The 288,358-nt window shown below is 39.6% G+C and overlaps 4 protein-coding genes and 1 pseudogene across 7 annotated transcripts in view; 4 read left to right on the top strand and 1 right to left on the bottom strand.

Annotated features, from left to right (window-relative positions):
- Positions 1-23,630: 23,630 nt before the first annotated feature.
- On the bottom strand, positions 23,631-57,547 carry LOC104593977 (Zinc finger C-x8-C-x5-C-x3-H type family protein). 3 transcript variants are annotated; one of them, XM_019197167.2, is made up of 11 exons: positions 57,388-57,546; positions 57,139-57,286; positions 56,595-56,958; positions 56,297-56,458; positions 56,068-56,205; positions 55,762-55,920; positions 36,406-36,498; positions 35,788-35,904; positions 28,285-28,359; positions 27,840-28,063; positions 23,631-25,082 (listed from the first exon to the last, which is right to left on the bottom strand). In XM_019197167.2, the coding sequence occupies exons 3-11, from the start codon at positions 56,931-56,933 to the stop codon at positions 23,909-23,911; spliced, it is 2,481 nt and encodes an 826-aa protein (XP_019052712.1). In that variant the 5' UTR covers positions 56,934-56,958; positions 57,139-57,286; positions 57,388-57,546; the 3' UTR covers positions 23,631-23,908. The 3 variants fall into 3 exon arrangements, with proteins under 3 accessions (XP_019052712.1, XP_088743741.1, XP_010252404.1); XM_088887615.1 differs by having other exon boundaries at positions 57,139-57,190; XM_010254102.3 differs by lacking the exon at positions 57,139-57,286 and having other exon boundaries at positions 57,388-57,547.
- A 34,117-nt stretch (positions 57,548-91,664) lies between these two features.
- Positions 91,665-92,237, top strand: LOC148791898 (uncharacterized). The gene has a single exon (XM_088888319.1). The coding sequence runs from the start codon at positions 91,665-91,667 to the stop codon at positions 92,235-92,237; it is 573 nt and encodes a 190-aa protein (XP_088744445.1).
- Positions 92,238-114,228: 21,991 nt separating this feature from the next.
- Positions 114,229-233,642, top strand: LOC104593978 (Protein kinase superfamily protein). 2 transcript variants are annotated; one of them, XM_088888480.1, is made up of 8 exons: positions 114,229-115,366; positions 133,331-133,615; positions 173,729-174,046; positions 174,631-174,858; positions 186,908-187,008; positions 204,788-204,902; positions 204,990-205,490; positions 232,933-233,642. In XM_088888480.1, the coding sequence occupies exons 1-8, from the start codon at positions 115,277-115,279 to the stop codon at positions 233,137-233,139; spliced, it is 1,845 nt and encodes a 614-aa protein (XP_088744606.1). In that variant the 5' UTR covers positions 114,229-115,276; the 3' UTR covers positions 233,140-233,642. The 2 variants fall into 2 exon arrangements, with proteins under 2 accessions (XP_088744606.1, XP_010252405.1); XM_010254103.3 differs by lacking the exon at positions 114,229-115,366 and adding an exon at positions 120,284-122,630.
- Positions 233,260-238,404, top strand: LOC104593979 (U-box domain-containing protein 8-like; annotated as a pseudogene).
- Positions 238,405-283,737: 45,333 nt separating this feature from the next.
- LOC104593980 (uncharacterized) overlaps positions 283,738-288,358 on the top strand; it is a 7,903-nt gene continuing 3,282 nt past the window's right edge. Inside the window, exons 1-2 of the mRNA XM_010254106.3 lie at positions 283,738-284,006; positions 285,654-285,876. Of these exons, the coding sequence (XP_010252408.1) occupies positions 283,782-284,006; positions 285,654-285,876 (448 nt within the window). The 5' untranslated portion in view covers positions 283,738-283,781. The remainder of the gene's footprint in view (positions 284,007-285,653; positions 285,877-288,358) is intronic.

The raw sequence follows: 288,358 nt of genomic DNA, 5'->3' as shown, positions 1-288,358 counted from the left end.
AAATAGTGAACATAAGAAATGGAGAAGATAGCAAATAAGCAAAAAAATAAGAACCCAAAATAAATACATACAAGAATTTTTAACATGGAAAATCCTTTTAAAACTTTGAAGGAAAAAATGACGGAACACTAGTTCAAAAAACTTCTACTATCACTTTTAATGGTGGGATTACAATTTCTCTGATCTCTATCAGTGAATAATGTAACAAAAAACTAACTCTTCTTCTCTATTGCAGAGGATAGCCCTAGTGTTCACTTACCACAACGATTATAGATCGTTAAGACAAACTTGCTAAAGAATAACTGTATGGATCAAAATTCAAAGGAATGGCTATTCTGTCTTGTCTTTCAATAGAGGCAATTGTCCCATATATATATAATTACATCATGATCAAATTAGCAACTCTAGAAATTAGCAACTTCCTAAAATCATACCTTCCTAAAACTCTATCCACAATATTAGCAACTTCCTAAATACAATATTAGCAACTTCCTAAAGAATATCTTTCTAAATATATACAATATCTACAATATCTCCATTACTCCCCCTCAAGTTAGAGCATGTAGGTCACATATGCCCAACTTGCGAAAAAGAAAATCGAATTGTCGTCGCCCAAGTGCCTTGGTCAAAATATCTGCCAACTGATTATAAGTCCGTACATGAGTAGTCTCAATAGTCCGGGCATGCAAGGCATCACGAACAAAGTGACAATCAACCTCTATATGTTTGGTACGCTCATGAAACACCGGATTAGCCGCAATATATATAGCGGTATGACTATCACAATGCAATTTCATAGGTCTGGGATGTTCCATCCCAAGATCACGAAGGACACTCTTCAACCATTTCAATTCACACGTCACAGCAACCAGAGACATGTACTCTACTTCTGCAGATGACCGTGAGACGGTATGTTGCTTCTTGGTTTTCCAGAAAACAGGAGACCGTCCAAGCATTACAAAATACGCAATCAAAGAGCGCCGTGTCAAAGGACAACTGGCCCAGTCGGAGTCACAATAAGCATATAATCTGAGATCACTGTTGATGCTCAACATGATTCCCTGTCCTAGATTTCCTTTTAAGTGTCGGACCACCCGTAGAGCTGCATCACAATGTTCTTGTCATGGTTGTTGCATAAATTGAGCCAATATATGCACAGAATAACAAATCTCAGGCCGTGTTATAGTAAGATAAATTAATCTCCCTACCAGATGTCTATATTTTTCTAGGTCATCCAGGAACTTCCCGTCGGCCAGTGCGAGTCGATGATTTTGTTCCATGGGTAGATGGGCCGGTTTAGCCCCCAGCAGTCCTGTTTCAGAAATAATATCTAATGCATATTTTCGTTGACAGAGATAGATGCCCTCATCTCCTCTGGCGACTTTGATGCCAAGAAAATACTTTAGTGTTCCAAGATCCTTCATGTGAAAACACCAACTCAGATATTGTTTGAATTGATGTATCATCTCCCCATTGTTTCCTCCCACGACAAGATTGTCCACATACACCAAAACACATAGTGTAGCTCCATTTTTATGGTAAGTGAATAAAGAATAGTCTGAATGTGATTGAGTAAAACCATACGTCTTTAACGCCATACCTAATTTGGCAAACCAGTTTCTGGGTGCCTGTCGCAATCCGTACAGAGATTTGCGCAGACGACATACTTTCCCTGAATGTGTAGATGAAAAATCGGGCGGCAATCGCATATACACCTCTTCCGCCAGGTCACCATGCAAAAAGGCATTATGCATGTCCATCTGATGAAGCTTCCACTTTCGTGCCGCTGCTACAGCCAAGAACAACCGAACAGTCACCATCTTTGCCACTGGTGTGAAAGTCTCATTATAGTCTATCCCGACCTTCTGGTTGTTCCCTAAAATCACCAATCTTCCTTTGTGTCTTTCAATCGTTCCATCTGAATTATACTTGGTCTTGTATACCCATTTGCACCCGATGGCTCGCTTCCTGGGGGGAAACGGTTCAAGGGTCCATGTCCCATTGCGCTCGAGAGCTTCAATTTCTTCCTTCATGGCTTGTCTCCAATGTGACTCACGGATTGCTTCTGAAAAATATGTGGGATCTTTCCCTGCAGTTATAGCAGCCAAAAACTGTCTATGTCTCAAAGAAAAGTTAGTACAAGTCACGTAACGTGTAATAGGATAGGACGCACCTGAGGAGTGGTATGATGTGGCATGATCCGCGAGGGGGTTGTTAATGTGCTGCACTGTGTGGCATATATAGTCCTTCAGCTTCTCAGGAGGACGCCTTTCCCTACATCATCGGCCAAGGTTTTCTCCTTCATTGTTGCTTTCCAAATTCACGTTGCCCTCTCTCTGTTCATTAAGATCTTCACCACTCCCCCTTGCTTTCGGAGTCACATCTTCTTCAGGAGTTGATTCATCATTCGAATTTTCTGCACTGTTCACCTCATGGTCATCAAAGAATTGTGCATCATTATTACAGACAAACGGTTGCTCGGCCACACCGGGGTTAAGGGATTCAGAAACAGCAGCTTTATAAGGAAATATATGTTCAGAAAATACAACATCATGAGATACAAAGAACTCATTTGTATCTAAGTCATAGAGTCTCCATCCTTTCTTACCGAAAGGGTACCCAACAAATATGCACCTTCAACTTCGAGAACCAAACTTGTCTTTGTCACCCCCCTGATAATGAGCATGACATAAACACCCAAAAACACGAATATGTTTGTAAGTTGGTTCATTCCCAAACAGCAATTCACATGGACTCTTTCCTTCAAGTAAAGAACTTGGAGTACGGTTAATTAGGTACCCGGCAATCAACACACATTCACCCCAAAAACTCACCGGTAAATTTGCTTGAAAACGCAAAGCATGTGCAACATTCAGAATGTGTCGATGCTTGCGTTCCACCCTACCATTTTGCTGAGGTGTCCCTACACAAGATGTTTGTTGAATGATGCCATGAATATTACAGTAATTACTCAAGGCTACAAATTCCGACCCATTATCACTTCTTATCACCCTAACCTTATTGTCGAATTGGGTCATTACCATGGCACAAAATTTCACAATATTAGCACCAATTTCACTCTTTTCTGCCATTAAATAAATCCACACTGCCCGTGAGTAATCATCAACGATGATTAGGAAATATATAGCACCACATGAAGCAGGAGTACGATATGGTCCCCAAACATCATAGTGAATTAAGGCAAAAGGTGCAGAAGCTTTATTAGAACTTAGAGGAAACCCATCACGAGTTTGTTTAACTCTTAAACAAACATCACACAACTCACTGGATGTTTCTTGACTAGCAAGTTTATTTTTAATAGTAGGAAGTAAACTAACAACTTGTTTTGAGGGATGTCCCATTCGCCTGTGCCACAGCTCATATGAGTCCACCTTTGCCAACCTGCATGCACTTGTCATTGCCACACAGTGCCAAAGATAGACCCCATCACGCTTCTCACCCACACCAATCACTGTCCTTAAAGTGGGGTCCTGCGTTACACATAAATTGTCAGAAAACGTGACTGTACATTTTAATTCATCAATAAATTGAGACACAGATATCAAATTGCAATTCAAGTTGGGAACATATAAAACATGTTTTAAGTTCAATCCTTTCCCAAGCTGCACTTCTCCTTCTTGCAACGCCATCATATTCTTTCCATCAGGGAGTCCAACGGCGCAAGGAGCGATTTCATGCACATTCTTCAATAGCTCCAAATTCCCGGTCATATTATGAGAACACCCTGAATCAATCAACCACATTTTCTTACCCGCCAATTTTTCTGAAGTGGATTCCTTGTGTGAATTGATCATCACCATTAATGTTGCCCATTGTTCATCATTAAGTCCGGGAAAATCAGCTTTATCACTAGTCTGTACAGCCGCAGCAGTGGTGCTAGTGCCGCAATTTCCTGGTGTCTGGACAGCATTGGCCGCCACTGAACCAGATCCTCCTCGACCTCTTCCGGTTCCCGTGCCTCGACCTCCTCGTCCTCCATGACCACCAGAGCGACCTCCTTTGCTTGCAAACCACCAATCTGGGTAGCCTACAAGCTGGAAGCATTCGAGTACCTCATGTCTAGTTTTCCCACAGTGAGAGCACGTCTTTTCATCCTTGTTCTGAGATTTGGTTCTATTTCCAGTTTGCACAGCAAATCCTACAGCCTCTGCTCGTTCTTCATGTGCTCGAGCCACCGTTTTGTGTCGTTCTTGCACAATTATTGCATATATTCGGTTCAAAGAAGGTAAAGGTTCTGTACTCAAAATGTTCGATCTAACAGTACCATAAACTGTACTGTCAAGACCCATGAGGAATTGATGAATTTTCTCCTTTTCCCGCTCCAACATCAGCTCAGTCGCCGCTCCACACTTGCATCCACCACACGTGCATTGTGGGTTCTTCACATACCCAACCAACTCCTCCCACATGGTCTTCATCTTCTCATAATATGCGGATACAGTAATACCTTCTTGTTTGCAATTGGCCAAGTCGCTCTTCAATTGGTGAATCCGCAGATCATTCCCGATGGCGAAACGTTCTCGAAGATCTTCCCACAATTCCTTTGCTGTCTCCATATAGGAGATCGTATACCGGAGCCCTGGTTCTATGGTATTGAATATCCACGCTACCAACATGGAATTCACACTATACCAATCTTTCAATTCGCCGGCATCATCACCAGGTTTCGTCACATTTTCTTCAAGGAAAGCTAATTTCTTCTTTGCTCGGAACGTGTTTTTCACAGCTTTGGCCCATTCATCATAGTTATCCCCTTTCAAGATGATAGGGGTCACGACCAAGCCGGGATTGTCTTGCGAACCAAGGTAATAAGGAGATTTCGAATAAGCTATAGTGTAAGTATGGCTCTGATACCATAAAGAATAACTGTATGGATCGAAATTCAAAGGAATGGCTATTCTGTCTTGTCTTTCAATAGAGGCAATTGCCCCATATATATACAATTACATCATGATCAAATTAGCAACTCTAGAAATTAGCAACTTCCTAAAACCATACATTCCTAAAACTCTATCCACAATATTAGCAACTTCCTAAATAATATCTTTCTAAATATATACAGTATCTACAATATCTCCATTACTTGCTCACTCCCTTCTTAAAATGAATAAGAAACACAAATAAATAGAGGAGGGTGACGGTCCATCTTCCAAGTTGGAGATGCCTAGAACAATTAATCACCTTATCACAAAGTCACGAGGTCCTCCAAATATCAAGAGTGACATGCTCACATAATGCCAAGTAGGGGTGTCAATGGTATTCGAAAATTTGATTTCGAAATCGAGATTCAATATAATTCAATCGGATTTGGATAATTCGAATATCTAATCGGTCGAATTTGGATATGGCCTGATTTGATTAAAAAAATATCCAACTTTGACCGATTATTTAATTTTTATATATAATATATAGCATTTAAATGTCTAATATAATTTATACATATAATAATTAAATTATATGAATAATTTATATATATATATATTATATAATATAATATTTATTTTATATATTTATTAATTACCTAAAATAATTATTTAATCGAATCCAAATCGAATATTCAAATATTTAATCAGATTCGAATTCAGATATTAAATTTCAAAATCCATTGGATATCGAATTTTGTAATCGGAGTCAAATTCGGATATTGCTTGATCCGATTCAAATTCGATCCATTTGCAACTCTAATGCCAAGGGAACCAAAATCGCAAACCACCACCAGTGAGGCCCAATGGTGGAAACAGGGCAAGAGGGTGAGGCTTGCATGTAAAGACAAAGGGAACAATGCAAGGTCGGATGCCACACAAGGCTGAGATCCAAGTAGCGACAAGGCGTGGAGTTGATGAAACCATCATCGGAAAAGGAGGATTCCAAGGAACATTTATCTGAGAAATATAGCGAGGTTGTGGTTCCATGGGGCTATAAACAATTACTTAAGAAATTTAGAGGATAAAAACCAATTTATGGATGTCACCTAACAACTTAAGCTTTTAGGTTGAAGTGTTACTTCAGATGGAATCAGAGCTTGTTTGATCAAATGGTCGATGTTTGTCGCATCTCGCATCCATTATAATTAATTAAGGGTGTATTCTATAATGTAGATGAGATTTTGAGTAAAAGGTGTGGATCCATCCACACCACACCACTATTTGTAAATGCTTTGTACTATGGACAAACTAAGTAGATTGAAATGATCCACACTCAAAGAGGCGTTCTACCAATTATGGTGTGAATTAGTCTATACTTTGTGTATTGATTCCATGTATCTCACATACAACATGTTAGATGATCTATACAGTCAATCAGGTATAAAAAGTAATATGTTTTATAAATAAGATATATAGTAAAGAAATAATACAAAATAACCATGGTTAAAAAAAATAGCAATATATATTTATTAAAAATATATAAAATCATAAATGAAAATATTGGAAGATAAATTAAAATATATCAAATATGAATTTATTTAGTAATAAAACTCATTAGAAATTTAAGCAAAGGGTTAATGGGGCTGTTTGGCATCATTTCCATTTCCTGGAGCAACGGCGCCACATTGGAAAAAATGGTGCTCCAGGAAACGGGCATTGTTTGGAACCATTATTCCATAAAAAACGGTGCTCCAAGCCACGCCTCGGAAATCAAGAAGCCATGGCTTGGAGCAATGCCAAATTTGGCGTTTCCTGGACCTGCAACTCGTTCCTGCCAACAGGACAGTGATGTAGCATTGGATAATGGGTACTTGTTTGAAAACGTTTCCTGAAGCAATGGTGCCAAATAGAAAAAGTTGTTATTGCTCCAGAAAGCGTCCTATCTGGCAACAACGATTCCAAACAAAAATAAAGGCATCATTTTCTGAAAAAACAGTGCTCCAAGCCACACATCAACAATACCGTTTTCTGAGAAAACGGTGTTGCAATTGCAGCATCGATGCCAAACATATACAATAAAAATAATAAAAATAGTACAAAAATTTAAAAATTTGTACTAATATTATTTTAGAATAATAAAAAGTATTATATTTTAATGAAAGGTTGATAAAAATAATGAAATGTACTAAAATGTATATAAGGTAGGGTAACCAATGAATGGAGAAGCATTGTATCATGGGGTTGGGGGCAAAACCAATGTGGCCGGGCCTCATCCACGAAAAATACCCATGGACAAGAATTCGAGAGTAGACAGGACTAACCAAACAAACATTTCATCTCGTGGAAGGGACTAAAACAATCCATCCAGGAGATGAACCAAACACAACCTAAATTTCAGCATAAGGTATGGATGGATATATAGGCTTGTTTTTGCCCATTCTTCAAACCTGATAAGCTTTCACGTAAAAGGACGTGTAAGTGAATATAAACCTATTCAGGGACCTCATCTAACAGCTTAAACTGTTAGGTTAAAAAGTTGCTTGAAATAGATAAATCCAAAGATGAAAATCGAATCTAACCTATCCCTCCTAAGGTCCCAGATAGTTAACACCAACATTGGATAATAAACCATTTTATGTTGAAACTGTTGCTATAGGACTTGTGGGTCCCACTTAAGTACCGCTATCATGTTAGGGGAAATCTTTCTTTTAATGTTCTTGTATTTCTTAATTTGAAAATTTTATGTCCCACAAAAAATCTTTGGGCCAAATGAATTACCATATTAGAATTTTGGATCTTAACTTTGTGTAAAGTAGTCTAAATCTGTTTGGCTTCCTCTTTCAATTGGGCCGACCCTCCAAAAGAAGGTTGGTGATAGGGATTGCTCCGAATGATGCCAACTTGAGGCCATGGCCAATGCAAGAGCGGTGGCCTAAGCATCTGGACCGGCTCAACTGCCGATCAATCTTTATGCGCATGGATTACTGCAAAAAAAATTCTGCATACACACTTTGCAAGTAAGGGTATCATCTAGTTGCATATATTTGGAACATCTCTCTATGAATTTAACATATATGTATTGGAGATATTCCTAACATGTGATTGGATAATGTAGAATTTTGCGTGTATCGATAATAGTCTATTACTTTCATAGTAACCGATCAAATGATGCGGCACTGAAATGGCAATTGATCGGGCTTCAAAAATAAAATTGAAATGGCCAATTTGGTCACTTTTGGACAAAGAGAATTGCCCAAAAAAAAAAAAAAATGAAAAGCCATCTACTTATACACCTCCAATAGTTTCATGTTTATTAAAACCTAGCATATAATTTGCATATTATTAAAACACCCCTCATAGTTTGCAACTGAAAGCAGAAATCATGTGAACACCGTGAGAGACCGCATCCAACCAGCCGCACATAAAAAATATTTCCCATACTTGTATGTTAAATTCATTAAGAGATGTTCTAAAGAGCGGCTAAATGCTGTGCTGCTATCAAGATGTTCACAAAAATTTTGCACTTAGGAAACCCCATCTCATTTATATTTTCATTTGGAAATGTGAAATGGAATGAGCCCATTTTTTTCATTTAAAAAATGCCCCTAATAACTCTCATATTCATATATGTCAACTTTTAGAATCAAAATCCGAGGGAAAAAATGATTAATTTAATTGAATAGACGTTAGGGTCTAAAATCGTTTCCTACTCCCATAGACATCTACAGGGGTATCTTAATAATATGCAAATTATAGGATAAGTTCTAGTAAATACATGAAAATGAAAATGCAGGGGTGTCAATGTAAATGACCACCCAAGTAAAAGAAAGATAAAGAAAAAAGAAAGAAAATTATAAAAAGAAAAAAAAAAGTAGAAAAGAAAGATAAAGAAAGAAAAAGAAAAGACAATATATATGGACATGAGAGTTGAAAAGGTTACATCAGAAGTATAAATATAAAGGATCAAGTGGGCTATATGGGCTGAAGACAAAAACCACGGATATCTTGCAGAATATCCTATTCCAATTTGTTAAGAACAAGACTATCCATATGTGGTCATTCTCTCTCGCTTTATCTTTCCCCTTAATTATCTATTATGTCATTTGCCTTTTCCATCTAAAACTCCATTATATCTACTTAGGTTGTGTTTGGGAGTCTGTATTTTCCGAGAGCATAACATCCAACTATATATTAAGAATATTTTCTTACATATGTATGTTAAATTCGTAGGGAATTGTTCCCAATGCACAATTAGATTCCCCTGCCTTTAGAGTAATGTTTTAAAAAATGATCCGAAAATGGAACTGTTTTGGCTACCGGTTTTCGGGTTAACAGTCTGACCGTCCGATTTAAATGGACGACCCATTCTGACAAACAAATTAAAAAAATAAAAAAGCGGCCAAAATCATTGAACGGGTCGACGGATCGATGGATTGACTGTCCGGGTCAAGGGATTGTTGACTTTTTCAATGATTTTTTGCCAAAGACCGGATTTGGGATAAAACAGAACCGGTTGCCTGAACAATTCCCAAACTGAATGGTCCGATCGATCGGGTCAACGATGATTCGAAAACCTTGTTTTAGAGTATTCGTAGAGTTTTTTCTTTCTTTCTTTCTTTTTGTAGGAGATACCATCTCCGTGTTTGGTTCCATTAATGTTTCTACTCTACCTGAAAAGTTTTCAATTGATCATCAATACAAGTGGACCCTACACCCGGATGGAGAAACTCATAAATACGAGAGATACATTAACAACACGAGCTCAAATGACCATAAATGAGACATATTTTAGTAAATTATGTGAGATATGACCAAAATATATATAAATTGGGAAAACATGAAGGATGATTGTCAATTTATGAAAATGTTTTGGATGTTTGGAAAAAGAAAGTTTCATGTACATGACACAGCATGGGTGTGGTGTAAAATAGTAATTTGAAATAATATTCTTTTTGATGAAGGATGATCTACACCTCCAATCATGTCCTACCATGTGGCAGTCCAAAGTTTCATGACACCTCAGCAATACATGGCAGACCCCGCTTGTATGCTCTTCCAAAGATCAGTTTATGCGACACAAATGAATTCCGACCTCACTTAAGAGCACATTGATAGAGTGCCTATTGGCCTAGAGCACATGACTAGTTAAACTGCTCCGCACATGACCAGTTAGACTGTTCAAGTGGGTTTCCTACTCCAGGATGGTCTTTAGGACCACATCTCCAATTTTTGAAAGCTAGTGTAGACCTTTTTTCTGGTCTATAGCAAACATGTCGGACATTGACCCCCCAAGTCAACCTATCGGCTTAAAACCGACCCTCGCTACTGACATGTACGGTAGAAGAAGATGAGCTTCACCCCAGAAGTAACCTATCCGGACTAGCTCGCGAACATAGTGATGGTGAAGAAAGCCAATGGAAAGTGAAGCATCTGCATCAACTTTGTCGACCTCAACCGAGCCTACACTAAGGACAATTTCCCCCTATCGAGAATAGGCCAGCTCAGCCTTTTTCGCCTCCACAGCCTTCTTTGCCTCATCAAACTTGGCCTTCAGCGCGACATTCCCTACCCCCTCTATTTTGGCAAGCTTTTGTGGACCGTGCATACTGTTGACCAAGCTTGTCGCCGCACAAACAACCTGCAAAGAATGGAAAAGTGTTAGTTCAAGAACAAAAAAAAAAAAAAAGAAAAGTGATGCAAGTGAAGGCATTATGCTTACTACCACAGTCTCATGAATGGACGAGCTCTCCAACATGCCACTCATATAACCCACGGCCTCCCTCTAGATCTCGAGTAGAAGAATGCCTTGGGCAAGCTACTCAGCCACACCCTCAGTCTTCAACGTATCCGAGGAGCGGACACTCTAGTTCGGCCAATACAGCCCAACTTCTTCCCCCTCTTCAGTAGTAGACCTTTGCCCCTCGAGACTCCCCCTAGAGTTGCCTATAGATGATTGTGTGAAAGAAGTACCTCCTTGGCGTCCACCTTGACCACCTCATCTTCTAAAACCCTTAGCCTCTTCAATACTTAAGGAGTAACCTCCTCATATCAGTGTTGAGGAAGAGTCACACCTAATGATGAAGTCACTGCCTTCTTCTTTGCCTCGGCCTAGAGACAATGCATTCAAGCCTCTCCACTGGAGTCTATCTCAGTGTCCGCACAGAACGGGAAGATAGTGAGTACTTAGAAAAAAACTAGAATAAAGAAAGAACTTCTAAGAATGCCTGCGAAGGACCAACTAGTTGGGGGCTACATCAAACTAGCTCAGACCAACATGGCGAGCAAAGTGAACTGCTTAATGTACATTCTCATAATCCTCCTTAAGGCTGCCACCTATTCCTTCATCAGTTCAAACTCCGTTGTGGCCTTCACCTTTGTCCTTAGAATGACCAGTTCGGGAGCAAAGGTTCATCCACCATTGTGCTTTACAAAGAAAAAACTCAATGCTTGATTGATGAAAGAGCTCTGATGAGAACCTTGGCATTCGACTAGGCTGAGAAGTAATAATAGCCATGTTGGTGCTTCTTCAAGTGGAGAAAATACTTAAATATGGGTAGGGTGATCAGGATGTCGTGGATGGTGCAAAAGCAAAGGAGCCTAATTAGGTGCCGAAAAAAGTTTGACATCAAATGGATGGGCAAGACACGATGCCACTTTAGCATGGTCATGATACCATGGTCCAAAGAAAACCTTAACCCCACAATCATGCTATCTCATGAACACATAGCTCGCCAGGTCGAGCCGAAGTCACCCTCTCACCTATTCTAATACACCTCAACTCGAACTTGGGGGGAATGCTATTTGCTTCCTCGATATTGGAAATGTCCTCAACTGACAGCCTGCAAGAAGCCATGGCGAATCGTTTTCCAAACCTCAGGGGAACCTCAAGCTCCTCCTCATCTAAGATCTCCACCTTGGCCCCCTCAACCTCCTCCTAGGCCTTGGCTGCCACACCCCCACTGTTGGACTCTTCCTCTTCGACCTCGGTTACATTGGCATCGATCTCAAGGACAACCACCTTGATAGCCTCTTGTTGAGGCATCGGTTCACACTCACCCTGCGAACTAGAACTACTTGAATCAGAAAAAGAAGAAGTAAAAGAAGAGGACGAGGATGATGCCATCTTACCAAAGGAAGGAAGCACGGGAACACCTGAAACACTAAATGAGGACAAAGACCAGCCAAACTACAGAGGGTTCTCTAGCTCAAAATGATAAGGTAAATGGCTCGCCCCTCTTCCTTTTATAGAGGCAACCAACAGTCAAGATTGAGACCATAGAATGGTCCAGATCCATCCCAACACTCTACATACGCATAAACTTGGGAAGACAAAATGACGTGAACATTGGACCATATGATCAACGATCAGATTTCAAATTTTCCAAATCGATGCCATGGTTCCCTAACCTAATCCAACCACACTTCGACCGACTCAATAAAAATATTAAGTTCCGTAGTTGTGGATGACAAAAGCTCTTCTGCCTTACCTCAATCGAACACCTCCCCTTGACTTCGAAACTAGGAGACAAATGTCTGGGCCGCGCCTTAGCGGTCAAAGCCACCATGTGGACATCGTTGTGTCCCAGGCATGGCCGACTTCTTCGGGCCACATCAACGATCAACACGCCACATACCAAAGTCAATGGATGATCTCAAAGATGAGAACCTCGGAAGGGGTGTGATCTATCTTCCAGATAAGCACTCCATTGGGGAAAGAGGAGCCATCCGAAGACCTCAATGGACGAACTCCTTCCTTAAGCTCCATAAGAGACATGTCCAAGTTCACCATGGCACTCGGCTATTTAAAGGCATATACCCACCAAGGTTTGCTCTCTCTAAGCTCTATAATCCTTCTCGCTCTTTAGACTTCTAGATTTCCCAATTCTCTTCTACTCTCCCTGTTAGACAATGTATACCCTTAGCTCCAATCAGATTGATGTACAAATACATTTATTGTAAATGAATAAAAGTGCATTATTGTTTCATGTTGATATTGGTATGTTTTTGTGAAATTACCCCTTAAACTAGACACTTATGAGACTCATGTTAGTTTAGAATGTTCTCAACCGTTGGATAGACTAGGAAGTTTATCCTGCAAAGGCTAACACCGATGTGCTACCAAAGAAGTTGTGGCAGCTTGTCTAAAGTGCTAGGGTTAAACCCAAAGCACATGTAGTGTGTGTTTAATTGAAGCACTGAGCCCAGACCATTTTCCAATTATGCCCTAGACCTTGGAGATTAATGGAAAAAACTGGAATGTTACACATAACCCCAATAGTTGATTATGGTACTGCACTGGATGTCGGATTGGGTTGTCTTTGATATGCCAATCAGTGAGATCCTTTGAGGGTCAAAACCTAGGTATATTGGGGAATTTTGAGAATTCACTTTAGTGGGTGATCATAGTGATAGGATCGACCCCTTTGTTGGACAAAGTAAATGATTGGGACTACACTCTCTTTGATGGAAATTAAAATTGGCGGCAATGGATTTCAACCGTGCTTGAGATTTATTTTGCAAAATATATATTTATATGATATATATATATATATATATATATATTATGTTTTAAGAAAAGTGTTTGCAAAAGGTTTTAATTCTCGGGATCCATCCGAGTAGAGTGTGCAATACTGCACCTTGCAGTCAGGGGAGAGGTCATTTCCTATTGGGCAGTATTCGATCATTGTGGGCTGAGAGGTTAAGTGTAAGAGACCATTAAGGGCTGATTACTAATGGGCTATATCTTACTTAAGTCCTTTATCATTGGGCCTTCATAGGATGGCTGGACTCAAGGATCATTTCACTGTAAATGTTGAGCCCATTTTGAGCCCATAGTGATGGACTCGGGGGTTCACTGCATTTGGCAGTGAATTTGGCCTAGCTTTTTCACAGAGGCTGGACCAAACTCATATGGGCTTATGTGAGGTCATTGTTGGGGTCCCACGCCATACAAATCAAACCTAAATGGGTCAGCAACTCTCTTGAGATGCGAGCCACTTACTTAATGGGACTAAGGCCCATGATCAATATGATTAATCAAGATGTCACATAACAGCTTAAGCAGTCATATGACATGTGTGAATATGGGTTTGGAGAACCCATTCTCATAAGAGGATAAGACATATCCATTGATAGAGTCTAGGTCCAAATAAAGATTTGGATTAAAAACCTCCTAATTCGATTAGGAGTGGTGCTGCTTAAGGATTAAGAAAAGAGAGACCGAACTGCTTCAATTCACTCTACTTTCAGCTCTCTCTCTCTCTCTCTCTCTCTCTCTCTCTCTCTCTGCTCTGCTCTTATCGCCCCAGAAACCCTAGTTCGACCTCCAATTCTTGGGATTGATCTTGATCAGTTCTACCTCTGATTTTTGCAAGAAAAATATAGAGAAAAACTATGCTCACTTCCCTTGTTCGATCCAAAGAGTTGGATTGCAGTTTTGTTGAAAACTGCATTGTTGAACCAGCTTCACTCCAAGCTACACCATCTTTAGTGGAATCTGGTTTTGGGATTTGATTTGGGCGTGAACTACCACTTTGGGAGCTACGTTTGTGGAATCCGTATCAGGTATACATCTCCCTCTTGTTTGGTTTCAAATCTAATCCGGTTTCGGTGCAAGATCGATCCTAGAAAAATGCAGTTTTTCTGAAATTGTAAATGCGATTCCCAAAAGGCTGAAAGAAAATTTTGAAAATTTGCCCAACCATCCAGCATGGTACGGCCATCCATATGATGGATTTCACTTTCCTTCACTCCATGGCTCAAACCAGCTCAACCCCAACCAATCTCTACTTATAGCTTACTGACTCGAGCATTAGAGTACCTTCCTCGAGGACCTCATTTTGATGGTTTCAAAAAATGAGTTATATTTTGAAACAAAAACAAACTTGCTTAAGCTTCTCAAATAAAAAATGCAGTTAAGAACATTTTTTATATTTTTATTTTTTGCTGACATGGCAATTTAAAAAACAAATGAAACAAAAACATTTACATTTGCATAACACCCCTACCAGATATGAAAACCATTACACAAATGTTAGGTGGGAAAATCTTATTTAAGAAACCTAGGGATAATTTTGAAATTTCAATTTTTTGTTTTTGTTTTTCTATTTATTTTCAATATAGTTATGGCTATAATTTGTTACACTTTCCATCCAAACCGGCCTAATATCATCTCCTCAAACTTAAAGCCACCTTTAGCATATTCCAAATTAGAAGTGCCTAAATAGTTTTATTCAACGAAAATGCTCTGCCGGATTTCCACTAGCAAGACATATATATCAAGCATATAAGACCCACTTCCCACCTCTATTTTATCATTTTATACTTTTTTCCTTTATTATTTTGATTTTTTCCTCTCCAATCCACATATCCAATTTGCTTTCCATTGGTTATGTCCAATCCAAAAGAGCATAATAAACGTAAGTCAAAAATCCATTGAGAAATCATTAGAATTCACCAAACAATGCCCAACTAACCAAATTGTATTGTCAATGGGCAAGTGCCTAGTTGAAGAGAAGTCGTATACAATGTTTGAGTTGGGATCTCTTGCCAACAAAACACGTTCTAACAACCTACCAACATGATCTGACACTAGGGGTGTAAATGGATCGAATTCGAATTGGATCAAGTAATATTCGAATTCAAATCCAATTAGAAATCCAATATTCGAATTCGATTCGATATTCGATGGATATTGAAAATTAATATCCAAATTTGAATCCAATTAAATATTCGAATATTCAATTCGATTCGAATTTGAATTCTATTAACTAATTATTTTAGATAATTACTAAATATATAAAATAAATATTTTATTGATATAAAGTATATAAATATATAAATTATTTATATAACATAATTATTATATATAATTTATTCTATATAATTTATATATATTATATATAAGAATTAAATAATCGGTTGAATTTAGATATTTATCAAATCGAATCAAGTCATATCCGAATTTGATCGATTAGATATTCAAATTATCCAAATTCGATTCGACTATGTTGAATATCGAATTCGAAATCGGATTTTCAAATACCGTTGACACCCCTATCTGACACTGCATATCTCACCATGAGATTGGGACCCACCATAAAAGTGCCACCCGCCATGTGTGTGATGTGCAAAGTCATAAAATGTTGGTAGGGTATTAGAACATGTTTTATTGACAGGTGATCCAGACTCCCGCATTGATCCGTATTATTGCATTGTATCGGCCGATACACAATGTTTCTCTATAAAAAGTTGTAGGTGTAGTGATTTGAACTTAGATCACTATAGCGCACCCAAAGCCTACACCTTAAATGCAATTTTAAGCCACTAATCCACATTTGTCCTTGTGATAATAAGTAAAATAAAATAGGTTTTATTAACTTCTGTCTCTACATCCGATTTTTTCAATCTCTATTACCCAAAAAAAACTCTAACTAAAATTTCAAAAGAATAATATTCAAAAACAGTATTTTATAAACTGATACAATAAATAATCTATCAAATCCATGTTTATATAAAAAGATGATTTTTAGTATCAAGAAAATTATACAAATAAAATATTAAGAATAGAATAATTGTTTTAATACTTAAAATTTATAAACTTGCAAATAATATGCATATTAAAATTATTATATATTTTTACAAATTATTAATTAAGTTAAAATTAGATTTTTATAAATTATTAATTAATATTTTAATTCGTATTTTGAGAATTTAATATTTAGTTGACTTTTTGTTAATGTTAAAAAATGAAAAAATAAAAATAATTTATATAATAATTAAAATATAATAGGTGCATATGTTTAGTGCCTTGGACTCTTGATTGATGCATTGTAAATAAAATTTTATGATATTTAATCATCCTGATGTATTAATTATAATATATTTCTTCATATATATCACTAAAATATGCATTTCCTATGTATTTATATACTATTTGTGATGATTTTGATATTAAATTTAATGATATTATTGTATTTATGGAATTTATATGTATTTTTCCAATCATATCCATGCATTTCATATTTTTCATCTGTATCCATGTGTTTCCAAAGCGTATCCGTATCCGAGTTGTCCAATATAATACCCGATATCGATACTTTAATCCTTAATATGAACCACATATGAGCAAAAGTATGTTTATTTCACCTTTCCAATATACTTTCATCTTTAAGCTTTACATTTTCATTGGAAACACTTGTGAGAGAGTTCCTATCTCCAAAAACACTTGATATCTTACTTATAAAAGAAAAAAAAAATTGTTGAAACTAACAAGAATAATGTATTGTTTCATTTAATCTTTCATATTTAATACATCAACATATTTTGGTATTTGAGTTTTAGCATTGGGATTAGATGGTTAAGTATTTAAATAAAAAAAATATAGTTTTGAGTACAATCGAGTCTAGCTTCAACAAGAACCCTTTAAGTTATCAAGTACGATGGAGTTTGCTTGTCTCAGATCAGGCCATTGATCTCTATAATGGCCTCTTCTTCGAGTTTGCTTGTCTCGGATCAGTCCATTAAAAAATCTTTTGTTGCTATCATCATGGACTCCTGTGCTTTCGACCAAGTTCAAATCGATGTGAAAGGTCCTTTCACTGAGTTCGGTGAACAAGCATGTTTTTTTTTCCATCAGAAGAAATTTGAAAAGCTTGTGGACCTTTTTGTTTGCTTTGGTGGCAAAATGTTCTTACGAGAGACCTTTTGTAGGTAATGTTAGAAAGGTTCCCAAAGCACTATACCTCTGCAAAGGAGGCCCATGTTTGTGTTGAGCTTGACATTAAAAAACTAAAGCCTGAACAAATATGGATTGGTCTAGGCAAAGAAAGAATATGGTTTTTTTTTTTCAAAAGGTAGTCTATGAAAACATCCCTATTTTCTATGAAAAATGTCACAACTACAGAAGTGGGTCATGCTGCGGAGAGCTGCAAGAAGAATTCCAAAGAACAGAGGAAGCCTGCCTCAACTACAAAAGGAGCAAAACCTTTGAATGACAATCAGATGACTCAGATTGAAACCATCATGTTAGTGAACCTAGTGGAGTCAAAATTGATCTCCAAAAGAATATCCGTTCAAAGAATAGAATGGAAGCCCACTAGTACAATTAGTCACTTTGGGACAGTATCTCCTGAAAAAGAAAACCAAACCATTGAAGTTTCTAGTTCTCCATCACAAGTAAACATTTCCTGTGATGATGAACGAATAGCCCCCCAAGGTATCCATCAAGCTATAGTGGAAGCAATTCTTGGAATGTTTGGCTCACCATCTCCAACTAGAGCAGCGGACAGCCCTTGGAGGAACAAAACTTACGGCCAAAGTCTGTTGATGGTTGCCCGAAATTGTTGAATGAGGTTATCATCTCGCTTAAAGAATTTCACAAAAACTCGCAGTTCAAATTCGATGATGCCATGAGAAGAAGAATAATAGTGACATTTGAAGAGGACCTAAATGAACAAAAGTGCTCCTCTAGTGCTACCTGACACACCGAAAGTAGAATCATCAGAAATTGCTCTAGTAGGCCCCTGTAATTCAGTGCGATCAACTCATGAACCAATTGATGAACAGATCGAACCAACGGGCTTACTAAATTGGGTTAGACGAATAAGGAAGGTTTTGAAATCTCAAGGCAACGCTTATAATGCCTCTCCAACTTTCTAAAATGATAAAATCTTTGTTTTAATCTTTGTATTATTGCCTTATTATTGCCTTAATGGAGCCCATGATCAATGCTATTGATTTGAATTCTATAAAGAGAGAACTTGGCATGGAGTATGACACGACAAATGGTAATGGTGTAGCCAAGATTTGGGTGCTCTGGAAGGGATCCAACCATCTAGTTACTTAAATCTTCCTATGGTGGAATTCAGAGATTTAATCAACGCCAGTGGTTTTATAGATATGCGCTATGTTGGGCCCACATTTACTTGGACTAATGGTTCATCTTGGGCTCAACTAGACCGTATTTTCGCCATCCAAGCATGGTTGGATCAATTTGAGAATCTAACAGTGGAACATCTGAACCGATCTTATTCAGACCACTCTCCTCTACTAGTGACTATCAAACACAATATGATTCATGGTTCGAAGCCTTTTCGTTTCCAATATATGTGGATCTCGCACCCTGAATTTCATAATTCAGTTAAAAATTCTTGGAATCAACCCATCGAGGGGAATGATCTATTTATCCTCTCCTCTAAACTGAAGCGTTTGAAGCAATGCTTAAGAGACTAGAATCGGGAAACTTCAGGAGATGTGTTAAATGCAAAGAATATTGTTTTCGAAGCTGAGAGTATGATCCTCATCAACAACTATGAGAACCAGCAGAATCTTCTCAATGCCAAGAATAACCTGGAACAAGTTTTATTACAAGAAGAAATCTTTGTCAAACAAAAATCTAAAGAAAAATGGCTTCGTGAGGTTGACAAAAATTCCCTTTTCTTCCACATTTCTATTAAAGTTGCGAGAAACAAGTATGCTTTTAAGGAGATTAGACATCAATGGTACTATGACTGATGACATGAATCTCATAAGAACCCAAGTAGTAAGCTATTTCAAAAACTTGCTTTTTGAGGAGATAGTCTTGAACCATGACTACTCGCTTTAGTCTATTCCTCATTTAATCACAAAAGAGGATAATAATAGTTTCACTCGAAGTCCCAAATTCTGATGAAATCAATCAAGTTGTCTTCTCAATCAATGTGGATTCAACTTCAGGTACGGATGGTTTCGATGGTTTTTTCTTCACTCACTGCTAGGACATAGTTGGAGATGATGTTTGCAGAGCCATAAAATCTATCTTCATCACTAAATAATCTCTATGGGTTTTGTTATAAGATTTTTGAAAAATTACTATCAGAAATGTTGAAACCATTACTGCCTCGTATCATATCTCCAGAACAAGGGCCCTTTATGGAAGGCCATTTCATAGGGGAGAACATTTTCATTGTCCAAGAGATGGTCAGTAAAATTATCAGATGTTCTAGGGGAGGAAATACAGTTCTTAAACTGGACATGCTAAAGCCTATGATAGGCTTAACTGAAATTTCCTATTCTAAACTCTTCGAAAGTTTGGCTTCAATAATTCTGGGATTTAGTTAATTAAACTTGGACTTTGAAACTGTTGGTTCTCTATCTTGATCAATGGTTCCCAGATGGGCTACTTTAAATCTTCAAGAGGATTGTGCCAAGGTGATCCCCTTTCTCCTAATTGGTTTATAATTGTTGAAGAGGTTTTAAGTAGAGGGCTTAACAAAATCTTTCACAACGATTATGTAGAGTTTTTTAAAATACCAAGAGATACTTTTCAAATCTCTTATAGCCTCTTTGCAAACGACACAATAGTTTTTGTAAAAGGTCTCAAAAGAAGCCTGAAAAAATCTTATGGAATTCTTCAAAGTTTACGAAGAAGCTTCAGGACAACTAATCAACAAGCATAAGTCGTCCTTTATCACTTTTGATAAAATTTCGAGGCAAAGAATTGAGATGATTGCCAAAGTGATTGGTTTTTCAAGGAAATCTCTCCCTTTTATGTATTTAGGAGCCCCAATAGGAAGAAAAAAAATTAAGAATAAGGGAATTTGATCCTCTAATTGGAAAAATAAGAAAGCGTCTAGAAGGGTGAAAACCAAATTATTAACACCTAGTGACAAGTTTATTCTTATTCGAAATGTGCTTCAAAGCATGATTGTTCATGTTCTTAGTAGTACAACTATCCGTAAGAAAGTAATTCATAGTATTCATAAAACTTTTGCTCAATTCTTGTGGGGAAATTTTGAGTATGGACCAAAGCACCATTGGATAAATTGGGAAAGAGTTTACAAACCTATGGAGGAGTGAGAACATCCAAGAAATTGCTATAAACTCTGATGTTGTAATTTCGGAAGCAAATGACAAGCTAGTATGAACCTATACAAATGATGAAAATTTCATAGTTGGGTATGCTTGGAATCTCATCCATTTACAAGGCACTCAAGTAAATTTGTCAATATATGTTTGGAATTCTGGTATCCCCAATAAGATTTCGATATTTATATGGCGCTTTCTCAATAAAGCAATCCCAATGGACATGGCTATCAAACAAAAAGGGATAATTTTAGCCTCTAAATGTGGGTGTTGTAGGGATGCCAAGGAAGAATCTTTTGATTAGTCGAGCACTTACAACAATAACTCCCCACCCAAAATGTTGGAAGTTATATGTAGAAAAAATTGGCATTCCAATCCACCCCATCCAACACATTAGAGACCACATTTTAGATTGGCGGAGCACCTACAACAATAACTCCCATTGTAGCCAGGTTCTTAGGGCGTTGCCTTCGGTTCTACTATGAAAAGTTTGGGTGGAAAGGTGTACAAGAGTCTGATGGCAAGTTTATTCCTGCAAGCCAAGTAATCCAATGCATCATAAATTGGCTTGTTGAAATTGGTAAAGTTACTTCATTTCCCACTTTCGAGGATGCAAATGATTGGTGGAGGATTGATTTTCCAATTCTGCCCAAGCCCACCAAATCAAAGTTGTATAAATGGGTAATATGGCAAGTTCTTTCACATGGTAAGGTAAAACTAAATACTAATGGTGTTTGTCGAGGAAACCCAAGTGTAGGAAGTGAGGGAGGCTTGATTCATGATGACGAGGGCAGGTTTCTTAAAGCTTGTTCAAGTCCTTGTGGTATTTGCACCTCTCTTCAAGTGAAAATTAAAGCTCTTCAGGATGGAATTAATGTGTATTCAACAAGGTTATCTTCAATTCAGTCTCTATTCCATGGAGTATCCATTACTGTATAGTTGAAATCAAAAGGCTCCTTAACTCTTGCAATTACTCAATAAAGGATGTGTACTGTGAAGCTAATTGACCAACAGACTATTTGGCTAAAGTAGGTGGGAACCGTGGGATGTTGGAAGAATTCAATAGCTTCAATGATCTCTGACATATCCCAGATCAGGTAAGAAAAGTAATATTTGAAGATTTTATATGTTTATCCAATCTAAGAGTTAGATAATCTATTTAAGGATTTTAGTGTCGGCTGGGCTGAGGGTAAGGTTGAGAGATTTGTATCTTGGGCTTGAGGCAAGGTAGGCTAAGTCCTCCCCTGTAATAGCTGTTTTTATTTTTGATAATGGTTAATAAAATTTAAGGTGACCACCCCTCTATCTGGAGTATATTTTAGGGTTAAAAAAACATATTTCAGTATTTGAAATGCAAGCACATATTGATTTGTTATTGGAGCTGTGATGCTTTTGCTTGTTAGATCTATGATATGGATACATGTATTTTCATGTATTAACGGATATAGATCCAAAAGTTATAAAAGAGACTCGTGTCAATGAGTTTTATTATCCAAAACTCATCTTCTATTAAGATTTCGGTTAGATCACTATTAACGACCATTAATAGAAATTGTCCACATAAACATTTAAGTAACTACCCCTGAATGGCCAATCAAGTTTATTAAACATGTTTATGACAAAATTATCCCTGACCCGGGTCCAGGCCCACTCTAGGCCTACAAATTTTAGAGTGGGTCTTGGGCCTAATATTTCAATCCAACCTAGGCCTGACCCAAACCATATATATATCAGGGTTAATATTATAATAAAAATATTTAAAAAGGTTGATTAGCCATTTTAGGGGTAGTTTGGTCATGTAAAATACTTAAATGCTTGACTTAATGAAAATCTAATGGAAAGTGAGTTTTGAACAATAAAATTCATTACCAAGAGCTCTCTAGAGGTTTTGAAAAGTCATGGTGAGTTCAAGAGAAATGTGACAATCATGATGAGTTTTAGATAATATCCCTTAATTTTAAATGATATCAAATGCATTTATCAAATGGTTGGAGAGATCTATAAGATAGAACTAAGAATGATATCAAATGCATTTATCAATCAACAATTTATGCCAGAAAATTAATTTTTAATTATTGGTATTTACAGAATTAAAAATAAAATAATTGTTTAATTATTTTAGTAATTTAAATTTATGAATTTCTTGTGGCTTCCAAATGCTAATGGCTCTTCTATATTTTATAAATTAAGATTATTTATTATTAAAACCAAAGTATATTATTTACAAAACTTACTTTACATATAACAAGTAACTATCATATCAAGAATTGTGTCTTTGACCCTTAGATCCATGGATCTACATTTTCAAAGATCTAATGTATTTTAGAGATTAATTACATATTTTATAGTTATTAATTTATAATTTAACTTAAATAAATATAACACATTAATGGTATTCATACCTAGGAGTGCTCACAGTTCAGTTAATCAAACGATGAAAAATCATGAACCAAAACCAAACCGAAACCAATCACTTAACTGGATTGGCAGTTTGGTTTTCTACTGGTTCGGTTCTTTTGTTTTTCATTGTTTTGTTATTTATAATATATATTATAAATAATATACATACTAGAATATATGTATCGGAGTTAACCAAATTGTAGCATATGCTTCTTTCAACCTTGGATTTAGTGGTATTATCATGTATGTCGGATTAATGAGAATTTTCTTAGTGTTACAACGTGTTCAGATTTTTGCCTCATATCCATGCAGCCCAAAGCATATCACAATACGTATATCCTTTTCCAACCTTAGAGATATACATACCAATATTTTGAACCTTGCGTAAAAGTTGTATAAATCGGTCACCTTCAACCCAATCTAGACCTTGGTAGCATGTCTTCCCTAAGATAAAGATCATCCAAGCACCTGTTTCTCATGATTTAAATTCATTAGTTAGCATTTAGCAAACTATCAAAATGCACCAACTTGTATAAGGCAACTGCAGTATTCCATCCCTTGAGTCCCTGTACCGTACAAATTTTGGATCAGTGAATTGGTAACTCCAAAGTAAGATATGGAGATATAAACTACATCACATGCTCCCACTTCCTTGGAGCAAGTCTACTACCTTCAGTTGGAATATGAACATGACACCTGACGATAGCTAAAAGGCTAAAACAGAATTTCAAAATCTGTTTAAGCTAAACCATAAGACATCCAAGTGGGAGATCTATGCATCATTTCTGCAGTGGCTCCTCTCTCTTAGATCTGCTAGAACGATGAAGAGGAGATTCACTTCTCAATCTCTTCCTAGAGGCATTACCTTTTCTACCCACAACGCTATGTCCAATCTCCGCAACCTCTTTGCTCTCATACTTTTTCCTCCGGTCTCTACCCCTTCTGCTAACTCTATATTTCTTCTCATGTTCAGCATTGTCGGAATTATCCCCAAATTCTTCAGGGGTGGAGTGACTGTTATTTGAATTATTTGGCACAGAGTAGTAAGCTTCATCTTGTTGGCATGACTTTCCCTCAGACTTATTGAAGGATGAACACTCATCATCAGACCCCTGCTTCTGGTATTTATATACCTTGTCACGCTCATGAGTGTGAGATCTATGTTTCTCTTTCTGCCTACTGTTTGAGTGTCTGTCATGGGCAGATTGCCTACTGCATCTGGACCTTTTTTCATGATATCTCCAACCAGAGTTTTGACCATGGGATTTGTATTTCCAATTATACCTTTGTTGATCATCATCAATCCTCCTGGATTTATCATGCTCCTCATGGAAACTTTCTGTTTCCCAACTACCACATTTGTCCATGCTATCATCAGTGTGGTGATCAGAATCATGATCATGTGATGTATGTCTACCATCATACCGACTAGTAATATAAGCTTCACCACATTCTTCTGATTTCATATCCTCATCAAGAGAATCGCTCTCCTTTATCTGTGTACTTGAGCCCTCTCTTCTGCTTGAGTGACTGTGCTTTCGGGCTCTATGTAAATCTGAATATTTTCTACTGGAATCATGATATTGTAATCCATCTTTCATGTCAGTTCTTCTGTGACCATTGGGATGATCCATCCCCTTTCTCTGGAGATACTCTCTTGAATAACTACTATTTCGTTCTCTGTCATCCCTATCAGAGTAATCCTCACTCGAATCAGAATCATGACTGATCCTGCCATCATATCTATCATCTTCAGAGAAATTCTCTTCAGATTGTCGCATCCTATCATGAGAACTTCTCTCCTTCCTACCAATAATTAAGTGTCTGTTCCTCTTCAAATGGCTACTTTGTTGGTGGTCATCATTTTCCTTGGCATGGTCTCTACTAGAACCAGCATCCGACCAATCTACATCTTTAGATCTAGACCTTGTTGAGCGGCTTCTTGAGTAATACCTGCCCAAGTAAATCAAGAAATAACTGATGGGAAACAATTAAAAATATTTTGCAAGAAGATCAGACCTCAGTGAACACCACCTTAGGAACACTATAAATTACAAAATCTGTTGATGAAAACCACCTTAGAAGGGATAAATTACAAAATCTGACTCTTGAAAAGGAACATTATAAAACTTTATTTTCTATATTAATGTTATTATTTTTAGTAACCTGTACTTTGGGCCTACTGACACTTTGGTCCCCGAACTTTAAAACGTGACAATTCAGTACCCGAACTTTCAAAATGTGTCAATTCTGTACCTACCATTACCCAGCCATTAAGTGGCATTTGAAAAGACACAAATGCCCTTTGAGTGTCATCTAATTTTCTTTATCAACCATCCAAACGTTGACAAAAAATGAATAGTCCCAAATCCTTGCCTCATCTATTCAAGAAAGTTGGGGTCACCAGAATGCCCACTAGGACATGACCCCAACTTTCTTGAGAGAAGATGCAAAGATTTTGAGACTGTTCATTTTTTGTCAACGTTTGGATGGTTGATAAAGAGAATTAGATGACACTCGAAAGGCATTTGTATCTTTTCAAATGCCACTTAACGGCTGCTTAACAATTGGTTAACGGCAGGTACTGGACTGGCACGTTTTGAAAGTTCGGGTACTGAATTGTCGCACTTTAAAGTTCGGGGACCAAAGTTGCACTAGACCCAAAGTACAAGGTACTAATCGGGAATTTTCTATATTAGTGTTGTTATTTTTAAATGAGAGTTACAAGACTAGACGGGATAAAAGTGCAACAGGATAAGTGTATCTATGAGAGTTAGGAAGCCAGTACAGCAGACAAGATGATAAGAACTCATAATGGTCCAATTTGGGTATTGACCAAATACTACACCAGCAAAAGAAAGCTACATTTTTGCAAATCAAATACCTCACCAAGGGCAAGGTGGGGAGAACAGGTGGATTGAAAAAGTGAGGAAAATTATTTACGCAGCTTTTCAGGAGCTTGTTCAAGTTTTAAGCATATGCAAGTTATTCAGGTAATCTGGTCTTCCAAATGAAACATCAGGTGGGTTTGGAGGGAAAGGAAGAAAGCAAGAGAATCTTTTTAGGCTAAACTAAAATCCATTTACACTATACAGGGGCATATGTTTTAATATTTAGGGATGGGTGCTACTATTGCAAGCATAACAAGTATATGAAGAGAATTAATGGTAAAAGGCAATAGAACGAGATTGTAAGACATTTACTTCATCGGACATACATTTTCAACCATTCAAAAGGTTAAACATACAAATACTTTTAGGGTGTTCTTATCAATTAAGATTTTTTTAGAATGAGATATTTTTATATTTATCACCCCAAATTTAAGGATTTTAGTGCCCCTACTGGTGAAGCAGATGCTATCAATACCCAAGTGATGACTCGCCTTGCAGGGACATGCATAACTAAACAATTCCAGATCTCTTTTCTTTGCATTGAAGGGGATTTGACAATTGCAATCAACTGAAGCCAAAGATTTGGGTGCAACCATTGACATTTGGCCATCTACTTTGATGAGATTAGGGAGACCTACAGTGTCATTATAGTTCAAATGAAATGGACGCCTAAGAAGTTTATTTGGCACTAGATTAATTGCAACATCATGGTTGAGAGGAGTGTTTTATATGCAAACAGCTCATTGCACAACCTCTTATGTACTAATGTAATCCCTCTAGCATACATTTGTAATGTAACACAATGTACTTACCTTTTCAAGATAAAATAAAGGGATTATAGCTGATAAGGGCAACTTTTGGGTTTTATTATCAATAAAAATAATTTTTTTAACATAACTTCTAGAATAAAGTAATTTTTAAAAAAATATATCAAAAAAAGGTAAAAACACTGTTCATCTCCTTCTTCCTTCAGATAACTGCTTCCGATTCTGGAGAGATCACGACTAATTTTCCTCCTTTCTTTTGTTTCTCCCCATCGCTTATTCTCCACAGTCACGAACCAGAACCAAACCAGATCAGCCCACCGTCCCCTTCTCTTATTTTCCTCCTTCCCCTTCTTCCCCCCTCTTTTCCTCCCCTTTTCTTCTTTGTTCGTCTTCTTCTTCCCCTTTTCTCCCCTGTTTCCACAACTGAATCAGAGGCCTTCTCTTCCCCCTTTTTTAATCAAATATATTTTATTTATCAAGGGCCAGACCTAGAGAAGGCCTTCTCTGAATCAGATCTATTTCTCCCATATTCGGTCACCAGACCTAGAGTTTTTGTGTAAAACTCTAATGAATTCAGTTGACACACCATCTTTCTCCATCATAGGAACACCCAGGGCACCACCGAATCAGTTGCAGCACCGAACATTACAGTGAAGACCACATCGATGAAGGTCGAGACCTCCCTCATTTAAAATCCTTTCCTATTTTTGTTAGGTGTGGATAAATAGCGAGAAACGCAAGAAATTTATTGGAAAACAAAACTCTCTCGTTAATCGTGAAAACCCGAAGTGTGTTATGGACGGTTGATTTTCAAGAAAAAAAAGGGATTATAGCTGAAGGAAGAAGGAGATGAACAGTATTTTTACCCTTTTTTCATATTTTTTAAAAAAGTTACTTTATTCTAGAAATTATGTAAAAAATATTACTTTTATTGATAATAAGACCCAAAAGTTGCCCTTATCAGCTATAATCCCTAAAATTAGTGACAAATTTCAAAATCAAACCATAGACACCATAAAGTATTTAATATGATGCTTGAATAACAAGCATACCTGTCCCAATTTGCTGTTATCTTATTGCTGGACCTCTTCAGTTGCCCCCCAGTTTCTGGCTCCATGTCTTTGCCATTTATCAATTCATCTGAAGGACCAAATAAAGCAGCCATCTTTTTGACCCAGTACTTAGGAGGTGGGTTATCCCAATCAGCCCATTCATAGTCTCCACCAGGATTTCGAAAGCAGTGGATAAAGTTGCAGGCTGTACCATGTGAGCATGTCTGTCAAAAAGGGAAAGGAGGATCATCATCATCATGTAGAAGGGTGAGAAATCAAACGAAGAAAACGGTATTAATATAGTAAAGAAGACAATTAGGAAAATCCCCTAATCTTGAGTTCCCATGTGAATAGAAGAGGCATGGCAGAAAACATAAAAATACTTGTATGAGAATGAGTACTAACTATTAGAGGGATTAAATAAAAGAAAAAAGATTGGTTTTACCCTGAGCCTAGACTTCATGTACTCCCCACATATTGCAACCTTCCATCTGGTCACACCAACAAACTCACATGTTATCTGTCAATAATCAGCACAAAAGTCACAATCAGTATATAAAATTCTAAAACTGAATACAGAGCAAGAAAACTTTGAAAGACCAACAGGCGACACATTAAAAATGGATAATAGTAACAAGAAATAGAAAAGACTTTTCAAGGAAATATTCCACATCAGGTTAGGGAGAAGAAGGCAGAAAAGCAAAATTAAAAATGCATGTGATGGACACTTATATAGCTCTCATTTTCTGGTCAATAAGTGATGTGATACACAGGAGGCAATATTTGAAATCATTTGTTTAGGCCTCAATTAAAAATTGAAGAAAAAATATCAGGTCAGTCACTCAATATGCAGCTAAAATTTGTGTTTTACTTGATTCTTGTGTCATTAGATGGGTTATTCAATTGCTTATCCAACAAGACCAAGATTATGCAATTTTGACATCAATTGAGCAATATGGCCAATTTACAAAGAGCCAATGACTTCATATTTTTTATTGGTAAGATTTTTGGAAATCATAATTGTAAGTTTGAGGATTTACCTTAGTAGATATTTGTTTTAGAAGTAGCTTCCTTATTAATAAGTTGTGCTAAACTTATAAATTAATTGGTCAAAATGTCAATATTTTAGAAGATTGTCAAGGAGTTTTAGTCGGCTTTTTATGTCATTAAAACTAAAGGTATAAGTTGGAGATTGATTAGTGAAATGGTAATATCCATGATATTGATATAAAGAGAATGGCAAGATTCAGATGCCTTTTGATTTCTTCTCTTTGGGTTAGATGCTAAAAAAACTTATTTTTTGTTTGACGAAATTGAAGGCCTTGTATTTGAAGTGATTCCTTACTTGATTCCAGAACAAAGGTGTACCTCCCCATCCCCAGGCCATCGTACATGGTCAACCATCTCATAGGAATAATGATTATGGTTGTTATAAGGAAATATTTTTTTAAACCATGTATTCTACTTGCCTCAATGTACATGTCTACATAAAGATTGCCACCATTTTTTCTGTTTTGTTCTCTGCTGAGGTGCCCTTCAGTTAGGTCCAGAGTCGTCTGAGAACGTGACAGCCATATCAGGGGCTTTGTAACCAAAGATTGCCACCATCTCCATGAAGTTTAAGTAGGAAGAGGATGATTATATGTGGGTGCTCACAAATGTATACAGACCAAATGACTACAGAGAGAGAAAGGAGTTGTGGGAGGAATTGGCTAATGTTAGAGGGTTATGGGATGGGCCCTGGTGCACGGGTGGGGATTTCAATGTGATCAGATTCTCGGAGGAATCCAATAAAGTTAATCAGAGGGTGACAAAAAGCATGAGGAAGTTTAACAGTTTTGTGGATGCCTTTGAGCTTAAACAGATTCCCCTAGCCCATAAGACATTTACATGGTCAAATCTCCAAGCTAGACTCATTTGCTCTAAGTTGGATAGATTCCTGTTCTCTTTGGATTGGGAAGAACATTGGGGAACTTAGGCTTCTAGAGCTCTCCCAAGGGTGACATCGGATCATTGGCCCATAGTGTTATGTAAGGAGGAAAGAAGGTGTGGAGGTCCTACCCCCTTTAGATTTGAAAATATGTGGTTACTTCATCCAGGGTTTACTACCAAAGTGAGGGAGTGGTGGTATGAGTATAACCCATTGGTGGAAGGGGAGGGGATGAGATTCCATAAGAAACTACAATTCTTGAAAGCAAAAATTAAGAAGTAGAATTTGGTGGAGTTTGGGAGGATAGAAGAAAGAAAGGGAGCTCTGATGGATAAAATTGAAAGCCTTGACTCTAAAGAAGAAATGGGAGAATTTGGAGAGGAAGACAATGAACTCAAGAGAGATTTGAGAAGACAATTAGAGGATTGCCTGCACAAGAAGGAAATTAGCTGGAGACAAAAATCTCAGTGTAAATGGTTGCAAGAGGGAGACAGGAACACAAGGTATTTCCACTCTTTGGCAGATGGCAGGAGAAAGAAGAACTTTATCTCCAAATTGGTACTAGATGGAGTTGAGTTAATACAACAAGAGGAGATAGTCGAGGCCTGTGTGGAGCACTTCAAATCTATTCTAAGAAGGCCTGTGAGTAGAAGGGTGTGGGTAGAAGGATTGAATTGGCCAGATGTAGGGGTGGAGAACAGGAGAAGGTTGGAAAGAAGCTTTAATTTGGAAGACATCAAGGAGGTTGTGTTTTCTATGGATAGAACAAAAGCTCTAGCGCTGGATGGGTTCACAATGCCTTTTTATCAGGACTGTTGGGATATTTTGAAAGATGATCTTTTGCGAGTGTTTGAGGAATTTTTGAAAAGAAGAATTGTCAATCCGGGTGTGAACTCTACATTTATAGCCTTAATTCCAAAAAAGAAAGATGCATCCTACCCGAAGGATTTTAGGCCAATTAGCTTGATTAATAGCTTGCATAAGATCATTGCAAAAGTGTTGTCTTTGAGGCTGAAGGAGGTATTGCCAGATATCATTGCACATTATCAAGGAGCTTTTGTGAGTGGAAGACAAATTACTGATCAGATTTTAATTGATAATGAGAGTGTGGAGAACTTTAAGAGGGATAAGAAGAAGGGAGTGGTCTGTAAGTTGGACTTGGAAAAGGCTTATGACTTGGTGGACTGGGATTTTTTGAGGAAAGTTGACTAAATTTGGGTTTGGGGCTAGATGGTGTAAGTGGATCACGGGTTGTGTCCGGAATTGCCATTATTTAGTGCAAGTGAATGGGACAGTGGTAGATTTCTTTCCAGCCAGTAGGGGTATAAGACAAGGAAACCCTCTCTCCTTTCTTGTTCATTCTAATTGCAGAGGTTTTGGGAAAACTAATTCACATAGCAGATTCTAGGGGGCTCATTAGAGGCTGGACAGTTGGGAGGGTGGAAACCCCCCTCACTCATTTACAGTTTGTTGATGACACGATTCTGTTTTGTGAAGGCGGTAATGTGAGCTTTATCAGGAACTTGAAGTCGGTGATACGACTATTTGAGAAAATGTCCAACTTGAAGGTTAACCTTGGGAAAAGCTGTGTAGTGGGGGTGAATATGGAGGAGGGAGAGATTAGGGAGAGTGTTGAAGAGCTGGGGTGTGAAGTCTCGGGGTGTCCTTTGAACTACTTAGGGTTGCCATTAGGTGATAATCCTATGAGAGAGAGCTTTTGGAACCCGGTGGTGGAAAGGTTTGAAAAAAGACTGGTATCCTGGAAAAAGAACTACCTCTCTCTTGGTGGGAGAATTACACTAATTAAGGCCACGCTTGCTAACTTACCCATCTTTTTGTGGGAGAATTACACTAAAAAGACTACCTCTCTCTTGGTGGGAGAACTACACTAGAAAGACTGGTATCCTGGAAAAAGAACTACCTCTCTCTTGGTGGGAGAATTACACTAAAAAGACTGGTATCCTGGAAAAAGAACTACCTCTCTCTCGGTGTTTAAAATCCCAGTGAAGGTTTCTAACAGATTGGAGAAGCTAATGAGAGATTTCCTGTGGGAGCCGGGAGAAGAGAAAGGGATCATAGAGTTAGCTGGGAGATAGTGTGTAGGAGTAAGACTTGTGGTGGTTTGGGGCTTGGGAATATTAGGAGAAGGAATATGACTCTTTTGGGAAAGTCATTGTGGAGGTTCCCTATGGAGAAGGAGAAGCCTTGGGCTAGAATAGTGGCAAGTATACATGGGCTGGAGCACAATGGATGGAATGATGGAATCAGAGCTAGGATCACAAGCAATTCTCCTTGGAAAGCCATTCATGACCTGCTACCAGTTTTCTCCCCTAATATCAGGTATGATGTGAATTCCAGTAACTCCATAAAAATTTTGGAACAAACCTGGGTGGGGAGTGCCCCTCTAAAGGATTAGTTTCCTTCTTTGTATGCTATTTCTGATTTGAAAAATGAGCCAATCTCATCTTTCACCACCCCGTCCTCTTCCACTTCTGGGATTGGGTGGAACATGGGTCTAAGAAGGGATTTGAGGGACTTAGACTTCGACAGTATTTCGAGCCTTATTGCACTTCTTGATAACGTTGTCTTAGACCCCACTAGAGCGGATTCTAGAATTTGGACACCTACCCCCAATGGCATCTTTTCTTGTGCTTCTTTCTTCAAAGTCTTAAGTCAGTCCACCAGTCCTACTTCCCCCCCTTTCCCTGTTGATGAGGTTTGGTGCAGAGCAATACCTCCTAGGGTTGGTAGTTTTTGTTGGGAAGCAACACTGGTGATCTACTCCAAAAGAAGAGACCCAATACTTGCTTGTCACCTCATTGGTGTGTTGTTTGTAAAGCGGATGGGGAGACTGGTTTTCACCTACTGGTGTCTTGCCATTTTGCGAGGTCAATTTGGAATTGGGCTTTCTCCCTATTTGGATGTAGCTGGAATCCTCCATCAGACTTGCAGGGCCTTTTTTCCCCTTCTTTTTTCAGGTGGCAGATAAAAAGGGGAAGGACTATGTGGAGAGGACTAAGGGCTGCAGTATGTTGGACACTTTGGGAAGAAAGAAATTCCATGATATTCTCAGAAGCTGAGAGAGTAACAACAGATCTGAGGGCTATCATACATATTAGGGTTGTATAATGGCTGAAATCTTTGGAGCTATTCACAGATTACACTGTGGATGACATGTTGAGTAATGGGATGAAATTGCAAACTGCACACAGACCAAGTCAGTAATGAGTGTGTCTTGGACCCCTCCACCTGGTGGATTCTTGAAATTAAACTTTGATGGGTGTAGTAGGGGAAATCCGGGACAATCAGGGATTAGGGGTGTTTTTAGGGATGAGAATGGGGCCATTTCTGCCATGTTCTCATTCCCAATTGGAGTGGGTGACTCCCTTAGAACTGAGATCTTTGCAGTTATGGAAGGAGTCCAGAAAGCTAAGGAGTTGAACATCAGGAAACTCATAATTGAAGGGGATTCAGAGGTGGTGATAGGGTGGTTGATTAAAGATAACAATGGATTATGGAAGTACAATAATGAGAGGAGGAAACTTAAGTGGCTGGTGCGGGAGATGGAAGTTAAGATATGTTGGGTGAAAAGATCAGCTAATTCCCTAGCTGACGGTTTAGCTAAACAAGGGGCAGAAAGGGATTCACTGTTTTGGGCTAAGCTGTAACTTTAGTGTTTTTTCCTTTTTTTCCTTTTCTTGAGGTTCTTTGTTGCTCTTGGAAGATAAGTGTGTTTGTCTTCCTCTTGTAAATCTTATATTGATGATTTAATGAAGTGTTATTGATCAAAAAAAAATAACACCCCACATCAATCATGTACACAGTGAAAATTCGGGTGGTTGTGGGGCATATACACTTCATGCCTGACGTGGAGTATTATTATTGGATACATAAGCATCATGTTCAGCTAATCCAGACTTGAATGATCCTCAATGATTGTTTTTTTGTTGGGCTATTCTCCCATACATTTTTTGGTGTTTTGTATAGCTACTGTTAAGTGTATTTCTTTGTAAACTCATACATGCCAGACATTGAGTACATTACTTTAACTTTCTCTCAAATGAAGAGAGAGAGCCACCACATGATTGCAGTTTTCCATGAACTTGCCTAAATGAATGAAGTATCCATGTGAAACATGCATCAGATTCCAACATTAAATGGATTCTTGAGGGGCACTCCCATGTGACATTTTTCTTTCTATCATTGCTCGTTTTATATGAAACTACAGCTGATTTTATTTTCTCAGCAAAAGGGTTTCGTTAGAGAAAAAGGTTAAAAATTAATACAACTGTTGGAAATTCAAACACCCTTTGGTAACAGTTTTACAAGTTTGCCCAGAAAGGATTTTGCCTGTCAACTCCCTGTTTAGCTAGTACATCTACCCCATTTGCAGTTCTTCTCACCCAGCTGAAGTGTGAATTTAATTGCTTTGCAATAACATCAATTTCCCTGAATGTATGTCTATATTTCCAAGGTGCTACCTTGAGTTGCTTAATGGATTACTAGTTGTGAGTCACCCTCCACTTTCAAATCTCTAAGACCAAGCTGTTGTGCTAATCTCAAGCCTTGCAGAAGTACCAAAATTTCTGCCATAATTGAATATACTAAGCCAACTGGACCTGAAAACAAAACCACCACCAAACCTTGATCGTCTAATCACTCCTCCAATGCCTGCTCACCGAGACCCAACCCTATCAAACACTTTTATTTCATAATGAGATGAGAGAAAACTACAATATTAACCTTACAGATATGAATATGTTACTAATGACCATATTACAGGTAAAATACCAATAACAACCATAGATTTTTGTACACAAATATCTACTAACACTACTAACCTACACTTTAAGCACCTATATGTAATAGTGGTCCAACCATTTAAATTGTCCAATAGGGGACTCTAGTCACTCTAGTATTTGGATTTTCCCAATTTAAATATAACTTGTGACCAATTGTTTATTGGAAGGCAAATAGGCAAAGGCTGTGAGTTAGCTTATCAATTGTCAGTGGTAATACTTCAAGTTGTTAAACTATTATAGTTCTATGAATTTTAAGAACATAATTTACAATATTTAATATGTATATATAATTAAGGGTGAATTACGGTTCAGCCCAGGGTCAGAATTTGTAGGCCCAAAGTACTGTTTGGGTAGGTGCCAGCTCGGAATTGATGCCAATTCACGGGCGGGAGTTGGTGCATAGAGTGTGGGTTGTTGACATTTGAATGTTTATAGCTCAGCAGTGGAAATCAGAAATCTGCATTAGGCCTGTTCGTACTTTTCCGTATAATTAAATATCATTTATGTGAGACATGTATACAAATCCTACTTTTTTGGGTTCACCAAGTCAGATTCCTGCACACATGTCAGATTCCAATTACTCTGTCCATGTCCATGGGCTTTTGACCAGGATACAAATTATCACCATCATCATCATCTAAGCCTTATCTCAACCATATGAGGTTGGCTACATGAATCCTGTTTCGCCATTCTGTTCTGTTTAATGCCATATCAATTGTTAATTTATGAACACTTAAATCATTTCTTACTATTCCATCCAATGTCCTTTTTGGTCTGTCCCTAACCTTTCTAACTCCTTTACCTTGTAATTGATCACTTTTTCTTACAGAGTTGCAGGTTCTGGGGGATCAGGATGCATATTATGACTGTACAAAAACCATATTTCATTTTTAGTTGTCAAATAGCACCCTTCCATGAAACCAGCCATATGTGCTCATTTCAAACACAAGGAGACCCACAGAACCATTACATATCCAAATTGAATGCCAACCCAACAGTTGGAAGATGAGATACAAGCTACTGAATGAGGTCCAAGCTGCCACTTTCTTCCAATTATACTTCTTTCACTTTAAGTATTCATGTGAATTGCATGGGCACAACCAAGATAAACCAATAAATTAATTTACAAGGAAAAGTATGAGCAACAAGAGAAGGAACTGCACAGAAATCAGTCACTCATGGCTGGAAACTCATTAGCTAAGTAAGAAATGTATACCTGTTTGCCAGCATAATAGCGACCATTCATGGAATGATATGCAAGAACAGCTGATTCCAGGGACTTATAGTGCACATATACATTCCCACGCAAATGAAAGGAACCATTCTTACACACCTGACCAAAAAAAAATTGCATTAAAAAATGAGACAGTAAGCAACAAGCATCTCAGTGAGATTCAATACTACAAAGTCACCAATTCACCATTGACCATTCATGGTATCTGTTTTCATGATATTTCCAAACACAAAATAAATTACCAACCAAAAGAACATTCGTAATATTGATTTTCAAGATACTCCCAAGCATAATGTATGAGATTATTAATTTTAGATGGGAAGATCAGCAAATTCCTTAGCGGATGGGTTAGCTAAGCAAGGGGCTTCAAGGGAACATTTATTTTGGGCTGCTTTGTGATGCTAGTTCTGGTTAATTCTGGTCAATTATGTTTTTAATTTGATGTAATACTTGTTAGAAGAGGTAACAACTCGTGCCTCCTCTTGGGTCTACTGTATTGTCTCATATTTCTGATTTAATAAATCATACTCATTTATCAAAAAAAAAAGATTATTAATTTTAGAAATATAAAAAAACAACATGAAGGTAGCAACCAGAAACCTTGAAATTGACAAGTTCCCCAAACTTCAGAAATTCTGTGTGCACATCCTCATAAAACTCTTCATAACACCGCTCAACCTCTTCATCTGTGTACTGAAGTACATATGAACCAGGAAATGTCTGTCAGATAAAAAGTATATGCTACTTGAAAAGCATGCAAAAGACTAACTGCCTGATATCACAGGATTCACAGCCCACAGGACAAGGATGCTAAATTGTGTATAGAGAGATCTGCCGGATGTTCTCACAGATATATCATGCTAACACACATAAATTAACAGCAGCAATACAGCAATGCTGATTCAAATTCTAGATACCCATTCATGCAGAACTATAAATCAAGTAAGCAAACATGGCTTGATTTATCACCTAAAATCAAAAAAGATAGAGAAAAATAGAAAGAGGAGGCATAAAGAGTGATCCATATATAGTAATGCTGTTATTACTAGATGGAAGAAATTTTTAGAGGCAGCAGCATGAAGTAAGGCACTAAGATCTTCCAGTGCACATAAACCTCAGGACTCGAGGCTTAAGCTCATGAATTCTCATTCTTTCATGTAATCTAGATAAAATGACCATCACAAAAACAAGGATTATAAAACTAATTAGATTCTTCCAAAATGTTGCAAGATTCAGAGAAAGCTCCTGTGCAAGTTGGATTGGAATTCTTTACTAGAGATCATTAAGTCTTATGGCTTTGGGGATGGATGGTGTAATTGGGTAAATGGATGCTTCCAATCTTGTCATTATTCTGTCTTGGTGAATGGAGTGGATAAGGATTTTTATTCCCAGCTTGTAGAGGACTTAGACAAGGTGATGCATTATCACTTTTCCTCTACCCTAGTAGCTGATGTGTTTGGTAGATTAATTTCTAAAGCTGAGAAGGAAAAGGAGTTTTGACGATGGAGAATAGGAAGCAACAATATTGTTGTCACTCACCTGCAATTTGTAGATGACTTGATTCTGATTCATGAAGGGAGTAATGTTCAAAGGTGAGAATTTTGAAAATGTTGATTAGGAAGTTTAAAAGAGTTTCAAATTTGAAATTCAATTTGGTAAAAAGTTGTATAGCAAGGGATTCATTTGGAGGATGAGGAGGTAGACTCAATTGCATCTTGTTTAGAGTGCTCCACCTCTAGTTGGCCCTTGACCTATTAAGGTCTCTGTCTCCCTCTAGGAGCAAATCCTTAAGGAAAACAGATTTTGGAACCCAGTTTTAGAGAGGTGCACCAAAAGGTTAGCAAGAAGTTACACTTTGTTAGAGGGGCAGAATTACATTAATACAATTTACACTTCCCAATCTACCTGTTTATTTTCTCTCAGTGTTTAGAATACTGCAAAAAGAAGCAAGAAGCTTGAGAAACTTATGTGGGATTTTTTATGGAAAGTCAAGAGAAGGAAAGAAAGATCACTTGGTGAATTGGGATCTAGTGTGTGGGAATTAAAAGGGGGTGGTTTAGCTGTTGAGAATGTGGAAAAGAGGAATTTTGAACTCTTAGAGAAGTGGCTGTGGAGGTGGCCTTTGGAGAGAGAGCATTTGTGGCATGAGGTAGTGGCTAGTATCCATAGTAGGTCGAGCAATGGTTGGGATACAGGTGTATCTTATCGAGATACGTTGGCATCACCTTGAAAGGCTATTTATAGTATCCCCCCCCCCCCGCCTTTTCTCTGATGTGTAAGTGATGTAGAACCAGCTCAGTTCTAGTCCTTAGAGAATGTTGAATGGTCTTCTTGATCAGAGTTTTATGGCTGTCAATGGCTGTAATGGCTTCTTCAAGGAATAAGAGAGTGAAGAAAACTGAAGAGAGGAGAGCTTGAGAGTTCGGAAATGAGGGTCTGAGAATGAGAGTTTCAAACCTACACTTTCTCAGCACCCTAACACTATTTTATTAAGATATATTTGAATAATTACAAGGACGCCCTTAGTTGGGCAAGAATTTACAAAGAACTAAATATAGACAGGATAGACCCAGAATAAGGCCCATTACAGAAAAACATAAATAACAAGAAAGAATAAACAACCTATGGGCCATTCGGCCCATCTTCTCTACACTCCCCCTCAAGCTGAGCATAGATGTCAATCATGTCAAGCTTGCTGGAATCATGCTGAAGTTTTGCCTTGGAAATGCCTTTGGTGAGAAAATCTGCCAACTGTCATTCAGATGTGATGAAAAGAAGACACACTTCACCCGAAGAGACCCTTTCCCTAATGAAGTGTCGATCAACTTCAATATGCTTGGTTCTATCATGTTGCACTGGGTTGTGAGCAATGTTGATGGCAGCCCGATTATCACAGTACAACATCATTGGCTTGTCATATTCAACTCCAAGTTCTTCCATCAATGATTTTAGCCATAATAATTCAGAAACTCCATGTGCCATGGCCCTGTATTCTGCTTCAGCAGAAGACCGAGCAACAACCGATTGTTTCTTGCTTCTCCAAGAAACAACATTACTAGCCACCAAGCTGCAATACCCAGAAATAGATCTTCTGTCATCAATGTTTTCGGCCCAGTCAGCATCGGTGTAGGCTTCAAGCTTCATATGACCATGCTTGGCAAACAGAATACCCTTTCCTAGGAAGCTCTTCAAATAACATAGGATTCTCTCTATTGCTACCATATGAGTGTCTCGGGGAGCATGCATGAATTGGCTAATGCAACTGATTGCATATGGTATATCTAGCCGAGTCATGAATAGGTACAAAAGTTTCCCAAGAAGTCTCTGAAAGATTCCTTTGTCTTCTAACAATGTCCCTTCTGAGGCTGAGAGTTTATGACTCGTATCAATAAGAGTAGCAACTGGTCTAGCACCCGCCTTTCCAGTTTCAGAGAGCAAGTCAAGAACATACTTCCTTTGGGAGATAAAAATCCCATCCTTGGATCGAGCCACTTCTATGCCAAGAAAGTATCTCAATTCCCCCAAATCTTTAATCTCAAATTCTGTATGGAGAAAAGATTTTAGATCATGAATTCCTGAAACATCATTACCAGTCACTACAATATCATCTACATACACAATGAGGTATACTGCCAGAGGTCCACTCCTCTTCACAAAAAGAGTGATCGGACTGTATCTGCACATAATCAAAGTTAACAAGTGCTGTTGTAAATCTCTGAAACCATGCTCTAGGGGACTGTTTTAGTCCATAAAGAGATTTCTTCAGCCTATACCTTCCCTTTCATATCAGTTCCATACATCCCTGGAGGAAGAGACATATAAACCTCCTCATGTAATTCACCATTCAGAAATGCATTCTTCACATCCAATTGATAAAGGGGCCAGTCAAAGTGAGCAGCTAAAGATAGAAGAACCCTCACATGTCATCTTGGCAACAGGTGCAAAGGTCTCTAAATAATCAATCCCATATGTCTGTGTATAGCCTTTTGCAACCAGCCCGGCCTTGTACCTTTCAATGGTGCCATCAGCTCGGTATTTGATAGTAAAGACCCACTTGCAACCGACTGGATCCTTCCCTTCAGGCAAATCCACCACTTCCCATGTGTCATTCTTGTGTAAGGCATCGATTTCAAATCTCATAGCATCCCTCCATTCGGGAATCTTAAGAGCTTTTGACACAGACCTAGAAATAGGATGAGAAGCAACATAAGAGAGATAGGCAAAGTATGAAGGTGAAAGCAAATTGTAAGAAAGGTGCTTGGAAATGCAGTGTGCAATGCACTTCCGTTTTCCTTTCCTAACAGCAATGGGAATATCAATGTTAGGGAAGGATGACTCCAAAGGTGCTGAAACAATACCTGTTGTCTCTTCTGTGACTGGAAGTGTATGAGGCTCATGTGTTGTAGGAGAAACCTGCACATTTCTGGATCTTTGCCTTTGATACACCTTGGGATTGAGGATAGGACGAGGAGGTAGAGTACTGGAACAAGGAGAATGGAACGACTGATCCACCCTTGATACATTTGAAGGAGAAGCAGACACATCAAGAGACTCAATAGGGACAGGAAGAGGAAGAGCAAACACCTGAGACAAATCCTCCCCCTGTGGACAATGTCCTTCTGGAGAGGAACCATAAAAGGGGGAAAGCTCATCAAAGGTGACATCCATTGAGACATACCGATTGCCAGACTATGGATCAAAACAACAATAACCCTTTTGTGTGGAGGAATAACCAAGGAAGATATACTTTTGAGCTTTGGGTTCAAATTTATGCCTTTGCACACTTGGAACATGTACATAACAGGTGCAGCCAAAGACACGAATAGGAACAGGAAAAATGTCCTTGTCCGGATGAAGAAGATTGAAGGGAGACTGAAACCCCAAAACCCTGGATGGCATACGGTTTATAAGGTAGGTAGCAGTAAGAACAGCATCACCCCAAAACCTGGTAGGAACATGTGAGGCAAATAAGATACTTCTTGCAACTTCAACAATATGCATATTTTTCCTCTCAGCAACCCCATTCTGTTCTGGGGTCCTAGCACATGAGCTTTTATGAATAACCCCCATGTCAGAGAGATAGCAGGTTAGGTTTTTCTCAAAGTATTATTTTGCATTGTCAGATCTGAAGATTTTAATCCTGGTATCAAACTAGGTTAGAACAAATTCATTGAATTGTCTTACAAGTCTTTGAACTTCATCACGGGATTTCATCAGGACTATCCAAGTGAACCGAGAAAAGTCATCAATAAATAGGATAAAATATTTGTAGCCACCCATGGAGGGTAAGTGGTAAGGCCCCCACACATCAGAATGCACAATATTAAAAGGAAAAGAAGATCTTTTATTGCTCAAAGCATAATTGTTTCTACAATGCTTTGACAATTCACAAGACTCACAATGAAGACTGGACAAACTAATTCCCTTAAACAGTTCAGGGAAAAGATGACTCAAGGCAGAAAAAAACAGATGACCAAAACGACGATGACACAACATAATCCGACTAACAGACTCTAAAGAGACAAATCCGAGAGCAACATTCCCAAGATGATCAGTGCATTGTCCCGGAGTATCACAGACAACAGATTTGTATTTAGTTTAGGTACATGGAGGGCATAAGGTAGGAACATGGAGGGCATTGTCCCAGAAATTTCTAGGTTAAACCAGATTCAATGGCAGCCGAAGGTAGTACAGAACAACCAGAGTTTTCGGACACTTCAACAATCCAAATACAGCCGAGAGTAATACAGAACAACCAGAGATTTTCGGACACTTCAACAGTCCAAACACAGTCGAAAGTAATACAGAACAACCAGAAAAACTGAGCACAACTTACAGTTCGAGCTTCAAAATAGAACCGAGTTGTTCCCCTTCCTTTTTTTTTTCTCTGATTCTTCCTAGCCACCAAACCACTTCTCCAAGAGATTCTAGTCTTGGGCACTTCCAATGACCTCCAAGAATCAGGCAATACGAGCCTAAGCTTCCAGCCCTAGAATATTGAAGTTCGGGTATGCTCTGATACCATGAAGAAAATTGAAGAGAGGAGAGCTTGAGAGTTCGGCAATGAGGGTCTAAGAATGAGAGTTTCGAACCTACACTCTCTCAGCACCCTAACACTATTTTATTAAGATATATTTGAATAATTACAAGGAGGCCCTTAGTTGGGCAAGAATTTACAAAGAACTAAATATAGACAGGATGGGCCTAGAATAAGGCCCATTACAGAAAAACATAAATAATAAGAAAGAATAAACAACCTATGGGCCATTCGGCCCATCTTCTCTACAGAGAGAAAATAGGGAGAGAAAGAAGAGAGAAAATACCCGAAATCACTCACAGGGTACCTAGAATCACTCTAGGGCATGGGAATCACTCACCATAGCTAGCATAAGCTGAAGAAAATTCAATATAATTCATTACCTTTGTGTAAAACGTCCATACATATTTATAGACTCTAAACTCATAATAATCCTAGGAGTCAAACTGTTAGACTTAATAATCCTATTAGGACTCAAACTAAGTTGTCATATCCTATTTCAATTCAAAGAAGACTCAATCACTCTAATCCTACTTATGCAATGACTCTGAAATTTTAAACATAAGAAAACTATAACTAGAAAATTTAAACCCTATCACTGGACCCCACAAAACTGCAAAAGTGACAAAAATACCACTACTGTCCGAATATACAGAAATACATAAAATATCATAAAATTCCAATTTTGACTCTTCAACTCCTGCATTAGTAAGGCATGAGGTACATATGTTCAGGAGACTTTGTTTGCTTCTGGGAAGATATTTGGGTAGGTGATTCCCCACTTAAGGATTCATTCCCCTCTTTTCATTCCTTGCCTTTACTCAAAAAGAGTTGTGTCTAATTTCTTAAATTCTCTCGTACTACCTGTGGGTCACAATTGGAATTTTGGCTTTCACAGAGGTATGAGGGACAATGAGTCTATTTCTGTGGTAACTCTCTTGCATATTCTTGATAACATTTGTTTGGAACCGTACAATTTTGATAGAAGGGCTGGGTTCCCCACCCTAAGGGCTTCTTTTCTTGTGCTTCTTTCTTCAAGTCCTTGTTCCTTTGATTATCATCAGCTTTTTCATTCCAACGAAGTGTGTCATGGGAAGGCGAATACTATGGACCTATTGCAAAAAAGAAGACCACTTATGTTCTTATCCCCAAGTTGGTGCATCCTTTGCAAGTCTAATGGTGAGAGTTGTGAAGTGGTGGTTCCCCAAGTGTAAGATAGGGATTGACTTGGGTAATAGAAGGGAGATGGAAGAGGAAGAGGAACTTGACATTAATGCTGAGAATTTGGTAATTGCTAAGAAACATCACAGATCAATTAATTCTCATTTGGTTCATGTGACTAAAGTTTATTCACGTCTGAGGGACAGTTTGATGGGGGCGGGTCCTACAAAGAAGTACAAAAGAGTCTTCAAGAGAAGGTATGTGAAGCAAAATGTTCTGAGGGTAGAGACCACTGGTGGGATATCTCAAACCCACATTGTATCAAAGGCACAGGTGGTGAATATTCCTCTTCAGAAGAAGACTACAGAGGAGGGATCTAAATCTTCATTGGAAATGCAGGATACTCATCCAGATGGCATCATGGCAATTTAGAGAGGCAACGAAGTATGCCTCTGAGGAAATCGTTAACAGAGATGTTCAGGATGGAAAAGAGCTTGGGTTATTCTTTTGGGGCGGCGAGGCATTTGTTAGAAGAGCTTTTGAGGAGTTTGAAAAGAGGAGGAGAGGATGAAGAAAGTCAAAGTAGGGGATGGTGGAGAGAGCTGGAATGAGGACGACAATGGGCAAGAGGAAGTGTTTGAAGGGGAGGATTAATGGGGGTTTATGTTGGGGGCTCTCTTGATGTTTGATTTTGTTGTAGGCCTCGTGGAAGTTTGTGGCTCGTCAGCTTGTGTTGTTCTTTTTTTATCAATAACAGAACCTTTTATTAATAAAGAAAATAAAGCAAGGTACAACAAGAAGTTAGGGGGAGAGGAAAACTATCTTAACCCTCCCCAAGAAAAACAAGAAACAAATTACAACACAGCCCAGAACATTTGCCCCCTTCCTTCCCCATGTTTAGCAAGTGTGTCCATAAATGAGTTGGCACTTCTCTTCACTCAATGGAGCTAAATCTCTATACCTTGAGTTAACCATTTGAACTCCCTTTTTTCATTAGCATATTTCCATTGCCTGCTCTTCTCCTTTTGCGACCATTTTATAACCACTTGTGAATCTCCTTCAACAATTAACTTTTGTAGATTCAATTCCTTAGCCTTCTTTAACCCTTCCAGTACTGCCATAGCCTCAGCCCTAAGAGAATCACCCATCCCAATAGAACCGGACTACAACACTATAGCTTTCCCTTCCTCATCTCTAAAGTTCCTCCAATTCCTGAAGGCCCTAGATTACCTTCACTGCTCCTATTAAAGTTCAGTTTAATAAATCCAAAAGCTGGTGTAGACCAAAGGGGGGTAGTTTCCATGTGGACTCGTGCTGAATTGGCCACTTCCTTCCAATTTCTAACCAACATACCTGTAGTGGTATCTTCAAACAGCTCTAGTGATTTTACCCACTGCGCCACTCTAACAGTTACTGCTTCAATTATGGTCTCTTTACTCATTTCCTTTTCAAAAAAAATCTATGAGTTCCTTTCTTCCTAGATCATCCAACAAATGGCAGCCCGTACACATCTTCACATTACTCTGCCCCTCTTCTTTGACCACCTAACAAAGGAAGAAGCAAACAAACCTTGTAGACTTGGCGGGGGAAGTCCATCTACAACCAAAGAGAAGAACCAATCCTCAATAACAAAAACAAAGGGATTGGAGATTAATAAGTGGTAGCAGCTCTCACCATTGCCTTACAAAGGATACACCAATTAGGGGATAAGCACCAAGTAGGTCTTTTCCATTGAAGCAAATCACAAGTATTGCACCTTTCCAAGAAAGCTTCCCAACAAAAAGATCCAATCCTAGGAGGAATCAGTTTACCCCAAACTTCCAAAACTAGAAAGGTTTGTCCATTGCTAACATAGAACTGAACTAGAGGTTTGAAAAAGGAAACACAAGAGAACTCACCAAAGGAGGTCAAAGTCCAAATTATACTATCTTCCCTCGAGAGGTCCAAAACCACCCCACTCAAAATCTGGAGCAATGCCAAGACATTCTTAGCTTCAGAGTGCCTAAGAGCTAAGACCCCTTCTAAAAGCCCAAGTCCCAATCAAACCCATAACTTGACTTAGAAGGGACCAAAAAGGTAGATACAGACTCCTTGAACAAAGAACGTTCTTTCAAAAGCACATCCCCCACCCAAAGATATTCCCAAATTTTCACATGAATTCCAAAGCAAAAGCTATACCTGATAAACTGCATGAGTGAAGGTAGAATGGCATAAATGGATCTCCATGAAGAAGGTCTTGTACCCTTTCCAAGAATCCCACAACCCATCCATTAGTTGCTTGCCTATGAATACTCAAAATTACCTTAACCCACAATTTGTCCCTATCCCCTGCTAGTCTGCACAACCATTTCCCCAATAAGGCATCATTTCTCTTTTGAATGTTTCCAATGCCAAATCCACCATCGCTCCTGCTTCCAGTGACCATTTCCCAACTCTATGATCTCTTTTCTCTTCACCTAGTTCCCACAAAAAACCTCCCATCAACTTTTCCAATATTCTACTTACTTTTTTTGGGACCCTAAATACAAATAAAAAAACACAAGCAGTTTGGTCAAAGTAGATTTTATCAATGTGATTCTATTGCCCAAGGACAAATAATTCTTCTTCCATGAAGCTAACCTCTTAGTAAATCTATCCACCACTGAGTCCCAAAAACTGTTATTTCTCAAATTATCCCCTAGAGGCAGTCCTAGATAATTCAGAGGCCATTGAGAAACCACACAATTTTTAGCCTTCTCTGTTACCTACCTCTCATTCATATTAATCCCCACCACACAGCTTTTATCGAAATTTACTTTCAAATTTGACATTTTCTCAAAAAGCTGAAGCACCAACTTCAAGTTCCTAATCCACCTAACATCACCCCCCCCCCTAGCAGAACAGAAGAGTGTCATCAACAGACGGTAGGTGAGTAATTGGTATCCTATCCCTACCAATCCTCCATCCCCTCACCAGGTTTTTGGAATCTGGCCTCTCTATTAGCCTGCCTACCCAGCACTTCAACAAATAGAGTGAATAGGAAAGAGGAAAGGCAGTCCCTTTGCCTAATCCCCCTAATTGTCGAAAAGTGATCTACCATTGTCCCATTCACCAGATTCAATACATCCATGTATCCATTTACACCATCTCTCCCCAAAGCCAAAAGTCTCGATCACATGCAACAAAAAAGACTAATCCACCAAATCATATGCCTTCTCCACATCAAGTTCACACACTATACCCTTTTTCCTAGCTATCTTCAAGTCCTCCACACTCTCATTTGCAATTAAGATCTGCTCAACTATTTGTTTATTTGTTATAAAGGCACCTTGATTATGTGAAACTAAATGTGGAAGTACAAACTAATAGGTCTAAGCTCTCTCGGATGACTTGCCCCATAGTTTTTTGGAACCAATTCAATAAAACTGGAGCTCAGGCCCAGATTTATTGCCCCTCTCAAAGAACCCATTGAAAACCTTTTGGATGTCTTGCTTTAGAATGTCCTAGCAATCCCAATAGAAAACCCATCTGGACCTAGTGCTTTAGATCCATCCACAAAGAAGATTGTTTCCTTTGTTTTCCCCAAATCAAAGCTCCTTTCAAACCACAACTTAAGGTTCTCAGATAAGTTGGGCCAATCCAACCCTTCTCACCACAGTTTGTTCTTCAGGGGTCTCCTATAAATATATTTGAAGTGTTTGCACAAAGGCCACTACAACCTCAAACTATTGGGTGTCACACCATCAATCTCCAATTTTTATTCTTCCATTAGCCAAGGCATTAAAGAATTTTGTATTTCTATCCCCCTCCCTCACCCACTTATGTTCGGACTTTTGTCTCCAGCTGATTTCTTCTTTAAATAACAAATCCTACAGCTGCTTCCTGAGGGCCCATCTCATCTACTTGTCCCTTTCCTCAAAGGTCGCTTCCCCTTAGCATCCAAATCCTCAATTTGACTAATAACCTCATGTTTCCCCTCTTCAATCCTTCCAAATTGTTGAATATTTTATTCTTTTACCATACCTTTTATTTCCTTTAATTTCCAATGAAATTTCATACCCTCCCATTTCACCCATAGGTTACTTCCATTCCACCAATACTTTACTTTGTCAACAAAACCAAGGTGAGACAACCACATGTTCGCAAATCTAAAAGGGTCTAAACCTCTACTACCCAACTCTTCTTTAGCAATAGTAATAAGCCAATGATCTAATGCTACCCTAGGCAAGGCCCTGGAGACTAAGTCTCCCCAATGTTATTCCTAGTCTATAGTGAACCAAAATCTATCAAGTTTAGAGCATATAGGAGTTGCCTAATGTTAGACCGAGTAAAGCTATCATGTAAACGTGAAGGTATTTCTTCCATTTCACCCCCTTTAGTTAGACAGAAGTCTGATTTAGTAGGAGTTGTGTCAGTTAGTCAACAATCCAATCTTCCCTTCTATCCTTCCTATTCTCCTTCTTCTACCTTCTTTCTTACTTCCTTCCAAATCTCACAAAAAATAAACAAGAAAGAGTTTGACTATGATGCCAAAAGCATATCATACCTAAAAGACTGAATTGCAATGAAATAGACAAGTAGTATCTATTAACTATAAAAGAGAAAGAAAAGTATAGAAAACCTTATTAAGGGGTGTTTAGCTAGTCTTTTTTTTTTTTTTTTTGATCAGCAACAAGGATTGATTCATTAATTAAAATATGCTACAACGAGGCCCAACATAGATGATGCCTTGCAGCCCCTTGTTTGGCTAAAGTATTTGTTAACCCATTTGCACTCCTCCTGATCCACCTATAATAAGCATTTATATCCTTTGCTTATCTTTCCACTTCTCTGAGGATATGTTTGAGGGTCCATGGGACATGTCTATTACATCTTGCCCAAGATAATAACAACTTTTGAATCCCCTTCCACTTCCACCTGACAAATACCCAATTGCTTTACCAATCGGAGACCTTGAAATGAAGCCAGTAACTCTGCCTTTGTTGATTTTGTAATGCCAATTGGCCCTGAATATAGAGCCAATATCTTGCATTCTACATTCCTGATTGCTCCCCCTATTCCTGCCACTCCCGGTTTGCTCATAGAGCTTCCATCAAAATTCCATTTTACTTTGTTAACCTCTGGCAGTTTCTACTCAACTCTTAGAATTTCCTTGTTTCTAGAGGACTATGCTATTTCCTTCCATGCCCCTAGGATGTCACTTAGAGAGAATAATTGAAAACTATCTAAGGTATTTATCCACAATGCAACCCTCCGTTTTATGTTGTCAATGACCTCTTCCTAAGTTCTAGATTTTCCAGCAAAATTTATATTATTTCTTTCCTCCCAGACTCCCCATGCAACGGCCGCTTTAGTAGCTCTCCACATTATTCTCCCTCTTTTCTTTTGTTGCCTCAAGAAGTTAGGGTTGAAAATGCCTGTTGCCTTTTGGGAATGGTTTCACTTGCAACCAAAGAGAGAATAGAAAAATTCCCAAATACAAAGTACAAAAGAGCAGTAACTCAGTAAGTGGGAGAGGGACTCTCCACTATCCCTATAAAGAAAACACATATGAAGAGAGAGGCAAGTAGAGGGGCTCCTTTTCTGCAGCAAGTCACATGTATTTACCTTACCAGGGAAAAGAGACCAATAAAAAAATTGAATTTTTGGTGGGATAGGCTCACTCCAAATTTCTTTCACCAGAAGAAGCACCCCTTAGGGCCTAGCAGATGCAAAATGTCTAAAGAAAGAGGAGCAAGAGAAAAGCCCATCTGAGGAGATTACCCAGAACCTAGAATCCTCCAAATTGGGGTCTAAGTAAACTATTTGCAAGGTTCCAAGGAGATCAGTCAACAAGATGCACTCTCTATCTCTAAGGCCTCTTCTGAATCCAAGGTTCCAATTGACACCTAAATGGGAAGCCACACCCAAATTAGAAATGGTTTCATTCTTGAAATCAGAAATGGCATAAAGGTTAAGGAATTGATCTCAGTGGTGATTCCCCTACCCAAAAGTCTTCCCAGAATCGGATTTTATCCCCCTTTCCCACATCATACCTAATGGAACTAGAGAATGTAGGGTAAACTTCATTAATAGCTTTCCAAGGAGAAGCTGAAGTGGAGTGATGAGCCAATTTAGCATCCCAACCATTACAATCTAGACCATGAATGCTTGCAATTACTTTGTGCCACAACCTGTCTCTTTCAAAGGGAAATCTCCATAATCATTTACCCAACAAGGCAGTGTTCCTAAGAGGCCAATTTCTTTGCAAACCTTTCGACCACCGGCTTCCTGAATCCTTCTGTCCTCAAATCCCCCCCCCCAAAGGTAAGCCTAGGTAGGTAATATGCCAACTTCTAATCTCACAACCCAATACCTCTACAAAGCTATGGAGCTCCTCTTCCTCCACATTAATTCCAGCAATTCCACTTTTGTTCCAATTAATCCTCAAACTAGAAACACCCTCAAAAGTCTCAATCAGCAACTTTAGGTTTCTCACCATTTCCAACTTAATGTTCTCGCAAAACAGAATTGCATCATCAGCAAATTGGAGATGTGAACCAATTACTTGGTCTCTTCCAACCCTCTAACCCCCTAATTAGGCACTGAGCATCTGCAGCAGCAATCATCTAGTAAGGACCTTTGTTACTAAGGTGAAGAGGAAGGGAGAAATGGGGTCCCCTGATGTGGACGCGTTTATTGGGAAGAAGTATAGCCGCCGGCAGCAGCAGTAAAGGGAACAAGATTTGTTGATTCTCATCTTATCTAATTCTAGCTAGATACAGTTCTTATCTTATCAGTTCAGTCTTATCTTATCTTATCAGTTCAGTAGGATAGATTAAGGGAGTCCTATCTTATCTTATCAGTTCAGTCTTATCTTATCTTATCAGTTCAGTAGGATAGATTAAGGGAGTCTTATCTTATCTTATCTTATCAGTTCAGTAGAATAGATTAGTAGGGAGTCTTCCTAAAAGTAGGACTCTTATCTCTTGTAATCTCCTATTTAAGGAGCTGATATTATTCAATAAAGGCATCGAAAATTTCAGTCAAGAAAGAGAGCAAGGAGAGTTAGGTGATCTCTTGGACAAATCACCATTAGGGCGCCAAGATAGGTTCATCAAGAGCAGGGAGGAACAAGGGAAAACAGGAGGTTTTCCCTGTGAACCGACCCGTGACGAGATCCTATTCCCAGGCCCATAACAACTTGGTATCAGAGCAAGGCGTCATGGGTGACCTTGAGCAGTTGACGACTAGGGTTTATGAACTGGAGCTCTAGATTGTGGAAAACAGCACGGAGGTGCACGAGATCAAGGACGACATTGTTATGGTCACACCATCCGGCAGCGCACTGCGGCGCAGTCATAGGCAGCAGCACGCACAGCAGGCCGCACAACAGCAGGCACCGCCTGGCAGCGCCGCACAGCAGCATGCACCGCCGATAGCGCACAACACACACCGCCAAGCAGCAGCACGCACCGCGCACACGCCCGGCACCGCACGGCAGCACGCATCGCCAAGCAGCAGTGCGCACCGCACGCACTGCACGGCAGCACGCACCGCGCACACGCCCGGCACCGCACAGCAGCGGCACCATGAGCCGCACGCACACACTGCGCGGCAGCAGCACTGCGCGCACGCAATGCGCGGCGGCAACACCACACGCACGCACTGCGCGGCAGCAACACCATGAGCCGCGCGCACGCACCCGGCAGCAACAGCAGAGCGGGGCCCACACGATAGCTCATAGGGGTGGGCCCACCCTTATCTGGACACGTCAAGCCAACTCACCGCCAGCTTACCTTATCCTTATCTTATCCCTTATCCCTCATCTTATCTTATCCTTATCTTTATCTTATCTTAAGTAAGAGTGTGTTACCAATAGGAGTAGGTAATTAGGAGTTTGAGTTCAAGTTGGAGTTTGAGTTTAATTAGGAATTTCCTTCTATAATCTCCTATTTAAGGAGCTACGAATTGAAGTAAAGCATTCAGTTTTTCAGTCAAGAAAAGAGTGAGGAGAGTTCGGGTGGTCTCTTGGACAAATCACCCATTCAGTTTCCGCAATAGGGTCTACACGCAAGGGAAGGCGCAAGGGGAAGCAGAGCTTACGCACCGTGGACCGACCCGTGACGGGATCCTACGCACGGGACCATAACAGACATCCGAGAATTAAGGCGCTTGATGGAGTTGTACTTTTCCAGCAAGGAAAGGAACCCGGAAGGGGCTGCAACCACAACCGGCCGCTGACCAGACATGGCAGAATCGGCCGGCAAGCAGCAAATCGTTGCCCTAGCGCAGGTTAGAAACACCCAGAATGTCTTGATTAAGCAGGAATCTGGTGTCATCAAGGATTCCATCGACGAGAGTTCAAAGAAGAATAAGAGCAACTACTCCAAGGTCATCATCGCTGACCTCAACGTCGACCCTCCCGAAAGCGACGGCGATGACTGTGCCTCCATCGCTCCTCCTAATCCCACCAGGAGCATTAAGGAAGAAAATTGTGGGGAGAAAAGTACCTCAGTATGTAAAGACGTTGTGGTTGATGCCACAGAAGGAGAAGCTAAACGGTTAAATAAACTGGGGAAGTGTCGTTCAAGAATTAACAAGGGCAAAAGTTCTCTTGAATGTGGGCCTGATACGGATGCCGATCAACACTGTCAAGGGGTGCCAGCATCCCGTGAGAAAAAGCCACAGAAGGCAGTGCTAGCATATGAAAAGGCAGCAGAAATATTACTTCGGAGTGAGGAAGAGATTGACAGGCCTGCGTTACTTTCCTTGGTTCACATTCATCACGCACAGTGCCTCCTACTAGGAAGTACAATTGATCATTGTGCCGATAAAGAACTCACGCATGAAGAACTTGGAGAAATTATTTCTAAGTTGAAGGAGTTAGCTGCAGTCAGATCAGATCCTAGGGCTGCACATATCTGGGTGAATCTTGCTAATGCATACTATTTGGCTGGTGATCATAGAAGTGCTGGAAAGTGCCTGGAGAAGGCATCAAAACTGGAGCCTGATTGCATGTCAACTCGATATGTTGTTGCGCTTCATCGTATCAAGGATGCAGAAAGGTCTCAAGATCCCACTAAACAACTTTCATGGGCTGCGAATGAAATGGCTTCAATACTTAGAGAAGGGGACTCTGCAACAATTGAGCTTCGGATAGCATGGGCAGGACTTGCCATGGTTCACAAGGCTCAGCATAAAATTGTAGCAACGTTTGAAACTGGACATAATGATTTAACGAAAGTGGAAGAGCGAGCTCTGTACACACTAAAGCAGGCAATAGAAGAGGATCCAGATGATGCAGTTCAGTGGCACCAGCTTGGCCTTCACAATCTTTGTACTCTACGGTTCAAGACATCTCAGAAGTACCTTAAGGATGCAGTTGCCCGCGGCAAAGAATGCAGCTACGCATGGTCAAATCTTGGTATCTCACTGCAGTTGTCTGAGGATGAACCCTCTTCATTGGAACCCGATCTAGGGGGGCAAACTCATTCCACCTATCCTGGATTCCTTTTCAAGACACATATCCTGATTTCGAGCTTGAGGACAAGCTCTGAGTCCAGGAGGAGAGTAATGATGTGGACGCGTTTATTGGGAAGAAGTATAGCCGCCGGCAGCAGCAATAAAGGGAGCAAGATTTGCTGATTCTCATCTTATCTAATTCTAGCTAGATACAGTTCTTATCTTATCAGTTCAGTCTTATCTTATCTTATCAGTTCAGTAGGATAGATTAGTAGGGAGTCTTCCTAATTAACAAGGAGTCTTCATAAAAGTAGGACTCTTATCTCTTGTAATCTCCTATTTAAGGAGCTGATATTATTCAATAAAGGAATCGAAAATTTCAGTCAAGAAAGGGAGCAAGGAGAGTTAGGTGATCTCTTGGACAAATCACCATTAGGGCGCCAAGATAGGTTCATCAAGAGCAGGGAGGACCAAGGGAAAACAGGAGGTTTTCCCCGTGGACCGACCCATGACGAGATCCTATTCCCGGGCCCATAACATCCCCTTGTCTTAGACCTCGCTTAGCCAGGAAAAAGTCTTTGGCCACTCCATTAATAAGAATGGAATAGTGTACTGACTTAATGCAACTTTAATCCACTTCCTCCACCTTTCTCCAAACCCAAATCTTTCCAAGATTTCTAGCAAGATGCCCCAATTCACTAAGTCATAAGCCTTTTCTAAGTCCAACTTACAAACCAAGACTTTTCCTCTGCTCTTCCTTTTCTCAACAACACAATCATTTGCCACAAGGATTTGATCCACAATTTATCTCTGTTCTACAAAGGCCCCTTGGAAAGGAGAAACTATTAAAGGTAGGACTTGTTTGATCCTCTCTAAAAGAACCTTTGAGATAATTTTGTAGAGGCTCCTTATCAAATTGATTGGTTTGAAATCCTTGGGAGATTTTGCCTCCTTAGGCATCAGGGAGATGAAGGTAGCATTTGCTCCAAAGGGGATCTTGCTTTTACGGAAAAATTCTTCAAAAACTTCCAAGAGATCAAATTTTAGGTGATCCCAACACTCCTAATAGAAGGTCATAGTAAATCCATTCACAAAAGCAAACTAGGTTTGAGAAACCAACTCTTTTAGGACTTCTCTGAGTTGTTTTGAAAGGCCATAGTAAATCCATCTGGTCTCGAGGTTGTCGATATGTCCATGGAAAATATTGCTCCCTTAATTTCTCCCAAAGAGAAGTTTCTTTCCAATTCCTAGGAATGATCCTCTAAGATCATAATCCAACCCAATTCTAGTGTTGTGTTTTTATGAAACTAAACCCCAACTCTTAATAATTCTTCCAAAAAAACACTTGTCCTATAGAAACATTATTGTAGAAAGATTAACATTTATTAATTTGACAGATTTAACACATCAGAAAATTGTGAGAGAAAAATAGTTGCATTTTTCGCTTCATAAAAGAGGGGGATTTCTTGAAATAGTTCACTCCCATCTTTGAAATGCCAAAAACATGGTAATTTCATGTTTTTGCTTACTTGCAAGCACAAAAACCAAGGAAAACAAAAATAACCAACTTGTAGAAAACCCTAAAAAATATCTGCATGTGTTAATGGACAATTTGACATCGAAAACTTGCTAAGTCTAGTAAAATAATAGAAACTAGAAGCTAAGGAGGTGCTCTATAACAAGAATGTTTTTGTTTTCATTTGTTTCTGAAATTGCCACATCAGCAAAAAAACAACAACATGTTCTTGAACTTTGTTTTTGTTTTGAAAAGCAAATATAAGTTGTTTTTGTTTAAAAATAATAATTTGTGTTTCTGAAACCATCAAAGCTATGGTTTTCAAAATAGAAACAAACTCTGTAGTATGGAAGTTATATGATTTATGGAATATGATAGTAAATAACCAGATGAAAACATGTTATTTAAACCAGAAATTCAAGAACACATTTTTAGTGAGAGTTTTGGAAACAAAAAATGCATATACAAACATATTTTCTGTGATTTCTTTAAGAACTAATTTGTTTTTAACCTAGATGGTTTTGATTTGTTTTTGGAACACACAACAAGAAAAACATTTCACATTGGAGAACACCTCCTAAGTTATCACAGACTTGAAAGCCCTGCTCATCTCATCCAATAAACACGCATTGCTGATAATAGCTAACTGAGAAGCATACTTGAAATCATCTCACAGAACCATAGAATCACAGTGTTCAGAAAATTCGTTTAGTTAGAAATATCACCAACTTGTGTTACACTCCAAGCCACATGTGAGCCTATCCCTGATGGCTTCAATTTTTTATGGCAACCCTTGCCGTCATCAAGTATGCATTTACATAATTTATCTTTTGCATTCAAATTAAATTGTATATAATGAGCATATGGTAAGTACAGAGATTGCATGGTATGTATAAGGTACCACCACCTCCAATTCTTATCTCCAGAAGCATAGCCATCACCAGCAGGAAATGCCCAACAAACTACCAGTTGTTAAGGAGTGAAAAACTCATATTTGTCCATATAAAAAGATCTTTTACTGAATAACAAGAAAATTTTATTAATAAAAAGAAAAATGGACCAAAAAACTGCTTTTTATAAGGCTTGACTTAACACCCACACAAGAATGACATTGTACCGAAGCTATCTTAAAAATAAGAAAGTATCTTTATTCTAACAAAAATTAATGAATGTATAGCAGCATCATGGATGTATACAAGCAAAAGATATCAAGTGAAAAATGTACCAGTGAAATTTAGGAACAAATATAATGTCTGATAAGAAATACCAACCAAAAATTTAAGAATGTTAAGAATCCTAACTAAATTGATAACCAAGAAGTCATAGAAACCACAGCCGCATATAGAAAATGGCATAGGATACAGAATTGCTATTAAACCTCTATCGCCATCTTCAACCATAGTCAAGAGCATGAATCTCCATCGATGTCAACCTTGAGATGAGTTTCTGATGCAAATAAAATCAAAGAAAACTAAAAGAGCATTTTAATAGAATATGGCCCAAGTCATTCTAAATTTTTTGTACCAAGAGGTCGAAATGAACAATATAACAATTATGCAATGAAGAAGTTAATGCATGAATTGACTATCATGAATTGTCATGCCTCTATAGAACAGTTTACAAGATGCAGATAGGCGGAGGTTCAACTTCATATGAGATATTACAGGGAGAATTTGTCAGCCCCAATATGGAGCCTCAACTCCCAAGTCCTAGATTATGATATTTGCTTAGCAGATAATGCATAAGTAGAATATTATACTATTTGCTTAAAAGATAATGCATAACTATCAGGATACACATGAAAGTGTTATGTACAGACCTCAAGCCCCTCATCTTGTTCCCAAGCAAGGCCAGGTCCATTATACATGTTCTTGATAAGCATTGTGCAAGATTTATCAGGATAAAAGTGAACTCTGCTGCAACGAGACCCAAAACGACAGGCTCCAGTTTTGATATGAAAAGGACAATGAGCTTTATCCTAACAAAATACAATTGAGAGATCACGTTGTAATACTCAAGTATTCAACAATAACAATAATTCTAAAGTATCAACAACAAACTAAAGCCCTTGTGATTAAAAAAATCAATAAACAAATACAGAATCAGAGAGAACTGAAATATACACCTGTTCAGTTCCAAAATTTGGGATTTGTTGAGCAACACTCTCAAAGACCTCTTGCGCAGAAATAGATGATGTGTTCTTATATGCAATGAAAGCTTCAGATTGTGGAGGAAGAGGATTGGATGTAGGTCTGTCAGCACCCTGTAACATGAAAAATAACCTTTTACAGTAAAAAAAGATGCACCACAACCAAAAAATAACTAAATAGACAAGGTAAAAGACAGTGCAACACCTCAATTTTAGGTTTCTCATCCACATTTTTCTTAGGGACTTTAACCCTTTTCTTCTTGACAATTATCTCATTTCCTTGCCAGATTATTTCTGCAGGCCCTTCTTCTACATAGTCCCAAGCATTATCGTCATCTTCTTCCTTTAATACATTCTCTTGTTCAATCTACAAATTATTTCCAGAAATAAATAAAGCCCCCAGTTCAAATTCAGAACTACATAGCTAAAAATTGGTATCGCAAACCAAGCAAAATAAGATTATATGAATGAAGATAACGAACATATCGACATGGACATTAAACCTGATTGTTAGGTGATTCTTCAAGCAGCTTCTTCTGCGCCTCCTCTTCCGTTTTCTTTGCAGCCTCAATCCACAACCTCTCACGTTCTTCAAATGCTTTCCTCTCCCTTTCCAATACCTTAGCCTCTTCTTGTTCCTTTAAACGAATCCTAAGCTGTTCTTCGGGATCATTCAATCGAGCTTCTTCTTCTTCCCGTTCCTTCAGTGCAATCTCTCTCCTAATCTGCTTCCTCTTTAGCTTCTTTGCAATTTTTCTCCTCTCTTTTCGACATAGATCCACTTGACTTTCCATTTTTAACGGCTTTTTCTCCTCCATTTCTGCTGTAACCTGCTCCGTCATCCTAAAATCAATCCCCCTGCTATGGCTGCAAACCAAATCGAATTCCTGTTAGGATATATTCAATTCAATTCGGTAAGGAAATCATCAGATTCGATCATTCGAATTCGATAAGAATAGCAGAGCATAAACCCAATGATCAAGCAGATACAACATACAATTATGATGTTATCTGATGATAGATACATCAGAACTCAGGAAAACTTACGGTGGTTCTAGACACTCCAATGCTCGAAAGCAAAGAACTCAGAAAACCCACACTGTTTCCAATTTCGTGTTCACACACATGTAGAGAGACAGACAGAAGAGAAAGGGAAGCAACAGTGTTTGGATCAGTTGGAGACTTTGAGAGAAATCTGGGAAACCAAGGGATGAAAAACCCTTTCAAATACACAATGAAAATGACTGCAAACCCCAAACAGATTGATAGAAAATTCATATTAGGAAATACTCTTACTTGACTAATAGGGATTCCACGTCCGGTGGTAATTAGGGTTGTAGACGCCAAACAGTCGATGGCATTCCTCGTTCGGTGGTCGAAGTTCGTCGAAACAAGTTCGAAGTTGTCCGATTATTAACAAAATCGAAAGCGAAGAGACGACGAGTGAAGAGGGGATGGGAGACCAAAGAGTGAGCCATTGTTTTCAAACCTTCATTGACCCGGACGGTTTAATCGTTCCAACCGTCATCTGACTTCAATTTCGGTCCGAGTTAATCCCGAACCCGCCAATTGGTCGAGAAACGTTGATATAGGCGAGGAGATCGGCTTCGGTGAGGGCAAGCCTGCGCTAATACCGTCCCAACAGCCTATTGCAACCTTGTATCGGGAATATCTCCCCATGAAAGAGTATATAAATACGGAGATATTCCTATTTTATATGCTTGGATGATTTTGAATTTTGCAAAAAAGTAACTTTGCCCTATTATAATTTGAGGGATCAATTTAGACCTCGGATTAAGAAGTTAAGACTTGAGTATTTAATTCAAAATAAATTTGACTTTGCCTTTTAAATTTTTTTTTAGAGTTTTTATAGTAGTAGTTTTGGGTTTTGGGTTTTGGATAGAATTTATTGGTGATTGAGATTTCACCTATGATAGTGGTAATTCCTATTGAGTCTATTTGGTAGGGTAAAATTGATAATAAGAATGACATTCCCAAGATGACATCTTGTCGTAAGTCCCTAATCATGAGGAACAAGGTTTACAGGCAAATTCCTTGGCTACAGATATGAGTTGTAGGAATTTTATATTTAATCCCTAATTTTCTTCCATCAACAACGTTTACAGTTAGTTGAGAGGTTTTTTCAAAATATTTGGAAGGTACAATTCCTTCCTTGATACAATTTATATTTCCACCTGAATTGATTAAGGCTATAACTGAAAAACTAAAACCTTTAATTCGAATGGTTACCTCTAAGTACCATTTTTGATACTTAACTTCTTCGGTACAGCATATAAACTCTTCATCTTCTCCTATGAATTTTGCGGGTTTGACTTCTGACGAATTCTTAAATTGATCCATTGAGTATGTAGATTCTAATTGTTTGACTTTAGACTTTAGTGTCTTAACTTCCTTCTTAACATCATTGACGTCTTGCTTAAGGTCTATTAGAGTAGGGGGCCACGAGGTTTGACTTCTGCTGTAAACAATTTTTTAGATTTTTGTTTTTTATCATTTTCTTTATTTTGCATTGCCATGAACAAATGCTTTTTTCTTGTTTCCTCATCAGAAATCTCTTATAGGATTTTTAGAAGGTGTTTTTCTGTATATTTACAAGTGCAGATTCCGTCATTGTAGCAGGATAAACATCAACTATTAAGAGGGTCTTCTTTCTAAAAATAGTCCCAGAATCAATCCTTTGAAGCCTAGCCCACATGATAGTCTATACATATGGAGAGATCGGAGGTATACAAAACAAGTCTAGTTCACAAGCATCTTTGACACCACAAAAGGACACCTAGGATCACTATTTAATTAAACCCACTAGAAAGTCTAAAATTGCTATTGATAAACAATGTCATAAGAAATAATGAATTCGAGGGGGTATATGATGCGCCAAAAATGCTTTCACATACCTTAAGTATTTGATACAATTGGACGGCTTGTACACATAGTGGTTTTTTATATTATTTTTCAAAATAAATCTTTCACTTTATAATGTAGATAAAGGCACAAAAAGAGGTTTATTAAACAAGAAACCTTGAATAGAAACAATGATATCAGGTCCGTTTGGTTCGTAGTCGGAATCGAAATTGAAATCGAAATCGGAATCAAAATCGTCTGGAATCAAAATCGAAATGGTTCATTCTCATAGTCTGTTTGGTTCAAACAAAAATAGGAATGCAAATTAAAATCAGCAGGAATGGGATTTCATTCCCAAGGGAGGGGCAGGGAATGGCCATTCCCTCAAATTGGGGAATGGCATTCCAACAGGAATGAGAATGGATTCCGATTCCGCCCAACCAATCAGTTGGAATCGGAATAGCCCATTCCAATTCCAATTCCAGACCCCTATTCCTGCAAACCAAACGGACCCATTAATGATACAAATTGACATACCACCTCTAAAGAACAATGCTCCAACCTCCATATTTAGTGCCTAGGGTGATGATGTATCCGACAAGTTTGTTGTGCCTTTTGCGTCTTTTTCAAGTTGTCACAAGTACCCAATCATTGCTTTCATTCTAATGAGAATATTCAATGTAATGTTCTCAAAACCAATATATAAGTATGATCCACCAATAAAACGATACCAAGTATTTACCCTAATGTCTTTGTCTCCTCCATAGTGACCCTTTGAGTGGGATCATCACTATATCTTAGGGTAGCACTGGTCTTACCTCCTAGCAACGGGGAGAAGTTTATACCATTTTAGTATCAAAGCTATTGAGTGTCAAGTACCTAGGAGCAATGTTTTCAAAATCGGATTAGATCGGAACCGGTCCACTTTACCTCAAAACTGTTGATTTGGTTAGCAAATCGTTGACCTGGGTGATCAAACCATCAAACTGTTAGACCTGGGAATGGTTTTGGCCGTTTTTTTTTTTTTTTTTTTTTAGAATGGGCCATCCATTCAGAACGGACGATCGGGCCATTCGACTTGGGTATCATACCCTAGAATGGTTCCCTGTCTGATTTGATTTTGAAAACCTTGCCTAGGAGAGACACATGACAAACATGGAAGGCGGGCTTAATGAAGTGCAAAAAAGGGCACCGGGATTCTAAGTGCATGACTGGATGATATTGTTGAGAAACTCAACCAATTGATTAGGTTGAGCGAGCCTCATAGTAAGGCACTGGAGGTTCTTTCTTAGCAAGGATCACATTTAGAAGTTGGGGGTAGTAGATTGGATGGCTTGCAGGGAGAATTAGAGGAAGTTCATATCAGTGGCTCTCTAACTACCACCTTCACATAACCAAGAGATAGTTCATGGCCGCTCCGGATGTCAAGTTTAATGGACCATAGGGAACAAACCATTTTGGAAGGCTAGCGAAACTGGTTCACTCAGGCATATTTAGTTGAATGTTTCACCATAAGGTTGAACCATGAAATTTGGGTTAGAGTGGAAAAGATGGAGCTGGTGACAATAGCATGAGCACTATGATTAGTTATGTTAGAAGAAGAGGAGGTAGTAATTAGATGCAAGGGGCCGACAAGAAATTGATCATCCTAGACCACGTCCATCTCAATTACCCTTACAAGGTCTTAGGCCAAAAGGTCCTACTAGCAGTGGACATCGCTAAGGGGCTTTGTTACAACTATGATGGGTCATGGGTCATATACCCCAACACCGTTACAAGAGCCAAAAGTTACTATAGATCATCCATGAGTCAAATGAGGATGATAGTGACATTCCCCTGGTTAAGTAAGAGGAGCTTGAGACATAGGACAACATGCTAGAATTTTCCATTCATGTGATGGTAAGGAGATGGGACCATCTCTTCACACTATGAAGGTCCAAAGAACATTGTAGTATCAACAACTATTAATACTGGTTGATGGGGGCTCCATTCATAACTTCCTTGATACAAATGTTGGCTAGCTGATGAAAGCTTCAGAGCTTGGCTACACTCACTTCAAAGTGAATGTGGCTAGTGGGGAGCGGTTACATGGTGTTGGAAGGTGTTCTTTACTCCCTCTTAAGATTCAAGGTAACAATATTCAAGCTGTTTTTCTCCTCCTCGAGTTACTTGACTATGATGCCATGTTAGGGATACAGCGGTTGCGAACCTTAGGTTTGTCACATGGGATTTCACTGAGATTATCATGCAGTATAGTAGCACAAATCAACCCAAGTTGTTATAAGGGGATTAAATCATTTGGACTCAAAGAGGTGAAACCTGATGGAGGGTGATTTGGCCTGACCTCGTAGCTCAGGTACACGTAGGCGTGACCAAGCTCAAATAGTGACTCAGCATGACAACACAACGGACGAGAGCACAACTCGGTGGGGAAGTCCCACCGAGTTCAGCACGGCAACTTGGCAGGTAAACTACTCGCCGAAAGCCACCTCGCCCGCACCTCCTCCCCGGGGTTAAGGGACTTCGGGGGGTCCCAAGTTCGGGGCACCATGACCCCTTTTGAGACCCGAGCTCCTCCCAATGGACCTCGGGCCACTCCCAAGCAAGAACACACCGATTCTTCTTCAGATGCCCCAAGGCACAAAGACCTCGGGTCGGCTAGCTCGGCATAACCGGTTGCAGGCAGCCCATCACTTAAGGGACGGCCCAGCTCAGGGCAATTCACAGGAGAACAGCTCGATATACCATAGGAGGGCTTCCTGCCCGACCGCTGTACCCGATAAACTTGCGAACTGCAGGCATGTCCCCTCGCTGCGCCTGCCACCTTTAGAAAGGCGTCCCACACCTGACAAACACGTACCCTGCACGACGGCCCCGCCTGACAGTGGCGGTTATACCTGCCCTATCAGAAGTCAGAGGGCCGGGAGCAACGGAATTCAGCTATAAGGAACTTATCCTCAAGGAACAAGGTATCTAGAATGACTAGCGTAATCTGCACTCTTAGTGTTCACTCTCTTTCAGCTTCTTGCACACAGTACTAACTTAAGCATCGGAGCGTTCCCGCCAAGAAACCCCTCGGGGAGTTCTTCCTCCTTCCTCTTGTTTCAGGTACATCTCAGGAGCCACGCAAGCGCCAGCTAGGAGTGACCGGATTGTGCTACACCATTTGGCACCGTCTGTGGGAAAACACTTCAAAAAAGCCTTTCTCTCTAAACTCTTTTAGTTCCTTCTTCTTCCTTGAAACAATCCAACGCTCATGGCTTCCTCTAGCAACGTCGGACGAAGCACGGAAATGGATAACTCCAGGGAACAACCCCAGCTTCCTACCATCTGTATCGGACAGTTCACCGTCCTCCTCTCAGCGGATGGAATCCCCAGCTTAAACGTGCCCCTCACAATGGAACCTGTCATCGCCCCACTCCCCGCTACAGTTGGAACGACGTTCACCGAACCTTCGGTCGTGCCCCCAGCGGCCAACCCGAACCAGCTGGAGGACATGGTGCAGTGCATGAGGGCCATGCAGGCTCAAATGCAACAGTTCCAACAACTTCAACTCTATCAACAGCACGTACTGCACCAGGTCTCCCAGTATCAGTATCAGCAGCAGTTCCCCCAGTTGCCCCTACCTCAGCTTCAACAGTCTCAGCTCTTGCCTCAGCGCCTAGCTTCGCAGCAAGCCAAATCTCGCCACCAGAGCGAGCACTCCGGCCGAGGAGAGGCCCCCCAAAATCTCCCAAAAAACCAGGCCTCCCCCCACGACAGACGGGAGAGACCGGCTACCCCGATCTCGCCGTGGGCGGACAGGTCGGGAGGACCCCGGCTTGGTAGGTCTACATCGCCTCGACAGTCGAAGTTTGGAACCCCGATCCTTGAAAACCGGTTCGAGATCCTAGCAACAGATTCCAAGTAGAATCCTTCTGTCTGTAGCCATCACCAGCAGACCGGGCTACTCTCGGCGCAAACCATTCTGGATAGCGCGAAGGTGAGCAGCACGAACGCCGAGCCCATCAAGAAGTAGAGACGCCACCGCTTTGTATAAATTATAGAGCCCTAAATCAAATGACCATCAAACACAAATTTCCTATACCTAAGGTGGACAAGCTTCTTGATGAGTTGCATGGGGTGAGAATGTTTTCAAAGTTAGATTTATGATCTAGATATCACCGGATCTAGATTGAGGAGGATGATGTGTAGAAAATGACCTTTAGAATGCCTGAAGGCCAATATAAGAAATTCTTGGTTATGCCATTTGGGCTAACCAGTGCACTAGCAACATTCTAGTCACTGATGAATGATCTACTTAGACAATATCCTCGCAAATTTTTGTTGGTGTTCTTTGACATATTCTAATCTACAAAAAATTGATTAAGGAGCATCTGGAGCACCTATGAAAGACCTTGACTCTTCCATGATAGCAGCACTTATATGCTAAACTCAGCAATGTAACTTTGTATCCATGTTCATTGACTATCTTGGGCATTTCATTAGTGATAATGGGATACAAGTAGATCCATCTAAAATTGAAGAAATTATCAAATGGCCAATTCTTAAAATTGTCCAAGATCTCAGAGGATTTATGTGACTCAAAGGATATTACCAAAAATTCATCTAGAACTATAAAGCTATAGAGAAGCCTTTAATCAACTTGCTTAAGAAAGGGTGAAGGTAGTGGACAAAAGAGCAAATGGGGCTTTTGATAGACTTAAGGTGCAATGACTCACATTTGTGCTTACCCTTCCCAACTTCTCAAATGGGTTCACCATTGAATGCGGTGCTGGTTGCACTAGGCATGGAGCAATTGTTTTTCAAGAAGGATGTTCAATAGCCTTCTTTGGTAAGGCATTGCAACCCATGGACCAATCTCTTTCTACTTACGAGAAAGAACTAAGAGCTTGGTGATTGTTGTTCAAAAATGGCAGTCATATCTTATAGGCCTAAAGTTCACAATTCTCACTAATCACCAAAGCTTGGGGCACTGGCTATGACAAAAGCTTTCCACCCCAACACAATACAAAATGTTGGCTAATATGATTGGCTATGACTATGAGGTGAATTATATAGGAGAGGGAAAGAGAATGTGGTGGCAAACTCTTTTATCAAGAATGAAATGCCCAACTCTCTCTAGGCCACTATCCACTTGGCTAGTTAAATGGGAAAATTCCTGATTAGTACCCTGTACTTTGGCTTGAGTGACAATTTGGTCCCCAAACTTTAAAATGCAACAAATCAGTACCCGAACTTTCAAAATGTGACAATCTAGTACCCGAACTTTCAAAATGTAACAATCCAGTACCTGTTGTTAACCAGTCCATTAATCAACCATTAAGTGACATTTGAAAAGTCAAAAATGCCCTAAGAATGCCATATAATTCTCTTTATCAACCATCCAAACATTGATAATAAAATGAACAGTCCCAAATTCTATATTCTTCTAAGCAATCACCAACTTTTTTGAATAGAAGAGGCTAGGATTTGGGATTGTTCAATTTTTTGTCAGCGTTTGGATGGTCGATAAAGAGAATTAAATGGCATTCAAAGGGAATTTTTGACTTTTCAAATGTCACTTAACGGTTGATTAATGGACTGGTTAATGGTAGGTACTGGATTGTCACATTTTGAAAATTTGGGTACTGGAAAGTCACATTTTGAAAGTTCGGGTACTGGATTATCACATTTTAAAGTTCAGGGACCAAATTGTCACTCAAGCCCAAGTATAGGGTACTGATCGGGAATTTTCCCAATAATTTAAGAAGGAAGCTACAACTAATTTGGAAATACAACAACTCACTTAGAAGATACGAACTCAACCCAAAAAAATTGAAGGCAGGGGTGATTTTCTTTGGAGGAAAGGGAAAATTGTATTAGGTTCTAAGTCAACCTATCAAAGAAGATTTTTTGATGAAATGCATGGGGCTCCCTTTGGAGGCCATTCTAAGCTACATAACACATTAAGACACATGAGATCTTACTCTTATTGGAGGTAGATGGCCAGCGACATCCAGCTATGGATAAGAGAGTGTGATATTTTTCAATTGTAAGTACATCCGTTTCCCTATACCGGTGAAGGCGATGAAGGCATCAAAACTAGGCTTATAAGCCCATAGCCCATCATAGGCTTGCGATGAACCCAAAGCCATCGTGGACGTGCGATAGACTAAAGAGCGACCGCACGGCTATAGCAAGCCGAAGATGCTCATGACGAGACATCCAACAAATTAAGTGAACACTTCAAATTAGTTATGATGACATTCTTGCCACATCAACATGGGAGACCCGTAAAGGAAAGTAGCACACGTGTGTCATGAGAATCCTTGGACGAAAGGAAACTTCATCCAAGGAAGATCTCGCTCTACATGTGGTGAACCCCCAGTGGTGTCTTCCTGACAACCGACACCGAATCATGGATTCCCTTTCCAAATGGGAATTGAACTCATTTTGGAACCTTACCCTTAGGGCCTCTGGATCTATACTTATACAAAAGGGGAATAAATCATAACCAAGGGACAATTTCATAAATTTGTTGCTACCTGATATCCCTCAACCTTTCTTCATCCTTTAACGAGACCACCACACTCAACCTTACCACACCACTTACATTAGAATTTCTGGTTATTATCCTTGATCACAGAGAATGGCTGGCCAAAGAATCAGTCTTTCCCCTATCCCAAAGGAGCAACACGAGAACCCAGACAACTCTAACATAGAGCTTGAAGACCAAGACAATCAAGAGATGATGGTGTAGGCGGACATCGCCATCCTATCCCATAAAGTCTACATCATTGAGTCGTGCTTCAACTGAATGGAGTAGATGCAGGTAGAGATGTGAAGCATCTTGCAGCTATTGTTACAAAGGTTGGCAACTCCCGAACACCCTCCCTTCGCTTGTACAGAACCACCCACACCAACTCCTCCTAGCCATCCTGTGACATCGATTGAGCGACTCACTCGAAAGTGACCACCCGTTTGTGCCTACCATAGACCAGAGAACCCAACGTTTTGCTGCCGAACAAACACAAACAACAATGCGCAGCCCAGTGATAATTAACGCACCCGTTAGCCGAATGGAGATTAGGGAATATGTCTAGGGCTTGATAGAGGAAAGCCAAAACAAGACACAAATGACCCTCACCCTACATAAGCCCTACTTAATCGCATCTTGTATAAGCCTTACCCAACCAACTACACCCCTCCGCAATAGTGGCCCCAGTATGACGGGTAGAAAGGGAGCCTACAGGAATATGTCAATAAGTTCGAGGACGCGCTAGGCGCATTCGCCCTGGATGGAGATCTAAAGGTTGGGAAATTCTCTAAATCCCTGACCGGACCAACTCACTCCTGGTTTGTCAACTTCACGGCAGGGAAAATTGACTTATGGGTGGAGCCCACGAAGAAGTTTTTGTCCAATTCGCTTGAACCTCAGTCCACAGGAACATGTCAATAAGTTCGAGGACGCACTAGGCGCATTCGCCTAGGATGGAGATTTGAAGGTTAGGGAATTCTCGAAATCCCTTACTGGACTGACTCACTCCTGGTTTGTCAACTTCACGGCAGGGAACATTGACTTATGGATGGAGCCCACGAAGAAATTTTTGTCCAATTCGCCTGGTTTGTCAGCACCTGACTATTGCTCGATCCCTTGCCTAAACCTCCAATTCGCCTGAACATCCGATTAGATCCTTCTAATCCTTCAAAAACACCCAAAAATCATAACTTTATGCCCAAAGCCCCCCAAATCCACCATTAAACCTCTTCGATACTAATCTGATGGCCCTAATCAATCCCTATCAACACCTCGACCACTAGATCTAACTCCACAAAATTTTAGCTCAGGATTCCTCCGTTTACCCCATCATCAAGCAATTATTCCATTCTGACGCCTCCCATTAGCCTAAACACTCGGAACCCATATTCCCTTGATTTTACACATCTGAACTAATCAAACCACACTATTAAACTCGGATACATCAAAACACCTACCCATAAGGTTTCAACCACAGATTCCCCTATTTACCTATCCATCAAACAAAGATTCCATTCCAGAGCATTCTGTTGACCCAAACTCCTATGACCTTGACCCTCTAAAGACTGATTAGACCTCACCATCAGATCCCAGACACCCCCCAAAGACCCCCTGTGAAATCTCATCCCAGAATACCTCCGTTTACCCTTTAATCGCACTAAGATTCCATTTCAAGGTTCCAAATTGACCAAATTCCAAACCTGCCCTATTTGGGCATAGTTGGCTCAATCCTACCTTGTAAATTTTTATCCAAAATAAACCTTGTTTGCCCCTCGATCGCATAAAGACTCCAGACCTTGTTTACCCCTTTCCAGATCTGACCAATCTGGGCCTAGTTGGGCTAATCTAAAACTACCAAAACCACCAATCAACTCAGAATGTATGAAATCCCCACCCTGGGAAAATTTAGGCAAAAATACCCTCATTTACCCTTTCATCTAAAAAGACTCTGTTTCAGCCAATCTCGCTAGCCTGCTCACACAAAACCCTTCTCAACAGTCAGACCCACCTTAACCCTCTGATATTTGAAAAAAAAATCCCCACCATTGAACTAGAAACCTGACATAACTCCTTGAGACACGTCTTGACCCAGTTTTTTTTGAAAATTACCAAAATAACCATCAATTTCCCCGAATTTATAAAACTACCCCTTAGCCCTAATATAAATAAAGAGCTAACTTTCTAATTAAAGCTAATGCACTATTCATCATCTTATTCAAACTAAATAGAGGTGGTAGCGGCGTCGCACCCCCTCTCGGCCATTCCCCCTCCAATCTATCTTCCCTTATCCCTCTCCTCTCTTCTTCTTCTTCTTCTTCTTCTTCTTCTTTTCAAATCCCCTTTTCACCCTCTTCTTGGTTCGAATGAAAACTAGAGCGGCGGTGAGAAGGAGCTCTCGGCAGCAACGCTGAACAAGTGGCAGATGTGAATCAGAAGCCCTTTCTCTCCACCTCTCTCTATCTCTTCCTTCTTCTTATTCTTCCTCATATTCTTCTTTTTGTTTTTATTTTTGAATCCCTAGTACACTATTCATTAGCGTCTTCCTCTCTATAGCAGCGAACCAGAGCGGCGGTCAATTCTCAGATCTCTCTCTATTTCTCTATTTGCCTATCATTCTTCTTCTTCTTCTTCTTCTTCTTCTAATTTTCATTCCACCTCCTCTATTTAGCGTTTGAAGCTAACTAGAACAACAAAACTTGCTCTGATCTCCATCATTTATTTCGCTCTCTTGATTCCCCATCACTCTCTCTATCATCTTCTCTCGATAATCCTTCTCTCTTTCCTCCCCATGTTGTCGCCCCTACCCGCTACCACTGCTGCAACTTGTAGCGGCGGTTGTCTTCTCTGTCACTCATGTGATCTCTTTCTTAGTCATCCTCTTGATATCTGTTCTTTCTCTCCACCCCTCCCTCTCTCTTTCTATTTTTCCCTTTCCCGAATCAGCCACAGTGAACAATGCACCGGTGGCTGAAATCACAACCACCACTGCCGTCGACCTTAATGAAACCCACTTGGATTCATCTTTTCTTAGTTCAGACTACAACCCACCCCAAGCAATTATTGCTGAATTCCTACCCACAAGAACAGGTTGTTGCAACTCGGCTTAGAGCTAACTAAGATCTGTCAAAAGTTTCATACGACCAAAAACAAAGGAGACTCCTTGTTACAACATCCCATCTCAGGCAAGATATTATCAGGTAAATGCATTTGTTCCCCCCTCTAGTAGTTTCATTTATGTTATCCTTTGCTAAGCTTGGAATCTAGGGGGAGAAAGAACCGACAGAGTTGGTTTGCCAAACCCACTCTTGCAAGTTCTCCGTATCGACCCGGTCCGACTAGGGTTTTCCTATGCCTTTCTTTTTTTTAAATGATACTCATAGATCAAAACGCATTATCTTTGTATTATTCTCTCAATTTTGAAAATGGTTGTTAGAATGATGTTTAGTTTGAATCACTTTTATCCTTGTTTATATTATTTGTGTTTAGTCATAATGGTGAAAGCTTAAATAGATAAATAAATAGTGTTTGATTCCATTATGCTAGTTTATTTTTGTTTTGGCTTACCTATTAGTGCGATTGTAGTTAATTGAAATACTATTTCATGTTCACACATGCTTGAAATACCATGTGGGCCTCACCTATTGGACCTGGGAGACGGGTGCCTAACCCCTTCCCTTTCCCATCCAAGTCTTACCCAAACTGGTGTAGCCGGTGCCTCGGGTTTTGGAGTCACTATTGAAAGAAAGCAGTTTTGAAAATCATTTTCGGAGGTCCAATCACCGCCATTTCCTCAAATGAAGGGTGATGACTTCATTCCTATCCCAAGTGAGCCATTTTCTCGACGCTCACAATGGTTCAACTAGGAGCGGGGGCTGACCATGGCTGACCTCTACAACATGGAGCAATGCGCCGGGGAGGACCTCCTAGCCTACGTCATGCAATTTAAAAGTTGACCCATTCAGTCTTCAAGGTACACGTAATAGAGAAAGGTTTTGAAGAGCAATGCATACAAGGGATGCACCCTGCCTATAGAATTGGCATAAAAAAATGTGGAAGTAGAAACCTTCAACTAACTCTGGAAGTGTGCTGAGATAACAACACAAACAGTGGCCGCCCTCGGAGTAATTACCACCACATAGAGGCTACCTTATGCTAAGCTAGAAGTGTACGCGAACCCTATGGAACAAGAGGACCCAACCAAGCATTGTATTATCGTGGTAGTAGCCAAAGGAGCAACTCACTCCTGCCACTTCCATCAGCATTTCCCCTGCAGTAAGAGTGAGGTGATTATGATTATGAACAAGGTAGTGGAGGATTATGAACAAAGTTCCAATAGCTTTTCAGCAAACAAGGGGAAAAAAACACAGTTCGGAGACTTGCTGTCAGGGAACTCACAGAAGCATTTAGGAGGCCTCTAGAACCGCATCATATGGACAAGCTCGAAGTAAAATTCACACCGGAGGATATTTGCGTGGAGGACGCACACCATAACCGCCCCTTATACATAACAACTAAAATAGGGGGCTATGAGATGCGACGGTCCTTGGTAGATAAGGGAAGCTTTGTGAACATGATCCCTATACATACCTTGCGACTGATGAACATACCCCCTGATGCCATCAAAGGCTTGCACATGGAAGTTACTCATTTCAATGGCAACGCATCCGTCATAGAGGGCTCCCTCATGCTACCGGTAGCAATTGGCCCTAATGAGGTGTGATTTGGCCCGACCTATAAACACTAGACACATGGAAGTGATTTGATGACTGGATAGTGACTTAGCATTTCCTGCCACCTCAGAAGGCTAGGCCACCTCGAGGTCCAAGTAGCTCGGGATGTCCCAGCCTACCGAGGTGACACGTAGCAGACTTCTAGAAGCATGCCAGATGTCTCTGAGCTCTTCGGGATCATGCCGCATGATTGTGGGTCTTATCCTCATCCCGCTTGGATCGGACAGACACGATAAGCCTTATCGGCTACCACGATATCCACCTCTCGGTGTGCAATGAACGCCTAATAGCATGGGCCCGGGATCTCGGAGGTGTTTCGTGAGATCCAAGACAACTCATCTATATTAAGGGACCTACCCTAGTGACCCAATGTATGCAATATTTAGTGCATTCATGCTATCTTACTCCCAAACTTTCAGCTCGCATAAACTAAGATACAAACTTAAGCATCGGAGTGACCACACCAGGTGAACCACCTCGGGTTCTCTGAGCATTCATTCTTTGCAGTTCGACCAGCTAGCTAAGCAACAGACATCCGAGTTGCCATCCAGCTAGGAACAACCGTATCGCGCACCATCAATTGGCATCGTTTGTGGGAAACGTGACGAAAAGCTAAATTCCTACTTTATTTACTTTTCCTGCAACATTTTATTAATGGCATCATCTAGAAACACAAGTAAGAGTATCGACATGACTGTCATCGGGGGTAGAACCAAACCACAATCAACCTAGAGGTCCCCTCAGTGACCATCGGACAGTTCACCATCCCCCTCACCATTCTAGGGTGTCAATAGCTTAGAGTCAATCTTTCAAAACTCAATCCGTTAATGCTCCGCTGCCTCATGTGAGCGCCGCCATCCTAGTCGCAGAACCCTCTGTAGTTCCTCCTGGGTTAGAGCACAGTAGTTCCATGAATTGATGTAGAGCGTACGAATCATGCAGATCCAAATGCAATAGATCCAGCAATTCCAGCACTACTAGTATCAGCAGTTCCCTCTACTCCCCCAAAATAATCTGAATCAGAATCAGACCCAGAAACAACAGAACGTGCACCGGTCTCCTCCCCGGGGTATAGAGCCTTCTTTGGTCCCGACTGCTCCTCGTGACAAAATCTCACCTCAGGACCAGCAGCAGGTCGACACCCGTCACCACCTCGGTAGGTGGTGGATCAAAGAAATCAGCCGCAACGTAGCCGTCAAAGCAAGACCGATCAACAACATCAATCCCGACACGAGAACCATGAAAATCAGGTCAGTAATCAGCAGTAGCTCGGGGTAAGAGGGGAGGACCCAGTTCGGGGCCCGTCTAACCTTCGCAATTTCCAGCAACATCCTCGTGAGCATGTTAGCAATAGAGACCAACTGGCCCTTCGTGGTAGTGTTCAAGATTGGGAGAATACTAGGGTCAAGACTCAGACGCAGACCAAAGTTAACAACACCAACCAAGAAGCAGCAAATAAGCAACGCCGCACCTCGGGAAAGAACGTTGTTCCCCCATCGACCACAATAGAGAGACAACAGGAAGAAGTGAGCTTGTTAGTTGCACATCCAGCTCCTGTTTTGTTGAGCCAGCCTTCCCCTCTGGCACCGGAGATCCTCTCAGTCCCGAGGCCAAAAGGTTTTAAGACCCCAATCCTAGAGACCTACTGATGATGCACAATCTGGTCGCTCCCTCGTGTCCTATGATTGGGCTCAAACCAGGTTCTAATCTGGCAGTTTCGAGCTGCATGGCCGAGCTAATATCTGTACATCCGAGCTAGAAAGAACTATAGAGAGAGAAGGGTGAGAGTGCACAGGTAGGTTTTACCTAGGAGAACACTCTGATGCTTAAGTTAGTATGGGAATTTTGTGAGAAATGTATGAAAGAGCTTAAGTGCTTTAGTGCGCATACCTCTTTGGGATGGATTTAGGGTCCTTTTATAGTCATTTAAGGTTCAGGTGCCCTGGGCAATGTCTTTGAGTCTTTGAAGGAGATGCTTTTGCAATATAAGGGGTGTTGGCATGTCAGTTGCAAGATTTGCATGGTGGTTATAGGTCGCCCATGGGTCTTGTGGGGCATGGTTCTCTGAGCTGCTCCTATGGTTGCGGTTACGGCACCCGCGAGGTGGTGGTGCGTGGAATGGTTTTGGGTGAGCTCGTGTTGGCGGTAGCTCAAGCTCGCCCCAACTCGGCCGCCTACATGATGTTGAGTTTTACGTGCTGACTTGGCATTGCGCTGTCAACAACGTCCACGTGTTGTTAGTTGTGCAGAGGGACCAAAATGCCCCTCATCAATTGCCCCCACTCTCGAATCGCTGTCCAGTTGGCGAAGAGAGTAGGATCTTCTGAGGTGACTTTGGTCCGTCTGCCTTGTCAGTAGTCTAGCTCGAGCGCATAGTTTGGACCGCTCCTTCTAGATCCTTCTAGAAAGGAGGAAAGAAAAATTCCCCGTGCGCATTTGGGAGGGTGGGCAATTGAGCGTGCTTTTAAATTCAAATTCGAGCGTGCGCTCATTCGAAAATTTGAATTTGCACGCTCAAATATTGAGCCCGCGTGTTGCTTCCTTGCGGTCACTAAGCTGTTATGCATTTGCGTCGTCAGATCTCAGGCTGTTAACTATAGTCCTCATCTGCCCCGTCGGTTTTGCCCCTTGTGAGCTATAAGTATGGGGCCCCTGCTGAGGTCCCGACTCGTCTAATGTTGGTTTTTGGATTCTCTAAAGAATGAGGGTAGTCTATAAGTTGGTGTCCAGCGTTGATCTGCTGAGGTGAGCTCTAGTTTATCTTTATCTCGAGACCTTTCGCCGTCATTTCTGGTCCTTTACTTTATCTAGTGAGTACTTTTGTTTTTCGCCATGTCTCATTGGTTTACTGAAGATAGGCCGTCTAGCAGTAGGTTGAATGATGAATCGAGATCCTTTGGGGAGGGCTTGTATAGGGTCTATTTTGATGGTGCCTTAGTGGGCAGGAGAGAGGAGGTAGAAGTTGTAGTAGGTATGTTTGAGCCGACCTAGCTATCTAGGGAGGAAATAGTTGAAATTTGTTAGAGGTATGAGATTCCCGACGAGTATCGTTAGATTGAGCCTACTACTAATCACTACTCTTGGGACCACGGCTAGGAGGGGCTGTGCGTCTATGAGGAGTCATTGGCGGCTTGTCTCCCCTTCCCCCTTCATCTGTTCATCACCACTGTATTGAGGCGTTACAAGGTATCGCTGGGTCAGCTCACTCCAAATGAGGTCAAGACAATTGTTAGGCTGATCAGTTTATGCCACCATTGGAGCTTCCCTTTGAGTCTCACGTCCTTCTTATCTTTAGTAGAGACAAACAGAATTTCCAGCCCATTTTGTTTTTACCTCCCCTTCCGTAGTGGGAGGAAGATCTTCAATTTTCCCAATAAGGTTAGGGGTTGGAAGAAGAGCTTCTTTTTCTTGAAAAGGATGGAGGTTGGGATATCGAGGTTGCCTGGTATAGTAGTTTTTAGAAGGTTGCTGAGTGCAGGGACATCGAGCTGTAGGTTGCGGTTCAGCAGCTCGTCCAGGAACGAGTTAGGATTGAAGAGTTTCTGGCCGAGCTGGTGCTTGTTCAGGTAGGACTAAACCGTATAGGTGGGTCAGTTATTAGGCCGTAGGTTGCATATTGTCTTTAGGTCATACATCTGCTTATTTCTTTTTCTTGTTATCTTGGCTGACAGTTTTGTCCTTATCCACATGTATGGCTAGCTTGTCTTCAATGATGTCAACCGATGAGGAGTTGAGGTCTTCTCGTAAAAAGTGCCGAGCTGAACATCGATCTTCTAGGGGAAAGGTTTCTTCATTCGGGACCCCTCCTGTCATCGATTTGGAGGGGGAAGGGGACCCGATGTGCACTAAGCAACACTCGCCTGAGCCCCAGGTCGCCTAGGGAATGGGAGTTTGGCCCTTACGTGTCTGACATGTCCCCTTTATCCCAGTATTCCTGATGTGCTTGTGCTTGATCAATTGAGCAATTCTCATGTTGCTCTTCGGTTGGGCAGGGGGATAGTTCTTCTTGAGGACATGCGGCAGTTTAGCGAGCTGGTTCTTGTTGAGACTGGAGCCTAGTTGACCCAATGTGTCATCCAGGTTTGTCTCTTTTCCTGCTAGCATTTCTTGATTTCTTTCTGCGAGGCGTCTTACTCCATTTTTGGTTTTCGCAGGCGAACACCTATAGTCAGGTCCTGCTGGACCATACTCACTCTGGCAAAAGGAAAGGGCCAGTATGCAAGCTAACATCAGCCTGCTTAACGCCAAGGTGTAGAAGCTTAGGATTGATTCAGAGGGGGAGCGCCAGGAGTGCCAACGCCTTTATAATGTAAACCTGAGTCAACAATGCGAGCTGATCCAATCCCAATGCTAGTTGAGGGAGTCGTGATCTAGGTGGGTTCAGGAGGTTGATCGAGCTAGGGAGGAGGCTGTTGCTTCTTACTTGCAGTCCCCCGCATAGGGGAAGGAGAGGGTAGTGGACAGTATCCCTTCGATAAAGAGAGGATTCAAGTTGTGTCATCATTATCTAAAGTCCTTGTATCCCGATCTCGATGTCATCTCCATTACCATATACAAAGTCCCACATGAGCTCGTCACGCAGGTGGATGAAGAGCCCTTAACCCCAGAGGAGGAGGAGGAAGATGACGAAGAGGGGATCGAGGAAGGAGGCGACGAGGTGGCCCAAGGTGATGGCGGTGGTGACGAGTAGCTTGGTCTGCAGCTTGGCTGGCGGTCTGGTGGTGGTGATGGCAGTTTCCCTTATTGTTTCGGGGGCTTTATGCTTCTGTGAGCTTTTTGGGGCATGTGTGCCCCGTATTATCCAAACCTTTTGAACTTTTCTTTTCTCCTTCTTTCTCTTTCTTTTTTCGCGGCCACTTGGTCCGCTCTTTTGTACGACCGTTTTGCCCCCATTTTTGTTAATATAAGCGGTTGTTCTTTGCAGTATCTTTTGTTTGTTTCTCTATTTCTGTGTTGTTCAGTTTGATTCTGTTGTAGAGTATATCTCCATTCTTTTTCCATTAGCATTGTTGACTTACCATTCGCGATGTTGGGCCGAGCTGTTAGTTGATTCTGGTGAGCTCTTAGATGTAGCTCGAAACACTTTGTTTTTAGAGTGGCCTGATGAGAATAAAAATTATCATATTTTTATCCCTTAACATTTACTCTTTTATACTTATTTTGTGCCTAATTGGACTTACTATTCTTATATTTCGATTTAGGGCACGAAAGGAGGCGTTAGGTGAAAAACAAGGATAATCTGGTAATTTTGTACAGTTTTGGCGCCATGTGGTCATTTGGGCATAATTATCCCATCCGGGCTCCGATTGACATTATTAAAGATGTATTGGAAAGACAAGGACAAACGATACAACTTTCATGTTTTGAGTTTTGATAGATTCGGACTGCATCGAGGACAAAATCGGCCCCGAATTCTCTGCAAATTCGTAGAGAGCCCCAGATTGCAGCAAAACCCAATTCGTAGAGAAGCTCAGTTCGCTGGCGAAGACCAGTCGAGTTCAGAATGGGAAAGAGTGGGCCCACTCCTTCAATCCTAATAGGATTCGGCTGAGGTAGAGGCTGAATCATCAAAGAGTCTTATTAGATTCAAATTCTTGTTGTATTTCTAAAAAGAAAAAGGAAAGAAAGAGTGAGAGTCCATCTTAGTTAGGATTTCTAATTAGAAAGATAAGGATAAGATTAGATCTGAATTAAGCCTTATCCCATTAGGAGATAAGACTTTCTATTTTTGAGAGGGAACTCCTAAGAGAAGTTGGAAGCAGCCCCTCCCCCTAAGGCTATAAAAAGGGGGGCAGACTAGCAAGGGATCACCACTCAACCTTGGAGACAAGAACTCAACAAGCAAGGGAGAAAGAAAGCAGATTTGGAGCAGCTGAACCTCTCTTCTCTTCTCTTCTTTATTCTTTGATTTTTCTTGAGATTTCGGCATGACCATGCGTGGCTAAACTCTAATACTTTGTCGAAGGAAACAAAAGCCTCAGAATCCACCAAAATGTGAAATCTAATTTGATTTTTATTGTTTGATTTATGCTTTGAATATCAAATGTTCTTCTATGTTCTTGTTCATGATTGTTTCGTCCGATTACTAGGAGGCCTACTAGTTTATTATTCGTTACGATCTACTGCTAGATTAGATATCAAATCCATAATTATTTGATCCCTCTAATCTGTGAAATAACTAGGGTCTAATGATTTGCTGCGTCAAGAATCATTAGATCTTAGGAAGAACACTCGACTAAATTAATTGCAACCGCTCGTGCTTGTGTTGTTTAGCTTCATCGATCTTTAATGCTTAAGGTTGTTGCTGGATTAAATTCTTTAACGCTTGTGTAAGGGTTGTTCAGTAGTAAGGGTTAAGAGGATCGTTTGTTTTTTGATTAACTATGAAAGGGAGATACAAGAAACCAATTCGTACGATGAATATTCCAAGTTTGAATTGATTTATTTTTGCATCGATGAGGAGTAGTGAATTTCTGATGGTGGATGTTATCCTAGACCAAGACTCGTTCTTTTGATTAGTCTCAGCACTCTGAATCGCCTTGTTTCCCATTTAAATTTTGTTCTTTTTAATTCTGATTTTCTTTTTTTTTTTTAATTCTGGTTTTCGTTGCATACAACCCCCCTCCACCTTTGTTCACGCAGCACATAATTTAGGTTAGATACTCTCTATGGGAACGATCTTTACTCGCGCTACAGCATTTAATTTTTACGATTATAGGTTTTATTTTTGGGTGCCTACGACAGCACGCCATGGCCCTATTATTGAGCTCGGGAGAGACGAGCTTTGAGGCCGCGTAGAATGGCCCTGTTGGGGACCTCAGCTTGTCTATTAGCTTGGGGGTGTGTTGCTGAAGTGAAGTTTGGACTTATCCCCATCTGTACACACCAATTTTAGAACTTAATATCTTTGAACTGCTTCCTATTGTTCGAAATCAACACTCTGGCTAGACTATCCTACAAACAATGCATGTCCAAAAGAAGGTTTCAACGTTGTGAGCTGTTATGGTGACCAAAGGTTTAGCTTCTACCCACTTGGTGAAATAATCGACTGCCACTACCAAGAACTTTTTCTGCCCTTTTGCTGGTGGGAAGGGGTCCGACAGATCTATGCCCCACTGTGTAAACGGCCATGGGCTGGTTAAATATCTCAGGTTGGCAGCGGGCTGGTGCAGGATGTTTCATGGTGGGCTAGTAGTACCCTTGCCGCAAAGCCTTCTAGGCAAGGGCCTTGCCCCCCTTGTGTCCTCCGCAGAGGCCTTCATGAATCTTGTGCAGGTAAGGTAGTGTGAAAGACCTCTTATAGAGCAGATTGCCCACTATCACATAACACGTTGACTATCGTTCTATTCGCTAAGCTACATTCCTCTCTATTGGTAGTGTTCTGTGTTTTAGGTAGTTGTAGATCGAGTCAATCCAACTCCGCTCTATATCAATTATACGGGTGACCTCTTCTCCCCATTTTTCTATCGAGGGGTGAGGTAGCTCTTCCATGTAGACCATTCGTTTTGTCGAGTCAATCGTGCTCACAAGACTAAAAAGGGCATCAACCTCTGTGTTTTCCGATCTCGGAATCCGTTAGAGGTACCAAGATTTGAAACTAGGGGGGGGGAGTTCACTTACTTTGGCTAAGTAGGCTGTCATGGTGGTTCTCAGGCTTCGTAGTCCCCATTTACCTGATTTACGATGAGCTGTGAGTCACTACAAACTACCAGGTGCTTAGCTTTTACCTCCTTTGCTAGTGCCAAGCTAGCCAATAGTGCTCCAAATTCAGCCTCATTATTCGAAGCTCGGAATTGGAACCGGAGAACGTACTCCAGCTTTACAGTGCTAGGTTCGTAGAGCATTCACCCCGCTCCGTTCCCGCCTTGGTTGGATGAGCCATCCTCATGAAGTATCCAGGGCTCATCATCCTAACCTGCTCTCTCACGAGTTGGAGGTGGTGCCACACTAGACAAAGCTTCTACTTCTAGCCCTGTCACTTCGGGGGGTGGTGAGTTGAAGGTACACTCGGTAATGAAATTTGCTAGGACCTGCGCTTTTCTCGTTGGCCGTGGCTGGTACCGGATGTCGTACTCTCTGAGATCTATTGACCATTTTGCCAGTCTACCCGAGACCTCAAGTTTCAGATGGACTTGTTTCAGGGGTCAATTGGTTAGGACAATAATGGTGTGGGCCTGAAAATATGGTCTCAGCTTTTAGGCGGCTATCAGTAGTGCAAAGGCGAGCTTCTCTATGTTGGGGTATCTTGTTTCTACCACATGAGGACTTTGCTACATAGTACACTGATCGCTATATTCTATCAACTTCTCTTATCAGGATTGAGCTAACTACCTCGTCACTCGCGGAGAGGTAGAGTTTGAGCTCGTCCCCGGTCTCAAGTCTGGTCAATAGGGGAGGCGAACTAAGGTACGACTTCAGCTCATCAAAGGTGAGCTGACAGTCCTTAGTCCACTCGAAGGCTTGGTTTTTCTTTATAGCCATGAAGAAGGGAAGGCACTTCCCAACCGATTTGGACATAAATTGGTTCAAAGTTATTACCCATCTGGTTAGTCTTTGGGTTTCCTTAACAGAGCTAGGCGGTCTCATGTCTAAGATAGCCTGGATTTTCTAAGGATTTGCCTCTATGCCACGCTGGCTGACAATTTAGCCTAAGAACTTACTTGAGGTTACACTGAAAGCACACTTGTTCGGGTTTAACTTTAAATTATGCTTTCTGAAAACATTGAATACAAGGTTTAAATCGGAAATCAAATCCATTGAAAAAAGGGTCTTTACAACCATGTTATCTACATAGCACTCTACTTTATCTCCAATTAAATAAATAAAAAATAGAATTAAGTAGATGCTAGAAGCTGAGCAACTCTACATAGCACTCTAGATAGCACTCTTCTCCTGGTCTTCTAGATTCATCAGGATCTAGTTATAGCCTGAGTTGGCATCCATGAAGCTGAGCAACTCAAATCCCGAGGTTGCATCCACTAGGCGATCTATGCTAGGTAAGGGAAAGCTATCTTTCGGGCGAGCTCGGTTTAGGTCTATGTAATCTATGCACATTCGCCACTTGCTATTTGCCTTCTTTACCAGAATTGGATTTTCTATCTAGCTCAAGTATTGGACTTCCTTCACAAAGCCTGTTGCCAGAAGCTTTCCCACCTACTCGTTTACTATGTGCCACCTTTCTGGGGTGAGGTTTCTCTTCCTATGCCGGACGGGTCTAACTATAGGGTCAATGTTGAGTTTATGAGTTATTAGTCTTGGGTCTATGCCGGGCATTTCTGTTGCCAACCAGATGAAAACATCTAAGTTATTTAGTAAAAAACTTACCAGTTCAGATCGCACGGGTTCCACCAGGTGGTCTCCGATCTGAAGCGTTTTTTCCAGGCTCTGTTATGGAGACTGGGAACGTAATGGTTTCTTCTGTCAGGCGAGCTCTTTCTTTAGTATTTTCCAGCAGTGGTTCCCGATCTATACCAGCAACTATCTTTCCCTTTATTTTTAGAGATGCGACATAGCACTTTCTGGGTTCCATTTGGTCTCCTCGTAGAACCCCTATCCTTGTGTCTGTTGGAAACTTTAATGCGAGGTGGTATGTTGAGACTATAGCGCCCAGCGCATGTAGGATTGGTCGTCCCAGTGCCTCAACCGACACTCTTACACTTCCAACTGGGTGAACTACCTCACCAATGAATCCTACCAATGGTATATCAGCGGGCTGTAGATCGGCTTTGTTGAGCTCCATTCTCTTGAAGGTTTCTATAAACAAAATATCTATTGAGCTATCAAAGTCCACTAAAATCCTCTTCACCCTGAAGTCATTTATCAATAGTTTTACCACTAGGGCGTCGTCGTATAGGTACTAGATCCCATGCATATCTCCTCAATGAAGTAGATTATTTCTTTTTTTGGGGGGTGCTTGGATGGATTGCTATCTTCCTGTTCTAGCTCCCTTACTAAAATTCTACCTTCTGATGAGGTGCAACCAACAACTATTGAACCTCCTGTTGTTACATTAATGGTCCTTCGGACCTGTCTTTCCTGTGGTTGCTGGTTGTGGGGAGCTGGCTCCAGCTCACTGCCGGCCTGGGGCACGTCCCTGCTAGTTCCCTCTTCAGGTTGTCGTTCATCTTTAATGAAGTCTCGCAGGTAGCCTCTTTTGATGAGGTCTTCGATTTCATTCTTCAAATTCCAACAATTTTCTGTGTCATGTCCTACGTCTTTGTGGAAATGATAGTATTTGTTTGGGTTTCGGGTAGTGGGGGTCCCCCCTCATCTTGGGCGGCCTATTCACATAGTCGTTAGACTTGATTTGCATCAAAATTTCCTTTCTCTTGGAATTCAATGGAGTGAATGTCCTGGTATACGCTGGCGGTGTGGCTGATCGTCTGTTTGACCCCCTAGCTACGACTTGCTTCTTCGGCACGGCGAGCTGCTACTCCTTCCTCTTGGCGACTTGCTCCTCCTGGGAGACTTACTCTGCCGTTTGGTTCTGCTTGTACTTGCTTCTTCCTTGGTTCGTTTCCTCTTCCCGTTCTGGTCAAATTCTGATCCCATTGCTTCCTCCGCCTTGATGAATTTGTGAGCTACATCAAGAACACGTCCATGGTGGATGGTGGGTGTAACTCAAGTTACCTTAGTTTCTTATTTGGCTTCTAGACGACGTTAAATAGGCAAGTCGCTGATTTAGAGTGTCTTCTACTAGTGGCAAATTGGTTGATGAAAAGCATGGCGAACTAGTCCCAATTCTTTAAGGAACCAAGAGTCAATCTAGAGTACCAGAGCCAGACTTCTTCTTTCAGTGTTGTAGGGAATGCTATACACATGCTGGCATCATTTGCTTCATGAAGGAGCATGAGGCCTAGAAGTTGTTGGCGTGCTCTATCGGGTCTGTCTTACCTATGTAGCACTGCAGGGTTAGGGCCCAGAAGTTCTTTGGTCTTAGAGCTTTGAGAATTGTCTCACCCAAAATTATTATCCTTGGCTAAGCGGTCGTTGAAGCGTATCTTTAGGTGTCGAATCCACAGAGAAGCTAATTAAACCAACAAAAGGAGTTGTCGCTAAGAGTGAATAACCTAGAGAAAATGATTTTCTAAAAATAAAAAGTAGGGCAAAAATATTTGAATAAAAGTAACGATGATTAAAGGATGAAAAGTAGTATTGTGATGAACAAGGCTTCGAGACTCACTTGATCGATTTGCTTAACTAGTCTCGACTTTGATTCCTATTTATTACTCAATTACAAGTTTCACATCCAAAAAAATAATCGGAAAACATAACTTTGAAACCAATGACAATAACAAAAGTATTTGTTCTGAGAGAATTAATTTTCGATGAAGAACAGAATGATCTATTCTTACAAACTACCCAAGAACGACAATTTATCAGATTGACAGTATTGTAGTCAAGGATCAACTCATAAAATAAATCTACCCAATAAATTATTTTCTAACAAATTGCACATAAAAAGAGCATGACTAATCTTATATGGAAATTGAACAATATAATTTCAGGGCTTATCAAAATAATAAAACAAATCTCTCAAGAACAAAATTAAACATTGAAATCTCTCAAGGACCCTATTCAGAGTAAAGCGGGAAACAAATCGGCACTCATACTTGGGTCATGGAACTTGGGTTTGGGTTTCTTGGACCAATGTTTGGGCTTTCCTATATTCAGTTATTAATTCTTTCAACATAAAAAAATTGCACAAATAATAAAATTGACATTTATAAAATTATTATGGAAAAATATTACTTTTAAGCTCTTTATTTTTCAAATGCCAATTGTTGAGCACACTTTAGATATATAATTTCATGCTTTTGTCACAACCCCCAACCAGCTTATTGCTAGCCCCTAGCAATTTAAGTGATAATAAAAAGACAAATCATGATGATTAGCTTAAACTAAAATCCAGCAAAATCACGTTGGCATTTCAAACAAAAAGGTTGGAAAAAGATCACAAATGCTATCAAGATTACTTCAATTATAATTTACAAAAGTGAATGTGTGTGAACTAAGCAAAACCTTCATACTACAAACCACAACACATATAGCCTTGAGAATTAATCAAAGTAAAAGCCTCAACTCCATATCCTCACAGGTAAATTGTTTTAAGCTAATGGATTTTTTTCATGGAGTTGGAAATCAGATAATCACTCAAAGAAAAGGCCAAATTTACAGACAAACAAATAAACGATCATTGATTAGAAGATAGGAAAGTTAGTTGTTTAGAACTCGACCATTCTTACCACCAGCCAGCTTTAGGATTTCGATTAGTCAAATATGAGAGCAATACAAATAGAAATTGAGCCTAGTTAAAAAGACTGTTCCCCAAGAAAAGAAGTTTGTCTTTTGAATTGACGGAAGACTTTATTGTACTGAGTCTTCTTCTTTAAATTTTTTTCTAGTTTTTTCTCTTTTTTTGACTATACAAAGTAGGGAAAGTGCAGAGTTTCTCACATAACTAATATTACACTTGTTATTCCAAAGGATTCACATAAAAATAACACGAACTAGCTCCCCCTCTCTCTCTTTTTTTTTTCTTTGGAAATTGACTAATATCATCCTTCAGCTTATCATTCAAATATTCCTCAAACCAAATAATTCTAAACAGCAACTAACTAATTCAAAAGATCAATGAAAGTTCATTAGTTGTTTCCTCAACTCTCCACTCACTCACAAAAGATGTGAGTCTAGAAAAATGTGCGCTTAAAAATGACAATTCTCTTAGCTATACATATTGAACATCCATCTAACCACAAAGTTTAGTATTATGCGCAAAAAAAATTTCAGAAGTTATTCTTTGAAAATCAAGATAGAAAAGTGACTTAAACCAAACAATTTTGAAATCATACCTAGATAGAAGAGCAGAAAATCCAATCTAAGCTTCTCAAGCATGCAATGCAAACTTATTCACAGAAAAACCACCAGAATAAAAATAATAAGCAAAGCGTTGGTTGTCTCTCTTTCATACAAGAAGAATGTATATAAAAGTGTGCATATTATGTGCATGCAATGCTACCACCCCTAACCTGAATGAGACGTGTCCTCTCTGGCATAAAAATAAAAGAAATAGCAAAGCAAAGGGTATGGAACACCTGATCGATGGACTGAGACTAGACTTACAAATTTATCAAGTAGAAGAAGGAAACATAAAAACCAACAAAAGAAAAATAAAAACAATTAAAAGAAAAGAAAAATAAAAGTGGTAGTGTAGAAAGATTGAACCTGATTAAGCATTGTAGACCGGAGCTACAAAAGTGATCTCCTCAGGTTGGTCTACCCTCTTCACATAATGCTTCAACCGTTGTCCATTGACTCGGAAAACTCTCCCATTGGTCGATTCCTCAATCTCAATAGCACCGTTAGGAAAAACTCACTTCACCACAAATGGACCTATCCATCTAGAATCTGTTTATCATGAGCCGCTGGTGATGTAAATGGGAATCATACAGATTCACCCGTTGGTTTGGCTCAAAATTCTTCCTTAGGATTTGTTTATCATGAGCCGCTTTTGGTTTAGCCTTGTAGATCCTAGAATTATCATATGCATCGTTCCTCAATTCTTCTATCTCTGACAACTATAACTTACTTTGAATAACTGTAGCATTTAAATCAAAATTAAGTCCTTTGACAGCCCAATAAGCTTTATGCTCAAGCTCTACAAGTAAATGACACGCTTTCCTATAAATAAGTCGGTATGGTGACATCCCAATGATAGTTTCGTAAGCAGTACGATATGCCCAAATTGCTTCAAAAAGGCGTAAAGACCAATCTTTATGATTCGGGTTGACCATTTTTTCCAAAATTTGCTTGATCTCCCTATTAGCTAACTCAACTTGCCCATTGGTCTGTGGATGGTAAGCGATTGACACCTTGTGAATAATGCCATGCTTGCACATCAAAGTTTCAAAAGAATGATTAGAAAAATGTGCCCCTTGATCACTAATGATCACACGTGGCATACTATACCTGGATCACACATTTTCTTTTAAGAACTTAACAACAACTTTGTTATCATTAGTACGGTACGACATAGCTTCAACCCATTTAGACACATAGTCAACAACAAGAAGAATATAAAGATAACCAAAAGAAGGTGAAAATGGCCCCATGAAATCAATACCCCAACAGTCAAAAATCTCAATAACCAAGATGGGGTTAAGGGGCATCACGTGACAATGAGTTAACGTACCTAACCTTTGGCACCTATCACAAGAATGACAAAAAGCATTAGTATCCTTAAACAAAGTAGGCCAGTAAAGATCACTTTGCAAAACCTTTGCAACAGTCTTCTTCATAGAAAAATGGCCACCACAAGCTTCAGAATGACAGAAATTAAAGACACTATTAATCTCACCTTCTGGAATGCAACGCCTCATGATTTAGTTAGGGCAATACTTAAACAAGTAGGGATCATCCAAAAAAAAATTTCTTACCTTCACCAAGAACTTACGCTTATTTTGTGCACTCCAGTTCGATGGAACTTCACCTGAAACCAAGTAGTTAACGATGTGGGCATGCCATGGCACTTGGCTAACGCTGAACAAATGCTCGTCGAGGAAGTCATCTCAAATGGGTGGGTCATCATCAGCAAAATTATTTAACTCCAATAGAGACAAGTGATCAGCCACCACATTTTCAACACCTTTCTTGTCCTCGACCATTAGATCAAATTCCTGCAAAAGAAAAATCCACCTAATTAAGCGAGCCTTAGTATCCTTCTTAGAAAGAAGGTGCTTAAGAGCTGTGTGGTCAGTAAACACATTAATAGGTGAACCAATGAGATAAGCACAGAATTTATCTAAAGCAAAAACAACAGTTAGTAGCTCATTTTCAATTGTACAATAATTCCTTTGAGCCCTATTAAGAGCTCTACTAGCATAATAAATAACAAAGGGCTTCCCCTCCCTTCATTGACCTAAAACAGCTCCCTAGCATCACACATAATCTCATATGGAAGGTTCCAATCCTGTGATTGCATGGTTAGTGCGGTGGTTAGCTTAGTGATGAGAGTTCTAAAAGCTTCTTCACACTCCGAGGTCCAATTGAACTCAACATCTTTGACTAAGAGGTTGCATAATGGTCGTGCTATAGCAGAAAAATTCTGTATGAACCTCTTGTAAAAACCAGTATGTCCGAGAAAAGACCGGACTTCTCTTACTGTTTTGGGAGTGAGTAATTTAGAGATCAACTCCACTTTGGCCTTGTTAATCTATATTCCTCTTTCAGACACGATGTGTCCCATACCTGAAGACACCCTGAAATGACATTTTTCCCAGTTAAGCACAAGTCATTTTTCTTCACACCTAGTTAAAACCGCTTTTAAATTAAGTAAACATGAATCAAAAGAATCACCAAAAAGAGTCAAATTATCCATAAAGACTTCCATGCATTTTTCAACCATATCAGAAAACACACTAAGCATGCAACGTTGAAAAGTAACTGGAGCATTACATAACCCAAATGGCATCGTACGGAAAGTATAAGTACCAAAAAGACATGTAAAAGTACTCTTATCTTGATCTTCTAAAGCTATCTCAATTTGATAATAGCCTGAATAACCATCAAGAAGGCAATAAAAAGGATGGCCAGCCACACGTTCTAAGATTTGGTCAATAAATGGCAATGGAAAATGGTCTTTCCAGGTGCCTGCATTTAATTTCCTATAGTCAATGCACATGCGCCACCTAGTTACTACCTTAGTGGGAACAAAAACTCCTTCATCATTTTAAACTACTGTGACCCCTGCTTTTTTTGGCACAACCTGTGTAGGACTAACCCATTTACTGTCAAATATAGGATATATGATTCCTGCGTCTAACAGTTTTAAGACCCCCATTTTAACAACTTCTTTCATTATTGGGTTCAATCTTCTTTGGGGGTCTCGACGTGGGATAGTTCCTTCTTCTAAATGAATCTATGGGAACACATCATTGGGCTTATACCTTTAATGTCAGCTATGATCCAATCTTGTACAACCTTATGTTCTCTTAACAGATTTATCAATCTCTCATCCTGCTCAGCACTAAGTTCAGAAGATATTATAACAGGAAAGGTATCACCTGATCCAAAAAATGCATGTTGCAATCCTTCAGGTAGTGGTGATAACTCCACTTTGGGTGTCTCCATAGAAGATGGCTTCGGCTGGTCTCTCTCACGTGGCAACTCCCCTTAGCGTGGTTGCCAAAACTTCTTATACTTATCCTGCATATCATTAGAAATAGAGGAAACATTAGAGACATCATTAATAGGATAAAACAAAAATTCAGAATTCAAATTAGAATCACAGAGGAGATATTCTAAAGATTCAGAATTTTCCCTTTCATGTACTTCCTCTGCAATGAGGGAGTCTATCATGTAGGTATGATAGCACTCATCCTCGTCTCGGGGCTGCTTCCCAACATGAAAAATATTCACCTCACGAGTCATATTCCCAAATGAAAGCTTCATCAAACCATTTCTACAATTAATAAGAGCATTGGATGTAGCAAGGAATGGCCTTCCTAAAATAAGTGGAATCTTCAACTCATCGTCAACTACAGATTGAATATCTAAAACTAGAAAATCAACAGGATAATAGAATTTATCAATTGAAATCAAAACATCTTCCACTGTCACCCTTGGTTTCCGAATAGAATGGTTAGCCAACTGTAACACCACAGACGTGGTTTTATCACTCCAAGACCTAACAAGTAACTAAATAAGGCATTAAATTTACACTTGCTCCTAGGTTCAAGAGAGCTTGACCGAAATCTTGTGTCCCAATATGGCTGGCCATTTTGGGGCACCCTGGATCTTTGTACTTTGGCAGCGTTCTCTGCTCAATCACCGCACTTAGCTGTTCTGTTAGAAATGCAGTTTTCTCGACATGGTGTCTCCTTTTCATGGTACATAGATCCTTGATCACCTTGGGATAAGCTGGTACCTGCTTAATCACATGCAACAAAGGAAGATTAATCTTAACTCCTTTCAAATGTTCCAAAATCTCACCTTGGATGTCTAAAAATTTTCCTCCAGATCTGAGAGCTTGGGGAATGGGCACTTGGATTGTAGCATCCTTTTTTGGCTCTTTTAATGGGGCATCTTCTGTTCTACTCGAAGTGGTGACATTTGTGCAAGGAGGGCTCGGCAAAGGCCCATCCAAAACCTTACCAATATGAGTAATGATGGCGTGGACACCCTTAATGTTTTTCGGATCATAGGTGGATCCTTGTACCATATGTGACCCATTCAAATTGGTCTAAGGTTGAGATGGAATTTTGCCTCTCTCTTGTATGGTAAGAACATTGGTAAACTTAGTTATCTGACTCTTGATATCCTTGTTCTCTTTAACCATCTGCGAACGAACAGATTCAGACATTTGGTTAGTCTAATTCTGTGCCTCCATAAATGCTTGAAGTGTTTCTTCTAAAGGATTCCTATTCGGTCGAGCATTGTATTGAGGTGCAGGATGAAATCTAGATGGTTGCGCCTCTACACTCCAATTATTGTTGGACGATGTGGGTTAGTTTTGATCAGCCTTCCAACTAAAATTGGGATGGTTCCTCTATCTAGGATTATAAGTCTCTAAATAGGGTGAGAAAGGTTTCCTATGCATTCCTAAGGCATTACACTATTTTTCAGAAACCTCTCTCATCTTACAATAGGTTGGGAAATCCTGAGCTAAGTGATCCAATCCCCCACAGAAAAAACATGAAGTTTGAGTTTCTACCCTGGTGATCGTGTGGGTGACTTTATTATTTCTCATCTTTAAGGCCTCAAGTTCCCTAATTACAACTTCTAATTGGTTTTTGAGGTTGTCTTCCTCCTTAAGATGGTAAATCCCGGTTGGACGTGACCTATTAGTACTAACAGTAGCACTAGGGCTAGTCCACATGTGGGCTTTCTCAACTAACTCGTTTAGGTAATCTATGGCTTCTTTAGGATACTTTTGCAAAAACTCCCCATTACACATCATCTCTATGAATTGGCGCTCCCAGCTGGTTAATCCCTCATAAAAATAACTAACTAGCCTCCAACTTTCATACCCATGGTGTGGACACAGGTTCTGTAGCTCTTTAAATCTTTCCCAAGCTGGGTCATATCTGCCCATGTACCTATGGATCTCGGTCTGAAAGAATATAGCCAACTCTTAGCACTCTCTTTCAGGGAAAAAGGGAAAATTTTCAACCTAACAATGTCTGCAATATCAGCTCGGTTATGGAAGGTGGCCACTACCTCTTCAAATTCCCTAATATGCACATACAGATTCTCACTATCTAAACCATGGAAATTAGGTAAGAGTTGGATCATTCCAGGTTTGAACTCAAATTATGGAGTATTCGGAGGGAACATGATGCATGATGGTGTGGCTGTTTGGGTGGGGTGCAGGTAGTCTTTTAAAGACCTAACAGGGTTGTCCTCGTGTTGACTCATGGTTTCAGAATTAAAGGACAAACTAAATGCTACTTCTTTAGGGAGGGGTGGTGGGTTTAGTCGTATCTGTCTAGTGAATCTCCCTCTTTTTCCCTTGGTCTATTCATATACCCTAGGCTCCTATTTTTTTTTTGTTTTTTTTAGCTTACAAAAAGAAGAAAAGGAAAATAAGATCAATAAAATGAAATGCAACAAAAAAAAGCCAAACAAATATAGGAAATAAAAGAGAAGTAAAGAATGTTCAAACTCAGTTGTTGGTTTGGCTTCCCCGGAATGACGCCAAATTTTGTGTCTCACCCAAAATTATTACCATTGGCTAAGCGGTCGTTGAAGCGTAGTTTTAGTTGTCGAATCCATAGAAAAGTTGATTAAACCAACAAAAGGAGTTATCGCTAAGAGTGAATAACCTAGAGAAAATGATTTTCTAAAAATAAAAATAAGAGCAAAAATATTTGAATAAAAGTAACAATGATTTAAGGATGAAAAGTAGTATTGTGATGAACAAGGCTTCGAGATTCACTTGATCGATTTGCTTAACTGGTCTCGACTTTGATTCCTATTTATTACTCAATTGCAACTTTCACATCCCAAACAAACAATCAGAAAATATAACTTTGAAACTAACAACAAGAACAAAAGTATTTGTTTTGAGAGAATTAATTTTCGATGAAGAACAGAATGATCTATTCTTACAAACTACCCAAGAATGACAATTTATTAGATTGACAGTATTGTAGTCAAGGATAAACTCATAAAATAAATCAACCGAATCAATTATTTTCTAACAAATTGCACATAAAGAGATCATGACTAATCGTATATGGAAATTAAAGAATATAATTTCAGGGCTTATCAAAATAATAAAAGAAATCTCTCAAGAACAAAATTAAACATTGAAATTTATCAAGGAATCAAAGTAAAATAACAAGTAAAACTCATTGATCAAGATCCTCCCTAGCCTTGTTGAAGCATTAGCTGTGCTTGGACGTCATTCTCCCCTCTTCTCTTCAGTGAAAAACTGAGAAAATAATGCCAAAATAACCTCTGCAAGTCGTCCCCCTTTTAGGTCAGATTTTTCCTTTTTATTGTGCTGCCAGGCTCCTCAATCTGCTCAGCCCGGATCCGCGCCTTATCCCCAAATTTTCGCCTAGATAGAGATTTATTTAGAGTAAGTTATCAACATATGAATTGTAGCCCTATCTCTTTTCTTTCTATAACCCCAAGAATCATTGAATTTCTACATTTGTAGAGAAAGATATACCGAAAATACCGGACCCTGTTCAGAGTAAAGCGGGAAACGAATCAGCACTCATACTTGGGTCATGGAACTTGGGTTTGGGTTTTTTGGACCTATGTTTGGGCTTTCCTCCATTCAATTATTAATTCTTTCAGCATAAAAATTGAACAAATAATAAAATTGACATTTATAAAATTATTATGGAAAAATATTACTTTTAAGCTCTTTATTTTTCAAATGTCCATTGTTGAGCACACTTTAGATATATATTTTCATGCTTTCGTCAAGAATCTCAGGGGCCAGTGGGGTTTCTCGTGTCAGGCAGGGTGGTTCAGAGAGGGAAACTATCCTGCTGGTAACAACACTATTTTTTCTGTGCTGTGTGCTTCGCTGCTTGCGTGGGTGAGCTGCACCTTCCAGCACGGTGGGTGCACTTCTTGTGCTTCTTCTTGGTATCTTCGGTCGAGCTGGCAGCATCGGTCCCAGCAAGAGCTTCAACTTGGCTTTCTGCTGGGACTTGGTCATTTCGGGCAATACCGTCGGCACGATCCCAGTCTCCACCTTTGTCAAGGACCTGAACCTGTCTACGAACCCATGGGTGAGGTGGATCTTCGCGGTTCAGGCTGTTGTCTTGAGGAGGCATCTACTGGTTGTTTGTAGGTACTTCTTTGTTATTATGTGGAACTTGTCGGTTGTTGGGCAGTACTTAGTGATTGTTGAGTGGTTGTTGTTGACTGTTTCGCGTACCTGCTGGCCATTCTACGACACTTGCTAGTCGTTCCGCGGTACTTGCTGGAGGGGTACCTGCGGGTACTGCTATTGCTGATATTGTTGTTGTTGCCGTTGTTGTCCTGTCATGAAGGTAAAACTGTTCTCCCAGGACCTGTGTTCTAGATCATGGTATACACGCACCGCACCAGGTCATTGAAATGTTGTACGTCAACCACCACGGGGGCTGCTGCAGGGTCGGTAACTGGAGGAAGTACATTCGTATTGCCTTGAGCTTTAGTTGGAGGTAGGGGAACATCGATCTGGCCTATGGTGACAGTGGGGATTTGGCCATTGATGTTGTTATTGGTAGAAGGATTGCTTGAGAATGTCATTGATGGGTTCTCAAGTAAGAATAAAAGAAGGGAAGTCTAGATTTTTGTTGCATTCCACACATACGGTGCCAATTGATGATGTGTAATCTGGTCGCTCCCTCAAATCCTATGACTGGGTTCGAACCAGGATCTGATCTGGCAGTGCGTAGCTACACGGCCGAGCTGATATCTGTGTGTCTAAGATGGAAAGATCTATAAAGAGAGAAGGGTGAGAGTGCCTGGGTAGGTTTTACCTAGGAGAACACTCTGATGCTTAAGTCAGTACGAGAATTTTGTGAGAAATGTATGAGAGAGCTTAAGTGCTTTAGTGCACATACCTCTTTGGGATGGATTTGGGGACCTTTTATAGTCATTTGAGGTTCAGGTGCCCTGGGCAACGTCTTTGAGTCTTTGTCGGAGTTGTTTCCACAATATAAGGCGCATTGGCATGTCAGCTGTTAGATTCGCGCGGCGGTTACAGGTCACCTGTGGGTCTTGTGGTGCACGGTTCGCCAAGCTGCTCCTATGGTTGCAGTAACGGCGCCCGCGAGGTTGTGGTGCGCAGAACAGTTTTGGGCGTGCTCATTTTGGTGGTAGCTCAAGCTTGCCCCATCTTTTTCGCCTACCTAATGTTGAGTGTCACGTGCTGAGTTGTCGAGCTGGCCTGTTGACTTGGCATTGCGCTGTCAACATTGTCCATGTGTCATTATTTGTGCGGAGGGACCAAAATGCCCTTCATCACCTACAAAGGGAAGACTGATCCTAATGACCACATTGATAGCTTCCAGTCCTTGATGCTGCTCGTGGGAGCTGACGATGCCAGCCTGTGTATGGCCTTTTCAACAACTCTAAAAGAAGAAGCATGGTTGTGGTACCGGACTCTGCCTCCAAGTTTGATAAGGAGATGGAAGCAGTTTGTCGACCTTCTCACAATGCACTTCACTACCAGCAAGAAGTGCCCAAAGTCGGTAACGAGCCTTCTAAATATAGCGCAAAACGAAAAGGTGCCATTGAGAGACTACATCAGGCGATTTCACTCAGAAAGGTTAGAGATACCAAATCTCGACCCCGTCGTGCAAGTCGCTACAACCAAAAGTGGAGTATGCCAACATGATCTGCGTTGGCACCTCGAGTTGAACCCCTCGAGCACTATGCAGGCATTCCTTGAGGAGGCCAATAAGTTCATCAAGGCAGAAGAGGCTCTTGGGTTGCGGCTAGAGCAGCACCAGGCTGGAAAGGGGAAGAGAGCGGAGGAAGAGTCAGGCAGTAGTAAGCTCCAGCGCGAAAGAGTAAGTCGTTGAAGAGAAGCACATACCTAAGAAGTAGAAAGAGCAACTCGCCACCTCGAGGTTCTAGGTCAGGTCGGCGATCTAGATGCCCTCCTACCCAGAGATCCAGCTATACCAGCCTGAATGCCAAGCGGGGCAAAATTCTAATTGCCATTATGGACACCGGCTACGTCAAGTGGCCGCCTAGGATGAGAGGAGACCCTACCACTAGGAATCTAAATCAGTACTGCCATTTTGTCTGCGATATCAAACACAGTACTGAAAGCTGCCATAACTTAAAGGATGAGATTGAAGAACTGATATGTTGGGGTTATCAAGCCTGAGGACTGGGAAGCGGAGAACCGACCTATCGAACAGTAGATAGACAGGCCAGAATCAAGCATGCGGAATAACTGTGACCAGTAGTTACCTCGACAACCACCACCAGAGGACAGATCGATCTGCGGGGTGATCAACATGATCAATGGTGGATCCATTGTTGTAGGTTACAGTACGATAGCAGGAAAGACATCAGTTCGGAAGCTCGCTCACGAATAAGAAATCCCACCGAAGCACCCTGGGTGGAGGAGGTGATTTACTTCCCTGAGGATGACGTTCGCGGGATCCAATACCCACACCACAACGCCCTTGTAGTCAAGATGGTGATTAATGACTTCGAGGTGAAGTGGATATTGGTGGATTCAGGCAATTCTACAGATATCCTGTTCTTGGAGGTGTTTGACAAGCTACAGTTGGAGCGGAAAGACTTGAAGCTAGTAGACACACCCCAGGTTAGGTTTAGTGGAGACATGGTAAAGCCTCTCGGCAGAATCACGGTTCTGGTTGCAGTAGGAGCAAGGCCCAACACAGTTCGGTTCCTGGTGGTGATGACCCCGTCCCCGTACAATGCAAATCTAGGTTGGCCCATCTTGCATGCCTTACGTGCGGTAACGTCGACCTACTACCTCGCGATGAAATTCCCGACAAGCTACATAGTAGGGGTAGTGCGGGGCGACTAGCTAGAGTTGTGCAAGTGCTACGTGGCTGCGTTGAAGGGCAAAGTGAAGTTGGAGGATGACGTCGAGCTGGAACTACCCCCAAAGCATACAGAGGAGCGAGCTGCCCCAATGGAGGAGACAGTCTAGGTCTCGGATTCTGATGTTGTGCCCACGAAGACTCTCCAGATCAGTGCTCGCCTAAATGAACCACTTCGGTCGTAATTGGTAAGTTTTTTACTTAACAATCTAGATGTTTTTGCTTGGTCGGCAGAAGAAATGTCTGGCATAGACCCTAGCGTTATAACTCATAAGTTAAATGTGGACCCTTTAGTAAGGCCAGATAGAGAGAGAAAAAGGAACATTGCCCTAGAGCGGTGGAGGGTAGTAGATGAGGAGGTTAGGAGGCTCCTCGCAGCAGATTTCTTTAAAGAGGTCTTGTACCTGTGTTGGGTATCCAACCCTGTGCTCATGAAGAAAGCCAAACAAATGTGTCTTCAAGGTCACCTTGGATAAATTCCTCGGTTATATAGTGAACCGACATGGCACCGAGGCCAATCCAGAAAAATAATGGCTATCCTAGATATGAGACCACCCTGGAAAATAAAGGAAGTACAAAGGCTAACTGGCTGGGTAGCCGCCCTAAACTGGTTTATGTCTAGATCGCTTGGTTGGAGCCTACCCTTCTTCAATTCAATAAAAAAGAACAAGGACTTCAAATGGTGCGAGGAGTGCTAGCTCGTGTTTGACGAGCTCAAAAAGTATCTAAGTATCTCACTGGTGTTAACCCGACCTAAACTAGGAGGCGAGCTTAGAATCTACCTCTCCGCGAGTGATGAAGTTGTCAACTCGGTACAAATCCGAGAAGTAGACCTTGTCAAAAGGCCCGTCTACTATATAAGCAAAGTTTTGCAGGCAGTTGAGACAAGATACCCCGACATCAAGAAGCTGGCTTATGCCATAGTCATCATAGCTTCGAAGCAATGCCCCTACTTCCAAGCTCATACCATCGTCGTCCTCACCGATAGACCTTTGAGGCACGTTCTGTAGAAGCCCGAGGTCTCAGGAAGATTGACCAAGTGGGCCATCGAGCTGAGCGAATACGATATCCGGTTTGTGCCATGCCCAGCCATTAAAGCTCAAGTCTAAGCAGATTTCATCGCGGAATGCATGTTCAGAACGTCGTCCCTTGAAGTGACCGAGCCAACCAACACGTCGAAGGCATCAACCAACGAGACATCGATTCCAATTAGGGAAGCCCCGACTTGGGATGAGGAGCCCTAGATCCATCATGTTGATGGATCGTCCAATCAATGAGGAAGCGGATCCAGACTCATATTGTATGGGGCGAGTGAAGTGAAGCTGGAGTATGCTCTTTGATTCGAATTCGAGGCATCAAACAACGAGGCAGAGTATGAGGCATTGTTAGCCGGGCTGAACTTGGCGAAGGAGGTCAGAGCGAAGCATGTCGTGATGTGCAGCGATTCCCAACTGGTTATGAACCAGGTGAAGGACGAGTACGAGGTTCAAGAACCCGCCATGATGGCTTACTTGGCCAAGGTAAGGGAACTCCTGCCCGGATTCTACTCTTGGTTCATCCGGCAAGTACCGAGGTCGGAGAACGCCAAGGCCGATGCACCCTCAAAGTTCTCTTGTACAAGTGACAACACCATGAGGACGGTGTTCATCGAAGACCTGCCTTGACCCAACATCGTTAGGGAAGTAGAAGAGGTTGTTCTCGTGTTGCAAGCAGAACCGAGCAGGGTTGATCCACTTGTTGACTTTTTGCTCCACGAGACCCAACTAGAGGAACGTAATGTAGCTCGGAAAGTAGAGCATCTGTCAACCCGGTACATTATCATCGACAGGCGGTTATACAAGAGATCCTTTACACTCCCCTACCTGCACTGCTTATGGCCTTCAAAAGCAGGCCATGTGCTATGCAAGATCCATGAAGGTCACTGTGGAGGACACCGGGGGGCAGTGTGCTTGCCCAAAAAGCGCTAAGGCAAGGATACTAGTGGCCTGCGATGAAGGCGGATGCACTCGAGCTTGTCCATAAGTGTGACAACTGCCAGAGGCACGCCAACATCCTTCATCAGCCTGCTGCCGACCTGAGGTATCTAACCAGCCCGTGGCCTTTTGCCCATTGGGAAATTTAAATCCTTAGTTTGTTCCCACCTACAACCGGGTAGAGAAGATTCCTGGTTGTAGTAGTTGACTACTTTTTGAATTGGGTGGAGGAAGTGCCACTGGTGACAATCATAACTCAGAACGTGCAGAACTTCTTTTGGAAGAATATAGTGTGTCACTTCAGACTACCCAATATGTCAATCTTAAACAACAGGAAGCAGTTCAAAGACATCAATTTCTAGAACTGGTGTGCCAAGATGGGGATCCAGCAAAACTTCATGTTGGTAGCACATCTCCAAGAGAATGGGCAGGCCGAGGTGGCGAATAGGGCTATTCTCTGTGGACTGAAAGCTCGTCTGTTGTGAGCTAAGGGTTTGTGGGTGGATGAGCTGCCTAGTGTCCTTTGGGCCTACAGGACCACCATCAAGACTGCAATGGGTGAGACTTCATTCAATCTGGCGTATGGTACGGAGAACGTCATCCTAGCCGAGATCGAAGTACCGACCTTGCGACTAGAGGCGTATGACAAGGAGGCCAATGACGATAAGCTATGCACAAACCTCAACCTGATCAAAGAGGTATGTGACTTGGCCTACATCTGGACTATGGCCTACCAGCAACGGGTAGCTCGGACTACAATGCCCGAGTCAAGAGATGCCAGTTCCGAGTTGGTGACCTTGTGCTTCGGAAAGTAATGGTGCTTGAGCCCTACGTGGTTAAGCTCGGACCGAACTGGGATGGTCCGTATAGAGTAAGACGGGTATTCAGTGAAGGCATGTACGAGCTCGAGACGTTGGAATGGAAGCAGGTGCCCCCTGCCTAGAACATCGACAACCTGAAGAAATACTACTTGTAAGCTCGGGAGCAAAGCATCCGCCAAAATTTTCTGTGTTCAAAAGACCAGCGAACTGGTCAAGTGGCATGTCGACTAAATGATATAGCCAACCAGGCTATGAGTTGCTCCTAAAGCCTAAGGGATACGGTGTTGAGCCAATAAGTAATCTCAGCGCTAGACACAAATAAGACCTAGTCGCTTATAGTTGAACTCAACTTGTGCCTCATTGGTGCACAGGCAGGTCAGGTATATACCCTACTATGTCTCTCCACCTTGGCTCACATTAACTTTGGGTTATTCCTTATTGTAACCGATACTTAGAAAAATTTTGCAAATTCATATTATTGTACACGAACTAACAAAAAAGAGAGTATTTCATTACTTCCCAAAATAGATGCTTCATACATTTAGTCAAAAAAAGAAAGAAAGAGAGAAAAGGTAAAGCCTATTGAACTGAGTTTGGAGGCACGGTTTACACTACGTTCATAGGGAGGCCTAAAGAAAAGAGGCAAAAGTTAATCTTCATGGGGGCTCCTCGCCCCCACCTTCGATGTTTCGACAGTCCCTTGCCAGCTCAACTGTCACAACCTCGTCTACTGTAGCAACCTCATCGGCCTTCATGACCTCGTCGCCCTCCTCATCGGAGTCCGACTCTTGGGTAGCTTCCAATACCATCTTGGTGGTAATCCCGGTAGAGGTGATGACTCCAAGGTCGAGCTCGGGAAACTTGTGCTTGGTCACCCAGCGACAGAGCTTGAAACCTTTCTGGAAGGCATCAATACCAAGCTTCTCTTTCATCTTGCTGTAATCTGCGGAGGCCTGATAAGCCTTGACAGCAGCAACCTTGGCATCCTTAATGCCTTGAAAAAGAGTGGCCTCGCACTCGACAGAAGCAACCATCAGCTCCTCAATCTCCTTCTATAGTTGCTTGATTTGCTCCTTCGTCGCCAACACTTCGACCTCCAACTCTCGAACAAAATCGACTATCTTCAACATCTTGACTTGGCACTCCACGGCTGAAGCCTCAGCTCGTTCAGCCTTTGCCTTGGCAACCCTAGCTTTTGCAACGTGTTGATCAAGCTATTGTATGAGGGTGTGGATCATGGAGTTCGCCTGCGGAAAAGAGAAAAATTCGCTAAGTATGGAAGACATAACGAATAGAAACCAGGTATCGAGTTCAAGAGTATACCATCATAACATAGCCCATCGCCCTGGCACCCACTTGAGCATGAGGCAGCTCGAAAAACTTGGCGATCTCTTCGGGAAAGGTCGCCCCCTTGCTTTTTATCAAGTTAGTTCTGTCGTTCATGATGCTCTAGACCAACTCGAGGCTCTCTCTAGAGGAATTGGCTCTGGGATGGATGGTCCGAGGCTCGAATGGCGAGACTGACTCAGGTCGGTGAGGAGATTGGCCCTTCTCTTGGTCCTCCTCGACCAAGTTAATGATTGGAGGGTCCTCGGGTTGAGCAGGAGCAGCCGACTCGATTGAAGGTGCTTGGGAAGAGTCATCTCACAACGTCTTTTTTTTCTTTCTCTTCCTTATGCCAGCGAAGAGGTTACTCATTGGAGCGCTCAACATAATGCCTGTAGAAAGCAAGTACCATATTATCTGGAGTGATGTAAAAAGAAAGGTATGTGCTTGTACCGAGGTGGCGACCTACCCGGAGGACTCAGCTCGGAATTGACAAGCTTGTCCTCGGCCAAGTAATCTCCCAATTTCAGGTCGAGTTCAACCAACTTTTGCATCTTCTTCCTCATCTTCCTACTTAACCAGTCCCCAGGATCACTATTGGCGGTTCTCCTCCGAGTTAAGAAGGGCCATCCCCGTTCAGCTATCACAGTAAAGTACCTATTTTTCCTGGCTGGCACTTTGGAAGGATATTCATGGAGCAATTTGTACCCAAGTCGTTAATCTATGTAATAACTAAACTTGTCGACCCCTTTAGGGCCGACAAGGTTCTTCTTGATTCAGCAGAGTATGGTGAAAGTATCAATATCCAAGGGGAGGTCGCGATCATGAAATAGAGAGATGGTGCTGACTACAGTGCAAACTGAGTTCGGGTGAAGTTGGTCTATGGTGACATTGGAGAAGTTGAGGACTTCAACGATAAAGGGGTGAAGAGGAAGTCGGAGCCCGGTGATCAGCTGTTCCACGAAGATAGCAATCTCGTCATCGCCATGCTCCCAGGGAAAGTTCTCTAAGGGCAAGTTCTAACCATAGTGGTCGAGAATTTTATAATTGGCGATTAGCGCCTCAATCCTTTTTGGCATCAAAATAGAAGGAACGAAGTAGTGAGGTCCCCGAGTAGGACGAGTGTAGCAAGAAGAAGAAGCCTTTTTACCAGAAGCCTTACGCTCTTGAACCGAGGTGTCCACCTCGGCTGCCTAGACTCCAAGCTGTGGGCTGACATGGCCATCTCGGCCAGGCTAGATTCTACGTCTTGAACCAAGGTGCCCACCTCGGCCCTTCCGGACTCACTTCTCATCTTGAACAAGCTACCACAGTACCATTACTAGACATGATGAAAGTGAAGATGCAAACTCAAACAAAGGCAAGGAAAATCGACTTACCTATGGGAGAAGGAGGAACGACATTGGGAACAAAACAAAAGCTACCGACTTGGAATCTAGCACGTGAGCTCCAAATTGCGAAATCCAAAATAGAACAAAGCGAATGGAACCCCAAGGCCCCTATTTATAACCACAATACTTAATCTTGAATGGATCAAATCAGTGCGATTCGATGGCCCTCATAAAAACCAACTGCATGGCTCTCGAGGCCGAAATCGATTGAGCACGCATTTTGAGCCAACCGGGTCATTACGGTCTGGCCACAGGATCGGGCATTATCCTAGGTGAAGACCGGGCCAAATCTATCCAATCCCGTCATGAACTCCCTACGCCAGGTCAGGACCTCTAGCACGAGGAGTGGGGAATTGATCATGGGTGATTTCGCTCGACCTATAAACAGTGGACATGTGAAAGTGACCTGATGACTGGTTAGTGACTCAACATTTCCTGCCACCTCAGAAGGCCAGGACCGAGGTCCGAGTAGCTCAGGATGTTCTAGCTTATTGAGGAGACACGTAGCGGACTTCTAGAAGCGCTCCAACTATCTCCGAGCTCTTCGGGATCATGCTGCATGACTGGTGGTCTTATCCTCATCCCGCCCGGATCGGACAAACACGATAAGCCTTATCGGCTAACATGATATCCACCTTCCGATGCGGAATGAACTCCTAATGGCGCTGGCTAGGGATCTGAAAGGTGTTTCGTGAGACCCACGGCAGCTCATCTATAGAAGGGGACCTACCCTAGTGACCGGGTTCTCTGAGCATTCCTTTTGTGCAGTTCAACCAGATAGCTAAGCAACCAACGTCCGAGTTGCCATCTAGATAGGAGCAACTAGATCGTGCACCATCAATTGGCATTGTCTGTGGGAAATGCAACGAAAAGCTAAGTCCCGGCTTTATTTACTTTTTCCGCAACATTTTATTAATGGCATCATCTAGCAACACCGGCAAGAGTATTGACATGACTATCACCGGGGGGAGAGCCAACCCATAATCACCTGAGTAGCCAAAGTCGAGGATTGCGATTACTAAAGCAATTAAGCGATCTTCCTAGGGTAGCGGATTGGAAGAAGCGATTCATATGCGTAAAGGTGACTGACGAAAATGGTAAAAGCTACTACACGATCGTCAAAGAATATAAGGAAGCTGCTCTCCCCCCCTCCCAGTCGGAAAGAAAGCCATTCCAAAGAGCTATTTTGTGAAAAACATGTCACCGGAATCACCAAACAATAACATCGCGATGCTCGCATCCCAAACAGAGCACAACTCATCACAGCAAAACAAAACAAAACAGAAGGATCAACCAAAAGAAACAATAGAGTACTATGATGAAATCCACGTGCCTCCTAAGCACATGCAAGATTCAAATAGCGTAGTTGAGGAACCATTAGAGGAGGTTGACATTACCATTGGAGAAGGAGAGAAGAGTCCATTATACATATCGGCTAAATTGAGCCAAGAAGAAAAGACGAACTTGATAGGTCTCCTGAAAGAGTTTCATGACATTTTTGCCTAGTCATATGATCAGATGTCGGGGCCAGATTCGACACTAGTCAAGCATTCACTCTGCGCTAACCCTAAGTCCAAACTAGTGAAACAACTACAAAAGGGTGTTCAAACCAAAAGTCACCCTGAAGATCAAAGTGGAAGTTGAACGACTCCTACAAGTAGGATTAATAAATCCCAACGCACACCCATATGGCTAGCCAACGTTGTCCTGGTCAAAAGGAAGAATGGCCAACTAAGGTGCTATGTGGACTTCAAAGCCCTCAATAAGGCCTACCCAAAGGATTAATTCCCGCTGCCCAACATGAAGATCCTCATTGATACCAAATCCGAGAACCAGTTGTTTTCGTTCCTAGATGCATATAGCGACTACAACTAGATCTACATGGATCCTAGAGATACACCCACACAACATTCATAATGCCAATAGGGAACTTCTATTACAAAATTATGCCCTTTGGTTTGAAGAATGCTAGAGCCACCTACTAGAGTGTTACGTATATGATATCGTCGTAATAGTTAAGAGAAAAGAGGATCATGCTGAGGTGCTGAGGAAAGTATTCACGTGATGTTGAGCCTTCAACCTAAAACTCAATCCCCTGAAGTGTGCGTTCGAAGTGCAATTAGGAAAGTTTTTAGGCTACTGGGTCGATCGCACTACAATCCACCCACGCGAGGGCATGGTGAAAGCAGTCCTAGACCTCCCTCCCCCAAGTATTGAGTCACAACTGAAGACGTTCCTAGGGAAAGCATCTTACCTTAGGAGGTTCATCCTTAGCTTTGCATACGCTGCATCTCCCCTCCTCAAGCTCACCAAGAAATCCATAGAGTATAAATGGACATTGTAGCATTAGAATGCTTTTGACCAGATAAAACATGCCCTCACTAAGGCACCAACCATGTCCTCACCAAAGAATGACCAAGAGTTCCGATTATACATCGCGTCCAATTCAAAAGCCATAGGGTGCCTATTAGCCCAAGAAAATGAGGAAAAGGTAGAGTGCTCCATCTACTATACCAGCAAGACCCTGAAACTTGTAGAGAAGAACTATTTCCACATGGAACAACAATTTCTAGCATTAGTCTTTGCTACATAGAAGTTCAGGCATTATATATTAGGTCAAAAGGTGGTTCTAATAGCAAGAGGTCACCCACTCAAATATTTCATGGATAGACCACCACTCTTCGGGAGGCTAGTCAAATGGATGATGCAACTAAGTGAGTATAGTATTGAGTACACTTAGCCTAAAGCAATCAAATGTAAAGTCGTTGCCGCCATGTTGGTAGCCTTCCCATCTAGAAATGACTTCCCCATCTCTAATGAAATACCAGGTGACCTCCCCTCATTGCAACAGTAGAAGACGTTGAATGGACCTTAACCTTTGATGGCAATAGTACCAATTTTTCGATAGGTGCAGGAGTAACCTTAACCTCCTTTAAGCTACAATTCCCCTGTTCTCATAACATCGTAGAATATGAGGCCCTAGAAACACCATGCACGATCTTATATATCATGGAAACCCCAGGAGCGATCTTACATACCCTGGCAACCCTAGGCGTGACCTCACATACCCTATCAACCCTAGGAAGGCCTTGACAACCCTAAGGGTGATCTCACATACCCTGGCAACCCCAACCCCATGTGCTATCTCAAATACCCTGGCAACTTGGGTGTGATCTCACATACCCTAGCAACCCTAGGAAGGCCTTGGCAACCCCAGGTGTGATCTCATATACCCTAGCCACTCCAGGAAGCCCCTAGCAACTCAAGAACGATCTTACATACCTTGGCAACCCCAGGAGCGATTTTGCATACCCTAGCAACCCTAGGAAAGCTCTAGCAACCCCAGGCGTGACCTTACATACCCTAGAAACCCTACGAAGGCCCTAGCAATCGTAGGAACGGTCTTACATACCCTGGCAACCCCAAGCACGATCTCACAGACCCTAGCAACCCTAGGAGCAGTCTTACATACCCTGGCTACCCCATGCACGATCTCACATACCTTAGCAACCCCAGGAGCAATTTTATATACCCTGGCAACCCCAGGAAGGCCCTAGCAACCTCATGAGAAATCTTACATACCATAGCAACCACATGAGCAATCTTACATACCCTAGCAACCCCATGCACAATCTCACACACCTCGACAACCATACGTGCAATGACTCATCCCTTGACAACACCAAGTAGGATCTAACAAACTTGGCCACAAAATTTACAGAAGGCATGACATAACAAGCAGAAGAATCTCATTTTTCACAAATCACTCATCGCAAGAAGATATAAAATGCAAGCAGTAACGTTGTGCTCTACCAAAATGGGAACATAATACAACTTTACCAGGGGGGCTCAAGCCATTTGCTCGTAAAGGTACCTCAAGAACATGGAAGCCAGGGGAAGCTGATGACCACTGGCTGCCAAGATTGCAGGTGGGGCAAACACGATGTGGAGACCATAATCAGGGTTCTCAGGGAATAGAAATCGTTATGCAACATAAAGAATAAATGCAACAAGATGGCACTAGCTATCCGCTTTCCTAACCATGATGTCTAACGTGCTGTTGCTCTCAAACCAGTAACTCACCCATGCTTAAAGTGGCTACTTCCCCCAAGCGGTCGTCACATCCACTTGTGCCTTGAAAGTGGAGATCTAACAATGCACTGTGTGAAGATCTAACAACGCGCTGAGAATAGACTTGGCACATTGCAAATGGTGGGCTGAAATGGCACTGGCCAACGACAAAACAAGTAACGCAGCCACGTCTTCCATGGTAATGCCAAATTTGCCAAATGCACCAACAAACGTACGCGTTCGACAACACCAATGCGACAGGAGAGGCCACATATAATTAAGGATGACAATTTTCCTCATTTCCCCGATCCCGATGGGGATCTGCCCCGAATGAGGAGGGGATGGGGATGATTTCCCCTCGTGGTGACAGGGATGGGGAAACACATCTTGAAAAGCGATTCCCGCCGCATGGGATCCCCACTAATATATATGTATGCATACATTATATATGTATATATGTACACATACGTCTATATATTAATATAAAATATGGTCGAATATTTTCTAATAGGATAGTAAATTTTAATTATTTTGTTTTTGTTTTTTAAATAAAATAAAAAACAAAAACAAAAACAAAAACAAAAACAAAAACAAAATGATTAACATTATAAAAAATTACGGGGAATGTGGATCCCTGTGGGGACAGGGATGGAGATAACCTTGTCCCTGTTAGCAGAGACGGGGACAGGGACAGGGATGGGGATAGAGATTTTCGCGGGGACGGGAATGTGGAGAGTCTCCCCATCCCCACCGCGCCCTGTTTCCATTCCTACATATAATTCATCCCTTCCCTACCTGGAAGATGCATGAAACAATCAACAAACTTTAGGAGCCTGACATTATGCCGCAACCGATAGTACATATGATTTTCAATAATGAAAAGAGCCCATGAGGTAGGGGTGAGAATTCAGTTTATTTTGTTAAAAACCGAATTTAATTAATATATATATTTATATAATATTATATATTATAACCTATAATATACATTATGAAATTTAATTTCATTATAATACATTATATATAATATATTAATATATAAATATATAGCATATTAAATATATTAAATATTATACATTGTATATTATATATTATATATTATATAATAAATTTTAATTAATTCGGTTAACCAAATTTCTAAATCTGAAACCAAAATTACTAAAAAAAACCAAATTACCCAAAAACCAAAAAAAAACGAAACCAAAATTTTTGGTTTGATAATTCGGTATTAACCGAATAATGCTGACCCCTATGACAAGGCAACACTATGTTTCTAGCGACCATACAAACACAACATTTCATTTCCCTCCACAACATCGAATATGCCACCCTTCCCCCTCGACATTGGCATGAGAGGCCAAAAACCCTTTCCGAAGTCGGTAGCTTTGGCATATTCATACTCTGATAACATTTCGTTCATACCCACCTCCCTAATATAATCAACAAAGGGACAAATAGACTGCACATTATTCTAATGCTTGCGAGGCACCATTTGAACTAGAGAAAACCCTCGACGAAGGATACACCAACCAACACCAGAACTCGTAACAGAGAACACAATAGAAGTATACCCTTAAAGCGAAATGAAACTTAGGTGGGAAGAAAACCCCCTCCAAAAGAATATTTAAATAGAAACACATCTAGAAAAGCGAGATCAAAATCATATCACACGATAGGGTGACATAGCTGACTAGGCATTCTTCGTTGGTTTAGTAGCAAATGAAACACCCGCATAGAGAGAAATTTACTACACTGCCCTTGAAATGGCGGGACAGACGCAAATCATACTTAAATAAACCCACTGCATAACCACAATCACTCCCGGGGCTCGATGGTTACACAACACACGCCCTAACGTGTCAATGATAAAAACTATGCTCCTTGAAAATAAAGCAAACAGACGCCAAACACTCCCACTTACAGGAGAGCCAAACTCTGGGAACGCCATACACTGTGTCGCGATAATTGTCCCCAATTAGGCAGGAAGGAACGAACCCGATGATTATCCTATTCTAACAAAAACTCCCAAACCAATTGTAGTATATACCCCATTTTTGTGCCCCTTAGTCTTTTTACAGCATTTTGAGTTTCAAATATATTTTAATTAATCTCGCAATTGATCTAGGATATTTTTGGAATTTTACAAAAGTTGGGGTCTCAAGGATCTAAGACCATAGGTATGTAGAGCCTAGAAACCTGATCCCAATGACACTAATCACCCAAATCTGATATCATTTACCCCTTCATCCTAAGACTCGAAACTGAAACCTATTCTAATCGTCCGATCGGAGTCATTCTGATCATGAACCTCATTTCACATTAAATCCAAAATCTGAGACTATAGGTACGTAGAGCCTAAAAACCCAAATCCAACAACACCAAGATCACCCGAGTCCGACACTCTTTACCCCATCACCCAAAAACCCAAACTAGAACCAATTCCGATTGTATGATCGAAGTCATTTTGATCATAAACCGCATTTTATATCAAATCAAAAATCCAACACCGCAGGTATGTAGAGCCCAAAAATCCAAGTTCGACAACACTAAGATCACCCAAATCCAACACCACTTACCCCTTCATCTCAAGATCCGAAGTCGAAACCGATTCCAGTCATCCGATCGGGATCATCTCTAATCCTAAATCCTACCCCCCATAAAATCAGAAATCCAATACAATAGGTATGTAGATCCCAAAAATTGAAGTCCGATAACATCAAGATCACCCAAATCTGACACCGCTTACCCCTTCATCTCAAGACCCGAAGCCGAAACCGATTCCGGTCGTCTCATCAGGATAATCTCTGATCCTAAATCCTATCCCCTCATAAAATCTGAAATCCAACCCTGTAGATGGATAGAGCTCAAAATTTTGAGTCCGACGGTACCAAAATCATCCAATTTCGACACCGTTAACCCCTCCATCTTGATACTCGAAGCTAGATTCAATCCAGACCCTCTGTTTGGAATTCTCTTCACAACAACTTCAAGCCTAGGGCATCCTACGACCAAAACTTCCTCTCAGCCTCTAGAAACATCTTAAAAATCAAATATTTGACCAGTTAGGAGCCTCCAATCAATCAGGCCAATCACCTAAACTTAGAATGTTCAATTTAGGTAAATTGGTGAAATCTTTCACTCTTTGTCTTGATTAATTGAGAGGATCTCTCCCAAAGTTGTCTTGATAGCCCATTCTCTCAAATAATCTCCCTCCAAAAACCCTTTAAACCTCAGCCATTGATTTCCCTTGTCTCCCAATCTCAGCTCTTCATTCCCTTCTAGAATCCTCCTTAAAAATCTATAAATACCATCCCTTTCTCACATCCTAGACACACAATCTAACCTACACAAGCTAGCTTAGAGAGAGAGCTCAATACCCACAGCCATTACCCATGTTCCAAAGCCTCCCCACTCACACTCCAGCATCCCTAGAGTCCCTCATATTAGTTTGAAGCCAAAGAACACCCTTGGTGTAGACACCCCATTTTTGCACTCTTTAGTCTTTTTGCGTCACTTTGAGCTTCAAGCATGGTTCAACTAACCTCTTAGCTGACCTGGGGTATTTTTGACATTTTACAAAAGTTGGGCCTCAATGATCCAAAACCATAGGTACGTAGAGCCCGAAAAATCAAACCCAATAACACCAATATCACCCAAATCCGACACTATTTACCCCTTCATCTTTAGGCCCAAAGCCGGAACCGATTCCGATTGTCCGATCAGAATCATTTTGACCCTAAACCACATTTCACACCAAATCATAAATCCCAAACTATAGGTACATAGAGCCTAAAAATCCAAATCCAGCGACACCAAGATCATGTGAGTCTAACACAGCTTACCCCTTCATCCCAATACCCGAAACTGTAACTGATTCCGATTGTCCGTTCAGAGTCATTTTGATCTTGAACCTCATTTTACATCAAATCCAAAATCTGAGACCATAGGTACGTAGAGCCCAAAAATTCAAATCCAACAACACCAATATCACCCGAGTCCGACACCATTTACCCCATCATCCTAAGACCCGAAGTCGGAACCGATTCTGATCGTCCGGTCGGAGTCATTTTGATCATAAAACTCATTTCACATCAAAACAGAAATCCGATACCATAGGTGCATAGATCATGAAAATCCAAATTAGACGACACCAAGATCACCTAAGTCTAACACCGTTTACCCCATCATCCTAAGACCCAAAGCCGGAACTGATTCCGATAATCTGATCATAGCCATTTTGATCATAAACCTCATTTCACATCAAATCAGAAATTCAAAACCATAGGTACATAGAGCCCAAAAATTCAAATCCGACGACACCAAGATCACCCAGATCCGACACCATTTACCCTTTCATCTCAAGGCCCGAAGCCGGAACCGATTCCGATTGTTTGATCGGGATCATCTTTGATCCCGAACCCTATGCCACATGAAATCTGAAATCCAACATTGTAGATGGATAAAGCTCAAAATTCCGAGTCCAACGGTGCCAAGACCATCCAATTCTGGCACAGTTAACCCTCCATCTTGAGACCCAAAGCTAGACTCGATCCGAGCCCTCCGTTTAGAATCTTATTTACAATAACTTCGAACCTAGGGCATTCGACAACCAAAACTTCCTTTCAGCCTCTAGAAACATTTTAAAAATCTAATATTTGACCAGATAGAGCCTCCCATCATTCAAGCCAATCACCTAAACTTGGAGTGTCCAATTTAAGTAAATTGGTGAAATCTTTCATTCTTTATCTTGATTGATTGAGAGGATCTCACACAAAACTGTCTTGATTGCCCATTGTCTCAATCAATCTCCCTCCAAAAACCCTTTAAACCTCAGCCATTGATCTCTCTTGTCTTCTATCTCAGCCCTCCATTCCCCTCTCAAAAAAATCTATAAATACCACCCCCTTTTCATATCCTAGACACACAAGAAAGCTTAGAGAAATTATTCTATACTCACTAGTATAGAGAATACCCCATTCACATTCCCCACGTCCTTGTTTCCCTCCATATCAATCTTTAACTCCAAGAACCCCTAAGTCAAACTACATTGAAGAAGAAAACCAAAGCATTCTTAAGTCTGAAGTTGTTGCAGAAATGTTGAAATGTCCAACACCGTTTACTGGGCTAGATGAACAACACTTTCTCATTCCTTGGGCCAAACATATCTGCTGCGAGATATAATGCATTTCTCTTGCCTCTAGATATATCGGTCGTACTCAAGGAAAGTTCACGATCTGGGGTTCCTTTGTTTGATTTGCTCATTGTTGCTAGTAATCGTTAAGGATTGTTAAGGATTTATTGGTTTGACCTATGATTGATTGTTTTCACTATTAGCTATTTATCTTTTTAGTGATAATCAAATTTCTCAATAGTAATTAGTTCACGTAACTAAGGTTGCTTAGATTTCACCAATAATTGGTTAGCCTACGGTTGATTTTCAAGTCTATAGCATAAGTTTTATCATTGTGATTATTATTATTCACAAGTGTTAAAAATGGCTTAGTTAATTGATTTGCTTATAATACGAGCATGCATGCATATGTTCAATAACCGTAGTCCTCATGTGATTAACCAATAGTTTGTTTATATCTTTACCACCATTCCCATCATCTGCATTAATTAGGCCTGGCCTCATTTAATATTGACTCCGTTTATTTTTTTTCATTGTCATCAACATTTTTAGTTTAATACACTTGTTAGTTTCTAAGATAGATCATTTGTTTACGTATCCATCCCGCTTTTCTTCTATTTTCAGCATACAAGGTAGGAAATGTCTTTAGGAATTTTCCATTAAGTCTTAAAGTTTATACTTAGTAGCTAGGTTTGTAGTTCTAATTTACTAGTCATTTAATTTTCTAATTAGTATTATCTTTCTATTTTGAGTTTTCTTCTTGCATATATTTGATTCATGGATTGACTGTGCCTTTCACAATATCACCAATTTCCTAGTTTTCCATAGTTTTTTCCTATTTTGTTTACTAACAAATTCCTTTTCATGTAATACTAGATCTTTTTCTCTTACTTGTGTTATGTTTGTTAATTTGAATTTGTTTTCTTTAAAAATTTTCTTTTTTTAATGCCCAAAAATTATAAAATTATCCTTGGAACATTGGTGAACTAGAGGTCGGTTCAACCAGGTGAGTGTGGGGTGCTTAACACTTTCCCACACCATACCTTGGTCATTGGACCCTAAGAATCTCATCCCCATTGGGTAACGAGTTACCAAGAAAATCAAATTGTTTTTTCTTGAAAATTCTCAGGTTTTCCTAAATTATCATTTTCAAAAATTTAGACACCCCATTTTTGTACTCTTCAGTCTTTCTGCAATACTTTGAGCTCCAAGCATGCTTTAGCTAACCTCGTGGTCGATTTGGGGGTATTTTTGGAATTTTAGAAAAGTTGGGGCCTCAAGGATCCAAAATCAAAAGTACATAGAGCTAAAAAAACCAAACCCAATGACACCAATATTACCCAAATCTGACATTGTTTACCCTTTCACCTTTAGACCCAAAGCTGGAACTGATTCTGATCGTCCGATCGGAGTCATTTTGACCCTAAACCACATTTCATACCAAATCAGAAATCCAAAATCATAGATACCTAGAGCCCGAAAAACCAAATCCGATGACACCAATGTTACCCAAATTTGACACTGTTTACCCCTTCATCTTAAGACCCGAAACTGGAACCGATTCCGATTGTCTGATCAGAGTCATTTTGATCCTAAACCTGATTTCACTTCAAATAAGAAATTCAACACCATAGGTACATAAATAAAAAAAAATCCAAGTCCGACAACACCAAGATCACCCAAATCCGACACCGCTTACCTCTTCATCTCAAGACCTGAAGCTAGAACTGATTTTGATCATCCGATCGAGATCATCTCTGATCCAAAGTCCTTTCCCACAGAACATCTAAAATCCAACATTATAGATGGATAGAGCTTGAAATTCCAAGTCCAACAGCACCAAGATCATCTAATTCCGACACTGTTAGCCCCTCCATCTTAAGACCCGAAGCTAGACTCGATCCAAACCCTCCGTTTAGAATCATATTCACAATAATTTCGAACCTAGGGCATTCCACGACCAAAACTTTCTCTCAACGTCTAGAAACATCTTAAAAATGTAAGATTTGACCAGCTATAGCTTCCAATCAATCAAGCCAATCAACTAAAGTTGGAATGTCCAGTTTAGGTAAATTGGTGTAATCTTTCACTCTTTGTCTTGATTGATTGAGAGAATCTCTCACAAAGCTGTCTTAACAGCCCATTCTCTCAATCAGTCTCCCTCCAAAAATCCTTTAAACCTCAGCTATTGATCTCCCTTGTCTCCCATCTCAGCTCTCCATTCTCCTCTCAAAAAATCTATAAATACCACCCCTTTCTCACAACCTAGACACAAGAAAGCCTAGACATCCTACACTCACTAGTGTAGAGAATACCCCCTTCACGTCCCAAGTAGTCCAAAGCTTCCCTAACCCATGTCCTACACTCTTTCTCTACCATCTCTCATGTCCCTATAGTCTCCTCATATCAGTGTTTCAGTCTAAGAGCTCCCCAAGTCATGTATACATTGAAGAGACGAAGCTGAAAGCATTCTTGAAACAAGAACATTACAATAGACAGACAACAACGTTTTCTCTCATATTAGGCCACATTCCAGCACTCTAAAAGCACTCTAAATCCTTTTGATAACAAGTCAGAAGTTGAGGATCGGTCGTGAGTTCATTCAAAGAGGAGAGAAGCTTAGGATTTGCTTGAGAGGATGTTGAAAAACAGTTGATAGAAATCTTCTTAAGTCATTTGGGCCATATACTCCTTATCTTTGTCCTTTTAAAATGATCTTGAAGTCAACGTGTTCTTCATGGCGCAAGAGGTGCTCAAAGGGGTGCATTCGAAGAGATCGCCTTTGTTGAAATCGTTGGTTTCAAATTTTTGAATTGCTGAATATATGGCTAAAGGAACAATGCCTATGGTGGAAAACGTTCTTGGGGTATGTTTGTTGTGTTTTTTTTACCAATTAGTATATCTTTATTTAATTCATACTTTTAAAATCAGAAATGTTTTTAGGATTGGCCCAGCAGCCATCCCACCATGAATATCATTTTTAGATCTTAAGTGCTTACTTTTACCTAGCATGAGCATTCCTAGTTTCTATTCATTTAATTTACCCAAATACAATCATTGGTACTTCATTTCAAAATTAACTTCTTTTTCATGCATTAAAGTTATTGAGAGCATTACATGTTTAGAGAATGTTCAGCATTGTTTTAAAAGGTAAATTAGAGGAAAAAAGTTGTCATCCAATTTCCTTTTTTTTAGAAAAACATGTTTTTTTTTAAGTCAAGCATCTTTCACTTTACAACAATCCTCCATAGGTCCATTTAGTTTTTTTAGGTGTATTAGTCCGACTTACAGCCTCCATTAACTTGTTCTTTTATGTGTAGTTGTAGAAGATTTTTTCTTTACTTGTTTGGTTTTGTTAGTTATCCATGTCTTAATAGAGTATCTCATTTTAATCATCTTTTTTTTTAGTTTGTTGGTTGTTTAGTGGTCAATTGGATTCTTGACTCTTTTTAATGTAGTTCAACTCATCACTTGTTTACTAGTTTCCATAGTTATTTTTTTTGTTGCAATTCAGTTTATCCCTTAGCTAGTCCATTACTTTTCTAGCTTTTTTTTTCATGTTACTTTGTCTTAATGTTTCATTTAATTTTGTGTTTGTTTTATTATGTTTAGTGAATGCGTGTTCATTTCAACAAATAATTCAAGCCCAAAATTGTTAAATTTTTCTTGGAACTTTAGTGAGGTAGAGGCTGGTTTAACTGGGCAGGTGTGGTGTTCTTTACACCTTCCCACACTGTACCTTGATCCCCGGACCCAAAGAATCTCATCCCCATTGGGCAACAAGTCACTAAAAAACAAAATGTTTTTCATGAAAAATCCCGAGTTTTCCTAAATTTCCAATTCCAAAAATTTAGATGGCGACTCCAAACTCCATATCCAAATCCGTCTCCCCCCTCCGGGTTGGATAGCCACACTTATATCATGCCTCAATTCAAGAAAAAAGCATGAAGCATTCTTGAAGCAAAAATCTTGTTGCAGAAAAGTTACAGTCATCCAATATATTTTCTCACATTTTGGGCTACAAAATCTTGTCATTAACCTCCCAAATAACTGAGAGTTCATCTTGAAACCAAGGAGTCTCTCGAGATTTCAAAGGCCTCATGGAGAACATAACAAGGGCAGCTGTCAAGGTCGGAGTTATTAAGGGAAGCTATTCAATGTAATGATAAAATGGAAGGGGTAACTCCTACTTTGTGAAGCCAACTATTAAGGTATGCCGTTCTCTACTTCCATTCTTTTATTATTATTATTATTATTATTATTATTATTATATTATTTTTGTCATATAGGTTTGTTGCTTCCATTCTATTTTAAAAAAGCTTTTGCTTCTTTCAAAGTAATCGAGTAGGATTAGTTTATTAGTTGTCCGAAGACGAAAATCCCACCCTTAGAGTGCTCTTTGTTTAGTCTAACAATCATTTGCATGCATTTTTTTTTTTGCTTTTATTTCATTATTTTCACTTTTAAGCCTAAATTCCTTCTATTGGAATCATCAGAATTTCACGTTAATCATTTCCTAATTAATTATCTAAGAAACATCTACTAACATTTTTTTAAAATTGCATTAGAATAGTTGTGTTTCATGTTTTTCTTAGAGAATTAAATTCGGCCTTTTTCTAATCAATCATTTAAGTGGGTACCTCTTTTATTTTAAATTTCATTAGCATTATCCCATTTGTCTAATTAGCTTCCTACATTTGCATTTGCATATTTAAGTAGTTCCATCCGTACCTTGTTATCTTTGAATTAGTGTAGAATAGTTTGCATAACCCAGGCTTGTCATACCACATCCGTACCTTGCATATTTAAGTTTCTACTTTGTATTCATAGTTAATTTATTTGTGTTAGAATCAGAATTAGGTTTTCTTAATTTTAATTAATTAAATATCATTTGCAAATTTATGATTTTGCTCATAATGTTCTTTTAAGCTGTTATCATAATATGATTAATTTTCTTCTTCCATTTAGCTAGTACTTTTTAGCATTAGTTTAGAACTTGACAATGCTTTTTCAACATTCCTTTTATGATTTAAATAGGGTCATTTGTCAATTAATTCTTAGTTGCTTTAGTCCTAGCACTATTATCCATGTATAATTTATTGCTAGCTTATAGATTTTGCATTTAACGTTTCATATCTCCATGGCATATAGTAGGTTTCGTCCATTAGTCACTCATTAGTCACAATTTTCAGTTCTTTTTTTTTTCTTGGCAAATAACTAGCTTGTTAATTTATTAACCCACTCCATTGTTATCATTCTTATAGTTCAAATGCATCTCTTAGTTAATTGATTAAATGCTTAGAACTTCCTCTTTTCTTTCTAGATTTCAATTGCTTATTTTAGTTTGTGTTTTATTTCTAAGCTCAAAAATTATGAAAGTTTCCTTGGAACATTGGTGAAGTAGAGGCCAGTTTAACTGGGCATGTGTGGGGTGCCTAACACCTTCCCACACCATACCTTGGTCCCTGGACCCTAAGAATCTCATCCCCATTGGGCAATTAGTCATCAAGAAAACAAAATGTTTTTCTTGAAAAATCCTGGGTTTTCATAAATTTCCAATTTAAAAAATTTAGGTGGCGACTCCAAACTCTATATTCCACAAATTCCTCCAAGAAAGATCTCGCTTGACATGTGGCAAACCCCAGTGGTGTCTTATTGACAACTGACATTGGGCTCATTTTGGAACCTTCCCCTTAGGGCCTCGGGATCTACACTTATAAAAAGGAGAATAAATCATAACCAAGGGACGATTCCATTAATTTAGAGACCCTTGCTCATCTTCGTTACCTGATACCCCTCAACCTTTCTTCACCCTTCAAGGAGACCACCACACTCAGTCTTACCACACCACTTATATCAACAAAATAAATATGAAAATGTGCCATTACTTGGGCTATTGCAACCTTTATGGCTGTTAGAAAGGGTCTGGTCCAAAGTCTCAATGGAGTTTATCAAAGGTCTCATTCCTTCACGTAAAAAGACGGTGGTCATGGTGGTAGTGGATAGGCTCTCCAAGTACAAGCACTTTGTTGCTCTCTCTCACCGTTACACTACATGAGATGTCACCCAGGTCTACATGGATAGAATATTTAGACTCCATGGGATGTTAGGGGAATTGTGAGTGATAGAGACACTACCTTCACAAGTTCCTTTTGGCAAGAGTTGTTCAAATTATATGGTACCACACTGAGAATGAGTTTTTCCTACTATCCCTAGACAAACGGGCAAATTGGTGTTAAACTGGATTTTGGAGGCATATTTGAGGTGGTTTGCTGGTGCCAAACTGGGCTCATGGTCAAAGTGGTTGGCATTGGTAGAGTGGTGCTACATTAATACTACATACTAGTTTGCAGCAAAGTCTACCCCATTTGAAATTGTCTATGGTAGACCTCCACCCACGTTGACCCTCCTGCTGTTAGGCAGGCTTCCCTCCTGCTGTCGAGCAGGTCTCCCTAAATCTCCCCTGCTCTTGAATATCATTGTTTCATGGTGGGCAAAAATCTCTTGAATGAAATATCAAAGCTTCTTTTACCGCATCCTAATACACCTATCGAAGCAAAAGAAGAAGATTCTTCTGATGGGAATGCATGGCAATGCAGTCTGGTGTTCAAGGTTTTCACGGACAAACCAGTAAAGACTGTTGGGCTGAAAGAAATGATCACAAAGGCTTGGAAAGTTGCAAATTCTGCAATTGTGGATTTCAGAACAGATTCATATCTCATCAAGTTCCCAAGTTCCTTCGAGAGAGACCAAATACTCAAGAAGGGGTCATGGCTTTTTGAGGATGATCTTCTTATTTTATAGAAAGTTGATCCTAAGAAACAACCGTCTTCTTATAGTTTCTCTCATGCTGATCTCTGGGTGCATTTACTTGATCTCCCGGTGGCGTACCTGCATGCGAATGTTGCCTGTAATGTGGGATCGGTGTTGGGGAAACCATTTAAGCCGTCACCGGAAGATGTGAAGAAATGGGGTCAATTTCTTGGCTTAAAATTCAGATGGATATTACAGAATCTCTACCGTAATCTATTCCCTACAAATTATTAAATGGAGAAGTCATTCAAGTGCAGGTTCAGTATGAAAGACTACCCAGGTTTTGCTCTTTCTGCGCTCGAATTGACATTGAAGTGCAAGGATGTAGACTTCAACACCGTCTCCGGTCATCCATTGATGCTTGTTCTAATGAAACAATTGAGGGGAAAATTAAGGCTTTAGATACCACACGAGTTGCAGAAAGTATTCGCAGTCCTCTATCTTCGAAGTCCCAATCAAAGAATAATAGGGACGGGGATGAATTAATCGCCGACGAACTCTGATCGGGACGGTTATGAGAGTAGGAAGTCAAAAAGACAGAATGACTGTTCGATGGAAGGTGGTTTTCTCTCCGATAATCTCGGTAGTGATTTCGACAAATCAGGTAAGAATCCTACCTCTCCAAATTTATTACCTAAGCATGGTAATCATTTCTGGAATCTAATAACCCCCAACTTCCTCTGTGGTGCCAAATTCATCCGAAATGTGCATGAACATGGATCTTGGTTATCATGTTGGTCCCAGTTTAACAACTGTAGGTGATAATGAAAATGAAACTCTTCATCTTCAAAATTTGGATGGCAGGTCTATTTCCTCTCTTCATGGAAATATGACTGTCAAATCAGATCCTTCTTGCACGATGGAGAAATTTTTGGACCGAGCTTTGAAGAGAAAGTCTGCCAGTGAAGATGTTATTTAGCTCTCTCCCGTGTCCAAAAGCTCTGATCATGGGAGTTTGAAGAAAAAGGCCCGACTTCGATGTGAAATTCATCATTTAAAAGTATTGAGTTCTGACTCTTCCATTGTTTTGACTGAGGTGGCAGGCCAAAATGTGCCACCACAGGTGCAGTGAACACCCTATCTTGGAACTGCAGGGGTGGGGGGAGCACCTCGGCAGTTCGACATTTTAATCATCTCCTCAAAAAATTCAAGCCAAATAATTATATAGGGTGGTTGAGAAATTGAGAAATGAGGCTCTGTCTATTGTGAGACATTTTAATCATCTCCTCGGCAGTTCGACATTTTAGTCAAATTTCTGAAATTGAGAAAGCTCTGTCTATTGTTCAGTACGATGTCAACGAGGAAATGAGGCTCCGGAGTGAATTGGAACATCTTTTAGAGATCCAAGAAATGTATTGGAAACAGAGGGATAAGGTGGATTGACTGCAGAATGGCGACAGACAGACCAAGTTTTTCCATCTGATAGCAACCAACAAGAAGAGAAGTAATTATATAGGGTGGTTGAAAGACAACCATGGAAACTGGACGTCGGATGATAAGGAAATTAACGATTTGATCAATTCCTATTTTGTCAATCTCTTTACCTCTGATATTCCAGATTTCAGTAATTTTGATGCCCATCTTATTCCTTCTCAAATCACAAAGTCGATGAATTAAACTCTCTGCATTCTGCAACATCCCATCTCATGAAGAAGTCAAAATAGCTTTATTCTCAATCGGTCCTCTCAAAGCCCTAGGACCGGATGGAGTTCATGCTCTCTTTTTCCAATCCTGTTGGGACATTGTGGGTAATGATCTTGTCCAATTTGTTCAAGAAGTCTTCAGAACACCAGAGTTGATTGCTGAAGTTAATGAGACTACCCTAGTTCTCATCCCAAAAAAAGAGAATGTGGAGTTTGAATCTGACCTCCGTCCTATTGGTTTGACTAACGTCCCTTACAAGGTAATTGCTAAGATCATTGCTTCACGTTTGAAACATATTATGGATTCTCTCATTATACCTTATCAGAATGCATTTTCCCCTGGGAGACAAATTCATGATAATAGAATTTTGGCTTCAGAAATCATCCATTCTATGTAAAAAAAAGATAGGGTTGGTAGCTTCTTGTTGAAAGTGGACTTAGCCAAAGCATATGATAGAGTTGAGTGGAGCTTTCTCTTATGGAGCATTCTACAATGGGGATTCTCTCCAAACTTCATCTCTCTTATCCGTGCTTGTATTACCTCTGCTTCTTACTCTATCTTGATAAATGGTAAAATGGGAAACCCATCCAGACCAGAAAGAGGTTTAAGACAGGGGTGTCCTTTATCTCCATATCTTTTCATCTTATATATGGATATTCTCTCTTGAATGCTTCTACACAAATTGAATGGTGGTTTGCTACAAGGTTTCAAGATTGCAAGGAATTGTCCAAAATTAAATAATCTTTTCTTTGCAGATGATATCCTTATTGTTGGTAAATGTTCCATCTCTGAAATTTCGACTATAAGAGATATTCTTTTCAGATTTGGGGGTGCTTCAGGTCAAAGAATTAATTTTGAAAAGTCAGCTATTTATTTTAGTAAAAATGTCCACAGACGGAGGAGGAATGATATCTTCAAATTTCTTGGGGTTTCCACTATGAAAACTCATGACACCTATCTTGGTGCCCTGCTGTTGAAACATGAAGGCCAAAAGAGCACTCGGAACTTTGTCATTGAAAATTGTAAGCAAAAGCTAAGTAAGTGGAAGACTGATTGTCTATCACATGCAGGAAGAGAGGTGCTTATTAAATCAACAATTACTTCTATTCCATCTTACTTCATGGCTTCAAATCCCCTCCCTCATTCAATCTGTTCCCAAATCAATTCAGTTGCACGGGATTTTTTGGTGGGATTTCAAAAGCAGTCAGGCTCATATCTATCTCCAAGGGTGGAAAAAATTCACAAAACCAAACGGATGGGACACAAACATCTTCAATGATCCGTGGGTCCCAAACTTCATCCTTAACAAAGATAATTCTCAGTCCAATGGTAAAGTTGCAGATCTGATTGACTTAGACTCAGGTAAGTGGAGATCGGATTTGATTTGCTCGAAATTCGATCCTGTTATTGCTCAAAGCATTCTTAATATTGAGATTCCGGCTAATCCTCTTGCCCACCAGGATACGATTATCTAGGCTTTCACCCCCAATGGTTGTTTCTCCAGGTTCTTCCGCATATAGATTACTGAATGGGGAGTATGCTGATTCTTCTTATAATTTGAGTGCAGCCCCAAACATTTCTTGGAAAGAATTCTGGGCTTTCAATGAACTTTCGCCACGTATTCACATCTTTGTTTGGAGAGTTCTTCGCCCAAATTCTTCCTCTGAAAGGAGTTCTCTCCAAGTATGCAAAGAAGATTGACAATCTATGCCCCTTTTTGTTCTAAAGTGGAGGAAGATTTGGATCACCTATTTATTCACTGTCATTTCCTTCGCCTAGTCTGGTTTGGATCATGCTTATCACTTGGAGTTGAGGAGTGGCCACATAAAGGAGTTAAGGATTGGATTTCCTTTTGGTGGGATAAAATCAATGTAACTCCAGATAATGATCTCAGTGCGTTTAGTAAATTTTCTATTATCCTTTGACACTATTGGAAGGTAAGATGTAAAGTAGCGTTGGAGAATTCTCATTTTAGGCCTTCTTCGATAATTGCTGCGACCAACACCCAAATTGAAGAATTGACCAATGTGAAATTGAGCCAAGTTTTAAATCAATTGTCGAATTCAGTCATGATCTCCCCAAAAATTTCTTGGTGCCCCCCTACCCAAACCTTTCATTAAAATCAATGTGGATGGAGCTCATAACCACTCTCACTCTGGTTTGGGGATTATTCTGAGGGACCATAAAGGTAAGTTCTTATTTGGTAGAGTGGTTAACTTTCCTTTATCTGATCCGGATATCTCAGAGGTTCACGCTTTCTGAGAATGTATTCAAATGGCCAAAGATTTACAAATCAAGGTTCAAAGTATTGTTACGTATCGGCCGATACGTATCGTTTCAGGACCCTTCTGATACGCCCCTACAGTGGGTGTATCGGGGGTCTGACCGGTTCAGGGGATGGAGGGGTTCTAGACTGGTTCCCCTGAACAAAAAACAAGTATCGAAACGCTCGATACACCCCTACCGGCATATCGGGCGTATCGATATTGCAGAGACCATTTGAAAGACTTTCAGTCTACTGTTATCTCATTTAGGCCTCGTACAGGCAAATTAATTTGTCCTAGGCTCAACTTAGTTGCAGGCCTAGGTTCATGCTCTAACTTAGTTGAAAAAAATTAATTTGTCCTAGGCTCAAGCTAGAATGAAGAAGATTGCGGACTTTGGCCACACTGAATGCGAGTTCTTAGTTGGAGGCTTTGCTTATTTGCGCCTCCAACCTTACCGACAGAGTTTGGTGATAGCCCATCGGTCATAGAAGTTGGTTGCTCATTATTATGGACCATTCAAGGTACTAGAACATGCAAGTAAGGTTGCTTGTAGATTGAAGTTACGGAATGAGTGTAGGCTCTCCATCCTGTTTTACATGTATCTGTACTAATTAAAAAAAAATTGGGAGCCATTCTTCCTCACCTGATAGCCATCCTGGATTGAAGAGTTTTGAAAAGAGGGAAATAGCCAGATTGTAAGATGCTTATTCAGTGGGTAGGAATGTCTGAGGCAGACGCTACTTGGGAGCAGTGGATTGAACTTCGACGGTGGTTTCTATGGAGTAGGAAAACTGATATCAATTGTCATATCATCTTTCAAGAAGAGTGGTCCAACCTCCTTATTATTGCCCAGGGTGATGATGTGTTCAAGGGCATTGAGCACTAAATAATTTGTTGTGCCTTTTGCACTTTTTTTTTGGGTTCGACTATAATATGAAAAAGATATGATATCAAAAAAAATAATTGGCTAATAAACTAGAATCATAAACGTGATAATGATTCATGTGTTATTTATCAAAATTCATAGGTGAATTAGTCAAAACTCTTTCCATACCATATATTTTCGATATCATAGAGTTTTTCTTTTTTTATCTGTTATATATCAGTACCCAATCATTGGCATCACTTCAATGAGAATATTGGATGTAACGGTCTCAGAACTGAAAAAAAGTATTAATCATTGAAACTTCAGATTATGTGTGAGTTACATCAAATTTATATAAACAATGGGAAAAGTGCATATTTAGCATGGAAGAAATCCTAATTGATTACTAATTAAGAGCTGGTGGATAAAAGTTGGGTTGGTTTTGGACCTGAGTTCTAGTTTTTTTTTTTTTTTTTGGTTTCAAGAATTCTAGTGTTTTTTTTTTTTATTTAATAATGAGATTGCCTATACTTTATGACATGGAAGATGACTAATGCAAAAACAATTGTACACAATGGTCCATGAATACTTGGCTGAATGTTTCAATGCATTGGTTTTTGGGGTATTTACCACCCCCAAAAATCTTAACTCCACTGTACAGTTAGAGTAGGTGTCAGCTCGGAATTAATGTCAATTCATGAGCAGATATGGGTGTTATAGGTGAAGGTGTTTATAATTTTGAATTATTGTAGGTTTACGTTGAATTCAAAATTCTAAAGTTAAATGCAGTCAACTTACCCTTGATTCTTTAGAGCTGACTTATTGACGAAGTTTAGTCAAAACAATTTTTTTTCCTTACTTTTTAGAAAGGCAGGGGGGCAGGGGGGCAGGGGCCAACCGGCCAATGCCATCTCAGAAGTCATTTTCGTGAAAACAGATTCAACAAATAGCCCTACAAAATAGATTTGTTGTCATTCTCGACTTGGTCTTGTCAACGATTCATCACAAAAGACATTATAAACAAAAACTATAACAATTCAAAATGTCAAATACCTCCACTTTAAACACCAATACCCGCACTATTGGCATCAATTCTAAAAAACTGGCAACTACCTGAACTGTAGGGCTAAGAATATACATACCGTGAGACCCAAATTTGAATTTAACGGACCAGGATGCCACGTGGCAAGAATATAACAATTATGCAAGCCCAAGTCAGAGAACGAGCGCCCAGACGTGAGACGTTCGGAGTTGGAATGGTGGATTGGACGCAGTCCACTCGTGCGGCGTCCGAGTGTAATTAAACATTGTCTCACAGATTCTTGCAACTTTCCTCCCCGAGTCCTTCCCCCACGGGAAGGTCGTTGTTCTCTGCACCTCTCTCTACAAACTTTCTCTTTCAAAGCGCTCACTCTCCTTCTCTTTCTTTTTCTCTATCTCTCTCTCTCATTCTCATGGTCTCTGTCTAACAAGGAAAGAGAAAGCCGGAAAGGAAAGACTTAAAAGAAGGAAGGAAGACAGAAGTAAAAGGGCCGGGGGGGGGGGGGGAGGCGGGGAAAGAGAGCGAGTGAGCGAACTAGGTCAGCAAGGCTTAACACCCTGTCCAATCCCAAAATTTCTCGGCCACTCGCAACTTTAGGCCTTCTGGGATCCGAAAAATCCTCACTTTGGTCCTCTCCCTTGTCTGTGACAACCCACATTTCAAATCAAGAAAATAAAGGAAATAATATATTTTTTATATTTTTTTATGAAAATTCTTCATTGTTTCTGTTATTTCCCCTCTCTTTCTTCGATTTATACAAAAAAATAGAAACATTCTGTTTTAATGCTTTTAACAAGTTGAGAAACAAAAAGATTCACCTTCCCGGAACGCCGTTGAAGTCCTCCCTCGGCCAGATTTCCTGCCTCAAGTTTGGATTTCGATTCGATTCTTGTGTTTAATGTTGGATTTCTGGTCTGGGGTTGGACTCTCTTCGGGTTCCTGATCTTTTCTTTATTATTTTTCCCTTCTTTGCAGTTGTAGGAATTTAGAGTCTCAGCAGTGCTTATGATTTGGGTTGGTTTTAATAAAATTCGTCTGATTGGGGGATCTGGGCTTTTGATGATTTCACATTTAGGACATGACATTCTAAGACTTTTGAAATTTGGATCTTCTCCACGTCTCTCTCTCTCTCTCTAGGATTGTATTATCCATTGCGCATCAAAGTTGATTGCATTAGTCGAATTATATCCAATGCTTCAGGTTCAGAATTGTGAGGAGATATAACAGTAGTATTGGTGGTTGAAGAGGGTCTAGGGGTTTTGTTTTTTCATGTTGGAAATTTTAGATTAATGAACAATGCTCTGGTTAAGTTAAAGGATGTTTGGAGCTGCTGGGTTTTGATTTTCTAGGAGTAACTGGAGTATTCAAATTTTAAAGAACAATGTTGAATGGCTGGTGAGTACTGAAGGTTTATGAATCTGTACATTACGAAGGGAAATGTTCACTTGATTGGGGATTGCAAGGGTTGGGGAATTCGAGTGTTCTGGTAGAATGCTGGCGGACCACTGTCCTTAATGAACCAATGGTTGTTGCAATCAATAGAAACAGATTGGGCAGATAATTGCAAGATTTCAGCATTTACCTGTGAGTTGGGATTATGGGCTGTATTTGCTCAAAAGGGACCTCTGCAAATGAGTGTGTCGAGAGCCAGAGGGAGAAAGAATCTTCAAAACGGTTGGTTGCTCCATCAAAAAGAGAGGACATTGCAGTGGAGGTTGATGCTGGGGCTAATGGACCTTCGGATGGAACAGTATTGATATCAAAATTGGCACAGCAAGTGAATACGGTTTCCAACCCAATTTTATCTGTTGAAGTAGAGAGAAAGTCAGTAGTTGAGAGGCCTGCAAAAGCTCAACATCAAAGATTGGAAACTGCGGATATTGATGAAAATGGAGGACAACCACCAATTTCAAGGATTGTTAGTATGCCTAATGGTGTTGAGGGGGAACAGATTGCTGCAGGGTGGCCTTCTTGGCTAACATCAGTTGCATCTAAAGCAATCAAAGGGTGGGTGCCGCGCAGGGCAGACTCATTCGAGAAGTTAGACAAAGTCAGTTTTCTTAATCCTTGCACTAGTTTTCCTCTTTTTTTTTTTCTGTTTGTATTGCGATTTCACATCATTTTAGTGTTCTTGTCATTGCTAATCTGCAACTTTTATTTGTTCATATTTGTATAAGAATATATAATTTTTCTCTTTTCTTTTGGCTAACTTGTAGCAGAAAGTGATAGTTTACTAGGTAGTAATCTCTGGAAATTGTTAACATGTTACCCACCTAATTGTCTTAATTATATGGATTTTTTTATGTAGAAAACATAGATCCTAGGGTAGTTCCCTAGGTACCATAACTATATTTCCCTAATAATTATTCATAATAAAAGTATAGAGTTCATGTTAAAGTATATGAAATCAACATATTAATGAGAAGAAAAAGAAGAAGGAAAAGAAAACTCAAAAAATATAGGAGCTGAACCCTTATTTTTGTTATAGGAAAAGAAGAAAACAAAAAGTAATATAGGAGCTGAACCCTTATGAAGATGATGTGTTGATTAGACAAAATTTTAAGTTCTTCCTTACTTATTGGTTCAGATTTTAAAGTCTTTGAGGGTTCAATACAGCGTTTAGCAATGTTTGTATTGATTAAACCCTAAAAAACAAGAAATTAATAAAAAGAAATTAATACATAAATACACAAAATGAATATTTTAGTTTAATAGTGCCTATTTTATAATTATAATGTCAAAAAATAAAGAATAAAAAAGTATTTTATAATACGTAGTACAAAACTACTTGGTGATTAGGCGTGGCGAGCCTCAAAGGGCACCTTGTCGCCTAGGCGTCACCTTGACAACTATGCTATAAAGAGCAAAAGTACATCAGCCTATGTACAATAAGAACCTGTACATTGGGAACAAACAAAACAAAGAAAAGTCATCCATAGAAAGGTCCAGCTTGCAAAAAAGAAATGATCTGGACACCCTGAAATATTCTTTGTACACCCAGCCATGAACAAAGCACAACTACAAGAATATTTCTGACTTCCTCTAGGGCCTAATATTTGTTGTCAAAAGTACAATTATTCCTTTCCTTTCCTTACATAGTGACCATAGAAGTTTTCCCCTTCTGTTCAAACCTTTGATAGACCATCCCTTTAGCAGCTAAAGTAACGATTCCAGCAAGCAGTAATGAACCCCAAAACAGGATAAAGCCATACTCCATAGCTGCTGAGAGAAGCTACAATGCATGGAAAGCTGGTTTGAGAATTCTGGGGCTTTATTGCACAAGGAGAAAAGAGAATTAGGAAGGGGCATTCCTCTTTGAAGCAGCTCGTTTATAGTTAAGCATCTATTGATGGCTGCAGTCCAAACCAAGAGATGGGATGTGAGGGCACCAGATTTGAACTTGGATTCAGTCCTCACAGGACCATGCTCACACTGTCCTCACAGCCACTTGCAGCTGTGCATTGGGAATATCTCCCCATGAACAAAAACATACAAGTATGGAGATATTCCCAATACATGGTTGCAATTGGCTGTGAATATGGTGTGAGCACGGTTTTGTGAGGACTGAATCCTATCTCACCAGATTCTAGCCCAGGGGAAAGCAATGCCCTGCCAGTGGGTGAGAGAGCCATAGAAGGATTGAACTGAGAATTGGCTTGATTTCTCCCAGCACCAAACCCTTTCATCTTCCAGCTGGGAATTAGGCTTTATGCCTTGGATAAGGTTTAACAGATCTGCCAACAGGCCAATTTCTAGTCATTGAGGTCCCTTCTAAAGGTAGGGACCCAAAGTATTCTGTCATTCACCAGATCAAAGCACTCCTGCACCACAGCTTCCTTGTTTTGGGCTATATCAAAGAATGAGGGAAACCTTTCTTTCAATGTAAAGTCCCCACACAATTTATTGTACCAGAATCTGATTTGTTTGCCTTTGCCTACCCTGTATCTGATTATGTTTAAGAAATCCTGAAGGGATTTTAGGATATCACACCAGACTGCACCCCCTAGGAGGGAAACTAGGCCCCGAGTACCATCAAAAGCTTGAAAGACTATATTTTCTTGCTATAATCCTTCTCCAAAGGTTTTCTCTATCTTTGCTGAATCTCCAGCACCATTTACTGAGGAGGGATGTGTTGATTTTCTTGATATTCCAGATGCCAAGGCCACCATATTCCTTGTTTGGAATACAATATTCGACTTCACCAAATGGAATTTAAACCTTTTCCTCTAGCCAGCCCAAAGAAAGGGTTTTCATTTTCTTCTCTAGTTGTTTTGCAATGCTAGCAGGGACTTAAACAAGGACAAGAAATATATGGGAAGAGAGCTCAGAACAATTTTTATTAATGTGAGCTTACCACCCTTTGATAGGTATTTAGAGTTGTTTTGCAACACTAGCATGGACTTAAACAAGGACAAGAAATATATGGGAAGAGAGCTCAGAACACTTTTTATCAATGTGAACTTACCACCCTTTTTATCAATGTGATCTCAGAACACTTTTTTGTCTGTGAATGCTCTCTCCAAGTCATCTGCATCCTCACCAGAGATACTGTTTATATCCAAACCATCCAGCCGCGATCTCTTTTTCCACCTTTTCTTTACAGTTTTTAGAAAACTGGACCAGACTGGCTGGTCGGACCGGTTGAACTGTGACCCAGGACCCTGACCGGTTCGATCACACCTAATAACCATATTTTCTAAAATCCGGTGAAAACCAGCTAACCAGATGGTTTGATTGGAAAACCAATGAACCGGTCCCGGTTTCATGAAACTGCCCTGGTCCATAAATAATTGAAATTTTAAAACATGGTTAATGAGATTCGAACCTGTGACCTCTAATTTACATATATTACTTAATTACCACTAGTCCACCTCTTTTCTTGTGTTGATTTGACTCTTTATTGTACATATTACTTAAGTATGCACATATTTGAAAGAAAACATAAATTAAGAGACTTGAACCCTAATCATTTGCTTTAAAAAATAAGGAACTTGACATTTATCTACCATATTTAAGTATATTAAAAGTTCCAACCAAGTGGTCACGGCAAGCATGAGGAAATTCAATGAATTTATTGATGGGTGAGAGTTAGAATTTCCTCTCCAATAGACTATTTTCACTTGGTCTAACTTTGGGTCATGGACACACTTGTTTTTCACTCTGAATGGTAGAACATTGGATAAGGTTGTCTTCTAGAGCCTTGCCAAGAGTCACTTTGGGTCATGGACCTAAGAAAGTGGCCCTAGACCATTTAGATTTGAAAATATGTGGTGAACACACCTGGATTTTTTTAATAAGGTGAAAGAGTGGTGGAATGAAGAGTTGGAGGGAGTTCAATGGGAAAGGAGTAGCTCTTCATAGGAAATTACAAAGCTTGAAGAGAAAAATCAAGGAGTGGAATTGAGTGCATTTTGCGATAGTGGAGGAGAGGAAATTAAATGTGATATCCCAAATTGAACTTTCGGATGAGAGAAGGTCAGGGTGTGTTAACAGAGGAAGATGGGAGTCTAAGATGGTCATTGAAGGATTTGGAAGAAGTCTTACTCAGAAGAGACTTATTGGAGGCAAAAATCAAGACATCAATGATGAAAGAAGGGGATGAAAATACTAAATTTCCATGCACTTGCCAATGAGAGAAGACGGAAGAACTTTGTGGAGAAACTGGAAGTCAATGGAGAAATGGTGATTGATCAGGAAGGGATTGCCAATTGTATTATAAATCATTTTAAAACAGTTTATAAAAGACAGGAGGACACTATATTTAGTTAGGAAGGCTTAGACTGGTCAAGATTGGAACTTGAAATGGCATGGTGGTTGAAAAGGGATTCTGAACAAGAAGAAATAAGGGGAGCGGTGTTCTCAATGGTAAAGCACCTAGACTGGATGGTTTCACTATGGTCTTTTATCAAGATTGCTGGGAAATTATCAAGTCAGATTTATGGGCAGTCTTTGAGGAATTTGCTGAGGAAAATTTTATAAGTCCAGGGATTAACTCTGTAGAGAAGATGGGCTGAATGGCCCATAGGCTGTTACTCTATGTTATCTTTATGCTCTTCTCTGTAATGGGCCTTATTCTGGGCCCATACTCTTCTATGTTCTTTTTTGTAATTTCTTGTCCAACCAAGGACCTCTCTTGTAATTACTCAAAGATTAACTTAATAAAAGTGTATTAGAGTGTTAGAGGGAGGTTTAGTTCGAACCTCTCTTTCTCTAACCCTCCTTGCCGCAACTCTCTCTCTCTCTCTCATTCTCTAATCTTCTCTTGTTTGTTTTTTTGGTTTTCTTGCATAGTCCCATACTTCTAGGGCTGTTTTTCAACTTGGTATCAGAGCAGGCCTGAGCTTGGCGTGGCTCTCATGTGGTTATAGTCGAGCCGACTACATGAGGGTGTTCTAGGACTGGAAGTTTAGACTCATTCGCCTGATTCTTGGAGGTCATTGGAGGGTGCCTAAGACTCTATTCACTTGGAGAATAGTTCGGTGACCAGGAAGAATCAGAGAGAAGGATTGTTCGGCCTGATTTGAAGTTCAAATCAGAGATTCATACAACTGTAAGTTGCTTCAGTTATTGCTGAGTTACTGTTGGGTTATTTTTCTGATTTGGGGAGCTGTTAAAGTACTCGAAACCCCTCTATATTTGCTCTACTGTTCGGCTGATGTTGGACTGATTTGACTCAGAGATTTCTGGGTTATTTTTCTTATCTTGTTGGACTACCAAGTGGCCGAAACTTGTTTAGACTCAATGGTACGAGTCTCTACTTCAGTTCAGCTACTTCTTGGACCTATACGGAGTGCTCTTGAAGTGATTCCTAGTAGTTAACAGTGGGGTGTTGACTGCTGCATACATAGTGTTTGTAAAAAGGCCTCTTAAGTACTGTGGACTGTATTTTTGCTCTCTTTGGGAAATTATTGTTGGGAACGAAGAATACATAGTGTTTGGAGGTCTGCTGGTTGTTTCTTGGAGGCTGAATCAGGCCTTCTTCTTGAAAGAGCTGCCACCAAACTTGGTTCTCACGGCTGTTAGGACTGAACTGAGTTTGTGAGTTGCTGTGTTTGTTGCCGTTTCAACTTAATCTGAGTTCATCAAATCAGTACACTAGTGGAGGCTTGTCGAAACCCTAATTGAAGTCTTTTACATAATGGACTTCTCAGATATTGAGAGCAAGAGTACTGCTGAACATAGACATACTTTAGGAAACCCAACTAATTCTTTGTTGGCTGTAACCACAGTTAAACTGGATGGAACCAACTATTTGGTTTGGTCACAATCTGTAAAAATTCATATTTGTAGTAGAGGAAAGTGGGGGTTTATCTCTGGGAGCAAGAAAGCTCCCCCAGAGGATAATCCCTCTTATGAGAAATGGGTGCAAGAGAATTACATCGTGATTGGGTGGCTCGTGAATTCAATGTAGCCACAGATTAGCCAACATTATCTCTGGATGAACTCGGCTAAGGAAATTTGGGATAGTATTGCAGAAACCTACTCCTAGAAACTGAATGTAGCCAGAGCCTATAAACTAAGGAGTGATGTGAAGAATCTAAGACAGGGGAAGAAATCCCTTGTGGCTTATTTCTCAACCTTGAAATCTCCGTGGCAAGAAATTGATCTGATAGAGGTTGTGACATGGGATACTCTCAATGATGCAACCTATAGGAAATTAGTTGAAAGGAATAGGGTTTTTGAGTTCCTAACTGGGCTAAACCCTGAATATGACATCACAAAACAAAATATTCTGTCCAAGGAAAGTGTCTCATTATCACAAGCATATGCCTTAGTCAGCAGTGAAGAAAGCGGAAGATAGGTACAGGTTCAAGGAGTTGGCACTAATGCATTTGCAAATATGGGGGTTAAACCCAAAGGAGTTATAGGGGCTCCTAGTGGCACTGGAAAGAAGTAGGTTGTCTGTGAATATTGCAAGAAGCCGAAGCACACTAAGGACAAGTGCTGGAAATTACATCCCGGGCTTGTTTTTGTTCGATTCTAGAAGAAAAATGATAGTAGGAAGATAGGGAGTGCAAATGCAGCCACGGGTACAGATGCTGAAGTTGAGTTTGCCTGTGCACAGTTGGCAGCCATGAAAGTTGAAGGAGTGACTTCATCATCCAACCCTTCAGGAAATTCAGCCACCACTGCATTTGCTCACTCAGGTATAAGGGCTTCTGCTAACCATGCAGCCACCTCAGGTAATCCTAAAACCCCTTGGATCATAGACTCAGGTGCTTCTGATCACATGACCAACCTTTCCACTTTGTTTGTTTCATATGATTTGCTTCCTGGTCGTGACAAAATCACCTTAGCCGATGGCTTTCTTGCCTCTATTTCTGGCAAGGGAACTATCAAGGCTACGGACTCCTTACTCCTATCTTCCACCCTTCATGTACCTAGATTAAATACCAATTTGTTATCTGTAAGTAGCTTAACCAAGTCATTGAATTGTTGTGTAACCTTTTTTCCCTCTCACTGTGTTTTTCAGGATCTGGAGTCTCGGAAGGTGATTGGGGGTGGCCATTAAGCGAATGGAATATACTTGCTTGACACTCTTGGACAATGCCTTGATTATCCTAAGAATACTGCCTTTGGATCTACCTTGTCAGAGTCTGTTAGTCGAATCATGTTGAGTCATTATCGTTTGGGTCATTTGCCTTTTTCTGCTTTAAGTCATCTATTTCCTGAGTTGTTTAAGGGAGTCAGTGTGTCTAGTCTTAATTGTGAGTCTTGTTAGTTATCAAAGCATTGTAGAAACAATTACCCTTTGAGCAATAAAAGATCCTCTTTTCCTTTTAATATTGTGCACTCTGATGTGTGGGGGCCTTACCACTTATCTTCTATGGGGGGCTATAGATATTTCATCCTGTTTATTGATGATTTTTCCAGATTCACTTGGATATACCTAATGAAATCTCGTGAAGAAGTTCCAAGACTTGTGAGGAAATTTCATGAATTTGTTTTAACTCAGTTTGATACCAGAATTACGATTTTCAGATCTGGCAATGCAAAAGAGTTTTGAGAAGAGTTTATCCTTGTATCTCTCTGACATGGGAGTCATTCATCAAAGTTCCTGTGTTAGAACCCTTGAACAGAATGGAGTTGCTGAAAGAAAAAATAGGCATATTGTTGAAGTTGCAAGGAGCCTTTTGTTTGCCTCACATGTTCCCACAAGATTTTGGGGTGATGCTGTTCTCACTGCTACCTATCTCATAAACCGTATGCCATCCAGGGTTCTAGGGTTTACTGAGCCTCTTAGTGTGGTTTCTAACCTTAACCTTCCTATTGCGGTTCGGAAAGCAAAAAGGACATGAGCTAAATATTGTATCTCAAATTATGTCTCTTATAATACCTTATCTCCCTCTTATTGTGCCTATATCTTTTCCATTGCTTCTGTTTTTATCCCTCATAGTATTATTGAGGCAGTGCAGTTCCCTCATTGGAAGGATGCTATGAACTAGGAAATGGAGGAGCTTGAGAAAAATCCGATATGGGAAATTGTTTCTCTTCCAGTGGGCAATGTTTCTATTGGGTGTAAGTGAGTTTACACAGTGAAGCATAAAGCTGATGGCTAAATTGAAAGGTATAAAGCTCGACTTGTGGCAAAATGGTACACTTAATCTTACGGCATTGATTATGAGGAAACCTTTGCTCCAGTAGCCAAGATGAACTCAATTCGAGTTATCATGTCTCTTGTTGCCCATTATTCTTGGCCCTTGTATCAAATGGATGCATTCCTTAATGGCGACCTTCAGGAAGACGTTTATATGGAACTTCCACCTGGAGTGAACGTCCCTAGGAGTAAAGGAAAGGTTTGTTGTTTGAAGAAATTCCTTTATGGCCTTAAACAGTCCCCTAGAGCTTGGTTTGACAAATTCAGAAAAACTATCTTAAAAATTGGCTTTTCTCAACCTCAAACTAACCATACCTTGTTTATCAGGAGAGCGAATGGAAAAGTGACTATGTTGATAGTATATGTTGATGACATTGTTATCACAGGGAATGATATATTTGGAGTTGTATTACTAAAGTCTTTTCTTGCTACTGAATTTGAAATTAAAGATCTTGGAAATCTTTGGTATTTCCTAGGGATTGAGGTCGCAAGGTCAAAGAGGGGCATTTATATTTCTTAGAGGAAATATGTTCTTGATTTACTTCAGGAAGTAGGGAAATTGGATTGTAAACCAGTTGAAACTTCAATTGATCCTAATCACAATTTGAACATGCTGGGCATGAAAAATATCTATGCTCAGCTTGAGGGGGAGTGTTGAGAATGTAAGGGCATTTATGTCCTTTCATCCTTTTTTGTATTTGGGCGCTTATTCAAGGACCCATTTGTAATTTTCTTCAAATGTTAAAAAGAATCTCTTTAGGGTGTGAACAGTAACACACGTAAGTTATTCAGAGAAACTCTTCTTCTTCTCGAATCTCGACTGCTTTAACCATAAGAACGGATACGAGATATGCTACGAATGGTACGATACACGCCCAGTCGTGTGTATCAACACCATATCAGTATATATTGGTGTGTATCGCACTGTATCGACTGATACAATACATTCCGATATAGGCTGAGACGCGCACATCTATTGTCTTATCTAAAAAGCGCTGTTATGAAGATTCAAACTCAAGTCTTAGTGCACCTAGGCCGTTGTGCGCTAAGACTCTAAGCCACTATGCCAACATTCAACTTGTGATATTAATTGAAATAAAGTACACTTTATTAACTTTATCATTAACATGAACCTAGACAAATACTATATGTTCATGTTCAACAATTCTATCTTAAAATAAAAAAAATAATATTAAAAATTACTATTTTATAAACATTAATGAAGTAAACAATCTATCAAATTTACATTTATATCAAAATTTGTTTTTTATTCTCAATAAATTTATACAAGTAAAAATATTAATAATAGATAACTATTTTAGTACCTAAATTCCTTAAATTTGCACATTATATGTATCTTCAAATTTTATATATTTGTTGATAATTTATTCATTAATATTTTAATTTAGACCAAAAATAACATATTTATTATTTAAAAAAAATAAAAAAATTGTTTACAAAAATTCAAGAATATAATATTAAATTGAATTTATCAAATCCACTAATTTAAATTTATATAAGAAATGATTTGTTATTTCAAAAAAACTATAGAAAATAAAAATGTAATAATGGAAGCGTTACTTTAATAATTAAAAATTATGAATTTCATATGATATGTATCTTTGAAATTTTTATAATTTTGATATACTTTTAGTTAAGATTAAAAGTAAAAATATGATAATAACATATGTATCTTAGAAAAATTATAAATTTCATATGATAGTAATTTTGATATTATCAAACATTTCAAAATTTAATATTTAATTGACTTTTTTATTAATGTTCAAAAGTAAAAATAGAAATTAATTGCTATAGTAATTAAAATATAATAATTGCATATGTTTTGTGTATTGGACTTATAGAATTTAACATAATAATGGTTTTGTGCATGTTTTACTTTGTAAAAACTATATAACATGAGTCTTGGACCCTTGATTATTGGATTATCAACAGAATTTTAAGATATTTATGTATCTTGTTATATTAGTAGTACATTTCTTTATGTATTTATGCTTTATTTATGGTTATTTTGACATTTAAAATTAGTATAATTGATGTATTTACGAATTTTGTATCATTTTTATAGTGTATCTACGTGTTTTCATATCTTTCGTCTGTATCCATGCGTTTCCAAAGTGTATCCATATCCGTATCCGTATCCGTATCCAAACTGTCCGATACGATACTCGATACCGATACTTTGATCCTTGCTCATGAGAAGCCAGAATTATAACTGAAATTTCACAAATTAAACTAGTGATTGAAATGGTGTGCCTCAGGTGCATTTAGGATCTAGGTGCACAGGGGAGGCACATTTCAACGCGTGTGCCTTGCCTAGGCCTAGGCGCAATCCTTTAAAAAGGTGTGTGCTTGGTGCCTCTTCCCAGGCATGCACCTTTCTTAAACTTTTCGCTTTTTGTACCTTTTTAAGCATGGAGAACTCCCTTTTTTCTAATATTGTTCATTCATTCTTCCTAATACAAGACTTTTTTTTTTCAAAGATATGAACCAAGACTAAATTATAAAACAACTTTTTAAGTATCAATTGAGAATTTAAGACCCTAGCATGGACTTATTTGGTTTTGCTTCAAGGGGCTTGTTATAAAGCCACTCATAGAATTAAAGTAATGCAATTGAGAAAGAAATAAAGAGAATGAAAGTTTAACTTGCTTGAATTGTTTAGTGTTTGAATATGTTTTATATGTTATGTTTATATTTTTATCTGAGCAAATAGGCTTTTTAAAACATTTAGTTTAAAACTTAATTATGCATTTTTAATTAATATTATTTTTAATGTGTTTTCAATTTTTGAATATTTTCGCAATTTTTTTGTATTTTATGCATTATTTTTTTTAAAGATTTAAAAAATTTTGTGCTTTGCTTCAAAGGGGTGCATGCTTCACCTTGTGCCTTGGGCACAAAAAGCCCCTGCACTTTTAAAGCACTGCATAAACAATTTTCTGCCTATTTTTGGTGAAATGACTGTATTATAAGGACTTCCAAGCTCAACTTCCATACTTACACTTCTGCCACAATCAACCTGATGTGAGATTTTTTAGATATGATATTCATGTTTATGGTTACCCTAAATAATTATTAGAGTTGAATTCTATCAACTTTTCATGTGTGTCTTGCTTTGGCTGTTGGTGCAGATTGGACAAGGAACCTACAGCCATGTATACAAAGCTCGTGATCTTGAAACTGGAAAAATTGTTGCAATGAAGAAAGTACGGTTTGTTAATATGGATCCTGAAAGTGTCCGTTTCATGGCAAGAGAAATCTACATTCTGCGTAGGCTTGATCACCCAAATGTTATGAAGCTTGAGGGTCTAGTTACTTCACGAATGTCCTGCAGCTTGTACCTTGTATTTGAGTATATGGAGCATGATCTTGCTGGGCTTGCAGCAAGACCTGGTATCAAGTTTACTGAACCACAGGTTCTTCTTCTTCCTTTTCTATTTTGAGGAAATTAAAGTTGCCACTAACATGAATGACAAGATAGTTTTACTATACTTGTTGACTGTGTAGCATAGAACAGCTTTTGAATGGGTTCCTCCCAGGAGATCACTGTATTAAAAATCAATGAATCAAATAGATTGATTTGATCAGTCATTAAGTGAAAGATATCATGATAATTCTAGTAGATCCGAATGGAATCTTTTTGGCTTGGGAAATCTCTTTAGTTAGAATATTGTCTTAACGTTTACAGTATGCTAGTCCATCACCATATAAATGGATGAATAAATATGAAACTAGTGATGCAGGATTAAATGGGGGGTATAGGGTTCAGATGAGAGAGGGAATCCTGATCTAGAAAGATGAGAACATAAATCAGATAGTGATGTGGAGCAGTTATAATCTAGGGTGAGAAAATTGAGGATTCAACGCTACTTGCTAAGATTTCTATATAGGGTTTAGGTCTAGGAGGAAAACTATGGGCTAGGGAATGATTTAGAATCGATTTTAGGGCTCTTTGGGTGCTGAAGATTTGATTAGGTCTAGATGGGTTCTTGATTGGATTCTTAGCTAGAGTAGAATTCGTCACGGGGCTGAAAAGTAAAGAAAGAAAGTTGAACAAAGTTGTTTAAGGCTGGGATTTCTCATTGAAACTTTGCAAGAAAACAAGGAGTCAACATGACCTAATTGTATTGCTGGGTCATTCCCAGGGAGATTGAAAGAAATTTACAAAGCTAAATGGAATTAAAATAAGGGATATCAACGAGTTATGTAGAAAGCCAACCCCATATGGTTGGGATAAGGCTTGGATGATGATGATGATGAAGTTAGGTAGTAATGCTAACCTAAAATCTTATGGGGTGTTTGGAATTCTTTACTTGTACACTTCAAACATTCTTTTTCATAAATCAATATAGATAAATAAATTTGAGCTACTGGTAAAAATGAAACTTTGCAAGAAATTTGGGATGATGATTTTAATTTGAGAGGATTATGAGAATATTTTTCACAAATGGATGAAAAGACTCTCTTAATGAGAGAAAACTTAAAGTTGGGTTAAGGGAAAGAGAGCTTGACAAAATAAATGGGTTGGGTTAAGGACTTGAAGAAAGAAGCACAAGAAAAGGAGCTAGAGGGAGAGAGTGTCCAAATCCGGTGGTCAGAACTCAAAGGGTCCAAGAAAAACCCAACTAGTTGATGAAGTAAGGCTAATACACTATTCTTTTCGGCAACCCTTACTCCCTCTTAAAAACCCAGATCCTAGTAAATCCTAGAACTTGAGTTACAGGGAACAATAAAAGTGGACAAAGGCTATTTTTTGTAACCAGAAAGCATGCAAAGGGACTGGAATTGTTCCTTAAGAGGTGAGTTTCCCAGCCATGTGTGTTCCCAAAGTTTGACAAGTTCCTCATTGCAAGGTTCATGCTTAATGAAAGGTAGGAAGAAAAAAGCATATGAATGGCTTTCTAAGGAGAAGCTCTAGTTGCCCCTAGCCAGTATACTAGCATTCCATGGTTTCCACCTTTAGGCAAGAATCCTTGAATACTCAACACCACATTTGCCCACAACTTATCTTTGTCAAGAGGCAATATCCACAATCATTTTTCCAGTAGAGCCATGTTCTTTTGAGTATCCCCAATTCCAAGTCCACTACAATGTTTACTTCATCTCACTTATTCCAGGTAACCTTATGATCCCTCTTCCCTTCCCTTGGTTCCCATAGAAAGTCCATCAATTTCTCTAAATTTTGATCACACTGCCTGGGGCCTTAAAAATCTATAAGTATTACTAGTGTTTTGAAAGTGCAAGGGCCATTTTACACTTGAGGAACGAGGCACAAGGCAAGGCAAGTGCCTTTTTGAAGAAAGGCGCAAAAATGCAAAAGATGGTAAAAATTCAAAAGAAGCCAAAAAATTCAAAAAATGCAAAATATAACAAATATTAGACACAATATTAATTAAAAATGTAAACTTAAATTTAAAAATAAATGTTTCAAAAAACTTATTACCTCATTAAAATACATAAACATAACATGTAAAACACATTTAAATTGAAAATTTAAAAACGAAATCAAGCAAACATATAAAACATATTCAAGCATGTAAACTCTTAATCTCTTTATTTTTTTTCCTAATTGCATTACTTCAAATAGCTAATGTAATGATAAACATTATGCATTCTTGATTTTATGAACCGCCTTTGTACCAAGCCCCTCAAGGCAAGCCCAAACAAATCCATATCAAGCAAATCCCTATAAAAATGTTTTTATAACTTTAAATGTCTTTTATTAGGATGAATGAAGGAGCAATATTAGTAAATATGGGGTTCTCTTGTGTTAGTGGTGTTAGTGAAGGGGTATTTCGGTCTTTGTACTTGTTGAGAATGTTGATGTGTACTGTTATGTTAGTTTGAGTGCCTCTTACTTAAAGAAGGCCACTTAAGTCTTTTCCAATAAGTTAATAATATAATAACAGGTCTGGCCGAATCTAGGGATAACTTTTTTCTCTCTTTCCTCTCTTTTCTCTCTTCCTCTTTCCTCTCCTACTTCTTGCTGTTTACTTTACAGTCAACAAACAAGACGGAATTCTAGGGCAGGTCAAACTTTAACATGGTATCAGAGCCAGGTTCAACAAATCAGACTTGCTAGAATTTTGTCTTCTGCGCATTCGAATTAGGGTTTCTCTTGGGTTCTCAGCTGTGAGTTGGAGACTGGGAAAAGGGCTGAAAAGGAGTGATCGCCCTCTTCCCTAGGAGGTTCCTATGCCTCCGATTGTGTCGTTGGTGATTGGTTGTTGTGGTTTCTAAGCCCTAGTTAGGGCTGGTACGTGTGGTGCAGTGGTGTCTCAGCCCTTTGTGTGGTTGGCCTTCAGGCGATGAGGTAAAGTTTTTTTTTATGCATATTATCTGTTATGGAATACATGAGAGGTGTAGTACAGTTCACATGATGGGTTTTCAGATTGCAGTATGCTAGGGTTTATGCTAGGGTTTTTTTTCTGGTTTGTGTGTGATTCGAAGGGCAATAGTGTCTACTTAATGGTGTTACAGTTTTCAGCATTTAATACTGCTGAAATCAGTGTGCAGACTTCGATGAGTAGGGTTTGTGGTGTTGCAGTTCTAGCATTTAATACTGTTGAAACTAGTGTGCAGATTTCGGTGAGTAGGGTTTGTGGTGTTGCAGTTCTCAGCATTTATTACTGTTGAAATCAGTGTGCAGATTTCGGTGAAGTGTCTGTGTGTAGTGTGCAGTGTGTAGTGCTCATAATTCAGTGCTCAGAATTCAGTGATAAGGGAGTTCGGCAATGGTAGATAATAGTGATAGTAAACCTAGTGTCATGATATCTACTGACTACCTGAATGTCCAAATGACCTCCATTAAACTGAATGGAGAGAATTATGTCCCTTGGGCCAAGTCTGTAGAGGTTTTTCTGAAGGCGAAGAAGAAAGTGAAGCATATAAGAGAGGAGGAACCCCCCGCTAATTCTCAGGAGTATGAAGACTGGGAACAGGAAGATGCACAGATCATTACATGGTTATGGAACAGTATGGAACCCAAAATCAGTGTGAACTTCATGTTTCTTGACACAGCCAAAGAGGTGTGGGATCATGCTAAGAAACTGTATTCAGGTCAGGATAATACCACTAGGGTATATCAATTGTATCAGGAATACTTCAATCTGCAACAGGGAAATCAGAGCCTTGAGGAGTACTATGCCAGTGTGAGGAATATCTGTAATGAGTTAAATGTCTATCATCCTCTCACTTCTGATGTCAAAGTTCAACAGCAACAGCGAGAGCAGCTTGATGTGACACGGTTTCTGGTGGGGCTGAAGTCTGAGTATGAACCAGTACGAGCCCAGATACTAGGGGGATCTGCTCTTCCAGCTTTAGAGGAGGTGTTTGCTCGTCTTCGGAGGGCTTCCATTGGATCTATGGATTCTAATGTCTCCGATAAATCAGCATTCGCAGTGTCGAGAGATCGAGGTGGCAGAAGTGGGGCTCGAGGAGCCCAGTCTGGCAGGAGTGGTAGTGGTGGATCTACACATATCCGTGGTGGTGGTCGTACTGGAGGCAGAGATTCAGGGGGAGCTCGTGGTAGAGGACGTGGCTCGGGTCCACGGAAGTGTACTCATTGTGGTTTGGATGGACATACCATTAACTACTGCTATGACTTACATGGTCCTCCCTCGATGTGGGCCAACCATGCCATGACTAGTGACACCAGTTTCAGCTCTAGACAGGAGAACCGGTCAGCTGACCCGATGCCTTCTACTCCCTCAGATGGTCCAGGCAAGGAGATGGTAAGTGTTCCTCGGGATGAGTATGAGAGGTTTGTTCAATCCAAGTCGCAGCAGAATACAGCTTCCTTTGCACACTCAGGTATGGCTTGTTTGGCATCCACACCCAACCCCTGGATTATTGACTCTGGAGCCTCCGATCACATGACGGGAACTCCAGGTGTGTTTTCATCTCTCACTCATTGCTCAACATCACAATCTGTTACCCTTGCTAATGGCTCCACATCATCTATATGTGGTGTTGGTAATGTTGACCTAGACCCTGTATCCCTATCCTCTGTTTTATATGTACCTAAGCTTCCATTTAATCTTATGTCTATTAGTAAGCTGACCAAGTCCCTTAAGTGCTCCATCACTTTTTACCCTTCTATGTGTGTTTTTCAGGATCTCAAGACGGGGATGAAGATTGGTGGAGGGCATGAAGCCGGTGGACTGTATTATCTTGATGGTGGTGGACGAACGTCAACGGCCCTTCAGTCATCCATTTCTCCTCTCCAGTGGTATTGTAGATTTGGTCATCTCTCGCTGAAAGTGTTGCAGTCCTTAGTCCCTTCATTGAGCCAACTTTCTGTTTTAGATTGTGAGTCATGTCAATTTGGGAAACACCATCGTGTTCCCTTTCGTTCTAGGGTCGATAACCGTGTGTCGAGTCTTTTTTCTTTAATTCATTCAGATGTTTGAGGTCCTTATAAAGTGATGTCATATAATGGATACCGATATTTTGTTATTTTTGTTGATGACTGTTCAAGAATGACGTGGCTCTATTTAATGAAAGAAAGAAGTGAATTATTTGCCATATTCCAGAAATTTTATGCTGAGATCCGCAATCAATTTAGCGTTCACATCAAAATTTTCCGTTCTGATAATGGTCGTGAATACTTGTCTTCATCTTTTCAAGAATACTTGAACCAACATGGCATTATACACCAAACTTCATGTACCTACACTCCGCAACAAAATGGAGTTGCTGAGAGAAAGAACCGCCATCTTGTAGAAACGGCACGCTCCCTCATGTACCACATGAATGTTCCCAAAATCTTTTGGAACGATGCAATGCTCACCTCTTGTTTCTTAATTAATCGGATGCCCACGTCTATCCTTGATGGTCGTTCTCCTTTTAGTGTCTTATTTCCCAACATGTCTCCGTTTCCGCTTTCTCCTCGGGTATTTGGGTGTGTCTGCTTCGTTCATAATCTGGGTCCTGGGACTGACAAGTTAGATGCACGTTCCCTGAAGTGTATCTTCCTTGGCTATTCCCAAACTCAGAAAGGGTACAAGTGTTATCATCCCAGTTCTCGTCATTCCTTGGTATGTGCTGATGTTACATTCTTCGAGTCTACTCCGTTCTTCGTGGGGTCCGGTGCTGCTGCTTCCTCCACATCACCACCTCCTCTTCCTCTTCCTGTGGTTGATCCACCTCCTCTGGTTCCCGTCATGCCTACGTCCTTGCCTCCGGTGCCATCGTTGGTTGACCGTCCACCCATCCGTCACATGTATACACATCGCCCGCGTGTACCGGCTGCAGCTCCTCCAGCTTCATCACCGTCGACAGATCCAGCTCCAGCTCCGACACCAGCCTCCGACCTAGATCTTCCTATTGCCTTCCGGAAAGGTAAACGTACTTGCACCCTTCACCCTATTTCCAATTTTGTTTCACTTACCCACCTCTCTGCCTCCCATTGCCAGTTCATCTCTTTGTTATCCTCCGTGGTTGTTCCTAAGGATGTCCAGGAAGCCCTTACCTCTCCAGAGTGGTGCCGTGCTATGGAAGAAGAGCTCTCTGCTCTGCATCATAGTCACACTTGGGATCTCACCGCTCTCCCTCCTGGGAAGCAGGCTGTCGGTTGTAAGTGAGTGTATAGTGTTAAGTACTTGCCAGATGGTCGTGTTGAGCGCCTGAAGGCGCGGCTGGTTGCCAAAGGGTACTCCCAAACCTATGGCATTGACTACACAGAGACATTCTCCCCGGTTGCTAAGATAGGGTCAGTTCGGGTCGTCATCTCCCTTGCAGCTATGTATGATTGGCCTCTCCATCAGCTAGATATCAAAAATGCTTTTTTGCATGGTGATTTGCTCGAGGAGGTCTACATGGAGCAACCACCAGGGTTTGTTGCTCAGGGGGAGGATGGTAAGGTATGCAGACTTAAGAAGGCTATTTATGGACTTAAATAGTCTCCTCGAGCATGGTTTGGTAGGTTCAGTGAGGTGGTCAAGAAGTTTGGTATGAAACAGTGCCAAGTTGATCACTCTGTCTTCAGTTTTGACTCGTCGGCAGGCAAAATAATATTGGTGGTGTATGTGGATGATATCGTTGTGACTAGGAATGATAAAATGGGCATTGACAGATTGAAGGCATTCCTACAGGAACACTTTCAGACAAAGGACCTTGGCAAGTTGAAATACTTTTTGGGCATAGAGGTAGCAAGATCTAAGCATGGCATTAATTTGTGTCAGAGGAAATATGTGCTTGATTTACTGGAAGAAACAGGGTTGTTGGGTACTAAACCGGCTGAGACACCTATGGAAACAAATACGAGGCTGAGCAGTGATATAGGTGAAGTATTTGAAGACCCTGGCAGATACCAACGAATTGTAGGCAAACTAAACTATCTAACCATTACTCGGCCAAATATTTCATTTGCGGTTAGTGTGGTGAGTCAGTTCATGCAGAAACCTTTGATCCCACATTGGAATGCAGTGCTAAGGATTGTGAGGTATCTAAAAGGAGCTCCTGGTCGTGGTTTGCTGTATAGGAGTGGTGGAAAACTGGTAGTAGAAGGATACACCGATGCTGATTGGGCAGGTTCTATGTTTGATAGACGATCTACCACAGGCTATTGCACCTTTCTGGGGGGTAACCTGGTAATGTGGAAAAGTAAGAAGCAAACAGTTGTGGCAAGAAGCAGTGCAGAAGCAGAATATAGGGCCATGGCACATACTGCTTGTGAATTAGTGTGGCCGAGGAACCTTCTACAGGAGATAGGATATGACATTAGTACTCCAATGAAACTCTATTGTGACAATCAGGCAGCAGTTCATATCTCTTCCAATCCGGTGTTTCATGAAAGAACCAAGCACATCGAAGTTGATTGTCATTTTGTGAGAGAGAAAGTGCTGAATGGGGTGATAGAAACTGCATATGTTAGTATGGGAAACCAGTGGGCAGACTTGTTTACAAAAGGTTTGAGTCGGGGGAGAGTGGACTACATATGTAACAAGCTGGGATTATATGATATATACTCACCAGCTTGAGGGGGAGTGTTAGTGGTGTTAGTGAAGGGGTATTTCGGTCTTTGTACTTGTTGAGAATGTTGATGTGTACTGTTATGTTAGTTCGAGTGCCTCTTACTTAAAGAAGGGCACTTAAGTCTTTTCCAATAAGTTAATATAATAACAGGTCTGGCCGAATCTAGGGATAACTTTTTTCTCTAATTCGAACCAACCTTCTCTCTTTCTTCTCTTTTCTCTCTTCCTCTTTCCTCTCCTACTTCTTGCTGTTTACTTTACAGTCAACGAACAAGACAGAATTCTAGGGCAGGTCAAACTTTAACATCTTCCTCTTTGAAAAGTCTAGAACATACTTGTGTTGTGACAAGGAGATTCCCCATTTTGATTAAGCTACCTGAATACCCAGGAAATACTCCTAGATCCTTGGTTTGAAAACTTTTCTGCTAATAGTGGTGGAAAATGGGTGGCTTGGGTGCGAGTTGAATACCAATCCACCCATATTTACATGCTAACCCCTATTTCTTGTTGTTAGTGGGTTACATCTCACCTCGGCCCTGATCCACCCTAATCGACCCATATGACCCTCTAATCCAAATTAGACATTTTTTTTACTTGTTCTCTATTTTAAATGCATAAAAACATAGCAAGAAAACATAAAGCATGATAAAAAGTCCAAAAAATATTTTCCAAATAAAAAAATACACAAAATCACAAAAAATGATAAAATATATATTTCATGTAAAACATTAGAAATTGAAGAAAAACTTAGAAAATTAAAAAAATTCAATGGAAGTACATATTTCAGCTAAGAAAGAGAAATACTAAAAACATAGTAATTTGAATAAAATGCATAAAATTGATTGATAGAAAATTGTAAAAATGCAAAAAGTTAGAAACTTCAAAAAAATGCAAAAAACAGAACTTTCCGAATTTTTTTCTGACATTTAAGTAAATATACATTACAAAGCCATCCACACTATTGTTTTCTATAATGATTTGTTATTTTAATAAATATGCATTGCAAAGCTATCTGCATTTCTTAATTAGTATATTATTATTATTATTATTATTTGAAGATAAAAAAAATTATTAAACAAAAAGAAATACTAGAAAGGTGATAAGCAATCACCCAAGAGAAAGTAACAGACCCATGAAAACCCATAGAAAGAACCAAACCCCAAGCACAAACCCATACACAAAAAATATCGAAAAACAAGATACCAACCCTAAATGAAAGCCCAACCTGAACACCACAACCCACCCCTAACACACGCTGCAGACGCATCCCTAACACCCACCCCGCAAAGGATTCCCAATTACAAACTCTTCTTCTCAGCTTTTTGAGACCCTTCTAGTTGCCTTCTCTCTAATCTTATGGGTTTTTTTTTGACAAGCCTTTTGGGTCCAATGCCAAATAAGCCTCTTTTTATTTGCGCAAAAGCCTTCAAAACTGGGATCTTCTGTTGACTTTTTCTATTCTTTTGAGTTCTGAATCTTTGAACTGTATTAACAATTCCCGCAGCTTCTTCCAGGACCCCTACTGACTTCTGCCCCTTTTCTGAACCACCGCCCCCTCAGATATTCCATCCTGCTTCCTGGCTACCTTCCCACCATGTTCAGCACACTCTTATTTTTTTTGATAAATGAATGGTATTTTATTCAAAGGAAACAAAGTGATGTTACAATACAGACTGCCCGAGGAGAGGCACAAGCTGGTACCTTTCCTCAACAACAACAAAGTACTACATCAGGCTCGGAAATGAAAGTGTACAGAGCTGCCCAGAATAAATGTTCCCTTGATACCGCTTGCTTAGCTAACTCATCCGCTATGGCATTAGCTGTTCTACCCACCCACTGAGAATTAACAGTCACGTTCCTTGAAAACCAATTAACTTTCCTCATAATGTCGCTGTAGCACCAAATAACTAAATCTGGATCTTTTAACCAACCCACAACAACTTTGGAATCTCCTTCAATAAGCAAATTCTGAACTCCTAATTGATCTGCAATCTGAATACCTTGTACTGCTGCTAGAAGCTCAGTTCTAATAGAGTCTCCTATACCCACGGAGCCTGAGAATAAAGCTAGGATATTGCTGTCTTTATCTCTCAGCACTCCTCCTATCCCTGAAGGACCTGGATTTCCTTGGCTGCTACCATCAAAATTCAGCTTTGTCCAGCCTTTAGAAGGAGGCACCCACACAGCTGGTACCCTACACTTCCTAGTACTGCTACTAGCCACAACTATCCAATTCCTCCATATGTCATCAAAAGAGTATATTTTAAAGGATTCCAATGATTTGAGCCAATGGATTGCCCTGGTCAAAATGCAATCCTTTACGTATTGAATAATTCTCTCATTCTCTTGGAAAATCCTCGCATTTCTTTCTTCTCAAATTGTCCACAGAGCAGCAGCTCTAATGCATCTCCACATTGTTTTACCAATTTTTGTGGGCCACACAAAGAAGGAAGGGTCAAAGAGCTGATCTACAGTTGTAGTCAAATTCCACCTGCACCCAAACAAGGCAAAGATCCAGCTCCAAATAGCATAAAAAAAGGAACAGGTTAAAAGTAAGTGAGGACAATCCTCACCATTAGCCCTGCAAAGTACACACCAGTTAGGAGACAAACACATGGAAGGCCTTCTCTTCTGCAATAGGTCTGAAGTGTTGATTTTCATATAGAACACCTCCCAGCAGAAAATAATAATTTTAGGAGGTACAGGTCTCAACCAGATCTCCTTAGCTGGAAAACCCATTTGTCCCAAGGAAGAGCAAAGTGACTTAAAGGAGGCACGCATGAAGTAACTTTTTGGATTAGGGGACCAAAGTCTTACATCAGATCTAAGAGGGTCTAGAAAGACACTTCCAAGTAGTGACAAAATGTCTGAAACACAAGAGAGCTCATGATCCCTCAAGCCCCGACAAAACCCAAAGTCCCAATTCAGAGAGGAAGGAGAAACAGATGCTGGAAGAAAGTGTGAGATTGCTTTATTCTTGTAACAAGAAAGGGAATAAAGAGAAGGGAAATTGTCCTTAAAGGGCAGAATTGCCCACCCAGATGTCTTCCCAAAACAAAACAGAAGTACCAGAATTGACATCATACCTGATAAAGTTGAGGAAAAAAGGGAGGATACTCTGAATTGCTTTCCAAGGAGTTGCCAAAGTGGCTTGACGCGATACACTAACATCCCATCCATTTCCCGAACTGCCATGTATACTCTCTATCACCTCATGCCGCAACCTTTCCTGTTCTAAGGGCCACCTCCACAACCATTTACTTAAGAGAGCTTTATTCTTCAAAACTAAGTTCCCTAATCCCAGCCCATCCTCCTCTTTCTTCCTACATACTATTCCCCAGTTTATTAAATGATCCTTTTTTCCTCCCGTCTCCCAAAGAAAATTTCTCATTAATCTCTCCAATTTTTTGGCCTCCCTAACGGAAATCCTGAACACAGAGAAGTAATACATCGACAGATTTGCTAAGGAAGCTTTCAGTAAAGTTACTCTACCCCCTAACGAAATATAGTTCCTTTTCCACGAGGCTAACCTTTTCTCAAATTTTTCCAAAACCGGAGCCCAAGAGGTGCTCTCCTTAGGGTTGGCTCCTAGAGGTAGACCTAAATACTGTAAGGGCCTGGAGGAAATGGGACAACCTAGACACTCAACCACAGACTCAATGGCCCTCTCATCCAAACTCACATCCACTATGCAATTCTTATCTATGTTTATTTTCAGATTTGTTACTCTCTCAAAGTGTTTTATTAGAGACTTAAGGTTCCTTACTGTTATCCTATCACCCCCTTAACAAAAGATTATTAGGTCATCAGCAAGCTGTAAGTGGGTCACCTTGATTCCGTTCCTTCCTATCTTCCAACCTCTCACTACTCTCTCCAAGTCTGCCTTAGAGATCAAACCGCTGAACACATCTGCGACTAGGGTGAAAAGGAAAGGGGAAAGGGGGTCACCTTGCCTTAATCCTCTAAGATCTAGGAAACAATCCTTGACTACCCCATTAACCAAGACCAAAAAATGGCAAGAACTTATGCAGCCCTTTATCCAATTACATCATCTAGCTCCAAACCCATAACACCCTAGGACCTCTAATAAATAACTCTAATCCACCAAATCATAGGCCTTTTCTAAATCTATCTTGCAAACAAAACCTTGATTTCCGGACTTTCTCATATCCTCCACACACTCGTTAGCTATTAGGATCTGGTCTGTTATCCCTTGCACGAATGCTCCTTGGGCTTGACTAATGATGGAGGGTAGCACTACTTTAATCCTCAAAGATAACACTTAAGCCAGGATTTTGTAAATGCTAGTCACCAAACTGATTGGATTAAAATCTTTAGGATTTTTTGCTTCTTTCTTCTTAGGGATTAGAGCTATGAAAGTAGCATTAGCTCCCAGGGTTACTTTGTTATTGTCCTCAAATTCCTTAAACACAACACAAAGGTATTCTCTTACCACATTCCAACAGTCTTGATAAAAATCCACGGTGAATTCATCTGGCCCAGGAGCATTGGATCTGTCCAAAGAAAACACTGCTTGCCTAATTTCCTCTTCTTCAAAACTCCTCTCTAACCAGATTGCTTGCTCTTCAAACAGTCTGGGCCAATCTAGGCCTTCCAGCCTTGTTCTATTATTTAATGGCTTCCCTACAATTGATTTAAAGTGATCCACCAACACTTTGGCTATCTCATCTTGGTTTGTTACTTCCTCTCCATCCAGTTCTAGTTTGGCCATAGAGTTTTTTCTTCTCCTCCCATTAGCCAATGCATGGAAAAATTTTGTATTGCCAACCCCTTCTTTGATCCATTTATGTCTTGACTTTTGCCTCTAGGAAATCTCCTCTCTAAGAAGAACTTCTTCCAATTCCTGTTTTAAGCTTCTTCTCAAATTCCTTTCTTGCTCGTTCATGATTTGTTGAGATTTGTAATCATTCATGGAGAGTGGGAGATGAGAGAGAGAGAGAGAAAGAGAAGGAGAGGAAGATACGATTGAGAGAAAAGAATTAACATCTCTGGCGGCCGCCAGTTCACTATTTATATTAACTTAATAAAAAGAATAGAAATTACAAGTATGCCCCTGGCGGCACACCCTAGAGACAAACTAATAAAAAAGAAGGAAAAATAACTAACTGACAGTATCTTAAGAGGACAACCTACTAACAACAACTATAAAGTAACAATTAGATAGGCCTTACAACACTTCCCCTCAAGTTGGGCTGAATATGTCTATCATGCCCAGTTTGTCACATAACTCATTGTGTCGCGAGTATGGAAGCCCTTTTGTGAGGACATCAGCGAGTTGTTCCTTGGAGTTGACATAAGGGATGCAAGTTTCTCTTTTTTCCAATTTTTCCCTTATGAAGTGTTTGTCCACCTCAATGTGCTTGGTCCTCTCATGTAGGACAGGGTTGCTGGCGATGTATATGGCTGCCTTGTTGTCACAATAAAGAGACATAGGATTATGAACAACAACTCCAAGCTCCCCTAGAAGATTCTTTAGCCAAAGGACTTCAGCCACCCCATGTGCCATAGCTCTATATTCAGCTTTAGCACTTGATCTTGCTACCACACTTTGTTTCTTGCTTTTCCAGGTCACTAGGTTTCCTCCCACAATTGTGCAATATCCACTCGTGGACTTTCTGTCATCCACAACACCTGCCCAATCAGCATCTGTAAAGACTTCCACCTTTAGGTGATTATGTTTACTGAATAGTAGACCAGCTTCGGGATATTTTTTCAAGTATCTAAGAACTCTCTATGCTGCCTCCATGTGTGGTTTCTTAGGAGAGTGCATGGATTGTCTTAGAACCCCAACTGAATAGGCAATGTCTGGACGGGTCATGGACAAATAAATCAGCTTTCCCACCAACCTTTGGATCTGTTTCACATCATTCAGAGGTTCACCATCACAATCACCCAACTTGTGGTCAATATCCATGGGAGTATCTGTTGGCCTTGCACCTAATTTTCCTGTGTCCTGTAATAGATCAAGGGTGTACTTCCTTTGAGAGATAAAGATACCCTTTTCTGAGCGGGCGACTTCAATTCCAAGGAAATACTTCAGGGGACCTAGATCTTTCACTTCAAATTTAGAGGCAAGGAATTGTTTCAATTTTTGTATTTCTGAACTCCAACTTCCTGTAATGATGATATCATCCACATACACTATCAATACAGCAACCTGTTCCTGACATCTCTTCACAAAGAGTGTATGATCAGATTGACATTGTTTGAAGCCCATCTGCTGAACTGCCATGTGAAACTTACTGAACCAAGCTCTGGGAGATTGTTTTAAACCATAAAGAGACTTTCGCAGTTTGCACACCTTATTTTCACTTCCCTTGGCACAGAATCCAGGGGGTTGAACCATGTATACTTCCTCCTCTAAGTCACCATTCAGAAAAGCATTCTTTATGTCCAGTTGATGCAATTCCCAGTCAAGATTAGCAGTTAATGACAGGAGAACCCTAATTGAGTTCATCTTAGCTACTGTAGCAAAAGTCTCATCATAGTCAACCCCGTACACTTGAGTGTACCCTTTGGCTACTAATCTTGCTTTGTACCTTTCAACTGTTCCGTCTGCCTTGTGTTTAACAGTAAACACCCACTTACACCCCACGGGGTCTTTCCCCTTTGGAAGATCCACCAATTCCCAAGTTTGATTTTTGTGAAGAGCATTAATCTCCTCCTTCATAGCATCTGTCCATTCGGGGCATTTTAAGCTTCTGCAACGTTTTTGGGAACAGGGATGCAATCAAATGCAGATAGAAAGGCTCGGTATGAGGGGGAAAGGTGATCATAGGAGACAAAATGGGTAATGGGGAAGGGTACACTTGAGTGTACCCTTTGGCTACTAATCCTGCTTTATACCTTTCAACTGTTCCGTCTGCCTTGTGTTTAACAGTAAACACCTACTTACACCCCACGGGGTCTTTCCTCTTTGGAAGATCCACCAATTCCCAAGTTTGATTTTTGTGAAGAGCATTAAGCATTAATCTCCTCCTTCATAGCATCTGTCCATTCGGGGCATTTTAAGGCTTCTGCAATGTTTCTGGGAACAGGGATGCAATCAAATGCAGATAGAAAGGCTCGGTATGAGGGGGAAAGGTGATCATAGGACACAAAATGGGTAATGGGGTGTCTGGTAGTGCATGACCTGATTCCCTTTCGTTGAGCAATAGGAATGTCAAGGTCATCCACAGTAGGAGTAGGGGGGTATCAACAGGTGCAATAGGGATTGGACTTATCTCCTGGGTGTCTAACGGTGTCGGTTGCTCAATGTTTGGTTGCTCCACATCTCTATCACATTGCTGATCTCTACGACGTGTACGTTGGAAGACATGAAAGGGAGGAAGGTCCAGAATAGAAGGAAGAGAGACTTTGCGGACCTGAACCTGCTTCTCCTCTTTCACACTACTACTCTTCCCCTGAGGAGAAGCAAGGAAGAATGATTCAGACTCAAAGAAGGACACATCCATAGACACAAAAAACTTATGACTAACGGGATCAAAGCACCGATATCCTTTTTGAGAGGAGGGATACCCCAGAAAGATACAAGGAATGGACCGAGGGTCTAACTTACCTCGAAACGGAGACAAATCATGGACAAAGGCACGCCAACCAAAAACTCTCATGGGAATGGAGAATAAAGGGGACTGAGGGAACAACAACTGATGAGGGGCCATGTAGTTCAGCACTTTGGAGGGCATGCGACTGATGACATAAGCAGCTGCAAGTATAGCATCCATCCAAAACCTTTTTGGAACATTCATGTGTAACATCATCCCGCGAGCTACCTCAAGGAGGTGTTTGTTTTTTCTTTCTGCAACACCATTTTGTTGTGGTGTTCTGGTGCATGAGCTCCTATGAATAGATCCGTGGGAGACAAAGAACTCATTGAGCTCACCATGGAAGTATTCTTTTGCATTGTCGGATTGGAAGATCTGTATTTCAACATGGAACTGCGTAAATACCATCCTCTGGAAGTCTTTCACAATCTTTGGAACTTCGTCTCTACTATGAATAGAGAATACCCATGTATAGCGAGAGTAGTCATCGATTAATGTGATAAAGTACTTATATCCGCCCTCAGAGATTATATTAGTAGGCCCCCAAACATCAGAATACACAACATGAAAATGAACACTTGATCTTTTATTATTTGAGTGAAAAGTTGTTCTACATTGTTTGTTCAACTGACACGTTTGACACTGAAACTCTGAAACTGAACATGACTTAAATAAAACTGGAAACAAAGACTTTACTATTTCAAAAGAAACATGACCTAACCGACTATGCCACAAAAAAAATTGACTCTTATTTGACTGACTATGTGACTCTGAGGATGACACTGTGAGACCTGCTTTGCTATCGAGAATGTAGAGACCATCCACTAGGCTCCCTTTACCAATCGTCCTCCCAGAAGTTAGGTCCTGAAAAACACATGAGCCAGGAAAAAAGGTTACACTACAGTTTAAAGAGCTCGTGATACTACTAATTGAAAGCAAATTTATAGGAAGTTGAGGGACATGCAATACACAATTCAGGTTAAGGCCATGGGGAAGAGATATTGATCCTTGGCCTGCAATGGAGGAAAATGAGCCATCTGCAAGTCTCACTTTATCCCTTCCTGACAAAAGGCTATAAATCTGAAACAAGTTCGGCTTACCGGTCATGTGGTTGGAGGCGCCTGAGTCAATGATCCATTGGGAACCCGTGGGAGTGACATGGAATGTAGAAGCCGTATTACCTAACGTAGATGCAAATGAAGTAGAGGGAGTACCAGTGACTGAGCTATCCATTTGTCGCAAAGCCTTACCATAAGACTCTGGGTGTTCTCTGAAGGAGTTCATTATATCTTCCTTGGGGTCAGAATTATTAAGGTGGTACCAGGTAGAACCGGCAACCTAAGTATCTTGGGTTGCCACATGTGCTGCATTCTGTGCTGTGTTCATCTTCTTCTGACCTTGACCTTTACCCTGTTCTTGGTTCTTTACTGCCCACTTGGGTTTCCCGTGAATGTCCCAACATGTGTCACGTGTATGCCGTGAACGCCGACAGTGGGTACAAAACAACTCGTCTTTATCATCAGTCTTCTTGGTGTCACTTTTCTTTCCCGTGTTGTTATTATTCATCACAGTCAAAGCAACTTGTTGCTCTCCCTCAGCTGTAACCATCACACTCCGCCTACTTTCTTCCGATTGAACAAGGGAGTATACCTCGTGAACCGACGACAACTCTTTGCTTCCTAGGATCTGAACTCTCAAAGGTTAATAGGCAGGATTCAGTCCCAACAAGAAGGCAAACATACGCTGCTGAGAAACCAGCTTCCTGTAGGCCTTAGCATCATCATCATGTTTCCACTCTATAGCCTGATAATGATCCAATTCTTTCCATATGGAAGTAAGGGCAGAATAATAGGAAGACAAGCTATGATTTCCCTATTTACAGGTTGAGGATTCAACTTGTAATTGGTAAACTTTGGCATAATGCCTTTGCTCAGAATATGTAGTTTTGGCCTGTTCCCAGATCTCACTAGCAGTGTCTTCCCACATAAAGTTCTTCTTCACATCAGGTTCCATGGCTGCAAGGAGCCAAGACATCACCATACTGTTTTCTTGGTTCCACCTATCATGTTCAGCTGTCTCACTCTTGGGTTCTTTCGCCCTTCCATTTATGTAACCAGCTTTTCCCCTTGCCGTTACATAAAGTTTTATACTTTTAGCCCACTCTAGGTAGTTTAGACCATTTAAGGGGGTAATGGGCATGGGAAACATCATGTTTTCACCTCCCATACCAGCTGTGCTGTGGTTCGGTGTAACCCCCGATGAAGTTGATTCATAATTTGCCATAGAGTACTGCTGAAAACAGTCCAAATCCCACACAACTACACAACAGCCACAAACAGAATACCACCCCTCAAGAAACTTACTTCTGGGATATGGAAAAGAAAACAAGAAACTGCTGAAATCAACTCTGTGATGGTTCAGTCATTAAACCAGCCCGGTAATCTGTCCAACACAGCCAAGGCAGACATTACTATCAGTCCGACTACAGCCCATACAGTCTAACAAACTAACATCCAAACAAATGTATAGAACCAAGGAATAAGGCCTTCACAGCATTGGCCAAAACACAAAAAACAAGAACACATACCCTGTCCAGCACCTGCACGAAGGTGCCAACCAGAAATTGACTTCACAGCATCGAACAGAGAAGAAAGGGAGTCTCTATCTACATCGCCCTTCTTCGACTAGGGTTTCCTTGATATTACGACCAAGGAAGAACCTAAAGGAGGTGCCGCCAGTAGTCTGCTAGGGTTTCTCTGTCTTCCACGTCCAAGAATTTAAAGGAGGAAAAGAGATGTGGAGCAAGTTCAAAATAGGAGAGACCGAAATTCTTTTACAGCCCAAAAACTTGCTTTGATACCATGTAATCATTCATGCAGAGTGGAAGACGGGAGAGAGAGAGAGAAAGAGAAGGAGAGGAAGATACGATTGAGAGAAAAGAACTAACATCTCTGGCGGCCGCCAGTTCACTATTTATATTAACTTAATAAAAAGAATGGAAATTACAAGTATGCCCCTAGCGGCACACCCTAGAGACAAACTAATAAAAAAGAAGGAAAAATAACTAACTAGCAGTATCTTAAGAGGACAACATACTAACAACAACTATAAAGTAACAATTAAATAGGCCTTACAACAAGATTCTTTGGAATCTAGATCCTCAATCCTGACAACAAGTTATTCTTTTGATTCTCTATCCTTCCAAACTGCTCCCGATTCCACTCTTTAATCTTGGCTCTCAATCTCTTCAACTTTTTGTGGAACCTTACACCTTTCCACTGTACCCCTCTCAAGTCTTCATTCCACAATTCACCCACCAATCGTTCAAAATCGGGATGAGTCAGCCACATATTCTCAAATCTAAAGGGTAGTGGTCCAAAGCCTAGAGTTTCTTGACCTAATAGGATAGGGCAGTGATCAGACGTAACTCTAGGAAGAGTTCTAGCCACCAAAATCCTTCAATGGTCCTCCCACTCTACATTAAAAAGGAACCTATCAAGTTTGGAACACAGGGGGTTTTCTTGGAAATTAGACCATGTAAAATTAGCTTGTAGGAGGGGTAATTCCTTTAGACCACAGGTGTTAATTAAGTCATTGAAATTTTTCATGCTTGTAGTAATCATTCTTTGGTGATTATTTGATTCATTACAAAACCTGATTATATTGAAATTCTCCCCCCCCGGCACCACGGACCATCCCACAAGCCTTGCATTCCATACAACTCCTTCCACATTTCTTTCCTTTCTCTATAACTATTTGGCCCGTGGACATTAGTTAACACTCAAGTGAATCTGTCTTCCACATTTTTGAATTTTAAAGACACAGAGAATCTCCCTGTAAGTTCTTCTACTGATTCTACAACATCCTCCCTCCACAAGGTAACTATCCCTCCCGAGGATCCCCAAGAAGGAGCTGAAGTCCAACAAACTCCTTTTGATTTCCACACACTTCTAACCCATCTTCTATCCAACATTCTCCTATAACATGACTATGTCATGTTTCTCTCTTCTTAGCAAGTCTTCAATTGCCCTTCTTTTTCTTGCACTCCCTAATCCTCTCATATTCCGACTAATGATTTTCATTATAAAACTCCTTTCTGACGTCCATTTCTAACCCGGTTCTATCTCACACAAAACCCTTCCTTCTCTCTCCCCTTCCACTAAACTCGATATCACCCTCTATATTTGAGATTGGTCTCTCCACTTCTAATCTCTTTTTCTTTTTCCTTTGCACATTCCCCTCTATCTTTGTAGCCGGCCCACTGGCTTCACCCACCTAGGCCACCTCCCCCCCAACCTAGGGCTTCTGTAACACTCCTTATTCTGAGAGTTTGCTTCATGTTCCCTGCCTTCTAGTTCCTCCTCCTTTGCTTTATATTCCTCCAATAATGCACAGATCTGCTCCCATATTCTTTCTAACTCTTCCTCCCGCTTTTTCTTAACCTCCAACTCTCCCTCACTCCTCTCACCTTCACCAATATTCATCTCTCTGCTTTCCTCCCCGCTTAATAATTTCTCTCGTGATGCTGGAGTATCTGTTTCAACCACAAGAAGAGCATCAATAACTAAAACCGAATGAACAAAAATACTTGTATTGTTGGGGACTAGGTGAGCTTCTTCCAAGGGAGTGAGACTGACATAGGAAAGCAAGTCTAATCTTGTTTCCTGTGGTCTGAACTGCATAGAAGATTTTTCGTAGGAGATCAACACCTTGCCACCTTCTGCAGTTGAAAAATCACTCTCCTAGCCGACCCACTTGAATTTTATTCATAAAACTTAGAGTTACAAGAAAGACAATTTTGTCCCTCATAGAAGATGGGACACATAACTTAAACTCAGATACAATAGACCTTTCACTTTCAAGAAGACAAACCAGAATGACCAAAATACCCTTGACTCGAGCATTCTAACACTCCCCCTCAAGCTGGAGAGTATATATCATATAGTCCCAGCTTGTTACAAATGTAATCTATTCTTCCCCGAGACAATCCTTTTGTGAAGAGATCTGCCCACTGATTTCCTGAGCTCACATGAGATGTAGTTATTACCCCACTTATCACTTTCTCTCTCACAAAGTGACAATCCACCTCAATATGTTTAGTTCTTTCATGGAAGACGGGATTGGATGAGATGTGAACAGCAGCTTGGTTATCACAGTATAGTTTCATGGGTTTGTCAATTGAGAATCCCATCTCTTGTAGTAAGTTCTTCAGCCATACTAGTTCACATGTGGTATGGGCCATAGTCCTGTACTCTGCTTCTGCACTACTTCTTGCCACCACTGTTTGCTTCTTGCTCTTCCAAGTTACAAGATTGCCACCTAGGAAGGTACAATACCCTGTGGTTGACCTCCTGTCTGATATAGAGCCAGCCCAGTCAACATCTGTGTACCCTACTATCTCAAGAGTTCCTCTCTTTTGGTATAACAAACCACGACCTGGAACACCCTTTAGGTACCTAACAATTCTCAGAACAACTTCCCAGTGAGGAACCCGGGGATGTTGCATAAACTGACTCACCACACTCACAACAAATGATATATCTGGTCGGGTAATGGTCAGGTAGTTCAACTTTCCCACCAACCTTCTGTATCTTCCAGGATCATCAAACTCTTCACCTGCATCCACACTTAACTTGGCATTGAGTTCCATAGGAGTCTCTGCTGGTTTAGCACCTAACAACCTTGTTTCTTCAAGTAGATCAAGAACATATTTTCTCTGACATAGGTTGATCCCCTGTTTTGACCTCGCAACCTCTATTCCTAGGAAATACTTTAGCTTCCCTAGATCTTTCGTATTGAAGTGGTCCTGTAAGAATTTTTTCAGACTGTCAATTCCAGTTATGACAATATCATCCACATACACGACTAGCAAGATTTTCCCATCCTTTGAGTTATAGCTGAACACAGAATGATCAACCTGACACTGTTTCATCCCAAAGGCCTTCACCACTTCACTGAACCTGCCAAACCATGCACGTGGAGATTGTTTCAATCCATAGATTGCCTTTTTGAGCCTGCACACCTTACCAGCCTCCCCCTGAGCAACAAACCCTGGTGGTTGCTTCATATACACCTCCTTAACAAGATCACCATGTAGGAAGGCATTTTTTATGTCAAGTTGTACGAGGGGCCAATCATACATAGCAGCTAATGAGATCAACACCCAAACTGAACCAATTTTAGCCACAGGAGAGAATGTCTCCTTATAGTCCACACCATATAACTGAGAATAGCCCTTGGCCACTAACCGTGCCTTCAATCGTTCCACACTGCCATCAGGAAGATGCTTCACTGTATAGACCCATTTACACCCAACAGTGTGCTTACCAGGAGGAATGGTGGTGAGTTCCCACGTGTGATTATGTTGTAGAGCAGAGAGTTCTTCCATGGCTTGCCACCACCCTGGGGAGGTAAAGGCTTCCTATACAGTCTTGGGAATGGGAACCGATGAGAGTAATGATATAAACTTGCAATGGGAAGCAGAAAGGTGAGCAGTGGAAACATAGTCTGAAATGGGATGAGAAGTACAAGTACGCTTACCTTTCCGCAAAGCAATAGGGAGATCAAGATCTGAGGGAGAAGGAGCAGTAGCTGGATCTGTCGACAGGTGCTGAAGTGGAGGAGGGGCCGAAGCACTTCTGCGGGTATACACTTGAGTAATTGGCGGCCTCTCTGTAGTAACAGGCATATGATGTGCATCTGCAGTAGGAATGGGAGCTATGGGAAGAGGGTCCACAACCGGTACAGGAAGAGGAACCACAGAGGGAGAAGAAGAGACCCCGACATTTGAGAAAAATAGAACTTATTCAAAGAAGGTGACATCAGAGCACACAAACGATTTATGAAAATTTGGGTTATAACACTTATACCCTTTCTGAGTCCTCGAGTAGCCAAGAAAAATACACTTCGTAGCTCGAGCATCTAGCTTGTCTACTCCAGGCCCCAAGTGTTGAACAAAACAAAGACAGCCAAAGACTCTTGGGGTGAGAGGAAATGGAGACAAAGTGGGAAACAACACAGAGAAAGGGGATTGACTTCCAAGGATTGACAAAGTGGGAAACAACTCAAAGTGGTTGTCTCCAGCTTCACCTCCAAAGACTCTTGGGGTGAGAGGAAATGGAGACAAAGTGGGAAACAACACAGAGAAAGGGGATTGACTTCCAAGGATTGACAAAGTGGGAAACAACTCAAAGTGGTTGTCTCCAGCTTCACCTCTCAGCTACAATCCGGTGAGGCTAGTCACCCAGCAGGGGCGGAAGCCTCTGCTTCCAGCAACCAAAGAACATGGTGTTACCCCACCGGAAAAGTCACTAAGATCAACTTTCCTAATTATTCTGGTGGAGATCCCATTCCTTGGATCTTCAAAGCAGAAAGATTTTTCGAATACCATGAAACACCTGCACACCAGTGTGTCTCCATTGCATCCATTCACCTAGAAGGAGACGCGATTCTATGGCTCCAGTTGTATCGCCAAAATCATCCTCAGGTAACTTGGGCAGAGTTCACTGAAGCTTTGTGTATCCGTTTTGCGCCGACGGCGTTCGTGGACTACGACGAACTCATCACTCGGTTGAAGCAGACTGGGACGGTAGCAGAATACCAGCTCGAGTTCGAGAGAATGGTGACCCGGGTACATGGCTGGCCGGAGAAGGCCTTAGTGGGATGTTTTGTGGGAGGCCTCAGAGAGGATATCCGCTTGGAGGTGAGGGCTCTCCGTCCGGCTACAGTCATGGCTGCGGTGGGATTGGCTCGCCTGCAAGAAGAGAAAATCAACAACCTACGCAGAGCCAGCCAGCTGTCCTGCCCAAATGTGAGGACTACCCCACGGGTCGATCAGCAGCCCATGAAATAGGCTGGGGATCATCAGAAGCCCATTTTGCCCAGGCCCACTATGCCCTTCAAACGCCTCTGATGGGCTGAGATGCAGGCCCGACGTGAGAAGGGCCTATGTTACAACTGTGATGACAAGTTTGGACCGGGCCATAAGTGTCGGGTCCAGCGAGTGTTTCTCCTACAGATAGAGGAAGAGCCAGAGGGGACGGAACCAGAGCACTTAGAAGACTGTGAACTGATATCAGACAAACCAGAACTTGTCGGAGCAGAGATCTCCTTACAAGCTCTCATGGGCCTCAACCCTCTTCAGTCCATGCGAGTAGAAGGAAGATTGGTTGGCCGGACCGTGATGATTTTGATTGACAGTGGCTCTGCCCTGAATTTCATCACTTGCTGTTTGGCAAAGCAACTAGGTATGACTATACAACCCACTCCTCTCTTTTCGATCCATGTGGCTAATGGGAGTTAGATGTTATGTAATGGTGTATGTAAGAAGGAAAAGATCCTCATACATGGCCATAATTTTGTGGTGAATCTCCACCCATTGGATTTCTCGGGGGCTGATATTATTTTGGGGATTCATTGGTTACGTGGCCTAGGTCCTGCACTTTGTGATTGGGCCAAAATGACAATGGATTTTCACCAGGATGGTCAGACTTGTCATTTACAAGGGGTGCGGCCCCTTAGTCCCCAAGGTGACACTTTAGCTTCCATGATACGCGCCTCCAAGGATGCTGTACAGCCCTTATTTATGCACTTAGGCATTCGGCCCACAGTCCCAATTCTAGACAATCAGGGCTATGACCACCCCATGGAAGCCCAACACGAGGCCTTACGATTGATACTCGATTAGTTTGGTGACATATTCAAGGAGCCGAATCAATTAACTCCACCTCGGGCCCATGACCATCAGATACCCCTCTTACCAGATTCCAAACCGGCCAATGTGAGTCCATATAGATACCCTTACTTCCAGAAGCTAGAAATTAAGAAGGCAGTAAGAGAGCTATTGGACAAAGGGCATATATAGACCAGCACCAACCCTTTTTCATCCCTTGTACTCCTAGTGAAGAAGAAGGATGGTAGTTGGCATTTTTGCATAGATTACTGGGCCTTCAATCAGATTACAGTGAAGGACAAGTTTTCGATACCCCTCATTGATGAATTGCTGGACGAGTTAGGAGAAGCACGAGTGCTCTCCAAATTAGACCTGCGGTCCGGGTATCATCAGATTCGGGTTCACTAGGCTGACATCCACAAGATGGCCTTTAGAACCCACGATGGCCATTATGAGTTTCTAGTTATGCCTTTTGGACTCACCAACGCCCCCTCCACCTTTCAGGCCCTCATGAATGACATCTTCAGGCCATTCCTAAGGCGATTTATTTTGGTGTTTTTCGATGACATTCTGGTATACAGCAGGGATTGGGACACTCATATGGAACATCTAAAACTCACCCTCACAACTCTAAGGAAGCACTAGTTACATGCCAAAATGACAAAGTGTTCTTTTGGACAAGGACAAATTCAGTACTTAGGCCATGTGGTTGCAACAGGGCAGGTCATGGCAGACCCAGAAAAGATAGACGCCATCCAAAAGTGGCCCAAGCCCACTACTGTAAAGGCTCTAAGGGGTTTTCTTGGGCTTACCGGTTATTATAGGCGCTTCATTAAGGGGTATGGGCTTATGGCCGCCCCTCTAACGCGTCTATTAAAGAAGGATTCCTTCGGTTGGGCTGATGATGCCCAACGAGCTTTTGAAGACTTGAAGACAACAGTTTCTAGCCCTCCAGTCCTCACTCTTCCGGACTTCTCTCAGCCCTTTGAAATAGAGTATGATGCATCGGGTGTAGGGGTAGGGGCTGTCTTGATGCAGAAAGGGCAGCCCATTGCTTATTTCAGCAAGGCTCTCTTAGCAGCTCACCAAAATCAGTCCACTTATGTCATGGAAATGATGGCTGTGGTAATGGCAATACAGAAATGGCGTGCATGTCTATTGGGACGCCAATTTGTTATAAGGACAGACCAACGAAGTTTGAAGTACATAGCAGAACAAAGGGTGCACACCCTGGAGTAGAAAAAATGGCTTAGTAAACTGATGGGTTTTGACTACCTCATAGAGTATAAGCCTGGACCCGCAAACAGAGTAGCTGATGCCTTGTCACGAGTAGAAGAGTTAGCCCAACTGACATGCTCTCAGCCCATTTTACCTTGTTTGAAGCTATACGACAAGAAGCCAGGTCTGATCCGCATCTACAGGACATTAGGGATAAGTGGAGACGTGACCCTTCCCAGGTTGCGGGTTACCAAATTGTGGGGCCTGATCTTTTCTTTAGGGGCCGGTTTGTTGTTGCTCAAAATTCAGCCCACAAAACTGAACTGCTTAGGTTGTTTCATGACTCTGCATTGGGGGGACATTCAGGGGTGTTATGGACCCTAAAGAGGCTCAGCAGCCACTATCATTAGGTAGGAATGCGCAAGGATGTATTGCACTATGTATCCGAATGCCAAACTTGCCAACAGCAGAAATACTCCTCACAGTCTCCCGCAAGCCTTCTGCAACCCCTCAAGATTCCAGAGCAAGTGTGGGAAGACCTCTCCATGGACTTCATCACGGGTCTTCCCCATTCTGCAGGAAAGGAGGTTATCATGGTAGTGGTTGACCGTCTCACCAAGTACAGCCATTTCTCTGCATTGCCTCACCCTTACACCGCAGCAATGGTGGCTGGCATCTTCATACGGGACATCACAAAACTGCATGGAACCCCAAGATCCATTGTCTCGGACTGTGACCCTGCCTTCCTGAGTTCATTCTGGAAGGAATACTTTAGATTGCAAGGAACCCAACTGCACCCATCCACCCGCAGACTGATGGACAGACTGAAGTTCTTAATCGATGCTTGGAAGCCTACCTTAGATGCTTCATAGGGGAGAAGCCTAGACAATGGGCCCATTGGCTTCCGTGGGCAGAATACTGGTACAACTCGACTTATCAGTCGGCTGCAGGAATGACACCCTTCAAGGCTCTATGTGGCAGAGAACCCCCTCCCATATTACCTTATGAATATGGGTCATCCAAGGTGGCAGAAGTAGAGACCCCCCTACTGGCAAGAGGCGAGATCCTTAGACTGCTAAAGACCAACTTGACAAAAGCCCAACAACGAATGAAGACCCGCTATGACTCTCACCACAGCCCATTAGAGTTTCAGGTGGGTGATTTTGTTTACCTTAAGCTCCAACCTTACCGCCAGGTCTTAGTGGTAAGACGGGCTTGGCACAAGCTAGCGCCTAGGTATTATGGGCCTTATAAGGTTCTAGAGAGAGTGGGCCTTGTTGCTTACAGGTTGGACCTCCTTGCAACCTCAAAGCTTCATCCGGTGTTTCACATCTCACTTCTCAATATGGCTGTGGGAAATCATACTTCTGTCTCATCCAATTTACCCCAATTCACTGAAGAAGGGGACATTGGCACGGAGCCTATCAGAATTGTGGATTTCCGTTGGGTTCGGCGAGGTGGACAGGTTGTCCCAGAAGCCAAGGTAGAATGGGCTGGGCTGCTTCCAGAGGATGCCACTTGGGAACCTTATCTAAGGCTGAACGAGAGGTTTCCAAACCTAGACCTTGAGGTCAAGGTCAATGCTAAGGAGGGAGGAATTGTTGGGACCCAAACACTCCCTCCGAACCCAACTAGGGGAGTGGAGCAGACCACCACCCATCAGCAGTTCACAAGGAGACAAAGGACACGCGACAGAGCCCCATAGTTAGTTACACTCAGAACCTTCAAGAGTTGGTTACTCTGCAACCAGAGGATATTCTCCCCATGATATCTTCCAGAGTTAGTTACTTTGTGTTGTCAGTTGTTTATGTATTCAGATTTAGTACCATAAGGGTACTGTTGTAATTTCTCCTCTGTTCATATTGTTCAACTGTACTAGTATAAATAATAAAATCATTCTTTCGCCCCCTAAGTTCTGGAGGGCTTTCAGTCACTCGACTCATCTCTTTTCTCTCTTCTCCTCTCCTCTCTTCACTTGCTCTTGCTCAACATGGTATCAGAGTGAGTCGTCCAGGCCTGAAGGGTGGTATCGAACTCTTGATCTAGTGAAGTCAGTTCGACCCAGAAGTTACAGAGTCTTTTCGTCTTCCAGCCCAGAAATTGCTCATCTTCTGTTCGGCTGCCTATTGTTTGAGGATTCGTAGAAGGAGCTCTGGTTTACCATAAGGGAGACTATCATCTGAAACTAAAAGAGGTACTATCATCCTTGTCTGTTCGGATGCCTATTGTTTGCTGAACTGTTTGATGACTGTTCGGCTACCCTACTGTTGTTTGTTCGACTGATGAACCGATGAACTGTTTGTTGCCTATTGTTTGATGCCTATTGTTTGTGGACTATCATCCTTGTCTGTTTGGATACCCATTGTTTGCTGAACTGTTTGATGACTATTCAGCTACCCTACTGTTGTCTGTTCGACTGATGAACTGTTCGGCTGCTCTACTGTTAAGCGACTGTATTCCTTAACATAGTAACTGTATTCAAACTTTTTTGTTGTTGGTATTGTGGACTGTTGATGGTCTGTTTTAGCCGACTAATTGTCTGCTCAACATCAATCTTATTAAGCCCTACTAAGTAGGTCATTCAGACCTGTTCTTGTACTGCAACAGCAGTGTGTAGACTTGTTTCAGTGAAACCGTAGGTCAGAAGGATCTGTTTCAGTACTGCAACAGCAGTGTTCAGTTTGTTATTTGTTCTCAGTGAAGCCGTAGGTCAAAAGGACCTGTTCTTGTACTGCAACAGCAGTGTGCAGACTTGTTTCAGTGAAACCGTAGGTCAGAAGGACCTGTTTCAGTACTGCAACAGCAGTGTTCAGTTTGTTATTTGTTCTCAGTGAAGCTGTAAGTCAGAAGGACCTGTTCTTGTACTGCAACAGCAGTGTTCTTTCTTTTGTTCTCAGTGAAACCGGTGGTCAGAAGGACCTATCTCTGAAATAGTCTTGTACGGCTGTGCCTTTTTTGGTTGCTGTTTCAACCTTTTATTCAGATATCATGGGCAGTGAAGATTCAGCCACATCTGGAGTTTCCTCAATGCTGAATGGAATGGGTGGGGGTGACCTATCATTTCCCATGGCTGTTGTCCCTCTTGATGGTTTAAATTACCTGGAGTGGTCAAGAGGGATCAAATTATACATCACTGCAAGGGGGAAGATAGGCTATATTAATGGGAGGATAAAAGAACCATCCTCCGGGAGTGCTGAATATGATAGATGGAATCAGGAGAACAGTATTGTTATGTCCTGGCTCTTGGTGTCCATGCAACCTCAAATCAGGAAGAATTTCATGTGGGCTGAAACAACGAATGAAATCTGGGAACAAGCAAAGTCTACATATTCAGAATTGCGACACTATGCCAAAATTTATCAACTGCAGGCAGCATCTTCTACTTGTAGACAGCGGGATAGGTGTTTATCGGTCTATTACTCTGACTTAACATCTGTCTGGAAAGAGTTGGATCACTACCAGAGTGTGGATTGGAAGTGTGATGAGGATGCTAAGAAGTACAAACAGCTTGTCTCCCAGCAATGGGTGTTTGCATTCTTATATGGTCTGAATCCTATGTATGAATCTATCAGGGCTCAGATTCTCAGCAAGGATCTCCCTTCTGTTCAAGAAATCTATGCTCTTGTACAATTTGAAGAAAGCAGGAGAAATTTGATGAACAACCCTGGTGGGGATGCTGTTGTGTTAGTTGCAAAAGGAGGTGTATCTACTGGTATGGGATCTTCTTCCCAGAAAGGAGATCTCCAGAAAAAAACAGAAGATAAGGAAAAATTGTGGTGCACTCATTGCCAGAAACCCCGACACACCAAAGATACCTGTTGGGATCTTCATGGGAAACCAAAATGGGCTCAAGATCTAACTAAGAGGCAAGGTTTAGAGGTGAATAAGAAGTACGGACAGCAAAGTACAAAGAAACATCACATGGCCAACATGGCTACTCGGGAGAATCAGCCCCCCATTTCTACTGTGGCTCAGACACATCTCACTGGACCTGACCCGAGGGAGGACATTATGAATTCCTTCCGTGACCATTTAGAGCTCTATGGTAGAGCAATTCATTAGATGGATACTCCTCCCTCAACCTCATTTGCATCTACTTCAGGTAACCCTGCCACTGCTCTCCTCTCTTCACTTGCTCTTGCTCAACACTCTGCAACCAGAGGATATTCCCTCCATGATTACACACCTGTAGGCCAGCTATATAAGGCCATAATCATATAATAAAAGGTGTGAATAAATATCTCTTTATTTCTCTCTCTGAATCCATCTTCTTCCTACCTCCTCTCTTCTTCTCTTCCATCATTTTTTGTTTCAGGAGGCTAAGCCACCCTCAAAGGGGCTTCCGACGTGAGCGGTAACTCATCACCTACCCTTGCCAAAAAATTCTGTTAAAGATTGAAGGGATGGGATATCCATCTCATGGACGCCCAAATCTTGCGGAAAGGATAGGGCGAATTTCAAAAATTTCTCCCATCTTTGCAGGGAATCGAATTCCCTATTTCAGAAAACATATTTTCAAGGATCAATCTTGAATCAAGAACCAAATCAGATCTGAACCAAAAGAAGTAGGAGGGAGGATATACCTGATACAGAGAATCAATATCTCCCAATGGAGGTGTTCACGCCCAAGGAAGGATCCAAAATCTGCTCCCACTGAAGATGGCGCAGTGAAGGATGGAGCAGAATCAACAACGTTCTTCCAAAAGAACTTGACCCTTCGCAAGAATCAACTGGATGGCTTGTGGGTACAGCTCCAACCAATCTTTTCCCAAAAGATTGGAATCAAGATCAAATCTTGATTTCTCCCAAGAACTGGAGATCGAACTAAAGGGAATGGCAATGATAGGAAGGAGGCGGCAGGAGAGAATTCGCAGTATGCAGGAAATCTCTCTTTTTGTGATTTCTTTGCTCTGAAGAGAATTGAACCTCAATCACACAAAAAACTATATTCGCCCCTTTCTTCTTTCATAATCTTAAAGGGGTCAACTCCTAATCAGATTAGGAGTTGCTAATCCAAATCATATTTGGGTTAGAAGTCCCTTTAAGTGATAAAGGATAATCCTTATCTTATCTGCAGATCAGATCAGCCATCTCCTAATCTAATTAGGAGGTTTCCAAATCTAAATCACATTTAGATCTTGGACTCTCTAAGTGGATAGGGTCTAAGCCCAATCCCATCAGCTGATCCACTTCAGAATTCGCCCCCTTTTAATTGACTGATCAAATCAACCCAGTTCGAAATGGGCTTAAGGCCCATTTAAGGTTATGTACTCAATTAGCCTTCCAAACTGCTGCCCAGTTGGGCTTCCTTGTATGGCGTGGGACCCAAACATTGATCTACACATCAGCCACATGGGTTCAGCCCAGCCTTTGTTACAAGGCCTGGCTGAATACACTGTTATGGACAGTGCACCCCCTGAATCTCATCTTATGGGCTCTATGGGCCCAACACTTACCCTAAGTGGTCCCTGGGCCAAGCCACCTTGTAACACCCAGGGACTGTGGGTAGATGCAAGATTAGCCCATCAGGCATTATCCTCAATGGTCTTACACTTAACCTCTCAGCCCATAATGATCATACACTACCCGACAAGAGAGGACCTCTCCCTCGGCTGCAAGGAACAGTGTTGCACTCTCTACTTATATGGATTCCGGGAATTAAAACCTTTTGCAAACATTTTAGAAACCATAATATATACTTTTATATCTCATATAAAATATACTTTGCAAAAAACAAATCTCAACGGTTGAAATCGGCTGCCGATAGTCTTGGTTTCCATTAGAGAGAGTGCATCCCCGATCATTACCTTTGTCCGACAAAGGAGCTGATCCTTTCACTATGATCACCCACTCAGATGAATTCTCGGATTGTCCCAACATACCTAGGTTTTGACCCTTGCTAAGGATCTCACTGATTGGTACATCAAAGACAGCCCAATCCGACATCTAGTGTAGTATCATAATCGAGTCTAGGGGTTAGGTGTAACTTTCCAGTTTTGCCCATCTATCTCCAAGGTCTAGGGCAATACTGGAAATCTGGTCCGGTTCAAAGGTTCTATTAATCCTACACTGTATGTGCCTAGGGTCTCACCTTGGCAGCTGAGACAGGCCACCCCAACCGACTTGGTGGCACTACAGTGTCAGCCTTGTCAGGATAGGTCTCCCCAGACCGATCCAGTGGCTGTGAACATTCTAAACTAACACGAGTCTCATTAAGTGTCCAGTTTAAGGGTATTACACAGAAACATACCAAGGGAACATGAATCAAATATGTACTTTTATTCATTTACAATAAATTCATAAAGTACATCATTCTTGATTGAAGCTAAGGTCATACAAAACTGTCTAACAAAGATATAAAAAAGCCTTTAGAATTTCTCTTAAATTCTACTACAAATCTTCTTCCAGTTTCTGGGAGAAACTCTTTCTAGCTCTTTTGTTTTGCCGTTGTTACTTGCACCTCCCACAAACAATTTTGTACCCTTCAATCACTCCCAATCCTTCAAACAACACCATCCCTTTCTTTGCTTCCCTGATTTTCAAGCTCAGCTGACCTTTTAATCTCAGTTCCTCGAATAGGAGCTCCTTAGCTTCAATCTTCAAAGTATTTCTCCAATGGCCTATCTCCACGAACTGTCCCATCTCAACACTGTTTCAGTCACCATCCTCAACTGTCTTCCTTTTCTTGAATTAAAGGGTTACCAGAATTGCATTCAAACACTGGCACATCATTTCTCTCTCTTTCCCCATTTTGTTGCAACACTGATCTGAATGCTTCCTTTGCAAACTCCTCCCCTCCTAGGAAAAACAGAGCAACGTTTTGCTGACTTCTACTTCCTTATTTACCACAATCTCTAAATCACATGTTTTCTCGTCCTTGAGTTTCATCCATCATTCGTTCTTCTTCATTAGCCTCCCCTGACTCTCCTTTTCCACTTTGTCCCAAGGGGAAAGTTCTGTACTTCCTCCTTTTATAAGTTCTAACTCCATCTCCTGACTTCCTTCCTCCTCTCTTCTCCCTCCCTCAGTTGCTAGATCTTCCTCCCTTCTTTTCTCTTCTGTTAGAACTTCGTTCTTTTCTCCTTCTCCCTTCCCCAATGGCTCTTCCGCATCTCCCATTTCCTTAGCCCCTAACACCTCAGTCGCTTTGTCCTCTTGACTGCAATTCCTTTCTTCTTCCTCACTGTCAGTGATGTTCACTAACACTTCATCATCCTTTCCTATTGAGTCTCCCTCTTCTCTACAACACTCCTTTTTTTTGCCCTGTCCTCCGCCTGAATCGTCACTGGAGCCTTCTTTTTGGGGAAGAAAATTGTCATTCTCCAAACAGAACCTTTAGCATCGCAAGTGCCTTCTTCTGTGACCACCTTCTCTGTCGAATCCTCTTCAACCTCTGGGACACCTGAACTATCTGCAGGACTCCTAGTTTCTCCCAACGTTTCTTTTCTCGGCTCAAGAGATTTATGTTTCTCTAGCTGTGCAACCTCAAAAGCTTCTTGGACTGACCCCACCTAACTGGGCCCACCTCTCAACTCATTTCTAATGGCTTGGCACCTGATAATAATGCATAAATCAATAAAAAACTATATAGATTACCTCATTATTATTTTTTGGTTTTTTGCATTGCAATATTTACTCTCTCTCTCTCTCTGAATGAGAGGAGTTTTTCAGTTTGAGAAAGTTGGTGGATTAAGAAGAGGCAATAACTTGTCTCACATGGAACATCCTGCAGCTTCTTACTATTGACCTTTGTAAATTTGATGAATCTCCAGCTTCATACTAATGTACCAGAATGTTAGGCTCCAACAACTTCAAGGTGGCATAATCGAGATCTTGCTGTACAAGGTTGAATTCCCTCTTTCTCTAATGATAAGTTCCTTTATGAAGTGGTTCGTTTTTTCTGTTTTATGGGAATTGATACTTCAATTACGTCGACACTTGATCGATGACATGGTAGGTTGGGTCAATGTTTTGAATTGAGAAAATAGAGGAGAATATCAAAGTAGAGGATTTTATTTATTTATTTATTTTTCTGGCAGTAGAGGAGAACATTCCACCATTCCCTCTCAACACTCACTTTTTTTTTCTATTCTTGAGACTGAGAACTGTCCAATCAATTTCTCCTAACACACCACCTCCACATTTCTTTTTTTTTTTTTTTTTGATCAATAACACCATCTTCATTAAATTAAAAGAAAAGAGGGAATACGGATACAAAAGGGGAGATAAAATAACTTAGCTCCCCCAAAACATAAAACTAAGGGAATGCAAAGAAGAAAGATTAAAAACTAGCCCAAAAAACAGACTCCCTATTCACTCCTTGCTTGGCCAACCCATCCGCAAATGAGTTGGCACTCCTCTTCACCCAGCTGTACTGAATCTCAATGTCCCTACCCAGCCATAAGAACTGTTTTTTTTTTAATTGTTGTTAAAGTTCCACAAACCACTGTCCTCTGTCTTCAACCAACTAACCACCACCTTTGAATCACCTTCCAGGATCAAACGGCTGATATTTAATTCCTTTGCTCTTCGAATTCCTTCAAGCGCTGCAAGGATCTCAGCCCTAAGAGAGTCACCTTCTCTAATAGGGCCAAAGAATAAAGCAGTAACAATCCCTTCCGCATTCCTGAAGACTCCTCCAATCTCAGAGGGCCTTGGATTCCTTACACTGCTGCCATCAAAATTCAGCTTTATAAAGCCCGAGGGGGGAGGGGACCAAAACGGACAAAGAGTCCTCTTGCATCTAGCAATGGAAGCAATCTCTTTCCAGTTTCTTAGCAAGTCATCCACAGGAAAATCTGAAAACAACTCCATAGATTTTAGCTAGTGGACACCCCTTAAAAGGATTTGATCTAACAATTCTTCCAATGTTCTTTCCTTGTCAGAAAAAATGCGTGAGTTTCTTTCTTCCCACAATGACCAGCATACCACTGCCCTAATACACCTCCACATAGTCTTCCCTCGCTTCCTAGGCCAACTGAAAAAAGAAGGAGAAAACAAAGCTCGGACAGTCTCCGGAGGATACCAAGAACACCCAAAATGGGAGAAAACCCACTCCTAAACAGTTTTAGCAGCCTTACAAGAGACCATGAGGTGGTAGCCAGATTCCCCATCAGCTTTGCAAAGAGCACATCTATTAGGAAGTAGACAGTAGTTGGGTCTCTTTCTCTGAAGTAAGTCTAAAGTGTTGATTCTTTCCAGGAAAATTTCCCAACAAAAAAACCAACCCGAGGAGGAATAAGCCTGCTCCAAATTTCCTTAATTGGAAAGGACAACCCAAAGGGGATAGGAGGCTGAGTTAAGGTTTCAAAGAAAGAAGCACAAGAAAAGGTACCAGAGCTAGAAAGGGTCCAAAATCTGGTGTCTTCCTTAGCAGGGTTTAGGAAGACAATCTCAAGGGAGGCTAGCAAAGTTACCAAGCTATCCATGTCTGAATCCCTAATTGCCCTACGTAGGCCAAGGTTCCATCCAAAGCCAGAAGTGGAGGCTGAAGGGACCAAGAAAGAAGATATGGGTTCATTTTTCAAGTCTGATAGAGCATACAAGGAAAGAAATTGGTTCTTCAGAGGAGAATCCCGACCCAAAGTTGTTCCCAGAATTTTATTCGGATACCAGAGTTTAGACCATACTTGATCCAAGGGGAGAAAACTGGAAGCAGATTGTGAATGGATTTCCAAGTAGAAGCAGCTGAAGCCCTTGCCAAGATTCCAGAATCCCAGCCATTGTCTTCCAGCCCATGAATGCTAGCCACAATCTTAGTCCACAATTTATCCCTTTCCAATGAAAACCTCCACAACCACTTCCTCAGTAAAGCCATATTCTTTTTCTTGAAATTACCAATCCCAAGACCTCCTAGTTTTTTACACCTAGTGACCACCTCCTAACTCACCCTATGATCTCTCTTCTCCTCTCCAGGCTCCCAGAGAAAGTTCCTTATTAATTTTTCCAAAAGATTTGAAACCTTTGAGGGCATCTTAAACACTGGCAGATAGTAGATAGGTAGGTTAGCTAGGTTAGACCTAATGAGAGCGACTCTCCCACCTAAAGAAAGATGATTTCTCTTCCAGGCCGCCAGCCTTTTCTCAAACCTCTCCACTACTGGAGCCCAAAAGCTAACATTCTTAGGATTATCTCCTAAAGGGAGGCCCAAATATGTCAGGGGCCAGTCCGAAGTTGCAAAACCTAGCTCACCTGCAAATTCCCTTAGGTCCCTTTCGTTCACATTCACTCCCGCAACACAAATCTTATCAAAGATTACCTTGAGGTTAGATATGTGCTCAAAGAGTTGTATTGTCAACTTTAGATTCTGGATCCAATTGGAGTTCCCTCCTTCACAGAAAAAGGATAGTATCATCTGCAAACTGTAGAAGTGTTAAGGGAACCTCCTCCCTTCCTACTCTCCACCCTCTTATCAAATGCCTCGAGTTTGCTCTATGGATCAATCTCCCAAGCACATCAACAATCAGGGTGAAAAGAAATGGGGAAAGAGGATCTCCTTGTCTTAGACCTCTCAACACAGGAAAGAAGTCAACCACAGTCCCGTTCACCAAGATAGAATAATGACAAGTCCTAACACAGCCCCAGATCCACTTACACCACCTGTCTCCAAAACCAAAACTTCTCAACACCTCCATCAAGAAAGACCAATCAACCAAGTCATAAGCCTTCTCCAAATCCAATTTGCAAACCACTCCCTTCTTCTTTGACTTCCTAAAGCTCTCCAAGCTCTCATTTGCAATGAGAATCTAATCGGTGATCTGTCTTCCCTCCACAAAAGCACCTTGGTTGGGTGCAATAATAGAGGGGAGCACCTTCTCTATCCTGAGAGACAGCACCTTTGCAATGATTTTGTACAAACTAGTCACCAGACTAATAGGTCTAAAATCCTTTGGTTGAGAAGCATCTTTCTTCTTTGGGACTAAAGCAATGAAAGTTGAGTTCAAGCTCGGGTTTATTACACCCCTCCTGTGGAACTCCTCAAAAACTGATCTAAGATCATTCTCCAAAATATCCCAACAATCCTGGTAAAAGGCCATTGTGAACCCATCTGGACCCGAAGCTTTTGTCCTATCCATTGAGAATACTGCTTCCTTTACCTCCGCCATATTAAACCTTTTTTCTAACCACTCTCTCTTCTCTGCACTTAGAGTCGGCCTATCCAATCCCTCCAACCACACTCTCCCGTTCATAGGCCTTCTAAAAATAGATTTGAAGTGTTTTACTAGAGCCTCTGCAATTTCTGCCGCGTGGGACAACACTGCTCCATCAACTTCCAAATTAGAGATGAAATTCTTCTTTCTCCTCCCATTTGCCACTGAATGGAAAAACCTTGTATTTTTGTCTCCCTCCTTTAGCCACTTACACCTGGATTTTTGCCTCCAACTGATTTCCTCCTTAACCAAGATGTCCTCCATCTACCTCCTCAAAACCCATCTCAACTTCCTTTCTTCCTCTCCAAAGGAACCTCTCTCTTCCTTCAGGTCCAAATCCTCGATTTGCTCCACCAGAATTTGTTTTCTCTCTTCTAATCTTCCAAACTCCAGCCTATTCCACTCCTTTAATTGTGATTTTAAGTATTGGAGTTTCTTGTGGAACCTCATTCCCTCCCAATCAACTACCGGATTAGCTTGCTCCCACTACTCTTTGATCTTCTCAATGAAACCCGGATGAGTCAACCACATGTTTCAAACTTGAAAGGGGTAGGCCCAACTCCTCATTCCCTCCCAATCAACTACCGGATTAGCTTGCTCCCACCACTCTTGGATCTTCTCAATGAAACCCGGACGAGTCAACCACATGTTTTCAAACTTGAAAGGGGTAGGCCCAACTCCTTTTAATTCCTCCTTGACCAACACTATAGGCCAGTGGTCTGAAGTAAGTCTTGGGAGAGCCCTAGAGGTAATATTGCCCCAATGTTCCTCCCAATCTATTGAGAACAAAAATCTGTCCAACTTAGAGCAAATTGGCCTTGATTGAAGGTTGGACCAAGTGAAGTTATTATTTAGGAAGGGAAGTTCATTGAGTTCAAAAGAGTCCACAAATTGGTTGAACTTCCTCATACTTGTTGTCACTCTCTATCTGGGGTTGTTGGTTTCCTCTGTAAATCTCACTACATTAAAATCCCCTCCCACACACCAAGGTCCATCCTAGAGGCCTCAAATGTCACTCAATTCTTCCCATAATTTCTCCCTCTGCCTATAGTCATTGGGGCCATACACATTTGTTAGTACCCATTCATATCCATCGTCAACCTATCTGAACTTTAGGGAGACAGAATGATCTTCAATTAGCTCCTCCACACCTATGAGTAAATCTTCTTTCCACAAGGTCACAATCCCTCCTGAGGAACCCCACGAGGGAGCAGGCACCCACTTTATCCCCCTAGAACTCCACACACTCCTTGTCCATCTGCAATCAAAATCCATTCTTTTGGACTCCTGAAGCATTACCACATCCGGATTAAACTTCTTAATTACCTCTTTAATTGTCACTCTCTTCCTAATACTGCCCAACCCCCTCATATTCCAACTTAGGATTCTCCTTGAAAACTCTTAGCCTTAACCCTAACTCCTCCAAGAATTATTTAGACCCTTTTCTTCTAACCCCTTTCACTTCAAACTTCTTGTCCCCCTCAATATCTCTTTTTAATCTCTCCACTTCACTCAGCTTTCTAATCTTCATCTTGCTGTCCTCTTTTTTTTGCATGTAGGCTTTTAGATCATTCGGGTTCTTCAGCTTGCACCCCAACTTTTTCACAAACTCTGCATCTGAATCTTCCCCACTAGTTTCCTCTTTTTCTAAAGATGCACTCTCCTCACTCCTAGGAAACTTCTTGTTCCTTCTCACATTACCTCCAACTACAGCCCTTTCTATCCCCTCCAAGCTCCCTCTCTGCAATTCCTTCCTCTCCACTTCACCCAAAAGGCTCTCTAAGATTTCCCATATTTTTGTTTCTCTGCAAGTTTTCGCACCCACTTCCCCCCCTTGTAGACGCATTGTGTCTTTCAGACCAAGGGCTTCCGACTCTTGGTTGGGAAGAGAATCTGGAACAAGGGACACAGAGCGCTCATCAGTAGCCAAAACTGAATTGACAGAGTTGAGGGATTTACCTGGGGCAAAGAAGTGAGGAGAGAGCATAGGCGAAGGAGTGGTAGTCACTTTCATTTTTGAGAAATTAGAGCACTCTGTCTCCCTGAGTTGGGGGAAGAAAATCCCTGTCGTTGTATCAACACAAAGACCCCTTTTTGTACCCAAGTATGTACCTCTTTGTGAGGTACCTTTGTTCTGCTCTGAGAAGACCCGAGCTACCTCCTTTTCGGCCTCTTGCAAAGCACTAGAACTGGGGGAGGGCTCAACCAAATTTGGGTTTCTCCCCACTAACTTTTTTTCTTCGCATTTGGTCCCACTGCAGCACACCATTTTCCCCGCCCACTGGTTCCTCTTCTCTCTCCCACTTCCCACCTTCTTCTCTCTTCATCTTTTGTTCTATGCGGGTTTGACTTTTAAAAGGAAATGGGGAGATATCAATTTTGATTAATTTTTACAAGGGGCACACCTAAGAAAGTAGATAATGGAAATATATGTATGAATTTTTACAAGGGGCAAACAAAGCAATTGAATAGTGCTTCAATCGAGTGGCGTTTGCAGAAGCGGGGTAGAGAGGAAGGGACATAGTTCACAATATCTTTGATATTTGGCAAAATATCCCTAAAATATCCCCATTTTCTAGGTGGCAATACAAGATCTTCTAGGAGTTCATGTTTTCCAAATATTCCTGATATTTTGCCGATATGTTGGTGATATTTCAGGTTTCATTGATAGACTGTATAATTAAAATTTAAAATTTTAGAATATTAATCACTACTTTCCAATAAAAAATTATCATAATTTTTTCAAAAAATATTTTCCTAAAAGAACCAACACAAAATTGTTGATCGGATAATTTGCATACTACTTTGATATGAATCACTTAAAGGTACTATAGTTCCAAAGAAAAATAAAAACGCACATGACTACAAAAGAGTGTTCTCAATCTAATCAAAACATATAGTGACAATAAAGACAAGTAATTGACTTATATTAAGAAGAGAATAAAGACCAAAAGGGAGTTAAAGAGAAACATACCTGTTACAGTCTCTTAATTTTTCCTATTTGATTTATATAGTTTTTTGCTGTGGTTTTTTGAGACCTAAATGTGCAATTATATTTCTTCTAGTGACCTCTTAAAGTTTTGTTAACTAATTTTATGTTTCTAGAAAACTCTTCTAATTTTTTAGTTTTTCCAAATATCTTAGCAAAATTAGCAAAATATCTCTGAAATCTCTCCAACTATACATGGTGGAATGTTTTTCAATATCGAAATTTCTTCAATGTCCATCGATATTGAATAGGGAGAAACATCCATTACAACTCTGAAACACCACTATTGTTTCTCAGTGATGTTTACAGCTGAGGAGAAGAGAGGAAGGGAGGAAGAAGAAGAAACATCCATTACAACTCTGAAACACCACTGTCGTATCTTGGTGGTGTTTACAGCGGTGAAGAAGAAGAAATGTCCATTACAGCTATAAAACACCACCGTTGTCTTTTGGTGATGGTGTTTGCAGCAGCGGAGAAAAGAGGATGGGATAAAGAAGAAGAAATAGAGGAAGATGGAAAAGAAGAAGAGAAGAGAAAGAATGACATGTTTTGAAAATCTAATGAACAGTTAAGCATACTTTGGTCTTTTAAGTTTTATCTGTTAGATTCAACGTTATAAAATGTGGAGGCGTGCATGAAGTGCATGAGGTGTACACTTCTAGAATGCCTCAAGCAAAAGGCATATGAGGCATGTGGCCTCATGGACCTGTGGTGTAAACCTCAGTGCGTATATATAAGTAGGTTTTGAAACTACAAGGTATATATAAGTGGTTTCCTCAAACTTCAAGGTACATATAAGTAATTATCCCTTTTAGAAATTATAGACCATGCTTATGACATGCTAGACAGTAGGCAGTTGCCATGGATCTGCATCATTATCATTGATTTCTCCAATTTATGTAATCCAAGTTGATTCTTCTTTTGGTGTCTCATATAGAAGTCTGTGTATTATAATTGCAGATTAAATGTTATATGCAACAGCTACTTTGTGGGCTTGAACACTGCCATAGTCGTGGAGTCCTTCATCGAGACATCAAAGGTTCAAATCTTCTGATTGACAACAATGGAGTTCTGAAGATTGGTGATTTTGGGCTGGCGACCTTCATCAATCCTGACAAAAAGCAGCCGCTTACAAGCCGTGTTGTAACCCTATGGTACAGGCCTCCTGAGCTCTTGCTTGGTGCTACTGAATATGGTGTTGCTGTGGATCTCTGGAGCACAGGATGCATCCTTGCAGAGTTATTTGCAGGGAAGCCTATCATGCCAGGAAGAACTGAGGTACTTCCCTGCCTATTTCCTAGATCTGTTACATATTTTATTATCTATTTACCTTTTGGAACTCATATTTGTATTATACATCTTTTGGGTTTTTCATAATAAGAAGCCTCTCATGGTGAAGTGAAAACTTATCTGTTTGTTACAATAAATGCCCTATTAGATGGTTGGCCACTGAGCCATCAATGAAAACATTCAATTTGTGCACCACCTCATTTTTTGGCTATAATCCAAATTTATTATGGATTACAGATATTTCAGATTTTATGATATTTCTTCATTGATAACATCAGTTATCCTGCTATGGATTTCTCATTTTTTAATGCATAAGATGTTTCAACATAATAAATCTCATTTAGGCTGTTTTTCATTTGTGGGAAGTGAAGAGAAAAAGGAATGTTCTTGTATATTCTTCTCTTTCCGCATTTAGTTTGTGAGATGTTATGAGATGGGATAGGAAACAGCTAGGTTTGTACTTCTCAGTTTTAGGAAATGGATTACATTTCAAGACAACAATTGATAAAAATGAGTTTTTTCTCCATATGGATTTAAATGATAGTTGACGTATTCATGTTTAACGTTTATAGGTTGAACAACTGCACAAGATTTTTAAGCTTTGTGGTTCACCCTCTGAAGACTACTGGAGGAAATCAAGACTGCCACATGCAACCAGTTTCAAGCCTCAACATCCTTATAAGCGTTGTGTTGTAGAGACGTTCAAGGACTTTCCTTCTTCAGTCTTGGTTCTTATTGATGTCCTTCTTGCATTGCATCCAGAAGACCGAGGATCAGCTACTTCTGCACTTAACAGTCAGGTAACTTTGAGTTCCCATTTGTTAGATTTATTCCAAGAGTTCAAGAGTTACTCTTAGTGAGGTAATTTTGACATAACTAAATTGAAAATACACCTTTTGTTAGAAGTTTGGTTGGTGTTTTTATGCTTCAGACAAATTATTTTCTTGTACTAGACTTTAGTTTAGCAACTATCGGTTTTTTTATTATTTTTATTTTTTTTAAGAGAAGTGATCTCAAAAGAAAGAAAAGAAGGGAAAACCTTATCAAAAAGAAAGGGGTAGTGATCTTCTAGGTGATTTTTACATGAGGGGTGACATTTCTGACAGGTTGATTGTTGTTGCACCTAGGTCGCAACTGTCTTATATGTGACACCACACTGGTGAAAAACTTTTATTTAATTCAGGGGTTCCTTGTAGAATTGGTTCCCTAATGGAAAATTTTATGATTTGTTGATATGTGTATTTACATTCTGAAACCAAGGGCCCTGATAGTGAGCTATTGACAAGAATTGGTTCAAATAGGTATTCTAAAGTTCATAGGAAGTTTTATACATCATTTATCTTTGTCAATATGCTTTCTTTACATGTAAACGAAACAACAAATAATAATAGGTATCCAGAATAGCAGTACACATTATACATGATTCAGAGAATCTTCTAGTCCTAAGACACCTCCCTAGTGGATGTATCATGTTAAATGTCATCCCACTAAGATTATAGTTACCAGTGCTTGTCACATTCATTTGCTTGGTCATGGTTTTAGATTTTGGAATTTAAATTGTTTTGATTTGGAATCATGGGAGTGACTCAAAGGTGGCCCACACCTTGTTGATTACAGGCACAGATTGGCATGGTAGAAACACTTCATTTAGAAGCAAAGTGAGAAATTGAAGCAGTAAATGCTGCATTCTGCTACATCTAAGTTTTCATATTTGGGTCCTAAGCTACTGACAAAGGGGCCATTGCTTGATGTAGTGGTAAAATCTTGGGCAGAAAACTGTGAGAACAAGGGTTTGAGTATAGAGTGGCCACTTTGTGCAATAAAATGCTGAAGTTTGGGTCAGTATCTAGTTCACCCCTCCACAGGCCCTGGATAGCCTGAATGAAATTTTGGTAATGTTCCTTTTTTCCTAGGTTTCTTACAGGCTAATACTTCCTGAGCCACAAGGTTGCAAATATCTAATGAGCTGGTTTCCGTAGCATGTAGCTATTTTAGAGTAGGAAAGAATGACCTAATGTTATGTATTTGTGACTTGTGAGTGGAAAAATCAGACAGCAGTAAGAGGGGTAAAACAACAAACTGAGGGCTGGAGTCAGCATAAATAGAACTCTACACTTGTTTTAGGAGAATTTGTTTTTGATCATTAACATGGTGAAATTTTATTGGATATGCAATGTAATGGAGATAGAGCTCTGCACTCCAAAATAGAGTAGTTAGTAGAAAAACAGCTAATGGCTGTTCATTTCCCCTCACAAGTTTTTACAATCATTTAACCCAGTTAACAATGATGCCCCTTCCTAGACCTGGCATGCCTGATTCTAGAGTATTTCTATGCATCCCCCAATCTTGTGAAACTATCAGCCAGGTTGTTATCTGATTTTGGAACCCATTTGAACAAACACTTCATATTGGATTTCAATTATTTGATTTCCCTAATCAGAAATCCAAAGATCCAAAGACCTTCATCTTCACTGAACCAGCTTAAGCCATTTGACAGTCACCTTCAACCTTGATTCCATTCCATCTTGCTCCCAATGCTAGTTTAGATCTTGATATTGTTCCAGTAATTCTGCTTTTAAAGAGTTACCAACCCTTGCTGGGCCTACATTGTTCATTAACATTTTGACCTCATGATCTCTAAATACTCCCCCCACACCTGATTGACCCAGATTGCTTAGGGAACTACCATGAAAGTTCAGTTTTATGTGTTGCTATCAGGAACACCCTATACTGCATGTTAGTTTTCAGCCCTAAAAGAAAGTAAGAGGAGAATAAGAAGATTGAGAGAAAGGGGGTGGTAGCTCAAGTTCACTTGCTCTCCATCCTTCCATAACATATATACTCATCTTTAAAATATGGGGAAATTAGATGACTGATTCATCAAAAAAAAAAATACATGATTGTCCTTAGTTGGGTGATAACACCAAAACATATTGGGAAAAACAAATAAAATGATGTTTAACGCTTACAACATTCCCCATCAAGTTTCACATAGGTGTTGATTGTGCCCAGCTTACAATTCATTAAAATTATCCCTTGGCAACCCTTTACTGAAAACATCAGCAAGTTGTCTTCCAGAGGGCATGTAGGGAATACACAAGTCATCAAATATAATTCTTTTGCTTACAAAGTGTCTTTGATCTCAATGTGTTTGGTTAACTATATTGATTGGTATCTGGTATTCTTGTGTCCTCCCGTTCCCCCTAGAATGAGTGCCTTCTGTTGGGAAGTGTTTCATGGTTGCGTTAATACTTGTGATAAGCTTCAATGAAAAAGGCCAAACTGGTGTTTGTCCCCCAACTAGTGCAGCTTGTACAAGGTTAATGGTGAGGCTGATTTTCATCTTTTAATCTCCTGTCCCTTTGTTGCTTTATCTAGGAATTGTTTGCCTCACTTTTTGGTTGTAGGTGGCTCTCTCCTATTAGCTTGGAGGGGTTGTTTTTCCCTTCTGTTTGTTCTTGGGATAAAAAATTTTGGTCGCAAATGGTGGAACTGGATGGAAGTTTGTGTTTCTTCCCTTAAATTTTCAATTCTAATCAATGGACAAGTGGCGGGCTTCTATGAAAGTTCTAGAGGGATTAGGCAAGGGGATCCTCTCTTCCCCCCACTTTTTATCTGTCTCATGGAAGTGTTTTCTCAGTTTAGCAAGTTGGCTATTGTAGAAGGTTTATGGGGTGGTTTTGAGATCTCTCCAGGTGGGGAGAAGGTCATCTTCTCCAATTTTCTGATGACACCTTGTGCTTTATTGATGCTTCCCCAGATCAGTTTGAATCTATGCTTGGCATCTTGTGTTGTTTTGAGGCTGTGTCAGGGCTTAAAGTAAACTTAGGGAAAAGTATGATTTTTCTTGTAGGGCAAGTTGAAAATTTGGAGTTGGCTGAAATTTTGGCTTGTCAGGTGAATCATCTACCTAGGAAATATTTGGGGTTCCCACTTGGGGCTTGTAGAGAAGATGGGCCGAAAGGCCTATAGGCTGTTATTCTATGTTATATTTATGTTCTTTTCTGTAATGGGCCTTATTTTGGGCCCATCCTCTTTTATGCTTTGTTTTTGTAATTTCTTGCCCAACCAAGGGCCTCTCTTGTAATTATTCAAGAATTAACTTGATAAAATTGTATTAGAGTGTTAGAGGGGGAGATTAGTTCGAACCTCTCATCCTCTAACCCTCCTTGCTGCCAGCTCTCTCTCTCCATCTTCACCAATCTTTTCAGGTGTTTGCCTTTTTTGGATTTTCATTTAATCTTAGTCTCATATTTCGAAGGGCTGTTTTTCATCTTGGTATCAGAGCAGGCCTGAGCTTGGCTTGGCTCTCATGTGGGTATAGTCCAGCCGACTGCATGAGGGTGTTCTAGGGCTGGAAGTTTAGACTCATTCGCCTGATTCTTGGAGGTCATTGGAGGGTGCCCAAGACTCTAATCGCTTGGAGAATAGTTCAGTGACCAGGAAGAATCAGAGAGAAGGATTGTTCGACTTGATTTGGAGCTCGAATCAGAGATTGATAAAACTGTAAGTTGCTTCAGTTATTTCTGGGTTATATGTCTGATTTGGGGGGACTGTTAGAGTGTTCGAAACCCCTCTAAATCTGTTCAGCTGCTCAGTGGTGGTCAACCTGATTTAACTCAGAGATTTCTGGGTTGGTTTCTCATCTTGTTGGACTGTCCAGTGGCCGAAACTTTTTTGAACTCAGTGGCGCGAGTTCCTACTTCAGTTCAGTTGCTTCTTGGACCTATACGGACTGCTCCTGAAGTGGTTCTTACTTGGTGACAGTGGGGTGTTCACTGCTGCATATATAGTGTTCGTAGAAAGGCCCCTTTAATTTCTGTGGATTGTGTTTGTCTCTCTTTAGGGCACCTATTGTTGGGAACCTGGAATCCCTAACTAGGAAGCTACTCCAATCGGGTACACAGTGTTTGGAGGTCTATTGGTTATCTCTTGAAGGCTGAATCAGGCTTTCTTCTTCTTGAAAGTGCTGCCATCGAGCTTGGTTCTCACGGCTGTCAGGTCTGAACTGGCCTTGTGTGTTGCTGTGTTTTGTTGCCGATTTAACCCAATCTGAGTTCATCAACAATCAGTACACTAGTAGAAGTTGACCGAAACCCTAATTGAAGTTTTTACATGATGGACTCCTCAGATATTGAGAGTAAGAATGTTGCTGAATATGGACATGCTTTGGGAACTCCAGTTGATTCCTTGTTGATTGTGACCACGGTTAAACTGGATGGAACCAACTATCTAGCATGGTCACAATCTGTGAAAATTTATATTTGTAGTAGAGGGAAGTGGGGGTTTATCTCCGGGAGCAAGAAGGCTCCCCCAGAGGATGATCCCTCTTATGAGAAATGGATGCAAGAGAATTACACCGTTATTGGGTGGCTCGTGAATTCAATGCAGCCACAAATTAGTCAACATTATCTATGGATGAACTCAGCTAAGGAAATCTGGGATAGTGTTGCAGAAACCTACTCCCAGAAACTAAATGTAGCCAGAGCCTATAAACAGAGGAGTGATGTGAAGAATTTAAGACAGGGGGAGAAATCCCTTGCGGTATACTTCTCAACCTTGAAATCTCTGTGGCAAGAAATTGATCTAATAGAGGCTGTGACTTGGGACACTTCCAATGATGCAGAAACCTATAGGAAATTAGTTGAAAGAAATAGGGTTTTTGAGTTCCTAACTGGACTAAACCCTGAATATGACATTACAAAACAAAATATTTTATCCAAGGAAAGTGTCTCATTGTCACAAGCATATGCTTTGGTCAGCAGTGAAGAAAGCAGAAGACAGGTACAGGTTCAAGGGGTTGGCACTAGTGATCACTTTGCAAATATGGGGGTTAAACCCTGTAGGTTTTCAAGACTCCTATTCAGTCTTGATCACTAAGAGATTTCAGGTTCGATGAGAAGAGAATGTGAAGAAGATGTAGAAGAAAGAGTGATGGAAGAGCAATAGAATACAGATTTTGAGGAGAAGAACAGAATGTCAATATTCTGCCGCTACCACTTTAAGTTAATATATATAGGTTATGCTAGTTACATGAAAGGACATATCTGCCCTTGGTGTTTACATCATAACTGCTAACAAATAACAAACAATATAAAACTGAAACTAGAAATAATAGAACAGCAAAATAACCACAACTGTGACTAGATACATTCTACCCTACGGATAGAGTGGGACCACAGCTGTGGGGCCCACATCACTGTTCTCTACACTCCCCCTCAAGTTGGGAGTATATGTTCATCATTCCCAACTTGGATAGATCTACCTCTAGCTTCTTTCTTGATACGGCTTTAGTAAGAATGTCTGCTAGTTGCATACTGGATGTGATGTAAGGGAGGCATACTTCTTGAGATGAGACCCTCTCTCGCACAAAATGGCGGTCAACTTCAATGTGTTTGGTTCTGTCATGCTGTATTGGATTATGTGCTATATTAATGGCAGCTTGATTATCACAGTACAACATCAGGGGCTTCTCATACTCAATACCCAACTCCTCAAGTAGAGATCTTAGCCATAGGATTTCAGCCACTCCATTGGCCATGGACCTGTATTCTGCTTCAGCACTTGACCGGGAGACAACACTTTGTTTCTTACTTCTCTAGGAGACAAGGTTTCCTCCCACAAGGGCACAATATCCCGAGGTAGACCTTTTGTCATCAACACTCCCAGCCCAATCTGCATCAGTATAAACCTCCACCTTCATGTGATTGTTGTTCTTGAAAAGTATACCCCTACCTGGGCATCTCTTCAAGTAAGCTAAGATTCTTTCTGCCGCAAGAAGATGTGTGGTTCTAGGAGAATGCATGTACTGGCTGACAACACTAACAGCATAAGTAATATCTGGCCGAGTGAGGCAGAGATATAGGAGCTTTCCTACCAGTTGCTGGAACATAACTTTGTCTTCAAGAAGCTCCCCACTCTCGGCACTAATCCTGTGATTCTGTTCAATTGGTGTATCTGCAGGCTTGACACCTAACTTTCCAGTTTCTGCCAACAGGTCTAGGACATATTTCCTCTGAGATATAAAGATCCCTTGTTTGGATCTAGCAACCTCAATACCCAAAAAATACCGGAGTACACCAAGGTCCTTCACCTCAAATTCTTGGTGAAGAAGCTGTTTAAGAGACTCAATCTCATGGCTATCATTCCCTGTGACCACAATATCATCAACATATACTGCCAACAGTGTCAGAGGACTCCACCCTCTTGATGAATAGGGTATGATCTGACTGGGCCTGTACATATCCAAACTTCACAAGTGCTAGTTTGAATCTATCGAACCAAGCCCTAGGTGACTGTTTCAAACCATACAAAGCCTTGTTGAGCCGGCAGACCTTCTTACCTACTTCTGCATCATAGAATCCAGGAGGCAAACACATGTAAACTTCTTCCTGCAGATCTCCATTCAGAAAGGCATTTTTCACGTCCATTTGGTATAAAGGCCAGGTGTGACTTGCTGCAAGGGACAAGAGAACTCGAATAGTAGTCATCTTGGCTACCGGTGCAAATGTCTCCAAGTAATCTATGCCATAAGTCTGTGTAAACCCTCTTGCAACTAACCGAGCTTTATACCTCTCAATAGATCCATCTGCATTATGCTTCACCGTAAATACCCATCTGCATCCAACTGGTTTCTTTCCTTTTGGCAAATCAACTACCTCCCAGGTGTTGTTCTTCAACAGAGCATCCATCTCAACTTGCATTGCATCTTTCCATTCAGGGACGGATAGGGCTTCTTGCACTGTTCTTGGAATAGGGACATTGGAAATGGAGCTAAGGTAGGACCTGTAGGTAGGAGATAGGCGATCATAGGATAAAAAATGGGAAATACAGTGGGCTGTGGATGTGGTGCAATGTCGTTTCCCTTTACGGACTGCAATTGGAAGGTCAAGATCATCTGTAGGGGAAGTCTCTGTGGGCTCTGGGACTGAAGTATCTGGACCTGGAGCTGCAGATGAGATTGGAGCTGGTCTGGACTGCTGATGATCAGGATCAACCTGCTTGCACCGCCTGTGATAAACCCTCAACTCCTGATCCCTCTAACCACCCTCACCATTGCAGCTTTCCCTCAACTCCTGATCCCTCTGACCACCCTTACCATTGCAGTTCTCATCACCCAATGGAATAGGTAAAGGAACTGCCCCACTCTCACTGCTCTCCCCTTGAAGACAAGAACTCAAACCCCCACTCTCACTACTCTCCCCCTGAGGGGCAACCCGAGGATAATAGGGTGTCCCCTCAAAGAAAGTGACATCCATGGAGACAAACTTCCTCCCAGAGACAAGATCATAACAACAATAACCCTTTTGAGTTTGTGCATAACCAAGGAAGATGCATTTGGAGGCTTTGGGTTCGAACTTGGAGGGATGGGGTCCGAGAAGCTGAACAAAGCAAGTGCAACCGAATGTCTTAAGGGGAATAGAAAACAAGTCCTCACGTGGGTGTAGAAGCGAAAAAGGAGATCGCATATCAAGGACCCTGGAAGGGACCCGATTAATAAGGTATACCACCGTGAGGATAGCATCCCCCCAGAAGCGAATAGGGACATTGGAAGTAAACATGAGGCTTCTAGCCACTTCTAAAATGTGCCTATTCTTCCTCTCGACAACTCCATTCTGCTGAGGTGTATGAGGGCAAGAGCTCTGGTGGATAACCCCATGATGAAGAAGATAAGATGTCAATGATTTAGCAAAGTATTCCTTTGCGTTATCAGATCGGAGAACTTTGATCTTGGCATCAAACTGGGTTAGGATCATTTGGTGAAAATTTTGGGTCAGGGAAGGTACCTCATCTCGTGAACGCATGAGATAAACCCAAGAAAAGCGGGTATGGTTGTCAACAAATAACAAAAAATATCTGTACCCACCCATGGAAGGGATATGATAAGGCCCCCAAACGTCAGTATGCACAATATCAAAAGAATTATCACTCTTTTTATTACTCAATAAATAAGGCTTTCTACAATGCTTAGCAAACTCACAACTTTCACACTGTAGCTAAGACAACTCAATAGACTCAAATAAAGTAGGAAACAGACTCTGTAAAGATCGAAAAGACAAATGACCTAATCGGTTATGCCAAAGCATAACCGGACTCACACTCTGAGAAACAAAAGACAACTTCTCTACTGACTCTCCCTGACGGAACCGCTCCCCGAGCAGATAGATCCCATTCGTCTCACGGCTAGACCCAATCACCTTCTGCGTCTCCAAGTCCTGAAAAACACATCGGTCAGGGAAGAAGGTTACTGAGCAGTTCATATGCTTGGTAATACTACTGACTGAAAGAAGGTTAGTATCAAGCTTAGGCACATGCAAAATAGATGATAGGGACATAGTATCTGAAAGCTTGATGTCACCCTTCCTAGAAATAGGAACCAGGGAGCCATCAGCAATAGATACCTTATCTCTACCAGAAGACAAATGGTAAGTAGTAAACAGTGAAGGCAAGCTAGTCATGTGATCAGATGCACTTGAGTCTATTACCCAACAAGGTTCAATAGTACCTGGAGCTGAGGCATAATAGGCTGAAGCTCGAGTACCTGAATGGGCGAAGGCAGATGTGACAGGGGCTGATGGAGGCTGCGGTGGCTGAGCTGAATTTCCAACCTCCTTTTCTAGCTATATTAGGGCAGCCCGAACTGCAGCTAAGGTCTCTAAAGATGTTCCTTTTGTGCCAGATGAGGATGCTGAATCAGTGTTCATGGCTACATGAGCAGTGCCCTTCTTGTTTCTTAACTTCGCAGGAACCAAGTGGGGATGTAGTTTCCAACATGTCTCTTTTGTATCTTTGGGTTTCTTACAATGTTCACATACTACATCCTTCTTGTCTTCCTTCCTCCTGTCCTTCTCTGAATCACCCCTTGATTGGGTGTAGCCGCTACAAAGGCTGATACGGGTTGCATCATGTAATCTGAAGAGCTATACTCGAAGTAGCAGGGAAGAGAAGAGAACCACGGAAAAGAAGAGAATGTCGAACAGTACTAGCCAGTCGACCAGTTCTTTATTTATAGATGAATATAGTACAAGGTACAAGAAATTACTGGGATGCCCCTGATTAGTGATGGGACACCCAGATTACATGAAGTTCCCAAGAGATGAAGTTCCCAAGAGAATTTTGCTGCTAGTGACAATAGAACCCTGATTGTGTTGAGCTTTGCTACTGGGGCAAAGGTTTCCTTGTAGTCAATTCCTTCCTTTTGTGTAAATCCCTTTGCCACGAGTCTGGCCTTGTACCTCTCAATTGACCCATCTTCCCTGTGCTTTACTGTGAATACCCACTTGCACCCAACAGTGCCTTTCCCTTCTGGCAGGTCCACCAATTCCCATGTCCTTGCTTTCATTAGGGCTTTCATCTCCTCATTCATGGCTTCTTTCCACCTTGGATCAGATGCCGCCTCTGAATACCTGGAAGGGACACATACAGAGGAAAGGGCAGACACAAAGGAATGATAGGCAGGGGATAAGTGTGAGTAAAAAACATAATCGGCTATGGGATGCCGAGTGGTACAAGAACGAACAGGCTTACGGAGAGCAATAGGAAGATCCAAATCTGAATTGAGTGAATCAGAATTACCTTGGATTGCAGAGACAGATTGATCTGAGTTCAACTGGTTGCAATCATGAGGTTGAGGGGCCTTCTTCCTTCTACTGTATGTAAGTATCTCTTTCTCTTGTTTACTGGAACCTTCAGAAGTATCAGCCGAATCTGGAGAAGCAACTGGCATAGTGGAAGTCTCACTAGGTTGACCCGGAATGTTACAGCTAGTAGTAGTGGAAGGTGCTGAAATGGGAACAAAAAAGAAGGGAGAATGAGAATCCTCTTCCAACCCACTACTCTCCCCCTGAAGAGGATTCTGAGAAGACTCGAAATAGGGTTGAAACTCAAAAAAGACTACATCCCTTGTGACATATTTTTTCTTGGAGACAGGATCATAACACTTATACCCCTTCTGCGTAGGAGAGTACCCCAAAAATATTCCCTTTGTAGCCTTAGGATCTAGTTTGGTCTTCTTTGGATCTTTCACATGTATGAAGCATGTACAACCAAAAACCCGTGGGGGAAGAGGAAATTCTGGAAGAGTGGGACACAAAACAGAGAAAGGGTGATGGAAGAGCAACTGATACCATGTACAACCAAAAACCCTAACTTGGCTCTGATACCATGTAGGTTTTCAAGACTGCTATTCAGTCTTGATCACTAAGAGATTTCAGGTTCGATGAGAAGAGAATGTGAAGATGTAGAAGAAAGAGTGATGGAAGAGCAATAGAACACAGATTTTGAGGAGAAGAACAGAATGTCAATATTCTGCCGCCGCCATTTTAAGTTATTATATATAGGTTATGCTAGTTACATGAAAGGACATATCTGCCCTTGGTGTTTACATCATAACTGCTAACAAATAACAAACAATATAAAACTGAAACTAGAAATAACAGAACAACAAAATAACCACAGCTGTGACTAGATACATTCTACCTTACGGACAGAGTGGGACCACAGCTGTGGGGCCCACATCACTGTTCTCTACAAACCCAAAGGAGTTGTAGGGGCTCCTAGTGGCTTTGGAAAGAAGGAGGTTGTATGTGAATATTGCAAGAAGCCAAAGCACACCAAAGACAAGTGCTGGAAATTACATCCCGGTCTTGTTCCTGTTCGATTCCAGAAGAAACATGATAGTAGAAAGACAGAGAGTGCAAATGTAGCCACTGGTACAGATACTGATGTTGAGTCTACCTGTGAACAGTTGGCGGCCATGAAAGTTGAGTATGAAAATTTTGGGCTTAGGAAAGTGATATCAGAGTTAAGACTGGAACAGGCAAGACACAGAACAACCTAGAGGGAACTGCAAATTGGGTCATATGTCCCACTAACATCCCACTATATTTGGAACCTAGAAGCTGATTTGTAACTCTAATACCACCTCGATGCAATTTTAGGGACCACCTTGATGGTGGTGTGTTATTAGGGACCGCCTTGATGCGTTTTTTAAGTGATTCAACCGAGACATTCAAGGATTGACACCTAAAATGTACCCCTTTGCATTCATGTTGGTAAGCGTTGCTATCTCCTTATCATGTTTTCCGATTGCGTCATTTCACATGTTTATAACAAACAAGGGGTGAAGTAAGGGGCGACAATGTTGAGCTTGGAGGTAAAATTTTCCATCTTGCTCCTTCTTTCTCTCTCTCTCTCTCTCTCTCTCTCTCTCGTTCGCTCTGTCTTGCCCCCTGCATTGTCTGGCTCACAGTCATGGTTGTTGGTTGAACAACAGTGGCAACCACTATTTACATTGTATTTTTTAGATTTTGAGATGTATTTTTGTTGTTTTTTACAAAATTTTGCTTTATTTTTCATTTACAATAGAAGGGTAAAATAGTAATCTATCAATGTCTGTTATTTAACGTTAACTTCTTGACATGGGGCCCCTGGACGTTTTGAAGAAGTTATGGCGAGTTTTAGAGAATTCATGAAAAGTCATGGTGAGGTTTAGACAATTTCTCTAAAATTTAAGTTCCTATTTTTTATTAATGTTATGTTTAATATTTTTTATTTTTTTGCATTTGTTTTGAAATTTTTTGGCTTTTGTTTTTGAATTTTCTGACATTTTTTTTGTATTTTTACGCCTTGCTTCAAAAAGGCGTGCGCCTCACCTTGTGCCTCAGGTGCAAATTGCCCCTTGCGTTTTTTTTGTGCCTTGCACTTTTAAAACACTGTGATGGATGAAGTTTTCTGTTATACTGATTTATAGTTTAGATACCTATTTCTGGTATTTATATGATATATTTTTCATTTACTAGGTACAATTAAAGGATTCATGTACTCACAATCCTGAGTTTTTTTTTTCAGTTTTTCAGAGCAAAGCCTCTTCCTTGTAATCCATCAAGTTTGCCTAAATACCCACCAAGCAAGGAGTTTGATGCTAAGCTTCGAGACGAGGAAGCTAGAAGGTACAATTAGTTTCTTTTTGTCTTATTTTGATTTCATTTTATTCTGTTTGCCTTTTGAAAATCCTTTCTGCACTTCTGAAAAACTATTATAAGATGTCTTTTTCCTTCTGAAAACAATTGGGGAAGTAATATGTATGTAACAATCTACCCAGAATATACACAACCTCATATGCATAACATGAATTTGTGCATAACTTGTTAAATCTTTGTAAATGTGAAATGGGAAGGTAGGTATTGTTTTTTGAGGGAGGTTAAACAGATTTCATTCTGTATTGATTCTGAACTTCTGCTATTGACATAAGAGTTCTAATCTATGATAATCGTGTACCTGTACATCCCTAGCTTACTGATATAATATCCGATACTTATCAAATATGATATAAGCATATTACATGGGATACCTGTACCCATATCCATGTCCAGGATTTTACGAAATTGTGAGTCATATTGCTGTTTACTGTATTTGTGTCTGTATTTGTATCCATATCTGGGAAATCATAGATTCTAATATTTTTGGTGCATTAATTCCAAGAAAGCCAATTAATACACACAATGACTAGTCAGCCAATTGCAATATTGGCAAGATTTGGTGAAATTTCTCTACAATCTCTTGATTTTACTAGGAGTTATACAAACAAAACGATCAGGAATTTTCTTTTCGTTATATTGTCAATGTATTTGCGATATTTTCAATGTGATTGATAAATTGAAATTCACAGGTTTAAGACTTTCAAAATACTGTCAAAGCTTTCTAATATTTCAAAAGAAAAAACAGAAATACTTCAGCAAGTTTTGAAAATTTTTTCCTAAAAGAAAAGTGGGAATTTTGTGATTGGATTACTAGTTACTTTTCTAAATGTAATTCGCTTACTAAGTTACCATAATTCAAAAAAAGAAGAGAAATGAGTAAAAGCATATAGTGATGATGCAGCTCAAGTATGATAGAAAATGTAAAAAAAGAAATTTGCTCAGAGAATTAAGAGACAAGAAGGAAATTGGATGGAAATTCTATTAATATGAGACTTACAATATGAAGTAACAAGGTTGTGGACTCACCCAAAGGGGCTGGGGACTCACTCACCCAAAGAGAGGACTCTCTTAACTCTCGAAGAAGGCTATAGGCTTCTCAAAACAAAGGGAAGATCTCTATGCCTTTGGCTTGAGATTACAAGGCTTTATATAGGGAATAAGCTAGCTATTTGAACATTAAGTGAGAAGACTAGTTGTTGGAGTATTAAATGCAAAACTAGTTGTTACAACATTAAATGAAAAACTTGTTGTTAAGAGTTGTTGGAGCTTTTAATGAACTAGCTGTTAGAAATCCACTAACAACTAGCCATATGATTCTATGTTTCTTGGAGCATGATTCTCCCCCTCTTGAAAAGAACTCGTCCTCGAGTTTTGGTGTAGAGATTGTCTTCCATCATTCTTCATCAATATTCTTCAAGTCTTCATCATTAATCCAAGCAATTTTTGATGCGGGTTTGTCCTTCCGGCGAAACAAATATTGTGTGTAAGTGCCTCGTCATGTACTTGTTGAACGTATATCAAGAATATCAGTTATCTTTGATTTTCCAAGTGAAGATGAAATTCCCAAATCATCAACAATGGTAAAGGGCTGATTTGGGTCACCATGAAAGGATATAAATCGGCAATGTTGAAGATTGGACTAATTTCCATTCCGCATGGTAACTCAATCTTATATGCATTGGGGCCAATTTTTTTTAAGATGCGACAAGGGCCAATCTTCTTAGACTTAAGCTTGTGTTAAGTTTTCCTTCCTTAAATATGTCATAACCAAATCACCTTGTTGGAATGCAAAGTGTCGACGATGAACATCTATAGATTCTTTGTATTGCTTATTTGCCTTTTCGAGATTCACTCTAACTTGCTCTTGAATTTCATGGATGTGATAAACAAGTTCCTCAGCTTCCATGCTACTCCTACCTAGATTGGGAAATGACACTATCTAGTACATGACTTGGACTCCTTCCATAAACTACTTCAAATGGGGTCTGTAAAGAGACTGGGTCGAATGGGCCCTAGTATCTATTCTTGTAGTTTGTTTTTATTTATTTGTTGCTAATGGGCTTGTTATTTCTTTTTTCTAGTTCTCTTTATGTTATTGCCTAGCTGACCGCCCACTTATGTTAAGACTGAAGTTTTAGTAAAAGGATTAGAAAAGGGAGGGAAGAGACATTCGAAATCTTCTTCTTCCTCCTCTTTTCTCCATCTTCTTTCTCTTGTACTGTTGTTCTCTTCTTTTCTTCCTCTTTTCTCTCTAATTTTTTCAAGTTTACATCTGTTTTAGAGGACTGAATTACATCTTGGTATCAAAGCAGGTTTCTTTCTTCCTTCTTTTCTTCTTTCTCTTTTCCCATACACCCTTCGATTAAGAGTGTATGGAGAGATAAGTTCTCTATAGTTCAGAGGATCTTTTGCCTAGTTGGTAGAGGGTTTGGAGAGTTTAAATCTAGCCAGATATTGCCAAGAAGTGGTGTTGTATTGTTTCTACCCAAAACCCTAGCCGACTAGAGATTTTCGAAGTTACGGGTAAATGTGAAGCTTTGGGTGTTGTGCTCTGTGCTTGGGAGGTGTCTTTTAACTTTAAAAAGAGGGTGGTTCAGGTTTGGAAGAGATTGGGAAGCTCTGGTAGGAGCGGCTTTATCTTCTCTCTTTTTCCCCAACAGTCGGATGCAGTAAAACCCTAGTTTTCAGGCATCTAGGTACTGGTTTGGCTTTAAGTAAGTTTATAAAGACCAAATTTCTAGTTTTTTGATTTTCGTTTGATTAATGGAGCAATACGGAAGTGAGTTCAAGAAGGTACCGGTTTTCAGGCTTGGCTCGGTAGATTCTGTTTTGGCTGGTGTGACCACAATTAAGTTAGATGGGACAAATTATCTTGCTTGGGCATAGTCTATAAGAATTTATGTCTGTAGCAGAGGAAAATTAGGGTACATCACAGGCAGTAAAGTGAAACCTGAAGAGACAGACCCTGAATTTGAGAAATGGATGCAGGAGAACTATACTATCATAGGATGGTTGGTCAACTCTATGCAGCCTCATATAAGTCAACACTATCTTTGGATGTCCTTGGCCAAGGAGATTTGGGACAGTGTTACTGAAACTTATTCACAGAAGTTGAATGTGGCTAGAGTCTACAAGCTGAAAAGTGATGTGAAGAACCTAAGATAGGGGGGGAAGAGTGTGGCAATCTACTACTCTATATTGAAATCATTATGGCAGGAAATCGATGTTATGGAGACAGTTGTATGGGAGAGTAAGAATGGTGCAGAAATGTTTAGGAAGTTGGTGGACAGAAACAAGGTTTTTGAATTTCTTATTGGACTCAACCCTGAGTTTGACATTATTAGGCAGAATATTCTGACCTAAGATGAGATTACTCTTGCCTAAGCATATTTTATGGTGAGCAATGAGGAGAGTAGGCGGTAGGTTCAGTTACAGAGTCCACCTACGGAACACTTTGCACATGATAGAATAAAGCCGAAGGGTCCAACTGAGAAGGAGCAGGTATGTGAATATTGCAAGAAACCGAGGCATACGAAGGACACTTGATGGAAGCTTCATCCTGATCTTTTACCAGACCGGTTTAAGAATAACAACAATTTTAAGAAGGGCAGTCAGATAGGAAAGCCTAAGACAGCTAATGTTGCCACAGTACCTGAAGGAGGAAGTAAGGAGAGTGAAGAGAAGTCAACCATTGAACAGTTGGCAGCAATGAAGGCAGAATTTAAAAAGTATGGAAGGTTGTTAAATCACTTGGAGGCTACTATTTCTACATCTCACTCTTCAGGCAACACATCATCATCATCAGCTTTTGTTCATTCAGGTATTCGTGCTTCTACAAACCATGCTTCAGTTTCAGGTAATCATAAAATCCCTTGGGTCATTGATTCTGGTGCATCAGACCATATGACCAGCTTGTCTAACCTTTTCTGTTCATAGCATCTTCTCTCTGGTAAAGAGAAAATATCCTTTGCCGATGGGTCTCTTGCTCCCTTTTATGGAAAAGGGGATATAAAGACCTCTAACACCCTTTATTTATCATTTGTCCTTCATGTCCCTAAACTTAATACAAATCTTTTATCTATTAGTAGATTAACTAAATCCATGAACTGTAGCATAACCTTCTTTCTCACTCATTGTATTTTTCAGGACCTACAGTCTCAGAGGATGATTGGGAGTGGCCATGAGGCAAATGGAATATACTTGCTGGATACACCTGATAGAGCTCTTGGTCCACCTCATGGAGTTGCCTTGGAGTCAGTCTTGTTAGAGTCTGTTGACAAAGTCATGTTATGTCACTTTCGGTTTGGTCATTTGTCTTTTTCTGCTTTGAGTCATTTATTTCCAGATATGTTTAAGGGAGTGTTTTTATCAAGTCTTCATTGTGAGTCGTGTGAACTGGCAAAGCATTGTGGACAATTTTATTCAATAAGCAATAAAAGATCTAATTCTCCTTTCCATATTGTTCACTCCTTTCCAACAGTTCCTCTTCCTTTTCCTTTTGAGTCATCTCATGAGGTGCCCACTTATCCCATTGAACCTACCTTCAATATTCCTGTTCCTCCTCCTGTAATTCCTCCTCATCCTGTTTCAGACATGGGCAAGTTGTTTTCATTCCTATTGGACCCACTTATCCCATTGGACCCACTTATCCCATTGCCCATTTCAGACATGGGCAAGTTGTTTTCATTCCTACAGAAGAGCCTCTTGCTCCTCCCATCATTACTGAGGTAACAGATCAGTCTTTCTTTGACCCATCTACTTCTTTCCCAGACTTTGATCTTCTTATTGCTCTCTGCAAGGGTAAGCGGAAGTGTACAACCCATTGTATCTCCAAATACCTGTCTTATAGCCTTTTATCTCCTACCTACTACTCTTTTCTTGCTTTTTTCTCTTCCCATGTGATACCCAAGTCTGTACTAGAAGCCTTATCTAAACCTGAATGGAGGGATGCTATGATGGCTGAACTGCATGCTTTGTATAAGAACCATACCTGGGATATTGTTGACTTACTTGAAGGGAAGGAACCGGTGGGTTGTAAATGGGTATTTGCCATTAAATATCATTCTGATGGCTCTATTGAGAGGTTTAAGGCTAGCCTGGTTGCTAAAAGCTACACTCAGATGTATGGTATTGACTATCTTGAGACATTTGCTCCTATGGCTAAGATGACTTCAGTCCGGTTTTGTTATCTCTAGCTGCTACTTTTGATTGGCCTCTCCACCAATTTGATGTTAAAAATGCCTTCTTGAATGGAGATCTACATGAAGAGGTCTATATGTCTTTGCCTCCGGGGGTGTATGGAAAGGAAATGTAGGGGAAGGTGTATAAACTGCAGAAATCCATTTATGGTCTCAAATAGTCTCCTCGGGCTTAGTTTGAGAGGTCCAAGGCTGCTCTTGTTTCCTTTGGTTATAGACAAACTCAATTTGATCATACCTTGTTTTTGAAAAGAAGTGGCTCTCTGGTGATCTTTTTGTTAGTTTATGTTGATGATATTGTGGTCACGGGTAATGACACCCAAGAGGTCAGTAAACTCAAAAGATTTCTTAACTCTGAATTTGTGATCAAGGATTTAGGAGATCTTCGATACTTTTTGGGTATTGAAGTTGCTAGATCTAAGGATGGTTTCTTCATTTCTCAACACAAGAATGTTCTTGACCTCCTTGCTAAGACTGGTAAACTTGGTGCTAAACCAGCCTCCACTCCTATTGATCCCAATCATAAGCTTTCTGCTACAAATGGTGAACTTTTATCTGATAGGGGAGTGTTTCAGAGACTGCTTGGGAAGTTGTTATATCTTTGCATCACTCGGCCGAACATTTCTTATGCAGTGAGTGTTATTAGTCAATTTATGCTTTCTCCTAGAGATACTCATTTAGCTGCTGTAGAAAAAGTTCTATGTTACTTGAAAGGCACTCCACGGAAAGGTATTCTATTTGCCAAACATGGACACATGAAGCTGGAAGCATACATTGATGCTGATTGGGCAGGATGTATTGATGATAGAAGATCCACCTTAGGTTATTGTGCTTTGGTGGCAGGGAACATTGTTTCATGGAGGAGTAAGAAACAGTTTGTAGTTGCCAGATCCTCGGCTGATTGACATCTATGCTCAGCTTGAGGGGGTGTGTAAAGATACTGGGCCGAATGGGCCCTAGTATCTATTCTTGTAGTTTGTTTTTATTTATTTGTTGCTAATGGGCCTATCTTAATGGGCCTGTTATTTCTTTTTTTTAGTTCTCTTTATGTTACTGCCTAGCTGGCCGCCCACTTAAGGGTATACTTGTAATTATGTTAAGACTGAAGTTTTAGTAAAAGGATTAGAGAAGGGAGGGAAGAGACATTCAAACTCTTCTTCTTCTTCTTCCTCCTCTTTTCTCCATCTTCTTTCTCTTGTACTGCTGTTCTCTTCTTTTCTTCCTCTTTTCTCTCTAATTTTTTCAAGATTACATCTGTTTTAGAGGACTGATTTACATATGGGTCTTTTTAGTAGATCGATACTTAGAACTGTTATATGCAAATTCAGCTTGAGGAAAAACAAAGTCCCATTGGCGGGGATAATCACTTGCTACACATCGAAGTAAATCACCAAGAGAACAATTCACTACTTCAGTTTGTCCATTAGTTTGTGGATGGTAAGCACTTGAGAATTGAAGTTGAGTGCCCATGAGTTTCCATAAAGTGCGCCAAAAATGACTTACAAATTGCGTATCTCTATCAGAGGTGATGCTCTTAGGTACACCGTGCAATCGAACAATTTCTCTGAAAGAAAGATGAGCAATATGAGAAGCATCTGTAGTGTTTTTACATGCAATAAAATGAGCCATCTTTGAAAATCTATCAACCACTACAAAGATAGAATCAAACCCATGTTTTGTTCTTGGCAACCCAAGCACAAAATCCATACATGTCTTCCCATGGTTGAGTTGGAATTGGTAGAGGCTGGTAAAGTCCATGATTTTGAGTTTTTCCTTTGGCCCTTTGACATATCACACATTGTTGAACAAATCGCTCTACATCTCTATTTAATTTAGGCCAAAAGTAACGTCCATGAACCATAGCAATGGTTTTATCTCTTCCAAAATAGCCACCTAAGCCTCCACCATGTAGTTCTTTTATAACTTGCAATCGTAGGGATCCTTCTGGAATACTTTGGCTCCATGCAACATATCTAACATGCCATCAAGTTGAAGAATAGGGAAACGATATTTAATTGTTATTTTATTAATTGCTCGACTATCCACACAATCCTCCAAGTCCCATCTTTCTTGGGTGTAAGAAGGGAAGGTACAACACAAGGGTTGAGACTTTCTTGAATAAACCCCTTATTTAACAATTCATTTACGTGTCCTTGAAGTTCAGCATGTTCTATTGGACTCATACGATAATGGGGTAAGTTTGGTAAAGGGACACCAGGAACTAGGTCAATATGATGTTGAATATCACACATAGGTTGTAGTTCACTCGAGAGCTCCTCAGGTGTGATATCATTAAATTCGCTAAAGAGTTCTGTTAAACATGTAGGTATTTTTTCTCCTTTTCTAATCTAATGGACTCATGGACTACGAGGGCATAAGCAATTAGAACCTCCTTTGCAAGAGTCCTCAAATTGCTTAAGGGATAAAAGACTACAATTTTCTTCTCTAGTCACTCTTGAAGGTATTTCCTTCAAAGGAGTCAAAATATACTTTACTCCATTGAGATAGAGGCACACGCCTGGACTGAGGCGACTGGGCTGAGGTGCAAGGTGCACACCTGGGCTAAGGCGCAAGGCACATCCGGCGCACCAGGTGTGTGCCTTTTGAAAGTTCTGTGCCTAGGACCTAGGCGAGGCACACCTTTTAAATCACTGCTCCAAAAGTGGTTTTCTCAACTCGCTTAAGGGAAGCCCTTTTTAATTTCTCTAACGCCTTCGAAGCCATTTGATAAGCTTCTTCAAGGCTACCTTAGTGGTGCAAAATTATTTCATCTTGAATGGATAATTTTAAACCACTTAAATACCTTGCAACTAATTGGTCATCGGTTTCTCGTAGATTCACCCGACTTAAATATTTATAAAATTCTTTAGTATAATCAGAAACACTTTGATCACTATTTTGGTGGAGATGATGAAACTTTCGGTAGAGAGTTTGAGAATAATCAAGAGGGAGGAGCTTCTCCTCTAATTTGATTTTCATTTCGGCCCAAGTATTAACTCATCAAATTCCTCTTCATTCACGAGTTAGTTGGTATTGTTGCCACCAAAATAGGGCATGACCCTTGAGTTTTGTAGCAACAAATTTGACCTTCCTCTCTTCTGATAATTCTTTTCACGCAAAGAAAGTTTTTAAGGATGCAATCCAATCACAATAAAATTCAGGATCGAGCTTACTGTCAAGGTCAGAAACATCAACACGGATGCTCTTGTCAGTTCCTTCTAAAGCACGTACAAGTCAATCCATGTCCCAAGCTTGTTGTGAAGGTGTTGATCTTGTTGAAGCTCCTCTAGTAGAACTTGATGTGTCAAAAATATCATATTTATCAGAAGCGTTCAGTTCTTCAAATGTTTGCTCCATAAATACAGTTTGATCGGTAGGATTGCTTGTAGAAGCTTGCCCGGGGAGTCTACGTAACACCTCTTCCACCATGTGTTGAATGGAATTGTAAGATTTCTTTAATTCATTGACTTCACGTAAGTAGGCATTTTCTGTTGAAGCCTTGTGTTGCTTCTTAGGCCGACCTCTTGGCATGGCGTCTCACTTCTTTGAAAGGTTCGGATATGCAGTCAGCTCTGTTGACCAAATTTGGGTCTGTTATAACTTTCCATGGAAAAATCTGATTGGCGAACCGTTTGTTGCGTTAGAAAGTAGACTCAAAGAACTTTCCAACGATATATAACATGACCCAATTTGATGAATATTTCACTACCGAAATTGGGACGTCAACTGACCTATTTTCTGGAATTGTAACACTGTCTCTAGACGAAGAAAACGAATAGAGCGAAGGAATTACAAGCTCAAACTCATCCTGCTATTATACCAATTGATGCAACTCAAGTTTGATAGAAAATGTAAAAAAAGAAATTTGCTTAGAGAATTAGAGACAAGAAGGAAATTGGATGGAAATTCTATTAATATGAGACTAATAATATGAAGCAACAAGGTTGGGGACTCACTCACACAAAGAGAGGAACTTTCTCAACTCTCAAAGAAGGCTCTAGGCTTCTTAAAACAAAGGGAAAATCTCTATGCCTTTGGCTTGAGATTATAAGGCTTTATATAGGGAATAAACTAGCTGTTAGAACATTAAATGAGAAGACTAGTTGTTGGAGTATTAAATGCAAAACTATCTATTACAACATTAAATGAAAAACTAGCTATTAAGAGTTGTTGGAGCTTTTAGTGAACTATCTGTTAGAAGTCCACTAACAACTAGACATATGATTCTATGTTTTTGGAGCATGATTGTGGACTGCATCAAGTAACAAGAAAGACAAAAATGTCTAGTTGATGGTAATGAATCAAGTATTTTTGGTAATCAGTATTAAATATCTCAATTTTCTTTTGATATTCACATTTATTTGCTATGTTTTTCCTTTTGAATATTAAATGTGCAGTTATACTTCCTTTAAAAGGTCCTTAGCAAAAAGAAGATCCTGATGTTTTGTTCTCAAATCTGATTCAGAAAGTTTAGTAGGGTTCAATTTCTCAGTTGTTATGTGGAGCTCCATGCTCTAAAATGTCAATGGTGGATTGATGCATATAGGATCTCGCTTGTGGTGCTTCATTTCTTTGAGAGCCATTGGGTATTTGTACAAAGGCATACTAGATGGAAACCAGCATTCAAGCAATATTTTAAATAACTAGATTTTGTGAGAATGCATTTATGGTTTGAAGTTGGGAGAAATCCCTCTCACATTTTGGATCTTTTTGGGTGCTGTTGAGTATATGAGTTGATGATTTGAATATGATGCACAATTCAAAGCATGTCAGTGGTCTCTGTTGGTTAGAATTGTAATATAGGTATTATATGAGCTTTCTTGGGGTGCTTCCATATGATTTCTTCCTAACTGTGGTTGGTCCAAGACTGTTAGGAGTTCCATTCTCGTAAATGGTCTCTCTGTCTCTCAGCAGTTTGACTAGGAAGATAGATGACATGGCATCAAAGATAGGGCATCCTGGAGTTGTGGTTTTGAGAATTCCATTTGAAGGGCTCAAACTCTCATCTGTTTCCCTTGAGTTGACTCAGAGTATATGGATCCCACTACAGGATGACTGGGCTCTGCTAAATTTTATTTACAGGTATCTTGCTCTTCAAAATTCAAATGCAAGGATTGAGGACGGAATGAAGGATTGGGTGTCATGAGGAGGCAGTTTCATTGTTTAATATCAGGGTTCCATTTGAGCAGTAGTGATCCCAGAAGTGGGCCCTTTAAGCCTTAACTGAGATGCCCAATCCCCTGTCTCATGACTAAAATAAAATTTTTGCTGGCCATAATGGTCTACTGGCCACCTCACTTAGAAAAAGTGGTTGAGGAAAGGTATTTATTTTACTGTCATATGAAAGAAAAATCCCAGTTTTAATTCTTTGGTGGAAGGTGAGGGATTTAACAATTTAGGGGAGATAGATGGTGCCAAAGGCAGGCAGGGCCACAGGGAATGATAAATCTCTCTTTCATTTTGTTTTCTGAGTAGGTTCTCAACCCTGAAGTTAGAAGCTGGCATTCTTTAAGGGATTTTTTTTTTATCAATAACAGAATTTCATTGGAATTAATTAGTTAGTATTACAATCAAACAGAGGGAGGTAAACTGTCTTAACTCCCCCACAAACACAAAACAGAATTAGAAAGAAGCCCAAAACAATGAAGCCCTATACACCCCTTGCTTAGCTAGCCCGTCAGCAAAGGCATTTGTAGTTCTTTTAACCCAGCTGTTCAATATCCTTTGCCAGCCATTTGAATTTTTTCCTCTCATTGTTGTATTTTCACAACTCAGGCTTGTCTTCCTTTAACCAACTTACTACTATCTCTGAATCTCCTTCAGGAATTAGTTTCCTAATATCCTGTTCTCCTGCGCTTTGGATCCCTTCAGGAATCAGCCCTGAGAGAATCACCCTCTCCAATTGGACCAGAGAAAAGGGCTATAGTATTTCCTTCCTCATTTCTGAAAACCCCTCCAATTCTTGATTGTCCTGGATTCCCAATGCTGCTGTCATCAAACTTTAACTTTATATTACCCATCAGAAGGGGGGATCCAAGAAGGACTAATGACCCTCTTGACCTGGACTGATTTTGCGACTAATGACACTCTTGACCTGGACTGATTTTGCTATTTCTTTCCAATTTCAACAACACATCCACAGAAAAGTCTGAAAACAAATCCATGGATTTCAGCAGTGCTTAAGTGGATCATCTCCATTAAGTTCTCAGCTTCCCTCTCCTTTTCTGAGAAGATTCTGGAGTTTCTTTCTTCCCACAAAGACCAACATACAGCCGCCTTAACACTCCTCCACATGATCCTACCCCTCTTTGCAGGCCAACTGAAAAAAGAGGGGGAAAATAAACTCTGCACATTTGAAAGGGGGATTCAACTACACCCAAAGATAGACAAAGGCCAAGCCGAAATAGTTGTTGCATAGTGACAAGACACTAATAAGTGGTACCCAATCTCTCCATCAGCTTTGCCAAGAGCACACCTGTGCGGGGAAAGACAAGTCTTGGGTCTTTTTCTTTGAAGAAGATTACGAGTGTTTATTCTTTCCAGAAAGTTTCCTAGCAAAAACTCCCAACCCGAGGTGGAATAGGCTTGCACCAAATTTCTTTAGCAGGGAAAGGCATTGCAAGGGAAGTAGGATGCTGAGAAAGGGACTGAAAGAAAGAAGCACAAGAGAAAGAGCCCAAGGGGGATGGGGTCCATATTCTGCAGTATTCCTTTTGGGGGTTCAGAAACACATTTTCAAGGATTGCCAGGAGGGACAGTTTTCTTGTAAATCAATGTCCCTTACAGCCCTTCTCAAATTCAAATTCCATCCAAAACCAGAGGAAGCATTGGAAAGGACTAGAAAGGAAGAAATAGGCTCATTCTTATGGTCAGAGAGAGGATACAATGATGGAAATTGGCTTGACAAAGGAGAATTCCCTACCCAAGTCTGTTCCCAGAATTTAATAAGGTTACCTGAATTCAATTCATACCTGGTCCATTGAGAGAAGACTGGAAGGAGATTATGGATTGCTTTCTAAGGAGAAGTGGTTTTGGCTCATGCCAGGATTCCCAGATCCCAACTATTATTCTCCAGCCCATGAATGCTAACCACTATCTTTGCCCACATTTTATCCCTTTCTAATGGAAATCTTCATAACCATTTCCCCAATAATGCCATATTCCTTTTCTTAATATTCCCAATCCCTAGCCTACCTTGTCTCTTGCTTCTAGTCACCACTTCCCAACCTACCCTATGGTCCTTCTTTTCCTCCCTTGGCTCCCACAGGAAGTCCCTCATCAATTTCTCCAGCTTATTAGAAACCTGTTTGGGGATCTTGAAAACTGACATGAAATAAACAGGCAAATTAGTTAGGGTTGATCTTATCAATGTGATCCTTCTCCCATAGAGAGATAATTTTTCTTCCAAGAAGCAAGCCTTTTTTCAAATGTTTCAACCACTAGGTTCCAAAAACTTCCTTTCTTGGGGGTATCTCCTAAGGGCAAGCCCAAGTAACTTATTGGCCAATCTAGGATTACACATCCCAGCATATCTGCACACTCCCTAACCTCCCTTTTCTCCATGTTTACTCCCACAATACAACTTTTCTCAAAGTTCACCTTAAGATTAGACATTTGCTCAAAAAGTTGTATAACCATTTCAAACTTCGAATCTGGGTTATATTCCCTCCTTCACAAAAGAGGATTGTGTCATCTGCAAATTGCAATTGCGTGAGTGGAACCTCCTCCCTTCCTACTCCATTGAAATCACTATTCCTTTATCTCTTCAATTTCAAACTTCCTTTCTAGCCACTCCCTGCACTCTGACCCCAAATCTGGCCACTTCAAACCCTTTAACCACACCCTTTCATTTAGAGGCCTTTTAAAAATAGATTTGAAGTGGTGTACAAAGGCCCTTACTATCTCTGTTAGATGTGAGATGGTTGATCCCTCAACTTCTAATTTGGATATAAAATTCTTTCTCCTTTTTCCATTAGCCACAGTGTGGAAGAATTTAGTATTACCATCCCCCTCCTTTAACCATTTGCATCGAGACTTTTGTTTCTAGCTAATTTCTTCCTTTAGCAAGTGATCCTCCAGTTGTTTCCTTAATAGCCATCTTTGCTCCTTGTCCCCCTCCCCAAAAAATCCCATCTCTTCTTTACGATCCAATTCCTCAATCTTCTCAATTAGAGCTTGTTTTCTCTCTCCCAACCTGCCAAACTCCAACAGATTCCATTCTTTTATCCTAAGCTTTAGATATTAGAGTTTTTTTGTGAAGTATCATTCCTTCCTATTCCATTGATGGGTTGCATTGCTCCCTACATTCTTTGACCTTCTTGACAAAAGCTGGATGGGGTAGCCACATGTTCTCGAATCTAAAGGGGGCAAGCCCATCAGTCCTTAGATTTTCCTTGCAGATCATAATGGGCCAATGGTCAAAGGTAATTCTGGGGAGTGTTCTAGAGTTGATGTTCCCCCATAGTTCTTCCCAATCAGTTGAGAACTGGAATTCATCCAACTTAGAGCAGATTGGGTTCGATTAGAGATTGGACCAAGTAAAATTGTTGTGCCAAAGAGGAATCTCTTTAAGCTCAAAGGTTTCCATAAATTGGTTGAAATTCCTCATACTTGTGGTAACCCTTTGCCTAGGGTTGTTAGTCTCATGTGAAAACCTTATAGTTTTAAAATCTCCTCCAACACACCATGGTCCATTCCATAATCTTCTAATGTCTTTAGCTCTTCCCACATTTTCTTTCTCTCCCTATAATCATTAGGACCATAAACATTGGTTAACACCCATTCAAAACCCCCTTCCACCTGCCTAAATTTCAATGAGACTGAAACCCATCAACTCCTCAATCCCCTCCAGAATATCTTCTTTCCACAATGTCACTATTCTTCCAGAAGCTCCCCAAGAAGGAATAGCTGCCCACTTTATCCTTCTAGATCTCTAAACACTTCTTGCCCATCTTCTGTCAAATCCCATCCATTTGGACTCCTGAATTAGAACAACATCTGGATTAACCTTTCTTATCACTTCTTTAATTACTGCTCTTCTTCTTGCATTGCCTATACCCCTAACATTCCAGCTCAACAATTTCATTTTAATCTCTCTCTCTGTCCCCTTCCTATTACTTTGTATCCACTTAGCCCCTTTTCTCCTTTCCCCTTTCATAAGGAAACTCCTATCTCCCTCTACATCTCTCTTCAATCTCTCAACTTCATTTAGCTTCCTTTTCTTTGTCTTATTTTTCTCCTTCCTTTTTTGTAGGAAGGCTTTTAGATCATTTGGATTCTTTAACTTGCATCCCAGCTTCCCCACAAATTCTGCTACCGAGTCATCTGCTTTGGGGTTATCTTTCTCTCCCCCTACTCTCTCCCCTTCTTTTTTTCCTTTTATCTCCTCCTCATTCCCCTTTAGCACCTTTAGTGCACCCTCTCCTTGTAGTTGTATTCTTCCAACCTCTCCCATTATCTTTTCAATGATTTTCCCAAACTATTTTATTTCTTTCCCTTTCCCCGTCTACTTCCTTCCTCCCTACCTCCCCCTGTATGTTCTGAGCACAAGCAATTATAGTGGTTGCAATGTCATGGGCCTTCGACTCCTAGATGGGTAGGAAATCTGGGACAAAAGACATTGAACACTCATCAGTAACAAAACCGGAAATGACAAGGTTACATGGGTAGGAGAAGAGGAAGGAGAGAACACTTGATTTGACTTTCTCTGTTTCGAAATGAAATCTGGTTCCTTGGGTTAGTGGGAAATCAATTCTGTCACATTTGCAACATTAGGATTTCTTTCCAGACCTGACTGTTTAACCCTTTCTGGTGTGTTCCCAGTTTGCTTCTGAGGAGACTGATTTACCTCCTTGTCAATGTAAGGCATTGAGTGGGTACTTGGTTGGACTTTGTTTGTTCTTGGGTGCTAGCTTTCCTCTCTTACACTAGTGAAACACATCTCTTGTGGTCTTATTTTCTCTATTTTCCCGTGTCGGCCTGACTAAATGTTTTTTCCTTCTCATCATTTTGAAATAGAACCTCCAGGTCTAAGGTAGCTTCATTTTCCCCCATAATGGAGCTTGCATCATCATCACTTTCGATGCTAGAAGCTTCATCTGAGCTTTCCCCATTGCTCTCTTCCTTCATTGTATAGTCAACCCATCCTTCATCTTCTTCCTCTCTATCCTCCAATCGACCCCTCACATACCATGGGTTTGGACGGTCTGGAGACGGTTGATTCTCATCTTTCTCCCTGAAATCTCTTCGAGTGACCCATTGTAGCCATGATTCCAAATGTGCAAAATGTCGCTAATGTCGCCCGACATATGTCGATGTCGAGGTTCATCGACATGAAAATGGTTGGTAATATAAAAATTACATTATTTTGATTGACATTTCCTATATTTTGGAAATGTCGACCAAATCGGTCCCAATAACCAAAAAAAACAGTTTTTCCTATTATGTCGACAAGATGTCAACTAATGTACATTAACAATATAATATATTAGTATATTATATTAATATAGTACAGTATATTAATATAAATTATTCCATTAATAATTTCTATTTAATATTTCAAATAAAATATTAATAAAAAAATAACAAAATATAAAAACAAAAGAATAAATTAATTACTTTATAATATAAAACATAAAATATTTTTCAAGTAATAAAATATTAACTAGTTAGTATTTTTAAAATATTTATTAAAATCAGAAAATGTTTATTAAATTTTATAATAAATCATATTCTACATTTAATATAAAAAATCAGAATAAATTTATTAAATTTTATACTAAATCATAATTTATTATAAATTTAGTATTAAAAATCATAATAAATTCATTAAGTTTTATAAGAAATTAGGATTAATCATAATCTTAAACTACAAAAAGGAGAATCAGTTTATTAAATTTATAATAAAACATAATGTATTATAACTTTAATATTTTAAAAATCAGAATAAATGTATTTCTGTTTACTAGTGTGAAGTAAATATATTAGAAATCATAATAAATTCATTAAGTTTTATAAGAAATTAGGATTAATCATAATCTTAAACTACAAAAAGGAGAATCAGTTTATTAAATTTATAATAAAACATAATGTATTATAACTTTAATATTTTAAAAATCAGAATAAATGTATTTCTATTTACTAGTGTGAAGTAAATATATTAGAATTTATAATAAATCAGAATTAAAAATAAGAAAAGAAAATATCAGATAACCTTGTAAAAACATCAATAAATCAGTAAATCGTCATTTACTGATTTGTTATTGATCTTAGTTTCTTAGCTTTATATAATGGTTGGGAATAAGATAATAGTCTAGAAATATGTATTAATGCTTCTTTTATGATTTTACAAAATATCATTTTATATTTCCACATATTTCTTAATATTTTCACAATGTCTCTAATTTTTACAATATTTCCCCTCGGCATTTCCGACATATTTCCTATATTTTGGTAAAGTGACATTTCCATCGACATCGACATTTTAAACCTTGATTGTAGCGAGCTTCCTTGGCTTTCTCTTACTGAATTTTGTCATTGCAACCCTGAACCATCGAGATGGCTAGTTTTAGAAGATGATAGATGGGAATTTCCATCTGCAATCACTCCTTTGGGGACCCACCCCACGTGATCATTTAAGTTATCACGTGGGACAGTCTGTTTCAAATCCGGCCCACCCAAACTTTGAACCCCACGTGACCGTTTAAGTTCTCCATGCCTGAAAGTGAAAGAGTACTAGTTGATATTATTAGTGCAATATTTGCAGGATGATAAAGTTCCAAATGAAATGCTGTTGTAGCCAATAAACAAAGAGTCCCATAAGCCTTGCTCACAGGTGGAAGTGATTTATAAAATCAATTATAGGAAGCTCTAAGTTCTAACACTTGTTACATAAATGAGGCCAATAGATAGAAACAGCAAAAAGAATAATATGAATCTGGAATTGAGGAAAGAAAAGACAGATAGAGAAGGTTTACACTGCAGGAGAAGACATTGAAGACACAGCATTCTTTAGGGGATGACCCTGCTAGAATTTGTGTTTTTTTTTTTTCTTCTTGAGTGACAAGGCATCCAGTTTATGACTCCTTTTTCTAGATTCAAGTTAAGGGTGCTCCCTGCCATGTGACAACTGATCTCTGTCTGCTCCCTGCCATGTGAAAGCATCAGTCACACTATTGAATGATCCCAATGTCTAGTTATAGTTTTTTCCAACTCCCTATCTCTCTCTCTCTCTCATTTCTCTAACTACATGTATGTAATTCTAGGATCCAAGCAGTTATGTGAAATTGGGGTTCTCCTTCTACTATCAGATTTCTGAACTTTAGGAGTTCTGCAAGCTTCATGCCTTGTTGGATTTTCCATCAGCACTGCCCTTGTAGAATCCCCAGAGCTATGGGACTACATGGTGCTATAAGTCCTCAACTTTTAGAATTTTTGATACATCTCCTTGTTTGAATATAGTTTGTGGATAACTTAGCCATATGATACCATTTTTCCAACATTTTCTGCCTTTTTAGGCTTAACTTTTGATGCATTTTTCCTGTTTAAACCAGGAAAAGAGCAGCAGCATCAAAATTGCATGAATCTGAATTGGGAAGAAGGGTTTCAAGACAGTCCAAGGCGGTGCCAGCACCAGATGCAAATGCAGAGCTGCAGGTTGCGGTACAGGTATTTCTGTCACTCTTAAGATCCATCCTATTGTAGCTAGTTGTTTCATATTTTTGACCATTCTCCTCACTTTTATGTTTTACATAGAAGCGGAAAGGACAAACAAACTCTAAAAGCACTAATGAGAAATACAATCCCCAAGAGGATGGTGGGTCTGGCTTACCAATGGAGCTTCCTGGAGGAATTTCGCAGAGTCGTTTTTCCCATTCCAGCTCAATGATTCACCACAATGCATTTGGTTCATCATTGAACAAGAAGGTGAGGGAGGATGAGGCTCTAGGAATCCAAACATTTGGTTTGTCACATAATGGCCCAGAATTGAGGACTCAAAGATCTCACATGCCTCAAAGTGTTGCTGAATTTGCCAATTATTCTGGTCCAGTAGTGGAAAGAAGCACTTCAGAGTTTGACAAATATAGGGAAAGGAGTTCAAATCTGCACTGGCCAGAGCAGGGACTGAATGGCAGGAATGATCATTTGGATGATACTGATGCCTCTGCAAAGCAAGAATGGACCCATCATCTGCTGGATAGGCCAACCTCTTTTCACAGGAAGGCTGAAAGGGTGACTGGCAAGGAATCTACAACGGTAATTTTACTACCTAAGTTTATCAGTCAACAGTTAATTTAAACTTAAACCATATAACTTAGATGCAGTTAATGACACTGGAGTCCATTTCTTTTGTTCTGTCCAATCTACACTCAAATAGTTTATTTTGGGACTGCTATGTGAGTTACATGCAGAAATGATCCAAAGGAAAATCATTTGGTTACTCTCTCTTCTTAAATTAAGTTGCAATTTTTACGAGTTCCATTTATTATAATTATGTAATTCCCTTTCTGATATTCGCAACATTCATTTGCTAGCATATATAATAACTATGTACATGCCAACACCCAATAAACCATTTCATTTAGGCATGGAAATACATAAATTTATTGGGGTTGATATATAAGGGGCATGTGGAGTTTGTGTTTATTAAACCATTTCATTTAGGCATGGAAATACATAAATTCATTGGGGTTGATATATAAGGGGCATGTGGAGCTTTTGTTTATTGAATCATTTCATTTAGGCATGGAAATACATGAATTCGTTGGGGTTGGGGTGCAAATCAGGCTGGGATAGGTTAGGCCAAGGCCAACCCTATCCCAACCTAGGTTGTTGAACCCCCAAGCATAAGCATAGCCCAACATGACTTTTCGGGTTGGGTTAGCAAAATCACTGATTTTTTTGATAAATAGCAGAATCACTGATTTTAACATTATTTTATGTACAAGGACAAAGTTATGGTGCCTTAAGAACTAGAAAATCTTTGCTTTCAAGCTTAAAATTGTTGATATACATACATATTTATTTGTGCTAATACATACTGTTGAGCAAGAGAAGAGAAGAGAAAAGAGAGGAGAGAAAGAGAGGAGAGGCGAGAGGACTGAGAGCCCAAAAGCACACTGCAGGCGTGTGCAGTATGTTATTATTTATACTAGGCTGGTCGTACAACATAAAGTATGAAGAAATTACAAAAGTACCCTTGTGGTACTAAACATGTGTACAACAACATCTGTCAACACTCCCCCTCAAGTTGGAGCATAGATATCAATCATGCCCAACTTGTCACAGAGATTATGATGTCTGGAATGGTGTAGCCCTTTTGTAAAGATGTCTGCAAGTTGGTTCTCAAAGGTGACATAGGGAGTACATACTTCGCCTATGATGACCTTCTCTCTGATAAAATGCTTGTCAACTTCGATGTGTTTTGTTCTATCATGTAGCACTGGGTTAGCAGCAATGTTTATAGCTGCTTTGTTATAACAGAATAGAGTCATAGGTTTGTCCACTGGGAAACCCAACTCAACAATAGATTCTTTATCCACATACCTTCATCTACTCCGTGAGCCATTGCACGATATTTAGCTTCAACACTGGATCTAGCCACCACATTTTGCTTTTTACTCCTTCATGTAACAAGGTTCCCTTCTATAAAGGTGCAGTAGCCACTAGTAGAATTTCTGTCACTTTGAGATCCAGCCCAATCTGCATTTGTATAGACTTCAACTTTCAAATGCCCGTGCCTTTGAAATAACAAGCCTGCACTATGAAACTTTTTTAGATATCGGAGGATTCTTTCTACTGCTTCAAGGTGAGTGGACCTAGGTGCATGCATGAATTGGCTGAGGACACCAACAGCATAAGCAATGTCTGGATGAGTCATAGAAAGATATAACAATCTCCCTACAAGCCTCTGAAACTGTTTCACATCCTTGAGAGGTTCACCTTGGCAGTCACCTAATTTATGGTTGGGGTCAATGGGAGAATCAACTGGCTTCACTCCCATCTTTCCAGTGTCCTGAAGTAAATCTAGGACATATTTCCTTTGGAAAATGAAGATACCCCTTTTTGATCTGGCAATTTCAATTCCAAGGAAGTATCTGGGAGGTCCTAGATCCTTCACTTCAAACTGAGTAGCAAGGAAACCCTTCAACCTCTGGATTTCATCCTTCTAGTCACTAGTAACAATTATGTCATCAACGTATACTATCAAGGCAGCCATTTTACCTTATCCTCTTTTCACAAACAGTGTGTGATCTGATTGACATTGCTTGTATCCTCTCTGCTGAACCGCAACATGGAATCTGCTGAACCAAGCTCTTGGTGATTGTTTCAGCCCGTATAAAGACTTCTTCAACTTGCACACTTTCTGTTCATTGCCTTGAGCCAGAAAACCAGGGTGTTGAATCATGTAAACTTCCTCTTCAAGGTCACCATTCAAGAATGCATTCTTGATGTCAAGTTGATGTAGATCCCAATTCAGATTAGCAGCAAGAGAGAAAAAAACTCTAATGGAGTTCATCTTGGCAACAAGGGCAAACGTTTCTGCATAATCAACTCCGTACACTTGAGTTCCCATGTGCCATTTTTATGAAGGGCATTAATTTCTTCCTTCATGGCATTTGTCCATTCAGGTACTGAAAGAGCTTTTGCCACATTCTTGGGGATAGGGACACTGTCAATAGAGGTAAGGAAAGCACGAAATGAGGGTGAAATGTTCTCATAGGAAACAAAGTTGGAAATGGGATGTTTAGTGGTGCACAATCTAACACCTTTCCTGTGAGCAATAGGAAGGTCAAGGTCATTTGCAGCAGAGGTATCAATTTCAATAGAATCATGAACATCATTGGGCGCCAAGTTACCTGAGTGGGTATGATCCTCCCCCGAGGAGTTTGGTGGCACTGGAGGTACAACTTCTAGATTCTCCACAGCTCTTGAATTTGGTTGGCCTTTGCGACGACGAAAGAAGACACAAAAAGGCAGAGGATCAGGAAGAGAAGGGAGTTGAACCAGTTTCTCCTCATGCCTACACTACCCCTGAGGAGAAACAGGAAAAAAAGGCTCATCCTCAAAGAAAGAAACATCCATGAAGACATAGAATTTTTGAGAAACAGGATCAAAACAACGGTATCCCTTTTGAGTGAAGAGTAACCAAGGAATATGCAAGGAATAGCACGAGAATCCAATTTCCCACGGGTGGGAGACAGATTTTGGACAAAGCACCGACAACCAAATACACGAGGAGGAATGGGAAGAAGGGGGGCTTTAGGAAAGAGAAGCTGATGTGGGGCTTTGTATTCTAACCAACGAGAGGGCATACGGTTAATGAGGTAGGTAGAACAAAGAACAGCCTCAAGCCAAAAACGTTTGAGGATATTCATATGGAGTAGTAAACCCCGAGCCACTTCAAGGAGATGTCGGTTCTTCCGTTCAGCCACACCATTTTGTTGTGGTGTTCGGGCACAAGAGCTACGGTGAAGTGAACCACGCGAAGCAAAGAACTCCATGAGATCACTATGAAAAAACTCTTTCGCATTGTCTTACTAAAAAATTTGGATTTCAGTCTGAAATTGAGTGAAGACCATCCGCTGAAAATCTTGGATAATTTTTGGTACTTCCTCCTGGTTCGCATAGGATATACCCAAGTATATCTAGAATAATCATCAATGAGGGTAATGAAATACTTGTAGCCACTCTCAGATGGTAAAGTAACAGGGGCCCCATACATCAGAATGAACAATGTGAAAAGGAAATTCAGATTTACTATTTTTTTGTAGAAAATGAGTTCTACAATGTTTACTTAACTGACACGTTTGACAAGAGAAATCCGAAACGGACATTGACTTAAAAAGTTCTGGAAATACAACTTTTAAAGATTCAAAAGACAAATGACCAAGGCAACAATGCCATAAATAAACTTGACTCTTACAGGACTGACTCATAGACTCTAAAACATGAAGACCAGCCTTATTCTCCAGCATGTAAAGTCCATCAACCATACGTCCCCTACCAATCGTCTTCCCCGAGGCCAGATCCTGAATCACACAATGAGAAGGGAAAAAAGTCACTGAGTAGTTTAAGGAATTAGTAACACTACTAACAGAGAACAAATTAATGGGAAATTTTGGAACATGTAGGACATCAGAGAGAGTAAGGCCAAGGGAAAGAGAGATGGTTCCTTGACCAGCTATGGAAGTGTATGATCCATCAGCTAGTCTCACCTTGTCTCTTCCAGTAAGAAGGTGATAGGTTTGAAAGTAAGAGGACGTACCAGTCATGTGTTTTGACGCTCCAGAATCAATGATCCATGTAGAGTCAAGGGTGTGAGAAGCAACATGGAAAGTTGTGGCAAAGTTACCTGACGTAGATGCAAATGAGGTTGAGGGAGGAGCATCCACCTGACGAATTGCTCTACCATAGAGCTCTAAATGGTCACGGAAGGAATTCATAATATCCTCCCTCGGGTCAGATCCAGAGAGATGTGTTTGAGTCACAGCAGGGATGGAGGGCTGATTTTCCCGAGTAGCCATGTTGGCCATGTTGTATTTCTTTGTACCTTGCTGTCCGGACCTTTTATTCACATATGAACCTTGCTTCTTATTCAAATCTTGAGCCCATTTTGGTTTCCCATGAAGATCCCAAAAGGTATCTTTGGTGTGTTGGGGTTTCTGGCAATGAGTGCAACACAATTTGTCCTTATCTTCTGTTTTTTTCTGGAGATCTCCTTTCCTGGAAGAAGATCCACCAGGGCTGCCAACACAACTAGTAGAGACACCCCCTTTTGCTGCGAACACCACTGCATCCCCACCAGGGCTGTTCATCAAATTCCTGAACTGATGGAAGATCCTTAGAACTGAGAATTTGTACTATGATAGATTCATACATAGGATTCAGACCATGTAAGAAGGCAAACACTCTTTGTTGGGAGACAAGTTTCTTGTACAGTTTTGCATCCTCGTCACACTTCCAATCCACATTTTGGTAATGGTCCAACTCCTTCCAGACAGAAGTCAAGTCAGAGTAATATACTGATAAACACCTCTCCCCTTGTCTACAAGTAGACGATTCTGCCTGCAGTTGATAGATCTTGGCATAGTGTCGCAGTTCTGAATATGTAGATTTTGCTTGTTCCCAGATGTCATTTGCAGTTTCAGCCCACATGAAATTCTTCCTTATTTAAGGTTGTATGGAGACCAAGAGCCAAGACATAACCATACTGTTCTCCTGATTCCATCTGTCATATTCAGCATTCCCAGAGTGTGGTTCTTTAATTTTCCCATTAATATAGCCTATCTTCCCCCTTGCAGTGATGTATAACTTGATCCCTCTTGACCACTCTAGGTAATTTAGACCATCAAGAGGGACAACAGCCATAGGAAAGGATAGGTCACCACCCCCACTCATTCCATTTAGCATTGAAGAAACTCCAGATGTGGCTGAATCTTCACCACTCATGATTTTAGGTTTAAAAAACAGCACCCAAAGAAGGAGCACTGCCTCACAGAGCTGTTACAGAAGGCACCAGGCACTTCCTGACCTTCAGTCCACTAAAAAGACTGCTACTGCAGCACACAAACAGGTCCTTATGACCTACGGTTTCATAGGGATCCAAGAACAAACACTGCTGTTGCAGCACGTAAACAGGTCTGTATGACCTACAGTTTTATAGGAATCCAAAAGGCAAACACTGCAGTTGCAGTACATAAACAGGTCTGTATGACCTACAGTTTTACAGAGATCATATGACCTCTCAACAGAATGGAAGATGCAAGGTGAAGTTCACCACACACCTAATCGGCAGACCTGGTACAGTGCCAACTTCAGAGCAGCCAAACAGTCAATGAGATCAAAGTAAAAAGAAAGAGCTACTTCAGTCCATCAACAGGGTAGCCGAACAGCGGTAACACAAAAAAGGAACACCACAGTCGAATATTAGGGCATCAGCAGTCCATCAATGGGTGCAAAGAAACACAAAAAAAAAAAAAAAAAAAAAAAAAACTTCAGTTGAATACCAGGGCACCCGAACAGTAGATAATACCTTCTTGAACATCAGATGATAGCCTCTCTATAAACCAGAACTTTCTCTACGAACATCAGATGATAGCCTCTCTGCAGCCGAACAGCCAATGTTGGCAGACTTCTTTGAACATCAGATAGAAAACTCTCTATAACCAGAACTCCTTTCTGCGCTGGAAGATGAAAAGTGAGGCAGGCATCTTCTTGCTTAAGGTTGAACAGCAGATGGATCCAGCTAGGAGATGAAGAGACTGACTGCTCGACATTGGAGGATGAACAAATCAGATTAGCTTGACATCACCCTTCAGGCCTGGACGACTTTCTCTGATACCATGTTGAGCAAGAGAAGAGAAAAGAAAAGAGAGGAGAGAAAGAGAGGAGAGGCGAGAGGGCTGAGAGCCCAAAAGCACATTGCAGGCGTGTGCAGTATGTTATTATTTATACTAGGCTGGTCGTACAACATAAAGTATGATGAAATTACAAAAGTACCCTTGCGGTACTAAACATATGTACAACAACATCTGTCAACACATACATACATACATATCTCTGTTTTTGTGTTCATACATACATATATGAAGACATATTGGGCATGGGTTGGGTTAGGTTGCCCAAGGCCAAATTTAGTTGGGTTCATATTTTTCAACCCTAACTCAAACATGAACTTAAACTGACCCAACCCAACCCGACTTCTTTGGGTTTGGTTTAGGCTAACCCAACCCAAGTTGCATGCCTAATTATGGGAAATGAATTTTTTGGCAAAATATTAACACAACATAGAGTTAATTTTCAGATACCTAAAATGGCTTCCTTCTCTTTTTACTTAATTCCTTCTGATGAATCCATTTTAAATGATGTGATATATGATTCAAACATGAAGAAATAGTTGTGCAGCTCATGGTTTAAATTGTACCTAATTTCCTTAATATTTCCATGACAGATTTCCATTTCCATGGGTATTGACATGAAATTTTACTAGAATCGATATATTCCCCAAAGAACACTATCAGCAGTATGTGGAGTACAAGAGATGTTTTCCATGACAAATTTCCATTCCCACTTCCATGGGTAGTGATATGAAATTTTTCTGGAATCGACATATTCCCCGATGAACACTACCACCACTATGTAGAGTACAAGAGATAGTATTATAAAATAAGTTGGTAACAATATTGTAGATATGCGAGTAACAATGTTATTGAGAGCTAGATATGCGAGTAACATAAGTTGGTGACAATATTACCACTTTGAGCTAGATCAATAGTCATTTCAAAAATGAAATTAAATATTAGTTAAGTTTTGCGTTAACCCATTCTATCATGAAGCTCTGAATCTTAATGTTTATAGGGCAACTTCAAAATGTATTCTTTTGTCTATAAGCTTAGTTTCTTAGCATTGTTTAGTGATTTGGAACAAGACAACAATTTAAAAAGGTGTGTCTATATTTCTTTTATCATTTCATAAAATAGCATTCTTTATTTTGCATATTTTACAATGTTTCCATCATGTCTATAAATTTTACAATGTTTCCATCATTTCTATAAATTTCATAAAGGTGTGTCTATATTTCTTTTATCATTTCTGACATGTTTCTTGTTGGTTCGAATGATTAAAGAGTTGGTGGGCTTAGTTTTTCTTTTATGTTTAAGTTCTTTAGTCTGTTATGGGCCTAAACCTATTTTATTTTTCTTCATTATGTCTAGGTGTCCCATTACTCATTATGTCTAGGTGTCCCATTGCATAAAATAGCATTCTTTATTTTGCATATTTCTTTTATCATTTCAACATTTCTGACATGTTTCTTGTTGGTTCGAATGATTAAAGAGTTGGTGGGCTTAGTTTTTCTTTTATGTTTAAGTTCTTTAGTCTGTTATGGGCCTAAACCTATTTTATTTTTCTTCATTATGTCTAGGTGTCCCATTACTAATTATGGGTATTCTAGTCTATTTCTGTAACTTCTTATTGTAAATATATATAATAGCTTCTAGGGCTGGCTGAGATAGTATTGCTGCCCATTCTCTAATTTCTTCTCCTCTCTTCTCTTCTTCTTCCTCTTCTATTGTTGTATTTCAGCAAACATAGTATCAGAGCTCCATTCAGCCCAACTGATTACAACTAGTTTCTTTCTTCTTTCCCTCTTCTCTGTTCTTTTTTTTTTCTTTTCTCTTATCTCCACTATTGTGAAGAAACCCTAGGACTGATTGTAGACAACAGAAAGGTTTGTGCCTAGGGTTTTTCTTGGCTGTAGGGCCCAAGGGGAGTTTTTTCCCAAAAGTTTATGCCCTACTAGCGATTCTGCAGCAGTTAGTAGCCAAATGTAGCCATTCGGCTACTAGAGAGATCTGTGTAGAATAGATCTAGGTAGAAGGACTGAGTGGACAGTCCTAGTTGTTGTCTGGAAGATTGAACAGTTTGCAAGCGATAGTCACAACCCAAGTTCGACTTCCAAAAGTGGTGTTTTTGACCTTCGAAACTGCTCTCAGCTCAGAACTGGTTACAGAGAGTGCTTCAGTCCAGTTACAGAGGGTGTTTTCAGCCTAGTAACAGCTCCGTTAAGTCTGTAAGAGGAAGAATATGTCTTCAATATCAGGAGAAGTGACTTCTAAGGACAATAGGACTGGTGGGAGGTCTTCAAACCTGGAAAACCCAAATCTGCATAGCTTGCAGATCACCAGTGTGTTGTTAGATGAATACAACTTCAGAGATCGGTCTGTTTCAGCCAAGCTTTTCATTACTTCCTAGGAACTTATGGGTTATTTAGATGGACAAAAGAAAGAATCTGAAGAAGATGATGCTGATTGCTCACTTTGGTGTAAGGAAAATGCTATTGTTATGTCTTGGCAGCTTGCCTCAATGACTCCAAGAGTGGCTAGGACTGTTCAGCACTTCCTTACTGCCTCTAAGATTTGGGAGAAGGTGTCTAAAACCTATGGACAGCAGAAGAACAATTAAAAATTTGTAGGATAACCCAAGATATTGTTGCATTGAGACAAGGGGATATGCCTGTTGCAACCTACTTTACAACTTTAGGACTATGGGAAGAACTTGACCACCATCTTGTACTTGATTGGGAAAATACAAGAGATAAGGAGAGGCATGATAAACAAATTGAAGAACGCAGAGCTTTTAAATTCTTGGCTGGCATAGACCTGATGTATGAGAGCAAAACATCCCAAATCTTGGGAAGGGATGAAATGCCTGATTTGCATCATGTTTACTATCTTGTAAAGAATGAAGAGGTTAGAAGGAAAGAGGTGCAAGTTGACACCCAAGTACTTCGTGTTGAGCATTCGGCCTTGATTTCTTCAACCCAAAAAGGGGGCAAGCATTCAAACAAGAGGCATCTCAAGTGTTTTCATTGTGGAGGTTGCAGACATTTGAAAAAGAGTGAAGAGAGGAGAAAAGAAAGAAGGGGTTCAGTGGTGAATGATCTGCTGCCCCATACACTCCTTTATTTATAGCTTTTTGGATCCTTACAAGAATAGGAAATAAACAAAAATTAGAAACAATAAGGTCAACCAGCCCAACTTAATAGAAATTAGAAACTTCTAATAACAGAAATTAGAAATTAAAGAAATTATGACTACTAAAAAGAAATTAGAAACTACTAATAAAAGAAATTAGAAACAACTAGGTGTGGGTATGAAACCACACACACTAGAGCCTGAGTGTGGATATGGAACCCCACACTTGTTGCTAACCAACTATTTCTTCAATAACAATGGTGAAAGCACAAGGAACACACTTATAGTTGCACCTCCTCTTATGGGACATACTACTAATTCTCGCACATCAGGGTCCTTTGATTTCACTACTAATGAGGTAGAAATCCTTAGCCGAGCCATGGCTCGTCTAAGGAACAATTCTCTTGCCTCCACCTCTCTTGCCAGATTAGGTATTGTCTCTGCTCACAGTGTGACTAGTTCTATAGTGTCTAAGTCTTGGATTATTGACTTCGGTGCTACTGACCTAAGCAAGGATCTCTCTCTTAAGTCTATTCTATATGTTCCCAATCTTGCTTCCAATCTCTTATCTGTTTCTAAGCTTACAAAAAATTTAAGTTGTAGCATAACATTCTTTCCTACTCATTGTGTCTTTCAGGACAGATTGACGAAGAGAACGATTGGGACTGGTCATGAGTCTGGAGTTCTCTATTATTTTGATGCAGACATTAGTTTAGCCTTACAATCATCTGCTATTAGTGGTCGGGATAATGAGGAGTCAGTAGCTAGATTACATTTGTGGCATGCTAGACTAGGTCTTTTACCTTTTTCTTCATTGCAAGGATTGTTTCCTAAGTTGTTCAAGTGTGTTTCGAGTCAAAGTTTGGTTTGCGAAGTGTGTCAGTTGTCAAAACAATGTAGAGCTCTTTATCTAATTTCTATTATATTAATGAAATTCAAGCACCGTTTGAGTTAGTTCACTTTGATGTATGGGGCCCTTCACCTCTTATATCTATAGATAGCTTTCGTTACTATATTAGTTTTATTGATCACTATTCATGATGCACATGGATCTACTTGTTAAAAGGGTGTGATGAAGTACCAAGGATAACCATGGCTTTTTGTAAAATGATTGAAACTAAGTTTGGTAAGAAAATTAAGCAATTCCATTCAAATAATGCTACTGAATATTTTGAAATCTCCTTGAATCTGTTCATGGAAGATGTAGGCATGTTACATCAGTCATCTTGTACTAGTACCTCTCAACATAATGGGGTTGCTGAACGCAAAAATAGACATTTATTGGAGACAACTCGAGCCTTACTATTTCAGCACAAGGTTCCCAAGCACTACTGGTCTCAAGCAGTCCTTACAACATCATGTCTGATAAATTGAATGCCATATAGGGTGTTGGGTATGAGAACTCCTTTCTCTTTCCTTTGTCCTAACCTTCCAGATTTCCCTCTTCCTCCTAGAGTTTTTGGCTGTGTGTGTTTCGTTCATGTCAATGATCCTAAGAAGACTAAGTTGGATCCTAGGGCTACAAAAGGGGTCTTTCTAGGGTACTCTCCCACATGAAAAGGTTATAAGTGCTATGATCTACTTACCAAGAAAAAATATGTCACCAAAGATGTGTTTTTTGAGTCTCAATCCCATTTGCAGTCCTCTAGGGATCCTCTTCAGGGGAGACTAGTAGGATGGAAGAGGATTCTTCTTCTCCCTCCTTTGTGCCTCTTTCAGCCTCGGGTCTTCCATCTCCTCTTGATCCTCCTAGTTTTAGCTGCCCAGGTGAATCTAGTGAGACTCCCGCTGAACTTGTTATTTGCTCCTGACTATCCAGTGGGACTCCCACTGAACCCGTTACTACTCCAGATATTGAGGATGTGGCTAATAACACTAACAAGCAACAAAAATATATGAAAATTCCCTGAGATCATCCAACTTATGGCAACAACCAATCGGACTCGGACCAATCTGTCTCAGTGGTTCCAAGTAATCCTATCACTCGTACTTCTGATTTGGATCTTTCCATTGCTCTTCGTAAGCCTACCCATTCTTGTACTACCCAACACCCCATTGCTGAATATGTTTCTTATTCATGTTTATCTCCTCATTATTATTCCTTTATGTCTACTCTTTCTTCTGTTCATGTCCCTGCAGAGGCAGTGTTTGACCCAAGGTGGAGAGGGGCTATGAATGAGAAAATGAAAGCCTTAATGAAGGTCAGGTCTTGGGAATTAGTGGATCAAAAGGGAAGAGCACTGTGGGATGTAAGTGGGTGTTCACTATTAAGCATAAGAAGGATGGGTCTATTGAAAGATATAAGGCCAGGCTAGTGGCGAAAGGGTTTACTTAGAAGGAAGGGATTGACTACAAGGAGACTTTTGCTCCAGTTGCAAAGCTTAATACAATCTGGGTTCTATTGTCATTAGTTGCAAATTTCTCATGGGAGCTACATTAGTTGGATGTGAAGAACACTTTCCTGAATGGTGATCTACATGAGGAGTATTATAATCTAATCTGCACTTGAATTCTGTTAGAACAAGGATTGGAGAAGTAATAGAAAGACTAAAGAAGAAGTAGAAGGAGAAGAGAGGAGAATAGAGAAGAAGAAGAATTCTCCTTTGTTGATCAAAAAAAAAGAAGAATTCTGGTTCGAACAAGAGAGATTAATCACCTCTCTAGTCGACCAAATTTAATTTATATGTTTCTATTAAAAGAAAAGACTCCTTTGCCCCTAATTAAGTATGGGACATAACCACTAATAAAACATTACACATCAGCAGCTTTAAACATAAATATAAAGACCAAAATACCCCTACACAGTCGACATTAACACTCCCCCTCAAGCTGGTGAGTATATATCATATAGTCCCAACTTGTTACATATGTAGTCCACTCTCCCCCGACTCAACCCTTTGGTCAACAGGTCTGCCCATTGGTTTCCTGTGTTAACATGTGCAGTATCTATCACTCCACTCAACATCTTCTCTCTCACAAAGTGACAATCAACTTCTATATGCTTGGTTCTCTCATGAAACACCGGATTAAAAGAGATGTGGACTACAACCTGATTGTCACAATAGAGCTTCATTGGAGTGTCAATAGAATATCCCATCTCTTGTAGAAGGTTTCTCAGCCACACTAATTTACAAGTAGTGTGTGCCATAGTTCTATATTCTGCCTCATGCACTGCTTCTTGCCACAACTGTCTGTTTCTTACTTTTCCATGTCACCAAATTACCCCCAAGGAAAGTACAATAGCCTGTAGTGAATCTCCTGTCAGATATAGAGCCAGCCCAATCAGTATCAGTATATCCCTCTATTTCAAGTTTTCCTCCACTTTTATATATTAAGCCACAACTAGGATCCCCCTTTAAATACCTTAAAATACTTAGAACTGCATCCTAATGTGGAACCTGAGGTTTCTACATGAACTAACTCACCACACTAACTGCAAATGAAATATCTGGCCGAGTAATGGTTAGGTAGTTTAGTTCACCCACCAACTGCCTGTACCTTCCAAGATCTTCAAACTCTTCACCCATATCACTGCTCAGCTTAGTATTTTATTCCATAGATGTTTTAGCTTGTTTAACAACTAATAATCCAGTTTCTTCCAATAAATCAAGAACATATTTCCTCTAACACAAATTAATACCATGCTTAGACCTTGCTACTTCTATCCCCAAGAAGTACTTTAGTTTACCAAGGTCCTTTGTCTGAAAGTGTTCCTGTAGAAAGATCTTTAACCTATCAATTCGCAATCTATCACTCCCAGTAATGACAATATCATCTACATATACCACCAATAAGATTTTTCTAGCCTGAGAGTCATGATTAAAGACTGAGTGATCAACCTGACACTGTTTCATACCAAATTTCTTTACCACCTCACTGAACCTACCAAACCACGCATGGGGAGACTGTTTAAGTCCATAAATGGCCTTCTTTGGTCTGCACACGTTACCATCCTCCCCTGAGCAACAAACCCCGGTGGTTGCTCCATATAGACTTCCTCAAGTAGATCACCATGTAAGAAAGCATTCTTGATGTCAAGCTGAAAGAGACGCCAATCATACATAGAAGCTAGAGATATCACATTATGAACTAAACCAATCTTAGCAACAGGAGAGAAGGTCTCCGTGTAGTCAATACCATATGTTTGGGAATACCCTTTGACAACCAGTTTAGGTTTTAACCGCTCTACACTACCATCAGTTAAATACTTAACAGTGTATACCCACTTACAATCGACAGCCTGCTTACCAAGGGAAGTGTGGTGAGGTCCCACATATGATTATGAGTTAAGGCAGAGAGTTTTTCTTCCATTGCATGGTGCCACCTTGGAGAGGCTAGGGCTTCCTCGACATCCGTGGGTACAACAATAGAGGATAACAAGGAGATAAACTAGCGATGGGAAGTAGAAAGGTGAGTGAGAGAAACATAATTAGGAATAGGATGAAGAGTGCAACTATGTTTACCTTTCTACAAGGCAATGGGAAGATCAAGTTCAGAAACTGGGGTTGGAGCTGGTGTGGGAACAACTGTCGGATCTGTCTGAAGAGATGTGAGATCCATCACATGGATGCCCAAAAGCTGCGGAATAGGGTGGGCGAATTTCAAAAATTTCTCTCCCTTCAACTGGGAATCGTATTCCCTTTTTTAGAAAAATCATATTTTTCAAGGATCAATCTTGAACCATAAACCGAACCAGATTTGAAACGAAACAGTAGGAGAGGGATATACCTGATACAAAGAAATAATATCTCTCAATGGAGGTGTTCACGCCCAAAGAAGATCACCAAAGACTGCTCCCACTGAAGATGACACAGTGGATGGAGGAGCAGAATCAGCAAAGTTCGTCCCACGAACCGAATTCTTCAGCAAGAATCCAATGGAGGCAGTGAGCACAACTTCCTATCAGCCTTTCAGCAAAGACTAATGTCAAGATCCAATCTTTATCACTCCTACAATGTTGGAGAACGAACTGGCAGTATGGCGGCGGCAGGAAGGGATCACAGGGAGAAGGCGCAGTCACACTGTGTATTCTTCTCTCTGTAATTCGAGATCTGGTATCTCTAGAATTTCTTGGATGATCTGGATGGTTCGCCCCCTCCTGCTTTTATAGGCTTAAAGAGATCAACTCCTGATCCTATCAGGAGTTTCCTAATTCAGATCATTATCTGAATCTGGACTCTCTTCAAGTGATAAGGAGAAGACCCTTATCTTATTTGCAGATTAGATCAGCCTTCTCCTGATCTTATCAGGAGGTTTTCAGATCTGAATTCAGATCTGGTCTCTCTGAGTGGATAAGGCAGGGCCCTATCCTATCTACTGATTTAATCCCAGATCCACCCCATCTATTTAACTAATCAAATTAGGCCAGTTCGAAATGGGCTTCAGGCCCAATAAGTCTATGTGCTCAAAAACTGCTTCCAAACTGCTGCCCAATTGGGCTTCTTTGTATGGCGTGGGACCCAAGCATTGATCTACACATCAGCCACATGGGTTCGGCCCAGCCTTTGTTACAAGGCATGGACGAATACACTGTTGTGGACAGTGCACCCCCTGAAACCCATCACATGGGCTTCTATTGGGCCCAACACTTACATTAAGTGGTCCCTGGGCCAAGCCACCTTATAAAAACCCAGGGACTGTGGGCAGATGCAAGATTAGCCCATAAGGCATTACCCTCAGTGGCCTTACACTTAAACTCTCAGCCCATAATGATCAAACACTGCCCGACAAGAGAGGACCTCTCCCTCGGCTGCAAGGAACAATGTTGCACTCTTTGCTTATATGGATCCCGGGAATTAAAACCTTTTGCAAACATTTTAGAAACCGTAATATATACTTTTATATCTCATATAAAATATATTTTGCAAAACAAATCTCAACGATTGAAATCGACTATCGGCAGTCTTGGTTTCCATCAGAGAGAGTGCATCCCCGATCATTACCTTTGTCCAACAAAGGGGCTGATCCTGTCACTATAATCACCCACTCAGATGAATTCTCAAACTGTCCCAACATACCCAGGTTTTGACCCCCGCTAAGGATCTCACTGATTGGTACATCAAAGACAGCCCAATCCGACACCTAGTGCAGTATCATAATCGAGTCTAGGGGTTAGGTGTAACTTTCCAGTTTTGCCCATTAATTTCCAAGGTCCAGGGCAATACTGGAAATCTGGTTCGGTTCAAAGATTCAAGTAATCCTACACTGCATGTGCCTTGGGTCTCACCCTGGCGGCTGAGACAGGCCACCCCAACCAATTTGGTGGCACATCAGTGTCAGCCTTATCAGGATAGGTCTCCCTAGACCGACCCACCGGTTGTGAACATTCTAAACTAACACAAGTCTCATTAAGTGTCTAGTTTAACGGTATAACACAGAAACAAACCACAAGTACATGAATCAAATATGCACTTTATTCATTTACAATAAATGTCAAAAGTACATCATTCTGATTGAAGCTAAGGGCATACAAAGACTGTCTAACACTATCGACGGTGATGGAGCTAGAGGAGGAGCCGGTACATGTTGGCAATGTGTATACACTTGATGAATAGGTGGCCGTTCAACAGGAGGTGGCATCGGAGGCAAAGACTTGGTCACAGCTGGAACAAGTGGAATGGGATCTACAATTGGAACTGGAAGAGGTGGAGGTGATGAGGAAGAAGAAACATCACCTGATCCCAAGAAAAACGGAGTGGACTCAAAGAAAGTAACATCAGCGCACACAAAGGCATGTCGAGAGCTAGGATTATAATAGTTATACTCTTTCTAGGTCTGGGAATAGCCAAGGAAGATACACTTAATAGATCATGCATCTAACTTGTCCCTTCCCAGTCCTAGATTATGAACAAAGCAGACACACCCAAAAACCCGAGATGAAATGGGAAACGGAGACAATGTAGAAAACAAAGTGGTAAAAAGAGAGTGACCTTCAAAGATGGACATGGGCATTCGGTTATTCAGAAAACAAGATGTAAGTACAACATGACTCCAAAAGGGTTTGGGTATATTCATATGGTGCATAAGGGACCGAGGAGTTTCCAAAAGGTGACGGTTCTTTCTCTCATCTACCCCATTTTGTTGTGGGTTGTAGGTACATGAAGTTTGATGGATAATGTCATGTTGATCCAAATACTCTTGAAATGGTGTATAAAAGTATTCACGACCATTATCGGAATGGAGAATTTTAATGTGTAGACCAAATTGGTTGCGAATTTCAGCATAAAATTTTTTAAAAATGGTAAACAATTCACTCCTTTCTTTCATTAGGTAAAGCCACATTATCCTTATCATCAACAAAAATAACAAAGTGTCTATAACCATTGTATGATATTACTTTATTTGGACCCCAAACATCTAAATGAATTAAAGAAAAAGGACTCGACATACGATTGTCAACCCTAGGACTAAAGGAACATGATGATGTTTCCCCAACAGACATGACTCATAATCCAAAACAGAAAGATGACTCAACGACAGAACAAGAGACTTTAAAACTCTAAGTGATGGATGACCAAATCGATAGTGCCACTGGAGAGGAGAAAGAGATGTTTGAAGAGTTGTTGACGCACTTCCACCACCATCAAGGTAATACAGTCCACCAATTTCATGCCCTCCACCAATCTTCATCCCTGTCTTGAGATTTTGAAAAACACACGAAGGGTAAAAAGTGGTAGAGCAATTAAGAGACTTTGTCAACTTACTAACAGACATAAGGTTAAAAGGAAATTTGGGGATATACAAAACTAAGGATAAAGATAAAGGGTCTATGTTAACATTACCAACAGCACAAATGGAGGATGTGGAACCATTAGCAAGGGTAACAGAGTGTGATGTTGGGCACTGAAAGAGGGAGGAAAACACACCTAGAGTTCCAGTCATGTGATTGGAGGCTCTAGAGTCAATAATCTAGGGATTGGGTTTGGATGCCAGACAAGCCATACCTGACTGTGCAAGAGTGGTTGTATTTTGTTGAAATGTGGCCTGAACAAACCTCTCATACTCATCACGTGGAACACTCATCATCTCCTTCCCGGGGACATCTGTGGATATAGAGGACATCTGATCATCTAGATGACTCTCCTATCTGGAACTACTATCACTGGTCATTGCATGATTTGCCCAAGTTGAAGGTGGACCATGCAAATCATAACAATAATTGATGGTATGTCCGTCCATACCATAGTGTGTACATCCTCTTGGACCAAAACTGTATCCTCTACCACAAACTCCCCCTGAATCTCGACCTCCAATACGTCCACCACCACGACTATACATAGGTCCACCACCACTACGACCATACACCGGTCCACTGCTACCACTACGGCCATATTGAGCTGCCCAATCTCCACCACAGTCTCTTGATACTGCAAAGGCTGACCTATCAAAGATACTAGAATTCTCGATAGATCCAATAGAGATCCTCCGAAGCCAAGCAAACACCTCTTCTAAGGAAGGAAGAGCTGATCCTCCTAGTATATGTGCTCGTACTGGTTTATATTTAGATTTCAGTCCTACCAAAAATCTGGTCACATCTAGTTGTTCTCTCTGTCATTGCTGAATTTTAACATCAGAGGTGAGGGGGTGATACACATTTATCTCATTGTGAAGGTTTCTCATGCTAACATAGTACTCCTCAAGACTCTGATTTCCCCATTGCAGATTAAAGTATTCCTCCTAAAGCTGATATACTCTAGTTGTGTTGTTTTGTCCCAAATATAGCTTCTTAGCATGGTCCCAAACTTCCTTGGTTGTATCAAGAAACATGAAATTCATACTAATCTTGGGTTCCATACTATTCCCTAACCAAGTTATTATTTGTGCATCTTCTTGTTCCCAATCACCATACTCATGAGACTCAGTAGAGGGTTTTCCTTCCCTTATATGTTTCACTTTCTTCTTTGCATGAAGAAAGACTTCTATAGATTTCGCCCAAGGCACATAGTTTTCTCCATTCAACTTGATAGAAGTCATCTGAACATTCAGGTAGTCGGTGGGAACCATCATACTAGTTTTACATTCACTGTTGTCTCCCATGAATGTAAAAGAAAAAAGAAATTCTTCCTACTTCACCTCTTACCACACTGCACACTATACCACACTGTACTCAGCACCACTTGTTGCTGAATTCTTCACTCTCCACACCACAACCCTGCTACACGACTACCTGAAAACTCACCACTCTACTCGAAATTCACTCACCCTTCGAACCACATTGAAATCTGCATAAAACCCTAAGACATGACAACCTGAATTTTTACCACACGACTTGGAACTCATCAACCATTTGATCCACACTGAAAAAACTACACAAAATCACTTACCTAATCACCAGAAAATCAAGCTGCACTCGACACTCCACTGCATCACTCGAATCACCCCTTCTCTTCAACGATTAGGGGTCCTACAAGCCACTACAAACACCCACAAACTTGCTGACCGAAGGCATAGAAGCCTCCAAGGGAAGAGGGTGATCACTCCTTTTCAGCCCCTTTGCTTATCTCCAACTAATGACGAAGAAAAAAATTAAAAAACCCTAGGCTGGATGCGTGAAAATCAGAATTCTGGGCAGATTCGATTTTGTCACAATTGCTCTTATACCATATTATAATCTAATCTGCACTTGAATTATATTAGAATAAGGACTGGAGAAGTAATAGAAAGACTAGAAGGAGAAGTAGGAGGAGAAGAGAGGAGAATAGAGAAGAAGAAGAATTCTGGTTCAAACGAGATTAATCACCTCTCTAATCGACCAGATTTAATTTATATGTTTCTATTCAAAAACAAAAAAACTCCTTTGCCCCTACTTAAGTATGGGACACAACCACTAATAAAACATTACACATCAGCAGCTTTACACATAAATATAAAGACCAAAATACCCCTACACAGTCGACATTAACAAGGAGGTATTCATGGATCCTCCACCTGGTTATGATTTTGATGGGAAGGCATGTAGGCTAAGGAAAGCATTATATGGACTTAAGCAATCCCCTCGAGTTTGGTTTGAAAGGCTCTGTGGGGCCATGAAGAAAGTGGGATACACTCTGAGTGGTGCAGATCATACCTTGTTCATAAGGAAAGAGGATAGCAGGCTTACAACACTTATAGTCTGTGTGGATGATATGGTGATTATAGGAGATGATCCGGAAGAGATAAAAAGATTAGAGTTTTTGGCATCTGAATTTGAGACCAAAGATTTAGGCCATCTGAGATACTTCCTTGGAATTGAAGTTGCAAGGTCACAAGAAGGCATTTATATATGCCAAAGGAAGTATGTTCTTGATCTTCTAGAGGAGATAAGTATGATGGGGAGTAGACCATCAGATACTCCAATAAAGCAGAATCATTGTCTCTAGGAATTGGTTGCAGAGGACTACCCTAATAAAGAAAGATACCAAAAGCTGGTGGGAAAATTGATATATCTATCTCTTACTCGTCCTGATATATCTTATGCAGTACATGTTGTCAACCAATTCATGAACTCTCCAAAGATTCCTCAGGCTATGGCACATGGTGTTGTAGAACTGTTATGGCTTAGGACTCTCCTTGGTGAGTTCGGGGTGAAGGTTTATGGTCCTCTCAAGCTGTATTGTGACAACAAGGCTACTATCAACATTGCAAATAACCCAGTACAACATGATAGGACTAAGCATATTGAGATTGATCGACACTTTGTAAGAGAGAGAATTGTCCTAGGTGCACTTTGCATTCCTTATACTCCCTTTGAGATGCAGGTTGATGATGTTTTGGCAAAAGGACTATCTTCAATGAAGTTCCTAGGCTTAAGTGGCAAGCTAAACATGACTGACATCCATGCTTAGCTTGAGGGGGAGTGTTGGTTCGAGTGATTAAAATGTTGGTGGGCTTAGTTTATCTTTTATGTTTAAGTTCTTTAGTCTGTTATGGACCTTTAGTTATTGGGCCTAAACCTGTTTTATTTTTCTTCATTATGTCTAGGTGTCCCATCACTAATCAGGGGCATTTTAGTCTATTTCTGTAACTTCTTATTGTAAATATATATAATAGCTTCTAGGGCCGGCTGAGATAGTATTGCCACCCATTCTCTAACTTCTCCTCTCTTCTCTTCTCTTCTTCCTCTTCTACTGCTGTACTTCAGCAAACATTTCTTATATTTGGATGACCGGCGTTGACATTTTAAACCTTGGTTGTGCTAAGTAGATCTATTTCACATGGTTTCCAAATGTTTCCTTGAGCAATTATCATTTACTGAAATAGTGTGTGAAAATTAAGCACTTTAATCTTCCTATCAAATAAAATGCACTTCAATCACTTGTATGAGCTTTATAGTGGATAAAATACAGTGGCTGTTCAAATTAGATTAAGTTTATGAAAATATTTAAGTGACTTATCTGATTGATTAGTATTTTAAGAACATGTGTACTGATTTAGTAGAGAAAGTAGGAGGAAGAGAGGCGATTACTGATTTGGGAGAAGAGCCAGAAGTATGAGGTGTGATCCCCTTTACATTATTTATATTACTTTACAGCATCAGAAAATGACCAGTTTACCCCTGGTCATGTGTCTCTTTATAATAGCAGCATACATGACTAAAAACAACCCCAAACAAAATAAAAACCAACTCCTTAGCCCTTCTAAGAAATATATAATGATTTGACTCCTTCAAACTAAAAGAACTGAAAAATAGAATCTTTCAGCACTCCTCAAACTGAGCATAGGTGGAGATCATGCCTAGCTTGCCTAGAATATTTCCCAACTTTGACCTTGGAATGCCTTTAGTAAATATATCTGCAAGCTGTTGATTGGTTTTTCACCTAGGAAATCACATTGTCCTGAAGTCTATCCTATCACGAAATAAACTGGTTTAGTCTGCATTTGTGAAGAGTTTCTATCTTAATATGACTATAACAAGAATAATAATTCTCTTCCTAGAATATCCTTTCAAATAAACAAGAATCTTTTATGTTGTTGCTAGATATGTAGTTTGAGGCACATGCATATATTAGCTAACTACACTAACTGCATTTGAAATTTTTGGCTTTGTCAATTGAAGGTACAAGGAGTTTCTTGTACATACGATCCTCAAGCAAATCACTATCTATGACACTAATTTTATATATGTATTTTTTGCATTAATAGGAATATGAGTATCCATTGTTTTCACCCTAACTTTCTTGTATCCTTTAATCAATTAAGAACATATTTTCTCTCTTATTACTCAACCAAAAAAAAGATCTTCTAGGCTACTAATATATCATGTCCAGATTATGAAATTTCTATTTCCTACAATTATCATTCCCCCAGATCTTTAATTTCAAACTTGATACCACAATATCATCAACATGGACAAGAGCCATCACCAATTAATCTCTCTTGATGAACAATATATATTAGATTGATATTGAATGAAGCCAACCTTTTAAAGGCACATCTGTAGTGATCAAACCTGGTACAAGAGGACAACTTAAGTCCATAGAATGACTTCTTAATCCAATACACTTTATTCTTCTCAAATTTCTTTAAAAGCAAGGAGGTAACACCATATATGCTTATTCATGCAAATTATCATTCAAGAGTGCATTCTCAACACCAAACTGATTTAGTGGCCACATTTAGTAGCAGCAATAAACATCAGCACCCTAGTAGAAGCCATTTTGACCATTAGAGAAAATTTTCCTCATGGTGAACTCCATAAGCCTAAGTATAACCTTTAGCAACTAGTCTAGCCTTGTATCTCTTACTGATCCCATCAGCATTATATTTTATTATAAACAGTCATTTACATCCAACTATTATCTTGTGTTGGGCAAGTAGTACTTGACTTCACAGGTGTAGTAGTGGCAGAACTAGAAAAGGCAGACTAGGAAAACTTTTCATACTCCTCACGTGAGATTTAGATTGTCTTTATCCTTAAAAACATTGGAAGTAGGAGAATCTTCAGTTACACTAAGACTCCCAAAGTCACCTTCCACCATTGCATGGTTAGCTCGGGAAGATGGAGGGCCATAAAGATCAACAAATTTGATTGTGTGACCTTCTCGTCCACAATGTGAGACTCACGAGCTGAACCACGGCCACTACCACTACGACCACCACCACCTCTTGCACCACTAACCTCTCTACCACCTCATCATGCACCTCTAGGCCCACGACCAAAACCCCTCATGTTACCTCCACCTCTACCACGCATATTTCTACTAAGAAAACCTCCTCTGGTAACCATCATGGCTGATCTCTCTGAAGGTGGGGGATGATCACTATGTGGATTTGAGGCTCTCCTTATGTAGGAGAAAACCTCAGACAAGGATGGAAGATCACTGGTTCAAATTCAGACCTCAACCCAGATAAAAATCTTGCCACATCTAGATGTTCTCTTTGTTCTTGTTAAGTCTTCAAATCAGTGGATAGGGGTTGATAAACATTGAGCTCATTCCTTCAACTTTTAAGAGAAGCATAGTATTCTTCAACACTTTTATCACTTTGTTGAAGAGAAAAATAATCTTGGTATAACTACTAAATTCTTGTGACATTGTATTGTCCAGAATACAATTGCTTGGCATATCCCAAATCTCCTTGGTCGTGTCTAGAAACATAATGTTCATACTAATGTGATTCTCCATACTATTCCAAAGGGATGTCATAATTTGGGCATTCTCTTGTACCCATTAATTGTACCCTTCTGATTCACTTTTCAATGGACCCTCCTTGATGTACTTCAACTTGCCTCTTGCAATGAGATATTTGTCAATCGACTTGGCCCATGGGATATAATTAGTACCATTAAGTTTCATTGTAGTTAATTGAGAAGTCATGAAATCTGATTGCACAACTACTGTAGGTTTAGTGCTACTATTTGATGAAGCCATGAATGAGAAGAGATCACTAATTTGTCACTTAGGCAAACTGTCAAAAAGCTGGTATGCAACTACTGTAACACCTTTTTCTTTAGGAAAAACACCAAAAAACATCAGCCCTTTACTGTGGAAACACTTGGGAAAGATTATACACTTACCACAAGGTGTTACCACACCACAAACCACTAAAAATCACTATACATTGAGGAGCACCTACCTCACAACTCAAGACATCACAAGGCTGCCCTCTTCAAACTGCTGAATAGAGGGCTTTTAGAAGAACACCACCAATTTACACAACACTGCAAAAAGTTGAGACATAAACAGTGCCGTGAACAGGATGTGAACTGCAATGTTGTGTTCTTCCCTTCTTATTGTGTATTTCAGGACCAGGTTTCGGGGAAGAAGATTGAACTTGCTTGCTAAGGAAAGAGATGGACTCTACTACCTTGAAGCAACCAGCAAATCATCTCACACTATTATGCATGTCACACACGAGTCATTCTTATCTACCTCCAATAAAGATTTAATTTGGCGTCATCATTTCCGTTTTGGTCATCCTTCATTTCCTATTTTAAAAACAATGCTTCCTTCCTTGTATTTGATGTTGAAACCTTTCATTGTGATGTTTGTGAACTTGCTAAGTACAAAAGGGTTTCTTTCCCAATCAGCAATAAAAGATCTTCAACTCCTTTTTATTTGATTCATTCGGATATATGGGGCCCTTCTCAAATTCCCAACATTACTGGTTCCAGATGGTTCGTCACCTTTATTGATTCTCAAATTCCCAATATTACTGATTCCAGATGGTTCGTCACCTTTATTGATGATTGCACTTGGGTCACATGGATTTTTCTTCTTAAGTCTAAATCTGATGTGGGTACGATTCTTCCCAACTTTCATAACATGGTCCAAACTCAGTTTGGTGTGAGAATTAAAAGGTTTCGATCTGATAATGCTACAGATTATTTTAATCAGAAGTTGTCCCCATTTTTTCAGAAAGAAGGCATTGTGCATGAATCCTCCTGTGTTAACACTCCCCAACAAAATGGGGTAGCTGAGAGAAAAAATGGCCATCTTTTGCAAACCACCCGAGCCTTTCTCTTTCAAAATCAGGTGCCAAAACAATATTGGGGGGAAGCTGTCCTTACTGCTGCCTACACCATAAATAGACTACCATCTAAAGTTCTTGACAACCGAAGCCCAATACAAGTCCTTTCTCAATTTTACCCTGATATTCGAGCCTCAAATAATCTCACACCAAGAATTTTTGGCTGCACTGCCTTTGTTCATGTCCATAATAAGGGAAAATTAGACCCACGAGCAATCAGGTGTGTCTTCTTGGGATATTCCCCAACTCAGAAAGGTTATAAATGTTATCATCCAGCCACCAGAAAATTCTACACCTCCATCGATGTCACATTTGAGGAAGGAAAATTTTTTTTCACTCAACCTTATCTCCAGGGGGAGCCCTCATTAACGGAAGATAGGGCCTCGGATCTACTCTCCCTAAATGTTTTACCCTCCCCACAGACATTCAATTGTCAAGAATCACATCCCTCTGAGTCACATTCCTCTGAGCCCCACATTCCCGAGTCTCAACAAGAGTCAAACAACCCGACCATTGAACCAAATTTAGACACTGTTAACCCCACAAATGATGTGCATGATAATGTGAGATATATGCAGGTTTACTCTAGGAGGAAAAATCCAGATCCTCAACCTGTGCAAGTCCAAGATTCAACTCCTAATACTAGAACTGAGGGATGTTTAGATCCTGAACCTACACCTTCACAGTCTGAGTATGAGTATGACCTACCTATTGCACTGAGAAAAGGAACCAGAGAATGTACCAAACGCCCATTGTACCCTTTAGCCAAATATGTATCATTCCAAAGATTCTCTAAATCCCATAAAAGTTTTCTAGCCAGCCTTAACACCATTCCAATTCCTAATACTCTAGCCGGGGCACTTTTTAATAAGGAGTGGAGAAAAGCCATGAGAGTGGAAATGGAGGCATTAGAAAACAACAACACATGGGAAGTTGTGGATCTACCAAGAAACAAGAAGACGGTAGGTTGTAAATGGGTGTTCACAATTAAGTACAAATCTGATAGGTCATTAGAAAGGTACAAAGCACGCCTGGTAGCCAAGGGATATATACAGACTTATGGGGTAGATTATCAGGACTTTTGCCCCAGTAGCTAAAATGAATACAGTAAGGGTGTTACTGTCGTTGGCTGCTAACTATAATTGGGATTTGCAATAGTTTGATGTAAAAAATGCGTTTCTCCATGGTGATTTAGAAGAGGAGATATACATGGACATTCCACCGGGTTTTGGAGAAGGCATAAGGGAACAAGGTTTGTCGGTTGAAGAAAGCACTATACGGTCTCAAACAATCTCCGAGAGCATGGTTTGGAAGGTTTACAAAGGTAATGCTGAGTACAGGTTACAAGCAAAGTCAAGGTGACCACACATTGTTTATCAAACACACAGCCTCAGGGGGAGTTACTGCACTATTAGTCTATGTGGATGATATAATCATTATTGGGAATGATAAAAAGGGGAAGGAAGCATTGAAAAACTGCCTTGCCAGAGAATTTGAGATAAAAGACTTGGGGAGACTAAAGTATTTTCTCGGAATTGAAGTTGCACATTCTAAACAAGGCATCTTTATCTCTCAACAAAAGTATGTTGTTGATCTTTTGAGAGAAACAGGAAATATGGCATGTAAACCAGCTTCCACGTCTATAGATCCCAATCATAAACTTAGAGAAGCCCACGAGAATGCAAGTGTAGACAAGGAGATATTCCAAAGACTAGTTGGAAAACTCATTTATCTTGCACATACACGACCGGATATTGCATATGCTGTAAGTGTAATAAGTCAGTTTATGCATAATCCTAAAGAAGTTCATCTGCAGGCTGCTCATCGAATTCTACACTATTTGAAAGCCAATCCAGGAAAAGAAATTTTATTCAGAAGAAATGGAGGACTGACTCTTGAAGCATATAAAGATGCCAATTATGCAGGATCTCCAGTAGATAGACGGTCCACTTCTGGTTACTGTACGTTCTTAGGAGAAAACTTAGTCACTTGGAGGAGTAAGAAGCAAAATGTAGTGGCTCGGTCAAGTGCAGAGGCAGAATTCAGGGCTATGGCACAAGGAGTGTGTGAATTACTCTGGTTGAAGATAATTTTAGAAGACCTGAAGATTCCACGAGAAGAGCCTATGAAACTATATTGTGACAACAAGTCAGACATCAATATTGCTCACAATCCTGTTCAACATGACAGGATGAAGCACATCGAAATTGACTGACACTTTATAAAAGAGAAACTGGACAACAAGTTGATTTGCACTCCCTATGTGTCTACAAAAGGACAACTGGCCGATGTACTTACTAAAGGGCTCAATAGTACAGACTTTCGGAGAATTATAGCCAAGCTGGGAATGGAGGATCTCTATTCACCAGCTTGAGGGGGAGTCTATTCACCAGCTTGAGGGGGAGTGTTGGAAAACGTGGGGTTACTGGTTCAGATTTGAAAATAGAATTGTATATATTCCTAGGATTGTGGAAGGATTGATTTAGAAAGTTTTTTCTTTCTATTTCTTTCTTTCTATTTTTGTACTTTCTATTTTCTCTTCTTTCTATTTTGTCTTCTTTCTATTTTCTTTTCTTTCTATTTATTGCAGCAGCTTACTGTATAAATATGCCCATTGGCAATAGAATGAAACATATCAGTATTCTACCATTCCTAAACAACTAGCAAGGAGAAATCTAATCTCCTCTCCTTACTGTCGACCCAGGTTGTATTAGCATTCTACTAAAGCTGAAATGACCACAATACCCTTAGGTAAGTTACAACAGACATAAGAAAGAAAAATAACATGAAAAAGACAATAGTGCCCCTTTTAACTAATTCTAACAATTCTAACATGTTCATTATCAACAATCACCCCTGCTTGAAATGTAGACCTGAAATCTCCAGTTTCAATTGAAACTTGATGCCAAAAAGTGATTATCTGAGTTGTTACTTTGTGAGTAGTATGACCAGATTAATTGAATACAATTATAAATAAATGGTCCTCTTGCTATTAAAATGTTAATTTTCTTGTCAAGACAAGTGTGCTAGGTGTGGGTTGGCAATCTACCATTTTGGTATCATGTGGAAGGAGCCAGACCTTGTTTAAAAGAATTTGTTGAGTTCAAGAACGCATGACAAAATAGCCCATGATTTAGCAGCTATGGTCATTTTGTTAGCTCAGAGACTGCAACCTAAAGACTTATTAAACTTCATTTCAGATATTCACTTAGAAGTTACTTTCTGAATCTAAAAGTCCAAGTTATTTCTTACACTTTCATTTGGTTGTTACCCAGGGTTATGTCCCCAAGAAGAACAGAATCCACTACTCTGGACCATTGTTGCCTTCAGGAGGAAACATTGAAGAAATGCTGGAAGAGCATGAGAGGCAAATCCAACAGGCTGTCCGTAAAGCTCGTGTTGATAAGGCCAAGACTAAGAAAAATTACAGAGAAAATAGTGGGTCTGAAGCTCCTCTCCACCATGGGTCAAATGGCAGGTGATTTTGTAGAATTGTGTTGCTTCATCACTGTTACGGCATAGCATCACTCTCATCTTTGTTGGAGATACTATGTTTGTGGTTTGGCTATTGTTGTCACCATCAGTAAAAGAATAATGTCTATATGGTGGAGCTTCATCTATACATGATCCAGGATTTACCACGTCATACCTTATCTGAGGACTTGCTAAGACTTTTAATCTGTCAAATTGTGGTCATTCAAAACTGCTGGTAATCCAGAATTAAATGGAATCAGCTACCACTGACTATTATTTATGGTGGCAATCTGTGCAGCAAAAATTCTCTGAGCAGTACAAGAGAGGGCCTCAGTGGCTTCTGTAGTTCTACCTGTATTTTGAAGGGCAGGGAGTCTGTTTTGTACAGCCCAGAAGAGGTTTGGTGGTTCAATTTCACCTCCTCAAAATTATATGTTCCCAAATTGGAGTGAATTTATTAGGCCAAGTCTATACATATTTAATACAAGCAACAGTCCCAAATGCTTTTCTATATTATATTCTTTTACATTTAAATACAACCTATTTTATTCCCCTCAATATCTTCATAGTGGACCTTTTGCTCTTACATTCCTTAATGATGTTTTTGGTTTGAAGGGAACTTTGTATAGGTCCCCTACCTTTCCCTTCCTTTCCCTACCTTCATACCAAACACAGCCTAAAAGATCATTACCACATTGTCTATATTCTATTCTAGTCGCAATCACCTTTTCTTATATAGCTTTCGTTAGTACGACTCTTTTGTGGTTTTCCTTCGCTGTGATTTCAAGAAAATTGGTGCCCATGGTTGGGTTTGATATAAAAACATGGGTTTCACTATTATGTAGTAAAGACATGATACCCAAAAAACTTATAACCAATCAACCAGCATCATAAAAGTGATAACCAATCAGGTGTGTTTTCATCAATGCTCTGTTCAATTTTCGGTAAGTTGCTTACCTGGGTAAATGCACTTATCCGGGTAAGTCTTTCCCAAGAAAAACTCATCCGGGTAAGTGCATTTACCCATGTTCTTTTATTTTTCAAGTAAATAAGGCAATGACCATTTTAGCCATAAAAATCTATTATTAAAATAGTCATTTTTGTCCCATTCAAGTATTGGCAACTTCCCCCCAAGTGGAAAAGATATTTGATACTTAGGAAAATAAACTTTCCCTAATCCCCACATAAATCTGAAAAAAGAGCAAGGATTTTTTTTATTGATCAAAGCCTTTCTAGTATTATGTCTTTACGGCATCATAGATTTTTCCTTTTTTTAAATAAATATACAGAAAATATGTTCTTGACTTCAATAGTGAAACTTTAACTTATACTTTCAAAAGTATGTTTTCCCTTGCTGGTTTGATATTATGTAAGATCAATTTACACCCGTCCTCTTGATCCAATTTCCAACCTGCTAATGAAATGGTTAATTTTACATATTGCATTCTGATGGTTATTCTTCTTTGATTTAATAAGCTAAAGGGCACCTTTGCAACCAAATGTTTTGAGATGTCCAATGGTCCAAAGAGACTCAAATTCTAGGATATAAGATCCATTCTTTTTGAGCTATTCTCCCTCAGAAATTTTTATTGATTTTGTAAATGTATTGTCTCAAACCTCCTCCTATTTTTGTATCATCTAATAGGAGTAATGAGGGTCTTTAATTGATTGTACAATATTCAGGATTAAAGAGTTATTCAAATGAGAATTCATAAAGTTGTGTAACCAAAAGTATGCTTTCATTATACTGTGTAATTCCAAGTCTTGTTCAAAGCGCTATGCACTTGTACTGTAAGTAGTATCTTCATGTCTACTGCAGAATGAAATCAACAAGAATGTAACTGCGAAGTCAGATGACCAGTATGCTAGGAAGTCTGATTGCAAGGAGCCTGGATTGGTTGGAGACAAAACAATGCATAAGGTGTGGGTCTCAGAACAGCCCAATGCATATGGAACACTGGTGTATTCACTCATGATAGATTGCTCAGATGTGCATGCTTGTCTCCATCCCATCTCGTCCCGGTTACAAGATACTGTCTTTCGCTAGAAGTTTTTCTACCATACAATACATTTCTAACATTCTCCTGAATCCTTTATATCATCTGGTTTAACTACTGAAATTCTTTGTACTACAGTTATAGAAATATAGCGAGCTGAAAAAGACAATACAACAAGCTTTCTACTATTCTTTTCTTGCTCTATAATAACCACTACACACATCTATGAAAGCAATGGGATTTGTAGTGCCAATATCTCAAAAAAAAAAAAAAAACTCAAGGAGGCTCATAGAGAAATGAGAGAGGCCTGGTAGCAAGAAATGTTCTTTCTCCCTATTTTGGTAGATCTAATAAAAAAACTCAATGATTGACTTAAACCTCTCCTAACATTTCTGATAAATACTTAACCTCTCCTATTTTGAGAGGGAGGAAAGTTGGTCAATGGGATTCATGGGATTGTGAATCCCCTTTACCAAGAAACCCATGTTTTTTTTCTGATTTATGTAGGGGCTAGGGAAAGTATATTTTCTTGGGTATATACTCATCTTCTAGGTGGGTAAATTAACTTTTCCATCTTGGAAAATTTTCTAACACTTAGATGGGACAAAAATGTCCCTTTGGTAATGGAATTTTTATGGCTAAAATGTTACCTGGGTAAGGGCATTTACCTGGGTAAGTGCATTTACTTGGATATTAAGTAACTTACTGAAAAGAAAACAGGGCCTTAATCTCTCCAAATAGAGTTAATAATACCTTAACCTCCCTTTTGTTAATTTGGCATTAGGAACCTAACAGAAAATCAATGAATAAGTGTATAAAAACTTATGGTAGAGTGGCCATAGGCCCTTATTTTATCCTCAACATGTTCGAGTATGCAATGGCCATGTGACAAGCCACATGTTAATGGGAGATGTATCTCATGGTTATATCTTTGCAACACTTTCACACACAATCATGCATTTCTTAAATTATTATCTATTTATTTATTTTCTATAAAAAGAAATTTATTTAATTATTTTCTTTAAAATCTTTTATTAGATCTACCAATATTGTTTGGATCCTAATTCCAGCTCTTACTAAGTCAATGGAAATTCATTTGGCTTGGTGTAGGTTGGATGGCCAAGTGGTTAGATCCTTTTGTCAAGGAGACACTTGTCTCAATCCGAAAGAGCTTGAACTGATTTTGCTCCTAATATATAGGTTAGTTGTGTTCCCCACCTCAAAATGAGGTAAGGAACGTTGGGGAATACCTATAAATATTGTTGTCTCACAATGTTGAAAGACAAAGTTGAGAATAGTAAGTCTTGAAGGGAAAGCAACCTCCACTTTATTTTGAGCACAATTCGAATTCAGCTCTTTCTCTTTTGTGCATTTGCTCGAGTGGATTAGTGTCTTGGGATCCCCTATTGTATTTTTGCTCTCCTTCCTTTTGTGCGCCCCATTAAGATACTTAATTCAGAGAACAAAGAGTGGAGACTTTCAGGTATCTTGAAAAACATCTAAGAAGCACTTATGAGCATTTGGTGAAAAACACTTATTTAATTTAAATAGGGATAGTATAGGTATCTTTAAAATGACACAGTGGGTCAGGAATGTCAGAAAGAAAATAAGAACTTATTGCATAAGTACTTAAAAATAAGTCCAAAATTTGGGTTTCTCAACTAAGTACTTATGCTCATAATAAGCATTTATTTTAGGCTTCTTTTCTCAAACACAAATAAGTGATTATTGGTATGGTCCTGTCCAAAAATAAGTTCTAATGAGCAGTTAGGTTGCATTTTGCATTCCTTATTTTAAGGACTTATTTCCTTTTTGTAGTTAAAATATCAGTGTTTATAGGGGCATTTTAACAGAAAAAGAAGACAAGTCCTTGAAATAAGTAATGCCAAATGCAGCCTTATAAAGGAAAAAATAAAAACAAAGAGGGTGAATTTGACTCTTCCCCGTTATCGACCAGATCGGAGAAAAGAAAGGAAAAATGTAAATCTATCTTTAATTCTTTTTTGGCTAAATTACAAGGACCCGCCCCTATACTTTAATTTGTAACAAAGACCCCCTTGAAGTTTTATTTTCGTGACAAATATCCGTTCAGTCGGAAGGCAGATAATGAAAAGTGTTAAATTACCAAAATACCCCTACCAAACTTTCTCTATCTTCTTTTTCTTTCCATTTTCTCTTGAAACCTAACCAACCCTAAAATACCTCCATTGGAAACCCATGCAGACACACCTTCGACCGATCTTCCATTCAAGGGTGGTTGGACATTGGCAACCGGACCTACCCAATCACCAAACTACCCCTCCCGCAGCACCCTCGCCCATCCCCAACCACACTCTCAGAAGCCTCATTTCTAATTTCACCCTCTCTTCCCCTCCAAAACTACAGTCTCAACCAAACCCCCAGACCCTAATATCCACTCTCACCTCAACCGGAACCCCGCCTTACACCAGAAGTTAATAGAGACTGGTGTTGTTTCTGTTGTTCTCAATTGTGTTGACTCCGAGGATTCCGGTATCCAAGAATTGGCGCTTTCACTTCTCTTGAACCTTAGTTTGGATGATGACAGTAACGCGGGTTTGGTCGCCGAGGGGACCATCGGTGCCTTCCTGTTTACAATTAGAGGTCTTGTTTTGCTCCTTTGGGATGGCAACGGGAGGGGGAAGAAAGAAGCAGCGATGACTCTTTACGCCCTATGTTCCTTCCCTAATAACAACAGGAGATCTGTTGAATGTGGGTCGGTGCCAATTTTGATTGAAATGGCCAGTTCTTTGTTGAAAGGGATGTTGAGGTTCTAAGCTTGTTGGCCAAGTGTAGAGAAGGGAGAGAAGAAATTGAAAAGTTTGATGGTTCTGTCTGGATTTTGGTCAGAGTGTTGAATGGATACTGAAAGCAAAGAATGTGTTGAGAGGCTAAGAGCGAGGATACTGAAGAAATTTGTTTTGGATTCCTGGAAGGTGAGAATGAGAAGATTAGAAGAAATGCTTCGATTTTGATTCAGACTCTACATAGGTATTCATCAAGGTTTGATTTGAGTTGGGGTCTGTTTAATTAGCAAGGATTTTTTGTTTTTTTGTAGAAGATGAAGTGAAGGATATCTTTCATTTTGGGATGAAGCATTGATGCTCTATTCTTCTTTATCGTCAGTAGAGGTGAGTTTGGTTCTATTCATTAGCCTTCCTCCATTGGATGGTCGTGTAAAAAAGAAAAGAGTAGATTTTAGTGGGGTTGAGTCCTATCTGTATCTTGTAAATTCTCAATAAACATATCAAGTTTCTATTTTTGTTGTTCATATAAGAAATCTTTCTTTTGATCATCTGAACTGCCAATCAAGGAAAGAAAAAAATCTGTATTCCATTGAATTGTAACTTATCTTATTTTCTAAAGAAAACAAAAGAAAAGGAAGACAAATTAAAGAGAAAAACTGAAGACAAAGAAACTGTTATGTAAGAGTTCTGTTGTTTTTATTTCTTGGAACACGATAGACAAAACTTAATTCTAACTGAGCTGCACAAGTGCTTGACTACTTGGATTATGGTCAATATTAACTGTTTGCTCTGGAATCCAAAACGAAGGGAAACTTAGGCTGTGTTTGGAAGAGGCATAAAACATCATCGGTGTAAAAAATACAATGATGACGTTTTACACTGAACCATAAATATATATGACTGTTGTATCTTGAAATTGATGTAAAAAGATGTTTAAGTTTTACATTGATAAAATCGATGTAGTTTTTACATTGATTATCGATGTAAAACTTTAAAAGTAATGAGGTTTTACATCTATCATCGACGTAAAATTACACTCCATCCAAACACACACAAAATTGAACCGGAGTGTATTAATCATTTGGACCTCAACATTCGTTGTATTAATCAATTGGAATGAATGGACGAACCAGAAAGGTGAGCAAGGAAAGACAATGAACAATATAAAAAAGTAAGATGATTTTATAAATTAACGAAAATTGTAATTTGGGTATTTAGAAAGCTTTAAACCGTGAGATAAGAATCTTTTTTGAAGTTAACTGACAGAACACTGAGAGAGGGGGTCTTTGTCTAACAGCTAAAATTTAGGGGGGTCTTTATTGCAAAAAAAAGGTGCGGGGTCTTTGTCACAGACCCCATAGTACAGGGGGTCTGTATAATTTACCCTTTTTTTTACAATATTTTATCTGAATTAATTGAAAGGTTTAACTGAGCGGTTGGACCATTCAACCCATGGCTCAATCACCGAAACGATTGTCCCAGTATTTGGAAGCATAAGAGCTCTAGAAACGCCATCAGTGTTGGTATTATATTTCAGAATTACTTAAAGCAACACTGGTGGATAAGAGCTCTAGAAAACATCCTAAATTCATCCAAGAAACAGTAGATGATGAGACATGGTGAGAAAGTCGGTGTTGTGTTTCAAATAGACCTGGCAAAAAGTTGATCCAACCAGCGAATCCGATCCAACCCAACCTGAAAAAATAGGGTTAGGGTCTCATATTGAACTACCTGAATTTGAGAATGACCCAATCCGACCCAACCTGGAAAAAACTGGGTTGGGTCATGGGTCAACCCATTGACCCGATTGTTAGGTCTAATTGGGACTAGTTATGCATTATTAGATGTTTTCACTCTTTAATTTTTACTATTTAGTCTTTACTCCTTATTGTTTACTCTTTTAATTGTTAAATGTTCAAGTTTTTTTTATTTTATATTTGAAATTTTAAGATTGATTCCTTTAATTTTGACATTTTTCATGTATTTATTCTTTATTTTTTAAATTTTAATTACTTTTTGGGATGACCCGAATTGACCCAAGGGTCAATCTTAACCCAAACATTTAGAGTTAGGGTCTAACATTTGGCAATCCAACCCAAAATTCAATCTGTCCCGAAATTAACTCAAAAAATAATCTTGACCCAACCCGAACCTGATCCACCCAACCCAATTGCCAGGTCTAGTTTCAAAGCAATGCAACTCATCGAACTTAAAGCGCAATGTGAATCTGATTTAACTTTGTTTTTCTTTCTTTCATAGTTTCATGGATGGGGGCACGTAGTTTTTCTCTTTATCTTCAATTCATTTCCCTCCAATACTGTTGTGTTTATCAGCTTGGTAATTAGCAATTTATTTGTTTTGCTAGCATTCCTGTTAGTCTGCTAATTAATGTCAAACCAGTCAATTCAAACTAACCAACGGAAAATGAACCAACCAAAAATTCACTTCTCCTTACAAATTAATGTGAAACCAGTCAATGCAAATTAACCAACGGTTTGGCGTTTCACAACGGCAGCAATGTTATCATTGATGGGAAGATGTTTCCATTGATAATGAACGTGTATAGTGATTAGACCTTTTCATGGGACGGGATCGGGCTTTACTTTTGTTAAAATTTGAATGCCCTTGGCCCAAAGTCCGAGCCGGAAATAGTGTAAAGTTAGATTTTTTTTTTTGTTTAAAGGACGGGTTTTGAAACAGGATGAATTTTGGGATTCTACGTACAATCCACAGGTACAGGTAGGATACAGTATTAGGCTAAACCTGACCCTCCCCGATGTATATTGTTGGACAGCATATAAATTTTAGTATTAGGTGTTAAATTTAATAATCTTTTGAATTTTATGTGAACCATAATTGATAGTTTATATGTTTTTTTTACATGTTTTAATCAAATAATTGAAATTTTTGTTGTTTGTTTGTGTTATTTTACTTATTTATTGCTTATATATAAGAAGAAACATAGGGAATTAGATGTGGGTTCTAAACCCAACTTGCTCTTATCCTTGAATGTGGGAAGGGTAGGGTTGGGGAGGGTTTCGCATTTTCATGTACGGAAAGGGTTTGGTTTCTCAAAATCTAACCTGTTACGGGTTTTGAGGCAAGTATGGGTTGGGAGGTTTAAGGAGGCAAATAGGGTTTAGAATTTACAGAACTCTTCCCAAACCCACCCAATTGCCATCCCTAAAATCAGGCCCAAAGCCCGGCCCATGAATAAATCTCATAGATCGTCTAGGGATTTGTCTAACGGTCTTTGAACGATGGTGTTTAGTGAAAGAGAGAAATAGGGAAGAGTTCTCCCCTCCCTTTTCTCTCTTGTTCAGAACTATAGTATCCCTTTCCTCCTCTTTCTCTGGCCTGGTGGGGAAGAGGGCTTTATTTTTATTTTATTTATTTTTTCTTAACATTTTTTGGTGGAAAAATAATCACATCATTTGAATTTACCCCCAAAAGTCAGGGGAGGTATTTGGAGAGGTTAAAAGTCAAGGTAGGGTCAAGTATTTATAAAAAAATTCAGGAGAGGTTTAAGTAATTTACGCTTAAAGATTTTAAAATCATTTTGAAGATGTCAATGCGATGTGTCACTCTATCATTGGTTCATTTATGTTTGAATTATGTCATGGCAATTTCCATACCATAGATTTTTCTAATGAAAATTAAATAAATTATTTTACATCTTTAATGTGATTGGTTAAAATTTGCTTTTAACATCGAAAAAAATATTTAAAATGCAACATAGTTGGACTCTAGATTTTGTCCAATTCAATTATAATATTCCTAAGTCTGCTATTCTTCAACCAAACTTGCGCTTCTTTTCAGCCCCTTTTTCTTTATTTCTTTTACTATCTTGCCTCAGTTGTCTACTTGCCTCTAACTATTCATCCAATTGCTAAATATCTATTTTCCTTTCTCGAGGCATCAAAATTTATTTTTAAGATTCGGTGCCACCTTATATTTTCCCATTTCCTAAATTTCTCAACTTCTTCATCCATGTTGCCCATCTTTGAAAATCCCCTTAACATAAGGAATCTATTTATAAAGGTATAAATTGGGCCATGTTGGGCCAATACTGCATGGCCTGTGGGCGAGCCATGCCATGCTTCACTCCCTTGGGATTAGAGGTGTAAATTGGGACAGGCCGCAAGCAGCATAACATGGCTTGACATGATTTTAGATCAGCTCAGCACAACCTAGCACGATGACACACGGGTTGTGTTAGGCACAGAATTATCATACAGGCCATGCTGGGCTGGGGGTTTCAGGTCCACGGGCCAGCATAGCCCATGAGCTCGCAATAGGCCGAGCACGGCCTGGCCCCAATGGCTAGTTTAAGGTTTTGGGGTTTTTTTACAAAAATATCCCCTAACAACTATAAATAGCTAGTTTTGGGGGGCATTTTGAGTAAAGTGATAAATAAATTTACAATGACCAAAATACCCCTCCCAACAACTAAAAAAATGGCTAGTTTTTAGGGTATTTGGGGCAATTGCATTATTTTTAATTCGTATAAACCGCTCTATTCTCCACCATTCTCATTACACCAATTTAAAAATTCTCTTCTCATACTTTCTCAGTCTCTTATACACTTTCATACTCTCAATACTCTTTATACTCTCCAATTAAGTCTCAACTTTTTTCAAGTTTCGACAAAAAGAAGGCTTGCTCAAGTATCTCAAATTAGCAATTTGGAAGACTTGGAAGCTTCGTTGTTTAAATCAAGTTGAGATTCTGAACTGACAATCCAGGTGAGTGCAATTAAATTAATTTTTTTTAATTAAAAAAAAAAATGATCGGCTCCTCGTGAAACCAATTCTCCAACATGTTCAATGCCAACAATGTTCAGTCACGACATGATAGCATTAGAATTGATATGGATGATACTGACATTGTTTGAGTTCCCACCCCTAGTACTACTGTTGGGAGAAGGAAAAAGAAAGGAACTAAATTGAACTAGCAATCTAGGTGAGTGCAATTAAATTTACTTTTATTTTTTTTAGAATTAAAAAATGATTACTCCTCTCGAAACCAATTCCTTAGCATGTTCAATGTCGATGATGTTCAATCATACTATGATAGTGTTAGCATTGATATGGATGCTACTGACATTGCAAGAGTTCCCACCTCTAGTACTACTGTTGGGGGAAGGAAAAAGAAGGGAACTAAATTAACTAGTCCAATTTGGAAATTATTTTAAATAGATGAGGTTGAGGGGAAGGAAAAAAGGGTCATTTTCCAAAAAGGAAGGGTCATCCATGAGATTCAAGAAGAAGAAGAAGATGAAGAAAAAGAAGAAGAAGAAAAAGAAGAAGAAGAAGAAGAATCACAAACACAAGTTGGGTGTGGGGATTTTGGTACTTTTAAATATTTACAAGAAAAAATGAGGGAAGAGTTAGCAAAATATATTGTACATGTTAAACAACCATTTTTATTAGTTGAGGATAGTAAACTTGAAAAATTTTTACGTAATTCTCTAAATGCTCAATTTAAAAAAGTTTCTAGAAATACTATTAGAGCAAATGCTTTGAAATTTTTCTTTTCATATAAACAAAATTTAATTTCTATTTTATCAAATCTTAATTCTAGAATTGTAATTACTTTTAATATTTCGACCTCTAAATTTAATATAAGTTATATTTGTGTTACTAATCATTTTATTGATGAAAATTGGATTTTACAAAAAAGAAATTTAAGTTTTTCTAGGCTTGAATGGCCACATACTAGCCCAGATATTGCTGCAAGTATTTAAAATATTTTACATGCTTATGGAATTGACAATAATATTTTTTTATTAATTTTGATATTACACTAGATCAAGATTGGGAACTGACAATTTGTATAAGAGATTTTTTACAAAATTTTTATTATGCAACTAATGAATTTTTGGGTGTTTATTACCCAACTAGTTGTCTTTTAGTTAATCAATTATTCATGATTAATGAATGTTTTTCAAAATATAGAAAAAAACCATAATTTACAAGAACTGTTGAAGTAATGGAAAATAAATTTAAAAAATATTAGGAGAGCATTTCTCCTCTTTATTGTTTAGCTACAATATTAGATCCTAGGATTTGGACAGATGGCTTAGATATTCTACTTGAATCATATAGTGAAAATATGGATATTGAAATTGGAAATTAGAAAGAAAAAATTAATAGTTTATTATTTGAAATGTATAGCTCATATGAATCTCAAATGGTAAGGCATAAAAAACCTACAACTTGTACAAGTGCAACTTCCACTTCTGAAACAACTAGTTCCAGTAGTGGAAAATATAGAGTTTGGTCTTTAATAAATAGGAGGCAAAAATCTGCTGCCAACTCATCAACAAGTTCATTTATTAAACTTAATTTTTATTTACAAACAAATTTTTCTAGTTTAAGTGATTCTTTCAACTCAAAAGGAATGAATAATTTTGAAATTTTAGCCTGGTGGAGTAGACATGAAAAAAATTATTCAGTCATTGCCGCCATGGCATGTGATCTAATAACCCCTTCGGTGTGTATAGTTCCATTGGAGTCTTGTTTTAGTGTAGGTACTAGGGTGTTGGAGACAAGATAAGTTGCATTAATGATGAAGGACCGGAGATTTTCGTTTGCTTCAAAGATTGGCTAGATGCTAATAATAGATTACAAGACAAAGGAGGGCATGACACTACACCTCATGATTCACTTGAAGTAGATGATCATAATCAAGATGGAGATGGAGGCGAAATTTGAAGAAAAATGATGAAGACAATATTTTTTTGTATACTCAATAATTTTGTAGCATTTTCTAAAATTATTGTAAATTTTGTTATTCAATTTTACTTCAATTATTTTTTATTTTTTCAACAATAAAATTTTTTATTTTCAATTTGTAATTGTATTTTATTTTTTATATTTCATTCCATTTTGTTAAGTATTTTTTGATCATTGTATTGTTCAAGTTTCAAATTTAAATGAAATAAAATTTCTATTTGTTTCTAATTTATTGTCCATTTTGTATTTTGTTAAGTATTCTTTCATTTCTTTGTTAGAATTTTTATGTTTTCAATTTCTTCCCAAAGGAAAGTTAAGTATTTTAGTTTTCCTTGGTTGACTTTTTGTAGGAAGTTTGTTGTTAAAGAGGAAAAAGAGAAAAGTCTTAATATTTGGGGGGCATTTAATATTCTATATATTAGCTAACCAATTAAATGTAACATTTGGATTAAACATAGAAGAACAGTTCAGCAAATAAGTTGTTTTTATAGAAAAGGTCCCCTTGGGGTTGCACTCCCAAATAATTTTGTCCACAATAGAGTTAGGGGCAATAAAAATTGGCTTAATTTCTTACCAAAATTGATTTGGAACCCCAACCCTAATTTTATCCTCATTCCAACATTCTCTCTCAAGGTCAATCATGTTAGAGACTTTAATAGTCATTTATAATAGTCTCATGGTTAATGGATTTAACTAGAGGTTTATTATAAACCCAATTATCATGCCAGAAGCTAATAGAACTCCTATTTCCCACTTACCAATGAGTGCCTTTTTAGTGAGATCTCTAGTTAGGAGAATACCCCTCCAGGCCCAGGAGATACCTCTTTTAATTTTGGTATTCTAAAAATTCTCCCTCCTCAAATATTTACTCTTAATAACTTTAACCCGAAAGTTGTTCTCCTCAGTCCTCATTTAAAATCTTCCACCCCAACTTGGTCAGACTTGCCTCATTTAACTAGTGGAGTTTCCTTCTTCCCATACCTCCCCACCTTTTGGGGCTACAAGCTTTTTCCCAATTCAATAGGTGAATAGATTTCTTCTTTCCATTTGCATTTTTCCAAAGAAAAGAAAATCCCTTTTGAAACTCATCCAATTCATCAATAGAGTTTATAGGGATTTTGAAGGAACTCATTATATATTATGGCATCATGTTAGTTGTAGAATTAATAAGGGTATGTCTACCTACTACTGATACAGAGTGTTTTTTCCAATTTTCCAATCTTTGAATCATTTTCTCTTTGATTTTAGCAAAGGTATTCTTTGTAACTATTTTAGTGATTAAGGGAGCCCCTAAGTAAGAATTGGAGTTTGCTTCTAAGGGGATTCAGAGCATTTTTTGAAACCTATGAGGAGTGTTCTTTGAGAACAACACCAAGACTTATTGAAATTTAGGCATTGGCTTGAGGCTTTGCATAGTTTTAGATGATTTCCTTAATTTTCTTGCAGGTTGGGATGGCAGTATTAGAAAACATAAAACAGTCATATACAAGTTGCTTTTCATTACCCATTGCTTTTTTTCCCATTTTTTGATAACGCTTCTACAGAAAGAACAAAAATATAAGCAGATAGAGGATTTCCTTGCCTAATACCTCTACTAGGTTAAAATTCATTTACTAAACTCTCATTGATTAAAATTTTATAGGAGATAGTTTTGATACATCCTATGACCCTTGAAATTCATTTCTCATGGAATCTGAATTTTTTCAACACTTTCTCAATAAAGTCCCATTCAAACTTATCATAGGCCTTCTCCATATTAATTTTACAAGCCATTATCCTCAAATTTCCTTTTTTTTCCTTCTTCATAGTGTGAATCAACTCATGGGTAATTAGAATATTATCATTTATTTTCTAGTAGGGAACAAATGCACTATAATAAGGGGAGATAAAATTGTCCAAGAGATGTTTAATCCTATTTGTTGATGTTATAGACAAATTGTGTAGTTTATAGTGGTAGTTTTTGATTATTTATTATTTAGGTAGGATGTGGAGATCACAATACTTTTATTGGGTCCTTTTTGAGAAGTTATTTTAATTGTTTTATGTGTTAGCCGCCCTATAAGGGCATACTGGTCTTTGTACTCTTTATTATGTTTAGCCGCCGTATAAGGGCATTATTGCTCTCTTTTCTCTCTCTCAAATCTCTTCTCTTCCTTCTCTTTTCTTCTCTTCTTCTTCAAGAAATATTCTTTTACATATATTTCTTTTTTTATTTTAGCACTTCTACTTGGTATTAGAGATCGACTAGGGTTTCTTTGAGTTTTTTCCATGTAGTTCTAGATCAATTGATTGCATGAGGAGATAAAGGGCTGATTGATCTATTTCAGATTGCCTAGTTCTTGGAATTTTTTGTGTGATCTAGTTATCAAGAGGGTGATCTATGTTTTGGCATCAAAATCAGAAAGAACTGGAGTGCGGGGAAGAGTCTTAGTCAAGTTGGACTCTTCAATTTTGATATGATCTTGGGTGCTCAGGTATTGTTGGATTTCTCTAGGTATTCTATAGGGGGCGGTTAGGTTTTTGGAATTTTCTAGGCCTTCTGGTGTGGCTGATTCACTTTTTTCTTCGGTGAGAGATAGTTTGAGGAGAGAGATTTCTCTCCAAATAGGGTTTTCTTCTTTCAAAAAGGTCTATTACCTTTGTGTGTGAGATCTATTTGATCTTGGAGGTTCTCTATCTAATTATTTTCTACTTTTGAACTATTTGAAGTAAAATGGAAAGTTAGAGTACCGAGTAAAAGTCCATTGGTAACATGGATCTGGGTATTGGAGGTAGTAGTGATATTTTTTGGTCTAGAATTATTACTACAGTGAAGTTTGATGGTACAAATTATCTATAATGGGAACATTCAGCCAAGATGGCCATTGGTTATCGTGGGAAACTGGGGTACATCATTGGGGAAGAGAAGAAACCTGATACAGATCCCTTCCTATGGGTACAAGAGAATTACATGGTGATGACCTGGTTGTATAACTCTATGTTACCTAACATTGGTGAAGATTTTTTGTGGGCTAATACTACAAAGGAGATTTGGGATGGAGTGACTAAAACCTATTCCAAGAAACAAAATGTAGCTTTAGCCTATCAGTTAAGGAATCAGGTGATTAGTACAAAATAGGGAGATAGACCTCTTGCCACCTATTTCTCCATGCTGAAAACTCTTTGGCAGAAGATTGACCACTTAGAAATTGTGGTTTGGGAGAGTATGAAGGATGTAGCAACCTATTAGGGGTTGGTAGAAAAGAATAGGGTTTTTGAATTCTTAGATGGGTTAAACCCTGAATTTGACATTGCTAGGCGACATCTCATTTCTAGGGAAAGTGTGAATCTTTCTCAAGCTTATGCCTTTGTCTCTAGGGAGGAGAGCAAAAGGAATGTCATGTTGAGACAACTTGGGATTGATCATTCAGCTATAATTAATATAGTTAAATCTAAATCAAATTGAGACATGGGGAGTAGTGAAGCTAGGAAGGAGGACAAGGACTTGGTGTGTGACTATTGCAAGAAGACTAAGCATACTAGAGACACCTGTTGGAAGCTTTACCCTCACCTTGTACTAGCTCGGATCAAGAACAAGAAGGGAAATGCAAATGTGGCAATTACAAGAGACCTTTCAAGACCCCTCTCCCAAGCTAATCTGGAATCCATTGCAATAGTAACAGTGAGGACTAAATTGGAAAAGTATGGACAACTTATGAGTAATGTGAATTTAGCCACTTCTAGTTCTTTAAATGGACAAAACAATGCAGGAGCCGACCATACTACTTCATTTGCTCATACAATTTGTTCATATGCAGTTGCAAATCATGTATCCACCTCAAGTAAGGAGGGACCTTTTTGGATCATAGACTCAAGAGAATTTAAGCACATGACCAAAATATCTACCTACTTTAGTTCTTACCAGTTATGCTTTGGTAGAGGTAAAGACTCTATAGCATATGGTTCCCATATTCCCATTGTTGGGAAAAGGACAGTAAGAGTGATAAATGACATTACTTCATCCTTTATCTTACATGTCCCTAAACTCCACACTAATATTCTTCCAGTAAGCTTTTTGATAAAAAAAATTGAACTGTTTAGTGACATTTCTTCCTAGCAATTGTGTTTTGTAGGATCTGGAATCAAAGAGGAAGATTATGAGTGGTCGTGAGGTGAATCGAGTCTACCCGAGACATCAGAGCCATCATGTTAGTAGCAAATGTCACAGAGTGACAATGGGTTGTTGGGCTAGAGGTTTCTAGATGTTTCTTGAGGCTTATAGCCAAATTTGCATATTTTTTGGGTGTTCTAGAGAGTTTCGGGGTGTTCTTGAGTGTTCTTCATGTGTCTAGAAGGGTCTAGATGTTGGTGGAACTCTTTAGAACCTTGTGGAAAAATCAGGGTTTGTATGGAATAACCTAGAGGGGTTGGGAGCAATCTAGACTTCCTCTAGAGTGTTCTTGTATCTTATAGAGAGGGCATCCCATAGAACAGTGTAAAAAGTAGAATGTTCTAGCGGTGCTTCTAGATGATGCCAAATGTACATAGTTCTAGAGAAATGTTTTAAGGAGGTGGAAGTGCCTATAAAAGGGGACCCCTCCCTTATTTGCATTTAACCAAGCAATCAAGTGTTGTATCCCTCTCTTGAGCAATACAAAGAGTTCCTTTGAGTTCACCATCTCTCTTTCTTTGGGTATTTTGTGCCTTTGTTGCCTAAGTGTGTGCCTTAGTATGAGGGACGAGTTGGTAAGCTAATTGAACACAAGAGCCAGGAGAGTGCTCTACGTAGGGAATGCTGACTTCTAGAGCAGTCCACTGCTACCCAAGTGCCGCACGAGATGCTAGAGGAGTCTATGCCCATGTCAAGTAGAGTCTCATCAACACTAAGCACATGGATAAGGATGGGAAGGAAATTGCCTTTAAAGTGGAGGATGCCACAAGGATTGATGTTACCAAGGTGGAGCCAAGCAAGAAGAGTAAGCATGGTAACAAGAACTGGGAGGCATTCTTGGACAAGATTGCTAGCCTGGATTAGTGGCTAACCAAGGTAAATATGACTTCCAGTAAGCTTAATTGCGCAGCGAGTATCAAGGCCAAATGGAGGCCATGCAACGGACTATTGTCGAGCATCAAGCCAAGATGGAGGAGATGCAGGTAGATCATGGCTTATGGAAGAGGGCTATGGCCAGTGGAAAACTATCCACCCTAGATCATGAGGTGGTGAAGGTGAAGACCCCGGAACCCAAACCATTCAAGGGAGCACGAGATGCACACGAGCTAGACAACTTTCCTATGGAAAATGGAGCAATATTTTGAGGTAGTTGGCCTTGAGGACGAGAGGTCAAAGGTATGCACTACAGTTATGTACTTACTAGACATTGCCATGTTGTGGTGGCGTAGGTGATGCATGGATGTTGAATGTGGCACATGCACCATGAATACTTGGGAGGACTTTAAGAGGGAAATTAAGAAGCAATTATACCTGGAGAATGTTGAGTACCTTGCTAGGAAGAACCTTTGGCACCTCAAACATGCAGGTACTCTAAGGGACTACGTGAAGGCATTCTCTATGCTCATGTTGGTGGTACCAGACATGACAGGCATGGACTTCTTGTTCCACTTTATGGAAGGTCTTCAACCATGGGCAGAGCAAGAATTAAGGTACCGTGGCATTCAAGACTTGTCTAGTGCCATGGAAATTGCTAAGCAATTGATTGAGTACGAGAAGGAGACCAAAGGCCAACCCACCAAACCGGGTCAAGGTAAAGGTGGGGGAGATAAGGCTTTTGCCAAAGAAGGATCATTTAAGCCCTTGTTCTCTCAAGGCCAGAAGGATAGAAAGAGTGGCAGTTGGAGAGACAAAGTTAAGGGCCTAGAGAAGAAGCCACTCAAGTGTTTCCTATGTGATGGAGCACACATGATCAAAGACTGCCCCAAGAAGTAGGTCTTCAAGTCCCTTACAACCAAGGAGGAAGAGTATGAAGATGGCCATGAGAAGGCCAAGATTGGATCACTGCAGTTACTTTGCAGTGTTAAGAAGCTCGAGGGGCCAGTTAAGGAGGCAGCCAAGACTACGACGGGGTCAAGGCTGATGTATGTGGAGGTGTTGATCAATGGTGAGAAGACCCAGGCCATGATCAACACAAGGGCAACTCACAACTTTGTCTCAATTGGGGAGGCAAAGCGTTTGGGATTAAAGGTCACAAAGAGTGTAAGCATGATCAAGGCAGCTAATTCCCAAGCATGTGAGATTGAGGGCATTGCTCAAGGGGTGAACATCTAGTTAGGGAGCTAGCAAGGTGCCATAGATGTGGTCGTGGTGCCAATGGATGACTACTAAATGATATAAGGTATGGACTTCTTCAACAATGTGTGGGCCATGCCCATATCTTGTGCACGGGTGTTGTGCATCATGGGGGTAGGGGTCTCATGCATGGTCCCTTTGGTGGATGGGACATGTGCAATGGTGAAGAAGTTATCAGCCCTACAACTGGGCGTGGAGCAAGGCCATGGGGGCCAATCTAGTCTAGGAGTGGACAAGCAACTAAGGGCAGCACAACATGACAAACAGGTCCAAGGCAAGGACAAAGTTGTGGATGTAGGAACAAAGCAAGGCAAAGGCCGAGGCAAGGACACTAACAGGGTCCAGGGAACTGATCAAGATTGGAGCAAATGGGCGGCTAGAGCTACTATGAAGACCACATATCTGAAGGGCAAGGAACTTGAAGAGATAGACCATGATTGCTTTTCTTGGGGTAACTCCATCGGTGGAGTACATAGTCAAGTGGAAGGGGTTGCTTGTATCAGAAGCATCGTATGTATGAGTGAATGAGTTGATTGCAGCCAGCCACAAGGACTTGATCAGGCAATGGGATGCACAAGCCATCTGAGTGCAACAAGGGCATTGCACAATCAGGTGGGGGAGAATGTCACAGAGTGACACAATGGGTTGTTGGGTTAGAGGTTTTCTAGATGTTTCTTGAGGCTTTTAGCCAAATCTACATGTTTTTGGGGTGTTCTAGAAAGTTCTGGGGTGTTTTAGAGTGTTCTCCATATGTCTAGAAGGGTCTAGATGTTAGACAGTTATGCCCTCAGCTCCAATTAGATTGATGTATCTTTTGACATTTGTTGTAAATCAATAAAATACATAATTGATTCATGTCATTGTGGTGTGTTTCTGTGTAATACCATTAAATTGGACACTTATGAGACTCATGTTAGTTTAGAATCTTTACAGCCGTTGGATAGATCTGGGGAGATTTATCCTACTTAGGATGACACTGATGTGCTGCCAAGTTGGTTAGGGTGGCTTGTCTCAGCTGCCAGGGTGAGACCTAAGGTACATGTAGTGTGGGTTTCCTTGAAATCCTAAACCGGACCAAATTCCAATATTGCCCTGAACCTTGGAGATAGATGGGAAAAACTGGAATGTTACACCTGACCCCTAGACTCGATTATGGTACTGCACTAGGTGTCGGATTGGGCTATCTTTGATATGCCAATCAGTGAGATCCTTAGAGGGGGTCAAAACCTGAGTATGTTGGGACAGTCCGAGAATTCACCTGAGTGGGTGATCATAGTGACAGGATTGGCCCCTTTGTCGGACAAAGTGAATGATCGGGGAATGCACTCTCTTTGATGGAAACCTAAACTGCCAGCAATTGATTTCAAACGTTGAAATTTGTTTTTGCAAAATATATTTATATAAATATATACATATATATATATATATATTTTGGTTTTAAAAGGTTTTAATTCCCAAGATCCATGTGAGTAGAGAGTGCAACACTATACCTTGTAGCCGAGGGAGAGGTCCTCTCTTGTCGGGAAATGCATGATCATTATAGGCTGAGAGGTTAAGTGTAAGACCATTGAGGGTAATACTTGATGGGATAATCTTGCATCTGCCCACAGTTCTTGGGTTTTCAATAGGTGGCTGGATCTAAGAACCATTTAGTGTAAATGTTGGGCCAATTAAGAGCCCATGGTGATGGACTCAGGGGTTCACTGTCTTCTACAGTGAATTCGGCCAGGCCTTGTAACAAAGGCTGGGCTAAATCCATGTGGCTGATGTGTAGATCAATGTTAGGGTCCCACGCCATACAAAGAGAGCCAATTGGGCAGTAGGTTAAAGAGTAAGTGAGCACATAAGCTTAATGGGCCTAAGGCCCAATTCGAACTGGGCTTAAGTTAGTTAATGAAAAGGGGGCAAATTCAGTTCTGAACTGATTAGGATTAGCTGAAGGGTAAGATAAGTCTTATCCATTTAAGAGTCCAGATCCAAATGTCATATTTGGATTAGGAAACTCTCTCCTAATTAGATTAGGAGGCTGATCCAGAGAAGGCTACAAATAGGGGGTGAATTCTTCAATTAAAACACACTCTCAAACATAATAGCAAACTGCAAAATTCTTCCCAGTTATTGTCGCCCAACCCAGTTCGATCTCCACTTCTGGATCTGGTCAAGAAGAGTTCTTGATATTGTTTATTGACAGAATAAACAATCAAAAGACGTTCTCACCAGCCCTTACTCGATTCTTGCTGAAGAATTCAAGTTCTTGCAAAAGAGCCATCCTGTTGATCCTGCTTCACTACACACTGTGTCATCTTCAATGGAAGCAGGTTAAGGTCTTTTCTTTGGGTGTGAACACCTGCGTTGAGAGTTCATGCTACTCCTTATCAAGTATATCCCTCACTTCCTATTGGTTTCAGATTTGGTCCGGTTTTGGATTCAAGAACGAACCTTGAAAATGCGGTTTTCTAAATTAGGGAATACGATTCTCGGGTGGGAGAGAGAAATTTTTGAAATTTCGCCCAACCTTCTTGCAGGGTTCAGCCATCCTTATGATGGATCTTCCATCCTTTCACTAGTCGTTGGTGGAAATCTCTAGATCCTTGTGGAACAACCTAGAGGGGTTGGGAGCAATCTAGACTTCCTCTAGAGTGTTCTTGTATCTTATGGAGAGGGCATCCCATAGAAGAGTGTAGAAGGTAGACTGTTCTAGAGGTGCTTCTAGATGATGCCAAGTGTACATAGTTCTAGAGAAATCTTTTAAGGAGGTGGAAGTTCCTATAAAAGGGGACTCCCTCCCTCATTTGTCTTCAACCAAGCAATCAAGTGTTGTATACCTCTCTTGAGCAATAGAAAGAGTTCCTTTGAATTCTCTATTTCTCTTTCCTTGTGTTCTTTGTGTCTTTATTGCCTAAGTGTATACCTTAGTGTGAGGGACGAGTTGCTAAGCTAATTGGACACAAGAGCCAGGAGAGTTCTCTAAGTAGGGAATGCTGACTTGTGGGGCAATGGGTTGCTACCCAAGTGCTGCACGAGATGCTATAAAAGTCTACGTCCATGACAAGTAGTAGTAGTGGATCAGAGTCAGTGAGTCAGATTATGCTTTGGGTAATCTTTTTTCATTTCATTGAGGTTTTTGTTTCCAAAGTTGTTTGAGTTTCTTCAGTTGTCTAGTTTGGAATGTGAAACTTGTTTGTTGGGAAAGCATTGTAGATTCTTTGAAACCAAGAAATAAAAGAATTCCTTTGCTTCAGATCAGATAATGCTAAAGAATACTTTGAGAAGGACTTGTCGTCATACCTTTTGGAGTATGGTGTGGTTCATTAGAGTAGTTGTGCATACACACTACAATAGAATGGGGTAGTAGAGAGGAAGAATAGGCATATTGTGGAGGTGGCATGGAGCCTTATGGTGTGTGCCTCAATTCCTATTCATTTTTGGGGGGATGCAGTTCTCATAGCCGTGTTTCTGATTAATTGTGTTGCTTTACACACTTTGGGGTTTAAGGCAACTTGCATCTTGCTTTTTCTAGATGGGGAGATATTTCATCTACCTTTGAGAGTCTTTGGGTGTGTCTCCTTTGTTCACATTCTTTGTCCTCATCGCAAGAAATTGGATCCTAAGGCCAAGGAATGTGTTTTCCTTGGGTATGCTAAAAACCAAAAGGGGTATTTTTGTTATGTTGGGGAACAGGTTTGTCACTATGAATGTTATTGTTTCTGCGTTTACTTTCTTTTTCTTAGGTGGTTCTCCTCAGGGGAAGTGTTTTGGGGAGGAGAACTCACAACTTATCCCTCTTCTGATGTCATTTATTCCTTCATCTGATCCGCCTATTCTACCATCAGTAGCTACAGTTCCACTGCTTGATCCACCACGGCTAGCCTCATAGGTCTATCAGCACCACTAGAAGAGGGTTGACTCTACACATGCTCAGATAGAAGAACCTACACCACTCTCCACCTGTCCACCTGAGATCCCAGGTTCAACCGATACAGTTCCAAGTATTTCCCTTGACCCTGAGCCTGTTATTTCCCTTGATAATGGTGTTTTTATACCTAACACTATTATGACAGTTGATCCCACTGATCTTGATCTTCCCATTGCATTCCACAAAGGGAAGAGAAAGTGTACAGCCCATTACATTTCACACCATCTCTCCTATAGTACCTTATTACCCTCCTACCGTGCTTTCCTTTCTTCTTTGGATTTTGTGCCTATACTCAAGAATGTTAGTGAGGCTCTCTCCAAACCTGAGTGAAAACTAACTATGTAAAAAGAAATGAAAGCCTTGGTTACGAATTAGACATGGGAAATAGTTGATCTTCCTACAGACAAAGAGACATTCCAATGTAGAAGGGTATTCATTACGATGTACAGGGTTGATGGTAGCATAGAGAGGTACAAGGCAAGGTTAGTTACAAAAGGGTATACACAGACATATGGTATTGATTACTTGGAATCTTTTGCACCAGTTGTTAAGATGAGCTCAGTTCGGATTCTCTTGTCCCTAGAAGCTACGTATTCATGGAATCTATTCCAGCTTGATGTTAAAAATGATTTCCTTAATGGTGATCTGCAAGAAGAGGTATATATGGACATTCTAGCTAGTTTTTATGAGAATGTTGGTAAGGGAAAAGTTTGCAAGTTGAAGAAATCACTATATGGTTTGAAATAGTCACATAGGCATGGTTTGACAAGTTTAGAGGAGCACTTATCCATTTTGGGTACACATAGACTCAATCTGACCATACTCTCTTTATAAAAAAGAGAGTGACACTCTTGTTAGTATTGATTGTATATGTAGATGATATAGTTGTTATAGGAAATGATCTGAAGGAGATTGATGCACTCAAGAAATCACTACAACGAGAGTTTGAGATCAAGGATCTAGGTGAACCGAAATACTTTATGGGGATTGAGGTTGCAAGATCCAAGTATGAGATTTTCATCTCTCAGAGGAAGTATGTGTTGGACTTACTATAGGAGACTAGGAAGCTAGGAACTAAACCAACTGATACTCTTATTGACCCAAATCATAGAATTAATGCTTTGGATGGTGAGTTGGTTAAGGATGTGGGAAGATATCAGATGATGGTATGTTAGCTACTGTATTTATATATGACATGTCTAGACATCTCCTATGTTGTTAGTGTTGTGAGTCAGTATATGCATGCTCCTTGGGTTTACCACTAGGAAGCCATTGAGAGGATACTTGTATACATAAAGAAGCATCCTGGTAAAGGGATAGATCTACATCAGGGTATGCACCTTTGTGGGAGGAAACTTGGTCTCACGGAAGAGTAAAAAATGGTCAATTGTGGCTAGATTAAGTGTAGAGGCTGAATATAGATCTATGGTTTATGGTGTTTCAGAAATACTTTGGGTGAGATCTCTACCAAGTGAGATTGGAATAAAGGCTGAGGAGCCCATTATGTTATATTTTGACAATTAAGCTGCAATCAATATTGCCCACAATCCAATTTAGCATGATAGGACTAAACACATTAAGGTTGATAGGCACTTCATAAGAGAAAATGTGACAACTAGAGAAGTCTGCTTGCCTTATGTCTTCACCAAAGGGATTGCAAAGAACAAGCTTGAATACAATTTATGCAAGTTGGTAATGTGTGACATTTACTCCCAACTTGAAGGGGAGTGTTGAGGTTTTAGACAAATTGTACAGTCTATAGTGATAGTTTTTTTATTATTTATTATTTAGATAGGAAGTGAGGACTTCAACACTCTTGTTGGGTCCTTTTTGAACAATCATTTAATTGTTTATATTGTTTTGTGTGTTTTCTACCCTATAAGGGCATATTGGTCTTTGTACTCTATTATTTTAGACTATAAATATTAGTGAAGAGGGTGGACTACATTGTTGCTCTTTTTTTTCTCTCTCAAATCTTTTCTCTTCCTTTTCTCCTTTCTTCTCTTCTTCAAGAAATATTCTTTTACATATTTTTTATTTCAGCACTTTTCTACTTTATTAACAATGATTTTATTAATAATTTTATATATGACATTGTAGAGACTGATTGATGAGTCACTCATTATTTCTAGGTTCTTCCTTTTCAGAATGAGGGTAATAAAAGTTTAGTTAAAAATCTCATACATATTTCCATTATATAAGAAAGATTTAACCACACTATACACAGAATCCCCTATAATATTCCAAAGTTTATTAAAAAATAAGACATTTAAACCATCCGAGCCAAGAGCCTTAAGATCCTTCATAGACTCCAAAGCTTCTTGAATCTTAGCATTAGTCACTTCTCTTGAGATTTGAACATTTGGCTCTTCAGTGATGTGATACATTGGTCTATGTCATTTATAAAGTCATCAACTCTCCTTGTGCCTTCAGATTCAAATCTTTGATTGTAATTTTCTGTAAAGTGATTTACAATACTTGAATGGTAGTAGCCATTGTATGAAAGAACTTCTTGGTTTTATCTCCGAATTTTATCCAATCAATTCTTTCTCTTTATGCCCAGTAGGCCTCTTCCCTTTCTAGATTTTTATCAAGGTGTTTTTGGATTGCATTCTCTAAATTTAAGAGGGTAATATTACTTGGATCATCAGAAATGATTTTTTTTTGGACTTGAGAATTTCTCATATATTTTCCAAATTAATTATGCACAGTTTTCAAGTTCGGACACTCACAACTGAGTATTAGCAACCTCCTTAGTCCCTCTTTAGCACAAACCCAGCTGCCACCAAATGACACTAAGTGGGATTCTATTTCTTAGGAATTTTTTGTTTTGTAATAAAATTTTATCTCTTCTATTTGTTAAACAAGTGATACTATGTCATGCTATCATTCTCCATGATTTTATCTTTGTATTGAGTTATATACTACAAAGTACAAACTACTGTTATTGATTGATTTTATTAATCATAACAAATTCTTAAAGAGTTGGTATGCTAACAGCATTCTTAGAAGGTTCAAAATGAACAGTTATAAGTCATACTAGTATCCACATAAGTCATATGCTCTTATCATTTTTGGTCTCATTCAACTAAAAGCATTCATCAAACTTAGCCTCTTTAATTTGATTTGTTACATACATTGATATTGATTTGATATGATTATTGTCACCTGCCTTCACAACCAAGCATAATGGTCTGGTTTTCTATGAAATTTGTCAAGTTCTTTTAGGTTCTTGACCTTATCATCCAACATAGCTTATACAATAGACCCTTACATTAGAGCTCTAATTGATACCAACACTTAAATAATTTTTAGAGAAACAAAAAAAAAAACCTTTTGACCATTCTATAATGAAGAATTGTAATTTTTAAAGAGAAATATGATTGCTAATTAGAGGCAAGTACCATGCAAATTCAATTAAGCTAATAATTTGACAAGTTGCACTGCCTTGTCTCCTGTATGCCATAGTTGTTGTATTGACCTAGCCACCCTCATATGTTAATACTCAAGTATTGTTTTTTCTTTAGGAAATTAACAATTATTCCCTATCTTCTTTACCTATCTCAAGCACATGAAAATACAACCCCACAAAATTAGTGCAGCTTGAAAAAACTATAATGAACAAAAAAACAAACTATAGATTGGATGGCTATATTAGAATAAAGGTCATCAATTTAATCATGGTCCCAATCCACATGCCACATATGTGGTTTCTTTTCCTCATCCTAGGAAATTAATAGTTGTTTCCACATGATTTAAATAGAGTACCATGTAGATTGAAGTTGATTTCTGTTTATTAGAATTGGCATGGTTTTATTTATTTATCATAGATTTGAAGAAATTAAGTGATGTCAAACGTGATGATCCTGAGAAATAAAAATCAAATGAATGTGTCAAATGCTTCTAGCGATTCTTTGGATGAGAATTTTCAAAATTCATTCTTTTCTAGAAGGATTTTGAAGATGGAATGTGTTGCTTCAGTGACCATCTTATGTATGTAGGACCCTGAGCAATGGGGGAACCTATTGATTTAAGCCCTTCACTTGGCCCCACCACCTATGAGATTGGCCAAGGCAAGTTCAAATCAGCCCCCCACAACATCCCCGCCATGTATTGAGAACATCTCCCAATGATGACATCATTATTTTTAGTATTATCATCGGGAGATATTCCTAATACACGGCAGGGATGTGCTGTGGGACGTTGTGGGGGGCTGATTTGATGTCGGCCAAGGTGCATTAGAAGTTTCACCTAAAAGAGCTTTAATCAGTATTTGTGCATCCCCCTCTACTTGCAAATGTGACAGTCCCAAAGAATGAGCGAATTTTAAACCTTGTTTTGAATATTTGTGCATCACCAAACAGTGCAAGGGCCTCCGTTTCCCAGGCTGTCATCCCTCTCATTTTGATAGTTCAACCAAAACAAAATCCCCTTAGTGTTTTGAATAACTATATCCAAACCTGAGCAGCTAGCAAAAGTTTCTCCATCAAAGTTTAGCTCCATAAATTCTCCACTATTTCCACCACCCTCTTTCCAAGGCTAGTCCTTGTTTTCTATCACTTAAAATAAGCGCTTATTCAAATAAAAGTTAAAATAAGTGGTAGGATTACACAATAAATGGAAAATAAGCACTTATTCATGTTTAGCAAAAAATCGTAGAAAAAGTGTTTATTTTCAAAATAAGTGCTTATTCCTATTTCATGGGACAAAAATGTCCCATTGTCTTTTTCATTTTTGCCATTTACAAAATGTTTGAACATTTTTTTTTTGAATTTCCCTACATACCATTGTGAATGAAAATGATAATTCCAAAATTTTCTTATAGAAAATGTGTTTAAATTTTTATTTAATTTTTTGCTTATGTTATTGATTACAATCTTTTCTATGATTATTTAGAAAGAAGAACGTTGTTTTCTTTAAACGAAATAATCTGCATTTCTTTTTGGTGCTTGAAAGCTTTTCCTTTTTGTTATAACATTGTAGTTTCCTTTGTGATTAATTGGAAAAATATTGGTCTATTTTTTCTTCATCAGTGGAATGACAATCAAAACTTGTCGTTTTTTTTTTGGTATGATATTAGCATTTGTACAATATTATTAATGTTAACTGATCATTATTAAATTAATTAGTTTATTATTATTATTATTGATGTTGTTGTTGTTACTATTATGATTCTTGTCATTACAAGAAATTAATTTTTTCATTTATTTATTGTATTTTCTCATATAAAATAAATTATTTAATAGTGCCACATGTGTGACCTGTAGGCCCATGTGTGTTGCAAGGGTTAAAGTTGTCATTTTCATCAAAATAGTTCAATATAATATTAATAAAATAACATTTACATGCATTTGTTAAGTTGGGGTTATAATTGTCATTTTTGCAAATATAAGTACTTGTTTGTTAAGTGGTATCCCAAATAAGTTCTTAAAATAAGTGTAAGTGGTTTGGAAACGGATCCCAAACACTAGTAAGTAATTATTCAAATAAGTATTTATTTCTCAAACTACTTATTTATCAAACATACCCCTTAGGGGAGTTAACTATGCTTGGTGAGACCTAATGTGGTTCTCCAATTCTCAAATTTGGGGTGAGGCAGCATTGATAATTGAAGAGTTCTTGGCTTCAATTGATTCTAGAGCTAATTTATATCTACCCTTCCAAATGTGCCATAAATGACTAGGGCTGATAGTGTGATGGTCTGAATCCAATTTGGACAAAAATTGCATCCTTGCGAAATTGCAATCTACAGATCGATCTCCATATGCAATCTCTGCCTTTTCTGCAAGCTCCGACGATTTCTCTGATGTAAAAAAAAATAGAAAAACTATAATTTCTATTGCTTACATCAGAAAAACCTAATACATTCTTTGTAGAAAAGAAAAATAATTAATTACAGACCAAATAATCAAATTAATAAATTCGGTGTACACAAATCTTTCCACCAACAAGAGTTTGATCTCCATATCACACTTTCAGCCCAAGATTTCAAGAATCCATAATAGAACAATTTTATAATATATCAATCTATAAAGAATTTCAGATCATTGGCCTACTCTGAGAACCGAATTCTCAGAGATTTTTGCTAACTACTTAAATCAGCTAGACTAATTCTTGCCAATTTGAGTTTTGGTTTAAATCCAATTTGGTTCAGTCCAAGGGCTGAACCTAGTGCTCTGATACCACTGTTGGAAGGATTAGGATCCATCATATGGATGGCCGAGCCATGATAGATGTTTGGGCAAATTTTCAAAAATTTTCTAATCATTTTAGGAATCGAATTTCCTATGTTTTGAAAAACTATATTTTTCAGGACCGGTCTTGCATTGAACCGGACCAGATTTGAAACCAAACAAAGAAGAACATTTATACATGATATAGATATCACAAATGCAAATCCCAAGGTGGAAGTTCACACCCAAATCAATCCCAAAACTAGCCTCCACTAAAGATGGCACAATGTATAGGTGAAGCTGATTCAACAACACAGTTTTCAGCAAAATTGTAACCCAATTGCTTAGATCGAACTAGAGAAGGTGAGTTGAATTTTTTTTTTTTTTTTTTGCAAAAATCAAAAGAAAACTGATATCTATTAGTTCTTGAAAGCCTAGGTTGTGATAGGGTTTCTTAGAAGACAAAAGAAAAGAAGAGAGAATAAGAGAGTGGTGTTTTAGCCTGATTTGCCCTCTTCTTCTTTTATCTTGTTATGGAGCACTCTCCCAATCAAGTTAGGAGATTATACAAATCTAATTTGGATCTGTGGGCTCTATTAGAGATAAGCCTTATCCTCTTAAGAGGATGGGTGCTCCATAGTCATTTCTAGACACAGATTCGACCCAAAGCATATGTAGAGAAGATGGTGTTAGGGTGTTAGAGAGAGAGAGTAAGGTTAGGGTGTTAGAGAGAGAGTAAGGTTCGAAACTCTCATACTCTAAACCCTTATTGCCACCATCTCCTTCTTCACCTTCTACTCCATAGAAGAAGTATTTTCTGCTTTTTTTCGATTTCTTTTGATTTCTGCATCTATTCTAAATAGTCCCACACTCTCAAGGACTGTTTTTCTTTTTGGTATCAGAGAAGGCCTGAACTTGGCTTGGGCTCTCATGTGGGTGTAGTTCAGCCGACTACATGAGAGTGTTCTAGGGCTGGAAGCTTCAGCTTGTGTCGCCTGATTCTTGGAGGTCATTGGAGGGTGCCCAAGACTCAAATATCTTGGAGAGTGGTTTGGTGACCAGGAAGAATCAGAGAAAAAGAACAGTTTGGTTTCTGATTTGGAGCTTAAGTCAGAGATTGTAAGTTGTGCTCAGTTATTTTTGGGTTATTTTTCTGTTTTTGGACTGTTGAAGTGTCCAAAGTTTCTTTGAAAACTGTATAGTTGTTCGACTGTTTTTAATCTGGTTTAACCCAGAGATTTCTGGGTTGTTTTTCATTCCTTTTCTGGACTATCAAATTGTCGAAACATCTTTAGATTTAGTGCTGTGAATTGTTGCTTCTATTTGGTTGTTTTTGGGCCCTGTACGGACTGTTCCTAAGGTGTTTCTCACCTTTGACAGTGGGGTCTTCTCTGCTGCCCACACTGTGTTTGTAAAAAGGCATCTTCATCAATACGAATTGGTCTTTGCTCTTTTTGGGGTACTTATTGGTGAGTACCTAGAATTTCTTATTAGAAAAGGAGCTTCGACTGGGTGCACAGTGCTTAGAGGTTTTCTGATTACTTCTTGAAGGCCGAACCAAGCTGTTTAGTGTATCGTGTAGACAACAAGGTGCTGCTTCAGACTTGGTTCTCACAGCTTGCAGGTGTGGTTTGGCTTTGTGTATTGCTGTTTTGAGGCTGGTTTAACACAGTTCTTTCTCTATCCTCATTCAGTACACTTGTAGGAGTCGGCTGAAATCCTATTTGAAGTGTTTACATGATGGACTCCTCAGAAATTGAAAACAAGAATGTTGCTGAATTTTGACAAGTTCAGGGGACTCCAGTTGATTCTTTATTGACTGTGACCACAGTCAAGCTGGATGGAACTAATTATCTGGCATGGTCACAATCGGTAAAGATTTATATATGTAGTAGAGGAAAGTGGGGCTTTATCTCCGGGAGCAAGAAAGCTCCCCCAAAGGATGATCCATCCTATGAGAAGTGGATGCAAGAGAATTACACTATTATTGGGTGGCTTGTGAACTCAATGCAGCCATAGATTAGCCAACACTATCTATGGATGAATTCAGCAAAGGAAATCTGGGACAATGTTGCAGAAACATATTCCCAAAAACTAAATGTGGCTAGAGCCTATAAATTGAGAAGTGATGTGAAGAAGTTAAGGCACGGGGAGAAACCTTTAGCTATATACTTCTCAACCCTAAAGTCTCTGTGGCAAGAAATAGACCTAATAGAAGTTGTAACTTGGGATACCACCAATGATGCAGAGACCTACAGGAAACTGGTTGAAAGAAACAGGGTGTTTGAGTTCTTAATTGAACTAAACCTAGAATATGATATCACAAAACAAAATATTTTATCCAATGAGAGTGTCTCATTGTCACAAGCATATGCATTGGTGAGTAGTGAAGAGAGCAAAAGGATTGTCCAGGTTCAAGGGGTTGGTATTAGTGATCACTTTGCGAATATAGGGGTTAAACCCAAAGGAGTTGCATGGACTTCTAGTGGCTCTGGGAAGAAAGAGGTTGTATGTGAATACTGCAAGAAGCCAAAGCACACCAAAGACAAGTGTTGGAAATTACATCATAATCTTGTTCCCATTTGGTTTCAGAAAAAACATGATAGTCAAAGGACAGGGAGTGCAAATGTGGCTGCTGGTCCAGATAGTGACAAGTACTATATTGAAGAGATGTCTGCTTGTGCACAGTTGGCAGCCATGAAAGCATAATATGAAAAGTTTGGGAAGATGATCAGTCATCTAGAGGGTATGACTTTTTCTTCCAACCCTTCAGGAAATTCAGCTTCTTCTGCATTTGCTCATTTAGGTATAAGGGCTTCTGTCAATCATGCAACCACTTTAGGTAATCTTAAGATCCCTTGGATTATTGATTCAGCTGCTTCTGATCATATGACCAACCTTTCTACCTTGTTTGTTTCATATGATTTGCTTCCTGGACGTGATAAAATCACCTTAGCCGATGGTTCTCTTGCCCCTATTTCTAGCAAGGGAACCATCAAGGCTACAGATTCCTTGTTCCTACCTTCCGCCCTTCATGTACCTAGACTAAATACAAATTTGTTATCTGTAAGTAGTCTAACCAAGTCATTAAACTATTGTGTAACCTTTTTTCCTTCCTACTGTGTTTTTTTTAGGATTTGGAGTCTCAGAAGGTGATTAGGAGTGGCCATGAGGCGAATGGAATATACCTGCTTGGTACTCCGGGACAATGCCCTGATCATCCTGGGAATGTTGCTTTTGGGTCTGTTTCTTCAGAGTCTATTAGTCGAATTATGTTGTGTCATCTTCGTTTGGGTCATCTTTCTTTTTTTGCTTTGAGTCATTTATTCCCTGAACTGTTCAAGGGGATTAGTTTGTCCAGTCTTCATTGTGAATCTTGTGAGTTGTCAAAGCATTGTAGAAACAATTATCCTTTGAGCAATAAAAGATCTTTTTTTCCTTTAAATACTGTGCACTCTGATGTGTGGGGGCCTTACCACTTACCCTCTATGGGTGGCTACAAATATTTTATCTTGTTTATTGATAACTTTTCTCGGTTCACTTGGATATTCCTGATGAAATCCCATGATGAAGTTCCAAGACTTGTAAGACAATTCCATGAATTTGTTCTAACCCAGTTTGATACCAGGATTAAAATTTTCAGATCTGATAATGCAAAAGAATATTTTGAGAAGAACTTATCCTGCTATCTCTCTGACATGGGGGTTATTCATCAAAGTTCTTGTGTTACGACCCCAGAACAAAATGAAGTTGTTGAAAGAAAAAATAGGCATATTGTTGAAGTTACAAGAAGTTTTTTGTTTGCCTCACATGTTCCTACAAGGTTTTGGAGTGATGCTGTTCTCACTGCTACCTACCTTATAAACTGTATGCCATCCAGGTTTTAGGGTTTAAATCTCCCTTCAATATCCTTCATCCAGACAATGACCTTTTTCCTATTCCTCTTCATATCTTTGGCTGCACCTGTTATGTACATGTTCCAAGTGTCCAAAGGCATAAATTTGAACAAAAAGGTCACAAGTGTATCTTCCTTGGTTATTCCCCCACACAGAAGGGTTACTGTTGTTTTGATCGAAAGACTAACACTTAGTATGTCTCAATGGATGTCACCTTTGATGAGCTTTCTCCCTTTTATGGTTCCTCTCTGGAAGGACATTGTCCACAGGGGGAGGATTTGTCACAGGTGTTTGCTCTTCCTCTTCTTGTCCTAGTTGAGTCTTTTGATGAGTCTGCTTCTCCTTTAAATGAATCAAGGAAGGATCAGTCGTTCCATTCTCCCTGTCCCAGTGTTCTTCCTCCTTTACCTCCTCATCCTATCCTCAATCCTAAGGTGTATCAAAGGCAAAGATCCAGAAATGAGCAGGTTGTTTCCAGTCACAGATGAGACAACATGTACTATTTCAGCCCCCTTGGAGCCATCTTTCCCTGACCTTGATATTCCCATTGCTGTTAGGAAAGGAAAACAGAAGTGTACTACACATTGCATTTCCAAACACCTTTCTTACAGTCTATTTTCCCCTTCATACTTTGCCTATCTCTCTTTTGTTTCCTCTAACCCTATTCCTAGGTCTATGTCAGAAGCTCTTAATATTCCAAAATGGAGGGATGCTATGAGATCTGAAATTGATGCCCTACACAAGAATGACACTTGGGAAGTGGTTGATTTGCCTGAAGGGAAGGATCTAGTTGGTTGCAAGTGGGTCTTTACCATCAAATATCAGGTTGATGGCACCACTGAGAGGTACAAGGCCAAGCTGGTTGCAAAAGGCTATACACAGACATATGGGATTGATTATCTAGAGACCTTTGCACCTATTTCCAAGATGACATCTGTGAGGGTTCTATCTCTAGCTGTTCACTTTGACTGACCCCTTCATCAATTGAATGTAAAAAATGCATTTCTAAATGGTGAATTACATGAGGAGGTTTATATGTCTCTTCCTCCAGGGATGTATGGAACAGATATGAAAGGAAAAAGGCTGAAGAAATCTCTTTATGGAGTAAAACAGTCCCCTAGAGCATGGTTTGAGAATTTAGAACAGCACTTGTTAATTTCGGCTATGTACAAACACAGTCTGATCATACTCTTTTTGTGAAGAGGAGTGGACCTCTGGCAATATACCTCATTGTGTATGTAGATGATATTTTTGTGACTAGTAATGATGTTTCAGAAATTCATGATCTCTAATCTTTCCTCCATACAGAGTTTGAGATTAAAGATTTGGGAGAATTGAGATACTTCCTTGGCATAGAAGTTGCTAGATCCAAGGATGGGATTCTTATCTCCCAAAGGAAGTATGTTCTTGACTTGCTCTCTGAAACTAGGAAGATGGGTGCTAGACCAGTTGCTATTCCTATTGATATGAGTCATAAACTCTCTACTTCAGATGGAACATTGTTAGAAGAAAAAGGAGTCTTCCAGGGACTTCTTGGGAAACTTCTGTACCTATGCATGACTCGGCTAGATATTGCATTTGTTGTCAGTTGCATTAGCCAATTCATGCATGCCCCTCGAGACACTCATATGGTAGCAGCAGAGCGAATCCTGTGTTATTTGAAGGGCTCCCCAAGAAAGGGAATTCTGTTTGCCAAGCATGGTCATATGAAACTTAAAGCCTATACTGATGCTGGCTGGACTGGAAACATTGATGACAGAAGATCTACTTCTGGGTATTACAGCTTGGTGGCTGGTAATGTTGTTTCTTGGAGAAGAAAGAAACAATCGGTTGTTGCTCGATCTTCAGCAGAAGCAGAATACAGGGCCATGGCACATGGAGTTTTTGAACTATTGTGACTAAAATCATTGATGGAGGAACTAGGGGTTGAGCATGACAAGCCAATGATGTTGTACTGTGATAATCAGGCCGCCATCAACATTGCTCACAACCCAGTGCAACATGATAGAACTAAGCATATTGGAGTCGATAGACACTTTATTCGAGAAAAGGGTCTCTTCGGGTGAAGTATGTCTTCCTTTCATCACATCTGAAGTACAGTTAGCAGATTTCCTCACCAAGGGCATTCCCAAGGCAAAACTTTAGCATGATACTGACAAGCTTGGCATGATTGACATCTATGCTCAGCTTGAGGGGGAGTGTAGAGAAGATGGGCCGAATGGCCTATAGGCTGTTTATCCTTTCTTACTGTTTATGTTCCTTTCTGTAATGGGCTTATTCTGGGCCCATCCTTTCTATGTTATGATCTTTGTAATTTCTTGCCCAACTAAGGGCCTCCTTGTAATTATTCAAATTTAACTTAATAAAATAGTATTAGGGTGTTAGAGAGAGAGTAAGGTTCGAAACTCTCATACTCTAATCCCTTATTGCCACCATCTCCTTCTTCACCTTCTACTCCATAGAAGAAGTATTTTCTGCTTTTTTTCAATTTCTTTTGATTTCTGCATCTATTCTAAACAGTCCCACACTCTCAAGGACTATTTTTCTTCTGCATATAACAACTTAAGTTGTCATGTGACAACTTACTTGATCTTATTATCGGCCTTAGGCACATTTCTTCAAAGGCTCACAACCCAAGATGTTGCATGGCCAACTTAGGCCTTATTTGTATGGCGTGGGACTTCACAATGACCTCACATAAGTCCACATGGGTTCGGCGCAACCTCTATGAAAAGGCTTGGCCGAATTCACTATTAAACGCAGTGAACCCCTAATCACATCACTATGGGCTCAATATGGGCTCTACATTTACACTTAAATGATCCTTAAATTTATCTATCCTTTGAACACCCAAGGATAATGGACTTAATTAAGATAAAATCTATTACGTAATCATCCATTAATGGTCTCTTATACTTAACATCTCGGCCCATAATGATCACAACACTACCCGATAGGGAAGGACCTCTCCCCTGGCTACATGGTATAGCATCACACTCTCTGCTCGGATATATATATATATATATATATACATAGATATATATATCATATAAATATATTTTGCAAAATCAAATCTCAAAGACAATTGAAATCCACTTCTGACTGTTTAGCTTTCCCTCAAAGAGAGTGTAAGCCCTATCATTCACTTTGTTCGACAAATGAGCCAATCCTGTCACTATGATCATCCACTCAGATGAATTCTCAAGCTGCTCCCAACATACCCAGGTTTTGACCCTTGATGGATTTCACTAATTAGCATATCAAAAACAGCCCAATCCAACACCTAGTGTAGTACCATAATCAAGTTTAGGGATTATGTGTAACTTTCAAATTTTGCCCATCAATCTCCAAGGTTTAGGGCATAACTGAAAAATGGTCTGAGTTCAATGTTTCATCCAAACACACACTGCATGTGCTTTGTTTCTAACCCTGGCAGTTGAGATAAGATGCCCCAACTTCTTTGGTAGCACATTAGTGTTGGCCTTGGAAGGATAAACTCCCCAAGTCTATCCAGCGACTGAGGACATTCTAAACCAACACAAGTCTCATAAGTCTTTAGTTTAAGGGGTAATTACACAGAAATATACCAATATTAACAATAAATAATAATGTACTTTTGTTCATTTACAATAAATGTATTTGTACATCAATTTGATTGGAGCTAAGGGCATACACTGTCTAATAACAACTTAAGATGTCATGTGACTTGGATTGAAAATGGTCATGGATCTCGGTATGAAGCACCTATCATCTTAAGAAGATAATGCTTATCAATTGGAGATAAACTCCTAATCCAAATTTGATTTGGACCAACTCCTAATTAGATTAGGATAGTGCTTTTTATAAAGGAAAAAGAGAGGAGAGTCTAATTGAACCAATTCTCTCATCTCTTGCTCTCTTCTCTTTTTCCTTGTCTCACAAAAGCCCTAATTCGGCCTAGCTTTGATAAGGGCTGTTTTATATCAATCCTCCACTGTATTTTTACAAGAAAAACATCAAGGTACATTAGGTTTACATACCCTCTTCGATCCAAGCAAATTGGAGATTGGATCTTGTTGAAATGGTGTTGTTGAATAGGCTTCACATACACACTACGCCATTTCAGTGGGAGGCCAATTTGGGGACTGATATTGGATGTGAACTGCCACTCTAGGTGTTGCACACTATAGTCTCCATATCAGGTACATTCAGTTTTAATTTGGATTTCAAATCTGGTCCAGATTAATGCAAGATTGATCCCAAAATTTCAGATTTCAATGTCACTCGAAAATTAGTTTCAGGATTAGGTTAGAAAATTTTTGAAAATTCGGCCAGCCATTAAACCTGGTTCAGCCATGTCAAATCTAATTTCTAACCCTTCTAACAGGGTTGTCTACCATCTTCCCCCTTCGGCCCTTGAAGTACTACCATCCCTTGCTAGAATGATGCTTCCTCAATGTGAATAAGTTTCTAAAGAAATTTAGCATTAGTGAAATCTCTCAGCGGTGAGCCACTATGAGGACAATGATGATTGTCTTAATGGCGTTGGGAGGATGCTAGATGAGGGTAATTTTGTAGTGTTTCAGGAGATCCAGGATGAAGGGATGCAAAGGAAATCGGAGCCTAATCTATAGATAATGCTTGTGAACACACACCTTGCCTTCCCTAGTTGACCAAGGCCTATCACCCACGTGAAGAATCCTAGCCCTTTGGGATATAATACTTATCGCAAAGTATCTCTATATCTGTACAACAAAAGGTGCAATCCAACTCTAACTACATTGCCTTAGCGCCCTCACCCTTGGCTTCATTCCCCTCGGCCTGGCTATCCTCGACTTCAACTGATCCCTTTCCTTCCTCTCCCTCCAAGTTCACTACCGGAGTTCTACTGGGGCACCACCCCTCAGAGGCCTAAGCCTCCTCGACCCAGTACCCTCCTCTATTGATGAATCAGAAGTCTAGTCGTGGTCGGCCCTACGAGCAACAACCCTCCTCTACATGAGCTCTTAGAACCGGAGCTGGACTTGTAAGTTGTGGAATAGGACTGACTAGGTGGGCTCATGTCGGGGAGGTCATAAGCCTCTAGGTCGGAGTCGGAAGTAGAGATGGTTGAGGATGAGATCTTACCTAGATGAGGAAGAAGAACAATGACTTTGATAAGATGGATACAAGAAAACAGATAGTCTTGATCTTTCGCATCCAATGGTCACCATCGCCTTGACCCAATTGCCCGCCGATGACTACCATGTGGCATTAACCTCGGTATCCGAAACGATGCCAATAGTTCCAAATTGTAACCTTCACGAATAGACGAGGATATGGAGTTACGTAAGCAAAACCATTAAACTTCATCTCTCTACTCCCTTCACTCGAAGCCGAGATCTATATGCCTAAGCCGACACCAACCTCAGCCTTGACCTTTGGGAGTGGGGGGCAATTGATCACTCCATCAGCGAATGATACATAGTGCACCCCAAGTGTATTCTCGTCATCCTGACCTCATACAGGCATCATTGTCCTTTCTCACTATCATCAATGTGAGAGACTTCATTGTAGGCATTATGGCCTTAGTTGAGCCCTCCCCAACACATTTATGGCAGGGTATTGTTCGGCCACCTGGATTGTGTTCCCATTAACTCCCACAATCAACGCCCTCGACATGTGGAGCCATTAACCTACATACACCACGTTGACTCTTGGATGACACCGACTATATAAAAACCCTATGGCCTCATGTAGCTCTCTTATGCACATTAGCATTCTCAAACTTCCCTTGCTTATTGAGACCTTAGCTACGTCTTTTGACTATTCACAGGTGGGACCCTCGAGCTCTTCACCTTGGGAGTGACAAAGCTACCTTCATCTTCAGATTTGGCAGCAACGCAAAACAAGTTGTAAACAGGTTGGAAAATATGGATCATTATGTGTATTAAAAGAAAAAAAAAAAACAAAAACAAAAACAAAAACCAAATATTTATAGAGTTAACACTCAGCCTAGTCATAAGTGATCTCAAAGAACATAATCTAGAACCAACCTTTTGATATGAAATTATCGTAAACTGGGATGAAATCGAGATAAATTAACACTGAAATTAATGGGACGAAAAGGGATAAGTAGAGGATAAAGTAGAGTCGTAAATTTTTTTGGAACCAATGTTTTGGTTGACAATGGATTTTGACATTGAAAAGTTCCCCAATTTTGGTAGGTTTTCCTTTCTTAGAAATGTAATGTTAGATTGTTAGGGACTTTACAAAGGGGATAGAGAAGAAGGAAAAAAAGGCTAAAAAAGGGAAAGGGAAGAAGGAGAGGGTGAATGATGTTGTTATTATATTTATATACTAGCAAGTATTAAAATATATATCGGTATCAATTATTTTATCAGACAACTTAGGTATGGATATGGATACATATACACTCTGGAAACATATGGATATGAATGAAAAATATTATAGTATGCATATATGTCATACAATTTTATTGATAATGCACCAATTAAGAGTCCAAAACACAAAACGTATGCACCTATTATATTTTAATTATTATATCAATTATTTTCTATTTTATTATCTTTAGTTTTTTACATTAATAAAATGTCAACCAAAAATTAAATTCTCAAATATAAACTAAAAATCAATTAATAATTTATAAAAATATATAATCTCAACTTAAAATATATCAAATATTTTAAACTTTCTAAGATAAATACCATATGAAAATTCATAATTTTTAATTACTAAAATGATTTTTTCATTATTAATATTTTTATTTCTATAATTTTTAAAAATAAAAATAATTTTTGATATAAATGTAAATTAGTAGGTTTTATAGATTCAATTTAATATTATATTCTTGAATATTTTCTAAATATTTTTTATTTTTATAAATGACAAATATGTTGTTATTTAATATAAATTAAAATATTAATTAATACTTTATATATATATATATAATTTTTAAGATACATACCATCTACAAATTTGTAAATTTGATTACTAAAACAATTATTCTATTATTAATAATTTATCTGTATAAATTTATTTAGATTCAAATAATATTTTGATACAAATATAGATTTGATAAATTATTTTATAAAATACTAATTTTATTTTGAATATTATTTTATAAAATAATGATTTTGAATATTATTTGAGAAATTACATTATTTTATAAAGTACTAATTTTGAATAATATTTTTTCCTTAATTTTTAGTTGGAGTTGTTGAACATAAATACGTATTGTTTATTAGGATTGCATTTAGAGAATAAAATTAATAAAAGTTATTTTATTTCGTTTCTTATCGTAAGAAACTAAGTTCCTTAGTCTAACAAAAAACAAAGTGGCTTAGTGGTTTAAAGGTGTTCCAACTTTGATAAATTAAGAAAAGGTGAAGGAAAATGATAGAAGAAAGAAACAGAAGAAGAAGAGAAAGGGAAGGGAAAGAGAAGAAAAGGAGAAGAAAATAGGGAAGACAAGAAAGGAGAAATCTATTCACCTCTCCTTATTGTCGACTTGGGTTGTATTAACATTCTATTAAGGCTGAAATGACAACAAAACCCTTAGCAAAATACAATAGTTATAAGAGAGAAAGAATAACACAAAAAAGACAATACTACCCCTGCTAACTACTTCTAACAATTCTAACACTCCTCCTCAAGCTGGAGCATATATATCATAAAGTTCCAGCTTGTTACAAATATAGTCCATCCTTGAGCAACCCACACTTTTACTAAAAATATCAGCTACTTGGTCTTCAGATATAACATAGGGAGTAACAACCTCTCCACTTGTCACTTTCTCTCTCATGAAATGACAATCAACTTCAATGTACTTAGTCCTTTCATGAAACATTGGATTAGAGGCAATATGTGTTGCAGCTTGGTTGTCACAAAATAATTTAATGGGTTGACAAATTGTGATATTTATCTCTTGAAGAAGATGCTTCAAGTAGACTAGCTTACAGGTAGCATGAGCCATTGCCCTGAATTTAGCTTTAGCACTACTCCTAGCGACTACGTTCTACTTCTTGCTCTTCCAAGTAATGAAATTTCCACACAAGAAAGTACAATAACCTGTAGTAGACTTCCTGTCCATTGAAAACCCTGCCCAATCTGCATCTGAGTACCCTACCAGAGACATATCTCCCCCTTTCTTATACAAAAGACCTTGACTAGGAGCACCTTTTAGATACTTCAACACCCTCATAACACCATCATAATGAAAAGTTGTTGGATTCTACATGAATTGACTAAGGACTCCAACACTAAAGGAGATGTCAGGCCTAGTGATGGTAAGATAGATCAACTTGCCTATTAGTCTCTGATACCTTGTAGGGTCTTCTAATGGCTCCCCTTGATTATCATTCATCTTCACATTGGGATCCATGGGAGTTTCAACTAGCTTGGATCCTAACAACCTAGTTTCATCAAACATATCTAAAGCATACTTTGTTTGGGAGAGAGAGATTCCCTACTTCGATTGAGCTATCTCAATTCCAAGAAAGTACTTCAAGATTCCTATATCTTTATTTTGAAAGCGTTGTTGTAGGAACTATTTGAACTCATCAATTCCATGTGTATCATTGCTAGTGAGAACAATATCATCAACATACACTGCTAGAATGATCTCCCTAGATGATGAGTCTCTACTAAACACAAAGTGATCATCATTGTATTGTTTCAAGGAAAAATCTTGCACCACACTACTAAAATGGCCAAACCATGCTTGTGATGATTGGTTCAGCCAATAGATAGCCTTTTTCAATCAACACACCTTTCCTGACTCCCCCTGAGAAACATACCCAGGAGGTTGCTCTATATATACCTCCTCTTGAAAATCACCATGGAGAAACACATTTTTGACATCAAGCTAAAATAGGGGCCAACCAAAGTGGCCAGCTAAATAAATGAGCACTCATACAGATATTTTAGCCATAGGAGAGTAGTTTTTTGAATAGTCCACACCATAGATCTGAGTATACCCCTTTGAAATAAGTCAAATTTTGAACCTCTCAATACTGCCATCTTGATAGTATTTAACTGTACGTACCTATTGGCAACCAACAACCTGCTTCCCAGGTGGTAAGGATGTGAGGTCCAAAGTATTATTGGATTGAAGAGCATGAAATTCTTCATCCATCGCTTTCTTCTAGTTAGTATATGAGGGAGCTTTTTGTAGAGGACACGGTAGAGAAACAAAGGATAGAAGGGAAATGAAACATTGATGTGAAAGAGACAAGTGAGCAAAGAAGACATACCGAGAAAGGTGGTGATTTGTGCAAGTACGCTTACCTTTACGAAGGGTAATAGGAAGATCAAGATCTAAGGATGATGGATTTGTCAACGACAAAGACTCTGGTGGCATGTCAGAAGTTGGAGTTGGATTAACTATTGGCGACAATTCTGGTTGTCTATCTCGTCTAGAGTACACTCTGTGAATAGATGGTCAAATAGGCTCCTTCATAGTAGGCAAGGGAATGAAAACATCACCTGAGTTAAAGGAAATAAGAATAGAAGGAAAATGTTCACATCTAGAGAAATAGGGTAAACTCTCAAAGAAGGTAACATCTATAGCAACAAAAGCTTTTCATAAAATAGGATCATAGCACTTGTAACCTTTTTGAGTATGAGAGTAACAAAGAAAAACACATCTAATAGCTTTGGAGTCAAGTTTATCATAGCCTAAACCCAATTTGTGAACAAAGCACAAAACCAAACACACAAGGAGGAAGAGAGAAAGGCGAAGTGGAAGGAAACAAGATAGAAGAAGGTGACTCACCATCTAGGACTGAAGAGGGCATACAGTTTATGAGAAAACAAGAGGTGAGAACTGCATCACTCCAATAGATTTTAGGGACTGACATTTGAATCAACAAGGCCCGAGCAATTTCAATCACATGATGATTTTTCCTTTCAGCCACACCATTTTTCTAGGGAGTGTATGGACATGAGAATTGATATATAATACCATGAAAGTCAAAATAAGATTGAAAATTGTTATGGAAGTATTCCTTGGCATTATCAGAATGAAACACTTTAATGCATACATCAAATTGATTCCTCATCTCAGCATGAAAAGATAGAAAAATAGAGAACAATTTTGAACGATCCTTCATTAAGTAAATCGATGCCATTCTTGAATAGTCATCTATAAATGTTACAAAATATCTGAATCCATTATAAGATGACACACAACTAGGACCCCAAACATTTGAGTGGACTAAAGTAAAAGGACTCAAGACTCTCTTAGCATCCCTAAGAACAAAGGACACTCTATGATGTTTACTTAACTGACATGACTCACAATCTAGCTGAGTTACAGATTCCAAGGTTGGGACTTGCTTTTTCAAAACATGTAGAGAAGGATAACGAAGATGACAATGCCACTGATGTGGTGTAAGAGAGGAATGAAGAGCCTTCTGATGACCATGGTCATTCAAGTAGTACAATTGTCCAACTTCACGACTACCACCAATCGTCTTCCCTGTCTTGAGATCCTAAAAGACACAATATGAAGGATAAAATGTTACTGAAGAATGACATGTTTGAGTAAGCTTACTTATAGGCAAGAGACTAAAGGGAAACTTAGGAACATAAAAAACCGAGCGTAAACTAAGGTTAGAACAAGGAGGCACATTATCGGTACCAGTAGTAGCGGAAGAAGAACCATCAGCTAAGGTAACGGTTTGAGAGGTAGAAGGTGGTGACAAGGATACAAACATATCTGAGGAGCCAGTCATGTTGTTTGAAGCTCCAGAATCAATTACCCAAGGTGAAGGTGAAGAACTAGAAGCAAGACAAGCAGTACCTGATTTCACAAGTGTAGCAGTGGTAGAACTAGAAGAGATAGACTGATGAAGCTTTTCATACTCATCATGTGAGATAGAAATTGTGTATTTATCCTTGCCAACATTGGAAGCAGGAGCATCTTCAGTCACACTAAGACTCCCAAAATCACCTTCCACCATTGCTTGGTTAGCCCAGGAAGATGGAGGGCCATCAAGATCATAACAAAAGTTGACTGTGTGACCTTCTCATCCACAATGTGAGAACTCATAATCTAAACCACGACCACCACCACCCCTTGACCACCTCCTCGTGCACTTCTAGGCCCACAGCCAAAACCCTTACATCTCTTCCACCTCTACCACGCATATGTCAACCAGGAAAGCCTCCTCTACAAACCACCATGGCTGATCTCTCTGAAGGTGGGGGATGATCACTATGTGGATTTGAGCCTCTCCTTATGCAAGAGAAAACCTCAAACAATGATGGAAGATCACTACTCCCTAAGATTTGGGCCCGCGCTTGTTTAAATTCACACCTCAACCCAGATAAAAATCATGCTACATCTAGATGTTCTCGTTGAGTCTTCAAATCAGTGGATATGGGTTGATAAACATTGAGCTCATTCCTTAAGCTTTTTAGAGAAGCATAGTATTCTTCAACACTTTTATCCCCTTGTTGAAGAGAAAAATAGTCTTGGTACAATTGATAAATTCTTGTGACATTGCTTATCTAGAGTACAATTGCTTGGCATGGTCCCAAATCTCCTTCGCCATGTCTAGAAACATAAGGTTTATACTAATGTGATTCTCCATCCTATTCCAAAGTGATGTCATAATTTGGCCATTCTCTTGTACCCATTCATTGTGCCCTTTTGATTCACTTTTCAATGGACCCTCCTTGATGTACTTCAACTTGCCTCTTGCAATGAGAGATACCTCAACCGACTTGGCCCATGGGATATAATTAGTACTACTGAGTTTCACCGTAGTTAATTGAGAAGTCATGAAATCTGATTAAACAACTACCGTAGGTTTATTGCTACCATTTGATGAAGCCATGAGTGAGAGGAGATCATCGATTTGTCACCTAGGCAAACTATCAAACAGTTGATATGGAACTAATATAACACACCTTTTTCTTTAGGAAAAAAACCAAGAATCAACAACCCTCTACTTTAGAAACACTTGGGAAAGATTGCATACTTACCACAATGTGTCACTATAACACAAACCACTACAAAATCACCACACATTGAGGAGCACTTACCTCATAACTCGAAACATCACAAAGTTGCCCTCTTCGAACTGCCGAATAGAAGGTTTTTAGAAAAACACCACCAACTCACCCAACACTGCAACTTGAGGCATTAGAGCCTATTTTGTAAGTGGGTGATAAGTCATTTTCCTCTCCAACAAAGAATAGAGAATATTCTCTATTCCTAGGGCACAAAAAGTTGAGACATGAACAGTGCCGCAAATAGTACAATTGACGTCAAGGCTCTGATACCATGTTCCAACTTTAATAAAGTAAGAAAAGGTGAAGAAAAATGATAAAAGAAAGAAAGAGAAGAAGAAGGAGAGAAAGGGAAGGGAAAGGGAAGATAAGAAAGGAGAAATTTTTTCACCTCTCCTTACTGTTGACCCGGGTTGTATTAACATTCTACTAAGACTGAAATGACTACAATACCCTTAGGAAAATACAGACAATATAAGAGAGAAAAAATAACATGAAAAAGACAATACTACCCCTATTAACTACTTCTAACAATTCTGACAAAAGGCTTAAGTGGTAAACCACTAAGCGCACTAATTGATCTGGGTTTGAATCACCTCATTTGCATTTTTAATAGAAATCTGCATGGGCACATATGACGTATCATCGAGTATTGGTGTGTAACTAATACAATGCAATAAGAACCAATATGCACTCATATCGACCGAATACAAACGACTAGAAAGATACACATCCAGTCATAGCATATTTCGTACCAATTATTAACGATACTGATATGATACACTCCTACTAAATGTTTAATATCGATATTTCAATCCTTGCTAGCAAGTGTGAACATGATTTCCTTGTGGCAATTTTTGACGATAATAATAAATAATAGGGGTGAGCAAACGGGTAGGTTCTACTTGGAGCTGAACGGAGCCGACCTTGAATGGAGCTGAATGGAACCGACCTTACCCAACCTGTTATAGGGTAGGGTCTGGTTACAAATTCTTGGAACCGACCCCAACCCAGGTCAGTTCCAAGGTCTAGGGGTTTACCATACTCGAACTGACCCGATGAATCGGCCTTGGTGGAACCGACCTTGGCGGAACCTGCATTGGGACTGGACTTGCCTTGAAATAAACCCCAAAATACTTTTGGGGATGTGAAGATTTGATCTCAAGCACTCATGGTTACAAAGTCCATGGTCTCGCTTGACCATTGAGTTAGTTTAAGTGATTAAATCATTTGTTATTATGTTAATATTTGAATGTGTATAATTGTAAAAGGTAATATTTACAATATTTAAATTTAAATTATAAGTTTCGAACCATATAATGATAGTCTACGTATTGACTTAATTTAATCAATAAAGATAATATAAGTTTTAAACTATATATAATATATTTGTTGAAAATCAATGTTTTGAAGAACATGCTTTTTTTTTCAAGGGGAAGAGTAAATAAAGAACATGTTCCATGGGTAGACCTTGGAACCGACCCCTATAGGGTAGGTTCTAGGTTCTACCAATGAACTGAACCGAAATGACCCATGCTCACCCATAGTAAATAAGACATTTTCCAATTTCTTTTATATTTTTATTATATTACTATTTTTATAAAAAAATATTCGTATTTGTCACACTTATTTTTTGTTTATTATGATGAATATACGATATTAGAGATGTGACCAAATATTTTTTACATTTTTTTGTATTTTTTATACTATTGTGTGCTTACATCTTATTTATTATTATTATTATTATTATTATTATTATTATTATTATTATTATTATAACATCTAGGGTTGACACATTTTTGGTTTGGTTTTAAAGTTGTATTTTATTTCTATCATCAATGCAAACAATTATTCTTTATCACACTTATTTTTCTTTAATATGGTTAATTAATATAAGATTTAAGGAAAGAATGGGAGTTAATTTAGTAAATATAAGACTTAAAGGCGAGGGAATGGAAGGAGGAGAAATGTAGTACTTCAAATTACATTTTGTGCCCTCACAATTAGAGAATGACCAAATTCAACAAAAAGGGTGGGGGTATTCTAGTCAAGAATAGTATTCAATGAATGCCAGTGGTCATTAATGCCTTAAATATAAGAATTAATGAAAAGGATTTAAATGAAAAGAAAAGTGGTTGTTCAAATTGTATTTCTATCCTTACAATTAGAGAGGGACCAAATCCAAAAATTGGGGTATTTTGTTCATTCAAAAGTTTGACATTATCATTCACACTTTTAATAGTATGTGAGTGTGGTTATCAACATGTACCTACAAGTACTATATATAGAATCACATGATTAGTCCAAGACTGCTCAGGGTAGTCCTTATGGCTGCCTTTGTAATTAAAATCTGACTTGAATACAGATTTTGCACCTAGTTCAATTTTGTATCTTTTTTACCCTAGTTTAAGGTATAAATACATATCATACCATAGTAGTATTTTAGGTTTCCCATGCATTGAATATAAAGATTTAAAGTCATTAGACAAGTTTTTAATGATTACAATAGGTGTGATGTGATGGTGGTGTGAGGGGTGTTCAGTTGTTCGGTGAAGTTTAACAAAACATATCAATGCAAAATATAGCTTGCTATTTCATTTTTGAGTATCGAGCGTATTGATACTTAGAACCATGTTCTTACTATGGTTTCCACTCTTATTTGATGCAAAGTTTGCAGCTTTTGGGTTCCTTTATTGATGCAAAATTTTCACTTTTTCCTACTCTAATTCTCTTTCATATAAAATGGCAATTACATCAATTTTGCTTCTTATCTTATATATCTATATACCTTAAAAACTGACATGGAAATGGAACCGTTTTGGCCAACAGTTTTCGAGTCACCAATTCAACCGTCCAGGTGAAACGATTTGGACGGTTTGATAAATTTGTGAGAAAAGAAAGGGAGTTAGCTGTTGTTTGAGAAAGGAAAGGAAAGAAAGGAAGAAATGAATGAAGGAGGAGGAACAAGAGGTAATGCTCATTGGTGATGGCAACGGTGGCGACAAACGATAGCAAGGATGACGATAGATTTGAGATCTCTCTCTCTCTCTCTCTCTCTCTCTCTCTCTCTTTGGTCTCAAATCTGAGATCTCAAATCACTCTTTCTCTCTCTCTCAATGATCTTAGTCTCCACCCCATCTCTTGATCTCATCTCTTTCTCTTTAATCCTCCCAACAAAAATATAAATAAATAAACTTTCATTAAAATGTGAACCATTGTCCGGGTTGAGTGGTTTAGTAGTTAAACCATCCAGATCAGCGGTTCTTTGACCAAATCAACATTTTCTCCAAAAAAGTGGTTTAGACTAAAACCAAACCCAAAGACATGACCAGTTCCTAGGTCAAACAGTCCGATCGTTCAATCTAGTCCGATTTTCAAAATAATGCTTTTTTCTAGCATATAAATTGGGGACTACATGGTCCACATCATTGTACTTCATATTGTATTTCTTATAAACAAACAAAACAAGGTTAAATATGAAACAAAAGCAAACTAGGAGTTACAATCAATCCATTTGCATTCCTATGCATTTATGCTAGTGCAAACGAAACTTGCACTACATTTAAATGGAACCTAAAAATTCATTACACTATTTCTCCATTTTATCGAAAAACACCTCTTGCACAAATAACTTTGTATGTGTTTGGTATAGCTTTCGTTTATTAAATAAATGTTTGCACTTGATTTGTCTTCAAAACCGAGAAAAGTACTTGATAAACCGTTTATGGACAACTAGGTACCATTAGGCACCACACTAGCGGAACAGTGAATAAATGCTCAACTATTGGGAGAAGCATTAAAGTGAAGCTTCCCCTAACGGTTGGTACATACATAAATCAAAGCTAACTTTTGTGAATATAATGCGTACGGATGAATATGATGGGAAAAATGTTGATTTGGCAATAACATGACAACATTTTAATAATACTTATCAAGAAACGCCCACTGAACAAAACACACACTTTAGCTTTGATGGCCTAGTGCATTAGTGCTGTTTACATACACAACCCTTTGTCTTGAAGGAATAAGCCAAAAAAAAATGAAGAAATACGGACAGACCCAATGCAGATTTCTAATTTCCACTGCATAGCTATAAACATTCAAAAGGTTAGAAACCACACTCTATGCACCCATACCCATCCATGAATTGGCATCAATTCCAAGCTGGCACCTACTCCAAATGTACTTTGAGCCTACAAATTCTGACCCTGGGTTGAATCGTCATTCTTCCAAAAAAATGGAAGGGTCAAATTCACTGTAGCAAAAACTACTCTCGAATAAATAACCTCTCTCCTCCTTCATATAAATCACGTCACATCCTTCTACTTTACATAGAAAACAAGGTTAGAAAGTAGAAGAGAATTTACATTCAGTCCATTTGTGTTTATATACACTCTGTCCATTTGTGTACAGTATAAATATATTGAAAATAATACAAAATTCAAGGTTTTGTATTCTACAATTTTTTGTATTTATACTCCTTTCAAATTGAGCCATCATTGAAAATAAAATTTGTAAAGCAAATTTGCAATTGAAGCAAAATAAAATAAAATAAAATAAAAATTTGTAAAGCAAATTTGCAATTGAAACAAAATAAAATAAAATAAAATAAAATTTGCAAAGCAAACAAATAAAGCCCCTTGCTTGGCACTTGGCAGTTTATTAAAAAATAAATTAATAGGAAGAAAAAAGCTTCACCGTAAATGGATTCATCCAAACCACTGCAAAGTAGGACCCACAATATAATGAAGTTCCATCCCCGTAAATAACGTTATCCTCGACATTACATGTAATATTTTGTATCTTGTGCCAGATTTCAAATCAGCCACCCACAAAACTCTTCCCCACAACGTCCCCGCCGTGTATGGGAACATCTCCCGATGATGTTCCTATGATGTTCCTGGTATTATCATTGGGAGATGTTCCCAATACAGGGCGGGGATGTGGTGTGGGACGTTATGGGGGATTGATTCGGTCTCCTTGTGCTAAGCGTCCACATCTTAGATTCATGGAGTTGGATGTCTTAACCCAACGAATCAAGTAAATTCAGACTCTATTTGCTTCTCTAAATATATAAAAAATGTAAAACCCTCTCCAATCTTATCCTCCATGCATTTTAAGGGTAGGGGCAGGTTGGATTTAGAACCCAATAATGTCCTCTTATTTCATGTTATATATAAGTAAAATAAGTAAAATAACACAAGCAAATAATAAATTTTCTGATTATTTAATAAAGACATAAAGAACACATAAAATATCAATTATTCTTTATAAAAAAATTCAAAATATTATTAAATCCAACACCTAATTCATAAAATTTATATGTTTTCCAACAGTATACGGGTCGGGGAGGATTGGGTTTAACCTAATACCATACCTTACCCATACTCATACAAGTTCTAAAATCCACAACCTATCCCCACCCTAAAACCCGTTCTTTAAGCAATAAAGCCCACCCAATCAGGTGGGTAGGTAGGGATGCAAACGGATTGGATTAAATATGAATTAGGGTTATTCGAATCCAATCTGACACTATTAATTGCAGATCCGATCCAATCAGATTTGATAAACATGGATCTAAATTTCAATCCAATAAGGAAATCGGATTTTTGGATCTGATCCGATTCGATTTGATATTTTTAAAAAATTAAAAAAACAAAACATAACATTTTAAATAAAGAAAAACAAAAACCACAAGCATCTATTTTCATCATATATATACATGTCCTTTATAAAAAAATAAATAATATAAAAACTTTACAAAAATGTAATATAAATAATATATCAAAACTACAAACATCTATCAAAACGGATAGAAATGATCCGAATCCGATATGATTTCTAATCGGATTTTATTATCCAATCTGAAGATCTGAGATAGGACTATCTGAATCTAAGAATGGAGGACCGGATTTCGAATAGGATAGGATCATGATCCAATGCATTTGCACACCTAAGTAGGGTTGTTCATAATAAGACCCAAACCGACCAACCCGGTCCGGTCCAACCCTAGTTGGCCGGTTTTTCTTCAGCATCGGTCAGTTTCGGGTTACAAAAAAACATAAACCAAACCGACTCGAACCGACTTAGATATATATTATATAATATATTTCAAATATATATATATATAATATTTCATATATATATATATCTGATATATTTCAGTTTTAATATATATTTCAGATATATATTTGTGGAAATATATACATATATATATTTCAAAATTATACATATTATATATAAAATTTCTGATATATAAAATATCAGTTTTAATCCATCAAATCATTTTTAATTTCCAGGCATCCAGCCTTTGTTTTCTTAGACTTGAATCCTTTATCATTCACACCGAAAGAATCATTCACAAAACCGACCCAAACTGATTCAAACCGACCAGGTCGGTTTTACTTAGTATTGGGTCGATTTCGATTTAATTTCTAGGTAAACCAACCAAGTTGGATCGGTTGGAAAAACGCCAATAAACCGACCCAACCCGACCCATGAACAACCCTACGCCTAACGTAGGGGCGGATACCACCGGGTAAGGTAGAATTGCTATCTCTAATATTAATGGGCGTGAAAAACCAGAAAAAGGAATTCCATACTAACGGGTTGACTCGGAGCTATTCCTCCCAAGTTAACCCACCGGGTGTTGTCCTACCATTTACTTTCTTAGGATCCGTTTGGTTTGTCTGAGATGAAGAGTTGGTTAAGCTGGCTTAGTTGCTTTGAAGACGCCTGATTAAGCCAGAAACGGCTCCATTTCAGCCCTCCCAAACGGATCACTACATGGTCATTTTGAAGCAATTTCTCTCTCTCTCGTATATATTGCTTTGATCCATTGTTTGTCCTTGCAAGAGCCTTTTCTTCTTCATCGTCAATATCCACGATGGGAAAGTATTTTGAAGGAAAGGCTCTTGAGGACGATCTATGCCCAGGCAGCCTTGAGGAGAAGATTTCAGTGTTTTATGCGGGAAATTCAGAGGAGTTTGATCGTTCTTTAGAGGGTAATAATGAGTCTGATCACGAAGGTGACGATGATTCTGATAGTAGTGACTCATACGATTCCACAGAGAGGATCGAATACTGGGAATTGCAGGGGACCATTCTTCAGGTAAATTATTAATGCAGATTCGTTATTTCTTTCCCATGGATCCCATTTCTTAATTTTTCGTTTTCCTTTTCAGCCTTCAGACATATATTTTGATCATTTCCTCAACACAACTCAACCCAGAGAATTTTGTTTTCTGAATTCTCTGCGGAATTAATTACACATGAAGATAGAGTCCTGAAATTTTCTCGGATGGATGGATTATGAGTTAATTGCTAAACCGAAAGGTTTTTATTTTATTTTTCTCTTCTACTGGGTTTCCATTGAATCTTTATTTTAATCAATAAACAGCTCCAGAATTCAAAAAGTCTTGTCACCACAAAATTAGAATATTGGATTGGCACTATTTATTTTAAATTAATATCCAAATCTCTTACCCATTTTCGTTTTAATAATTTGAAAATATTCAGTTATTGGATCATTAATCGCAACGAATTAATCACTACTTTTCTTTTCCTTACAGTGTTTTTTTCCTAGAAAAGAGGAAATTCAACCACTCTAGGCCACACAGTTGTTTTGTACTTTTGTTCCACTTCCACATACAGAAGTGTTGAATAGATCCACCAGACCATTTTCTGATTGGTGATGAGAATATCTCGATATGGTCAGACCTGATCTCTTTCTCCAACCACCAAAGCAAAAATATTAGAAATCCGGTCCGACTGGTTTTCGCGGACCGAATCAATCTGACCAAACGTCGTTCGTTTTTCCCAAATATATAATATTTTAAATATTTTCTTATAAATTATTTGTTCCAGTTTTTTTGGGTTCTTTGGGCTACACAACCGCATGTATATAGAGGCTCAAGGTTAATGGAGAGCTTGTTGTCCTTCACCTTCAGACTTATCTCGTATGTCCTTGTAATGGAAGGGTACAAATAAGGGTGTCCAATCTATTTGGACGGATTGGACGGACCAAAAAGATATGGGGGATTGGATCAATCTGGTTCAAAATATTTGTTAGATTGGACTAATTTATATTGGATTTGGTTGGGTTAAGCCAATATCTGGTCCATTGATATAAGATAAGAATATAGGTGTCAATAGACCGGGTTTGGGTTGAAATCAATCTAAATTAAAATAAATTTAAACAAATTGGATGGTCTGAACATTGAATTGAACCTATCTAAAATGGTCCAAATTATTCATAGGATTGGATTGGACCTGATCCATTTGCAGTGGACTCGCATTGGACCGGGTCGAATTGGACCAAATCCAGTCCAATCGACACCCCTTATACTTGACATCTAATTATCTATGACAAAACAACTTACAACTTCATTTTTCATAATATAACCTTAACAAATATGATAGTAAATTAATAAAATGTTGATAAAACAAGTGTTTTTAATCAAAATTATTTCATATAGCGTCTATAAAATTTACCCTACATAAAATATAACAAAAATTATAAGAAAATCAAGCAACGTCCTTTTATATATTATTAATTATATAATCGGTTCAGAACATCTAGAATCAGTCCGTTCCAATTATAAATGAAGATACAAAACACGTAGAACCAGAACTGGCATAATTGGTTGATCAGTGGGTTCGGTTCTGTTTTATAAACCCGACCCACGGACAGCTCTTTTATATCTGAATTTACAATTTTTTCCCCCTGGCTCAACCGGCTGGCTTTACTTTTTCTCAGGAAGTGCTGGACCACAACTGCTTGACGGGATCAAATTTACAGCGAGAAGTTAAGCGAGCCTTGGAGACGGTGAGAGCGACATGCTTGTGCCAGTGTTCCAAGCAAAGATACGGTGAATGCGGTAGCTGTTTACGCCGAGCAGTTGTTAATCAGCTTTGCAATAAAGGATTCAATGCAGGCTTATGCACATCTAAATGGAAATCCACATTAAAAACCCAAGGAGGTAAATTGCCAACTCCACTCAAGTTTTATGAAATTATTGTTTTAATAATAATAATAATAATAAGTGCCCAGTTTTTTTATATTTTTTATTGCTGTAATTTTTGTAATTATTATTTTTTAAATATTTTTATTCAATTATGACATCATGGTTTGATCCATGTGATAGTTAAATTGTTGAAATACTTCATCACCTAGATAGAGAACAATTTCATTTTTGAGCTGGTGTTAACCTATGTTTTATATTATTAAAAGTATTGAATATATATCTATTTTCTGGAATTTAGGGCCCATTTGATTTGCAAGAATAAGATTTTTTTTTTTTTTTTGATAGAAAAGAAAAAGTGCTACACAACACTTGGGATAGCATGCCCCACAAAGTCACTACAACAAATAAAATCTAAGTCCCTAGGAGGACAAACACGATCCATGTGCTGTATCGAACTCTATCTTCCATATGCTCCTTCATCTCCAGAGAGTCCAAGAAAATGCTTCTAAGGTTCTAAGGAGGAGTTAGGCCCTTGAGACATCTAGCAACAAAATTCGAATCCCCTTCAATAATAATCTGGTATTTGTTGAAATTTGTGGCCTAGTTGTGAGCTTCCCATGCCACCCATACCTCCGCTACATTAATAGTAGAGTTACCAAGAACATAACCTTTGTAGTCCAAAACCTTACTGAAATGGTTCCTAGCAATAGCAGCAACAGAGCAGCTACATTCATAGTACAAGAAACATCAAAATTTATTTTAATTTCACCCAAATTCGGAGGATTCCACAGAATATTCTTCACCTTCCTCGTTTCTTTTTTCAAATTCTGGTTATCATTAAGCAAACTGAATTCATCGAAAGCCTTAAATGCTTTCTAAAGAATAATTTGGGGGGAGTCCTCTTTATCATTGAAAGTCTTTTGGTTTCTGTTCTTCCATATATGGATACAAGCACATTTCTCCTTGAGACGGTTTCCTTTGATCACATCATTTTCATGCACAGCTTTCCACCACTTGAAAACATCCATACTATCCCCATTTAGGAAGTCAATGTTTATACCTGAAATCTCCTAAACTTGCTTAGAAGATGGACACTTAGAAGAGGATGTGGAGGTAGGGGTGTCAATTAGACTGGATTTGGTCCAATCCGGTCCAGTCCAATGTAAGTCCATTACAAATGGACCTGGTCCAATCCAGTTCAATGAATATTTTGAACATTTTGGACCAGTCCAGAGACTGTCCAATCCGTTCAAATTCATGTTAATTTAAATTGGTCCAATCCAGTTCAATGAATTTATATTGGCTCAATCCAATATAAATTCATTATGGACAAATCAGGTCCAATCCGATATGTCATATTAGTCCATCCAAATTCAATATGTCTTATTGGTCCATCCAATACATTCAAATGAATTTTGATTTAGATGGAATCAAACACAAAACCGGTCTATTGACACCCTATTTGAATGGTCCTCTAGGGATCCACATCTGTTGCAATCTCCATTAATATCAACCCCCTCCTTCCTAGGAAGTCCTTCGATGGAAGAAGTCTAATAAGACATTTTTTAATTTTGGAATACTATTTAATCTCCATACTGTCGAATTCCAATTTAGCTGAGTCACTCGACCACAGACAGTCCCACACTTGAGATTATAAGCCGACTTTAAGTTGAAAATACCCTTTGGATTAAGGCTCCAAACTAGATTATCTTCTTTATTACCTTTAGGGATAAATATTGATTTAATTTTATTCCAAATATCAACCAATGTCCGAATCTTATTTTCTTTCCAAATTCCTCTCTCAATCAATGAAATCTCTTACTAGAGCATTTTCTTGAATTTCCTACGAAGGGTCGAAAGTATCAATCAAGGGGCGTCTGTAAACCCAATTATCTATCTAGAATTTAATAGCAGCCCTATTTCAAACAACCCACTTAAGATCCATTCTCAGGAGCTTTCTAGCCTCCAAAATACCCCTCCAAGTCCAAGAAACACCCTTCTTTTTCTTGGCTTTTCAAACATTTTCTTTCCTCAAGTGTTTTCCTTTCACAATTTTAACCCACAGATAATTGTCCTCAGTAATTATCTTCCATTCCTAGGGGAATAAGAGTCTAAAATTAGAATCAGAATGGCCCATTTCAATTCCAATGGTTTAGTTGGAATTGCATAACCTCATTCGAGGGAGTGACATTCCCTCCCCCTCCATAGGGAATGAGATCCCATTTCAATTGATTTTAATTGCGATTTTGATTCCTGTTTGAATAAAATCAGGCATGTGAATAGACCATTCTAATTCTGATTCCAAAGGATTTAGATCTGATTTTGACTACAAATCAAATGGTTCTTTAGTTGTGAGAAAAAATACCTTAAATATTGGATTTAATAAAAGAAAATAGGAGTTCACATTTTAAATAGAAGATTTAATGAGACTGAATTAAAAGAGATGAAAAATAGCATTTCAAATTATATTTTCTGCCCTCACAATTAGAGAGGGATC

Source organism: Nelumbo nucifera, chromosome 5 (genome assembly GCF_055504915.1).
Source record: "Nelumbo nucifera cultivar China Antique chromosome 5, China Antique-T2T, whole genome shotgun sequence".
NCBI lineage: Eukaryota > Viridiplantae > Streptophyta > Magnoliopsida > Proteales > Nelumbonaceae > Nelumbo > Nelumbo nucifera.
Note: the sequence above shows the minus strand (reverse complement) of the source record. Positions and strands in the feature narration are given on the sequence as shown.

Coding starts and splice junctions, on each gene's coding strand:
- LOC104593977 (XM_010254102.3), bottom strand. CDS start 56,933: ATGACGGAGCAGGTTACAGCAGAAATGGAGGAGAAAAAGCCGTTAAAA. Junction 28,360..35,787: donor GCTATTATGCTGGCAAACAG/GTATACATTTCT, acceptor GATTATTGACAG/ATAACATGTGAGTTTGTTGG. Junction 28,064..28,284: donor ACATGAAGTCTAGGCTCAGG/GTAAAACCAATC, acceptor CCTTTTTGACAG/ACATGCTCACATGGTACAGC.
- LOC148791898 (XM_088888319.1), top strand. CDS start 91,665: ATGCCCTTCATCACCTACAAAGGGAAGACTGATCCTAATGACCACATT.
- LOC104593978 (XM_010254103.3), top strand. CDS start 122,178: ATGGGCTGTATTTGCTCAAAAGGGACCTCTGCAAATGAGTGTGTCGAG. Junction 174,859..186,907: donor CTTCTGCACTTAACAGTCAG/GTAACTTTGAGT, acceptor TTTTTTTTTCAG/TTTTTCAGAGCAAAGCCTCT. Junction 187,009..204,787: donor CGAGACGAGGAAGCTAGAAG/GTACAATTAGTT, acceptor TGTTTAAACCAG/GAAAAGAGCAGCAGCATCAA.